We start from the raw sequence: 242500 nt of genomic DNA on the forward strand, positions 1-242500 counted from the left end.
TTAGTTTGTCAGACTGTTTACATCATGTGGATGTTGTTTAGTTTGTCAGACTGTTTACATCATGTGGATGTTGTTTAGTTTGTCAGACTGTTTACATCATGTGGATGTTGTTTAGTTTGTCAGACTGTTTACATCATGTGGATGTTGTTTAGTTTGTCAGACTGTTTGTATCATGTGGATGTTGTTTAGTTTGTCAGACTGTTTACATCATGTGGATGTTGTTTAGTTTGTCAGACTGTTTACATCACGAGGATGTTGTTTAGTTTGTCAGACTGTTTACATCATGTGGATGTTGTTTAGTTTGTCAGACTGTTTACATCATGTGGATGTTGTTTAGTTTGTCAGACTGTTTACATCATGTGGATGTTGTTTAGTTTGTCAGACTGTTTACATCATGTGGATGTTGTTTAGTTTGTCAGACTGTTTACTGGGCCATGTTTACATCATGTGGATGTTGTTTAGTTTGTCAGACTGTTTGTATCATGTGGATGTTGTTTAGTTTGTCAGACTGTTTACATCATGTGGATGTTGTTTAGTTTGTCAGACTGTTTACTGGGCCATGTTTACATCATGTGGATGTTGTTTAGTTTGTCAGACTGTTTACATCATGTGGATGTTGTTTAGTTTGTCAGACTGTTTACTGGGCCATGTTTACATCATGTGGATGTTGTTTAGTTTGTCAGACTGTTTACATCATGTGGATGTTGTTTAGTTTGTCAGACTGTTTACATCATGTGGATGTTGTTTAGTTTGTCAGACTGTTTACATCATGTGGATGTTGTTTAGTTTGTCAGACTGTTTACATCATGTGGATGTTGTTTAGTTTGTCAGACTGTTTACATCATGTGGATGTTGTTTAGTTTGTCAGACTGTTTACTGGACCATGTTTGTATCATGTGGATGTTGTTTAGTTTGTTAATGAATACACTTGAATAAAAATGCTGTACATCTTTCAGGATTTTTTATTTTTATTTAACCTTTATTTAACCTTTATTTAACCTTTATTTAACCTTTATTTAACCTTTATTTAACTAGGCAAGTTAAGAACAAATTCTTATTTTCAATGACAGCCTAGTGGGTTAACTGCCTGTTCAGGGGTAGAACGACAGATTTGTACCTTGTCAGTCCGGGGTTTGAACTTGCAACCTTCCGGTTACTAGTCCAACGCTCTAACAACTAGGCTACCCTGCCGCCCCGATAAAAAAAACTTCTGCTAAATTACTGTATTGTAAAGGGCCAATATCCCCACTAAATTACTGTGTTGTAAAGGGACAATATCACCACTAAATTACTGTGTTGTAAAGGGACAATATCAGCACTAAATGACTGTGTTGTAAAGGGACAATATCACCACTAAATTACTGTATTGTAAAGGGACAATATCAGCACTAAAATACTGTGTTGTAAAGGGACAATATCACCACTAAATTACTGTATTGTAAAGGGACAATATCAGCACTAAATTACTGTGTTGTAAAGGGACAATATCACCACTAAATTACTGTATTGTAAAGGGACAATATCACCACTAAATTACTGTGTTGTAAAGGGACAATATCACCACTAAATTACTGTATTGTAAAGGGACAATATCACCACTAAAATACTGTGTTGTAAAGGGACAGTATCACCACTAAATCCCTATAGAAGACAGTAGTCAATAATATCGCCACTAAATTACTGTGTTGTAAAGGGACAATATCAGCACTAAATTACTGTGTTGTAAAGGGACAATATCAGCACTAAATTACTGTATTGTAAAGGGAAAATATCACCACTAAATTACTGTGTTGTAAAGGGACAATATCCCCACTAAATTACTGTGTTGTAAAGGGACAATATCACCACTAAATTACTGTGTTGTAAAGGGACCAGAGCATGGTAAAGGGACCAGAGGGACCAGAGCATGGTAAAGGGGCCAGAGCATGGTAAAGGGGCCAGAGCATGGTAAAGGGACCAGAGGGACCAGAGCATGGTAAAGGGGCCAGAGGGACCAGAGCATGGTAAAGGGACCAGAGGGACCAGAGCATGGTAAAGGGACCAGAGCACGTTAAAGGGACCAGAGCATGGTAAAGGGACCAGAGGGACCAGAGGGACCAGAGCATGGTAAAGGGACCAGAGCATGGTAAAGGGACCAGAGCATGGTAAAGGGACCAGAGGGACCAGAGGGACCAGAGCATGGTAAAGGGACCAGAGCATGGTAAAGGGACCAGAGGGACCAGAGCATGGTAAAGGGGCCAGAGCATGGTAAAGGGACCAGAGCATGGTAAAGGGACCAGAGCACGTTAAAGGGACCAGAGCATGGTAAAGGGGCCAGAGGGACCAGAGCATGGTAAAGGGGCCAGAGGGACCAGAGCATGGTAAAGGGACCAGAGCATGGTAAAGGGACCAGAGCATGGTAAAGGGACCAGAGCATGGTAAAGGGACCAGAGGGACCAGAGCATGGTAAAGGGACCAGAGCATGGTAAAGGGACCAGAGCATGGTAAAGGGACCAGAGGGACCAGAGCATGGTAAAGGGACCAGAGCATGGTAAAGGGACCAGAGGGACCAGAGCATGGTAAAGGGGCCAGAGCATGGTAAAGGGGCCAGAGCATGGTAAAGGGACCAGAGCATGGTAAAGGGCCCAGAGCATGGTAAAGGGGCCAGAGCATGGTAAAGGGACCAGAGGGACCAGAGCATGGTAAAGGGGCCAGAGCATGGTAAAGGGACCAGAGCATGGTAAAGGGGCCAGAGCATGGTAAATCACCATGAGAGGCCAGAGCATGGTAAAGGGACCAGAGCATGATAAATCACCATGAGAGGCCAGAGCATGGTAAAGGGACTAGAGCATGATAAATCACCATGAGAGGCCAGAGCATGGTAAAGGGACTAGAGCATGATAAATCACCATGAGAGGCCAGAGCATGGTAAAGGGACTAGAGCATGATAAATCACCATGAGAGGCCAGAGCATGGTAAAGGGACTAGAGCATGATAAATCACCATGAGAGGCCAGAGCATGGTAAAGGGACTAGAGCATGATAAATCACCATGAGAGGCCAGAGCATGGTAAAGGGAACAGAGCATGATAAATCACCATGAGGGATGATTGTTTGATTCACCATGATTGTTATATAATAGGTGAATGGATGAGTTTACCTGTTATAGAGTGTGAATTTCTTAATAGGTGAATGGATGAGTTTACCTGTTAGAGAGATAGTCAACTTGTTAATAGATAAATGGATGAGTTTACCTGTTAGACAGAGTCAACTTGTTAATAGGTGAATGGATGAGTTTACCTGTTAGAGAGATAGTCAACTTGTTAATAGGTAAATGGATGAGTCTACCTGTTAGACAGAGTCAACTTGTTAATAGATGAATGGATGAGTTTACCTGTTATTGAGAGAGTCAACTTGTTAATAGATGAATGGATGAGTTTTACTCCTCTCCTCAATGGGTATCTGAAGGTGGATAATGTTGTGTGTGTTAACTGTAGAGGGGGTGATGTTGCTGGGTATCAGAAGGTGGATAATGTTGTGTAATTTAACTGTAGAGGGGAGTGATGTTGCTGGGTATCTGAAGGTGGATAATGTTGTGTGTGTTAACTGTAGAGGGGGTGATGTTGCTGGGTATCTGAAGGTGGATAATGTTGTGTGTGTGTAACGGATGTGAAACGGCTAGCTTAGTTAGCGTGGGCGCTAAATAGCGTTTCAATCAGTGACGTCACTTGCTCTGAGACCTTGAAGTAGTAGTTCCCCTTGCTCTGCAAGGGCCGCGGCTTTTGTGGAGCGATGGGTAACGACGCTTCGTAGGCGTCAGTTGTTGATGTGTGCAGAAGGTCCCTGGTTCGCGCCCGGGTATGGGCGAGGGGACGGTTTAAAAATTATACTGTTACATTGGTGCCGTGACCCGGATTACTGGTTGCTGCGGAAAAGGAGGAAGGTCAAAAGGGGGGTGAGTGTAACGGATGTGAAACGGCTAGCTTAGTTAGCGTGGGCGCTAAATAGCGTTTCAATCAGTGACGTCACTTGCTCTGAGACCTTGAAGTAGTAGTTCCCGCGGCTTTTGTGGAGCGATGGGTAACGACGCTTCGTAGGCGTCAGTTGTTGATGTGTGCAGAAGGTCCCTGGTTCGCGCCCGGGTATGGGCGAGGGGACGGTTTAAAAATTATACTGTTACATGTGTTAACTGTAGAGGGGGTGATGTTGCTGGGTATCTGAAGTTTGATAATGTTGTGTGTGTTAACTGTAGAGGGGGTGATGTTGCTGGGTATCAGAAGGTGGATAATGTTGTGTGTGTTAACTGTAGAGGGGGTGATGTTGCTGGGTATCTGAAGGTGGATAATGTTGTGTGTGTTAACTGTAGAGGGGAGTGATGTTGCTGGGTATCTGAAGGTGGATAATGTTGTGTGTGTTAACTGTAGAGGGGGTGATGTTGCTGGGTATCTGAAGGTGGATAATGTTGTGTGTGTTAACTGTGGAGGGGGTGATGTTGCTGGGTATCAGAAGGTGGATAATGTTGTGTGTGTTAACTGAAGAGAGGGTGATGTTGCTGGGTATCAGAAGGTGGATAATGTTGTGTGTGTTAACTGTGGAGGGGGTGATGTTGCTGGGTATCTGAAGGTGGATAATGTTGTGTAAGTTAACTGTAGAGGGGAGTGATGTTGCTGGGTATCTGAAGGTGGATAATGTTGTGTGTGTTAACTGTAGAGGGGGTGATGTTGCTGGGTATCTGAAGGTGGATAATGTTGTGTGTGTTAACTGTGGAGGGGGTGATGTTGCTGGGGATCAGAAAGTCTCCGGTGTGAGAGAGGCAGGTTAAAATGGCCAGAGTCAGAGTCAGGGTCATGCAGAAGGTGTTGTATGCTGAGGCAGTGAAGAAAGTCGAGGGGGATCCTAAGAGGATCCCTGTGAGTAGTAGAATTTGTTCCAGCGCATTAGGGATCAGCCAACGCTTGATTTATACTTCAGTAAAGGTTGGCTTCTTAGCATTCATAACAATGGATATAAAACTGTAACACATAAACTACTGCAGCATAAATACTGGAGGCTGAGACAGATCTTAGCATTCATAACAATGGTTATAACACTGTACCACATAAACTACTGCAGCATAAATACTGGAGGCTGAGACAGATCTTAGCATTCATAACAATGGTTATAACACTGTACCACATAAACTACTGCAGCATAAATACTGGAGGCTGAGACAGATCTTAGCATTCATAACAATGGTTATAACACTGTACCACATAAACGGAATGTAAAAACAACAGGAAAAAATAGATGCTGTGGTGGCAACTGCAGAGATGTATTTTGGGGTATATGAAATGTTGACTTCAGAAGAGTTAGTGTGTTGAGGGGGGGGGGGGGGGTGTCCCGTCCTATCAGACCGTTGGCATGGTGAAACGAGCAGATAGGGGTCAAAGTGTGTGGGAATGGGGTAAGTGGCTTTTTAAAGATGAGTACAGACGGTGATGTCAAGGGGCTCTATTTACTTTATTTCTTAGAGGAACAAGACTAATGAAGGGGAATTGAATGTAGATCTTTTTTGCCTTCACCTCCCTTATCTCACCTCATTGGCTCACATCGTATTTAAGACTCATGTTTCTACTGTATTATTGACTGTATGTTTTGTTTTACTCCATGTGTAACTCTGTGTTGTTGTTTTGTGTCGAACTGCTTTGCTTTATTCTTGGTCAGGGTCGCAGTTGTAAATGAGAACTTGTTCTGGTTAAATAAAGGTGAAATAAAAATAGATCAACTAAACAGACCGACCACGTCGGTGAACTGCTCTCTCACTCCAGTCCGGTAGGTGGCAGTGTATTAAAAACACACCTAACAGTTGGACGCGATCCGCCAAGAAGAAAGTCCCCGAGTCTGTAGTTGGTTCAGACCCCCGGGTCAGAGGAATGAGAAATGCGTGGTGTTCATAACTAGAGGTGTTGTTTTGTTTTTTTAACGAGTTTTACTTATATAATAACGATTTAAAAATAAAATAAAAAGCTTCCGTTAAAAATCATATGGACAAGACAACACCGTAAGAACATCATTATTTTTTTTTGTTTTTACCGATTTTGCCTCGTCACTTGAAATGCCGTTTTTGTACTTCCGACACTGTTGCTGAGCGGGTTGCTAACCAGTTAGCCATGCTAACTATCTAGCCTGTATTCACATGAAAATAGTCAAATAACAGGACAGGAATAACGCAACGACTAAACTAATAGACGCAGGTGAATTCCGTGTCATTTAACTCGTAAAAATAGTATACATTTACTACTTGAATCGTCGACTTTTGTTGGTTGGAAAACAACCCGTTTTAAGTGAGCTAAGTTGTTAGCCACATCACAACATAACTACCGTGAGGACGGTCACCGGGAGCCTCCCGGTCCCCGCGTCTACAGACGGACAATTATGGAAGTTAAATAACTATAATATAACCAACTCCTACATTTCATATTGTTCATTTATATATAAAATAAAACATGTCAGCCAGTGGTTTCTCCGACCTGCGGGAAAAGCTGAAGTCCATGACTCCTCACCGGGACAATTACAAAAACAAAGTTACCGATAAGGACGACAGCTACAAAAATAGGAAAGTTAAAGTTACCGACGGAGGTAGTAGTAACGGGAACGGCCGGAAGCGGAAGCACCGAGATTCCTCCGAGGATGAGGTCGAGCCTGTGGAGTCCCGTGAGCAGGTATGATGACCCTGGACCTGCTGTTGACACTGAACTTCTCTGAGATGAATCCAATTCAAAGTATGAATCAATATTTCTGTCTTTCCCCCCCACTTTCTTTCTCTCTCTCTCTCCCTCCATCTCTCCTTCCTTCCATCCATCTCTCTCCCTCCATCTCTCCTTCCATCTCTCTCCCTCCATCTCTCCCTCCCTCCATCTCTCCCTCCCTCCATCTCTCCCTCCCTCCATCTCTCTCCCTCCATCTCTCTCTCCATCTCTCTCTCTCTCCATCTCTCTCTCCCTCATCTCTCTCTCTCCATCTCTCTCTCCCTCATCTCTCTCCCTCCATCTCTCTCTCTCCCTCCATATCTCTCTCTCCCTCCATCTCTCTCTCTCCCTCCATCTCTCTCTCCCTCCATCTCTCTCTCTCTCCCTCCATCTCCCTCCATCTCCATCTCTCTCCCTCCATCTCTCTCCCTCCATCTCTCTCCCTCCATCTCTCTCTCTCTCCCTCCATCTCTCTCTCTCTCCCTCCATCTCTCTCGCCCTCCCTCCATCTCTCTCTCTCTCCCTCCATCTCTCCCTCCATCTCCATCTCTCTCCCTCCATCTCTCTCCCTCCATCTCTCTCTCCCTCCATCTCTCTCTCCCTCCATCTCTCTCGCCCTCCCTCCATCTCTCTCTCTCCCCATCTCTCCCTCCATCTCTCTCTCTCCCCATCTCTCTCGCCCTCCCTCCATCCACCTCTCTGTCTCTCCATCTCTCTCTCCCCCCCATCTCCCTCCAGGAGGCGAGGCGTGTCCAGAGTGGCATTGTTCAGGTAGAGGTCTTCTCTAAAGAGGACTGTGATGTCATTGAGGGCAAGATAAATGAGGTGGTTGCTAACGGAGAAGCGGGGCTTTACCGGGAACACACCGTAGATCGGGCACCGCTACGGAACAAATATTTCTTTGGAGAGGTGAGGTCACGCACCTGTTGTTCCTCTCTCGGTCTCTACCCTCCCATCTTCCTCTCTGTCTCTAACACTCCTATCTTTCTCTCCTCACCTCTCTTTTGCTCTGTCTCTAAACCCCTCTCTTCCTCTCTCTGTCTCTAAACCCCTCTCTTCCTCCCTCTCTCTGTCTCTAAACCCCTCTCTTCCTCCCTCTCTGTCTCTAAACCCCTCTCTTCCTCCTTCTCTGTCTCTAAACCCCTCTCTTCCTCTCTCTGTCTCTAAACCCCTCTCTTCCTCTCTCTGTCTAAACCCCTCTCTTTCTCCCTTTTCTGTCTCTAACTTCCTCTCTCTGTCTCTAAACCCCTCTCTTCCTCCCTCTTTCTGTCTCTAACTTCCTCTCTCTGTCTAAACCCCTCTCTTCCTCTCTCTGTCTCTAACTTCATCTCTCTGTCTAAACCCCTCTCTTCCTCCCTCTTTCTGTCTCTAACTTCCTCTCTCTGTCTAAACCCCTCTCTTCCTCCCTCTCTCTGTCTCTAAACCCCTCTCTTCCTCCCTCTCTCTGTCTCTAAACCCCTCTCTTCCTCCCTCTCTCTGTCTCTAAACCCCTCTCTTCCTCCCTCTCTCTGTCTCTAAACCCCTCTCTTCCTCCCTCTCTCTGTCTCTAAACCCCTCTCTTCCTCTCTCTCTCTGTCTCTAAACCCCTCTCTTCCTCTCTCTCTCACCTCGTCTTCCAGGGCTATACATACGGGGCCCAGCTAGAGAAGAGAGGACCTGGTCAGGAGAGATTGTACCCTAAAGGAGAGGTGGACGACATCCCGACCTGGGTTCACGACCTCGTCATCACTAAACTGGTCGCCAGCGGGGTCGTACCTGAAGGTAATAACTTTTAACCTCTAACATCCTGCTCGTTACCCCAGCCCACTTCCTGTCTCAGATTTTACCTTAACGTGCTCCAGCCCACTTCCTGTCTCCGATTTGACCTTAACGTGCTCCAGCCCACTTCCTGTCTCCGATTTGACCTTAACTGTGCTCCAGCCCACTTCCTGTCTCAGATTTTACCTTAACGTGCGCCAGCCCACTTCCTGTCTCCGATTTGACCTTAACTGTGCTCCAGCCCACTTCCTGTCTCAGATTTTACCTTAACGTGCTCCAGCCCACTTCCTGTCTCCGATTTGACCTTAACGTGCTCCAGCCCACTTCCTGTCTCAGATTTGACCTTAACGTGCTCCAGCCCACTTCCTGTCTCCGATTTGACCTTAACTGTGCCCCAGCCCACTTCCTGTCTCAGATTTTACCTTAACGTGCTCCAGCCCACTTCCTGTCTCAGATTTGACCTTAACGTGCTCCAGCCCACTTCCTGTCTCCGGGAAAAGCCTGTTGTTGATGTTGTTGTTGTTGTCCTGTAGGTTTTGTGAACTCAGCGGTGATCAACGACTACCAACCAGGCGGCTGCATCGTGTCACATGTCGACCCGCTCCACATCTTCGCCCGGCCAATCGTATCCGTGTCCTTCTTCTCAGACTCGGCCCTCTGCTTCGGCTGCCGCTTCCAGTTTAAACCAATCCGAGTGTCTGAGCCCGTCCTGGAGCTTCCTGTCAGGAGAGGAAGTGTTACTGTCCTCAGGTAGGCGAGGGAGGTGGAGAGAGAGAGAGTGTGAGAGGGAGATGTGTGATGTCATAGTGTTCTCTCTCCTCTCAGTGGCTACGCGGCTGATGACATCACCCACTGTATCCGCCCCCAGGACATCAAGGAGAGACGAGCCGTCATCATCCTCAGGAAGTATGTCTGTCACCATGACAACCAAGAGTTAGCAGGTTGACTGTGGCGTCAGGCTATTGCACTAACTCTCTCTTTCTCTCTCTGTGTGTGTGTGTGTGTGTGTGTGTGTGTGTGTGTGTGTGTGTGTGTGTGTGTGTGTGTGTGTGTGTGTGTGTGTATGGTGTGGTATGGTATGGGTGTGTGCAGGACGAGACCAGATGCTCCCCGTGTAGACCAGAGCCCCTCCCCTAACCCCTCCCCCCCTGAGAGACACGCCCCTCTGAAGGCCAAACGCTCTCACCGCAGAGCTGACCCAGACGCTGCACACAGGTACTCACACACTGGGAGACACACAGGTACTCACACACTGGGAGACATACACTCACACACAGGTACTCACACACTGGTAGACATGTACTCACACACTGGTAGACACACAGGTACTCACACACTGGGAGACATACACTCACACACAGGTACTCACACACTGGTAGACATGTACTCACACACTGGTAGACATGCACTCACACACAGGTACTCACACACTGGTAGACATGCACTCACACACAGGTACTCACACACTGGTAGACACACACTCACACACAGGTACTCACACACTGGTAGACACACAGGTAGACACACACTCACACACAGGTACTCACACACTGGGAGACATACACTCACACACAAGTACTCACACACTGGTAGACATACACTCATACACAGGTACTCACACACTGGTAGACACACTCACACACAGGTACTCACACACTGGTAGACACACAGGTAGACACACACACACACAGGTACTCACACACTGGGAGACATACACTCACACACAGGTACTCACACACTGGTAGACACACAGGTAGACACACACTCACACACAGGTACTCACACACTGGGAGACATACACTCACACACAAGTACTCACACACTGGTAGACATACACTCATACACAGGTACTCACACACTGGTAGACACACTCACACACAGGTACTCACACACTGGTAGACATACACTCACACACAGGTACTCACACACTGGTAGACACACACTCACACACAGGTACTCACACACTGGTAGACATACACTCACACACAGGACCAGAGCCCCTCACCTAACTCCTCCTACCTGAGATACAGGACTAGAGCCCTCCCCGAACTCCTCCTACCTGAGATACAGGACCAGAGCCCCTCCCCTAACTCCTCCTACCTGAGATACAGGACTAGAGCCCCTCCCCTAACTCCTCCTACCTGAGATACAGGACTAGAGCCCCTCCCCTAACTCCTCCTACCTGAGATACAGGACTAGAGCCCCTCCCCTAACTCCTCCTACCTGAGATACAGGACTAGAGCCCCTCCCCTAACTCCTCCTACCTGAGACACAGGACTAGAGCCCCTCCCCTAACTCATCCTACCTGAGATACAGGACTAGAGCCCCTCCCCTAACTCCTCCTACCTGAGATACAGGACTAGAGCCCCTCCCCCCTAACTCTTCTTCTCTCTCTGTCAGACCGAGGGTTCTGGAGATGGATAAGGAGGAGAATCGTCACTCCTCCTCTTCGTCCCGCCTTCATCGCCGTAGCAACAGCTCCGAGAACTACTGGAGGCGGAGCCAAGACGGCGACGTGTCACGCAAGGTCAAGATGCGGCGTCACTGAACACCGGACTGGATGGGCTCAGAGAGAGAGAGAGAGAGAGAGAGAGAGAGAGAGAGTGTGTGTGTGTGTGAGTGAGGGCGTTGGATCGTCAGTCTGTTAAACCCCCCCCTGCATGCTCGGATGGATGGAACACGCCACGAGGCTGTCAGCCAATCAGAGACTGGCCTGAGGACAGGGGGCGGGGTTACAGTAAGACTGTGGGAAGTTCTGTTGTTGCTACGCTGCCCCCCCCCCCCCCCCCCACCCCATGTCCTAGTAAACAGTGTTTCTGTAGGAACTAACTCCTCCGTGGTTCATTGGACAGAGACCCTATGGGGGAGATGAATGGTGTTTCTGTAGGAACTAACTCCTCCGTGGTTCATTGGACAGAGACCCTATGGGGGAGATGAATGGTGTTTCTGTAGGAACTAACTCCTCCGTGGTTCATTGGACAGAGACCCTATGGGGGAGATGAATGGTGTTTCTGTAGGAACTAACTCCTCCGTGGTTCATTGGACAGAGACCCTATGGGGGAGATGAATGGTGTTTCTGTAGGAACTAACTCCTCCGTGGTTCATTGGACAGAGACCCTATGGGGGAGATGAATGGTGTTTCTGTAGGAACTAACTCCTCCGTGGTTCATTGGACAGAGACCCTATGGGGGAGATGAATGGTGTTTCTGTAGGAACTAACTCCTCCGTGGTTCATTGGACAGAGACCCTATGGGGGAGATGAATGGTGTTTCTGTAGGAACTAACTCCTCCGTGGTTCAGTGGACAGAGACCCTATGGGGGAGATGAATGGTGTTTCTGTAGGAACTAACTCCTCCGTGGTTCAGTGGACAGAGACCCTATGGGGGAGATGAATGGTGTTTCTGTAGGAACTAACTCCTCCGTGGTTCAGTGGACAGAGACCCTATGGGGGAGATGAATGGTGTTTCTGTAGGAACTAACTCCTCCGTGGTTCATTGGACAGAGACCCTATGGGGGAGATGAATGGTGTTTCTGTAGGAACTAACTCCTCCGTGGTTCATTGGACAGAGACCCTATGGGGGAGATGAATGGTGTTTCTGTAGGAACTAACTCCTCTGTGGTTCATTGGACAGAGACCCTATGGGGGAGATGAATGGTGTTTCTGTAGGAACTAACTCCTCCGTGGTTCATTGGACAGAGACCCTATGGGGGAGATGAATGGTGTTTCTGTTGGAACTAACTCCTCCGTGGTTCATTGGACAGAGACCCTATGGGGGAGATGAATGGTGTTTCTGTAGGAACTAACTCCTCCGTGGTTCATTGGACAGAGACCCTATGGGGGAGATGAATGGTGTTTCTGTAGGAACTAACTCCTCCGTGGTTCATTGGACAGAGACCCTATGGGGGAGATGAATGGTGTTTCTGTAGGAACTAACTCCTCCGTGGTTCATTGGACAGAGACCCTATGGGGGAGATGAATGGTGTTTCTGTAGGAACTAACTCCTCCGTGGTTCATTGGACAGAGACGCTATGGGGGAGATGAATGGTGTTTCTGTAGGAACTAACTCCTCCGTGGTTCAGTGGACAGAGACCCTATGGGGGAGATGAATGGTGTTTCTGTAGGAACTAACTCCTCCGTGGTTCAGTGGACAGAGACCCTATGGGGGAGATGAATGGTGTTTCTGTAGGAACTAACTCCTCCGTGGTTCATTGGACAGAGACCCTATGGGGGAGATGAATGGTGTTTCTGTAGGAACTAACTCCTCCGTGGTTCAGTGGACAGAGACCCTATGGGGGAGATGAATGGTGTTTCTGTAGGAACTAACTCCTCCGTGGTTCAGTGGACAGAGACCCTATGGGGGAGATGAATGGTGTTTCTGTAGGAACTAACTCCTCCGTGGTTCATTGGACAGAGACCCTATGGGGGAGATGAATGGTGTTTCTGTAGGAACTAACTCCTCCGTGGTTCATTGGACAGAGACCCTATGGGGGAGATGAATGGTGTTTCTGTAGGAACTAACTCCTCCGTGGTTCATTGGACAGAGACCCTATGGGGGAGATGAATGGTGTTTCTGTAGGAACTAACTCCTCCGTGGTTCATTGGACAGAGACCCTATGGGGGAGACGAATGGTGTTTCTGTAGGAACTAACTCCTCCGTGGTTCATTGGACAGAGACCCTATGGGGGAGATGAATGGTGTTTCTGTAGGAACTAACTCCTCCGTGGTTCATTGGACAGAGACCCTATGGGCGAGATGAATGGTGTTTCTGTAGGAACTAACTCCTCCGTGGTTCAGTGGACAGAGACCCTATGGGGGAGATGAATGGTGTTTCTGTAGGAACTAACTCCTCCGTGGTTCATTGGACAGAGACCCTATGGGGGAGATGAATGGTGTTTCTGTAGGAACTAACTCCTCCGTGGTTCATTGGACAGAGACCCTATGGGGGAGATGAATGGTGTTTCTGTAGGAACTAACTCCTCCGTGGTTCATTGGACAGAGACCCTATGGGGGAGATGAATGGTGTTTCTGTAGGAACTAACTCCTCCGTGGTTCATTGGACAGAGACCCTATGGGGGAGATGAATGGTGTTTCTGTAGGAACTAACTCCTCCGTGGTTCATTGGACAGAGACCCTATGGGGGAGATGAATGGTGTTTCTGTAGGAACTAACTCCTCCGTGGTTCATTGGACAGAGACCCTATGGGGGAGATGAATGGTGTTTCTGTAGGAACTAACTCCTCCGTGGTTCATTGGACAGAGACCCTATGGGGGAGATGAATGGTGTTTCTGTAGGAACTAACTCCTCCGTGGTTCATTGGACAGAGACCCTATGGGGGAGATGAATGGTGTTTCTGTAGGAACTAACTCCTCCGTGGTTCATTGGACAGAGACCCTATGGGGGAGATGAATGGTGTTTCTGTAGGAACTAACTCCTCCGTGGTTCATTGGACAGAGACCCTATGGGGGAGATGAATGGTGTTTCTGTAGGAACTAACTCCTCCGTGGTTCATTGGACAGAGACCCTATGGGGGAGATGAATGGTGTTTCTGTAGGAACTAACTCCTCCGTGGTTCATTGGACAGAGACCCTATGGGGGAGATGAATGGTGTTTCTGTAGGAACTAACTCCTCCGTGGTTCATTGGACAGAGACCCTATGGGGGAGATGAGTGGTGTTTCTGTAGGAACTAACTCCTCCGTGGTTCAGTGGACAGAGACCCTATGGGGGAGATGAATGGTGTTTCTGTAGGAACTAACTCCTCCGTGGTTCAGTGGACAGAGACCCTATGGGGGAGATGAATGGTGTTTCTGTAGGAACTAACTCCTCCGTGGTTCAGTGGACAGAGACCCTATGGGGGAGATGAATGGTGTTTCTGTAGGAACTAACTCCTCCGTGGTTCATTGGACAGAGACCCTATGGGGGAGATGAATGGTGTTTCTGTAGGAACTAACTCCTCCGTGGTTCAGTGGACAGAGACCCTATGGGGGAGATGAATGGTGTTTCTGTAGGAACTAACTCCTCCGTGGTTCAGTGGACAGAGACCCTATGGGGGAGATGAATGGTGTTTCTGTAGGAACTAACTCCTCCGTGGTTCATTGGACAGAGACCCTATGGGGGAGATGAATGGTGTTTCTGTAGGAACTAACTCCTCCGTGGTTCATTGGACAGAGACCCTATGGGGGAGATGAATGGTGTTTCTGTAGGAACTAACTCCTCCGTGGTTCATTGGACAGAGACCCTATGGGGGAGATGAATGGTGTTTCTGTAGGAACTAACTCCTCCGTGGTTCAGTGGACAGAGACCCTATGGGGGAGATGAATGGTGTTTCTGTAGGAACTAACTCCTCCGTGGTTCATTGGACAGAGACCCTATGGGGGAGATGAATGGTGTTTCTGTAGGAACTAACTCCTCCGTGGTTCATTGGACAGAGACCCTATGGGGGAGATGAATGGTGTTTCTGTAGGAACTAACTCCTCCGTGGTTCATTGGACAGAGACCCTATGGGGGAGATGAATGGTGTTTCTGTAGGAACTAACTCCTCCGTGGTTCATTGGACAGAGACCCTATGGGGGAGATGAATGGTGTTTCTGTAGGAACTAACTCCTCCGTGGTTCAGTGGACAGAGACCCTATGATGTTAACAGACTGATATTATCAGAGAACCACAACGTGAAGACTTCATCATTAAGGTGATGTTAACTGACTGATATTATCAGAATGTCTGAACGAACCAGTAGGAATGGCTGAACGAACCAGTAGGAATGGCTGAACAAACCAGTAGGAATGGCTGAACGAACCAGTAGGAATGGCTGAACGAACCAGTAGGAATGTCTGAACGAACCAGTAGGAATGGCTGAACGAACCAGTAGGAATGTCTGAACGAACCAGTAGGAATGGCTGAACGAACCAGTAGGAATGGCTGAACGAACCAGTAGGAATGGCTGAACGAACCAGTAGGAATGGCTGAACGAACCAGTAGGAATGGCTGAACGAACCAGAGGAAAGTCAGATCTTTCCCCATAGGGTTTGTCCGTTAGTATCTGTTCCCGGATCAGTGATCTACCCTGTCACCCTGAACCATTATAGGGAGGTAGTATCTGTTCCTGGATCAGTGATCTACGCTGTCACCCTGAACCATTATAGGGAGGTAGTATCTGTTCCTGGATCAGGGTTTTCCATAGCTCTGGTCCTGGGCGTTCCTCTGCTAACCGCCTGTATCCATGTACCCTGATAATCATAGACAGAGTAGGGGGGGGGGGCCCTCCGTCTGCCTGGGGGGGGGACACCTACAGTAGTAACGCCTTGGACCAGAGCTACATCTTCCTCTAGTTTCTCTAAGCCCCTCCCCCCCCGTCCTGCATGTTACGTTGTTTACTACAGGACCTGTTGTTACAGTCACCTCTTCTACATCTTTACCTGGACTTTCCCCATTGGTTGATCGTTAGTTATTTTATTGTTAGTTTGGCTGTTGGACAGGCAAGGGTAGGGGGCGGGGGGAGAGGGTAGGGGGCGGACAGGCGAGGGTAGGGGGCGGGGGGCTCGTTCTCTTGTGGACAGATGCACCTAACATAAATGGCATAAGTAGCTGTCTGTCCACAGACTGTTGGATTCGCGAGGAGCTGTTATTTCCCCTGCGCTGATCAATTAGACAAATCACCAATTCTCAGGTGCTGATTTGGCCCGTAGACTTAATGAAACGTCAGAGGGGTGGAGAGGAGTCACGGCAGTACGTTTTTCAAACCCCCTCCTCCCTCCAGCACTTTAATTTGAGCATCTGACATCATTAAACACACAGGATTTAACTAAAGGGTGTAACCGTGGTTACAGCTAAACACCTGACCAGGGGCCACGTTCAGTCGCCGAACGTTGTGAAACGTGAGCAGCTAGAAATGTCACGGATAGAGCCGACCACGGTTCCTTATCCTACGTCTGTCAGAGAGTTCGTGTTTCTTCTACATAGCATATTTCTACCTGAACGTTTTTCCACACCTTACGTCCCGCTGTAACCGTGGTAACCGTGTCAACACCCCCTTCACCGGTCCGACCGGCCAGTCAAACGTTCTGTTGCATATTCTAGAAAACATATATCTATGCTATATCCCTTTTTATTGTTCAGCTCAAACGGCATCCTGTTCCCTAGGTAACACTACTACTGGCCAGAGGGTCAGCCACCATCCTGTTCCCTAGGTAACACTACTACTGGCCAGAGGGTCAGCCACCATCCTGTTCCCTAGGTAACACTACTACTGGCCAGAGGGTCAGCCACCATCCTGTTCCCTAGGTAACACTACTACTGGCCAGAGGGTCAGCCACCATCCTGTTCCCTAGGTAACACTACTACTGGCCAGAGGGTCAGCCACCTCATCAGAACCTAATATCTAACAAATGACACAACAAACACCTGATTAACACCTAAAACATAGTGGCTGAAGTAGTGCACTATAATAGGGAATAGGGAGCCGTTCGGGAGTGGGCTGACCTCTTAGTTTGTGTCTGTTCAGATGCCATGAGGATGATGATGATGACATGTATGTAACCATTGTTTGTAATAAGATGTACAGTTTAAAGACATTTATGAACAGAGCTGACTGACTGGCTGGTTTACTGCCTGGTACACAGAGGAACCGTGGACTGTATAACGTGTCCTATTGGTACACTGTTCCCTGTGCTGTGCTCTTTGCTAGACCAGGGGGGGGGGGGGGGGTAGCACAATGGGTCCTGGTCAAACCTAGTTCACTACAGGAAGCCATTTGGGATGCAGGTGAGTGTGGGGGGGGGGTTTGTTCAGTGAAGCCCTGTTGTAAACCTGCTGTTAGACCAGGGGGGGTTTGTTCAGGGAAGCCCTGTTGTAAACCTGCTGTTAGACCAGGGGGGGTTTGTTCAGGGAAGCCCTGTTGTAAACCTGCTGTTAGACCAGGGGGGGTTTGTTCAGGGAAGCCCTGTTGTAAACCTGCTGTTAGACCAGGGGGGGTTTGTTCAGGGAAGCCCTGTTGTAAACCTGCTGTTAGACCAGGGGGGGTTTGTTCAGGGAAGCCCTGTTGTAAACCTGCTGTTATACCAGGGGGGGTTTGTTCAGTGAAGCCCTGTTGTAAACCTGCTGTTCGACCAGGGGGGGTTTGTTCAGTGAAGCCCTGTTGTAAACCTGCTGTTAGACCAGTTGGGGTTTGTTCAGGGAAGCCCTGTTGTAAACCTGCTGTTAGACCAGGGGGGGGTTTGTTCAGGGAAGCCCTGTTGTAAACCTGCTGTTAGACCAGGGGGGGTTTGTTCAGGGAAGCCCTGTTGTAAACCTGCTGTTAGACCAGGGGGGGTTTGTTCAGGGAAGCCCTGTTGTAAACCTGCTGTTCGACTGACAGGGTTCATGTATAAAGAACTGTGGACTGATACATAATAGTAATGATCTGTTTAGGTTTTAGTTTAAACTGTAAAAAAAGAACTGTTCCACAAAAATGCTTCCGTTTTAAAATAATATCTTCCTAAACTGTTTCTCTTCTTATTGGACTGAGTGGTTGTAAAGTTCTACTCCTCCTGGGAGAGGTGGACAGGACCAGAGGGACAGGACCAGAGGGACAGGACCAGAGTAGGACAGGACCAGAGTTAGTGGTTGTAAAGTTCTACTCCTGGGAGAGTGGGACAGGACCAGAGTGGGACAGGACCAGAGGGACAGGACCAGAGTTAGTGGTTGTAAAGTTCTACTCCTCCTGGGAGAGGTGGACAGGACCAGAGGGACAGGACCAGAGTTAGTGGTTGTAAAGTTCTACTCCTGGGAGAGGTGGACAGGACCAGAGTGGGACAGGACCAGAGTTAGTGGTTGTAAAGTTCTACTCCTCCTGGGAGAGGTGGACAGGACCAGAGGGACAGGACCAGAGTTAGTGGTTGTAAAGTTCTACTCCTGGGAGAGGTGGACAGGACCAGAGGGACAGGACCAGAGTTAGTGGTTGTAAAGTTCTACTCCTGGGAGAGGTGGACAGGACCAGAGGGACAGGACCAGAGTTAGTGGTTGTAAAGTTCTACTCCTCCTGGGAGAGGTGGACAGGACCAGAGTGGGACAGGACCAGAGTTAGTGGTTGTAAAGTTCTACTCCTGGGAGAATTGGACAGGCTCAATGGGACAGGTCTAGGTCCAGAGTGACAGGCTCAACTGGACAGGTCTAGGTCCAGAGAGTGACAGGCCCCGAGAGTGACAGGTCTAGGTCCAGAGTGACAGGCTCAATGGGACAAGTCTAGGTCCAGAGAGTGACAGGCCCCGGGAGTGACAGGCCCAGAGAGTGACATGCCCAGAGTGACAGGCTCAACGGGACAGGTCTAGGTTCAGAGTGACAGGCCCAGAGAGTGACAGGCCCAGAGAGTGACAGGCCCAGAGAGTGACATGCCCAGAGTGACAGGCTCAACGGGACAGGTCTAGGTTCAGAGTGACAGGCCCAGAGAGTGACAGGCCCAGAGAGTGACAGGCCCCGAGAGTGACAGGCACAGGTGTGCAGGACAAAAAGGGTCAACTCCGCTCCATTATTCATTTGTCAGATGGCTCAGTCATCACAAAACACACTAATATTGACAATAATGATTTACTGATCTACTGTGTACTCTGGTGCCACAAAGAGGACTTGGACCCTTAAATGCACATGGAGAGCGAACATGAATGACATGCATGTCAATCTCTCCTGGCTCAAAGTAGAGTAGAGGTTGACTTCATCGCTACTTGTTTTGGTAAGAGATATGCTGACATGCTGAATGCACCGAGCTCTCTGTTTAAGACACAAGACATGCCATGCCACCAGAGGTCTGTTTTAAATTACTGGCACACAGCTCAGACACCCATACATACCCCACAAGACATGCCACCAGAGGTCTGTTTAAATTACTGGCACACAGCTCAGACACCCATACATACCCCACAAGACATGCCACCAGAGGTCTGTTTAAATTACTGGCACACAGCTCAGACACCCATACATACCCCACAAGACATGCCACCAGAGGTCTGTTTGAACTACTGGCACACAGCTCAGACACCCATACATACCCCACAAGACATGCCACCAGAGGTCTGTTTGAACTACTGGCACACAGCTCAGACACCCATACATACCCCACAAGACATGCCACCAGAGGTCTCTTCACAGTCACCAAGTCCAGAACAGACTATGGGAGGCACACAGTGCTACACAGAGCCATGACTACATGGAACTCTATTCCACAGTACTACATAGAGCCAGGACTACATGGAACTCTATTCCACAGTACTACATAGAGCCATGACTACATGGAACTCTATTCCACAGTACTACATAGAGCCAGGACTACATGGAACTCTATTCCACAGTACTACATAGAGCCATGACTACATGGAACTCTATTCCACAGTACTACATAGAGCCAGGACTACATGGAACTCTATTCCACAGTACTACATAGAGCCAGGACTACATGGAACTCTAATCCACAGTACTACATAGAGCCATGACTACATGGAACTCTATTCCACAGTACTACATAGAGCCATGACTACATGGAACTCTATTCCACAGTACTACATAGAGCCATGACTACATGGAACTCTATTCCACAGTACTGCATAGAGCCATGACTACATGGAACTCTATTCCACAGTACCACATAGAGCCATGACTACATGGAACTCTATTCCACAGTACTGCATAGAGCCATGACTACATGGAATTCTATTCCACATCAGGTAATAACAGGGACTGAAGAAAAAACAGGCAGACACATGACAACACACACGTTCACGTGGATTTTGTGTTGTAGATATGTGGTAGTAGAGTAGTGGCTTGACACTCAATGTGTTGTGAAATGTATTGGAATGGTTTACTTTTTTTATATATAACTGCCTTCACTTTACTGGACCCAGCTAGCTGGGGATCCATAATAAACCACAGGAAGAGTAGCTGCTTTGGCAGGAACTAATGGGGATCCATAATAAACCCCAGGAAGAGTAGCTGCTGCCTTGGCAGGAACTAATGGGGATCCATAATAAACCACAGGAAGAGTAGCTGCTTTGGCAGGAACTAATGGGGATCCATAATAAACCCCAGGAAGAGTAGCTGCTGCCTTGACAGGAACTAATGGGGATCCATAATAAACCCCAGGAAGAGTAGCTGCTGCCTTGGCAGGAACTAATGGGGATCCATAATAAACCCCAGGAAGAGTAGCTGCTGCAGGAACTAATGGGGATCCATAATAAACCCCAGGAAGAGTAGCTGCTGCCTTGGCAGGAACTAATGGGGATCCATAATAAACCCCAGGAAGAGTAGCTGCTGCAGGAACTAATGGGGATCCATAATAAACCCCAGGAAGAGTAGCTGCTGCCTTAACAGGAACTAATGGGGATCCATAATAAACCCCAGGAAGAGTAGCTGCTGCAGGAACTAATGGGGATCCATAATAAACCCCAGGAAGAGTAGCTGCTGCCTTAACAGGAACTAATGGGGATCCATAATAAACCCCAGGAAGAGTAGCTGCTGCAGGAACTAATGGGGATCCATAATAAACCCCAGGAGGAGTAGCTGCTGCAGGAACTAATGGGGATCCATAATAAACCCCAGGAAGAGTAGCTGCTGCCTTGACAGGAACTAATGGGGATCCATAATAAACCCCAGGAAGAGTAGCTGCTGCCTTGACAGGAACTAATGGGGATCCATAATAAACCCCAGGAAGAGTAGCTGCTGCCTTGGCAGGAACTAATGGGGATCCATAATAAACCCCAGGAAGAGTAGCTGCTGCCTTGGCAGGAACTAATGGGGATCCATAATAAACCCCAGGAAGAGTAGCTGCTGCCTTGACAGGAACTAATGGAGATCCATAATAAACACAACAACAACCAAAATAAGAGAAAAAACGCGGGATTATACGGTAATTAATGATCAAAACCAGGTCGAATTAATGTTCTCCGCAAATTGAAAAGGTAATAACTCTGAAATGTCCAACTTGCTAACTATTTGAACACAGGCAAACCAGTTAGTTAGTAGGTCGGAAATGTCCTAGTTCCGACTAAATTATGTTTTACACACAATATTTTTATGCGTGTTTTGGGGTAAAATATAAATAAATACAACTCCCACCCCTTCAGCTGCAAAGACCCCAAACGTCAACGTCAGAACATAACGTCTCCTGCCATTGGTCCGCCTGGTTGTCAATTATATGGACAATGTAATGGGCGTATTCCTCTGCACAGGCGTTTCTTCCGCTTGCCAGATTTAAAAAAAAATGTTTTATTAACAACAAATCAATACATAAAGCACATGAGGGCATACAAACAATGGACAATCGAGCTAGGGGGTACAATATCACATTTCAATTACACAAGGACCTTAAGGGACATGCATACTACACTTACAATTCTTTTTTGTCCCGCCTGCCAGATCTTACAACGCCTTGACAAGTATTTTACGTGTCATCTAAGAACATATATATATATATATATATATATATATATATATATATATATATAAAATATATACAAATTACATATATATAATGTTCTTAGATTTTAAAAAAAATATATATATATATATATTTTTGTATATATTCTAAGAACATTATATATATATTTTTTACATTTTAAATCTAAGAACATTATATATATATTTTTTTTTAAATATGTTTTAATATATTTTTAATTTTTAATCTAAGAACATTATATGCCATCCGATGACGTGAGACATGTAACGTCTGCGAGAGGGGATCCGACCCTAGGTAACCGTAACTATGTATGACGTGTGTTCTTTTCATGGTGACAGATAATCAAAAGACAAGATATGGTCGACTAGTCAGCTAAATAACGGTGCTTTTATATTTTTATTTTAACAAAATGGATTGGAGTTTGAATACAAAATAGCAGAAGTTGTAGATTGGTGAGTTGTCCCCGAACAGCTAAGCTAAATGATAACAACAGCTGTAGCTAGCTAACCTAATGTGGCTAACTTAGCTAGCTAACGTAATGTGGCTAACTTAGCTAGCTAACGTAATGTGGCTAACTTAACCTGCTAACGTAATGTGGCTAGCTTAACCTGCTAACGTAATGTGGCTAACTTAACCTGCTAACGTAATGTGGCTAACTTAACCTGCTAACGTAATGTGGCTAACTTAGCTAGCTAACGTAATGTGGCTAACTTAACCTGCTAACGTAATGTGGCTAACTTAGCTAGCTAACGTAATGTGGCTAACTTAACTAGCTACATGGCTAACTAGTTTCTCTTGTTAGGATGCAAAACAAAAGTTTTGTCCCGCCCATGTTGATGTGCGGTGAGATCCGGGCCGCTGTCTTTTCACAGTAACATTACAGCGTTTTTACGAATAGTTGATTTACTGCTAACCAGCTAACCTAGCTAGTTTCAAAACAAACGTTTAAATGTACGGCGCCCATCCCACCTAACCAGACCAGCTGCAATTAAACACTGGGCGAAGGGGAGATAAACAGAGACGGTGCACCTGTATTAGCTTTGTAACTACTATCTCAGGCTAGCTAGCTATCACACACGTCATCTTAACCTTGTCAATAGATATGACTACAGCGAGTTAGATATATCGACCCCGTTATGTTGATGTGTGTTATTGTACTAGAAAAGGGTCAACATTTGGTGAATGAATAGCTAGCTCCCTTTTCAGCTGATGCCTGGAATTTGGAATTGGACAACGTGTCTCGGGTTGCACATACTGACACAGGGAGAATAAGTCAATATGGTCCATGGCAGATACATATGTAGAGAGTTTGGACGTTGAGGTTCTGGTCCCTGGTAGTTTGTTGGTGGTTGTTATATCTGAGCAGGTCCAGGAATATGCAGTAGCTGGAATATAATGTGACCTGCACAAATGGAGCTCATCTCAGTCTTTAAATAGACTGGGTTGAATCCCAAATGACACCCATTTCCCTATATAGTGCACTACTTTTGGCCAGGGCCCATAGCACCCTTTTCCCTATATAGTGCACTACTTTTGGCCAGGGCCCTAGCACCCTTTTCCCTATATAGTGCACTACTTTTGGCCAGGGCCCATAGCACCCTTTTCCCTATATAGTGCACTACTTTTGGCCAGGGCCCATAGCACCCTTTTCCCTATATAGTGCACTACTTTTGGCCAGGGCCTATAGAGAATAGGGTGCCATTTGGGATGAAGTCTTGGGCTCCGTCTAGTGCCAGGGTAGCCAAGGGGACATCCTATGATCTGACTCTGCTTTCTGTCAGAGTGATCTGCTGAGGCTATTTCTGTCTGCCAGGTGCAGCAGGAGATAAATATGACACCAACAGAAAACGGTCACGTAGAGCTGGGAAAGGAAAGTGTGACACAGGCCTGTCAGTCAACACCAGAGATAGGACTGGTTCAGTCTCCGGGATCTAGACCTGTCACCTCCTATCTCTGGTGTTGACTGATAGGACTGGTTCAGTCTCTAGGACCTAGACCTGTCACCTCCTATCTTTGGTGTTGACTGACAGGACTGGTTCAGTCTCTAGGACCTAGACCTGTCACCTCCGGTCTCTGGTGTTGACTGACAGAACTGGTTCAGTCTCTACGACCTAGACCTGTCACATCCTATCTCTGGTGTTGACTGGTTCAGTCTCTAGGACCTAGACCTGTCAACTCCAGTCTCTGGTGTTGACTGACAGGACTGGTTCAGTCTCTACGACCTAGACCTGTCACCTATCTCTGGTGTTGACTGACAGGACTGGTTCAGTCTCTAGGACCTAGACCTTTCACCTCCTATCTCTGGTGTTGACTGATACGACTGGTTCAGTCTCTAGAACCTAGACCTGTCACCACCTGTCTCTGGTGTTGACTGACAGGACTGGTTCAGTCTCTAGAACCTAGACATGTCACCTATCTCTGGTGTTGACTGACAGGACTGGTTCAGTCTCTAGGTCCTAGACCTGTCACCACCTGTCTCTGGTGTTGACTGACAGGACTGGTTCAGTCTCTAGGACCTAGACCTGTCACCTCCTATCGCTGGTGTTGACTGATAGGGCTGGTTCAGTCTCTAGGACCTAGACCTGTCACCTCCTATCTCTGGTGTTGACTGATTAGACTAGTTCAGTCTCTAGAACCTAGACCTGTCACCTCCTATCTCTGGTGTTGACTGGTTCAGTCTCTAGGACCTAGACCTGTCACCTCCTATCTCTGGTGTTGACTGACAGGACTGGTTCAGTCTCTAGGACCTAGACCTGTCACCTCCTGTCTCTGGTGTTGACTGACAGGACTGGTTCAGTCTCTATGACCTAGACCTGTCACCTCCTATCTCTGGTGTTGACTGGTTCAGTCTCTAGGACCTAGACCTGTCACCTCCTATCTCTGGTGTTGACTGACAGGACTGGTTCAGTCTCTAGGACCTAGACCTGTCACCTCCTATCTCTGGTGTTGACTGACAGGACTGGTTCAGTCTCTAGATCCTAGACCTGTCACCTCCTATCTCTGGTGTTGACTAATAGGTCTAGGTTCTGGAGACTGAACCAGTCGTATACAGTACCAGTCAAAAGTTTGGACATTGTAGAATAATAATGAAGGCAAAAATCATGGTTTGTGCTTAGTGGGACTATAATTTGTTTTTCAACAGGACAATGACGCAACACACCTCCAGGCTGTATAAGGGCTATTTGACCAAGAAGGAGGGTGATGGAGTGCTGCATCAGATAACCTGGCCTCCACAATCACCCGACCTCAACCCAATTGAGATGGTTTGGGATGAGTTGGACCGCAGAGTGAAGGAAAAACAGCCAACAAGTGCTCAGCATATGTGGGAACTCCTTCAAGACTGTTGTAAAAGCATTCCTCATGAAGCTGGTTGAGAGAATTCCAAGAGTGTGCAAAGCTCTCATCAAGGCAAAGGGTTGCTACTTTGAAGAATCTCAAATATTAAATATATTTTGATTTGTTTAACACTTTTTTTGGTTACTACATGATTCCATATGTGTTATTTCATAGTTTTGATGTCTTCACTATTATTCTACAATGTAGAAAATAGTAAAAATAAAGAAAAACCCTTGAATGAGTAGGTGTGTCCAAACTGTTGACTGGTACTGTATATTTTTTTAAATTCCAGTCAGATAAACACTCATAAACCCGACTGAACCAGTCTGCATGGTCCTAACGCCTTGTTTTGTATCACATTCCAATGATAAAACTGGGGGGGGGGGGGGACAAAAATGCAATTTCAGAATGTGGGGTGGGGGGGGGGGGCATCTCCCCAGTGAAAGTTACGCCCCCCTGCCTATACATATATACCCCTCAACAGAAACGGAAAGTCATCTCTCTCTCTGCTTCTTGTTTCTATCAGGTGACTCTGCCGGACAGGAAGTGATGGACTTCCGGTGGGGGAGGAGCCGGGGCGAGGAGGGCATCGCCGTGGTGATAAACTTCCTGCTGGCTAATGCCCGATTGGTCCTGGGAGTGGGAGGGGCCGCGGTGCTGGGCATCGCTACGTTGGCTGTCAAGAGGGTGAGAGAGAGAGAGTGTGACTTTCATCTGACTGAAAAAATCAACTATCATCATAATTACTCATTACCGTTTTGTAGGTATTTAAGTCAGTCACAATTTACCCACAATGCATCACAGATTTTATGCGCTCAAACAGGGCCTGTGTGTGTGTGAGAGAGCGCATATGTGTGTGTCTGAACGATGGAAGTTCAGGTTTATAATATGTCTGTAGTTGATAGAATGTGCAGGTTTATAATGTGTGTGTGTGTCTGTAGTTGATACAACGTGCAGGTTTATAATGTGTGTGTGTCTGTAGTTGATAGAACGTGCGGGCCGAGCGGCGGAGGACGAGAAGGTGGAACAGAAGATGTCAGAGAGCTGGGAGGAGCTTGGCTTAGTCTCCGCCTCCCCCAAGTCCATAAGGAAGGGGCTGGAGAGTGTGGTCATGAAACATGTCGCCAAGGCAACCAAACCACAGAAAGGTACAGGACACTGATCACCACACCACTAATGATCCAGAAAGGTACAGGACACTGATTACCACACCACTAATGACCCAGAAAGGTACAGGACGCTGATCACCACACCACTAATGATCCAGAAAGGTACAGGACACTGATTACCACACCACTAATGATCCAGAAAGGGACAGGACACTGATTACCACACCACTAATGACCCAGAAAGGTACAGGACACTGATCACCACACCACTAATGACCCAGAAAGGTACAGGACACTGATCACCACACCACTAATGATCCAGAAAGGTACAGGACACTGATTACCACACCACTAATGATCCAGAAAGGGACAGGACACTGATCACCACACCACTAATGACCCAGAAAGGTACAGGACACTGATTACCACACCACTAATGATCCAGAAAGGGACAGGACACTGATTACCACACCACTAATGATCCAGAAAGGGACAGGACACTGATTACCACACCACTAATGACCCAGAAAGGGACAGGACACTGATCACCACACCACTAATGATCCAGAAAGGTACAGGACACTGATCACCACACCACTAATGACCCAGAAAGGTACAGGACACTGATTACCACACTACACCACTAATGACCCAGAAAGGTACAGAACACTGATCACCGCACCACTAATGATCCAGAAAGGGACAGGACACTGATCACCACACCACTAATGACCCAGAAAGGTACAGGACACTGATCACCACACCACTAATGACCCAGAAAGGTACAGGACACTGATCACCACACCACTAATGACCCAGAAAGGTACAGAACACTGATCACCGCACCACTAATGATCCAGAAAGGGACAGGACACTGATCACCACACCACTAATGATCCAGAAAGGGACAGGACACTGATCACCACACCACTAATGACCCAGAAAGGTACAGGACACTGATCACCACACCACTAATGATCCAGAAAGGGACAGGACACTGATTACCACACCACTAATGATCCAGAAAGGTACAGGACACTGATCACCACACCACTAATGATCCAGAAAGGTACAGGACACTGATCACCACACCACTAATGACCCAGAAAGGTACAGGACACTGATTACCACACCACACCACTAATGATCCAGAAAGGGACAGGACACTGATCACCACACCACTAATGATCCAGAAAGGGACAGGACACTGATCACCACACCACTAATGACCCAGAAAGGGACAGGACACTGATCACCACACCACTAATGACCCAGAAAGGTACAGGACACTGATCACCACACCACTAATGATCCAGAAAGGGACAGGACACTGATCACCACACCACTAATGACCCAGAAAGGGACAGGACACTGATCACCACACTACACCACTAATGATCCAGAAAGGGACAGGACACTGATCACCACACCACTAATGATCCAGAAAGGTACAGGACACTGATTACCACACTACACCACTAATGATCCAGAAAGGTACAGGACACTGATCACCACACCACTAATGATCCAGAAAGGTACAGGACACTGATCACCACACCACTAATGATCCAGAAAGGTACAGGACACTGATCACCACACCACTAATGATCCAGAAAGGTACAGGACACTGATCACCACACCACTAATGATCCAGAAAGGGACAGGACACTGATCACCACACCACTAATGACCCAGAAAGGTACAGGACACTGATCACCACACCACTAATGATCCAGAAAGGGACAGGACACTGATCACCGCACCACTAATGATCCAGAAAGGGACAGGACACTGATCACCACACCACTAATGACCCAGAAAGGGACAGGACACTGATCACCACACCACTAATGACCCAGAAAGGTACAGAACACTGATCACCGCACCACTAATGATCCAGAAAGGTACAGGACACTGATCACCACACTACTAATGATCCAGAAAGGGACAGGACACTGATCACCACACCACTAATGACCCAGAAAGGGACAGGACACTGATCACCACACCACTAATGATCCAGAAAGGGACAGGACACTGATCACCACACCACTAATGATCCAGAAAGGGACAGGACACTGATTACCACACTACTAATGATCCAGAAAGGTACAGGACACTGATCACCACACCACTAATGACCCAGAAAGGTACAGGACACTGATTACCACACCACTAATGATCCAGAAAGGGACAGGACACTGATTACCACACTACTAATGATCCAGAAAGGTACAGGACACTGATCACCACACCACTAATGACCCAGAAAGGGACAGGACACTGATCACCACACCACTAATGACCCAGAAAGGGACAGGACACTGATCACCACACCACTAATGATCCAGAAAGGGACAGGACACTGATCACCACACCACTAATGATCCAGAAAGGGACAGGACACTGATTACCACACTACTAATGATCCAGAAAGGTACAGGACACTGATCACCACACCACTAATGACCCAGAAAGGTACAGGACACTGATTACCACACCACTAATGATCCAGAAAGGGACAGGACACTGATTACCACACTACTAATGATCCAGAAAGGTACAGGACACTGATCACCACACCACTAATGACCCAGAAAGGGACAGGACACTGATCACCACACCACTAATGACCCAGAAAGGGACAGGACACTGATCACCACACCACTAATGACCCAGAAAGGTACAGGACACTGATTACCACACCACTAATGATCCAGAAAGGTACAGGACACTGATCACTACACCACTAATGATCCAGAAAGGTACAGGACACTGATCACCACACCACTAATGATCCAGAAAGGTACAGAACACTGATCACCACACCACTAATGACCCAGAAAGGGACAGGACACTGATCACCACACTACTAATGATCCAGAAAGGGACAGGACACTGATTACCACACTACTAATGATCCAGAAAGGTACAGGACACTGATCACCACACCACTAATGACCCAGAAAGGTACAGGACACTGATTACCACACCACTAATGATCCAGAAAGGGACAGGACACTGATTACCACACCACTAATGACCCAGAAAGGTACAGGACACTGATTACCACACCACTAATGATCCAGAAAGGTACAGGACACTGATCACCACACTACACCACTAATGATCCAGAAAGGGACAGGACACTGATCACCACACCACTAATGACCCAGAAAGGGACAGGACACTGATCACCACACTACACCACTAATGATCCAGAAAGGTACAGGACACTGATCACCACACCACTAATGATCCAGAAAGGTACAGGACACTGATCACCACACCACTAATGACCCAGAAAGGTACAGGACACTGATCACCACACCACTAATGATCCAGAAAGGTATAGGACACTGATCACCACACCACTAATGATCCAGAAAGGTACAGGACACTGATCACCACACCACTAATGACCCAGAAAGGTACAGGACACTGATCACCACACCACTAATGATCCAGAAAGGGACAGGACACTGATTACCACACCACTAATGACCCAGAAAGGTACAGGACACTGATCACCACACTACACCACTAATGATCCAGAAAGGGACAGGACACTGATTACCACACCACTAATGACCCAGAAAGGTACAGGACACTGATCACCACACCACTAATGATCCAGAAAGGTACAGGACACTGATCACCACACCACTAATGATCCAGAAAGGTACAGGACACTGATCACCACACCACTAATGACCCAGAAAGGTACAGGACACTGATCACCACACCACTAATGATCCAGAAAGGTACAGGACACTGATCACCACACCACTAATGATCCAGAAAGGTACAGGACACTGATTACCACACCACTAATGACCCAGAAAGGTACAGGACACTGATTACCACACCACACCACTAATGATCCAGAAAGGTACAGGACACTGATTACCACACTACACCACTAATGATCCAGAAAGGGACAGGACACTGATCACCACACCACTAATGACCCAGAAAGGTACAGGACACTGATCACCACACCACTAATGATCCAAAAAGGGACAGGACACTGATTACCACACGACTAATGATCCAGAAAGGGACAGGACACTGATTACCACACCACACCACTAATGATCCAGAAAGGTACAGGACACTGATTACCACACTACACCACTAATGATCCAGAAAGGGACAGGACACTGATTACCACACCACACCACTAATGATCCAGAAAGGTACAGGACACTGATTACCACACCACTAATGACCCAGAAAGGGACAGGACACTGATTACCACACCACACCACTAATGATCCAGGAAGGTACAGGACACTGATTACCACACCACTAATGACCCAGAAAGGGACAGGACACTGATTACCACACCACACCACTAATGATCCAGGAAGGTACAGGACACTGATTACCACACCACTAATGATCCAGAAAGGTACAGGACACTGATCACCACACCACTAATGACCCAGAAAGGTACAGGACACTGATCACCACACCACTAATGATCCAGAAAGGGACAGGACACTGATTACCACACCACTAATGACCCAGAAAGGGACAGGACACTGATCACTACACCACTAATGATCCAGAAAGGTACAGGACACTGATTACCACACCACTAATGACCCAGAAAGGGACAGGACACTGATTACCACACGACTAATGATCCAGAAAGGGACAGGACACTGATTACCACACCACACCACTAATGATCCAGAAAGGTACAGGACACTGATTACCACACCACTAATGACCCAGAAAGGTACAGGACACTGATTACCACACGACTAATGATCCAGAAAGGGACAGGACACTGATCACCACACCACTAATGATCCAGAAAGGGACAGGACACTGATTACCACACGACTAATGATCCAGAAAGGGACAGGACACTGATTACCACACCACTAATGATCCAGAAAGGGACAGGACACTGATTACCACACGACTAATGATCCAGAAAGGGACAGGACACTGATTACCACACGACTAATGATCCAGAAAGGGACAGGACACTGATTACCACACGACTAATGATCCAGAAAGGGACAGGACACTGATTACCACACGACTAATGATCCAGAAAGGGACAGGACACTGATTACCACACGACTAATGATCCAGAAAGGGACAGGACACTGATTACCACACGACTAATGATCCAGAAAGGGACAGGACACTGATTACCACACGACTAATGATCCAGAAAGGTACAGGACACTGATTACCACACCACTAATGATCCAGAAAGGGACAGGACACTGATTACCACACCACTAATGATCCAGAAAGGGACAGGACACTGATTACCACACCACTAATGACCCAGAAAGGGACAGGACACTGATCACCACACCACTAATGATCCAGAAAGGTACAGGACACTGATCACCACACCACTAATGACCCAGAAAGGTACAGGACACTGATTACCACACTACACCACTAATGACCCAGAAAGGTACAGAACACTGATCACTTCACCACTAATGATCCAGAAAGGGACAGGACACTGATCACCACACCACTAATGACCCAGAAAGGTACAGGACACTGATCACCACACCACTAATGACCCAGAAAGGTACAGGACACTGATCACCACACCACTAATGACCCAGAAAGGTACAGAACACTGATCACCGCACCACTAATGATCCAGAAAGGGACAGGACACTGATCACCACACCACTAATGATCCAGAAAGGGACAGGACACTGATCACCACACCACTAATGACCCAGAAAGGTACAGGACACTGATCACCACACCACTAATGATCCAGAAAGGGACAGGACACTGATTACCACACCACTAATGATCCAGAAAGGTACAGGACACTGATCACCACACCACTAATGATCCAGAAAGGTACAGGACACTGATCACCACACCACTAATGACCCAGAAAGGTACAGGACACTGATCACCACACCACTAATGATCCAGAAAGGTATAGGACACTGATCACCACACCACTAATGATCCAGAAAGGTACAGGACACTGATCACCACACCACTAATGACCCAGAAAGGTACAGGACACTGATCACCACACCACTAATGATCCAGAAAGGGACAGGACACTGATTACCACACCACTAATGACCCAGAAAGGTACAGGACACTGATCACCACACTACACCACTAATGATCCAGAAAGGGACAGGACACTGATTACCACACCACTAATGACCCAGAAAGGTACAGGACACTGATCACCACACCACTAATGACCCAGAAAGGTACAGGACACTGATCACCACACCACTAATGATCCAGAAAGGTACAGGACACTGATCACCACACCACTAATGACCCAGAAAGGTACAGGACACTGATCACCACACCACTAATGATCCAGAAAGGTACAGGACACTGATTACCACACTACACCACTAATGATCCAGAAAGGTACAGGAAACTGATCACCACACCACTAATGATCCTGAAAGGTACAGGACACTGATTACCACACCACTAATGACCCAGAAAGGTACAGGACACTGATTACCACACCACACCACTAATGATCCAGAAAGGTACAGGACACTGATTACCACACTACACCACTAATGATCCAGAAAGGGACAGGACACTGATCACCACACCACTAATGACCCAGAAAGGTACAGGACACTGATCACCACACCACTAATGATCCAAAAAGGGACAGGACACTGATTACCACACGACTAATGATCCAGAAAGGGACAGGACACTGATTACCACACCACACCACTAATGATCCAGAAAGGTACAGGACACTGATTACCACACTACACCACTAATGATCCAGAAAGGGACAGGACACTGATTACCACACCACACCACTAATGATCCAGAAAGGTACAGGACACTGATTACCACACCACTAATGACCCAGAAAGGGACAGGACACTGATTACCACACCACACCACTAATGATCCAGGAAGGTACAGGACACTGATTACCACACCACTAATGACCCAGAAAGGGACAGGACACTGATTACCACACCACACCACTAATGATCCAGGAAGGTACAGGACACTGATTACCACACCACTAATGATCCAGAAAGGTACAGGACACTGATCACCACACCACTAATGACCCAGAAAGGTACAGGACACTGATCACCACACCACTAATGATCCAGAAAGGGACAGGACACTGATTACCACACCACTAATGACCCAGAAAGGGACAGGACACTGATCACTACACCACTAATGATCCAGAAAGGTACAGGACACTGATTACCACACCACTAATGACCCAGAAAGGGACAGGACACTGATTACCACACGACTAATGATCCAGAAAGGGACAGGACACTGATTACCACACCACACCACTAATGATCCAGAAAGGTACAGGACACTGATTACCACACCACTAATGACCCAGAAAGGTACAGGACACTGATTACCACACGACTAATGATCCAGAAAGGGACAGGACACTGATCACCACACCACTAATGATCCAGAAAGGGACAGGACACTGATTACCACACGACTAATGATCCAGAAAGGGACAGGACACTGATTACCACACCACTAATGATCCAGAAAGGGACAGGACACTGATTACCACACGACTAATGATCCAGAAAGGGACAGGACACTGATTACCACACGACTAATGATCCAGAAAGGGACAGGACACTGATTACCACACGACTAATGATCCAGAAAGGGACAGGACACTGATTACCACACGACTAATGATCCAGAAAGGGACAGGACACTGATTACCACACGACTAATGATCCAGAAAGGGACAGGACACTGATTACCACACGACTAATGATCCAGAAAGGGACAGGACACTGATTACCACACGACTAATGATCCAGAAAGGTACAGGACACTGATTACCACACCACTAATGATCCAGAAAGGGACAGGACACTGATTACCACACCACTAATGATCCAGAAAGGGACAGGACACTGATTACCACACCACTAATGACCCAGAAAGGGACAGGACACTGATCACCACACCACTAATGATCCAGAAAGGTACAGGACACTGATCACCACACCACTAATGACCCAGAAAGGTACAGGACACTGATTACCACACTACACCACTAATGACCCAGAAAGGTACAGAACACTGATCACTTCACCACTAATGATCCAGAAAGGGACAGGACACTGATCACCACACCACTAATGACCCAGAAAGGTACAGGACACTGATCACCACACCACTAATGACCCAGAAAGGTACAGGACACTGATCACCACACCACTAATGACCCAGAAAGGTACAGAACACTGATCACCGCACCACTAATGATCCAGAAAGGGACAGGACACTGATCACCACACCACTAATGATCCAGAAAGGGACAGGACACTGATCACCACACCACTAATGACCCAGAAAGGTACAGGACACTGATCACCACACCACTAATGATCCAGAAAGGGACAGGACACTGATTACCACACCACTAATGATCCAGAAAGGTACAGGACACTGATCACCACACCACTAATGATCCAGAAAGGTACAGGACACTGATCACCACACCACTAATGACCCAGAAAGGTACAGGACACTGATTACCACACCACACCACTAATGATCCAGAAAGGGACAGGACACTGATCACCACACCACTAATGATCCAGAAAGGGACAGGACACTGATCACCACACCACTAATGACCCAGAAAGGGACAGGACACTGATCACCACACCACTAATGACCCAGAAAGGTACAGGACACTGATCACCACACCACTAATGATCCAGAAAGGGACAGGACACTGATCACCACACCACTAATGACCCAGAAAGGGACAGGACACTGATCACCACACTACACCACTAATGATCCAGAAAGGGACAGGACACTGATTACCACACTACTAATGATCCAGAAAGGTACAGGACACTGATTACCACACTACACCACTAATGATCCAGAAAGGTACAGGACACTGATCACCACACCACTAATGATCCAGAAAGGTACAGGACACTGATCACCACACCACTAATGATCCAGAAAGGTACAGGACACTGATCACCACACCACTAATGATCCAGAAAGGTACAGGACACTGATCACCACACCACTAATGATCCAGAAAGGGACAGGACACTGATCACCACACCACTAATGACCCAGAAAGGTACAGGACACTGATCACCACACCACTAATGATCCAGAAAGGGACAGGACACTGATCACCGCACCACTAATGATCCAGAAAGGGACAGGACACTGATCACCACACCACTAATGACCCAGAAAGGGACAGGACACTGATCACCACACCACTAATGACCCAGAAAGGTACAGAACACTGATCACCGCACCACTAATGATCCAGAAAGGTACAGGACACTGATCACCACACTACTAATGATCCAGAAAGGTACAGGACACTGATCACCACACCACTAATGACCCAGAAAGGGACAGGACACTGATCACCACACCACTAATGATCCAGAAAGGGACAGGACACTGATCACCACACCACTAATGATCCAGAAAGGGACAGGACACTGATTACCACACTACTAATGATCCAGAAAGGTACAGGACACTGATCACCACACCACTAATGACCCAGAAAGGTACAGGACACTGATTACCACACCACTAATGATCCAGAAAGGGACAGGACACTGATTACCACACTACTAATGATCCAGAAAGGTACAGGACACTGATCACCACACCACTAATGACCCAGAAAGGGACAGGACACTGATCACCACACCACTAATGACCCAGAAAGGGACAGGACACTGATCACCACACCACTAATGATCCAGAAAGGGACAGGACACTGATCACCACACCACTAATGATCCAGAAAGGGACAGGACACTGATTACCACACTACTAATGATCCAGAAAGGTACAGCACACTGATCACCACACCACTAATGACCCAGAAAGGTACAGGACACTGATCACCACACCACTAATGATCCAGAAAGGTACAGGACACTGATCACCACACCACTAATGACCCAGAAAGGTACAGGACACTGATTACCACACCACACCACTAATGATCCAGAAAGGGACAGGACACTGATCACCACACCACTAATGATCCAGAAAGGGACAGGACACTGATCACCACACCACTAATGACCCAGAAAGGGACAGGACACTGATCACCACACCACTAATGACCCAGAAAGGTACAGGACACTGATCACCACACCACTAATGATCCAGAAAGGGACAGGACACTGATCACCACACCACTAATGACCCAGAAAGGGACAGGACACTGATCACCACACTACACCACTAATGATCCAGAAAGGGACAGGACACTGATTACCACACTACTAATGATCCAGAAAGGTACAGGACACTGATTACCACACTACACCACTAATGACCCAGAAAGGGACAGGACACTGATCACCACACCACTAATGATCCAGAAAGGTACAGGACACTGATTACCACACTACACCACTAATGATCCAGAAAGGTACAGGACACTGATCACCACACCACTAATGATCCAGAAAGGTACAGGACACTGATCACCACACCACTAATGATCCAGAAAGGTACAGGACACTGATCACCACACCACTAATGATCCAGAAAGGTACAGGACACTGATCACCACACCACTAATGATCCAGAAAGGGACAGGACACTGATCACCACACCACTAATGACCCAGAAAGGTACAGGACACTGATCACCACACCACTAATGATCCAGAAAGGGACAGGACACTGATCACCGCACCACTAATGATCCAGAAAGGGACAGGACACTGATCACCACACCACTAATGACCCAGAAAGGGACAGGACACTGATCACCACACCACTAATGACCCAGAAAGGTACAGAACACTGATCACCGCACCACTAATGATCCAGAAAGGTACAGGACACTGATCACCACACTACTAATGATCCAGAAAGGTACAGGACACTGATCACCACACCACTAATGACCCAGAAAGGGACAGGACACTGATCACCACACCACTAATGATCCAGAAAGGGACAGGACACTGATTACCACACTACTAATGATCCAGAAAGGTACAGGACACTGATCACCACACCACTAATGACCCAGAAAGGTACAGGACACTGATTACCACACCACTAATGATCCAGAAAGGGACAGGACACTGATTACCACACTACTAATGATCCAGAAAGGTACAGGACACTGATCACCACACCACTAATGACCCAGAAAGGGACAGGACACTGATCACCACACCACTAATGACCCAGAAAGGGACAGGACACTGATCACCACACCACTAATGATCCAGAAAGGGACAGGACACTGATCACCACACCACTAATGATCCAGAAAGGGACAGGACACTGATTACCACACTACTAATGATCCAGAAAGGTACAGCACACTGATCACCACACCACTAATGACCCAGAAAGGTACAGGACACTGATTACCACACCACTAATGATCCAGAAAGGGACAGGACACTGATTACCACACTACTAATGATCCAGAAAGGTACAGGACACTGATCACCACACCACTAATGACCCAGAAAGGGACAGGACACTGATCACCACACCACTAATGACCCAGAAAGGGACAGGACACTGATCACCACACCACTAATGACCCAGAAAGGTACAGGACACTGATTACCACACCACTAATGATCCAGAAAGGTACAGGACACTGATCACTACACCACTAATGATCCAGAAAGGTACAGGACACTGATCACCACACCACTAATGATCCAGAAAGGTACAGAACACTGATCACCACACCACTAATGACCCAGAAAGGGACAGGACACTGATCACCACACTACTAATGATCCAGAAAGGGACAGGACACTGATTACCACACTACTAATGATCCAGAAAGGTACAGGACACTGATCACCACACCACTAATGACCCAGAAAGGTACAGGACACTGATTACCACACCACTAATGATCCAGAAAGGGACAGGACACTGATTACCACACCACTAATGACCCAGAAAGGTACAGGACACTGATTACCACACCACTAATGATCCAGAAAGGTACAGGACACTGATCACCACACTACACCACTAATGATCCAGAAAGGGACAGGACACTGATCACCACACCACTAATGACCCAGAAAGGGACAGGACACTGATCACCACACTACACCACTAATGATCCAGAAAGGTACAGGACACTGATCACCACACCACTAATGATCCAGAAAGGTACAGGACACTGATCACCACACCACTAATGACCCAGAAAGGTACAGGACACTGATCACCACACCACTAATGATCCAGAAAGGTACAGGACACTGATCACCACACCACTAATGATCCAGAAAGGTACAGGACACTGATCACCACACCACTAATGACCCAGAAAGGTACAGGACACTGATCACCACACCACTAATGATCCAGAAAGGGACAGGACACTGATTACCACACCACTAATGACCCAGAAAGGTACAGGACACTGATCACCACACTACACCACTAATGATCCAGAAAGGGACAGGACACTGATTACCACACCACTAATGACCCAGAAAGGTACAGGACACTGATCACCACACCACTAATGATCCAGAAAGGTACAGGACACTGATCACCACACCACTAATGATCCAGAAAGGTACAGGACACTGATCACCACACCACTAATGACCCAGAAAGGTACAGGACACTGATCACCACACCACTAATGATCCAGAAAGGTACAGGACACTGATTACCACACTACACCACTAATGATCCAGAAAGGTACAGGAAACTGATCACCACACCACTAATGATCCTGAAAGGTACAGGACACTGATTACCACACCACTAATGACCCAGAAAGGTACAGGACACTGATTACCACACCACACCACTAATGATCCAGAAAGGTACAGGACACTGATTACCACACTACACCACTAATGATCCAGAAAGGGACAGGACACTGATCACCACACCACTAATGACCCAGAAAGGTACAGGACACTGATCACCACACCACTAATGATCCAGAAAGGGACAGGACACTGATTACCACACGACTAATGATCCAGAAAGGGACAGGACACTGATTACCACACCACACCACTAATGATCCAGAAAGGTACAGGACACTGATTACCACACTACACCACTAATGATCCAGAAAGGGACAGGACACTGATTACCACACCACACCACTAATGATCCAGAAAGGTACAGGACACTGATTACCACACCACTAATGACCCAGAAAGGGACAGGACACTGATTACCACACCACACCACTAATGATCCAGGAAGGTACAGGACACTGATTACCACACCACTAATGACCCAGAAAGGGACAGGACACTGATTACCACACCACACCACTAATGATCCAGGAAGGTACAGGACACTGATTACCACACCACTAATGATCCAGAAAGGTACAGGACACTGATCACCACACCACTAATGACCCAGAAAGGTACAGGACACTGATTACCACACCACACCACTAATGATCCAGAAAGGGACAGGACACTGATTACCACACCACTAATGACCCAGAAAGGGACAGGACACTGATCACTACACCACTAATGATCCAGAAAGGTACAGGACACTGATTACCACACCACTAATGACCCAGAAAGGGACAGGACACTGATTACCACACGACTAATGATCCAGAAAGGGACAGGACACTGATTACCACACCACACCACTAATGATCCAGAAAGGTACAGGACACTGATTACCACACCACTAATGACCCAGAAAGGTACAGGACACTGATTACCACACGACTAATGATCCAGAAAGGGACAGGACACTGATCACCACACCACTAATGATCCAGAAAGGGACAGGACACTGATTACCACACGACTAATGATCCAGAAAGGGACAGGACACTGATTACCACACCACTAATGATCCAGAAAGGGACAGGACACTGATTACCACACGACTAATGATCCAGAAGGGGACAGGACACTGATTACCACACGACTAATGATCCAGAAAGGGACAGGACACTGATTACCACACGACTAATGATCCAGAAAGGGACAGGACACTGATTACCACACGACTAATGATCCAGAAAGGGACAGGACACTGATTACCACACGACTAATGATCCAGAAAGGGACAGGACACTGATTACCACACGACTAATGATCCAGAAAGGGACAGGACACTGATTACCACACGACTAATGATCCAGAAAGGGACAGGACACTGATTACCACACTACTAATGACCCAGAAAGGTACAGGACACTGATTACCACACCACTAATGACCCAGAAAGGTACAGGACACTGATTACCACACCACTAATGATCCATGACAACACTATATCTCTACTGTTAACGTTGGTGGATTGGAGACTCGTTGGGCGTTGTAGTCGTCTTCAGAGACTGACTGATCTACAAATCACCTTGCGTCATAAATACTCATTATTTGTAGATCAGTCAGTCACAATTTACCCATGATGCATCAGGGTTTTAATGCTCTCCGACACGGCCATTCTCATTCCTATCTCTTCCTCCTTTCACTCTCTTGCTCCCTCTTTCTTACCCCATCCTCTCTTTCCTCTTTCTCACCCCACCCCACCCTCTCTCTCCTCTCTTCTTTCTCACCCCACCCTCTCTCTCCTCTCTTCTTTCTCACCCCATCCTCTCTCTCCTCTCTCTTCTTTCTCACCCCATCCTCTCTCTCCTCTCTTCTTTCTCACCCCATCCTCTCTTTCCTCTTTCTCACCCCACCCCACCCTCTCTCTCCTCTCTCTTCTTTGTCACCCCACCCTCTCTCTCCTCTCTCTTCTTTCTCACCCCACCCTCTCTCTCCTCTCTCTTCTTTCTCACCCCATCCTCTCTCTCCTCTCTCTTCTTTCTCACCCCACCCTCTCTCTCCTCTCTCTTCTTTCTCACCCCATCCTCTCTCCTCTCTCTCTTTGTCACCCCACCCTCTCTCTCCTCTCTCTTCTTTCTCACCCCATCCTATCTCTCCTCTCTTTCTAGCTGACCTGTGCCAGCCCCAGCAGCAGAAGTCTAGTCTGAATGAGAAGCCTGTCAACGCAGCAGAGCCCCAGAGACCCAAGAGCCTACAGCTGTCTCTCACCCTGCAGGTATGACCCTTGACCTCTAGCCAGGAGTTTACGTTGGTGTTCCTGGCTGACTGCATTGCATCAACATGACTGTGTGCGATCTGATTGTGTGGCCCAGTTGGTAGAGCGTGGTACTTGCAACGTCAAGGATCGTGGGTTCGATTCCTGCTAGGGACAACCCTACGAAAAACCATTTTTCCACACGTTGTTACATTACAGCCTTATTCTAAAAGTTATTAAATAAATGTTTTTAAGGTATATAAGGTATTTCTGTTTTTTATTTTGAATATATTTGTCAACATTCCTTAACTGTTTGTCTTTGTCGTTATGAGGTATTGTGTGTAGATTGATGAGGGGAAACGATTGAATTCATTTTAGAGTAAGGCTGTAACGTAACAAAATGTGGAAAAAGTCAAGGGGTCTGAATTCTTTCTGAATGCCGTGCATGTTATGATGTGGTTAGCTGGTATGTTATGATGTGGTTAGCTGGTATGTTATGATGTGGTTAGCTGGTATGTTATGATGTGGTTAGCTGGTATGTTATGCTGTATGTTATGATGTGGTTAGCTGGTATGTTATGATGTGGTTAGCTGGTATGTTATGATGTGGTTAGCTGGTATGTTATGCTGTATGTTATGATGTGGTAAGCTGGTATGTTATGATGTATGTTATGATGTGGTTAGCTGGTATGTTATGATGTGGTTAGCTGGTATGTTATGATGTGGTTAGCTGGTATGTTATGCTGTATGTTATGATGTGGTTAGCTGGTATGTTATGATGTGGTTAGCTGGTATGTTATGCTGTATGTTATGATGTGGTTAGCTGGTATGTTATGATGTGGTTAGCTGGTATGTTATGATGTGGTTAGCTGGTATGTTATGATGTGGTTAGCTGGTATGTTATGATGTGGTTAGCTGGTATGTTATGATGTGGTTAGCTGGTATGTTATGCTGTATGTTATGATGTGGTTAGCTGGTATGTTATGATGTGGTTAGCTGGTATGTTATGCTGTGGTTAGTTGGTATGTTATGCTGTATGTTAAGATGTGGTTAGCTGGTATGTTATGATGTGGTTAGCTGGTATGTTATGCTGTATGTTATGATGTGGTTAGCTGGTATGTTATGATGTGGTAAGCTGGTATGTTATGATGTATGTTATGATGTGGTTAGCTGGTATGTTATGATGTGGTTAGCTGGTATGTTATGCTGTATGTTATCATGTGGTTAGCTGGTATGTTATTATGTGGTTAGCTGGTATGTTATGATGTGGTTAGCTGGTATGTTATGATGTATGTTATGATGTGGTTAGCTGGTATGTTATGATGTGGTTAGCTGGTATGTTATGTTGTATGTTATGATGTGGTTAGCTGGTATGTTATGCTGTATGTTATGATGTGGTTAGCTGGTATGTTATGCTGTATGTTATGTGGTTAGCTGGTATGTTATGATGTGGTTAGCTGGTATGTTATGCTGTATGTTATCATGTGGTTAGCTGGTATGTTATGATGTGGTTAGCTGGTATGTTAAGTATCTATCCAGACGTTGGTCTGTAGTCTGGTAGGAACATCTCTCCTGTCGGCTTTCATCCACTGGGCCATCTTCAAGACATTCCTAGTGGATCACCAACCATTTCATCCACTGGGCCATCTACAAGGCATTCCTAGTGGATCACCAACCATTTCATCCACTGGCCCATCTACAAGGCATTCCTAGTGGATCACCAACCATTTCATCCACTGGGCCATCTTCAAGGCATTCCTAGTGGATCACCAACCTGTCGGTTTTCATCCACTGGCCCATCTTCAAGGCATTCCTAGTGGATCACCAACCATTTCATCCACTGGCCCATCTTCAAGGCATTCCTAGTGGATCACCAACCATTTCATCCACTGGGCCATCTTCAAGGCATTCCTAGTGGATCACCAACCATTTCATCCACTGGGCCATCTTCAAGGCATTCCTAGTGGATCACCAACCATTTCATCCACTGGCCCATCTACAAGGCATTCCTAGTGGATCACCAACCATTTCATCCACTGGGCCATCTTCAAGGCATTCCTAGTGGATCACCAACCATTTCATCCACTGGTCCATCTACAAGGCATTCCTAGTGGATCACCAACTATTTCATCCACTGGGCCATCTTCAAGGCATTCCTAGTGGATCACCAACCATTTCATCCACTGGGCCATCTTCATGGCATTCCTATCGGATCACCAACCTGTCGGTTTTCATCCACTGGCCCATCTTCAAGGCATTCCTAGTGGATCACCAACCATTTCATCCACTGGGCCATCTTCAAGGCATTCCTAGTGGATCACCAACCATTTCATCCACTGGCCCATCTACAAGGCATTCCTAGTGGATCACCAACCATTTCATCCACTGGGCCATCTTCAAGGCATTCCTAGTGGATCACCAACCATTTCATCCACTGGTCCATCTACAAGGCATTCCTAGTGGATCACCAACTATTTCATCCACTGGGCCATCTTCAAGGCATTCCTAGTGGATCACCAACCATTTCATCCACTGGGCCATCTTCAAGGCATTCCTAGTGGATCACCAACCATTTCATCCACTGGCCCATCTACAAGGCATTCCTAGTGGATCACCAAACATTTCTGGAGAAAAGATGAGGCCCTAGGCTCCTATTATTTAATTAGTCTGTTGGCTGCAGGTGCAATTGATTCAGCTGCCCTGTTGGCTGCAGGTGCGCTTGATTCAGCTGCCCTGGTGGCTGCAGGTGCGCTTGATTCAGCTGCCCTGGTGGCTGCAGGTGCGCTTGATTCAGCTGCCCTGTTGGCTGCAGGTGCGCTTGATTCAGCTGCCCTGGTGGCTGCAGGTGCGCTTGATTCAGCTGCCCTGGTGGCTGCAGGTGCGCTTGATTCAGCTGCCCTGTTGACCAGAGGTCGTCCACAGAGCTGAGTCTAGCTCTAGATATCTGACCTCTAACCTCTCTCTCTCTCTGTAGGACCGTTTCCAGCAGTATTACTCAACCAGAGCAGCTTTAGCCCCAGAGGTCGTCCACAGAGCTGAGAGTCTCGCTCTAGATATCTGACCTCTAACCTCTCTCTCTCTCTGTAGGACCGTCTCCAGCAGTATTACTCAACCAGAGCAGCTTTAGCCCCAGAGGTCGTCCACAGAGCTGAGAGTCTCGCTCTAGATATCTGTATAGAGGTACAAGGTTTCCTGCACAGCACAAACCCTGACATGCCTCTGGGAGAGATGTCACTGGGAGGGTCCCTGCTCGACGACCTACAGGTACCAGGCACCGAATCACACGCACTGAATCACACGCACTGATTCACACGCACTGAATCACACGCACTGAGTCACACGCACCGAATCACACGCACTGAATCACACGCACTGAGTCACACGCACTGAATCACACGCACTGAATCACACACACCGAATCACACACTGAATCACACGCACTGAGTCACACGCACTGAATCACACGCACTGAGTCACACGCACTGAATCACACGCACTGAGTCACACGCACTGAGTCACACGCACTGAGTCACACGCACTGAATCACACACACTGAATCACACACACTGAGTCACACGCACTGAATCACACGCACTGAATCACACACACCGAATCACACACTGAATCACACGCACTGAGTCACACGCACTGAATCACACGCACTGAGTCACACGCACTGAATCACACGCACTGAGTCACACGCACTGAGTCACACGCACTGAGTCACACGCACTGAATCACACACACTGAATCACACACACTGAATCACACACACTGAATCACACACACTGAATCACACACACTGAATCACACGCACTGAGTCACACGCACTGAATCACACGCACTGAATCACACGCACCGAATCACACACACCGAATCACACACACCGAATCACACACACTGAGTCACACGCTCCGAATCACACGCACTGAATCACACGCTCCGAATCACACACACTGAATCACACGCTCCGAATCACACACACTGAATCACACGCACTGAATCACACACACCGAATCACACACACCGAATCACACACACCGAATCACACACACCGAATCACACACACTGAATCACACACACACAATAATTGTTCATGTTGAATGGACTAAGTAAGTCTTTCTGAATAAGAGTGTCTTTCTAAATGGCCGACATCAGGGTTGAACAATTCAGTGAATTCACAACGAAATGTGCAATATCAATATTACAGGAGATCTACAGTATCGATATTACAGGAGATCTACAGTATCGATATTACAGGAGATCTACAGTATCAATATTACAGGAGATCTACAGTATCAATATTACAGGAGATCTACAGTATATCACAGTATCAATATTACAGGAGATCTACAGTATATCACAGTATCAATATTACAGGAGATCTACAGTATCAATATTACAGGAGATCTACAGTATCAATATTACAATATTTCACAGTATCAATATTACAGGAGATCTACGGTATCAATTTTACAGGAGATCTACAGTATATCACAGTATCAATATTACAGGAGATCTTCAGTATCTTTATTACAGGATCAATTTTACAGGAGATCTACAGTATATCACAGTATCAATATTACAGGAGATCTTCAGTATCTATATTACAGGATCTACAGTATCAATATTACAGGAGATCTACAGTATATCACAGTGTCAATATTACAGGAGATCTACAGTATCAATATTACAGGAGATCAACAGTATCAATATTACAGGAGATCAAAAGTATCAATATTACAGGAGATCTACTGTATCAATATTACAGGAGATCTACTGTATCAATATTACAGGAGATCTACAGTCAATATTACAGGGGATCTACAGTATCAATATTACAGGAGATCTACAGTATCAGTATTACAGGAGATCTACAGTATCAAAATTACAGGAGATCTACAGTATATCACAGTATCAATATCACATGATATCTACAGTATCAATATTACAGGAGATCTACAGTATCAATATTACAGGAGATCTGCAGTATCAATATTACAGGAGATCTACAGTATCAATAATACAGGAGTAATGTAATATTTTGAAACGCCACTCGGCCTCTTGTTGGTGGTGATGAAGCTAGTCGTGTTGTGTCTGTCTAGGTGGTGATGAAGCTGGTCATGTTGTGTCTGTCTAGGTGGTGATGAATCTAGTTGTTCTGGTGGTGATGAAGCTGGTCATGTTGTCTGTCTAGGTGGTGATGAAGCTAGTCATGTTGTGTCTGTCATGGTGGTGATGAAGCTAGTCATGTTGTGTCTGTCTAGGTGGTGATGAAGCTAGTTGTTCTGGTGGTGATGAAGCTGGTCATGTTGTCTGTCTAGGTGGTGATGAAGCTGGTCATGTTGTCTGTCATGGTGGTGATGAAGCTAGTTGTTCTGGTGGTGATGAAGCTGGTCATGTTGTCTGTCTAGGTGGTGATGACGCTAGTCATGTTGTGTCTGTCTAGGTGGTGATGAAGCTGGTCATGTTGTCTGTCTAGGTGGTGATGACGCTAGTCATGTTGTCTGTCTAGGTGGTGATGAAGCTAGTTGTTCTGGTGGTGATGAAGCTGGTCATGTGTCTGTCATGGTGGTGATGAAGCTGGTCATGTTGTCTGTCTAGGTGGTGATGAAGCTAGTTGTTCTGGTGGTGATGAAGCTAGTCATGTTGTCTGTCTAGGTGGTGATGAAGCTAGTCATGTTGTCTGTCTAGGTGGTGATGAAGCTAGTCATGTTGTCTGTCTAGGTGGTGATGAAGCTGGTCATGTTGTGTCTGTCTAGGTGGTGATGAAGCTAGTTGTTCTGGTGGTGATGAAGCTGGTCATGTTGTCTGTCATGGTGGTGATGAAGCTGGTCATGTTGTCTGTCTAGGTGGTGATGAAGCTGGTCATGTTGTCTGTCATGGTGGTGATAAAGCTAGACATGTGTCTGTCTAGGTGGTGATGAAGCTAGTTGTTATGGTGGTGATGAAGCTGGTCATGTTTGTCTAGGTGGTGATGAAGCTAGTCATGTTGTGTCTGTCTAGGTGGTGATGAAGCTAGTTGTTCTGGTGGTGATGAAGCTGGTCATGTTGTCTGTCTAGGTGGTGATGAAGCTGGTCATGTTGTGTCTGTCTAGGTGGTGATGAAGCTGGTCATGTTGTGTCTGTCTAGGTGGTGATGAAGCTAGTCATGTTGTGTCTGTCTAGGTGGTGATGAATCTAGTTGTTATGGTGGTGATGAAGCTGGTCATGTTGTCTGTCATGGTGGTGATGAAGCTGGTCATGTTGTGTCTGTCTAGGTGGTGATAAAGCTAGTCATGTTGTGTGGTGGTGATGGTGGTGATGAATGTGGTGATGAAGCTAGTTGTTCTGGTGGTGATGAAGCTGGTCATGTGTCTGTCTAGGTGGTGAGAGCGGACCATGCGTGCCTGCTGGTTCCCCTCCAGCTAGAACCCAGTCTGTGGAGACTGATCCCTGGGGAGGAGACTCTCCTAACACACCCTTTACACTGGATGGTCCGGCGAGTCAACCTGGAGTACTTCCCTAGAGGACGCAGCTACTGGGACCGGTACACCCTTTACATACTGTCTAGGGGTATTTAAATCTGTTCTGCCTGATCATTATCCATACTGTCTAGGGGTATTTAAATCTGTTGTGCCTGATCATTATCCATACTGTCTAGACCAGGGGTATTTAAATCTGTTCTGCCTGATCATTATCCATACTGTCTAGACCAGGGGTATTTAAATCTGTTCTGCCTGATCATTATCCATACTGTCTAGACCAGGGGTATTTAAATCTGTTCTGCCTGATCATTATCCATACTGTCTAGACCAGGGGTATTTAAATCTGTTCTGCCTGATCATTATCCATACTGTCTAGGGGTATTTAAATCTGTTCTACCTGATCATTATCCATACTGTCTAGACCAGGGGTATTTAAATCTGTTCTGCCTGATCATTATCCATACTGTCTAGGGGTATTTAAATCTGTTCTGCCTGATCATTATCCATACTGTCTAGACCAGGGGTATTTAAATCTGTTCTGCCTGATCATTATCCATACTGTCTAGGGGTATTTAAATCTGTTCTACCTGATCATTATCCATACTGTCTAGACCAGGGGTATTTAAATCTGTTCTGCCTGATCATTATCCATACTGTCTAGGGGTATTTAAATCTGTTCTGCCTGATCATTATCCATACTGTCTAGACCAGGGGTATTTAAATCTGTTCTGCCTGATCATTATCCATACTGTCTAGGGGTATTTAAATCTGTTCTGCCTGATCATTATCCATACTGTCTAGACCAGGGGTATTTAAATCTGTTCTGCCTGATCATTATCCATACTGTCTAGGGGTATTTAAATCTGTTCTGCCTGATCATTATCCATACTGTCTAGGGGTATTTAAATCTGTTCTGCCTGATCATTATCCATACTGTCTAGACCAGGGGTATTTAATTTTTATTTTTTTTATTTTTTTATTTCACCTTTATTTAACCAGGTAGGCTAGTTGAGAACAAGTTCTCATTTGCAACTGCGACCTGGCCAAGATAAGGCATAGCAGTGTGAACAGACAACACAGAGTTACACATGGAGTAAACAATTAACAAGTCAATAACACAGTAGAAAAAAGGGGAGTCTATATATACATTGTGTGCAAAAGGCATGAGAAGGTAGGCAAATAATTACAATTATGCAGATTAACACTGGAGTGATAAATGATCAGATGGTTATGTACAGGTAGAGATTGGTGTGCAAAAGAGCAGAAAAATAAAAATAAATAAATAAAAACAGTATGGGGATGAGGTAGGTGAAAATGGGTGGGCTATTTACCAATAGACTATGTACAGCTGCAGCGATCGGTTAGCTGCTCGGATAGCAGATGTTTGAAGTTGGTGAGGGAGATAAAAGTCTCCAACTTCAGCGATTTTTGCAATCTGTTCTGCCTGATCATTATCCATACTGTCTAGGGGTATTTAAATCTGTTCTGCCTGATCATTATCCATACTGTCTAGGGGTATTTAAATCTGTTCTGTCTGATCATTATCCATACTGTCTAGACCAGGGGTATTTAAATCTGTTCTGCCTGATCATTATCCATACTGTCTAGGGGTATTTAAATCTGTTCTGCCTGATCGTTATCCATACTGTCTAGGGGTATTTAAATCTGTTCTGCCTGATCATTATCCATACTGTCTAGGGGTATTTAAATCTGTTCTGCCTGATCATTATCCATACTGTCTAGGGGTATTTAAATCTGTTCTGCCTGATCATTATCCATACTGTCTAGGGGTATTTAAATCTGTTCTGTTCTGCCTGATCATTATCCATACTGTCTAGACCAGGGGTATTTAAATCTGTTCTGTTCTACCTGATCATTATCCATACTGTCTAGGGGTATTTAAATCTGTTCTGCCTGATCATTATCCATACTGTCTAGGGGTGTTTAAATCTGTTCTGCCTGATCATTATCCATACTGTCTAGGGGTATTTAAATCTGTTCTGCCTGATCATTATCCATACTGTCTAGACCAGGGGTATTTAAATCTGTTCTGCCTGATCATTATCCATACTGTCTAGGGGTATTTAAATCTGTTCTGTTCTACCTGATCATTATCCATACTGTCTAGACCAGGGGTATTTAAATCTGTTCTACCTGATCATTATCCATACTGTCTAGGGGTATTTAAATCTGTTCTGCCTGATCATTATCCATACTGTCTAGACCAGGGGTATTTAAATCTGTTCTGCCTGATCATTATCCATACTGTCTAGACCAGGGGTATTTACATCTGTTCTGCCTGATCATTATTCATACTGTCTAGGGGTATTTAAATCTGTTCTGCCTGATCATTATCCATACTGTCTAGGGGTATTTAAATCTGTTCTACCTGATCATTATCCATACTGTCTAGACCAGGGGTATTTAAATCTGTTCTACCTGATCATTATCCATACTGTCTAGGGGTATTTAAATCTGTTCTGCCTGATCATTATCCATATTGTCTAGGGGTATTTAAATCTGTTATGCCTGATCATTATCCATACTGTCTAGGGGTATTTAAATCTGTTATGCCTGATCATTATCCATATTGTCTAGACCAGGGGTATTTAAATCTGTTCTGCCTGATCATTATCCATACTGTCTAGGGGTATTTAAATCTGTTATGCCTGATCATTATCCATATTGTCTAGACCAGGGGTATTTAAAGCTGTTCTGCCTGATCATTATCCATACTGTCTAGGGGTATTTAAATCTGTTATGCCTGATCATTATCCATATTGTCTAGACCAGGGGTATTTAAATCTGTTCTGCCTGATCATTATCCATACTGTATAGGGGTATTTAAATCTGTTCTACCTGATCATTATCCATACTGTCTAGACCAGGGGTATTTAAATCTGTTCTGTTCTACCTGATCATTATCCATACTGTCTAGGGGTATTTAAATCTGTTCTGCTTGATCATTATCCATACTGTCTAGGGGTATTTAAATCTGTTCTACCTGATCATTATCCATACTGTCCAGGGGTATTTAAATCTGTTCTACCTGATCATTATCCATACTGTCTAGGGGTATTTAAATCTGTTCTACCTGATCATTATCCATACTGTCTAGACCAGGGGTATTTAAATCTGTTCTGCCTGATCATTATCCATACTGTCTAGACCAGGGGTATTTAAATCTGTTCTACCTGATCATTATCCATACTGCCTAGACCAGGGGTATTTAAATCTGTTCTGCCTGATCATTATCCATACTGTCCAGGGGTATTTAAATCTGTTCTGCCTGATCATTATCCATACTGTCCAGGGGTATTTAAATCTGTTCTGCCTGATCATTATCCATACTGTCCAGGGGTATTTAAATCTGTTCTGCCTGATCATTATCCATACTGTCTAGACCAGGGGTATTTAAATCTGTTCTGCCTGATCATTATCCATACTGTCTAGGGGTATTTAAATCTGTTATGCCTGATCATTATCCATACTGTCTAGACCAGGGGTATTTAAATCTGTTCTGCCTGATCATTATCCATACTGTCTAGACCAGGGGTATTTACATCTGTTCTGCCTGATCATTATCCATACTGTCTAGACCAGGGGTATTTACATCTGTTCTGCCTGATCATTATCCATACTGTCTAGGGGTATTTAAATCTGTTCTGTTCTACCTGATCATTATCCATACTGTCTAGGGGTATTTAAATCTGTTCTGCCTGATCATTATCCATACTGTCTAGACCAGGGGTATTTAAATCTGTTCTGCCTGATCATTATCCATACTGTCTAGGGGTATTTAAATCTGTTCTGCCTGATCATTATCCATACTGTCTAGGGGTATTTAAATCTGTTCTGCCTGATCATTATCCATACTGTCTAGACCAGGGGTATTTACATCTGTTCTGCCTGATCATTATCCATACTGTCTAGACCAGGGGTATTTAAATCTGTTCTACCTGATCATTATCCATACTGTCTAGACCAGGGGTATTTAAATCTGTTCTGCCTGATCATTATCCATACTGTCTAGGGGTATTTAAATCTGTTCTGCCTGATCATTATCCATACTGTCTAGACCAGGGGTATTTAAATCTGTTCTGCCTGATCATTATCCATACTGTCTAGACCAGGGGTATTTAAATCTGTTCTGCCTGACCATTATCCATACTGTCTAGACCAGGGGTATTTAAATCTGTTCTGCCTGACCATTATCCATACTGTCTAGACCAGGGGTATTTAAATCTGTTCTGTTCTACCTGATCATTATACATACTGTCTAGGGGTATTTAAATCTGTTCTGTTCTACCTGATCATTATCCATATTGTCTAGACTCTGTCTCTCTAGACCTCGAGGTCTAAATCCCTGGGAACGATGGGGGGAAAAAAGCAGTGGAACTAGCTTGGAGGTCCAGATTTTAATTTTGAGGGATCTCTAGATTTCTGGCCCAGCTATTAATTGTCTGTGTTTGTCTGTCTCCTCTCCTCTCCTAGGTTCCTAGTTGGAGGTTATCTGTCCTGCCGGGCGCTGGTGAGCATGCTCAGTAAGGCTGTGATGGAAACCATGAACTGGCCGTCTCTGTCCTCCACTCTGGACTGTCTGGTCAGGCCTGTCCTCGGGGGAGATGAACTGAAACTAGAGATACGGTATCTCTCTCACACACACACACACACACACACACACAGATATATATTTTAGTCAGCAGACGATCTTATCCAGAGAGACTAACAGTCAGTCAGAGATATCTAGGTGGGACAGGCCACATATCTCATAGTCACATGTTTCCTCAGTAAACAAGTTATCAGCAGTCAGTAGCAGTTTTACTCTGAACACTGAGGCTGTACCCGCTTTAAGTTACAGTTTTACTGTGAACACTGAGGCTCTACCTGCTTTAAGTTACAGTTTTACTGTGAACACTGAGGCTCTACCTGCTTTAAGTTACAGTTTTACTGTGAACACTGAGGCTCTACCTGCTTTAAGTTACAGTTTTACTGTGAACACTGAGGCTGTACCCACTAAGTTACAGTTTTACTGTGAACACTGAGGCTCTACCTGCTTTAAGTTACAGTTTTACTGTGAACACTGAGGCTGTACCCACTAAGTTACAGTTTTACTGTGAACACTGAGGCTCTACCTGCTTTAAGTTACAGTTTTACTGTGAACACTGAGGCTCTACCCACTTTAAGTTACAGTTTTACTGTGAACACTGAGGCTGTACCCACTAAGTTACAGTTTTACTGTGAACACTGAGGCTCTACCTGCTTTAAGTTACAGTTTTACTGTGAACACTGAGGCTCTACCTGCTTTAAGTTACAGTTTTACTGTAAACACTGAGGCTGTACCTGCTTTAAGTTACAGTTTTACTGTGAACACTGAGGCTGTACCCACTAAGTTACAGTTTTACTGGGAACACTGAGGCTGTACCCACTAAGTTACAGTTTTACTGTGAACACTGAGGCTGTACCTGCTTTCAGTTACAGTTTTACTGTGAACACTGAGGCTGTACCCACTAAGTTACAGTTTTACTGTGAACACTGAGGCTGTACCTGCTTTAAGTTACAGTTTTAAGTGGACAAGTAGGCTACTGTGGTTATTTGATCATAATCTAGGCCTACTAGAGTAGCCTACCATCAAAAACAACATGCATCCCATAATATTTTAACACGGAAATAGCTGTTACATCATTCAGCCTACAGTAGCAGCCAATGTGCGGTGTTCAATGTAGATCTACATTCCATGAGACTTTTGAAGAAAAACATACAGGGCTTGACATGAACCTGTTAATCCACCTGTCCTTCAGACAAGGAGGGGACTGAACATGTTGTTCGATGTGAGAACCACTTTACCTGAGGGTTAAAGGTCAAGGTTAATATATAACTGATATGTCACTGTTAGTTAGGGGTAAAAGGTCAGGGTTACTATATAACTGATATTTCACTGTGTTAGTTAGTGGTTAAAGGTCAGGGTTAATATATAACTGATATGTCACTGTGTTAGTTAGGGGTTAAAGGTCAGGGTTACTATATAACTGATATTTCACTGTGTTAGTTAGGGGTTAAAGGTCAGGGTTAATACATGACTGATATGTCACTGTGTTAGTTAGGATCAGGGGTTAAAGGTCAGGGTTAATATATAACTGATATGTCACTGTGTTAGTTAGGGGTTAAAGGTCAGGGTTAATATATAACTGATATGTCACTGTGTTAGTTAGGGGTTAAAGGTCAGGGTTAATATATAACTGATATGTCACTGTGTTAGTTAGGGGTTAAAGGTCAGGGTTAATATATAACTGATATGTCACTGTGTTAGTTAGGGGTTAAAGGTCAGGGTTAATATATAACTGATATGTCACTGTGTTAGTTAGGGGTTAAAGGTCAGGGTTAATTCATGACTGATATGTCACTGTGTTAGTTAGGGGTTAAAGGTCAGGGTTAATTCATGACTGATACGTCTCTCTGTGTCTCCAGACCAGAGCGAGGTGATACTCTCTTCATCTCCATAGTGCCGGTGCTGAGGGAGGCAGACGTGGTTCTGACTGCCCAGGTAGAGTTAACCCAGCCCTGGGATAGTGCCTGGCACCTCTCCCTCTACCCCTGGGAGACCCAGCGCCTGACCCAGCTTGACTCCGCTGACCAGGGGGTCCGACGCGCCCTCCTCAAAACCCTCAAAGCCGTCTGTCGACACTGTCCCGCCCTGCGACCCCTCACCGCCGCGCCGCTGGCCAACCTCATCCTCCACCTCAGCGACAAGGACGTGGATTGGTCAGAGGGTTGTCTGAGTGGGCGGTTCCAGCAGTGTGTGTGGGAGCTGATAGGCTATCTGGAGCAGGGGGTGTTACCTAGCTACTTCAAGCCCAGTGTTAATATGTTGAACGGAGTGAGAGGTCGATGAGATGGGCTTTTTGTGTACTGCGCCGTCTCTGAACCAGACATTCTGCTGATATAGATATATATATATATATACTCTAACCTGGTGTGTATATATCAGAGAGGAAGAGGACATGAGATGGGCTTTTTGTTGTACTGCGCCGTCTCTGAACCAGACATTCTGCTGATATAGATATATATATATATATACTCTAACCTGGTGTGTATATATCAGAGAGGAAGAGGACATGTATTAGATATGAGACACCACCCTGACGTCTATAGATCAGTTGTACCATATTACCGCTCCACTGAGACGCGAACGGGAGATTGTTGTTCAGGCAGTCGTGCATCTCCTTCACATACACCTGCGGGGGCTGACTGACTAAACAGAGATGATTTATACATTGTGTATGAGCACTATGGTGTGGATGGGGGGCTCTGACTGAGCAGCACAGAGACTCTGGTGACGTGATGATGATGATGATGGACTGTGCCTTAGGGAGGAAGAAATGAAAAGGAAGACTAGGGCTGCGTTTTACACAGACACCCAATTCTGATCATTTGGGGGCAGAATCGGGTTACCTGTGTTAAACGCAGCCTCTAGTGACGGAGACTTGGCTTTCTCCTGCTGCGGACTATATATCTAGATCTAGTACATCTCTGGCCAAAAGGCTGTTTCAGAATGGCCTGTGCCATTGAGGCTACAACCCATAGGAATCCCCCACCCTAGTTGACTACTTTAAAATGGTGGAAGCCCTCAATGGACTATATATCTAGATCTAGTACATCTCTGGCCAAAAGGCTGTTTCAGAATGGCCTGCGCCATTGAGGCTACAACCCATAGGAATCCCCCACCCTGGTTGACTACTTTAAAATGGTGGAAGCCCTCAATGAGCGCTACCCATTCTAAAACTGCATTTTTTTTGGGGGGGGGGGGGGGGTCATTAAAAGGCCTGGATCATTCTCTATGGGCCGACTGGATGACAAGATAACAGAGTTAGCACCAGTTACCATAGCCACAAAGTGATAATTATGTCTAAAATCCCTGCGCCAATTTCTCTTCTTAAAGTCTGATGTTTAAACCTGTTTAATGACGTCATTATATGCACCTTCTACTGAATCAAGTGCTCTGCCTTTTCTTTTCATAATGTCGTGCGTGTTTTGCGTTTTGCTGCGGTTGTTTTTAAGTTGAAGAGTGATTTAAATAAATGTTTTCTGCTGAACTACTGATGATAATATCCTCATTATTTACATGTTTAGGTGATTATAATTCTGTCAAGTTAAATTCAACATTGTGGCCTTTTTTTTTTTTAAGAAGAACACTTTTCATGTTGCATTTTATTTCAAGTTGTAATTGTAGTCCATCGGGTCATGATTGAACTACAAATCCAAGCTTGCATCAGTAAATAGCTGCTTTTTCCACAGATCAATCCCGTTATTGTATACCTAAATGATCTGTCCCCGCTGAGGACTGAATTCCCACAACTGTACCGGACACCGGAGGCGGTGATTCAGCTCTTTCACAAGTCTCCTCGAGTTGTCTCGGGACGGATTCATCGCCCCGGTAAAGAATGAACGGCTCCTCCCCGCTCACGACCGGCAGCTGTCACATGGCTAAATATGTCTGGTGTTGGACCCGCTGTCTGAAGACGTGATACACACTTCGTTTCTCTCCACCGGAGCTGCGAGTCCCCGGTAGAGATCAGTTCATTACTCTACGGAGGCGAAAAGAGGAACCGGGCCAAAAGTTGACCATGTGACTCGGTGTTACTTCCCGCAGACGGACCTGTTTCTCCTGGTTAATTTAACTCTCCTGTCGTGGGCTGCTTTGTGTTTACGTGTTTTGTCGCTGCTTCAGGACAGCTGTTGTTGACGTTAGGCGACTACCGTTACGTCGGTAAGTTAACACCTCGCTCTGACGTTGAACTTTCCGTGTGAAATGTTTAGGATAATGTTATTTACCGACGTCCACCGATCTAAATACATGAATGAGAAGTGAAAGTTAAACATGTTTGTTTCGATTTTAAGTTGTACTTCGATTAGTTAAGTTTCAACTACACAACAGCAAGACTTTTTAATACCAGTTACCCGGTCTCCGGTGCCAAAACGGACTCCACCGGGAAAGTTAACAGGGACACGAAGAAGTGACCAACATACACACTGGCTCTCTAGGATCAACACAGAGACACCTGGGATTGATTTTTATGACATCATGATTGGATCTCCTGATGTGCTGGCCTTCACCAGTGAAGGGGATTTGGGGGGGTACCCAGATGCCCAGGTCCTGCCAGAGGAGTTCTCCCTCCCTCTCCTTCCCCTCTCTCACCCCTGGACCTCCCCTGCCCATTTCAACAGGGACTTCATACTGGTGGCTGAGTTCTCAGAACAGGTAGGACCTGGGAGGGGGTGGTGTGTGTGTGTGTTTTCAAATCATAGTTTATTTGTCACTTGCGCGGAATACAACCGGTGTAAAACCAATAGTGCAAAAAAGGTGTTGGGTGAGTAAAAGAGGGGTTGGTGGGACACAGATAGATATGATGAACAGAGAGTAGCAGCAGAGTAAAAGAGGGGTTGGTGGGACACAGATAGATATGATGAACAGAGAGTAGCAGCAGAGTAAAAGAGGGGTTGGTGGGACACAGATAGATATGATGAACAGAGAGTAGCAGCAGAGTAAAAGAGGGGTTGGTGGGTGGTGGGACACAGATAGATATGATGAACAGAGAGTAGCAGTAGTGTAAAAGAGGGGTTGGTGGGTGGTGGGACACAGATAGATATGATGAATAGAGAGCAGCAGAGTAAAAGAGGGGTTGGTGGGTGGTGGGACACAGATAGATATGATGAACAGAGAGTAGCAGCAGAGTAAAAGAGGGGTTGGTGGGTGGTGGGACACAGATAGATATGATCAACAGAGAGTAGCAGAGTAAAAGAGGGGTTGGTGGGTGGTGGGACACAATGCAGATAGCCCGGTTAGCCAATGTGCGGGAGCACTGGTTGGTCGGCCCAATTGAGGTAGTATGAACATGAATGTATAGTTAAAGTGACTATGCATATATGATAAGCAGAGAGTAGCATAGTGATGTGTGTATGTATTATACTGAGAGTGTATATATTCTGTCCTCCTGTCCAGGTGGAGGGGGTGGTGTGTTTATTACACTGAGAGTGTATATATTCTGTCCTCCTGTCCAGGTGGAGGGGGTGGTGTGTTTATTATACTGAGAGTGTATATATTCTGTCCTCCTGTCCAGGTGGAGGGGGTGGTGTGTTTATTATACGGAGAGTGTATATATTCTGTCCTCCTGTCCAGGTGGAGGGGGTGGTGTGTTTATTATACTGAGAGTGTATATATTCTGTCCTCCTGTCCAGGTGGAGGGGGTGGTGTGTTTATTATACTGAGAGTGTATATATTCTGTCCTCCTGTCCAGGTGGAGGGGGTGGTGTGTTTATTATACTGAGAGTGTATATATTCTGTCCTCCTGTCCAGGTGGAGGGGGTGGTGTGTTTATTACACTGAGAGTGTATATATTCTGTCCTCCTGTCCAGGTGGAGGGGGTGGTGTGTTTATTATACTGAGAGTGTATATATTCTGTCCTCCTGTCCAGGTGGAGGAGGTGGTGTGTTTATTATACTGAGAGTGTATATATTCTGTCCTCCTGTCCAGGTGGAGGGGGTGGTGTGTGTATTATACTGAGAGTGTATATATTCTGTCCTCCTGTCCAGGTGGAGGGGGTGGTGTGTTTATTACACTGAGAGTGTATATATTCTGGCCTCCTGTCCAGGTGGAGGGGGTGGTGTGTTTACTATACTGAGAGTGTATGTATTCTGGCCTCCTGTCCAGGTGGGTCCCCTACCGGTCCGGACCATCCCTGATGACCCCAGAGTGATCGGTTCCTTCGACCTGAACCATTTCTCTCTACGCATCATGTCTGTCGACTACCAAGCCGTAGCCCCTGGTCCTCAGCCACACCACCAGACAGCTAGTCCTTCCCTCCAGACCCTCCCCCGTCTGGCCTTCTCAGAGGTAGGTAGCCTGGTGTTTAGAGAAGGGGCCCAGCAACCAGACGGTTTGCCGGTTCGAATCCCAGCTCCGACGGGAAAAATCTGGTGTGGAGTGAGCCGGCAACCCTAGTGTTGTTGGCATCATCCTAGATGCCATCGGCTGCCGTTGTGCCCTTGAGCAAGGCACCTAACCCCCTAACAACCAGACGGTTTGCCGGTTCGAATCCCAGTCTCAGTCCTCTGCCAGTCAGTGTGTTTCAGGGGGTTGTGTTGTCAGTATAAAGACTAGTCTCAGTCCTCTGTCAGTCAGTGTGTTTCAGGGGGTTGTGTTAGACTAGTCTCAGTCCTCTGTCAGTCAGTGTGTTTCAGGGGGTTGTGTTAGACTAGTCTCAGTCCTCTGTCAGTCAGTGTGTGTCAGGGGGTTGTGTTAGACTAGTCTCAGTCCTCTGTCAGTCAGTGTGTGTCAGGGGGTTGTGTTAGACTAGTCTCAGTCCTCTGTCAGTCAGTGTGTTTCAGGGGGTTGTGTTAGACTAGTCTCAGTCCTCTGTCAGTCAGTGTGTTTCAGGGGGTTGTGTTAGACTAGTCTCAGTCCTCTGTCAGTCAGTGTGTTTCAGGGGGTTGTGTTAGACTAGTCTCAGTCCTCTGTCAGTCAGTGTGTTTCAGGGGGCTGTGTTAGACTAGTCTCAGTCCTCTGTCAGTCAGTGTGTTTCAGGGGGTTGTGTTAGACTGGTCTCTGAGGAGATGGTTGTTCTCCCTCCAGGACTCGCGGGTGGTTCTGGGTAACTCTAAGGAGGGGGTGGTTGTGTCCTTCCTCCAGGACTCCAGGGTGGTGCTGGGTGACTCTAAGGAGGGGGCGTTTGCCTACGTTCACCACCTGACGCTCTATGACCTGGAGGCCCGAGGCTTCGTCCGCCCGTTCTGCATGGCCTACGTCTCTGCCGATGAGAGGAAGATCATGCTGCAGTTCCAGGAGCTGTCGCTCCTCTTCTCCCGCGCCTCCGAGTGCCTGAAGACCGGAAACCGACGGGCCTTCGCCTGCGAGCTGCAGAGGAAGCTTCATGACCTAGAGTAAGAGGACAGAGACACACACACACATACACAACTTCAAGCACTGACACACACACACCTTCAAGCACTGACACACACACACCTTCAGGCACTGACACACACACACACACACACACACACCTTCAAGCACTGATACACACACACACCTTCAAGCACTGACACAGAGTTTGTTTGTGTGAGCGTTTTTAAATCCTCTCTGTTGACAGTGTCGTGTCTTTGGCTATGCCGGATTAAGTGATATGACATGCTATTCTATAAAATAATTTCTCTGTAATTAATATTACCTGATTGAGCTGATCATGTAAATGTAATTAACTAGAGAGTCGGGCACCACAAAATAATATTTATAGAGCTGTTATCTTCCGAATAAACTCTTAAAGACCTAGTATCATTTTACATCCATAGCAGAATATTAATCTTCACCTTAACTCATCTGAATCTTCATCTTAATTTAATTAAATTATTTTATTTTATTAATTAATAATTCAGTCTCATCTGAATTTTATCTGAAAGAACCCTGGCTAACAATTTGAATCAGCAATACAAAATAGGGTTTAATCATTTATTTACTAAATACCTAACTAATCACACATACACATAATTAAATCTTAACTTGATTACAAATTACGTCATAAAGGAAAACGGCCCCTTTGTTACACAAAGGAAAAGGGGAGGGCCACTGATTGAGCAGCCCTATCTTATGAAAACCCAAATGTCACATTTTAGAAGCTAAAATCACATTTCATCCCATCACAAATAATTTCATATTCAAACATTTAAATTGAACTACAATTCCATGTGAATCCGATAACTCTGATGTGTAGACTTTCCACTGTAGAGTCATCTTATCATTGATGAGAATGTATCAGATGACAACCGAACTGACATCATATTCATTAAGTACCACCGCATATGTTCAATTGGTCGGATTACCAGAATATAGTTCATTTCCCCCCACCTTCTGATGTTCCCAGAATCTCTATGTTAACCAAGGGGTTTTTAAATGTAACATCAGTAGGGTAGAGAGAGGAAAAATGGGGGAAGAGGTATTTATGACTATCAGAAACCTATCTCCCAGGCCAACGTCATGACAACAGGTACACACGATCCACAGAGTTTGTTTGTGTGAGCGTTTTTTAAATCCTTCTCTCTGTTGACAGGTACACACGAACCATCCTTCAAGCAACGCTTCAAAGGATATCCAATGAGAGTGCGGAGATCAGGGAGGAGGCGGAGCTGCAGAAGACGGCCAACGAGCTTGCTAGCGTGGATCGTTCCATCCTGGACCACAGATCCCTCCTCCACCAGGTCACTTCCTATCCCAACAGGAAGTTAAAAGACCCTGGCTTTCTGCCCTACGACCCCTCCCTGATCCCAGAGACCCTCTCCTTGACTCCTGATCCCCCCTCCCCCTCATACACCCCCCAGCTGGTTTCCGGGGCGTTGCTAGGGGGCGGGGGCTGGTCAGCGAGGCGGTTCGACCGCCGTCTGAAGCCGTTGGAGGAGCTGAGCGACTGCTACTTCCTGTCTCTGACGCTAGAACAGCTGGGCAATGCAGAACGCCGTCTCCGTGGAGACCAGAGTGTTCTACACAACCGTCGTATCACACACAGGCTCTCCAGGACGCTTTCACACACACAGTTCCTGTTCCAGCTCTGGGACCAGGAGGAGGAGGAGGACCTGGAGGAGGAGGGGGCGGGGCTAGAGGGAGGAAGCGGCGTGATGTCACATCCTGTGGCGGGGGCGGGACCACCGAGCCTGGAGTCGTTCTTCTCCTGCGTGGAGGAGGTGTCAATCAAACTGGAGACAGGAAGTGGAGGGGCGGAGCCGACACTTGATCCTGAGGGAGAAGGAGTAACCGTGGAGACGAGCCCAGGCAGCGTGAGCAGCGGAGACAGCATTGAGGTTCTGGGGACGGAGCGCTCGTATAGAACACAGGGACTAACCCACGTGGAACTCAGAGGTACAGTGAATTCAGAAACTTCAGACCCCTTGACTTTTAACACGTTGTGTTACAGCCTTATTCTGAAATGGGTTCAATAGTTTTTTCCCCTCAATCTACACACAATACCCCATAATGGGGTATTGCTCTGTCATTGTAGGGTATTGCTCTGTCATTGTGGGGTATTGTGATGTCATTGTGGGGTATTGTGATGTCATTGTGGGGTATTGTGATATCATTGTGGGGTATTGTGATGTCGTTATGGGGTGTTGTGATGTCGTTATGGGGTGTTGTGATCTCGTTACGGGGTGTTGCGACGTCGTTACGGGGTGTTGCGACGTCGTTACGGGGGGGTGTTGCGACGTCGTTACGGGGGGGTGTTGCGACGTCGTTACGGGGGGGGGGGGGGGGGTTGCGGCGTTGTTACGGGGGATGGTGCGACGTCGTTACGGGGGGGTGTTGCGACGTCGTTACGGGGGTGGGGGTGTTGCGACGTCGTTACGGGGTATTGTGTGTGTGTGTGGGTTGAGAAATATATTTTTTAATCCATTTTAGAATAAGGCTTTAACGTAACAAAATGTGGATTAAGTCAAGTGGTAAGATCTATTGTTATTAAACTATAGGGGTGGGTTTGTACGTGCATCAGGGTGACGGCTGTGTATTAATTAGACTCCTCTCCTCCTATAGAGTTGTCTGGTGGGTCAGGGGTCAGGGCTGTGTATTAATTAGACTCCTCTCCTCCTATAGAGTTGTCTGGTGGGTGAGGGGTCAGGGCTGTGTATTAGACTCTCTCCTCTCCTCCTATAGAGTTGTCTGGTGGGTCAGGGGTCAGGGCTGTGTATTAATTAGACTCCTCTCCTCCTATAGAGTTGTCTGGTGGGTCAGGGGTCAGGGCTGTGTATTAATTAGACTCCTCTCCTCCTATAGAGTTGTCTGGTGGGTGAGGGGTCAGGGCTGTGTATTAGACTCTCTCCTCTCCTCCTATAGAGTTGTCTGGTGGGTCAGGGGTCAGGGCTGTGTATTAATTAGACTCCTCTCCTCCTATAGAGTTGTCTGGTGGGTCAGGGGTCAGGGCTGTGTATTAGACTCTCTCCTCTCCTCCTATAGTGTTGTCTGGTGGGTCAGGGGTCAGGGCTGTCTATTAGACTCTCTCCTCTCCTCCTATAGTGTTGTCTGGTGGGTCAGGGGTCAGGGCTGTGTATTAGACTCTCTCCTCTCCTCCTATAGAGTTGTCTGGTGGGTCAGGGGTCAGGGCTGTGTATTAGACTCTCTCCTCTCCTCCTATAGAGTTGTCTGGTGGGTCAGGGGTCAGGGCTGTGTATTAATTAGACTCCTCTCCTCCTATAGAGTTGTCTGGTGGGTCAGGGGTCAGGGCTGTGTATTAGACTCTCTCCTTTCCTCCTATAGAGTTGTCTGGTGGGTCAGGGGTCAGGGCTGTGTATTAGACTCTCTCCTCTCCTCCTATAGAGTTGTCTGGTGGGTCAGGGGTCAGGGCTGTGTATTAATTAGACTCCTCTCCTCCTATAGAGTTGTCTGGTGGGTCAGGGGTCAGGGCTGTGTATTAATTAGACTCCTCTCCTCCTATAGAGTTGTCTGGTGGGTCAGGGGTCAGGGCTGTGTATTAATTAGACTCCTCTCCTCCTATAGAGTTGTCTGGTGGGTCAGGGGTCAGGGCTGTGTATTAGACTCTCTCCTCTCCTCCTATAGAGTTGTCTGGTGGGTCAGGGGTCAGGGCTGTGTATTAATTAGACTCCTCTCCTCCTATAGAGTTGTCTGGTGGGTCAGGGGTCAGGGCTGTGTATTAGACTCTCTCCTCTCCTCCTATAGTGTTGTCTGGTGGGTCAGGGGTCAGGGCTGTCTATTAGACTCTCTCCTCTCCTCCTATAGTGTTGTCTGGTGGGTCAGGGGTCAGGGCTGTGTATTAGACTCTCTCCTCTCCTCCTATAGAGTTGTCTGGTGGGTCAGGGGTCAGGGCTGTGTATTAGACTCTCTCCTCTCCTCCTATAGAGTTGTCTGGTGGGTCAGGGGTCAGGGCTGTGTATTAATTAGACTCCTCTCCTCCTATAGAGTTGTCTGGTGGGTCAGGGGTCAGGGCTGTGTATTAGACTCTCTCCTTTCCTCCTATAGAGTTGTCTGGTGGGTCAGGGGTCAGGGCTGTGTATTAGACTCTCTCCTCTCCTCCTATAGAGTTGTCTGGTGGGTCAGGGGTCAGGGCTGTGTATTAATTAGACTCCTCTCCTCCTATAGAGTTGTCTGGTGGGTCAGGGGTCAGGGCTGTGTATTAATTAGACTCCTCTCCTCCTATAGAGTTGTCTGGTGGGTCAGGGGTCAGGGCTGTGTATTAATTAGACTCCTCTCCTCCTATAGAGTTGTCTGGTGGGTCAGGGGTCAGGGCTGTGTATTAGACTCTCTCCTCTCCTCCTATAGAGTTGTCTGGTGGGTCAGGGGTCAGGGCTGTGTATTAGACTCTCTCCTTTCCTCCTATAGAGTTGTCTGGTGGGTCAGGGGTCAGGGCTGTGTATTAATTAGACTCCTCTCCTCCTATAGAGTTGTCTGGTGGGTCAGGGGTCAGGGCTGTGTATTAATTAGACTCCTCTCCTCCTATAGAGTTGTCTGGTGGGTCAGGGGTCAGGGCTGTGTATTAGACTCTCTCCTTTCCTCCTATAGAGTTGTCTGGTGGGTCAGGGGTCAGGGCTGTGTATTATACTCTCTCCTCTCCTCCTATAGAGTTGTCTGGTGGGTCAGGGGTCAGGGCTGTGTGTTAGACTCTCTCCTTTCCTCCTATAGAGTTGTCTGGTGGGTCAGGGGTCAGGGCTGTGTATTAATTAGACTCCTCTCCTCCTATAGAGTTGTCTGGTGGGTCAGGGGTCAGGGCTGTGTATTAATTAGACTCCTCTCCTCCTATAGAGTTGTCTGGTGGGTCAGGGGTCAGGGCTGTGTATTAGACTCTCTCCTCTCCTCCTATAGAGTTGTCTGGTGGGTCAGGGGTCAGGGCTGTGTATTAGACTCTCTCCTCTCCTCCTATAGAGTTGTCTGGTGGGTCAGGGGTCAGGGCTGTGTATTAATTAGACTCCTCTCCTCCTATAGAGTTGTCTGGTGGGTCAGGGGTCAGGGCTGTGTATTAGACTCTCTCCTCTCCTCCTATAGAGTTGTCTGGTGGGTCAGGGGTCAGGGCTGTGTATTAGACTCTCTCCTCTCCTCCTATAGAGTTGTCTGGTGGGTCAGGGGTGACGGCTGTGTATTAATTAGACTCCTCTCCTCCTATAGAGTTGTCTGGTGGGTCAGGGGTCAGGGCTGTGTATTAATTAGACTCCTCTCCTCCTATAGAGTTGTCTGGTGGGTCAGGGGTCAGGGCTGTGTATTAATTAGACTCCTCTCCTCCTATAGAGTTGTCTGGTGGGTCAGGGGTCAGGGCTGTGTATTAGACTCTCTCCTCTCCTCCTATAGAGTTGTCTGGTGGGTCAGGGGTCAGGGCTGTGTATTAGACTCTCTCCTCTCCTCCTATAGAGTTGTCTGGTGGGTCAGGGATCAGGGCTGTGTATTAGACTCTCTCCTTTCCTCCTATAGAGTTGTCTGGTGGGTCAGGGGTCAGGGCTGTGTATTAGACTCTCTCCTCTCCTCCTATAGAGTTGTCTGGTGGGTCAGGGGTCAGGGCTGTGTATTAATTAGACTCCTCTCCTCCTATAGAGTTGTCTGGTGGGTCAAGGGTCAGGGCTGTGTATTAGACTCTCTCCTCTCCTCCTATAGAGTTGTCTGGTGGGTCAGGGGTCAGGGCTGTGTATTAGACTCTCTCCTCTCCTCCTATAGAGTTGTCTGGTGGGTCAGGGGTCAGGGCTGTGTATTAGACTCTCTCCTCTCCTCCTATAGAGTTGTCTGGTGGGTCAGGGGTCAGGGCTGTGTATTAGACTCTCTCCTCTCCTCCTATAGAGTTGTCTGGTGGGTTGGATCAGGGTGAAGGCTGTGATGTGGTGCGGAGTTGTGCCCCTGCGGAGGTGTGGATGAGACGTGACGTGCGGTCCCTGGCACGGAGGGCGAACAGCGAGGACAGTATTGAGATCATCAGCACCTCAGACTCCATCTTCCCCGACGACCTCATCTTCAACGCCATCACAGAGGAGGAGCCTGAGGAGCATGGAATCATGGGTAGTGTAATCCAGGAAGAGGAGGAGGAGGAGGCAGCAGGTGAGGACACGCCCATTCAGCAGCACAGCACCCTGGGTATTGTAGTTCACGAGGAGGAGGAGCACACTCGGCACCAGAGAATCCTGGGTAATATAGTCCAGACGGAGGGAAAGGAGGAGCTGGAGGACACTCCCACTCGGCTGCACAGCACCCTGGGTATTGAAGTCCGGGAATTGGAGGAGGAGAAGCCAGAGAGATGGGACACTCCGGCCCCCACGTCTGAGCCCCAGAGAACTCTGGGTAAGACTGTCTGTTTGTCCTCTTCAATAATAATAATGACATATCTGTCAAGAGAATTTTCAATCCCAATGATAATAACTAACAATAAGCCTTGACCAATCCCGAGGTTTGTAAGACCCTGGGTTTAATAATAATTAGGCAAAGACTCAGTTTATGCAAAAGGTTCGTACAGTTTATTCACGAGAGCTCTCTGAAGTCCATTATACAAAGACATCCATTTTATAATGCACATACCTCCACACAAACAGTAGATATCCTACACACATACATACACACGAACAGTAGGTGAATTGTATCCTTCCCCAGAGTTCTCACCACTGTTTATCACTACCCAGCGCTGTCAGTTCCATTCCCCCGAGATTACAGGAACCTTGAGAAGGACTCCCTGTCCTATCATACGTTTCTCAAAGTTCTAGCCAGGTCGGGTCAAACACAGTTGAATTGTTCTCTGTATTTTCTTCGACACACACATTTCTCTCCCTCCCATGTCTCTACTGAACCTTATTGGACGTTTATTAATCATTAATTGTACTACATAAACCAATAATCACTAATAGTTTCAGGGTGGAATACTTTAATCATTACCTTTTAAGCATATTAATCAATATCCCAGATTATTTTTTCCCAAGGTGTCTTACAACGTATTATCTGTTTTCTCTCTTAGTAACTGATATAGTTTCTGTCTCCAGTCCACCAGGTGTCAGTAGAGGGCTCCTCCCAGCAGTACGAGGGTCACCATGCCAACGGCGAGGTCAGAGGTCAGGCTGGGCGTGACAGCAGGCGGGTGGTGGTGCCTGACCTCCAGGTGAACTTTTCTATCCCCTTGAGGTTAGATGTTAGAGGTCGGGGGTCAGGGGGGCGGCGGTTGCTAGGCGACACCGCTTACAGGCTGAGTGTAGATGAGGCATCGGACTGTATGAGCAACATCAGCACCTCTCCATCTTCCTCTCTGCCCCCCACACATCTCCATGGCAACCACAGCGCTAGTAATCCGCGACGACATCAGCGCCAGAGGAGGAAGGCGGGTCCTGGAGCCCTCAAGTTCCTGCGGCAGAATTCCTTCTCCCAGAATGCCGTGTTCTGCCTGCTAAGTGGACGGCCGCTGGTGGTGATTGGTGGAGAGGAGGGTTCCGTGAGGAGGACGGTCACTGCCCTCTCGCTCTACCTGCCTTCACCTGGTCGCTATGGAGATGCTGTGCAGCCTTACCTGGCCACGCCCCTTCAGCTGACAGACCTGCTCACCTGGAGACTCATCGGAATCCACAGGTAAAAACAGAGCATCAAAACCCTGATGTATCATGGGTAAATTGTGACTGACTGAGCTACAAAGGATATTGAGTAGTGATTTATCAGGCCTTTATAGTCCGTTGTAATGTTGACCGTCCCCATTACTCTGCCTCCTATCCAAGTTCTAGATCAGGTATTTCCAAACTGGGGTATTGTGATGTCATTGTGGGGTATTGTGATGTCATTGTGGGGTATTGTGATGTCATTGTGGGGTATTGTGATGTTATTGTGGGGTATTGCGCAATGCCGTCGGGGGTACGCCAAATTAAAATGGGATTCACATTTTTAAAAACAATCCGTTTCTATTTTCCAACGGGGCTGACTATACATTTGAGTGAGTTCTTTTTTATTTTTCTTGCCTGAGTAGCCTCGTTTCACCGGCAAAATTCAAATTAAACCATTTGGTGTTCAGTGAAATAACAACACAATGTCAAATACAGGTATCCTAGTCAAATAATGAACATCCAATCACATTAACCGTTAACTCTCTTGCGGGAATTCCACTAACGGTCTGGATGGAGCCAAACGTAGCTGCTGCTCATGTTGGTATCTGTACTGATGGTGCAAAAAGCCAGGGAGACATAGTGGAGTGGTAACGCTGGTGCTCCCGACGCCACTGCAGCATCCACCGAGAGGCTCTCGTTGCCAAGGGAATGCCTGACAGCTTGAAAGACGTTTTGGACACCTCAGTGAAAATGGCTTTGTTAACCTCTCTGGGATATATGGGACGGCCAAAAGCCAGAGAAAATGCAGAGCGTCAAATTCAACTAAATGACTTTAAAAATCAAACTTCTATGAAATCACATATGCAAGATAGCAAATTAAACTACACTTGTTGCCAATATGTCAGATTTCAAAAAGGCTTTTCGGCGAAAGCAAACGATGCTATTATCTGAGGATAACACCTCCGTAACACCAAACGCAGAAATAAAATATAAAACATGCCATACCTTTGACGAGCTTCTTCTGTTGGCACTCCAATATGTCCCATAAACATCACAAATGGTCCTTTTTGTTTGATTAATTCCGTCAATATATATCCAAAATGTCCATTTATTTGGCGCGTTTGATCCAGAAAAACACCAGTTCCAACTTGCACAACGTCACTACAAAATATCTCAAAAGTTACCTGTAAACTTTGCCTAAACATTTCAAACTACTTTTGTAATACAACTTTAGGTATTTTTTAACGTAAATAATCGATAAAATTGAAGACGGGATGATCTGTGTTCAATACGGGAGGACAACAAACTGAAGCTAGCTTTCTGGTCACACGCCTCTACCTAACAGTAAACTTGAAGTCACCCTCGTTCAAGATGGCAGTACTTCTTCATTGCACAAAGGAAAAACCTCAACCAATTTCTAAAGACTGTTGACATCCAGTGGAAGCGATAGGAACTGCAAGAAGGTCCCTTAGACATCTGGATTCCCAATGAAACACCATTGAAAAAGAGTGACCTCTCGCCTGCTAAATATGTTCTGCTTATAGTCACAGACATGATTCAAACAGTTTTAGAAACTTCAGAGTGTTTTCTATCCAAATCTACTAATAATATGCATATCTTATCATCTGGGGATGAGTAGCAGGCAGTTGAATTTGGGCATTTCATTTCATCCGGACGTGAAAATACTGCCCCCTGTCACCAAGAAGTTAAAGCAAGGCCCCTGAACTCTTGTTCTAGAACACAAGTCGAAGTTCTAGAACACCATATAAATCACTTTCTGCACTATGCAATGATATGGGCAGCGACCATGTATCGCTTTCACAACATACAGAGAAGTGCGTTGGTTATCAACCGGCAAAGTATTGACACATTTTTTTGAATTGAGAGACGAGCTTATTTTTTTATTTACTGACCATCATTTTCACTTGTCTGACCGCTTGATGATGGCGAGTTTCTCGTATAGTGTGTGTGGCAGGCTTACTATGATGGCAAATAATAACATTTGACAGTGCGCTGACCCTGGTGCTAGAGGGGGTACAGCTGGAGGTTGAATGATTTGAAGGGGTACGGGACTAGGGGGTACAGCTGGAGGTTGAATGTTTGAAGGGGTACGGGTCTAGGGGGTACAGCTGGAGGTTGAATGTTTGAAGGGGTACTGAACTAGGGGGGTACAGCTGGAGGTTAAATGTTTAGGTTGAATGTTTGAAGGGGTACTGAACTAGGGGGTACAGCTGGAGGTTGAATGTTTAGGTTGAATGTTTGAAGGGGTACTGAACTAGGGGGTACAGCTGGAGGTTGAATGTTTGAAGGGGTACTGAACTAGGGGGTACAGCTGGAGGTTGAATGTTTAGGTTGAATGTTTGAAAGGGTACTGAACTAGGGGGTACAGCTGGAGGTTGAATGTTTAGGTTGAATGTTTGAAGGGGGTACGGCACTAGGGGGTACAGCTGGAGGTTGAATGTTTGAAGGGGTACTGGACTATAAAAAGTTTGGGAACCGCTGTTCTAGAACACAAGTCGAAGTTCTAGAACACCATATAAATCACTAAATAACTTCCATCTTTCTCCCCAGGACGTCTCCTACAGCTCCCAGCATGCTTCACTCTCTGGCTCGTTACGGACGGTACCTGGCCGTGCTGGACCTGGACCAGCGTACACTGAGAAGCCCCGCCTACCACGGACACCTCATTGGCCGGCTGGCCAACCCCCACACTCTGATAGGCTAGTGAAATTCTTAGTCTTTTTTTGTTGTTGATTTGTCTTGTACATAGTTACAACAGTTCACCTCAATGGTAGCTTCTGTGACAGGAGGGGGGGGGGTAGAGACGTGGTGACGGGAGGGGGGGGGGGTAGAGACGTGGTGACGGGAGGGGGGGGGGGGTAGAGACGTGGTGACGGGAGGGGGGGGGGGTAGAGACGTGGTGACGGGAGGGGGGGGGGTAGAGACGTGGTGACGGGAGGGGGGGGTAGAGACGTGGTGACGGGAGGGGGGGGGGGGGTAGAGACGTGGTGATGGGAGGGGGGGGTAGAGACGTGGTGACGGGAGGGGGGGGGGGGGGTAGAGACGTGGTGACGGGAGGGGGGGTAGAGACGTGGTGACGGGAGGGGGGGTAGAGACGTGGTGACAAGAGGGGGGGGGGGTAGAGTCGTGGACGGGAGGGGGGGGGGGTAGAGTCGTGGTGACGGGAGGGGGGGGGGGGTAGAGACGTGGTGACGGGAGGGGGGGGGGGGGTAGAGACGTGGTGACGGGAGGGGGGGGGGGGGTAGAGTCGTGGTGACGGGAGGGGGGGGTAGAGTCGTGGTGACGGGAGGGGGGGGGGTAGAGTCGTGGTGACGGGAGGGGGGGGTAGAGACGTGGTGACGGGAGGGGGGGGTAGAGACGTGGTGACGGGAGGGGGGGGTAGAGACGTGGTGACGGGAGGGGGGGGTAGAGACGTGGTACCGGGAGGGAGGGGTAGAGACGTGGTGACGGGAGGGGGGGGGTAGAGACGTGGTGACGGGAGGGGGGGGTAGAGTCGTGGTGACGGGAGGGGGGGGTAGAGTCGTGGTGACGGGAGGGAGGGGTAGAGTCGTGGTGACGGGAGGGAGGGGTAGAGTCGTGGTGACGGGAGGGGGGGGTAGAGTCGTGGTGACGGGAGGGGGGGGTAGAGACGTGGTGACGGGAGGGGGGGGGGTAGAGTCGTGGTGACGGGAGGGAGGGGTAGAGACGTGGTGACGGGAGGGGGGGGGGGGTAGAGACGTGGTGACGGGAGGTGGGGGTAGAGTCGTGGTGACGGGAGTGAGGGGTAGAGTCGTGGTGACGGGAGGGAGGGGTAGAGTCGTGGTGACGGGAGGGGGGGGTAGAGTCGTGGTGACGGGAGGGGGGGGGTAGAGTCGTGGTGACGGGAGGGGGGGGTAGAGACGTGGTGACGGGAGGGGGGGGTAGAGACGTGGTGACGGGAGTGGGGGGGTAGAGACGTGGTGACAGGAGGGGGGGGTAGAGACGTGGTGACGGGAGGGGGGGGTATAGACGTGGTGACGGGAGGGGGGTAGAGACGGGAGGGGGGGGTAGAGACGTGGTGACAGGAGGGGGGGGGGGTAGAGACGTGGTGACGGGAGGGGGGGGGGGGTAGAGACGTGGTGACGGGAGGGGGGGGGGGGTAGAGACGTGGTGACGGGAGGGGGGGGGGTAGAGACGTGGTGACGGGAGGGGGGGGTAGAGACGTGGTGACGGGAGGGGGGGGTAGAGTCGTGGTGACGGGAGGGGGGGAAAGAGTCGTGGTGACGGGAGGGGGGGGTAGAGTCGTGGTGACGGGAGGGGGGGGTAGAGACGTGGTGACGGGAGGGGGGGGGTAGAGTCGTGGTGACGGGACAGGGGGGTGGGGGGGTCTCTATGGGTAGTTACGAGTTGTCAAGTTGTAATTCAGTTGGGTGAAATTGGCTAATGGCCAACAAGCTGTGTCAACCATAATCCAAAACAACAGCTGTCATGCTCGTAAACAGATTATAGTGTTCCAAAACATATTATAATAGATAGATTAATAAATCATGCTTTGTTGCATTTAACTGCTGAAAATGCTGTTCTGGAGGTCATTTCCTTAGTAGGTGATGTCAGAGGTCAACATGTGGGAGCTGTCTCACCCAGCGATTCCCACTACTATTGACCAGTTGGAGGGGCGTTCCAGTGGATGTTTCTCCCAGGGATCTAAAATTCCCACTACTATTGACCAGTTGGAGGGGCGTTCCTGTGGATGTCTCTCCCAGGGATCTTAAATTCCCACTACTATTGACCAGTTGGAGGGGCGTTCCTGTGGATGTCTCTCCCAGGGATCTTAAATTCCCACTACTATTGACCAGTTGGAGGGGCGTTCCTGTGGATGTCTCTCCCAGGGATCTTACATTCCCACTACTATTGACCAGTTGGAGGGGCGTTCCAGTGGACGTCTCTCCCAGGGATCTTAAATTCCCACTACTATTGACCAGTTGGAGGGGCGTTCCAGTGGATGTCTCTCCCAGTCCAATGGGATCTTAAATTCCCACTACTATTGACCAGTTGGAGGGCGTTCCAGTGGATGTCTCTCCCAGGGATCTTAAATTCCCACTACTATTGACCAGTTGGAGGGCGTTCCAGTGGATGTCTCTCCAAGGGATCTTAAATTCCCACTACTATTGGCCAGTTGGAGGGGCGTTCCAGTGGATGTCTCTCCCAGTCCAATGGGATCTTAAATTCCCACTACTATTGACCAGTTGGAGGGGCTTTCCAGTGGGTGTCTCTCCCAGGGATCTTAATTCCCACTACTATTGACCAGTTGGAGGGGCTTTCCAGTGGGTGTCTCTCCCAGGGATCTTAATTCCCACTACTATTGACCAGTTGGAGGGGCTTTCCAGTGGATGTCTCTCCCAGGGATCTTAATTCCCACTACTATTGACCAGTTGGAGGGGCGTTCCAGTGGATGTCTCTCCCAGTCCAATGGGATCTTAAATTCCCACTACTATTGACCAGTTGGAGGGGCGTTCCTGTGGATGTCTCTCCCAGGGATCTTGCATTCCCACTACTATTGACCAGTTGGAGGGGCGTTCCAGTGGATGTCTCTCCCAGGGATCTTGCATTCCCACTACTATTGACCAGTTGGAGGGGCGTTCCTGTGGACGTCCAATGGGGTCTTAAATTCCTACTTCCACTTGGTTATGAACACAGCATTCTTGTCTTATGTCTTGACCTGCATCTTCCACTAAACTATTTGAATGTGTATCACAGTGTAAAATGTGTTGACTGTTTGTTTGTGTTTCTATGTCCAGGTCGTGGCAGCACCTACCTTCTCCACGTGGAGAGCTGCCTCGCTGAGCTGACCGCTAAGGCCTTCCTGTTCTCCTGTTCTCCTGACCTTTCAACTCTAACATCGGGTAGAGCTCAGAGTTCACCTGGGGGTCAGGCACCACCCATCTGCCACAGCCACTCGGACCTCCAGCTTCCCAGCCTCCCCGGGGAGGACGATGACTTCACGCTGACTCAGCGTCGCAGGGACTTCCTGTGTGGGCGGGGTTTCAGCGGGGAGGATGACCTCCGGGTGATGCACTTCCTGTCTGACCTCATCAAACAGCACCACGCAGGAAGTGGTCCTCCGGCCCTCCGCTTCTCCTACAGTGCCGTCCCTTTACATAGAAACACCACAACATAGATATACAGCCCTGTCCCTTTACATAGAAACACCACAACATAGATATACAGCCCTGTCCCTTTACATAGAAACACCACAACATAGATATACAGCCCTGTCCCTTTACATAGAAACACCACAACATAGATATACAGCCCTGTCCCTTTACATAGAAACACGACAACATAGATATACAGCCCTGTCCCTTTACATAGAAACACGACAACATAGATATACAGCCCTGTCCCTTTACATAGAAACACCACAACATAGATATACAGCCCTGTCCCTTTACATAGAAACACCACAACATAGATATACAGCCCTGTCCCTTTACATAGAAACACGACAACATAGATATACAGCCCTGTCCCTTTACATAGAAACACGACAACATAGATATACAGCCCTGTCCCTTTACATAGAAACACCACAACATAGATATACAGCCCTGTCCCTTTACATAGAAACACCACAACATAGATATAAAGCCCTGTCCCTTTACATAGAAACACCACAACATAGATATACAGCCCTGTTCCTTTACATAGAAACACCACAACATAGATATAAAGCCCTGTCCCTTTACATAGAAACACCACAACATAGATATACAGCCCTGTCCCTTTACATAGAAACACCACAACATAGATATACAGCCCTGTCCCTTTACATAGAAACACCACAACATAGATATACAGCCCTGTCCCTTTACATAGAAACACCACAACATAGATATACAGCCCTGTCCCTTTACATAGAAACACCACAACATAGATATAAAGCCCTGTCCCTTTACATAAACACCACAACATAGATATACAGCCCTGTCCCTTTACATAGAAACACCACAACATAGATATACAGCCCTGTCCCTTTACATAGAAACACCACAACATAGATATACAGCCCTGTCCCTTTACATAGAAACACCACAACATAGATATACAGCCCTGTCCCTTTACATAGAAACACCACAACATAGATACACAGCCCTGTCCCTTTACATAGAAACACCACAACATAGATATACAGCCCTGTCCCTTTACATAGAAACACCACAACATAGATATACAGCCCTGTCCCTTTACATAGAAACACCACAACATAGATATACAGCCCTGTCCCTTTACATACAAAACACCACAACATAGATATACAGCCCTGTCCCTTTGCATAACTAAAGCATTTCTTCCATACTGTATCCTGTCTATACTGTGAAAGGAGAGAGCCAGAGCCTGTTCCCTATATAGTGCACTACATACTAGTAGTGTACTATGTAGGGAATAGTGAGCTGTTTGGGAAGGACCCCTGTGTATGTGAATGGTTCTGTTGCTGAATGTAATCAATGTAAACATAACGTGACACAGCTCTACCTCCAACACTACCTAACCCCCCCCCCCCAACACCACCTAAAAACCCCCCTCCAACACCACCTAAACCCCCCCCCCAACACCACCTAAAAACCCCCCTCCAACACCACCTAACCCCCCTCCAACACCACCTAAACACCCCCCCCCCCCAACCCCACCTAAACACCCCCCCCCCCCCCTCCAACACCACCTAACCCCCCCCCTCCAACACCACCTAAACCCCCCCCCAACACCACCACCTAAACCCCCCCCAACACCACCTAAACAACCCCCCCTTCCAACACCACCTAAACCCCCCCCTCCAACACCACCTAAACCCCCCCCTCCAACACCACCTAAACACCCCCCCCTCCAACACCACCTAAACACCCCCCTCCAACACCACCTAAACACCCCCCTCCAACACCACCTAAACACCCCCCCCTCCAACACCACCTAAACACCCCCCCCTCCAACACCACCTAAACACCCCCCTCCAACACCACCTAAACACCCCCCTCCAACACCACCTAAACACCCCCCTCCAACACCACCTAAACACCCCCCCCTCCAACACCACCTAAACACCCCCCTCCAACACCACCTAAACACCCCCCTCCAACACCACCTAAACACCCCCCCCTCCAACACCACCTAAACACCCCCCCCTCCAACACCACCTAAACACCCCCCTCCAACACCACCTAAACACCCCCCTCCAACACCACCTAAACCCACTCCTCCAACACCACCTAAACCCCCCCCTCCAACACCACCTAAACACCCCCCCCTCCAACACCACCTAAACACCCCCCCCCCCCCCCCCGGTCCCCTGTTATGTTGGTGTCGTCTAGCAGATCTGATAGAATCTAGTCCTTCATTTACCCCCCCCCCCCCAACACCACCTAAAAACCCCCCTCCAACACCACCTAAACCCCCCCCCCAACACCACCTAAAAACCCCCCTCCAACACCACCTAACCCCCCTCCAACACCACCTAAACACCCCCCCCCCCCCCCCCAACACCACCTAAACACCCCCCCCCTCCAACACCACCTAACCCCCCCCTCCAACACCACCTAAACCCCCCCCAACACCACCACCTAAACCCCCCCCAACACCACCTAAACAACCCCCCCTTCCAACACCACCTAAACCCCCCCTCCAACACCACCTAAACCCCCCCTCCAACACCACCTAAACACCCCCCTCCAACACCACCTAAACACCCCCCTCCAACACCACCTAAACACCCCCCTCCAACACCACCTAAACACCCCCCCCTCCAACACCACCTAAACACCCCCCCCTCCAACACCACCTAAACACCCCCCCTCCAACACCACCTAAACACCCCCCTCCAACACCACCTAAACCCCCCCCTCCAACACCACCTAAACACCCCCCCCTCCAACACCACCTAAACACCCCCCCCCCCCCCCCCCCCCCCCTGTTATGTTGGTGTCGTCTAGCAGATCTGATAGAATCTAGTCCTTCATTTACCCCCCCCCCCATCACCTTCACAAACTGTCATGTAATGGTCATTGGTGTGTTAATGCAGTGTACTTTTGTGTGCCATGGAAAAATAATTTATTAAAGATTGACATTAGACATGTTTCAACTTGGTGCTAACATGTGTCCTGCCCTTGGTTTGAAAGGCCATGTTTCATGAATGAATTCTCTGTCGTTTTCGACTTTCACACAATACATACTTTTGTCAAGGTGGATACCACATCTTAAGGTCCATATCGATATGTATTACTTTAGAATTAAATCAATCTTTTTGTCTCAGGGGTTGTAGAATTTCAGACCATACATATATTTTGGAACGGTGGTTCCAACATCAGTGTCAAAATTTGATGTTCGGTATCAATATTTTTTTTCTTCTTTTTGGACATTTTTACAAGAAGGGCCTCGTTAGCGCAGTAGGTAGCGCGTCAGTCTCATAATCTGAAGGTCGTGAGTTCGATCCTCACACGGGGCAGCAAAGCTTTTAAAAAGAGTGTTGGCTGAAGATGAAGTGAAAATTAATTCACTGTCTTTCTGGACTTTCACACAATACATACTTTTGTCAAGGTGGATACCTCATCTTAAGGTCCATATCGATATGTATTACTTTAGAATGAAATCAATCTTTTTGTCTCAGGGGTTGTAGAATTTCAGACCATACATATATTTTGGAACGGTGGTTCCAACATCAGTGTCAAAATTTGATGTTCGGTATCAATATTTTTTTTTGTTCTTCTTGGACATTTTTACATGAAGGGCATCGTTAGCGCAGTAGGTAGCGCGTCAGTCTCATAATCTGAAGGTCGTGAGTTCGATCCTCACACGGGGCAGCAAAGCTTTTAAAAAGACAGTGTTGGATGAAGTGAAAATTAATTCTCTGTCGTTCTGGACTTTCACACAATACATACTTTTGTCAAGGTGGATACCACATCTTAAGGTCCATATCGATATGTATTACTTTAGAATGAAATCAATCTTTTTGTCTCAGGGGTTGTAGAATTTCAGACCATACATATATTTTGGCACGGTGGTTTCAAAAATTTGATGTTCGGTATCAATATTTTTTTTTCTTCTTTTTGGACATTTTTGCAAGAAGGGCCTCGTTAGCGCAGTAGGTAGCGCGTCAGTCTCATAATCTGAAGGTCGTGAGTTCGATCCTCACACGGGGCAGCAAAGCTTTTAAAAAGAGTGTTGGCTGAAGATGAAGTGAAAATTAATTCACTGTCTTTCTGGACTTTCACACAATACATACTTTTGTCAAGGTGGATACCTCATCTTAAGGTCCATATCGATATGTATTACTTTAGAATGAAATCAATCTTTTTGTCTCAGGGGTTGTAGAATTTCAGACCATACATATATTTTGGAACGGTGGTTCCAACATCAGTGTCAAAATTTGATGTTCGGTATCAATATTTTTTTTTGTTCTTCTTGGACATTTTTACATGAAGGGCCTCGTTAGCGCAGTAGGTAGCGCGTTAGTCTCATAATCTGAAGGTCGTGAGTTCGATCCTCACACGGGGCAGCAAAGCTTTTAAAAAGACAGTGTTGGATGAAGTGAAAATTAATTCTCTGTCGTTCTGGACTTTCACACAATACATACTTTTGTCAAGGTGGATACCACATCTTAAGGTCCATATCGATATGTATTACTTTAGAATGAAATCAATCTTTTTGTCTCAGGGGTTGTAGAATTTCAGACCATACATATATTTTGGAAAGGTGGTTTCAACATCAGTGTCAAAATTTGATGTTCGGTATCAATATTTTTTTTTCTTCTTTTTGGACATTTTTGCAAGAAGGGCCTCGTTAGCGCAGTAGGTAGCGTGTCAGTCTCATAATCTGAAGGTCGTGAGTTCGATCCTCACACGGGGCAGCAAAGCTTTTAAAAAGAGTGTTGGCTGAAGATGAAGTGAAAATTAATTCACTGTCGTTCTGGACTTTCACACAATACATACTTTTGTCAAGGTGGATACCACATCTTAAGGTCCATATCGATATGTATTACTTTAGAATGAAATCTATCTTTTTGTCTCAGGGGTTGTAGAATTTCAGACCATACATATATTTTGGCACGGTGGTTTCAAAAATTTGATGTTCGGTATCAATATTTTTTTTTCTTCTTTTTGGACATTTTTACAAGAAGGGCCTCGTTAGCGCAGTAGGTAGCGCGTCAGTCTCATAATCTGAAGGTCGTGAGTTCGATCCTCACACGGGGCAGCAAAGCTTTTAAAAAGACAGTGTTGGATGAAGTGAAAATTAATTCTCTGTCGTTCTGGACTTTCACACAATACATACTTTTGTCAAGGTGGATACCACATCTTAAGGTCCATATCGATATGTATTACTTTAGAATGAAATCAATCTTTTTGTCTCAGGGGTTGTAGAATTTCAGACCATACATATATTTTGGAACGGTGGTTTCAACATCAGTGTCAAAATTTGATGTTCGGTATCAATATTTTTTTTTCTTCTTTTTGGACATTTTTGCAAGAAGGGCCTCGTTAGCGCAGTAGGTAGCGCGTCAGTCTCATAATCTGAAGGTCGTGAGTTCGATCCTCACACGGGGCAGCAAAGCTTTTAAAAAGAGTGTTGGCTGAAGATGAAGTGAAAATTAATTCACATTTTTGCAAGAAGGGCCTCGTTAGCGCAGTAGGTAGCGCGTCAGTCTCATAATCTGAAGGTCGTCAAAATTTGTCACACGGGGCAGCAAAGCTTTTAAAAAGAGTGTTGGCTGAAGATGAAGTGAAAATTAATTCACTTTCTGGACTTTCACACAATACATACTTTTGTCAAGGTGGATACCTCATCTTAAGGTCCATATCGATATGTATTACTTTAGAATGAAATCAATCTTTTTGTCTCAGGGGTTGTAGAATTTCAGACCATACATATATTTTGGAACGGTGGTTCCAACATCAGTGTCAAAATTTGATGTTCGGTATCAATATTTTTTTTTGTTCTTCTTGGACATTTTTACGTGAAGGGCCTCGTTAGCGCAGTAGGTAGCGTGTCAGTCTCATAATCTGAAGGTCGTGAGTTCGATCCTCACACGGGGCAGCAAAGCTTTTAAAAAAAACGTGTTGGCTGAAGTGAAAATTAATTTTCTGTCGTTCTGGACTTTCACACAATACATACTTTTGTCAAGGTGGATACCACATCTTAAGGTCCATATCGATATGTATTACTTTACAATGAAATCAATCTTTTTGTCTCAGGGGTTGTAGAATTTCAGACCATACATATATTTTGGCACGGTGGTTTCAACATCAGTGTCAAAATTTGATGTTCGGAATCAATAATTTTTTTTCTTCTTTTTGGACATTTTTGCAAGAAGGTCCTCGTTAGCGCAGTAGGTAGCGCGTCAGTCTCATAATCTGAAGGTCGTGAGTTCGATCCTCACACGGGGCAGCAAACGTTTTTAAAGGAGTGTTGGCTGAAGATGAAGTGAAAATTAATTCACTGTCGTTCTGGACTTTCACACAATACATACTTTTGTCAAGGTGGATACCACATCTTAAGGTCCATATCGATATGTATTACTTTAGAATGAAATCTATCTTTTTGTCTCAGGGGTTGTAGAATTTCAGACCATACCTATATTTTGGCACGGTGGTTTCAACATCAGTGTCAAAATTTGATGAAGTGAAAATTAATTGTATCAATACATACTTTTGTCAAGGTGGATACCACATCTTAAGGTCCATATCGATATGTATTTTTGGAAATCATCTTTTTGTCTCAGGGGTTGTAGAAAGACCATACCTATATTTTGGCACGGTGGTTTCAACATCAGTGTCAAAATTTGATGTTCGGTATCAATATTTTTTTTTCTTATTTTTGGACATTTTTTAAAGAAGGGCCTCGTTAGCCCAGTAGGTAGCGCGTCAGTCTCATAATCTGAAGGTCGTGAGTTCGATCCTCACACGGGGCAGCAAAGCTTTTAAAAAAACGTGTTGGCTGAAGTGAAAATTAATTTTCTGTCGTTCTGGACTTTCACACAATACGTACTTTTGTCAAGGTGGATGCCACATCTTAAGGTCCATATCGATATGTATTACTTTAGAATGAAATCTATCTTTTTGTCTCAGGGGTTGTAGAATTTCAGACCATACATATATTTTGGAACGGTGGTTTCAACATCAGTGTCAAAATTTGATGTTCGGTATCAATATTTTTTTTTCTTCTTTTTGGACATTTTTACATGAAGGGCCTCGTTAGTAGGTAGCGCATCAGTCTCATAATCTGAAGGTCGTGAGTTCGATCCTCACACGGGGCATTAAAGCATTTAAAAAGAGTGTTGGCTGAAGATGAAGTGAAAATTAGTTCACTGTCGTTTTGGACTTTCACACAATACATACTTTTGTCAAGGTGGATACCACATCTTAAGGTCCATATCGATATGTATTACTTTAGAATGAAATCTATCTTTTGTCTCAGGGGTTGTAGAATTTCAGACCATACATATAATTTGGAACGGTGGTTTCAACATCAGTGTCAAAATTTGATGTTCGGTATCAATATTTTTTTTAGTTTTTTTTGGACATTTTTACATGAAGGGCCTCGTTAGCGCAGTAGGTAGCGTGTCAGTCTCATAATCTGAAGGTCGTGAGTTCGATCCTCACACGGGGCAGCAAAGCTTTTAAAAAGACAGTGTTGGCTGAAGTGAAAATTAATTCGCTGTCGTTTTGGACTTTCACACAATACATACTTTTGTCAAGGTGGATACCACATCTTAAGGTCCATATCGATATGTATTACTTTAGAATGAAATCAATCTTTTTGTCTCAGGGGTTGTAGAATTTCAGACCATACATATATTTTGGAACGGTGGTTCCAACATCAGTGTCAAAATTTGATGTTCGGTATCAATATTTTTTTTTCTTCTTTTTGGATATTTTTGCAAGAAGGGCCTCGTTAGCGCAGTAGGTAGCGCGTCAGTCTCATAACCTGAAGGTCGTTAGTTCGATCCTCACACGGGGCAGCAAAGCTTTTAAAAAAAACGTGTTGGCTGAAGTGAAAATTAATTTTCTGTCGTTCTGGACTTTCACACAATACTTTTGTCAAGGTGGATACCACATCTTAAGGTCCATATCGATATGTATTACTTTACAATGAAATCAATCTTTTTGTCTCAGGGGTTGTAGAATTTCAGACCATACATATATTTTGGCACGGTGGTTTCAACATCAGTGTCAAAATTTGATGTTCGGTATCAATATTTTTTTTTCTTCTTTTTGGACATTTATGCAAGAAGGGCCTCGTTAGCGCAGTAGGTAGCGCGTTAGTCTCATAATCTGAAGGTCGTGAGTTCGATCCTCACACGTGGCAGCAAAAGCATTTAAAAAGACAGTGTTGGCTGAAGATGAAGTGAAAATTCATTCACTGTCGTTCTGGACTTTCACACAATACATACTTTTGTCAAGGTGGATACCACATCTTAAGGTCCATATCGATATGTATTACTTTAGAATGAAATCAATCTTTTTGTCTCAGGGGTTGTAGAATTTCAGACCATACATATATTTTGGCACGGTGGTTTCAACATCAGTGTCAAAATTTGATGTTCGGAATCAATCATTTTTTTTCTTCTTTTTGGACATTTTTGCAAGAAGGTCCTCGTTAGCGCAGTAGGTAGCGCGTCAGTCTCATAATCTGAAGGTCGTGAGTTTGATCCTCACACGGGGCAGCAAACGTTTTTAAAGGAGTGTTGGCTGAAGATGAAGTGAAAATTAATTCACTGTCGTTCTGGACTTTCACACAATACATACTTTTGTCAAGGTGGATACCACATCTTAAGGTCCATATCGATATGTATTACTTTAGAATGAAATCAATCTTTTTGTCTCAGGGGTTGTAGAATTTCAGACCATACCTATATTTTGGCACGGTGGTTTCAACATCAGTGTCAAAATTTGATGTTCGGTATCAATATTTTTTTTTCTTATTTTTTGACTTTTTTGAAAGAAGGGCCTCGTTAGCGCAGTAGGTAGCGCGTCAGTCTCATAATCTGAAGGTCGTGAGTTCGATCCTCACACGGGGCAGCAAAGCTTTTAAAAAAACGTGTTGGCTGAAGTGAAAATTAATTTTCTGTCGTTCTGGACTTTCACACAATACGTACTTTTGTCAAGGTGGATGCCACATCTTAAGGTCCATATCGATATGTATTACTTTAGAATGAAATCTATCTTTTTGTCTCAGGGGTTGTAGAATTTCAGACCATACATATATTTTGGAACGGTGGTTTCAACATCAGTGTCAAAATTTGATGTTCGGTATCAATATTTTTTTTTCTTCTTTTTGGACATTTTTACATGAAGGGCCTCGTTAGTAGGTAGCGCATCAGTCTCATAATCTGAAGGTCGTGAGTTCGATCCTCACACGGGGCATTAAAGCATTTAAAAAGAGTGTTGGCTGAAGATGAAGTGAAAATTAGTTCACTGTCGTTTTGGACTTTCACACAATACATACTTTTGTCAAGGTGGATACCACATCTTAAGGTCCATATCGATATGTATTACTTTAGAATGAAATCTATCTTTTGTCTCAGGGGTTGTAGAATTTCAGACCATACATATATTTTGGCACGGTGGTTTCAACATCAGTGTCAAAATTTGATGTTCGGTATCAATATTTTTTTTTCTTATTTTTGGACACTTTTGAAAGAAGGGCCTCGTTAGCGCAGTAGGTAGCGCATCAGTCTCATAATCTGAAGGTTGTGAGTTCGATCCTCACACGGGGCAGCAAAGCTTTTAAAAAAACAGTGTTGGCTGAAGTGAAAATTAATTTTCTGTCGTTCTGGACTTTCACACAATACGTACTTTTGTCAAGGTGGATGCCACATCTTAAGGTCCATATCGATATGTATTACTTTAGAATGAAATCAATCTTTTTGTCTCAGGGGTTGTAGAATTTCAGACCATACATATATTTTGGAACGGTGGTTTCAACATCAGTGTCAAAATTTGATGTTCGGTATCAATATTTTTTTTTCTTCTTTTTCGACAGTTTTACATGAAGGGCCTCGTTAGTAGGTAGCGCATCAGTCTCATAATCTGAAGGTCGTGAGTTCGATCCTCACACGGGGCAGCAAAGCTTTTAAAAAGAGTGTTGGCTGAAGGTGAAAATGAATTCACTGTCGTTCTGGACTTTCACACAATACATACTTTTGTCAAGGTGGATACCACATCTTAAGGTCCATATCGATATGTATTACTTTAGAATGAAATCAATCTTTTTGTCTCAGGGGTTGTAGAATTTCAGACCATACATATATTTTGGCAAGGTGGTTTCAAAAATTTGATGTTCGGTATCAATATTTTTTTTTCTTCTTTTTGGACATTTTTACAAGAAGTGCCTCGTTAGCCCAGTAGGTAGCGCGTCAGGCTCATAATCTGAAGGTCGTGAGTTCGATCCTCACACGGGGCAGCAAAGCTTTTAAAAAGAGTGTTGGCTGAAGATGAAGTGAAAATTAGTTCACTGTCGTTTTGGACTTTCACACAATACATACTTTTGTCAAAGTGGATACCACATCTTAAGATCCATATCGATATGTATTACTTTAGAATGAAATCAATCTTTTTGTCTCAGGGGTTGTAGAATTTCAGACCATACATATATTTTGGCACGGTGGTTTCAACATCAGTGTCAAAATTTGATGTTCGGTATCAATATTTTTTTTTCTTATTTTTGGACACTTTTGGAAGAAGGGCCTCGTTAGCACAGTAGGTAGCGCGTCAGTCTCATAATCTGAAGGTCGTGAGTTCGATCCTCACACGGGGCAGCAAAGCTTTTAAAAAGAGTGTTGGCTGAAGGTGAAAATGAATTCACTGTCGTTCTGGATTTTCACACAATACATACTTTTGTCAAGGTGGATACCACATCTTAAGGTCCATATCGATATGTATTACTTTAGAATGAAATCAATCTTTTTGTCTCAGGGGTTGTAGAATTTCAGACCATACATATATTTTGGCAAGGTGGTTTCAAAAATTTGATGTTCGGTATCAATATTTTTTTTTCTTCTTTTTGGAGATTTTTGCATGAAGGTCCTCGTTAGCGCAGTAGGTAGCGCGTCGGTCTCATTATCTGAAGGTCGTGAGTTCGATCCTCAAACGGGGCAGCAAAGCTTTTAAAAAAACAGTGTTGGCTGAAGTGAAAATTAATTTTCTGTCGTTCTGGACTTTCACACAATACGTACTTTTGTTAAGGTGGATGCCACATCTTAAGGTCCATATCGATATGTATTACTTTAGAATGAAATCTATCTTTTTGTCTCAGGGGTTGTAGAATTTCAGACCATACATATATTTTGGAACGGTGGTTTCAACATCAGTGTCAAAATTTGATGTTCGGTATCAATATTTTTTTTCTTCTTTTTGGACATTTTTACATGAAGGGCCTCGTTAGTAGGTAGCGCATCAGTCTCATAATCTGAAGGTCGTGAGTTCGATCCTCACACGGGGCATTAAAGCATTTAAAAAGAGTGTTGGCTGAAGATGAAGTGAAAATTAGTTCACTGTCGTTTTGGACTTTCACACAATACATACTTTTGTCAAGGTGGATACCACATCTTAAGGTCCATATCGATATGTATTACTTTAGAATGAAATCTATCTTTTGTCTCAGGGGTTGTAGAATTTCAGACCATACATATATTTTGGCACGGTGGTTTCAACATCAGTGTCAAAATTTGATGTTCGGTATCAATATTTTTTTTTCTTATTTTTGGACACTTTTGAAAGAAGGGCCTCGTTAGCGCAGTAGGTAGCGCATCAGTCTCATAATCTGAAGGTTGTGAGTTCGATCCTCACACGGGGCAGCAAAGCTTTTAAAAAAACAGTGTTGGCTGAAGTGAAAATTAATTTTCTGTCGTTCTGGACTTTCACACAATACGTACTTTTGTCAAGGTGGATGCCACATCTTAAGGTCCATATCGATATGTATTACTTTAGAATGAAATCAATCTTTTTGTCTCAGGGGTTGTAGAATTTCAGACCATACATATATTTTGGAACGGTGGTTTCAACATCAGTGTCAAAATTTGATGTTCGGTATCAATATTTTTTTTTCTTCTTTTTCGACAGTTTTACATGAAGGGCCTCGTTAGTAGGTAGCGCATCAGTCTCATAATCTGAAGGTCGTGAGTTCGATCCTCACACGGGGCAGCAAAGCTTTTAAAAAGAGTGTTGGCTGAAGGTGAAAATGAATTCACTGTCGTTCTGGACTTTCACACAATACATACTTTTGTCAAGGTGGATACCACATCTTAAGGTCCATATCGATATGTATTACTTTAGAATGAAATCAATCTTTTTGTCTCAGGGGTTGTAGAATTTCAGACCATACATATATTTTGGCAAGGTGGTTTCAAAAATTTGATGTTCGGTATCAATATTTTTTTTTCTTCTTTTTGGACATTTTTACAAGAAGGGCCTCGTTAGCCCAGTAGGTAGCGCGTCAGGCTCATAATCTGAAGGTCGTGAGTTCGATCCTCACACGGGGCAGCAAAGCTTTTAAAAAGAGTGTTGGCTGAAGATGAAGTGAAAATTAGTTCACTGTCGTTTTGGACTTTCACACAATACATACTTTTGTCAAAGTGGATACCACATCTTAAGATCCATATCGATATGTATTACTTTAGAATGAAATCAATCTTTTTGTCTCAGGGGTTGTAGAATTTCAGACCATACATATATTTTGGCACGGTGGTTTCAACATCAGTGTCAAAATTTGATGTTCGGTATCAATATTTTTTTTTCTTATTTTTGGACACTTTTGAAAGAAGGGCCTCGTTAGCGCAGTAGGTAGCGCGTCAGTCTCATAATCTGAAGGTCGTGAGTTCGATCCTCACACGGGGCAGCAAAGCTTTTAAAAAGAGTGTTGGCTGAAGGTGAAAATGAATTCACTGTCGTTCTGGACTTTCACACAATACATACTTTTGTCAAGGTGGATACCACATCTTAAGGTCCATATCGATATGTATTACTTTAGAATGAAATCAATCTTTTTGTCTCAGGGGTTGTAGAATTTCAGACCATACATATATTTTGGAACGGTGGTTTCAACATCAGTGTCAAAATTTGATGTTCGGTATCAATATTTTTTTTTCTTCTTTTTGGACATTTTTACATGAAGGGCCTCGTTAGTAGGTAGCGCATCAGTCTCATAATCTGAAGGTCGTGAGTTCGATCCTCACACGGGGCAGCAAAGCTTTTAAAAAGAGTGTTGGCTGAAGGTGAAAATGAATTCACTGTCGTTCTGGACTTTCACACAATACATACTTTTGTCAAGGTGGATACCACATCTTAAGGTCCATATCGATATGTATTACTTTAGAATGAAATCAATCTTTTTGTCTCAGGGGTTGTAGAATTTCAGACCATACATATATTTTGGCAAGGTGGTTTCAAAAATTTGATGTTCGGTATCAATATTTTTTTTTCTTCTTTTTGGACATTTTTACAAGAAGGGCCTCGTTAGCCCAGTAGGTAGCGCGTCAGGCTCATAATCTGAAGGTCGTGAGTTCGATCCTCACACGGGGAAGCAAAGCTTTTAAAAAGAGTGTTGGCTGAAGATGAAGTGAAAATTAGTTCACTGTCGTTTTGGACTTTCACACAATACATACTTTTGTCAAAGTGGATACCACATCTTAAGATCCATATCGATATGTATTACTTTAGAATGAAATCAATCTTTTTGTCTCAGGGGTTGTAGAATTTCAGACCATACATATATTTTGGCACGGTGGTTTCAACATCAGTGTCAAAATTTGATGTTCGGTATCAATATTTTTTTTTCTTATTTTTGGACACTTTTGAAAGAAGGGCCTCGTTAGCGCAGTAGGTAGCGCGTCAGTCTCATAATCTGAAGGTCGTGAGTTCGATCCTCACACGGGGCAGCAAAGCTTTTAAAAAGAGTGTTGGCTGAAGGTGAAAATGAATTCACTGTCGTTCTGGACTTTCACACAATACATACTTTTGTCAAGGTGGATACCACATCTTAAGGTCCATATCGATATGTATTACTTTAGAATGAAATCAATATTTTTGTCTCAGGGGTTGTAGAATTTCAGACCATACATATATTTTGGAACGGTGGTTTCAACATCAGTGTCAAAATTTGATGTTCGGTATCAATATTTTTTTTTCTTCTTTTTGGACATTTTTACATGAAGGGCCTCGTTAGTAGGTAGCGCATCAGTCTCATAATCTGAAGGTCGTGAGTTCGATCCTCACACGGGGCAGCAAACCTTTTAAAAAGAGTGTTGGCTGAAGATGAAGTGAAAATGAATTCTCTGTCGTTCTGGACTTTCACACAATACATACTTTTGTCAAGGTGGATATCTTAAGGTCCAGGGCCTCGTTAGCGCAGTAGGTAGCGTGTCAGTCTCATAATCTGAAGGTCGTGAGTTCGATCCTCACACGGGGCATTAAAGCTTTTAAAAAGAGTGTTGGCTGAAGATGATGTGAAAATTAATTTTCTGTCGTTCTGGACTTTCACACAATACGTACTTTTGTCAAGGTGGATGCCACATCTTAAGGTCCATATCGATATGTATTACTTTAGAATGAAATCTATCTTTTTGTCTCAGGGGTTGTAGAATTTCAGACCATACATATATTTTGGAACGGTGGTTTCAACATCAGTGTCAAAATTTGATGTTCGGTATCAATATTTTTTTTTCTTCTTTTTGGACATTTTTACATGAAGGGCCTCGTTAGTAGGTAGCGCATCAGTCTCATAATCTGAAGGTCGTGAGTTCGATCCTCACACGGGGCATTAAAGCATTTAAAAAGAGTGTTGGCTGAAGATGAAGTGAAAATTAGTTCACTGTCGTTTTGGACTTTCACACAATACATACTTTTGTCAAGGTGGATACCACATCTTAAGGTCCATATCGATATGTATTACTTTAGAATGAAATCTATCTTTTGTCTCAGGGGTTGTAGAATTTCAGACCATACATATATTTTGGCACGGTGGTTTCAACATCAGTGTCAAAATTTGATGTTCGGTATCAATATTTTTTTTTCTTATTTTTGGACACTTTTGAAAGAAGGGCCTCGTTAGCGCAGTAGGTAGCGCATCAGTCTCATAATCTGAAGGTTGTGAGTTCGATCCTCACACGGGGCAGCAAAGCTTTTAAAAAAACAGTGTTGGCTGAAGTGAAAATTAATTTTCTGTCGTTCTGGACTTTCACACAATACGTACTTTTGTCAAGGTGGATGCCACATCTTAAGGTCCATATCGATATGTATTACTTTAGAATGAAATCAATCTTTTTGTCTCAGGGGTTGTAGAATTTCAGACCATACATATATTTTGGAACGGTGGTTTCAACATCAGTGTCAAAATTTGATGTTCGGTATCAATATTTTTTTTTCTTCTTTTTCGACAGTTTTACATGAAGGGCCTCGTTAGTAGGTAGCGCATCAGTCTCATAATCTGAAGGTCGTGAGTTCGATCCTCACACGGGGCAGCAAAGCTTTTAAAAAGAGTGTTGGCTGAAGGTGAAAATGAATTCACTGTCGTTCTGGACTTTCACACAATACATACTTTTGTCAAGGTGGATACCACATCTTAAGGTCCATATCGATATGTATTACTTTAGAATGAAATCAATCTTTTTGTCTCAGGGGTTGTAGAATTTCAGACCATACATATATTTTGGCAAGGTGGTTTCAAAAATTTGATGTTCGGTATCAATATTTTTTTTTCTTCTTTTTGGACATTTTTACAAGAAGTGCCTCGTTAGCCCAGTAGGTAGCGCGTCAGGCTCATAATCTGAAGGTTGTGAGTTCGATCCTCACACGGGGCAGCAAAGCTTTTAAAAAGAGTGTTGGCTGAAGATGAAGTGAAAATTAGTTCACTGTCGTTTTGGACTTTCACACAATACATACTTTTGTCAAAGTGGATACCACATCTTAAGATCCATATCGATATGTATTACTTTAGAATGAAATCAATCTTTTTGTCTCAGGGGTTGTAGAATTTCAGACCATACATATATTTTGGCACGGTGGTTTCAACATCAGTGTCAAAATTTGATGTTCGGTATCAATATTTTTTTTTCTTATTTTTGGACACTTTTGGAAGAAGGGCCTCGTTAGCACAGTAGGTAGCGCGTCAGTCTCATAATCTGAAGGTCGTGAGTTCGATCCTCACACGGGGCAGCAAAGCTTTTAAAAAGAGTGTTGGCTGAAGGTGAAAATGAATTCACTGTCGTTCTGGATTTTCACACAATACATACTTTTGTCAAGGTGGATACCACATCTTAAGGTCCATATCGATATGTATTACTTTAGAATGAAATCAATCTTTTTGTCTCAGGGGTTGTAGAATTTCAGACCATACATATATTTTGGCAAGGTGGTTTCAAAAATTTGATGTTCGGTATCAATATTTTTTTTTCTTCTTTTTGGAGATTTTTGCATGAAGGTCCTCGTTAGCGCAGTAGGTAGCGCGTCGGTCTCATTATCTGAAGGTCGTGAGTTCGATCCTCAAACGGGGCAGCAAAGCTTTTAAAAAAACAGTGTTGGCTGAAGTGAAAATTAATTTTCTGTCGTTCTGGACTTTCACACAATACGTACTTTTGTTAAGGTGGATGCCACATCTTAAGGTCCATATCGATATGTATTACTTTAGAATGAAATCTATCTTTTTGTCTCAGGGGTTGTAGAATTTCAGACCATACATATATTTTGGAACGGTGGTTTCAACATCAGTGTCAAAATTTGATGTTCGGTATCAATATTTTTTTTCTTCTTTTTGGACATTTTTACATGAAGGGCCTCGTTAGTAGGTAGCGCATCAGTCTCATAATCTGAAGGTCGTGAGTTCGATCCTCACACGGGGCATTAAAGCATTTAAAAAGAGTGTTGGCTGAAGATGAAGTGAAAATTAGTTCACTGTCGTTTTGGACTTTCACACAATACATACTTTTGTCAAGGTGGATACCACATCTTAAGGTCCATATCGATATGTATTACTTTAGAATGAAATCTATCTTTTGTCTCAGGGGTTGTAGAATTTCAGACCATACATATATTTTGGCACGGTGGTTTCAACATCAGTGTCAAAATTTGATGTTCGGTATCAATATTTTTTTTTCTTATTTTTGGACACTTTTGAAAGAAGGGCCTCGTTAGCGCAGTAGGTAGCGCATCAGTCTCATAATCTGAAGGTTGTGAGTTCGATCCTCACACGGGGCAGCAAAGCTTTTAAAAAAACAGTGTTGGCTGAAGTGAAAATTAATTTTCTGTCGTTCTGGACTTTCACACAATACGTACTTTTGTCAAGGTGGATGCCACATCTTAAGGTCCATATCGATATGTATTACTTTAGAATGAAATCAATCTTTTTGTCTCAGGGGTTGTAGAATTTCAGACCATACATATATTTTGGAACGGTGGTTTCAACATCAGTGTCAAAATTTGATGTTCGGTATCAATATTTTTTTTTCTTCTTTTTCGACAGTTTTACATGAAGGGCCTCGTTAGTAGGTAGCGCATCAGTCTCATAATCTGAAGGTCGTGAGTTCGATCCTCACACGGGGCAGCAAAGCTTTTAAAAAGAGTGTTGGCTGAAGGTGAAAATGAATTCACTGTCGTTCTGGACTTTCACACAATACATACTTTTGTCAAGGTGGATACCACATCTTAAGGTCCATATCGATATGTATTACTTTAGAATGAAATCAATCTTTTTGTCTCAGGGGTTGTAGAATTTCAGACCATACATATATTTTGGCAAGGTGGTTTCAAAAATTTGATGTTCGGTATCAATATTTTTTTTTCTTCTTTTTGGACATTTTTACAAGAAGGGCCTCGTTAGCCCAGTAGGTAGCGCGTCAGGCTCATAATCTGAAGGTCGTGAGTTCGATCCTCACACGGGGCAGCAAAGCTTTTAAAAAGAGTGTTGGCTGAAGATGAAGTGAAAATTAGTTCACTGTCGTTTTGGACTTTCACACAATACATACTTTTGTCAAAGTGGATACCACATCTTAAGATCCATATCGATATGTATTACTTTAGAATGAAATCAATCTTTTTGTCTCAGGGGTTGTAGAATTTCAGACCATACATATATTTTGGCACGGTGGTTTCAACATCAGTGTCAAAATTTGATGTTCGGTATCAATATTTTTTTTTCTTATTTTTGGACACTTTTGAAAGAAGGGCCTCGTTAGCGCAGTAGGTAGCGCGTCAGTCTCATAATCTGAAGGTCGTGAGTTCGATCCTCACACGGGGCAGCAAAGCTTTTAAAAAGAGTGTTGGCTGAAGGTGAAAATGAATTCACTGTCGTTCTGGACTTTCACACAATACATACTTTTGTCAAGGTGGATACCACATCTTAAGGTCCATATCGATATGTATTACTTTAGAATGAAATCAATCTTTTTGTCTCAGGGGTTGTAGAATTTCAGACCATACATATATTTTGGCACGGTGGTTTCAAAAATTTGATGTTCGGTATCAATATTTTTTTTTCTTCTTTTTGGAGATTTTTGCATGAAGGTCCTCGTTAGCGCAGTAGGTAGCGCGTCGGTCTCATTATCTGAAGGTCGTGAGTTCGATCCTCAAACGGGGCAGCAAAGCTTTTAAAAAAACAGTGTTGGCTGAAGTGAAAATTAATTTTCTGTCGTTCTGGACTTTCACACAATACGTACTTTTGTCAAGGTGGATGCCACATCTTAAGGTCCATATCGATATGTATTACTTTAGAATGAAATCAATCTTTTTGTCTCAGGGGTTGTAGAATTTCAGACCATACATATATTTTGGCACGGTGGTTTCAACATCAGTGTCAAAATTTGATGTTCGGTATCAATATTTTTTTTTCTTATTTTTGGACACTTTTGAAAGAAGGGCCTCGTTAGCGCAGTAGGTAGCGCGTCAGTCTCATAATCTGAAGGTCGTGAGTTCGATCCTCACACGGGGCAGCAAAGCTTTTAAAAAGACAGTGTTGGATGAAGTGAAAATTAATTCTCTGTCGTTCTGGACTTTCACACAATACATACTTTTGTCAAGGTGGATACCACATCTTAAGGTCCATATCGATATGTATTACTTTAGAATGAAATCAATCTTTTTGTCTCAGGGGTTGTAGAATTTCAGACCATACATATATTTTGGCACGGTGGTTTCAAAAATTTGATGTTCGGTATCAATATTTTTTTTTCTTCTTTTTGGACATTTTTACAAGAAGGGCCTCGTTAGCGCAGTAGGTAGCGCGTCAGTCTCATAATCTGAAGGTCGTGAGTTCGATCCTCACACGGGGCAGCAAAGCTTTTAAAAAGAGTGTTGGCTGAAGATGAAGTGAAAATTAATTCACTGTCTTTCTGGACTTTCACACAATACATACTTTTGTCAAGGTGGATACCTCATCTTAAGGTCCATATCGATATGTATTACTTTAGAATGAAATCAATCTTTTTGTCTCAGGGGTTGTAGAATTTCAGACCATACATATATTTTGGCACGGTGGTTTCAACATCAGTGTCAAAATTTGATGTTCGGTATCAATATTTTTTTTTCTTATTTTTGGACACTTTTGAAAGAAGGGCCTCGTTAGCGCAGTAGGTAGCGCGTCAGTCTCATAATCTGAAGGTCGTGAGTTCGATCCTCACACGGGGCAGCAAAGCTTTTAAAAAAACGTGTTGGCTGAAGTGAAAATTAATTTTCTGTCGTTCTGGACTTTCACACAATACGTACTTTTGTCAAGGTGGATGCCACATCTTAAGGTCCATATCGATATGTATTACTTTAGAATGAAATCTATCTTTTTGTCTCAGGGGTTGTAGAATTTCAGACCATACATATATTTTGGAACGGTGGTTTCAACATCAGTGTCAAAATTTGATGTTCGGTATCAATATTTTTTTTTCTTCTTTTTGGACATTTTTACATGAAGGGCCTCGTTAGTAGGTAGCGCATCAGTCTCATAATCTGAAGGTCGTGAGTTCGATCCTCACACGGGGCATTAAAGCATTTAAAAAGAGTGTTGGCTGAAGATGAAGTGAAAATTAGTTCACTGTCGTTTTGGACTTTCACACAATACATACTTTTGTCAAGGTGGATACCACATCTTAAGGTCCATATCGATATGTATTACTTTAGAATGAAATCTATCTTTTGTCTTAGGGGTTGTAGAATTTCAGACCATACATATATTTTGGCACGGTGGTTTCAACATCAGTGTCAAAATTTGATGTTCGGTATCAATATTTTTTTTTCTTATTTTTGGACACTTTTGAAAGAAGGGCCTCGTTAGCGCAGTAGGTAGCGCATCAATCTCATAATCTGAAGTTTGTGAGTTTGATCCTCACACGGGGCAGCAAAGCTTTTAAAAAAACAGTGTTGGCTGAAGTGAAAATTAATTTTCTGTCGTTCTGGACTTTCACACAATACGTACTTTTGTCAAGGTGGATGCCACATCTTAAGGTCCATATCGATATGTATTACTTTAGAATGAAATCAATCTTTTTGTCTCAGGGGTTGTAGAATTTCAGACCATACATATATTTTGGAACGGTGGTTTCAACATCAGTGTCAAAATTTGATGTTCGGTATCAATATTTTTTTTTCTTCTTTTTCGACAGTTTTACATGAAGGGCCTCGTTAGTAGGTAGCGCATCAGTCTCATAATCTGAAGGTCGTGAGTTCGATCCTCACACGGGGCAGCAAAGCTTTTAAAAAGAGTGTTGGCTGAAGGTGAAAATGAATTCACTGTCGTTCTGGACTTTCACACAATACATACTTTTGTCAAGGTGGATACCACATCTTAAGGTCCATATCGATATGTATTACTTTAGAATGAAATCAATCTTTTTGTCTCAGGGGTTGTAGAATTTCAGACCATACATATATTTTGGCACGGTGGTTTCAAAAATTTGATGTTCGGTATCAATATTTTTTTTTCTTCTTTTTGGACATTTTTACAAGAAGGGCCTCGTTAGCCCAGTAGGTAGCGCGTCAGGCTCATAATCTGAAGGTCGTGAGTTCGATCCTCACACGGGGCAGCAAAGCTTTTAAAAAGAGTGTTGGCTGAAGATGAAGTGAAAATTAGTTCACTGTCGTTTTGGACTTTCACACAATACATACTTTTGTCAAAGTGGATACCACATCTTAAGATCCATATCGATATGTATTACTTTAGAATGAAATCAATCTTTTTGTCTCAGGGGTTGTAGAATTTCAGACCATACATATATTTTGGCACGGTGGTTTCAACATCAGTGTCAAAATTTGATGTTCGGTATCAATATTTTTTTTTCTTATTTTTGGACACTTTTGAAAGAAGGGCCTCGTTAGCGCAGTAGGTAGCGCGTCAGTCTCATAATCTGAAGGTTGTGAGTTCGATCCTCACACGGGGCAGCAAAGCTTTTAAAAAGAGTGTTGGCTGAAGGTGAAAATGAATTCACTGTCGTTCTGGACTTTCACACAATACATACTTTTGTCAAGGTGGATACCACATCTTAAGGTCCATATCGATATGTATTACTTTACAATGAAATCAATCTTTTTGTCTCAGGGGTTGTAGAATTTCAGACCATACATATATTTTGGCACGGTGGTTTCAACATCAGTGTCAAAATTTGATGTTCGGTATCAATATTTTTTTTTCTTCTTTTTGGACATTTATGCAAGAAGGGCCTCGTTAGCGCAGTAGGTAGCGCGTCAGTCTCATAATCTGAAGGTCGTGAGTTCGATCCTCACACGGGGCAGCAAAAGCATTTAAAAAGACAGTGTTGGCTGAAGATGAAGTGAAAATTCATTCACTGTCGTTCTGGACTTTCACACAATACATACTTTTGTCAAGGTGGATACCACATCTTAAGGTCCATATCGATATGTATTACTTTAGAATGAAATCAATCTTTTTGTCTCAGGGGTTGTAGAATTTCAGACCATACATATATTTTGGCACGGTGGTTTCAACATCAGTGTCAAAATTTGATGTTCGGAATCAATAATTTTTTTTCTTCTTTTTGGACATTTTTGCAAGAAGGTCCTCGTTAGCGCAGTAGGTAGCGCGTCAGTCTCATAATCTGAAGGTCGTGAGTTCGATCCTCACACGGGGCAGCAAACGTTTTTAAAGGAGTGTTGGCTGAACATGAAGTGAAAATTAATTCACTGTCGTTCTGGACTTTCACACAATACATACTTTTGTCAAGGTGGATACCACATCTTAAGGTCCATATCGATATGTATTACTTTAGAATGAAATCTATCTTTTTGTCTCAGGGGTTGTAGAATTTCAGACCATACCTATATTTTGGCACGGTGGTTTCAACATCAGTGTCAAAATTTGATGTTCGGTATCAATATTTTTTTTTCTTATTTTTGGACATTTTTGAAAGAAGGGCCTCGTTAGCGCAGTAGGTAGCGCGTCAGTCTCATAATCTGAAGGTCGTGAGTTCGATCCTCACACGGGGCAGCAAAGCTTTTAAAAAAACGTGTTGGCTGAAGTGAAAATTAATTTTCTGTCGTTCTGGACTTTCACACAATACGTACTTTTGTCAAGGTGGATGCCACATCTTAAGGTCCATATCGATATGTATTACTTTAGAATGAAATCTATCTTTTTGTCTCAGGGGTTGTAGAATTTCAGACCATACATATATTTTGGAACGGTGGTTTCAACATCAGTGTCAAAATTTGATGTTCGGTATCAATATTTTTTTTTCTTCTTTTTGGACATTTTTACATGAAGGGCCTCGTTAGTAGGTAGCGCATCAGTCTCATAATCTGAAGGTCGTGAGTTCGATCCTCACACGGGGCATTAAAGCATTTAAAAAGAGTGTTGGCTGAAGATGAAGTGAAAATTAGTTCACTGTCGTTTTGGACTTTCACACAATACATACTTTTGTCAAGGTGGATACCACATCTTAAGGTCCATATCGATATGTATTACTTTAGAATGAAATCTATCTTTTGTCTCAGGGGTTGTAGAATTTCAGACCATACATATATTTTGGCACGGTGGTTTCAACATCAGTGTCAAAATTTGATGTTCGGTATCAATATTTTTTTTTCTTATTTTTGGACACTTTTGAAAGAAGGGCCTCGTTAGCGCAGTAGGTAGCGCATCAGTCTCATAATCTGAAGGTTGTGAGTTTGATCCTCACACGGGGCAGCAAAGCTTTTAAAAAAACAGTGTTGGCTGAAGTGAAAATTAATTTTCTGTCGTTCTGGACTTTCACACAATACGTACTTTTGTCAAGGTGGATGCCACATCTTAAGGTCCATATCGATATGTATTACTTTAGAATGAAATCAATCTTTTTGTCTCAGGGGTTGTAGAATTTCAGACCATACATATATTTTGGAACGGTGGTTTCAACATCAGTGTCAAAATTTGATGTTCGGTATCAATATTTTTTTTTCTTCTTTTTCGACAGTTTTACATGAAGGGCCTCGTTAGTAGGTAGCGCATCAGTCTCATAATCTGAAGGTCGTGAGTTCGATCCTCACACGGGGCAGCAAAGCTTTTAAAAAGAGTGTTGGCTGAAGGTGAAAATGAATTCACTGTCGTTCTGGACTTTCACACAATACATACTTTTGTCAAGGTGGATACCACATCTTAAGGTCCATATCGATATGTATTACTTTAGAATGAAATCAATCTTTTTGTCTCAGGGGTTGTAGAATTTCAGACCATACATATATTTTGGCACGGTGGTTTCAAAAATTTGATGTTCGGTATCAATATTTTTTTTTCTTCTTTTTGGACATTTTTACAAGAAGGGCCTCGTTAGCCCAGTAGGTAGCGCGTCAGGCTCATAATCTGAAGGTCGTGAGTTCGATCCTCACACGGGGCAGCAAAGCTTTTAAAAAGAGTGTTGGCTGAAGATGAAGTGAAAATTAGTTCACTGTCGTTTTGGACTTTCACACAATACATACTTTTGTCAAAGTGGATACCACATCTTAAGATCCATATCGATATGTATTACTTTAGAATGAAATCAATCTTTTTGTCTCAGGGGTTGTAGAATTTCAGACCATACATATATTTTGGCACGGTGGTTTCAACATCAGTGTCAAAATTTGATGTTCGGTATCAATATTTTTTTTTCTTATTTTTGGACACTTTTGAAAGAAGGGCCTCGTTAGCGCAGTAGGTAGCGCGTCAGTCTCATAATCTGAAGGTCGTGAGTTCGATCCTCAAACGGGGCAGCAAAGCTTTTAAAAAAACAGTGTTGGCTGAAGTGAAAATTAATTTTCTGTCGTTCTGGACTTTCACACAATACGTACTTTTGTCAAGGTGGATGCCACATCTTAAGGTCCATATCGATATGTATTACTTTAGAATGAAATCAATCTTTTTGTCTCAGGGGTTGTAGAATTTCAGACCATACATATATTTTGGCACGGTGGTTTCAAAAATTTGATGTTCGGTATCAATATTTTTTTTTCTTCTTTTTGGAGATTTTTGCATGAAGGTCCTCGTTAGCGCAGTAGGTAGCGCGTCGGTCTCATTATCTGAAGGTCGTGAGTTCGATCCTCAAACGGGGCAGCAAAGCTTTTAAAAAAACAGTGTTGGCTGAAGTGAAAATTAATTTTCTGTCGTTCTGGACTTTCACACAATACGTACTTTTGTCAAGGTGGATGCCACATCTTAAGGTCCATATCGATATGTATTACTTTAGAATGAAATCAATCTTTTTGTCTCAGGGGTTGTAGAATTTCAGACCATACATATATTTTGGAACGGTGGTTTCAACATCAGTGTCAAAATTTGATGTTCGGTATCAATATTTTTTTTTCTTCTTTTTGGACATTTTTACATGAAGGGCCTCGTTAGTAGGTAGCGCATCAGTCTCATAATCTGAAGGTCGTGAGTTCGATCCTCACACGGGGCAGCAAACCTTTTAAAAAGAGTGTTGGCTGAAGATGAAGTGAAAATGAATTCTCTGTCGTTCTGGACTTTCACACAATACATACTTTTGTCAAGGTGGATACCACATCTTAAGGTCCATATCGATATGTATTACTTTAGAATGAAATCTATCTTTTTGTCTCAGGGGTTGTAGAATTTCAGACCATACCTATATTTTGGCACGGTGGTTTCAACATCAGTGTCAAAATTTGATGTTCGGTATCAATATTTTTTTTTCTTATTTTTGGACACTTTTGAAAGAAGGGCCTCGTTAGCGCAGTAGGTAGCGCGTCAGTCTCATAATCCGAAGGTCGTGAGTTCGATCCTCACACGGGGCAGCAAAGCTTTTAAAAAAACAGTGTTGGCTGAAGTGAAAATTAATTTTCTGTCGTTCTGGACTTTCACACAATACGTACTTTTGTCAAGGTGGATGCCACATCTTAAGGTCCATATCGATATGTATTACTTTAGAATGAAATCAATCTTTTTGTCTCAGGGGTTGTAGAATTTCAGACCATACATATATTTTGGAACGGTGGTTTCAACATCAGTGTCAAAATTTGATGTTCGGTATCAATATTTTTTTTTCTTCTTTTTGGACATTTTTACATGAAGGGCCTCGTTAGTAGGTAGCGCATCAGTCTCATAATCTGAAGGTCGTGAGTTCGATCCTCACACGGGGCAGCAAAGCTTTTAAAAAGAGTGTTGGCTGAAGGTGAAAATGAATTCACTGTCGTTCTGGACTTTCACACAATACATACTTTTGTCAAGGTGGATACCACATCTTAAGGTCCATATCGATATGTATTACTTTAGAATGAAATCAATCTTTTTGTCTCAGGGGTTGTAGAATTTCAGACCATACATATATTTTGGCAAGGTGGTTTCAAAAATTTGATGTTCGGTATCAATATTTTTTTTTCTTCTTTTTGGACATTTTTACAAGAAGGGCCTCGTTAGCGCAGTAGGTAGCGCGTCAGGCTCATAATCTGAAGGTCGTGAGTTCGATCCTCACACGGGGCAGCAAAACTTTTAAAAAGAGTGTTGGCTGAAGATGAAGTGAAAATTAGTTCACTGTCGTTTTGGACTTTCACACAATACATACTTTTGTCAAGGTGGATACCACATCTTAAGATCCATATCGATATGTATTACTTTAGAATGAAATCTATCTTTTTGTCTCAGGGGTTGTAGAATTTCAGACCATACATATATTTTGGCACGGTGGTTTCAACATCAGTGTCAAAATTTGATGTTCGGTATCAATATTTTTTTTTCTTTTTTTTGGACACTTTTGAAAGAAGGGCCTCGTTAGCGCAGTAGGTAGCGCGTCAGTCTCATAATCTGAAGGTCGTGAGTTCGATCCTCACACGGGGCAGCAAAGCTTTTAAAAAGACAGTGTTGGCTGAAGGTGAAAATGAATTCACTGTCGTTCTGGACTTTCACACAATACATACTTTTGTCAAGGTGGATACCACATCTTAAGGTCCATATCGATATGTATTACTTTAGAATGAAATCAATCTTTTTGTCTCAGGGGTTGTAGAATTTCAGACCATACATATATTTTGGCACGGTGGTTTCAAAAATTTGATGTTCGGTATCAATATTTTTTTTTCTTCTTTTTGGAGATTTTTGCATGAAGGTCCTCGTTAGCGCAGTAGGTAGCGCGTCAGTCTCATTATCTGAAGGTCGTGAGTTCGATCCTCACACGGGGCAGCAAAGCTTTTAAAAAGACAGTGTTGGCTGAAGGTGAAAATGAATTCACTGTCGTTCTGGACTTTCACACAATACATACTTTTGTCAAGGTGGATACCACATCTTAAGGTCCATATCGATATGTATTACTTTAGAATGAAATCAATCTTTTTGTCTCAGGGGTTGTAGAATTTCAGACCATACATATATTTTGGCACGGTGGTTTCAAAAATTTGATGTTCGGTATCAATATTTTTTTTTCTTCTTTTTGGAGATTTTTGCATGAAGGTCCTCGTTAGCGCAGTAGGTAGCGCGTCAGTCTCATTATCTGAAGGTCGTGAGTTCGATCCTCACACGGGGCAGCAAAGCTTTTAAAAAAACAGTGTTGGCTGAAGTGAAAATTAATTTTCTGTCGTTCTGGACTTTCACACAATACGTACTTTTGTCAAGGTGGATGCCACATCTTAAGGTCCATATCGATATGTATTACTTTAGAATGAAATCAATCTTTTTGTCTCAGGGGTTGTAGAATTTCAGACCATACATATATTTTGGAACGGTGGTTTCAACATCAGTGTCAAAATTTGATGTTCGGTATCAATATTTTTTTTTCTTCTTTTTGGACATTTTTACATGAAGGGCCTCGTTAGTAGGTAGCGCATCAGTCTCATAATCTGAAGGTCTTGAGTTCGATCCTCACACGGGGCAGCAAACCTTTTAAAAAGAGTGTTGGCTGAAGATGAAGTGAAAATGAATTCTCTGTCGTTCTGGACTTTCACACAATACATACTTTTGTCAAGGTGGATATCTTAAGGTCCAGGGCCTCGTTAGCGCAGTAGGTAGCGTGTCAGTCTCATAATCTGAAGGTCGTGAGTTCGATCCTCACACGGGGCATTAAAGCTTTTAAAAAGAGTGTTGGCTGAAGATGATGTGAAAATTAATTCTCTGTCGTTCTGGACTTTCACACAATACATACTTTTGTCAAGGTGGATACCACATCTTAAGGTCCATATCGATATGTATTACGTTAGAATGAAATCAATCTTTTTGTCTCAGGGGTTGTAGAATTTCAGACCATACATATATTTTGGCACGGTGGTTTCAACATCAGTGTCAAAATTTGATGTTCGGTATCAATATTTTTTTTTCTTCTTTTTGGACATTTATGCAAGAAGGTCCTCATTAGCGCAGTAGGTAGCGCGTCAGTCTCATAATCTGAAGGTCGTGAGTTTGATCCTCACACGGGGCAGCAAAAGTTTTTAAAAGAGTGTTGGCTGAAGATGAAGTGAAAATTAATTCACTGTCGTTCTGGACTTTCACACAATACATACTTTTGTCAAGGTGGATACCACATCTTAAGGTCCATATCGATATGTATTACGTTAGAATGAAATCAATCTTTTTGTCTCAGGGGTTGTAGAATTTCAGACCATACATATATTTTGGAACGGTGGTTCCAACATCAGTGTCAAAATTTGATGTTCGGCATCAATATTTTTTTTTCTTCTTTTTGGATATTTTTGCAAGAAGGGCCTCGTTAGCGCAGTAGGTAGCGTTTCAGTCTCATAATCTGAAGGTCGTGAGTTTGATCCTCACACGGGGCAGCAAAGCTTTTAAAAAAACAGTGTTGGCTGAAGTGAAAATTAATTTTCTGTCGTTCTGGACTTTCACACAATACGTACTTTTGTCAAGGTGGATGCCACATCTTAAGGTCCATATCGATATGTATTACTTTAGAATGAAATCAATCTTTTTGTCTCAGGGGTTGTAGAATTTCAGACCATACATATATTTTGGAACGGTGGTTCCAACATCAGTGTCAAGGTCGTTATCAATATTTTTGAAAAAGCTACGTGTAAAACAGATCTTTCCCTCCGGGTTGTGTGCTCGTCAGAACAACAACCCATTGTGACAGAACAACGGAACGCGATTGTGACGTCATCGTGTAAAAACAGCAACCAGAAGTGTTTATTATTAATAATGTGTTCAGTAAATAATGAAGAGCTTTTTTTTTTGACAACAGCCAAAACACACTATTTACTCTCACACGTTTTACACCGCAGTCATACTCCGGTGATACGGATAAATAAAATAATCTGTTTATTTGTAGAAAGAAAAAGGCACAAAAGGTCTTATTAACAGTCAGATAAACACATTATTATACTATCATTGTCCTCTTCTTCGTTGCTTCCACGTGTTCAGAGACGTTCTCACGCGCCCACACACACATACGCACACACACACACACGCACACACACTCCAGTCTGAGTCACACTCCAGTCTGATCCAGGTCCAGTCTGCTGCAGTCCGGGATTACAGATAGAGTCCTGGAGACAGACACACAGTCAGTAACACAACAGACACACAGTCAGTAACACAACAGACACTCCTCTGTTTTCTACTCTCACAGATAGTCCTGGAGACAGACACACAGTCAGTAACACAGACACTCCTCTGTTTTCTACTCTCAAAGATAGAGTCCTGGAGACAGACACACACTCCATCAGTAACACAACAGACACTCCTCTGTTTTCTACTCTTGTAGAGAAGGGGGGGACGGGGACTCTTGTAGAGAAGGGGGGGACGGGGACTCTTGTAGAGAAGGGGGGGATGGGGACTCTTGTAGAGAAGGGGGGACGGGGACTCTTGTAGAGAAGGGGGGACGGGGACTCTTGTAGAGAAGGGGGGGACGGGGACTCTTGTAGAGAAGGGGGGATGGGGACTCTTGTAGAGAAGGGGGGGACGGGGACTCTTGTAGAGAAGAGGGGGACGGGGACTCTTGTAGAGAAGGGGGGGACGGGGACTCTTGTAGAGAAGGGGGGGACGGGGACTCTTGTAGAGAAGGGGGGGACGGGGACTCTTGTAGAGAAGGGGGGGACGGGGACTCTTGTAGAGAAGAGGGGGACGGGGACTCTTGTAGAGAAGGGGGGGACGGGGACTCTTGTAGAGAAGGGGGGGATGGGACTCTTGTAGAGAAGGGGGGAACGGGGACTCTTGTAGAGAAGGGGGGGACGGGGACTCTTGTAGAGAAGGGGGGGACGGGGACTCTTGTAGAGAAGGGGGGGACGGGGACTCTTGTAGAGAAGAGGGGGACGGGGACTCTTGTAGAGAAGGGGGGGACGGGGACTCTTGTAGAGAAGGGGGGGATGGGACTCTTGTAGAGAAGGGGGGGACGGGGACTCTTGTAGAGAAGGGGGGGGATGGGGACTCTTGTAGAGAAGGGGGGGATGGGGACTCTTGTAGAGAAGGGGGGGACGGGGACTCTTGTAGAGAAGGGGGGACGGGGACTCTTGTAGAGAAGGGGGGGACGGGGACTCTTGTAGAGAAGGGGCAGAGTGTGTTATGAGACTTACTCTCTGATAAAGTCTGTGAGGTAGTAGTGCCAGAAGGGGTCAGGCCTGGAGACAGAACAATACAGACATGTTACCCCCTGATATGTTACATACTGATATGTTACCCGCTGATATGTTACATACTGATATGTTACCCGCTGATATGTCACCCGCTGATATGTCACCTTCACATTAGGGTTCCATCACGACTTGCAGACTTGTTTTTGAGTTGCTGTGCGTTTTGTTGCCAACCTGTTTTGCTACCTGACAAATTTACGGTTTTTACTTTTTAATTACCGTTCATATTTTTGTTTTTTCCTCCTCAACTTTTTCACTCCGGACGCTTTATCTGGACACGATTCGTCAGGACCTCCAACAGCCGAAGCTAAGTAGTAACATTAACATGATGCCTTCTAATTGTAGTCGCTGTACTCGCCTTACGGCGAGGATAGCTGTGCTACAAGCCCAGCTTCAGACGCAATCGCTAGGCAAGGGTAATTTCAGTGTAGGAAAGGATGAGACCGCGTCTGTGCCACCAGTAAGTACAGATAGTAGTATAAATCCCCTGGCACAGTCCCCGCAGCCGGACAACTTTCTCACGGTTTCTGGAAGGAAATGCTGTAGGAACGCTCAACCGGTGTCGCTCATTCAGCCGACAGAAACTTTCAACCGGTTTTCCCCATTAAGCAGCGGGTCGGAGTCAGAGGCCGAGTCTTCTCTGGTCTCTACTCCTCCCGTTACGGGGTCTGAGACGCCGAAGCTTCCCACCATTAGCTCTGACAAATTGAAAACTCTAGTCATTGGCGACTCCATTACCCGCAGTATTAGACTTGAGAATCATCCAGCGATCATACACTGTTTACCGGGGGGCAGGGCTACCGACGTTAAGGCTAATCTGAAGATGGTGCTGGCTAAAGCTAAAACTGGCGAGTGTAGAGAGTATAGAGATATTGTTATCCACGTCGGCACCAACGATGTTAGGATGAAACAGTCAGAGATCACCAAGCGCAACATAGCTTCTGCGTGTAAATCAGCTAGAAAGATGTGTCGGCATCGAGTAATTGTCTCTGGCCCCCTCCCAGTTAGGGGGAGTGATGAGCTCTACAGCAGAGTCTCACAACTCAATCGCTGGTTGAAAACTGTTTTCTGCCCCTCCCAAAAGATAGAATTTGTAGATAATTGGCCCTCTTTCTGGGACTCACCCACAAACAGGACCAAGCCTGACCTGCTGAGGAGTGACGGACTCCATCCTAGCTGGAGGGGTGCTCTCATTTTATCTACCAACATAGACAGGGCTCTAACTCCTCTAGCTCCACAATGAAATAGGGTGCAGGCCAGGCAGCAGGCTGTTAGCCAGCCTGCCAGCATAGTGGAGTCTGCCACTAGCACAGTCAGTGTAGTCAGCTCAGCTATCACCATTGAGACCGTGTCTGTGCCTCGACCTGGGTTGGGCAAAACTAAACATGGCGGTGTTCGCCTTAGCAATCTCACTAGGATAAAGACCACCTCCATTCCTGTCATTATTGAAAGAGATCATGATACCTCACATCTCAAAATAGGGCTACTTAATGTTAGATCCCTTACTTCAAAGGCAATTATAGTCAATGAACTAATCACTGATCATAATCTTGATGTGATTGGCCTGACTGAAACATGGCTTAAGCCTGATGAATTTACTGTGTTAAATGAGGCCTCACCTCCTGGCTACACTAGTGACCATATCCCCCGTGCATCCCGCAAAGGCGGAGGTGTTGCTAACATTTACGATAGCAAATTTCAATTTACAAAAAAAAAAATGACGTTTTCGTCTTTTGAGCTTCTAGTCATGAAATCTATGCAGCCTACTCAATCACTTTTTATAGCTACTGTTTACAGGCCTCCTGGGCCATATACAGCGTTCCTCACTGAGTTCCCTGAATTCCTATCGGACCTTGTAGTCATAGCGGATAATATTCTAATCTTTGGTGATTTTAATATTCACATGGAAAAGTCCACAGACCCACTCCAAAAGGCTTTCGGAGCCATCATCGACTCAGTGGGTTTTGTCCAACATGTCTCTGGACCCACTCACTGTCACAGTCATACGCTGGACCTAGTTTTGTCCCATGGAATAAATGTTGTGGATCTTAATGTTTTTCCTCATAATCCTGGACTATCGGACCACCATTTTATTACGTTTGCAATTGCAACAAATAATCTGCTCAGACCCCAACCAAGGATCATCAAAAGTCGTGCTATAAATTCCCAGACAACACAAAGATTCCTTGATGTCCTTCCAGATTCCCTCTGTCTACCCAAGGACGCCAGAGGACAAAAATCAGTTAACCACCTAACTGAGGAACTCAACTTAACCTTGCGCAATACCCTAGATGCAGTTGCACCCCTAAAAACTAAAAACATTTCTCATAAGAAACTAGCTCCCTGGTACACAGAAAATACCCGAGCTCTGAAGCAAGCTTCCAGAAAATTGGAACGGAAATGGCGCCACACCAAACTGGAAGTCTTCCGACTAGCTTGGAAAGACAGTACTGTGCAGTACCGAAGAGCCCTTACTGCTGCTCGATCATCCTATTTTTCTAACTTAATTGAGGAAAATAAGAACAATCCGAAATTCCTTTTTGATACTGTCGCAAAGCTAACTAAAAAGCAGCATTCCCCAAGAGAGGATGACTTTCACTTTAGCAGTGATAAATTCATGAACTTCTTTGAGGAAAAGATTATGATTATTAGAAAGCAAATTACGGACTCTTCCTTAAATCTGCGTATTCCTTCAAAGCTCAGTTGTCCTGAGTCTGCACAACTCTGCCAGGACCTAGGATCAAGAGAGACACTCAAGTGTTTTAGTACTATATCTCTTGACACAATGATGAAAATAATCATGGCCTCTAAACCTTCAAGCTGCATACTGGACCCTATTCCAACTAAACTAGTGAAAGAGCTGCTTCCTGTGCTTGGCCCTCCTATGTTGAACATAATAAACGGCTCTCTATCCACCGGATGTGTACCAAACTCACTAAAAGTGGCAGTAATAAAGCCTCTCTTGAAAAAGCCAAACCTTGACCCAGAAAATATAAAAAACTATCGGCCTATATCGAATCTTCCATTCCTCTCAAAAATTTTAGAAAAGGCTGTTGCGCAACAACTCACTGCCTTCCTGAAGACAAACAATGTATACGAAATGCTTCAGTCTGGTTTTAGACCCCATCATAGCACTGAGACGGCACTTGTGAAGGTGGTAAATGACATTTTAATGGCATCGGACCGAGGCTCTGCATCTGTCCTCGTGCTCCTAGACCTTAGTGCTGCTTTTGATACCATCGATCACCACATTCTTTTGGAGAGATTGGAAACCCAAATTGGTCCACACGGACAAGTTCTGGCCTGGTTTAGATCTTATCTGTCGGAAAGATATCAGTTTGTCTCTGTGAATGGTCTGTCCTCTGACAAATCAACTGTAAATTTCGGTGTTCCTCAAGGTTCCGTTTTAGGACCACTATTGTTTTCACTATATATTTTACCTCTTGGGGATGTTATTCGAAAACATAATGTTAACTTTCACTGCTATGCGGATGACACACAGCTGTACATTTCAATTAAACATGGTGAAGCCCCAAAATTGCCCTTGCTAGAAGAATGTGTTTCAGACATAAGGAAGTGGATGGCTGCAAACTTTCTACTTTTAAACTCGGACAAAACAGAGATGCTTGTTCTAGGTCCCAAGAAACAAAGAGATCTTCTGTTGAATCTGACAATTAATCTTAATGGTTGTACAGTCGTCTCAAATAAAACTGTGAAGGACCTCGGCGTTACTCTGGACCCTGATCTCTCTTTTGAAGAACATATCAAGACCATTTCAAGGACAGCTTTTTTCCATCTACGTAACATTGCAAAAATCAGGAACTTTCTGTCCAAAAATGATGCAGAAAAATTAATCCATGCTTTTGTCACTTCCAGGTTAGACTACTGCAATGCTCTACTTTCCGGCTACCCGGATAAAGCACTAAATAAACTTCAGTTAGTGCTAAATACGGCTGCTAGAATCCTGACTAGAACCAAAAAATTTGATCATATTACTCCAGTGCTAGCCTCTCTACACTGGCTTCCTGAAAGCAAGGGCTGATTTCAAGGTTTTACTGCTAACCTACAAAGCATTACATGGGCTTGCTCCTATCTATCTCTCTGATTTGGTCCTGCCGTACATACCTACACGTACGCTACGGTCACAAGACGCAGGCCTCCTAATTGTCCCTAGAATTTTTAAGCAAACAGCTGGAGGCAGGGCTTTCTCCTATAGAGCTCCATTTTTATGGAACGGTCTGCCTACCCATGTCAGAGACGCAAACTCGGTCTCAACCTTTAAGTCTCTACTGAAGACTCATCTCTTCAGTGGGTCATATGATTGAGTGTAGTCTGGCCCAGGGAGGGTGAACGGAAAGGCTCTGGAGCAACGAACCACCCTTGCTGTCTCTGCCTGGCCGGTTCCCCTCTTTCCACTGGGATTCTCTGCCTCTAACCCTATTACAGGGGCTGAGTCACTGGCTTTACTGGGGCTCTCTCATGCCGTCCCTGGAGGGGGTGCGTCACCTGAGTGGGTTGAGTCACTGATGTGGTCATCCTGTCTGGGTTGGCGCCCCCCCCCCCCCCCTTAAGTTGTGCCGTGGCGGAGGTCTTTGTGGGCTATACTCAGCCTTGTCTCAGGATGGTAAGTTGGTGGTTGAAGATATCCCTCTAGTGGTGTGGGGGCTGTGCTTTGGCAAAGTGGGTGGGGTTATATCCTTCCTGTTTGGCCCTGTCCGGGGGTGTCCTCGGAGTGGGCCACAGTGTCTCCTGACCCCTCCTGTCTCAGCCTCCAGTATTTATGCTGCAGTAGTTTATGTGTCGGGGGGCTAGGGTCAGTTTGTTATATCTGGAGTACTTCTCCTGTCCTATTCGGTGTCCTGTGTGAATCTAAGTGTGCGTTCTCTAATTCTCTCCTCTCTTTCTCTCTCTCGGAGGACCTGAGCCCTAGGACCATGCCCCAGGACTACCTGACATGATGACTCCTTGCTGTCCCCAGTCCACCTGGCTGTGCTGCTGCTCCAGTTTCAACTGACCTGAGCCCTAGGACCATGCCCCAGGAATACCTGACATGATGACTCCTTGCTGTCCCCAGTCCACCTGACTGTGCTGCTGCTCCAGTTTCAACTATTCTGCCTTATTATTATTCGACCATGCTGGTCATTTATGAACATTTGAACATCTTGACCATGTTTTGTTATAATCTCCACCCGGCACAGCCAGAAGAGGACTGGCCACCCCACATAGCCTGGTTCCTCTCTAGGTTTCTTCCTAGGTTTTGGCCTTTCTAGGGAGTTTTTCCTAGCCACCGTGCTTCTTCACCTGCATTGCTTGCTGTTTGGGGTTTTAGGCTGGGTTTCTGTACAGCACTTTGAGATATCAGCTGATGTACGAAGGGCTATATAAAATAAATTTGATTGATTGATTGATGTTACATACTGATATGTTACATACTGATATATTACCCGCTGAAATGTTACCCACTGATATGTTACTGATATGTTACCCGCTGATATGTTACATACTGATATGTTACATACTGATATGTTACCAGCTGATATGTTACATACTGATATGTTACCAGCTGATATGTTACATACTGATATGTTACCCGCTGATATGTTACCCGCTGAAATGTTACCCACTGATATGTTACCCACTGATATGTTACATACTGATATGTTACATACTGATATGTTACATACTGATATGTTACCCGCTGATATGTTACCCGCTGATATGTTACATACTGATATGTTACTGATATGTTACCCGCTGATATGTTACCCGCTGATATGTTACATACTGATATGTTACTGATATGTTACCCACTGATATGTTACATACTGATATATTACCCGCTGATATGTTACCCGCTGATATGTTACATACTGATATATTACATACTGATATGTTACATACTGATATATTACATACTGATATGTTACATACTGATATGTTACATACTGATATATTACCCGCTGAAATGTTACCCACTGATATGTTACCCACTGATATGTTACCCACTGATATGTTACCCACTGATATGTTACCCACTGATATGTTACCCACTGATATGTTACCCACTGATATGTTACATACCGATATGTTACATACCGATATGTTACATACTGATATGTTACCCGCTGATATGTTACATACTGATATGTTACTGATATGTTACCTACTGATATATTACCCCCTGATATGTTACATACTGATATTTACATACTGATATGTTACATACTGATATGTTACATACTGATATATTACCCACTGATATGTTACATACTGATATATTACCCACTGATATGTTACATACTGATATATTACCCGCTGATATGTTACCCGCTGATATGTTACATACTGATATATTACATACTGATATGTTACATACTGATATATTACCCCCTGATATGTTACATACTGATTGATATATTACATACTGATATGTTACATACTGATATATTACCCGATGATATGTTACAAACTGATATGTTACATACTGATATATTACATACTGATATGTTACATACTGATATATTACATACTGATATGTTACATACTGATATATTACCCCCTGATATGTTACATACTGATTGATATATTACATACTGATATGTTACATACTGACATATTACCCGATGATATGTTACAAACTGATATGTTACATACTGATATATTACCCCCTGATATGTTACATACTGATATGTTACATACTGACATATTACCCCCTGATATGTTACATACTGATATGTTACATACTGATATATTACCCGCTGATATGTTACATACTGATATATTACCCGCTGATATGTTACATACTGATATATTACCCGATGATATGTTACATACTGATATATTACATACTGCTATGTTACATACTGATATATTACCCCCTGATATGTTACATACTGATATGTTACATACTGATATATTACCCGCTGATATGTTACATACTGATATATTACCCGATGATATGTTACATACTGATATATTACCCGCTGATATATTACATACTGATATGTTACTGATATGTTACCCACTTATATGTTACATACTGATATGTTACATACTGATATATTACCCGCTGATATATTACATACTGATATATTACATACTGATATGTTACATACTGATATATTACATACTGATATGTTACATACTGATATATTACCCCCTGATATGTTACATACTGATATGTTACATACTGATATATTACCCGCTGATATGTTACATACTGCTATGTTACATACTGATATGTTACATACTGATATGTTACATACTGATATGTTACCCGCTGATATGTTACATACTGATATGTTACATACTGATTGATATATTACATACTGATATGTTACATACTGATATATTACCCGCTGATATGTTACATACTGCTATGTTACATACTGATATGTTACATACTGATATGTTACATACTGATATATTACCCGCTGATATGTTACATACTGCTATGTTACATACTGATATGTTACATACTGATATGTTACATACTGATATGTTACCCGCTGATATGTTACATACTGATATGTTACATACTGATATATTACCCGCTGATATGTTACATACTGATATATTACATACTGATATGTTACATACTGATATGTTACATACTGATATGTTACATACTGATATGTTACATACTGATATGTTACATACTGATATATTACATACTGATATGTTACATACTGATTGATATGTTACATACTGATATGTTACAAACTGATATGTTACATACTGATATATTACATACTGATATGTTACATACTGATATGTTACCCGCTGATATGTTACATACTGATATGTTACATACTGATATATTACCCGCTGATATGTTACATACTGATATATTACATACTGATATGTTACATACTGATATGTTACCCCCTGATATGTTACATACTGATTGATATATTACATACTGATATGTTACATACTGATATATTACATACTGATATGTTACATACTGATATATTACATACTGATATGTTACATACTGATATATTACATACTGATATGTTACATACTGATATATTACATACTGATATGTTACATACTGATTGATATGTTACATACTGATATGTTACATACTGATATATTACCCCCTGATATGTTACATACTGATTGATATATTACATACTGATATGTTACATACTGATATGTTACATACTGATATGTTACATACTGATATATTACATACTGATATGTTACATACTGATATATTACATACTGATATGTTACATACTGATATATTACATACTGATATATTACATACTGATATGTTACATACTGATATATTACATACTGATATGTTACATACTGATATATTACATACTGATATGTTACATACTGATATATTACATACTGATATATTACATACTGATATATTACATACTGATATGTTACATACTGATATGTTACATACTGATATATTACATACTGATATATTACATACTGATATATTACATACTGATTGATATGTTACATACTGATATGTTACATACTGATATATTACCCCCTGATATGTTACATACTGATTGATATATTACATACTGATATGTTACATACTGATATGTTACATACTGATATGTTACATACTGATATATTACATACTGATATGTTACATACTGATATATTACATACTGATATATTACATACTGATATGTTACATACTGATATGTTACATACTGATATGTTACATACTGATATATTACATACTGATATATTACATACTGATATATTACATACTGATTGATATATTACATACTGATATATTACATACTGATATATTACATACTGATATGTTACATACTGATATGTTACATACTGATATATTACATACTGATTGATATATTACATACTGATATATTACATACTGATATATTACATACTGATATGTTACATACTGATATATTACATACTGATATATTACATACTGATTGATATATTACATACTGATATGTTACATGATATGTTACATACTGATATATTACATACTGATATATTACATACTGATATATTACATACTGATATGTTACATACTGATATATTACATACTGATATATTACATACTGATATATTACATACTGATATGTTACATACTGATATATTACATACTGATATATTACATACTGATATATTACATACTGATATGTTACATACTGATATGTTACATACTGATATGTTACATACTGATATATTACATACTGATTGATATATTACATACTGATATGTTACATACTGATATATTACATACTGATATATTACATACTGATATGTTACATACTGATATATTACATACTGATTGATATATTACATACTGATATGTTACATACTGATATATTACATACTGATATATTACATACTGATATGTTACATACTGATATGTTACATACTGATATATTACATACTGATTGATATATTACATACTGATATATTACATACTGATATATTACATACTGATATGTTACATACTGATATATTACATACTGATATATTACATACTGATTGATATATTACATACTGATATGTTACATACTGATATATTACATACTGATATATTACATACTGATATATTACATACTGATTGATATATTACATACTGATTGATATATTACATACTGATATATTACATACTGATATGTTACATACTGATATGTTACATACTGATATGTTACATACTGATATATTACATACTGATATGTTACATACTGATATGTTACATACTGATATGTTACATACTGATATGTTACATACTGATATGTTACATACTGATATGTTACATACTGATATATTACATACTGATATATTACATACTGATATGTTACATACTGATATGTTACATACTGATATGTTACATACTGATATGTTACATACTGATATGTTACATACTGATATATTACATACTGATATATTACATACTGATATGTTACATACTGATATGTTACATACTGATATGTTACATACTGATATGTTACATACTGATATATTACATACTGATTGATATATTACATACTGATATGTTACATACTGATATATTACATACTGATATATTACATACTGATATGTTACATACTGATATATTACATACTGATTGATATATTACATACTGATATATTACATACTGATATATTACATACTGATATATTACATACTGATATATTACATACTGATATGTTACATACTGATATATTACATACTGATATATTACATACTGATATATTACATACTGATATATTACATACTGATATATTACATACTGATATATTACATACTGATATATTACATACTGATATATTACATACTGATTGATATATTACATACTGATATGTTACATACTGATATATTACATACTGATATATTACATACTGATATGTTACATACTGATATGTTACATACTGATATGTTACATACTGATATATTACATACTGATATATTACATACTGATATATTACATACTGATATATTACATACTGATATATTACATACTGATATATTACATACTGATATATTACATACTGATATATTACATACTGATATATTACATACTGATATATTACATACTGATATATTACATACTGATATATTACATACTGATATATTACATACTGATATGTTACATACTGATATATTACATACTGATATATTACATACTGATATGTTACATACTGATATATTACATACTGATATATTACATACTGATTGATATATTACATACTGATATATTACATACTGATATATTACATACTGATATATTACATACTGATATATTACATACTGATATATTACATACTGATATATTACATACTGATATATTACATACTGATATATTACATACTGATATATTACATACTGATATATTACATACTGATATATTACATACTGATATATTACATACTGGTATATTACATACTGATATATTACATACTGATTGATATATTACATACTGATATGTTACATACTGATATATTACATACTGATATATTACATACTGATATATTACATACTGATATATTACATACTGATATATTACATACTGATATGTTACATACTGATATATTACATACTGATATATTACATACTGATTGATATATTACATACTGATATGTTACATACTGATTGATATATTACATACTGATATGTTACATACTGATATATTACATACTGATATATTACATACTGATATATTACATACTGATATGTTACATACTGATTGATATATTACATACTGATATGTTACATACTGATATATTACATACTGATATGTTACATACTGAAATGTTTAGAGTCAGTTCAGAATGACAGAACTCACTGGTCTTTGAGGGAAGAAGAAGGGAAGGAGGAGGACGACAGCTGGGATCCATCTGCAGAGAAACAAAACATTCAGCGAGAGACAGACAAAACATGTTCATTCAGTGTGTGTGTCTACATGGGTGTGTGAGTGTGTGTGTGTGAGTGTGTGTGTACATGGGTGTGTGTGTACATGTGTGTGTGTGTACATGTGTGTGTGTGTGTGTGTGTGTGTGAGTACATGGGTGTGTGTGTGTGAGTGTGTGTGTACATGTGTGTGTGTGTACATGTGTGTGTGTGTGTGTGTGTGTGTGTGTGTGTGAGTACATGGGTGTGTGTGTGTGAGTGTGTGTGTACATGTGTGTGTGTGTGTGTGTGTGTACATGTGTGTGTGTGTGTGTGTGTGTGTGTGTGTGTGAGTACATGGGTGTGTGTGTGTGTGTGTGTGTGAGTGTGTGTGTGTACCAGTGTTGTGCAGCTCCACTGCTACCCCTCTGAGGAAGGACTCCAGTCTTCCAGGAGACGAAGACAGGAACCCAACAAGCCACCTCAAGGCCCACACATGACCCTGCACACACAGAGACACACACGTTGGTCTTACTATTCTTGTGGGGACCAAACAAATTGATTCCCATTCAAAATCCTATTCTTCCTAACCCTTTCCCCTTCCTAACCTTTTCCCTGTGGGGGGGACAGACTAATTGTCCCCACTTGTCCAAATGGTCCTTGTTTTACTATCCTTGTGAGGACTTCTGGTCCCTACAACAACAGTAAAGCCCAACACACACAACACAAATGAATAAACTAGTTAATCTAGTATTACTGGAACTACACACAAATAAATAAACTAGTTAATCTAGTATCTAGTATTACTGGAACTACACACAAATAAATAAACTAGTTAATCTAGTATCTAGTATTACTGGAACTACACACAAATAAATAAACTAGTCAGTTAATCTAGTATTACTGGAACTACACACAAATAAATAAACTAGTTAATCTAGTATCTAGTATTACTGGAACTACACACAAATAAATAAACTAGTTAATCTAATATTACTGGAACTACACACAAATAAATAAACTAGTCAGTTAATCTAGTATCTAGTATTACTGGAACTACACACAAATAAATAAACTAGTTAATCTAATATTACTGGAACTACACACAAATAAATAAACTAGTCAGTTAATCTAGTATCTAGTATTACTGGAACTACACACAAATAAATAAACTAGTTAATCTAGTATCTAGTATTACTGGAACTACACACAAATAAATAAACTAGTCAGTTAATCTAGTATCTAGTATTACTGGAACTACACACAAATAAATAAACTAGTCAGTTAATCTAGTATCTAGTATTACTGGAACTACACACAAATAAATAAACTAGTCAGTTAATCTAGTATCTAGTATTACTGGAACTACACACAAATAAATAAACTAGTCAGTTAATCTAGTATCTAGTATTACTGGAACTACACACAAATAAATAAACTAGTTAATCTAATATTACTGGAACTACACACAAATAAATAAACTAGTCAGTTAATCTAGTATCTAGTATTACTGGAACTACACACAAATAAATAAACTAGTTAATCTAGTATCTAGTATTACTGGAACTACACACAAATAAATAAACTAGTCAGTTAATCTAGTATCTAGTATTACTGGAACTACACACAAATAAATAAACTAGTCAGTTAATCTAGTATCTAGTATTACTGGAACTACACACAAATAAATAAACTAGTCAGTTAATCTAGTATCTAGTATTACTGGAACTACACACAAATAAATAAACTAGTCAGTTAATCTAGTATCTAGTATTACTGGAACTACACACAAATAAATAAACTAGTTAATCTAATATTACTGGAACTACACACAAATAAATAAACTAGTCAGTTAATCTAGTATCTAGTATTACTGGAACTACACACAAATAAATAAACTAGTCAGTTAATCTAGTATATAGTATTACTGGAACTACACACAAATAAATAAACTAGTTAATCTAGTATATAGTATTACTGGAACTACACACAAATAAATAAACTAGTCAGTTAATCTAGTATATAGTATTACTGGAACTACACACAAATAAATAAACTAGTCAGTTAATCTAGTATATAGTATTACTGGAACTACACACAAATAAATAAACTAGTCAGTTAATCTAGTATATAGTATTACTGGAACTACACACAAATAAATAAACTAGTTAATCTAATATTACTGGAACTACACACAAAAACCCTATAGTTTTTGTTGTAGTTGAATTTTTTTGACTCCCCGATTTTGATCTTGTCTCATCGCTGCAACTCCCCAACAGGCTCGGGAGGCGAAAGTCGAGTCATGTGTCCTCTGAAACCTGACCCTCTTCAAACCACACTTCTTAACACCCACCAACTTAACCCGGTAAACACCTGACGACCGGGGTCAGCCTGCAGGCGCCAGGCCCGCCACAAGGAGTCGCTAGAACGCAATGAGCCGAGTAAACCCTATAGGACTCCCAATCACGGCCGGTTGTAATCAAACCCGGGTCTGTAGTGACGCCTCTAGCACTGCGAGGACCCAAGGAGAGCTATTTAATAAAAAAAAAAAAAACTTTTTCAGATGAGATTGAGATGCAGAAAACAATTTCAGAACAGGGGCGGCAGGATAGCCTAGTGGTTATAGTGTTGGACTAGTAGCTGAAAGGTTGCAAGTTCAAGTTCAAACCCCCGAGCTGACAAGGTACAAATCTGTCCATCTGCCCCTGAACAGGCAGTTAACCCACTGTTCCTAGACCAGTTAACCCACTGTTCCTAGACCAGTTAACCCACTGTTCCTAGACCAGTTAACCCACTGTTCCTAGACCAGTTAACCCACTGTTCCTAGACCAGTTAACCCACTGTTCCTAGACCAGTTAACCCACTGTTCCTAGACCAGTTAACCCACTGTTCCCAGGCCGTCATAGAAAATAAGAATTATAAAGGTAAAATAAATGCTGGAGGTGTTGTCACTAGTCTAGGTAGCAGGCCTTTTATACCCCTCCAACCATCCTACCCCTCCATGTCAGTTCTCATCCTACCATCCTACCGCTCCATGTCATTTCTCATCCTTCCACTCCATGTCAGTTACCATCCTACAATCCTACCGCTCCATGTCATTTCTCATCCTACCACTCCATGTCATTTCTCATCCTACCATCCTACCGCTCCATGTAATTTCTCATCCTTCCACTCCATGTCATTTCTCATCCTACCATCCTACCACTCCATGTCATTTCTCATCCTTCCACTCCATGTCATTTCTCATCCTACCATCCTACCGCTCCATGTCATTTCTCATCCTACCATCCTACCACTCCATGTAATTTTTCATCCTACCATCCTACCACTCCATGTCATTTCTCATCCTACCCCTCCATGTCATTTCTCATCCTACCATCCTACCACTCCATGTCATTTCTCATCCTACCGCTCCATGTCATTTCTCATCCTACCGCTCCATGTCATTTCTCATCCTACCATCCTACCACTCCATGTCATTTCTCATCCTACCGCTCCATGTCATTTCTCATCCTACCACTCCATGTCATTTCTCATCCTACCACTCCATGTCATTTCTCATCCTACCGCTCCATGTCATTTCTCATCCTACCATCCTACCCCTCCATGTCATTTCTCATCCTACCATCCTACCACTCCATGTCATTTCTCATCCTACCGCTCCATGTCATTTCTCATCCTACCATCCTACCCCTCCATGTAATTTCTCATCCTACCCCTCCATGTAATTTCTCATCCTACCCCTCCATGTCATTTCTCATCCTACCATCCTACCACTCCATGTCATTTCTCATCCTACCATCCTACCACTCCATGTCATTTCTCATCCTACCCCTCCATGTCATTTCTCATCCTACCCCTCCATGTCATTTCTCATCCTACCACTCCATGTAATTTCTCATCCTACCATCCTACCACTCCATGTCATTTCTCATCCTACCCCTCCATGTAATTTCTCATCCTTCCACTCCATGTCATTTCTCATCCTACCATCCTACCACTCCATGTCATTTCTCATCCTACCATCCTACCACTCCATGTCATTTCTCATCCTACCCCTCCATGGCATTTCTCATCCTACACCTCCATGTCATTTATCATCCTACCCCTCCATGTCATTTCTCATCCTACCATCCTACCACTCCATGTCATTTCTCATCCTACCCCTCCATGGCATTTCTCATCCTACCCCTCCATGTCATTTCTCATCCTACCCCTCCATGGCATTTCTCATCCTACCCCTCCATGTCATTTATCATCCTACCACTTCATGTCATTTCTCATCCTACCATCCTACCGCTCCATGTCATTTCTCATCCTACCCCTCCATGTCATTTCTCATCCTACACCTCCATGTCATTTCTCATCCTACCACTCCATGTCATTTCTCATCCTACCATCCTACACCTCCATGTCATTTCTCATCCTACCATTCTACCCCTCCATGTCATTTCTCATCCTACCACTCCATGTCATTTCTCATCCTACCATCCTACCATCCATGTAATTTCTCATCCTACCCCTCCATGTCATTTCTGATCCTACCCCTCCATGTCATTTCTCATCCTACCAATCCATGTCATTTCTCATTCTACCACTCCATGTCATTTCTCATCCTACCACTCCATGTAATTTCTCATCCTACCACTCCATGTCATTTCTCATCCTACCATCCTACCCCTCCATGTCATTTCTCATCCTACCATCCTACCACTCCATGTAATTTCTCATCCTACCCCTCCATGTCATTTCTCAACCTACCATCCTACACCTCCATGTCATTTCTCATCCTACCCCTCCATGTCATTTCTCATCCTACCACTACATGTCATTTCTCATCCTACCACTCCATGTAATTTCTCATCCTACCACTCCATGTCATTTCTCATCCTACCACTACATGTCATTTCTCATCCTACCCCTCCATGTCATTTCTCATCCTACCACTCCATGTCATTTCTCATCCTACCACTCCATGTCATTTCTCATCCTACCCCTCCATGTCATTTCTCATTCTACCATCCTACCACTCCATGTAATTTCTCATCCTACCATCCTACCACTCCATGTAATTTCTCATCCTACCATCCTACCACTACATGTCATTTCTCATCCTACCCCTCCATGTCATTTCTCATCCTACCCCTCCATGTCATTTCTCATCCTACCACTACATGTCATTTCTCATCCTACCACTCCATGTCATTTCTCATCCTACCACTCCATGTCATTTCTCATCCTACCCCTCCATGTCATTTCTCATCCTATACCACTCCATGTAATTTCTCATCCTACCCCTCCATGTCATTTCTCATCCTACCACTCCATGTAATTTCTCATCCTACCCCTCCATGTCATTTCTCATCCTACCATTACATGTCATTTCTCATCCTACCACTCCATGTAATTTCTCATCCTAACGCTCCATGTCATTTCTCATCCTACCACTCCATGTAATTTCTCATCCTACCACTCCATGTCATTTCTCATCCTACCATCCTACCGCTCCATGTCATTTCTCATCCTACCACTCCATGTAATTTCTCATCCTACCACTACATGTCATTTCTCATCCTACCACTCCATGTCATTTCTCATCCTACCATCCTACCACTACATGTAATTTCTCATCCTACCACTCCATGTCATTTCTCATCCTACCATCCTACCACTTCATGTAATTTCTCATCCTACCATCCTACCACTCTATGTAATTTCTCATCCTACCACTCCATGTCATTTCTCATCCTACCACTACATGTCATTTCTCATCCTACCACTCCATGTCATTTCTCATCCTACCACTCCATGTCATTTCTCATCCTACCATCCTACCACTCCATGTAATTTCTCATCCTACCCCTTCATGTAATTTCTCATCCTACCACTACATGTCATTTCTCATCCTACCACTCCATGTCATTTCTCATCCTACCATCCTACCACTCCATGTCATTTCTCATCCTACCACTACATGTCATTTCTCATCCTACCACTACATGTCATTTCTCATCCTACCACTACATGTCATTGCCAAACAGAGTCATTGACAACAACCAAAACTAAACAGGTGGGTTTTTATGAGGGGTTCTGAAAGACACTATGGGGTTGTCCACTGAAAGTTGACTAGCAACAACAACTGGGACCTAAAAGACACCCAACATGAGCGCCCAGAAGGTGTACCTGGGAATAGTTGAGGACGGGTAGAGAGGAGGTCAGAGGAGAGAGGAGGTCAGAGGAGAGAGCGGGGGTCAGAGGAGAGAGCGGGGGTCAGAGGAGAGAGCGGGGGTCAGAGGAGAGAGAGGAGGACAGAGCGGGGGTCAGAGGAGAGAGAGGGGGTCAGAGGAGAGAGCGGGGGTCAGAGGAGAGAGCGGGGGTCAGAGGAGAGAGCGGGGGTCAGAGGACAGAGCGGGGGTCAGAGGAGAGAGAGGAGGACAGAGGAGAGAGCGGGGGTCAGAGGAGAGAGCGGGGGTCAGAGGAGAGAGCGGGGGTCAGAGGAGAGGTATACCTTGTAATAGTTGAGGACAGGTAGAGCGGGGGTCAGAGGAGAGAGTGGGGGTCAGAGGAGAGAGAGGGGGTCAGAGGAGAGAGCGGGGGTCAGAGGAGAGGTATACCTTGTAATAGTTGAGGACGGGTAGAGAGGAGGTCAGAGGAGAGAGCGGGGGTCAGAGGAGAGAGAGGGGGTCAGAGGAGAGGTATACCTTGTAATAGTTGAGGACGGGTAGAGAGGAGGTCAGAGGAGAGAGCGGGGGTCAGAGGAGAGAGCGGGGGTCAGAGGAGAGAGCGGGGGTCAGAGGAGAGGTATACCTTGTAATAGTTGAGGACGGGTAGAGAGGAGGTCAGAGGAGAGAGCGGGGGTCAGAGGAGAGAGAGGGGGTCAGAGGAGAGAGCGGGGGTCAGAGGAGAGGTATACCTTGTAATAGTTGAGGACGGGTAGAGAGGAGGTCAGAGGAGAGAGCGGGGGTCAGAGGAGAGAGAGGGGGTCAGAGGAGAGGTATACCTTGTAATAGTTGAGGACGGGTAGAGAGGAGGTCAGAGGAGAGAGCGGGGGTCAGAGGAGAGAGCGGGGGTCAGAGGAGAGGTATACCTTGTAATAGTTGAGGACAGGTAGAGCTGGGGTCAGAGGTTCGTGGAGGATCCGTAGCGCCAGAGCCTGAGTTACCAACAGCAACAGGGCCTGGTCTGGATACACCTAGATAAACACACACAAGTTACCAACAGCAATCAATTAAAGAAATACACATGAATTATACTCAGGGATGGAAACTGGTGAGGCCCCCGAAAGGTGACACCCCTACAGGGGAAAATGCATGTTTTAACTAATTAAGAAACAGAATATGACCTACATGTTCAGTCTCTGTGTGTTAAATAAAAAGTGGATTATGTGAAACTAACTCACAGCTACATTTTTTTACAGAAAGCATTCTAATATCTAGACTTTACTTCAAATGGGAGCGCTTGTTACCACGACAGCCTTTATAATAGAAAGCTTGTTACCATGACAGCCTTTATAATAGAACGCTTGTTACCATGACAGCCTTTATAATAGAGCGCTTGTTACCATGACAGCCTTTATAATAGAGCGCTTGTTACCACGACAGCCTTTATAATAGAAAGCTTGTTACCATGACAGCCTTTATAATAGAGCGCTTGTTACCATGACAGCCTTTATAATAGAAAGCTTGTTACCACGACAGCCTTTATAATAGAAAGCTTGTTACCATGACAGCCTTTATAATAGAGCGCTTGTTACCATGACAGCCTTTATAATAGAAAGCTTGTTACCACGACAGCCTTTATAATAGAACGCTTGTTACCATGACAGCCTTTATAATAGAAAGCTTGTTACCATGACAGCCTTTATAATAGAACGCTTGTTACCATGACAGCCTTTATAATAGAACGCTTGTTATCATGACAACATTTATAATAGAATGGTTGTTACCACAACAGCCTTTACAATAGAAAGCTTTTTACCATGACAACCCCCCCCCCCCATCTAAACATCTAAATCCACAGTCTCCCTCCATCTAAACATCTAAATCCACAGTCTCCCCCCCATCTAAACATCTAAATCCACAGTCTCCCCCCCCCATCTAAACATCTAAATCCACAGTCCCCCCCCCCTATCTAAACATCTAAATCCACAGTCTCCCCCCCTATCTAAACATCTAAATCCACAGCGTCTCTCCCCCCCATCTAAACATCTAAATCCACAGTGTCTCTCCCCCCCATCTAAACATCTAAATCCACAGTGTCTCTCCCCCCCATCTAAATCCAGTGTCTCCCCCCCTATCTAAATCCAGTGTCTCCCCCCCCCCCATCTAAGCATCTAAATCCACAGTGTCTCCCTCCCCCCATCTAAACATCTAAATCCAGTGTCTCCCCCCCATCTAAACATCCAAATCCACAGCCCCCCCCCCATCTAAACATCTAAATCCACAGTCTCCCCCTATCTAAATCCAGTGTCTCCCCCCCCCCCATCTAAACATCTAAATCCACAGTGTCTCCCCCCCCATCTAAACATCTAAATCCACAGTGTCTCCCCCCCATCTAAACATCTAAATCCACAGTGTCTCCCCCCCATCTAAACATCTAAATCCACAGTGTCTCCCCCCCATCTAAACATCTAAATACACAGTCTCCCCCCCATCTAAATCCACAGTGTCTCCCCCCCCCATCTAAACATCTAAATCCACAGTTCCCCCCCCCATCTAAACATCTAAATCCACAGTCCCCCCCCCCCATCTAAACATCTAAATCCAGTGTCTCCCCCCATCTAAACATCTAAATCCACAGTCCCCCCCCCATCTAAACATCTAAATCCACAGTGTCTCCCCCCCATCTAAACATCTAAATCCACAGTGTCTCCCCCCCATCTAAAATATCTAAATCCAGTCTCCCCCCCATCTAAACATCTAAATCCACAGTCTCCCCCCATCTAAACATCTAAATCCACAGTCTCCCCCCCATCTAAACATCTAAATCCACAGTCTCCCCCCATCTAAACATCTAAATCCACAGTCCCCCCCCCATCTAAACATCTAAATCCACAGTCCCCCCCCCCATCTAAACATCTAAATCCACAGTGTCTCCCCCCCATCTAAACATCTAAATCCACAGTGTCTCCCCCCCATCTAAACATCTAAATCCACAGTCCCCCCCCCCATCTAAACATGTAAATCCAGTGTCTCCCCCCATCTAAACATCTAAATCCACAGTCTCCCCTCCCATCTAAACATCTAAATCCACAGTCCCCCCCCCCATCTAAACATCTAAATCCACAGTCCCCCCCCCATCTAAACATCTAAATCCACAGTCCCCCCCCCCCCCCCATCTAAACATCTAAATCCACAGTGTCTCCCCCCCCCATCTTTATAATAGAAAGCTTGTTACCATGACAGCCTTTATAATAGAACGCTTGTTATCATGACAACATTTATAATAGAATGGTTGTTACCACAACAGCCTTTACAATAGAAAGCTTTTTACCATGACAACCCCCCCCCCCATCTAAACATCTAAATCCACAGTCTCCCTCCATCTAAACATCTAAATCCACAGTCTCCCCCCCATCTAAACATCTAAATCCACAGTCTCCCCCCTATCTAAACATCTAAATCCACAGTCTCCCCCCCATCTAAACATCTAAATCCAAAGTCTCCCCCCCCTATCTAAACATCTAAATCCACAGTGTCTCTCCCCCCCATCTAAACATCTAAATCCACAGTGTCTCTCCCCCCATCTAAACATCTAAATCCACAGTGTCTCTCCCCCCCCATCTAAATCCAGTGTCTCCCCCCCTATCTAAATCCAGTGTCTCCCCCCCCCCCATCTAAGCATCTAAATCCACAGTGTCTCCCTCCCCCCATCTAAACATCTAAATCCACAGTCCCCCCCCATCTAAACATCTAAATCCACAGTCTCCCCCCCATCTAAACATCTAAATCCACAGTCCCCCCCCCCATCTAAACATCTAAATCCACAGTGTCTCCCCCCCATCTAAACATCTAAATCCACAGTCCCCCCCCCCCATCTAAACATCTAAATCCACAGTGCCCCCCCATCTAAACATCTAAATCCACAGTGTCTCCCCCCATCTAAACATCTAAATCCACAGCCCCCCCCCATCTAAACATCTAAATCCACAGTCCCCCCCCCCCCATCTAAACATCTAAATCCACAGTGTCTCCCCATCTAAACATCTAAATCCACAGTCCCCCCCCCATCTAAATCCACAGTCCCCCCCCATCTAAATCCACAGTGTCTCCCCCCATCTAAACATCTAAATCCACAGTCCCCCCCCCCATCTAAATCCACAGTGTCTCACCATCTAAACATCTAAATCCACAGTCCCCCCCCATCTAAACATCTAAATCCACAGTCCCCCCCCCCATCTAAATCCACAGTGTCTCCCCCCCATCTAAACATCTAAATCCACAGTCCCCCCCATCTAAACATCTAAATCCACAGTGTCTCCCCCCCGCATCTAAACATCTAAATCCACAGTGTCTCCCCATCTAAACATCTAAATCCACAGTCTCCCCCCATCTAAACATCTAAATCCACAGCCCCCCCCCCCCATCTAAACATCTAAATCCACAGTGTCTCCCCCCCCCATCTAAACATCTAAATCCACAGTGTCTCTCCCCCCCATCTAAACATCTAAATCCAGTGTCTCCCCCCCCCATCTAAACATCTAAATCCACAGTGTCTCCCCCCCCCCATCTAAACATGTAAATCCACAGTCTCCCCCCCCATCTAAAGATCTAAATCCACAGCCCCCCCCCATCTAAACATCTAAATCCAGTGTCTCCCCCCCATCTAAACATCTAAATCCACAGTGTCTCCCCATCTAAACATCTAAATCCACAGCCCCCCCCCATCTAAACATCTAAATCCACAGTCCCCCCCCCCATCTAAACATCTAAATCCACAGCCCCCACCCCATCTAAACATCTAAATCCACAGTCCCCCCCCCCCCATCTAAACATCTAAATCCACAGTCCCCCCCCCCATCTAAACATCTAAATCCACAGCCCCCCCCATCTAAACATCTAAATCCACAGTCCCCCCCCCATCTAAACATCTAAATCCACAGCCCCCCCCCATCTAAACATCTAAATCCACAGTATCTCCCCCCCATCTAAACATCTAAATCCAGTCTCCCCCCATCTAAACATCTAAATCCACAGCCCCCCCCCCCATCTAAACATCTAAATCCAGTCTCCCCCCATCTAAACATCTAAATCCACAGCCCCCCCCCCATCTAAACATCTAAATCCACAGTCCCCCCCCCCCATCTAAACATCTAAATCCACAGTGTCCCCCCCCATCTAAACATCTAAATCCACAGTGTCCCCCCCCCATCTAAACATCTAAATCCACAGTCTCCCCCATCTAAACATCTAAATCCACAGTCCCCCCCCATCTAAATCCAGTGTCCCCCCCCGATCTAAAAATCTAAATCCACAGTCTCCCCCCCATCTAAACATCTAAATCCACAGTGTCTCCCCCCCATCTAAATCCACAGTGTCCCCCCCCCCATCTAAATCCACAGTGTCTCCCCCCCCCCCATCTAAATCCACAGTGTCTCCCCCCCCATCTAAATCCACAGTGTCTCCCCCCCCCATCTAAATCCACAGTGTCTCCCCCCCCCATCTAAATCCACAGTGTCTCCCCCCCCATCTAAATCCAAAGTGTCTCCCCCCCCCATCTAAATCCAGTGCCCCCCCCGATCTAAACATCTAAATCCACAGTGTCTCCCCCCCCCATCTAAATCCACAGTGTCTCCCCCCCCCATCTAAATCCAGTGCCCCCCCCCGATCTAAACATCTAAATCCACAGTGTCTCCCCCCCCCCATCTAAACATCTAAAACCACAGTGTGTGTATAATGTGAGTGTGTGTCTGGTGTGAGTGTGTGTGTGTGTGCAATGTGAGTGTGTGTGTGTGGTGTGTGTGAGTGTGTGTGTGCAATGTGAGTGTGTGTGTGGTGTGTGTGAGTGTGTGTGTGTATAATGTGAGTGTGTGTCTGGTGTGAGTATGTGTGTGTACAATGTGAGTGTGTGTGAGTATAATGTGAGTGTGTGTGTGTGTGGTGTGTGTGAGTGTGTGTGTATAATGTGAGTGTGTGTGTGTGTGGTGTGTGTGAGTGTGTGTGTATAATGTGAGTGTGTGTGTGTGGTGTGTGTGAGTGTGTGTGTGTATAATGTGAGTGTGTGTGTGTGGTGTGTGTGAGTGTGTGTGTATAATGTGAGTGTGTGAGTGGTGTGTGTGAGTGTGTGTGTATAATGTGAGTGTGTGAGTGGTGTGTGTGAGTGTGTGTGTATAATGTGAGTGTGTGAGTGTGTGTGTGTGAGTGTGTGTGTATAATGTGAGTGTGTGTGTGTGGTGTGTGTGAGTGTATAATGTGAGTGTGTGTGTGTGGTGTGTGTGAGTGTGTGTGTGTGGTGTGTGTGAGTGTGTGTGTATAATGTGAGTGTGTGTGTGTGGTGTGTGTGTATAATGTGAGTGTGTGTGTGTGGTGTGTGTGTGTATAATGTGAGTGTGTGTCTGGTGTGAGTGTGTGTGTGTGTGCAATGTGAGTGTGTGTGTGGTGTGTGTGTGTATAATGTGAGTGTGTGTGTGTGGTGTGTGTGAGTGTGTGTATAATGTGAGTGTGTGTGGTGTGTGTGTGTATAATGTGAGTGTGTGTGTGGTGTGTGTGTGTGGTGTGTGTGAGTGTGTGTGTATAATGTGAGTGTGTGTGTGGTGTGTGTGAGTGTGTGTGTATAATGTGAGTGTGTGTGTGTGGTGTGTGTGAGTGTGTGTGTATAATGTGAGTGTGTGTGTGGTGTGTGTGAGTGTGTGTGTATAATGTGAGTGTGTGTGTGGTGTGTGTGAGTGTGTGTGTGTATAATGTGAGTGTGTGTGTGTGGTGTGTGTGAGTGTGTGTGTGGTGTGAGTGTGTGTGTGTGGTGTGTGTGTGTATATAATGTGAGTGTGTGTCTGGTGTGAGTGTGTGTGTGTGTGTGTGTGTGTGTACAATGTGAGTGTGTGTGTGGTGTGTGTGAGTGTGTGGTGTGTGTATATAATGTGAGTGTGTGTGTGTGGTGTGTGTGAGTGTGTGTGTATAATGTGAGTGTGTGTGTGTGGTGTGTGTGTGTATAATGTGAGTGTGTGTGTGTGGTGTGTGTGTGAGTGTGTGTATAATGTGAGTGTGTGTCTGGTGTGAGTGTGTGTGTGTGTGCAATGTGAGTGTGTGTGTGTGGTGTGTGTGTGTATAATGTGAGTGTGTGTGTGGTGTGTGTGTGAGTGTGTGTATAATGTGAGTGTGTGTCTGGTGTGAGTGTGTGTGTGTGTGCAATGTGAGTGTGTGTGTGGTGTGTGTGTGTATAATGTGAGTGTGTGTGTGGTGTGTGTGTGAGTGTGTGTATAATGTGAGTGTGTGTCTGGTGTGAGTGTGTGTGTGTGTGCAATGTGAGTGTGTGTGTGGTGTGTGTGTGTATAATGTGAGTGTGTGTCTGGTGTGAGTGTGTGTGTGTGTGCAATGTGAGTGTGTGTGTGGTGTGTGTGTGTCTGGTGTGAGTGTGTGTGTGTGTGCAATGTGAGTGTGTGTGTGTGGTGTGTGTGTGTGTGTGTACAATGTGAGTGTGTGTGTGTGTGTGTGTGTGTGTGTGTGTGGTGTGTGTGCAATGTGAGTGTGTGTGTGGTGTGTGTGAGTGTTTGTGTATAATGTGAGTGTGTGTGTGGTGTGTGTGTGTGTGTACAATGTGAGTGTGTGTGGTGTGTGTGTGTGAGTGTGTGTGTGTGTGGTGTGTGTGTATAATGTGAGTGTGTGTGAGTGTGTGTGTGTGTGGTGTGTGTGTATAATGTGAGTGTGTGTGTGTGGTGTGTGTGAGTATAATGTGTGTGGTGTGTGTGAGTGTGTGTGTATAATGTGAGTGTGTGTGTGTGGTGTGTGTGAGTGTATAATGTGAGTGTGTGTGTGTGGTGTGTGTGAGTGTGTGTGTATAATGTGAGTGTGTGTGTGGTGTGTGTGAGTGTGTGTGTATAATGTGAGTGTGTGTGTGGTGTGTGTGAGTGTGTGTGTATAATGTGAGTGTGTGTGTGTGGTGTGTGTGTATAATGTGAGTGTGTGTGTGGTGTAAGTGAGTGTGTGTGTATAATGTGAGTGTGTGAGTGTGTGTGGTGTGTGTGAGTGTGTGTGTGTGTGGTGTGTGTGTGTGTGTGTATATAATGTGAGTGTGTGTCTGGTGTGAGTGTGTGTGTGTGTGTGTGTACAATGTGAGTGTGTGTGTGGTGTGTGTGTGTGGTGTGTGTGAGTGTGTGTGTATAATGTGAGTGTGTGTGTGTGGTGTGTGTGTGTGGTGTGTGTGAGTGTGTGTGTACAATGTGAGTGTGTGTGTGTGGTGTGCACACCATCAGGAAGGTCCGTGGGATCTGGATGAGGTGTCCCAGAGATCCCTGGTTCAGCAGGATCTCCATGGTAACGTTTCTCGCCTCCTACAAAACACACAATGCTGAAACAACAACAACAACAACAGCCCAGAGAAAGACAAGCGCGTGTGTGTGTGTGTGTGTGTGTGTGTGTGTGTGTGTGTGTGTGTGTGTGTGTGTGTGTGTGTGTGTGTGTGTGTGTGTGTGTGTGTGTACCGTCAGAAAGGCAGTGTCAGGAGGACCAGCAGGAGAATTGAGCACGTGGAGAAAGTATGCCCAACTCTGAGACTGAAACACAGATACACACATTATGTCCACACAGGTTGAATGACTGCCCATTTCTGAGTTTCAGCGCTTTGAGTGTCAGCGCTCTGAGTGTCAGCGCTCTGAGTGTCAGCGCTCTGAGTGTCAGCGCTCTGAGTGTCAGCTCTCTGAGTGTCAGCTCTCTGAGTGTCAGCTCTCTGAGTGTCAGCTCTCTGAGTGTCAGAGGTCTGAGTGTCAGCGCTCTGAGTGTCAGCGCTCTGAGTGTCAGCGCTCTGAGTGTCAGCGCTCTGAGTGTCAGAGGTCTGAGTGTCAGAGGTCTGAGTGTCAGAGGTCTGAGTTTCAGCGCTCTGAGTGTCAGCGCTCTGAGTGTCAGAGGTCTGAGTGTCAGCGGTCTGAGTGTCAGAGGTCTGAGTGTCAGAGGTCTGAGTGTCAGCGCTCTGAGTGTCAGCGCTCTGAGTGTCAGCGCTCTGAGTGTCAGAGGTCTGAGTGTCAGAGGTCTGAGTGTCAGCGCTCTGAGTGTCAGCGCTCTGAGTGTCAGCGCTCTGAGTGTCAGCGCTCTGAGTGTCAGCGCTCTGAGTGTCAGAGGTCTGAGTGTCAGCGCTCTGAGTGTCAGCGCTCTGAGTGTCAGCGCTCTGAGTGTCAGAGGTCTGAGTTTCAGCGCTCTGAGTTTCAGCGCTCTGAGTTTCAGCGCTCTGAGTGTCAGCGGTCTGAGTGTCAGCGGTCTGAGTGTCAGCGGTCTGAGTGCCAGCGGTCTGAGTGTCAGTGGTCTGAGTGTCAGCGCTCTGATTTACAGAGGTCTGAGTTTCAGCGCTCTGAGTTTCAGCGCTCTGAGTTTCAGAGGTCTGAGTTACAGAGGTCTGAGTTTCAGCGCTCTGAGTGTCAGCGCTCTGAGTGTCAGCGCTCTGAGTGTCAGCGCTCTGAGTGTCAGAGGTCTGAGTTTCAGCGCTCTGAGTTTCAGCGCTCTGAGTTTCAGCGCTCTGAGTGTCAGCGGTCTGAGTGTCAGCGGTCTGAGTGTCAGCGGTCTGATTTACAGAGGTCTGAGTTTCAGCGCTCTGAGTTTCAGCGCTCTGAGTTTCAGAGGTCTGAGTTACAGAGGTCTGAGTTTCAGCGCTCTGAGTTTCAGCGCTCTGAGTTTCAGCGCTCTGAGTTTCAGCGCTCTGAGTTTCAGCGCTCTGAGTGTCAGAGGTCTGAGTGTCAGCGCTCTGAGTGTCAGCGCTCTGAGTGTCAGCGCTCTGATTTACAGAGGTCTGAGTTTCAGCGCTCTGAGTTTCAGCGCTCTGAGTTACAGAGGTCTGAGTTTCAGAGGTCTGAAGTTCTAGACTCAAGGTTGTGAGACTCACGTCCTTGTAGACAGCCATGTTGCTCTTCAGAACCCTCAGGCCAAACTTTACCACCTCGACCTGCCTGGGAACCACAGCACCTAGAAGAAGAAGAGAGAGAGGAGGAGAGAGGGAGGAGGACAGGAAAAGAGAGGGGATAGGAGGGAGGATGACAGGACCAGAGAGGGGAGGAGAGATGGAGGAGGACAGGAACAGAGAGAAGAGGGAGGGAGGAGGACAAGACAAGAGAGGAGAAGGAGGGAGGAGGACAGGAACAGAGAGGGGAGGAGAGGGAGGAGGACAGGACAAGAGAGAGGAGAGATGGAGGAGGACAAGAGAGAGGGGAGAGGGAGGAGGACAGGAACAGAGAGATGAGAGATGGAGGAGGACAGGACAAGACAGAGGAGAGAGGGAGGAGGACAGGAACAGAGAGGGGAGGAGAGGAGAGAGGGAGGAGGACAAGAGAGAGGAGAGAGGGAGGAGGACAGGACAAGACAGAGGAGAGAGGGAGGAGGACAGGAACAGAGAGAGGAGAGATGGAGGAGGACAGGAACAGAGAGAGGAGAGATGGAGGAGGACAAGACAAGAGAGGGGAGGAGAGAGGGGGGAGGACAGGACAAGACAGAGGAGAGATAGAGGAGGACAGGACAAGACAGAGGAGAGATGGAGGAGGACAAGACAAGACAGAGGAGAGAGGGAGGAGGACAGGAACAGAGAGAGGAGAGAGGGAGGAGGACAGGACAAGAGAGGGGAGAGAGGGAGGAGGACAGGAACAGAGAGAGGAGAGATGGAGGAGGACAGGAAAAGAGAGGGGAAGAGAGGGAGGAGGACAGGAACAGAGAGAGGAGAGATGGAGGAGGACAGGAAAAGAGAGGGGAAGAGAGGGAGGAGCACAGGAAAAGAGAGGGGAAGAGAGGGAGGAGGACAGGAAAAGAGAGGGGAAGAGAGGGAGGAGGACAGGAACAGAGAGAAGAGATGAAGGAGGACAAGACAGAGGAGAGAGGGAGGAGGACAGGACAAGACAGAGGAGAGAGGGAGGAGGACAGGACAAGACAGAGGAGAGAGGGAGGAGGACAGGACAAGTGTGTGTATATCAGACAGGAGAGAGCTAGATGTGTGTGTATCAGACAGGAGATAGCTAGATGTGTGTGTATATCAGACAGGATATAGCTAGATGTGTGTGTATATCAGACGGGAGATAGCTAGATGTGTGTGTATATCAGACAGGAGATAGCTAGATGTGTGTGTATATCAGACAGGAGATAGCTAGATGTGTGTGTATATCAGACAGGAGATAGCTAGATGTGTGTGTATATATCTAACCTTTGACCTCCTCCCAGGGAGTGTCGGGGGAGAGGGGCTGCGTTGCAATGGCAGCGGTGACGCTGGGCGCGGTTGCCGTGGTGATGATGCGTAGGTAGAAGGTGAAGAGGCGTGGCGTTAGGCGGCACACGGGGCAGCAGACCCCAGGGGGCGGATAGAAGAAGGAGGAGAGGGCGGAGCTAAAGTCCCCGGCCTTCATCAGGAAGAGAGGGATCAGATCCCGCACCGCCTGGACACTAGAGTAGACACACACACACACGTTAGGCACATAGACAAGCATTAAACACACACACACATTAGGCACACGGACAAACTTTAAACACACACACACACGTAGATACAGAGTAACAGGTAGATACAGAGTAACAGAGTAACAGGTAGATACAGAGTAACAGGTAGATACAGTAACAGAGTTACAGGTAGATACAGAGTAACAGAGTAACAGGTAGATACAGAGTAACAGGTAGATACAGAGTAACAGGTAGATACAGAGTAACAGGTAGATACAGTAACAGAGTTACAGGTAGATACAGAGTAACAGAGTAACAGGTAGATACAGAGTAACAGGTAGATACAGAGTAACAGGTAGATACAGTAACAGAGTTACAGGTAGATACAGAGTAACAGAGTAACAGGTAGATACAGAGTAACAGGTAGATACAGAGTAACAGAGTAACAGGTAGATACAGAGTAACAGGTAGATACAGAGTAACAGGTAGATACAGTAACAGAGTTACAGGTAGATACAGAGTAACAGGTAGATACAGAGTAACAGGTAGATACAGTAACAGAGTTACAGGTAGATACAGAGTAACAGAGTAACAGGTAGATACAGGGTAACAGGTAGATACAGTAACAGAGTTACAGGTAGATACAGAGTAACAGAGTAACAGGTAGATACAGAGTAAAAGGTAGATACAGAGTAACAGGTAGATACAGAGTAACAGGTAGATACAGTAACAGAGTTACAGGTAGATACAGAGTAACAGGTAGATACAGAGTAACAGGTAGATACAGTAACAGAGTTACAGGTAGATACAGAGTAACAGAGTAACAGGTAGATACAGGGTAACAGGTAGATACAGTAACAGAGTTACAGTTAGATACAGAGTAACAGAGTAACAGGTAGATACAGAGTAACAGGTAGATACAGAGTAACAGGTAGATACAGAGTAACAGGTAGATACAGTAACAGAGTTACAGGTAGATACAGAGTAACAGGTAGATACAGGGTAACAGGTAGATACAGTAACAGAGTTACAGGTAGATACAGAGTAACAGAGTAACAGGTAGATACAGAGTAACAGGTAGATACAGAGTAACATGTAGATACAGAGTAACAGGTAGATACAGTAACAGAGTTACAGGTAGATACAGAGTAACAGAGTAACAGGTAGATACAGAGTAAAAGGTAGATACAGAGTAACAGAGTAACAGGTAGATACAGAGTAACAGGTAGATACAGAGTAACATGTAGATATAGAGTAACAGAGTAACAGGTAGATACAGAGTAACAGATAGATACAGAGTAACAGGTAGATACAGAGTAACATGTAGATATAGAGTAACAGAGTAACAGGTAGATACAGAGTAACAGATAGATACAGAGTAACAGGTAGATACAGAGTAACAGAGTAACAGGTAGATACAGAGTAAAAGGTAGATATAGAGTAACAGAGTAACAGGTAGAGCAGTGACTCACCGTTCAGTGTTCCCACTATGAACCACCTTCAGGTAACGGGTCAACTCCCTGTACCTACAGACAAACAGAAATAAACGAAATAAGGAAATATCATGTACAGTGTGTGTGATGGTGTGTGTGTGTGTGATGGTGTGTGTGTGTGTGATGGTGTGTGTGTGTGTGATGGTGTGTGATGGTGTGTGTGTGTGTGTGTGTGATGGTGTGTGTGTGTGTGTGTGATTGTGTGTGATGGTGTGTGTGTGTGATGGTGTGTGATGGTGTGTGTGTGTGTGTGATGGTGTGTGATGGTGTGTGTGTGTGTGTGTGATGGTGTGTGATGGTGTGTGTGTGTGTGTGTGAGATGGTGTGTGTGTGTGTGTGTGATGGTGTGTGTGTGTGTGTGTGATGGTGTGTGTGTGTGTGTGATGGTGTGTGTGTGTGTGTGTGTGATGGTGTGTGTGTGTGTGTGTGATGGTGTGTGTGTGTGTATGTGTGTGTGTGTGTGTGTGTGATGGTGTGTGTGTGTGTGTGTGTGTGATGGTGTTTGTGTGTGTGTGATGGTGTGTGTGTGTGTGTGATGGTGTGTGTGTGTGTGATGGTGTGTTGGTGTGTGTGTGTGTGTGTGTGTGTGTGTGTGTGTGTGTGTGTGTGTTGGTGTGTGTGTTGGTGTGTGTGATGGTGTGTGATGGTGTGTGATGGTGTGTGTGTGTGTGTGTGTGTGACGGAGTCAGTACTAAGGAATCCCCCTTAGCGGATATTAAACACAAACGAGAGCAAACAACTAACAGACATAAAGTTACGCAGAATATCAAACAACAGTTTGCAGCACATATCATATACTGTATTACAGAGCGGACCAGCTGACTGATGAACGTGACCATATACTGTATTACAGAGCGGACCAGCTGACTGATGAACGTGACCATATACTGTATTACAGAGCGGACCAGCTGACTGATGAACGTGACCATATACTGTATTACAGAGCGGACCAGCTGACTGATGAACGTGACCATATACTGTATTACAGAGCGGACCAGCTGACTGATGAACGTGACCATATACTGTATTACAGAGCGGACCAGCTGACTGATGAACGTGACCATATACTGTATTACAGAGCGGACCAGCTGACTGATGAACGTGACCATATACTGTATTACAGAGCGGACCAGCTGACTGATGAACGTGACCATATACTGTATTACAGAGCGGACCAGCTGACTGATGAACGTGACCATATACTGTATTACAGAGCGGACCAGCTGACTGATGAACGTGACCATATACTGTATTACAGAGCGGACCAGCTGACTGATGAACGTGACCATATACTGTATTACAGAGCGGACCAGCTGACTGATGAACGTGACCATATACTGTATTACAGAGCGGACCAGCTGACTGATGAACGTGACCATATACTGTATTACAGAGCGGACCAGCTGACTGATGAACGTGACCATATACTGTATTACAGAGCGGACCAGCTGACTGATGAACGTGACCATATACTGTATTACAGAGCGGACCAGCTGACTGATGAACGTGACCATATACTGTATTACAGAGCGGACCAGCTGACTGATGAACGTGACCATATACTGTATTACAGAGCGGACCAGCTGACTGATGAACGTGACCATATACTGTATTACAGAGCGGACCAGCTGACTGATGAACGTGACCATATACTGTATTACAGAGCGGACCAGCTGACTGATGAACGTGACCATATACTGTATTACAGAGCGGACCAGCTGACTGATGAACGTGACCATATACTGTATTACAGAGCGGACCAGCTGACTGATGAACGTGACCATATACTGTATTACAGAGCGGACCAGCTGACTGATGAACGTGACCATATACTGTATTACAGAGCGGACCAGCTGACTGATGAACGTGACCATATACTGTATTACAGAGCGGACCAGCTGACTGATGAACGTGACCATATACTGTATTACAGAGCGGACCAGCTGACTGATGAACGTGACCATATACTGTATTACAGAGCGGACCAGCTGACTGATGAACGTGACCATATACTGTATTACAGAGCGGACCAGCTGACTGATGAACGTGACCATATACTGTATTACAGAGCGGACCAGCTGACTGATGAACGTGACCATATACTGTATTACAGAGCGGACCAGCTGACTGATGAACGTGACCATATACTGTATTACAGAGCGGACCAGCTGACTGATGAACGTGACCATATACTGTATTACAGAGCGGACCAGCTGACTGATGAACGTGACCATATACTGTATTACAGAGCGGACCAGCTGACTGATGAACGTGACCATATACTGTATTACAGAGCGGACCAGCTGACTGATGAACGTGACCATATACTGTATTACAGAGCGGACCAGCTGACTGATGAACGTGACCATATACTGTATTACAGAGCGGACCAGCTGACTGATGAACGTGACCATATACTGTATTACAGAGCGGACCAGCTGACTGATGAACGTGACCATATACTGTATTACAGAGCGGACCAGCTGACTGATGAACGTGACCATATACTGTATTACAGAGCGGACCAGCTGACTGATGAACGTGACCATATACTGTATTACAGAGCGGACCAGCTGACTGATGAACGTGACCATATACTGTATTACAGAGTGGACCAGCTGACTGATGAACGTGACCATATACTGTATTACAGAGCGGACCAGCTGACTGATGAACGTGACCATATACTGTATTACAGAGTGGACCAGCTGACTGATGAACGTGACCATATACTGTATTACAGAGCGGACCAGCTGACTGATGAACGTGACCATATACTGTATTACAGAGCGGACCAGCTGACTGATGAACGTGACCATATACTGTATTACAGAGCGGACCAGCTGACTGATGAACGTGACCATATACTGTATTACAGAGCGGACCAGCTGACTGATGAACGTGACCATATACTGTATTACAGAGCGGACCAGCTGACTGATGAACGTGACCATATACTGTATTACAGAGCGGACCAGCTGACTGATGAACGTGACCATATACTGTATTACAGAGTGGACCAGCTGACTGATGAACGTGACCTGCAAATTAATTACTTACAAATCATACAATGTGATTTTCTGGATTTTTGTTTTAGATTCCGTCTCTCACAGTTGAAGTGTACCTACGATAAAAAATTACAGACCTCTACATGCTTTGTAAGTAGGAAAACCTACAAATGACCTCGTGGACCAGTTGACTGCAGATATTGATTGTGATGGTAAATACCTGTTGAGTCTCTGTAATGTTTCAGTTCTCAGCAGGACAACAGCGGCAGATTCAGTCAGCGGCTCCTTCTTCCCTTTTCCCGGGCGGATCCCCGTCACGTTCTGTCCCTTTAACACTGAGACCAGCAGGACATCTGACCAGGGGAGAACACACAGCCTGGAACAAACACACACATTAACGGTCTGTCCCTTTAACACTGAGACCAGCAGGACATCTGACCAGGGGAGAACACACAGCCTGGAACACACACACACACACATTAACAGTCTGTCCCTTTAAGACTGAGACCAGCATGACATCTGACCAGGGGAGAACACACAGCCTGGAACACACACATTAACGGTCTGTCCCTTTAACACTGAAAGGGGGAGGGGGAGGATCTGTACCTGTTTCTCAGAGCGATACAGCTGGGAGGTAGGGGGGAGGGTCTATACCTGTTTCTCAGAGCGATGCAGCTGGGAGGTAGGGGGGAGGGTCTATACCTGTTTCTCAGAGCGATGCAGCTGGGAGGAAGGGGGAGGGTCTATACCTGTTTCTCAGAGCGATGCAGCTGGGAGGAAGGGGGGGAGGGTCTATACCTGTTTCTCAGAGCGATGCAGCTGGGAGGAAGGGGGGGAGGGTCTATACCTGTTTCTCAGAGCGATGCAGCTGGGAGGTAGGGGGGGAGGGTCTATACCTGTTTCTCAGAGCGATGCAGCTGGGAGGAAGGGAGAGGGTCTATACCTGTTTCTCAGAGCGATGCAGCTGGGAGGAAGGGGGAGGGTCTGTACCTGTTTCTCAGAGCGATGCAGCTGGGAGGTAGGGGGAGGGTCTATACCTGTTTCTCAGAGCGATGCAGCTGGGAGGTAGGGGTGGTCTGTACCTGTTTCTCAGAGCGATGCAGCTGGGAGGTAGGGGGGAGGGTCTATACCTGTTTCTCAGAGCGATGCAGCTGGGAGGAAGGGGGGAGGGTCTATACCTGTTTCTCAGAGCGATGCAGCTGGGAGGTAGGGGGAGGGTCTGGTAGAAACCTTGAAGTATCTGGAGAAACTCTGGACTGAAGTCACACTCCACCATCTGTCTTCGCACCGCCTCCATTACCCTGAACACACACACACACACACACACACACACACGTTACCCAGTCCTAAATGGACCTCTAGACCCTATGGTGTTACCCAGTCCTAAATGGACCTCTAGACCCTATGGTGTTACCCAGTCCTAAATGGACCCCTATGGTGTTACCCAGTCCTAAATGGACCTCTAGACCCTATGGTGTTACCCAGTCCTAAATGGACCTATATGGTGTTACCCAGTTCTAAATGGACCCCTATGGTGTTACCCAGTCCTAAATGGACCTCTATGGTGTTACCCAGTCCTAAATGGACCTCTATGGTGTTACCCAGTCCTAAATGGACCCCTATGGTGTTACCCAGTCCTAAATGGACCCCTATGGTGTTACCCAGTCCTAAATGGACCTATATGGTGTTACCCAGTCCTAAATGGACTCCTAGACCCTATGGTGTTACCCAGTCCTAAATGGACCTCTATGTTGTTACCCAGTCCTAAATGGACTCCTAGACCCTATGGTGTTACCCAGTCCTAAATGGACTCCTAGACCCTATGGAGTTACCCAGTCCTAAATGGACCCCTATGGTGTTACCCAGTCCTAAATGAACCTCTAGACCCTATGGTGTTACCCAGTCCTAAATGGACCTCTATGGTGTTACCCAGTCCTAAATGAACCTCTAGACCCTATGGTGTTACCCAGTCCTAAATGGTCCCCTAGACCCTATGGTGTTACCCAGTCCTAAATGGACCCCTATGGTGTTACCCAGTCCTAAATGGATCTCTAGACCCTATGGTGTTACCCAGTCCTAAATGGACCTCTGTGGTGTTACCCAGTCCTAAATGGACCTCTAGACCCTATGGTGTTACCCCGTCCTAAATGGACCCCTATGGTGTTACCCAGTCCTAAATTGACCTCTATGGTGTTACCCAGTCCTAAATGGACCCCTATGGTGTTACCCAGTCCTAAATGGACCTCTATGGTGTTACCCAGTCCTAAATGGACCTATATGGTGTTACCCAGTCCTAAATGGACCTCTAGACCCTATGGTGTTACCCAGTCCTAAATGGACCTATATGGTGTTACCCAGTCCTAAATGGACCTCTATGTTGTTACCCAGTCCTAAATGGACTCCTAGACCCTATGGTGTTACCCAGTCCTAAATGGACCCCTATGGTGTTACCCAGTCCTAAATGGACCTCTAGACCCTATGGTGTTACCCAGTCCTAAATGGACCTCTAGACCCTATGGTGTTACCCAGTCCTAAATGGTCCCCTAGACCCTATGGTGTTACCCAGTCCTAAATGGACCTCTAGACCCTATGGTGTTACCCAGTCCTAAATGGACCTATATGGTGTTACCCAGTCCTAAATGGACCCCTATGGTGTTACCCAGTCCTAAATGGACCTCTAGACCCTATGGTGTTACCCCGTCCTAAATGGACCCCTATGGTGTTACCCAGTCCTAAATGGACCTCTATGGTGTTACCCAGTCCTAAATGGACCCCTATGGTGTTACCCAGTCCTAAATGGACCTCTATGGTGTTACCCAGTCCTAAATGGACCCCTATGGTGTTACCCAGTCCTAAATGGACCTCTATGGTGTTACCCAGTCCTAAATGGACCTATATGGTGTTACCCAGTCCTAAATGGACCTCTAGACCCTATGGTGTTACCCAGTCCTAAATGGACCTATATGGTGTTACCCAGTCCTAAATGGACCTCTATGTTGTTACCCAGTCCTAAATGGACTCCTAGACCCTATGGTGTTACCCAGTCCTAAATGGACTCCTAGACCCTATGGTGTTACCCAGTCCTAAATGGACCCCTATGGTGTTACCCAGTCCTAAATGGACCTCTAGACCCTATGGTGTTACCCAGTCCTAAATGGACCTCTAGACCCTATGGTGTTACCCAGTCCTAAATGGTCCCCTAGACCCTATGGTGTTACCCAGTCCTAAATGGACCTCTAGACCCTATGGTGTTACCCAGTCCTAAATGGACCTATATGGTGTTACCCAGTCCTAAATGGACCCCTATGGTGTTACCCAGTCCTAAATGGACCTCTAGACCCTATGGTGTTACCCCGTCCTAAATGGACCCCTATGGTGTTACCCAGTCCTAAATGGACCTCTATGGTGTTACCCAGTCCTAAATGGACCCCTATGGTGTTACCCAGTCCTAAATGGACCTCTATGGTGTTACCCAGTCCTAAATGGACCTCTATGGTGCTACCCAGTCCTAAATGGACCCCTATGGTGTTACCCAGTCCTAAATGGACCCCTATGGTGTTACCCAGTCCTAAATGGACCTCTATGGTGTTACCCAGTCCTAAATGGACCCCTATGGTGTTACCCAGTCCTAAATGGACCTATATGGTGTTACCCAGTCCTAAATGGACCTCTAGACCCTATGGTGTTACCCAGTCCTAAATGGACCCCTATGGTGTTACCCAGTCCTAAATGGACCTCTATGGTGTTACCCAGTCCTAAATGGACCTCTATGGTGTTACCCAGTCCTAAATGGACCCCTATGGTGTTACCCAGTCCTAAATGGACCCCTATGGTGTTACCAGTCCTAAATGGACCCCTATGGTGTTACCCAGTCCTAAATGGACCTCTAGACCCTATGGTGTTACCCAGTCCTAAATGGACCCCTATGGTGTTACCCAGTCCTAAATGGACCCCTATGGTGTTACCCAGTCCTAAATGGACCCCTATGGTGTATGGCCTATGGCGTACCTGGTTAGCAGCAAGGGCAGGGCCTCCGCTATCCTGGCCTCAAGATGATGGGAAATCACTGGTCTGTTAGGGGTTAGAGGTCACAGAAGTCAGGGGTTAGACGTCGAGGCAGATTTAGTCATATTAGAAGTGTGAAGCCTCCCGAATGGTGCCGTGGTCTAAGGCACTGCATCGCAGCTGTGCCACTAGAGATTCAGGGTTCGAGTCCAGGCTCTGTCGCAGCCAGCCGCGACCGGGAGACTCATGGGGCGGCGCACAATTGGCCCAGTGTCGCCGGGTTAGGGGAGGGTTTGGACGGCAGGGATGTCCTCGTCCCATCTCGCACTGGCGACTCCTGTGGCGGGCCGGGCACAGGGCACAGGGCACGCTGACTTGGTTGCCAGGTGTGCATTGTTTGTTGGTCCCGGCTGGCTTCCGGGTTAAGTGGGCATTGTGTCAAGAAGCAGTATGATTTGGTTGGGTTGTGTTTCGTGGGGACGCACGGCTCTCGACCTTCGCCTCTCCCGAGTCCGTACGGGAGTTGCAGCGATGAGACAAGAATAACTACCAATTGCATACCACGAAATTGGGGAGAAAAAGGGGGTATAGTATCTGGAAGGTACAGTATCTGGAAGGTACAGAATCTGGATGGTACAGGATCTGGATGGTACAGGATCTGGATGGTACAGGATCTGGATGGTACAGGATCTGGATGGTACAGGATCTGGATGGTACAGGATCTGGAAGGTACAGGATCTTGAAGGTACAGGATCTCGAAGGTACAGGATCTGGAAAGTACAATATCTGGATGGTACAGTATCTGGAAGGTACAGTATCTGGATGGTACAGTATCTGGAAGGTACAGTATCTGGATGGTACAGTATCTGGAAGGTACCATATCTGGAAGGTACAATATCTGGAAGGTACAGGACCTGGAAGGTACAATATCTGGATGGTACAGGATCTGGAAGGTACAATATCTGGAAGGTACATGATCTGGAAGGTACATGATCTGGAAGGTACATGATCTGGAAGGTACATGATCTGGAAGGTATTGCCACCAACGTTTCTTTATATCTGGAAGGTACAGTATCTTGTACTTCCGGCGCCGACAGAGATGGCCGCCTCGCTTCGCGTTCCTAGGAAACTATGCAGTTTTTTGTTTTTTTACGTGTTATTTCTTACATTAGTACCCCAGGTCATCTTAGGTTTCATTACATACAGTCGAGAAGAACTACTGAATATAAGATCAGCGTCAACTCACCATCAGTACGACCAAGAATATGTTTTTCGCGACGCGGATCCTGTGTTCTGCCTTACAAACAGGACAACGGAGCGGATCCCATGCAGCGACCCAAAAAAACGACTCCGAAAAAGAGGGAAACGACTCCGGTCAGACTCCGGAGACGGGCACACCGTGCACCACTCCCTAGCATTCTTCTTGCCAATGTCCAGTCTCTTGACAACAAGGTTGATGAAATCCGAGCAAGGGTAGCATTCCAGAGGGACATCAGAGACTGTAACGTTCTTTGCTTCACGGAAACGTGGCTCACTGGAGAGACGCTATCTGAGGCGGTGCAGCCAACGGGTTTCTCCACGCATCGCGCAGACAGAAACAAACATCTTTCTGGTAAGAAGAGGGGCGGGGGCGTATGCCTTATGGCTAACGTGACATGGTGTGATGAAAGAAACATACAGGAACTCAAATCCTTCTGTTCACCTGATTTAGAATTCCTCACAATCAAATGTAGACCGCATTATCTACCAAGAGAATTCTCTTCGATTATAATCACAGCCGTATATATCCCCCCCCAAGCAGACACATCGATGGCTCTGAATGAAATTTATTTGACTCTTTGCAAACTGGAAACCATTTATCCGGAGGCTGCATTCATTGTAGCTGGGGATTTTAACAAGGCTAATCTGAAAACAAGACTCCCTAAATTTTATCAGCATATCGATTGCGCAACCAGGGGTGGAAAGACCTTGGATCATTGTTACTCTAACTTCCGCAATGCATATAAGGCCCTGCCCCGCCCCCCTTTCGGAAAAGCTGACCATGACTCCATTTTGTTGAGCCCTGCCTACAGACAGAAACTAAAACAAGAGGCTCCCACGCTGAGGTCTGTCCAACGCTGGTCCGACCAAGCTGACTCCACACTCCAAGACTGCTTCCATCACGTGGACTGGGACATGTTTCGTATTGCGTCAGACAACAACATTGACGAATACGCTGATTCGGTGTGCGAGTTCATTAGAACGTGCGTTGAAGATGTCGTTCCCATAGCAACGATTAAAACATTCCCTAACCAGAAACCGTGGATTGATGGCAGCATTCGCGTGAAACTGAAAGCGCGAACCACTGCTTTTAATCAGGGCAAGGTGTCTGGTAACATGACCGAATACAAACAGTGCAGCTATTCCCTCCGCAAGGCTATCAAACAAGCTAAGCGTCAGTACAGAGACAAAGTAGAATCTCAATTCAACGGCTCAGACACAAGAGGCATGTGGCAGGGTCTACAGTCAATCACGGACTACAGGAAGAAATCAGCCCATTCACGGACCAGGATGTCCTGCTCCCAGGCAGACTAAATAACTTTTTTGCCCGCTTTGAGGACAATACAGTGCCACTGACACGGCCTGCAACGAAAACATGCGGTCTCTCCTTCACTGCAGCCGAGGTGAGTAAGACATTTAAACGTGTTAACCCTCGCAAGGCTGCAGGCCCAGACGGCATCCCAGCCGCGCCCTCAGAGCATGCGCAGACCAGCTGGCCGGTGTGTTTACGGACATATTCAATCAATCCCTATACCAGTCTGCTGTTCCCACATGCTTCAAGAGGGCCACCATTGTTCCTGTTCCCAAGAAAGCTAAGGTAACTGAGCTAAACGACTTCATTGACTACAGCTCGGCATTCAACACCATAGTACCCTCCAAGCTCGTCATCAAGCTCGAGACCCTGGGTCTCGACCCCGCCCTGTGCAACTAGGTACTGGACTTCCTGACGGGCCGCCCCCAGGTGGTGAGGGTAGGCAACAACATCTCCTCCCCGCTGATCCTCAACACTGGGGCCCCACAAGGGTGCGTTCTGAGCCCTCTCCTGTACTCCCTGTTCACCCACGACTGCGTGGCCACGCACGCCTCCAACTCAATCATCAAGTTTGCGGACGACACAACAGTGGTAGGCTTGATTACCAACAACGACGAGACGGCCTACAGGGAGGAGGTGAGGGCCCTCGGAGTGTGGTGTCAGGAAAATAACCTCACACTCAACGTCAACAAAACTAAGGAGATGATTGTGGACTTCAGGAAACAGCAGAGGGAACACCCCCCTATCCACATTGATGGAACAGTAGTGGAGAGGGTAGCAAGTTTTAAGTTCCTCGGCATACACATCACAGACAAACTGAATTGGTCCACTCACACAGACAGCATTGTGAAGAAGGCGCAGCAGCGCCTCTTCAACCTCAGGAGGCTGAAGAAATTTGGCTTGTCACCAAAAGCACTCACAAACTTCTACAGATGCACAATCGAGAGCATCCTGGCGGGCTGTATCACCGCCTGGTACGGCAACTGCTCCGCACCTCAACCGTAAGGCTCTCCAGAGGGTAGTGAGGTCTGCACAACGCATCACCGGGGGCAAACTACCTGCCCTCCAGGACACCTACACCACCCGATGTCACAGGAAGGCCATAAAGATCATCAAGGACATCAACCACCCGAGCCACTGCCTGTTCACCCCGCTATCATCCAGAAGGCGAGGTCAGTACAGGTGCATCAAAGCTGGGACCGAGAGACTGAAAAACAGCTTCTATCTCAAGGCCATCAGACTGTTAAACAGCCACCACTAACATTGAGCGGCTGCTGCCAACACACTGACACTGACTCAACTCCAGCCACTTTAATAATGGGAATTGATGGGAAATGATGTAAATATATCACTAGCCACTTTAAACAATGCTACCTTATATAAATGTTACTTACCCTACATTATTCATCTCATATGCATACGTATATACTGTACTCTATATCATCGACTGTATCCTTATGTAATACATGTATCACTAGCCACTTTAACTATGCCACTTTGTTTACATACTCATCTCATATGTATATACTGTACTCGATACCATCTACTGTATCTTGCCTATGCTGCTCTGCACCATCACTCATTCATATATCCTTATGTACATATTCTTTATCCCCTCACACTGTGTACAAGACAGTAGTTTTGGAATTGTTAGTTAGATTACTTGTTGGTTATTACTGCATTGTCGGAACTTGAAGCACAAGCATTTCGCTACACTCGCATTAACATCTGCTAACCATGTGTATGTGACAAATAAAATTTGATTTGATATCTGGAAGGTACAGGATCTGGAAGGTACAATATCTGGAAGGTACATGATCTGGAAGGTACATGATCTGGAAGGTATTGCCACCAACGTTTCTTTATATCTGGAAGGTATTGCCACCAACTCTTCATTGGTGGCCTATGTTGGATCTCTAGGGGGTAATGAGGTCCTATGTCCTATTGAATGTGGTGGTCCTATGTTGGATCTCTAGGGGGTAATGAGGTCCTATGTCCTATTGAATGTGGTGGTCCTATGTTGGATCTCTAGGGGGTAATGAAGTCCTATGTCCTATTGAATGTGATGGTCCTATGTTGGATCTCTAGGGGGTAATGAGGTCCTATGTCCTATTGAATGTGGTGGCCCTATGTTGGATCTCTAGGGGGTAAAGAAGTCCTATGTCCTATTGAATGTGGTGGTCCTATGTTGGATCTCTAGGGGGTAATGAAGTCCTATGTCCTATTGAATGTGGTGGTCCTATGTTGGATCTCTAGGGGGTAATGAAGTCCTATGTCCTATTGAATGTGGTGGTCCTATGTTGGATCTCTAGGGGGTAATGAAGTCCTATGTCCTATTGAATGTGGTGGTCCTATGTTGGATCTCTAGGGGGTAATGAATTCCTATGTCCTATTGAATGTGGTGGTCCTATGTCGGATCGCTAGGGGGTAATGAAGTCCTATGTTGAATCGCTAGGGGGTAATGAAGTCCTATGTTGGATCACTAGGGGGTAATGACGTCCTATGTTGGATTGCTAGGGGGTAATGAAGTCCTATGTTGAATCGCTAGGGGGTAATGAAGTCCTATGTTGGATCGCTAGGGAGTAATGAAGTCCTATGTGGTGGCCCTATGTTGGATCGCTAGGGGGTAATGACGTCCTATGTTAGATCGCTAGGGGGTAATGAAGTCCTATGTTGGATCGCTAGGGGGTAATGAAGTCTTATGTTGGATCGCTAGGGGGTAATGAAGTCCTATGTTGGATCGCTAGGGGGTAATGAAGTCTTATGTTGGATCGCTAGGGGGTAATGAAGTCCTATGTTGGATCGCTAGGGGGTAATGACGTCCTATGTTGGATCGCTAGGGGTTAATGAAGTGTTTTGGCCAAAATGATCATCAGCACTCCGCATCCAAACTGACACTTCAATATTCTGAAACCATTAGCATCTTCTGAAACCATTAGCATCTTCTGAAACCATCAGCATCTTCTGAAACCATCAGCATCTTCTGAAACCATTAACATCTTCTGAAACCATTAGCATCTTCTGAAACCATTAACATTTTCTGAAACCATTAGCATCTTCTGAAACCATTAGCATCTTCTGAAACCATTAGCATCATCTCCAGAGACCTGTAGCATGACTCACTATGAAGCACGGGCCTCTGGGGCAGACACAGACCCCTACTCTGATAGACAGTGACATGTCCAAGTACATCCTTCTCCAGGGACTTGTATTGTAACATGAATTCTTCAGAACAGCCTGAATTCTTCGGGGGGAATGGACATGTTGATCAATTGGGGAACAAGGGACCTAAACGTGTGACAGTAAAAAACACTCCCCACACCATTACACCTCTGCCACCAGCCTGTACCGTTGACACCAGGCAGGATGGGTCCATGGACCAAATCCTGACTCTTCCACCAGCCTGTACCGTTGACACCAGGCAGGATGAGTCCATAGATCAAATCCTGACTCTTCCATCAGCCTGTACCGTTGATACCAGGCAGGACGGGTCCATGGATCAAACCCTGACTCGTCCATCAGCCTGTACCGTTGACACCAGGCAGGATGGGTCCATGGATCAAACCCTGACTCTTCCATCAGCCTGTACCGTTGACACCAGGCAGGACGGGTCCATGGATCAAACCCTGACTCTTCCATCAGCCTGTACCGTTGACACCAGGCAGGATGGGTCCATGGATCAAACCCTGACTCTTCCATCAGCCTGTACCGTTGACACCAGGCAGGACGGGTCCATGGATCAAACCCTGACTCTTCCATCAGCCTGTACCGTTGACACCAGGCAGGATGGGTCCATGGATCAAACCCTGACTCTTCCATCAGCGTGGCGGAACAGATTCGTCGGACCAGGCAGTGTTTTTCCACTCCTCAATTGTCCAGTGTTGGTGATGGCGTGCACACTGGAGCTGCTTCTTCTTGTTTTTAATCTGATAGTCTGCTGAAATAGCCAATCTGTGATAAGGACCGACTGAGTTTCTGATATGCCGTTCTGCGCCGTTATTTGTCTGTTTGTGGCCCGCCTGTTAGCTTGCACCATTCTTGCCCTTCTCCTTTGACCCCTCTCTTCAACGAGCTGTTTTCACCCTGCCGCTGACTGGATGCGTTTTGTTTGTCGCACAGTTCTCGGTAAACCCTAGACACTGTAATGCGTGAAAAGCCCAGGACGGCGGACATTTCTGAGATACTGGAACTGGCACCGATCATCAAAACATGGCTCAAAGTTACTTAGGTCACTAGTTTTGCCCATTCTAAAGTTAAATGGAACAGTCACTGAATGCCTTGCTGCCTGCTTCATATAGCATGACAAGGACATGTGACTCACTGTCTGTAGGAGCGTACCATTTGGGTGAACGGTGGGGGTATAATCCATTAGTCTTGGTAACTGTACAGGTGATTTTAACTTTGTGTGGGGTGGAATGTTTTAGTCAGGGATTTGGATTAAAATGGCCACAGGACTGTTTGAAAAAGGAATCATATACAAAATGAGCCAATTGTGAAATCAGTGTGTGTGTGTTGTGTTGTGTTGTGTTGTGTTGTGGCGTGGCGTGGTGTGGTGTGTACCCAGGAGGTTGACAGTGTGTAATGAAGAGTTGAGCTGCTCCAAGTCTCATAACAGCTGCTGCTCTCGGTCTCTCTCTCTCCGCACGTCCAAGGAAGCGGCACACACACTCAAACACCTGCGAATAACTGCAACACACACACACACCACAAAAATTAACACAAACAACAGAAAACAGTAAATAAGGATAATACTCCCCAGTCCCCAGTCCAACATGGTAATACTCCCCAGTCCAACATGGTAATACTCCCCAGTCCCCAGTCCAACATGGTAATACTCCCCAGTCCAACATGGTAATACTCCCCAGTCCAACATGGTAATACTCCCCAGTCCAACATGGTAATACTCCCCAGTTCCCGTCCAACATGGTAATACTCCCCAGTCCAACATGTTAATACTCCCCAGTCCCCAGTCCAACATGGTAATACTCCCCAGTCCAACATGGTAATACTCCCCAGTCCAACATGGTAATACTCCCCAGTCCAACATGGTAATACTCCCCAGTCCAACATGGTAATACTCCCCAGTTCCCGTCCAACATGGTAATACTCCCCAGTCCAACATGTTAATACTCCCCAGTCCCCAGTCCAACATGGTAATACTCCCCAGTCCCCAGTCCAACATGGTAATACTCCCCAGTCCAACATGATAATACTCCCCAGTCCAACATGGTAATACTCCCCAGTCCAACATGGTAATACTCCCCAGTCCAACATGGTAATACTCCCCAGTCCAACATGGTAATACTCCCCAGTCCAACATTGTAATACTCCCCAGTCCAACATGGTAATACTCCCCAGTCCCCAGTCCAACATGGTAATACTCCCCAGTCCCCAGTCCAACATGGTAATACTCCCCAGTCCAACATGGTAATACTCCCCAGTCCAACATGGTAATACTCCCCAGTCCAACATGGTAATACTCCCCAGTCCAACATGGTAATACTCCCCAGTCCAACATGGTAATACTCCCCAGTCCAACATGGTAATACTCCCCCCCAGTCCCCAGTCCAACATGGTAATACAGTCCCCAGTCCAACATGGTAATACTCCCCAGTCCAACATGGTAATACTCCCCAGTCCAACATGGTAATACTCCCCAGTCCAACATGGTAATACTCCCCAGTCCAACATGGTAATACTCCCCAGTCCAACATGGTAATACTCCCCAGTCCAACATGGTAATACTCCCCAGTCCAACATGGTAATACTCCCCAGTCCAACATGGTAATACTCCCCAGTCCCCAGTCCAACATGGTAATACTCCCCAGTCCCCAGTCCAACATGGTAATACTCCCCAGTCCAACATGGTAATACTCCCCAGTCCAACATGGTAATACTCCCCAGTCCCCAGTCCAACATGGTAATACTCCCCAGTCCAACATGGTAATACTCCCCAGTCCAACATGGTAATACTCCCCAGTCCAACATGGTAATACTCCCCAGTCCAACATGGTAATACTCCCCAGTCCAACATGGTAATACTCCCCAGTCCAACATGGTAATACTCCCCAGTCCCATGGTTCCCCAGTCCAACATGGTAATACTCCCCAGTCCAACATGTTAATACTCCCCAGTCCCCAGTCCAACATGGGTCCAACATGGTAATACTCCCCAGTCCCCAGTCCAACATGGTAATACTCCCCAGTCCAACATGGTAATACTCCCCAGTCCAACATGGTAATACTCCCCAGTCCAACATGGTAATACTCCCCAGTTCCCGTCCAACATGGTAATACTCCCCAGTCCAACATGTTAATACTCCCCAGTCCCCAGTCCAACATGGTAATACTCCCCAGTCCCCAGTCCAACATGGTAATACTCCCCAGTCCAACATGGATAATACTCCCCAGTCCAACATGGTAATACTCCCCAGTCCAACATGGTAATACTCCCCAGTCCAACATGGTAATACTCCCCAGTCCAACATGGTAATACTCCCCAGTCCAACATGGTAATACTCCCCAGTCCCCAGTCCAACATGGTAATACTCCCCAGTCCAACTCCCCAGTCCAACATGGTAATACTCCCCAGTCCCCAGTCCAACATGGTAATACTCCCCAGTCCAACATGGTAATACTCCCCAGTCCAACATGGTAATACTCCCCAGTCCAACATGGTAATACTCCCCAGTCCAACATGGTAATACTCCCCAGTCCAACATGGTAATACTCCCCAGTCCAACATGGTAATACTCCCCAGTCCCCAGTCCAACATGGTAATACAGTCCCCAGTCCCCAGTCCAACATGGTAATACTCCCCAGTCCAACATGGTAATACTCCCCAGTCCAACATGGTAATACTCCCCAGTCCAACATGGTAATACTCCCCAGTCCAACATGGTAATACTCCCCAGTCCAACATGGTCCCCAGTCCAACATGGTAATACTCCCCAGTCCAACATGGTAATACTCCCCAGTCCAACATGGTAATACTCCCCAGTCCCCAGTCCAACATGGTAATACTCCCCCCCAGTCCCCAGTCCAACATGGTAATACTCCCCAGTCCAACATGGTACTCCCCAGTCCAACATGGTAATCCCCAGTCCCCAGTCCAACATGGTAATACTCCCCAGTCCCCAGTCCAACATGGTAATACTCCCCAGTCCAACATGGTAATACTCCCCAGTCCAACATGGTAATACTCCCCAGTCCAACATGGTAATACTCCCCAGTCCAACATGGTAATACTCCCCAGTCCAACATGGTAATACTCCCCAGTCCAACATGGTAATACTCCCCAGTCCCCAGTCCAACATGGTAATACTCCCCAGTCCAACATGGTAATACTCCCCAGTCCCCAGTCCAACATGGTAATACTCCCCAGTCCAACATGGTAATACTCCCCAGTCCCCAGTCCAACATGGTAATACTCCCCAGTCCCCAGTCCAACATGGTAATACTCCCCAGTCCAACATGGTAATACTCCCCAGTCCCCAGTCCAACATGGTAATACTCCCCAGTCCCCAGTCCAACATGGTAATACTCCCCAGTCCAACATGGTAATACTCCCCAGTCCAACATGGTAATACTCCCCAGTCCCCAGTCCAACATGGTAATACTCCCCAGTCCCCAGTCCAACATGGTAATACTCCCCAGTCCCCAGTCCAACATGGTAATACTCCCCAGTCCCCAGTCCAACATGGTAATACTCCCCAGTCCAACATGGTAATACTCCCCAGTCCCCAGTCCAACATGGTAATACTCCCCAGTCCCCAGTCCAACATGGTAATACTCCCCAGTCCCCAGTCCAAAATGGTAATACTCCCCAGTCCCCAGTCCAACATGGTAATACTCCCCAGTCCAACATGGTAATACTCCCCAGTCCAACATGGTAACACTCCCCAGTCCAACATGGCAATACTCCCCAGTCCCCAGTCCAACATGGTAATACTCCCCAGTCCCCAGTCCAACATGGTAATACTCCCCAGTCCAACATGGTAATACTCCCCAGTCCCCAGTCCAACATGGTAATACTCCCCAGTCCCCAGTCCAACATGGTAATACTCCCCAGTCCCCAGTCCAACATGGTAACACTCCCCAGTCCAACATGGTAATACTCCCCAGTCCAACATGGTAATACTCCCCAGTCCAACATGGTAATACTCCCCAGTCCAACATGGTAATACTCCCCAGTCCAACATGGTAATACTCCCCAGTCCAACATGGTAACACTCCCCAGTCCAACATGGTTATACTCTCCAGTCCCCAGTCCAACATGGTAATACTCCCCAGTCCAACATGGTAATACTCCCCAGTCCCCAGTCCAACATGGTAATACTCCCCAGTCCCCAGTCCAACATGGTAATACTCCCCAGTCCAACATGGTAATACTCCCCAGTCCCCAGTCCAACATGGTAATACTCCCCAGTCCCCAGTCCAACATGGTAATACACCCCAGTCCCCAGTCCAACATGGTAATACTCCCCAGTCCCCAGTCCAACATGGTAACACTCCCCAGTCCCCAGTCCAACATGGTAACACTCCCCAGTCCAACATGGTAATACTCCCCAGTCCAACATGGTAATACTCCCCAGTCCAACATGGTAATACTCCCCAGTCCAACTACTCCCCAGTCCAACATGGTAACACTCCCCAGTCCAACATGGTTATACTCCCCAGTCCCCAGTCCAACATGGTAATACTCCCCAGTCCCCAGTCCAACATGGTAATACTCCCCAGTCCCCAGTCCAACATGGTAATACTCCCCAGTCCCCAGTCCAACATGGTAATACTCCCCAGTCCCCAGTCCAACATGGTAATACTCCCCAGTCCAACATGGTAATACTCCCCAGTCCCCAGTCCAACATGGTAATACTCCCCAGTCCCCAGTCCAACATGGTAATACTCCCCAGTCCCCAGTCCAACATGGTAATACTCCCCAGTCCCCAGTCCAACATGGTAATACTCCCCAGTCCCCAGTCCAACATGGTAATACTCCCCAGTCCCCAGTCCAACATGGTAATACTCCCCAGTCCCCAGTCCAACATGGTAACACTCCCCAGTCCAACATGGTAATACTCCCCAGTCCAACATGGTAATACTCCCCAGTCCAACATGGTAATACTCCCCAGTCCAACATGGTAATACTCCCCAGTCCAACATGGTAATACTCCCCAGTCCAACATGGTAACACTCCCCAGTCCAACATGGTTATACTCCCTAGTCCCCAGTCCAACATGGTAATACTCCCCAGTCCCCAGTCCAACATGGTAATACTCCCCAGTCCCCAGTCCAACATGGTAATACTCCCCAGTCCCCAGTCCAACATGGTAATACTCCCCAGTCCCACATGGTAATACTCCCCAGTCCAACATGGTAATACTCCCCAGTCCAACATGGTAATACTCCCCAGTCCCCAGTCCAACATGGTAATACTCCCCAGTCCAACATGGTAATACTCCCCAGTCCAACATGGTAATACTCCCCAGTCCCCAGTCCAACATGGTAATACTCCCCAGTCCCCAGTCCAACATGGTAATACTAGTCCCCAGTCCAACTCCAACCCCAGTCCCCAGTCCAACATGGTAATACTCCCCAGTCCAACATGGTAATACTCCCCAGTCCAACATGGTAATACTCCCCAGTCCAACATGGTAATACTCCCCAGTCCCCAGTCCAACATGGTAATACTCCCCAGTCCCCAGTCCAACATGGTAATACTCCCCAGTCCCCAGTCCAACATGGTAATACTCCCCAGTCCAACATGGTAATACTCCCCAGTCCAACATGGTAATACTCCCCAGTCCAACATGGTAATACTCCCCAGTCCAACATGGTAATACTCCCCAGTCCAACATGGTAATACTCCCCAGTCCAACATGGTAATACTCCCCAGTCCAACATGGTAATACTCCCCAGTCCAACATGGTAATACTCCCCAGTCCAACATGGTAACACTCCCCAGTCCAACATGGTTATACTCCCCAGTCCCCAGTCCAACATGGTAACACTCCCCAGTCCAACATGGTAACAGTCCCCAGTCCAACATGGTAATACTCCCCAGTCCAACATAGTCCCCCTTATTACTCCCCATGGTAATAATCCCCATAGTAACAGTCCCCATAGTAACAAGATATTAACGATGGAACACGAGTCGATGGAACACGAGTCTTACTCGTAGACCAGTAGCAGCAGGTGATTTGATTGGCAGTTCCCGCATTCCAAACGATTGGCTGTGTGGCAGTGACAGGCACATTGGACAGCCAATCCCCTCACAGCCACGCCCCTCTGGAAGGAGGCGTACTCCTTGGACAACTCCTCCTCCAACTGCAGCAGTAAGGACTCTACACACACAGAACACAGACGTGTGTGTGTGTGTGTGTGTGTGTAGTAATGGATGGACATTGTGTGTGTGTGTGTGTGTGGGGCTCGTAGTAATGGATGGACATTGTGTGTGTGTGTGTGTGTGTGTGTGTGTGTTTCTTGGTGTACCTGCCAGTCGGAGGTCGCTGTCGATCTCCAGCAGGTTGAAGTTAAACATCTGCAGAAAGTTAAATGAGAATTTAGGCAGACAGACAGACAGACAGACAGGCAGACAGACAGACAGGAGGGTAAACTAACCTGAAGGTTAAAGGTTAAACTAACCTGAAGGTTAAAGGTTAAACTAACCTGAAGGTTAAACTGACCTGAAGGTTAAAGGTTAAACTGACCTGAAGGTTAAAGGTTAAACTGACCTGAAGGTTAAACTGACCTGAAGGTTAAAGGTTAAACTGACCTGAAGGTTAAAGGTTAAACTGACCTGAAGGTTAAAGGTTAAAATGACCTGAAGGTTAAACTGATCTGAAGGTTAAAGGTTAAACTGACCTGAAGGTTAAAGGTTAAACTGACCTGAAGGTTAAAGGTTAAACTGACCTGAAGGTTTAAGGTTAAACTGACATGAAGGTTAAAGGTTAAACTGACATGAAGGTTAAAGGTTAAACTGACCTGAAGGTTAAAGGTTAAACTCCCCTGAAGGTTAAACTGACCTGAAGGTTAAAGGTTAAACTGACCTGAAGGTTAAAGGTTAAACTGACCTGAAGGTTAAACAGACCTGAAGGTTAAACGTTAAACTGACCTGAAGGTTAAACTGACCTGAAGGTTAAAGGTTAAACTGACCTGAAGGTTAATGGTTAAACTGACCTGAAGGTTAAAGGTTAAACTGACCTGAAGGTTAAAGGTTAAACTGACCTGAAGGTTAAAGGTTAAACTGACCTGAAGATTAAAGGTTAAACTGACCTGAAGGTTAAACTGACCTGAAGGTTAAAGGTTAAACTGACCTGAAGATTAAACTGACCTGAAGGTTAAAGGTTAAACTGACCTGAAGGTATCCCAGAACCACCTTGTCTCTCTTGTTGCTCCAGAACACACTCCTCTTATGGGCGTTGCAGTGGCACACGCCTGGCACAGTCCACACAGAACACTGCAGCGCGCGCGCGCGCACACACACACACACACACACACACAGACACACACAGAGAAAAGAAAAGCTCTCGGTAATCAACACCACATCTCTGACAGCTCTACAGAGTTAACCTTCACATCTCTCTGACAGCTCTACAGAGTTTACCTTCACATCTCTCTGACAGCTCTACAAAGTTTACCTTCACATCTCTCTGACAGCTCTACAGAGTTCACCTTCACATCTCTCTGACAGCTCTACAAAGTTTACCTTCACATCTCTCTGACAGCTCTACAGAGTTTACCTTCACATCTCTCTGAGACAGCTCCACAGAGTTAACCTTCACGTCTCCCTCACACAGCTCACCTCCGAGGCAACCTTGTCACAGACGTAACAGAAGCACTGGTGACAGAAGAGCTGGTTGGATTCTATTGGTCCTCCTACATCACTGTCTGTTGGTCTGGAGGAGAGGAGACAGACTGATGTTAGAAAGCAGAGAAGTGTGGAGGTGTGTCTCACGTGAAGGTGTGTGTGTGTGTGTGTGTCTTCCACATGAAGGTGTGTCTCTCACGTGAAGGTGTGTGTCTCTCACGTGAAGGTGTGTGTCTCTCACGTGAAGGTGTGTGTGTGACTCACGTGAAGGTGTGTCTCACGTGAAAGTGTGTGTCTCTCACGTGAAGGTGTGTGTCTCTCACGTGAAGGTGTGTGTCTCTCACGTGAAGGTGTGTGTGTGACTCACGTGAAGGTGTGTCTCACGTGAAAGTGTGTGTGTGTGTCTCTCACATGAAGGTGTGTGTCTCTCACGTGAAGGTGTGTGTGTGACTCAAGTGAAGGTGTGTGTGTCTCTCACGTGAAGGTGTGTGTGTGTGTCTTCCATATGAAGGTGTGTGTCTCTCACGTGAAGGTGTGTGTCTCTCAAGTGAAGGTGTGTGTCTCTCACGTGAAGGTGTGTGTGTGACTCAAGTGAAGGTGTGTGTGTCTCTCACGTGAAGGTGTGTGTGTGTGTCTTCCATATGAAGGTGTGTGTCTCTCACGTGAAGGTGTGTGTGTGTCTCTCACGTGAAGGTGTGTGTCTCTCACGTGAAGGTGTGTGTGTCTCTCACGTGAAGGTGTGTGTCTCTCACGTGAAGGTGTGTGTGTGTCTCTCACGTGAAGGTGTATGTCTCTCACGTGAAGGTGTGTGTGTGTGTGTCTCCCACGTGAAGGTGTGTGCGTGACTCACGTGAAGGTGTGTGTGTGTGTCTCTCACGTGAAGGTGTGCGTCTCCCACGTGAAGGTGTGTGTGTGTCTCCCACGTGAAGGTGTGCGCGTGACTCACGTGAAGGTGTGTGCGGTACAATCATAGCGTGCGTGAGGCAGCACCTCTCCTCTCTGACAGAAGGTAACGACCAGGTCCTCTTCTCCTTCAGGATCATGTGACCTGCTGCAGTTAGACGGATCTACTGGGTATACTATATACACAGGGGATACAGAGACCACAGGGGTTTAGACTGATCTACTGGGTATACTATATACACAGGGGATACAGAGACCACAGGGGTTTAGACTGATCTACTGGGTATACTATATACACAGGGGATACAGAGACCACAGGGGTTTAGACTGATCTACTGGGTATACTATATACACAGGGGATACAGAGACCACAGGGGTTTAGACTGATCTACTGGGTATACTATATACACAGGGGATACAGAGACCACAGGGGTTTAGACTGATCTACTGGGTATACTATATACACAGGGGATACAGAGACCACAGGGGTTTAGACTGATCTACTGGGTATACTATATACACAGGGGATACTGAGCCACAGGGGTTTAGACTCATCTACTGGGTATACTATATACACAGGGGATACAGAGACCACAGGGGTTTAGACTGATCTACTGGGTATACTATATACACAGGGGATACAGAGGCCACATGGGTTTAGACTGATCTACTGGGTATACTATATACACAGGGGATACAGACACCACAGGGGATACAGAGACCACAGGGGTTTAGACTGATCTACTGGGTATACTATATACACAGGGGATTCAGAGACCACAGGGGTTTAGACTGATCTACTGGGTATACTATATACACAGGGGATACAGAGACCACAGGGGATACAGAGACCACAGGGGTTTAGACTGATCTACTGGGTATACTATATACACAGGGGATACAGAGACCACAGGGGTTTAGACTGATCTACTGGGTATACTATATACACAGGGGATACAGAGACAACAGGGGTTTAGACTGATCTACTGGGTATACTATATACACAGGGGATACAGAGGCCACAGGGGTTTAGACTGATCTACTGGGTATACTATATACACAGGGGATACAGAGACCACAGGGGTTTAGACTGATCTACTGGGTATACTATATACACAGGGGATACAGAGACCACAGGGGTTTAGACTGATCTACTGGGTATACTATATACACAGGGGATACAGAGGCCACAGGGGTTTAGACTCATCTACTGGGTATACTATATACACAGGGGATACAGAGACCACAGGGGTTTAGACTGATCTACTGGGTATACTATATACACAGGGGATACAGAGGCCACAGGGGTTTAGACTGATCTACTGGGTATACTATATACACAGGGGATACAGAGACCACAGGGGTTTAGACTCATCTACTGGGTATACTATATACACAGGGGATACAGAGACCACAGGGGTTTAGACTGATCTACTGGGTATACTATATACACAGGGGATACAGAGACCACAGGGGTTTAGACTGATCTACTGGGTATACTATATACACAGGGGATACAGAGGCCACAGGGGATACAGAGACCACAGGGGATACAGAGACCACAGGGGATACAGAGACCACAGGGGATACAGAGACCACAGGGGTTTAGACTCATCTACTGGGTATACTATATACACAGGGGATACAGACACCACAGGGGTTTAGACTGATCTACTGGGTATACTATATACACAGGGGATACAGAGACAACAGGGGTTTAGACTGATCTACTGGGTATACTATATACACAGGGGATACAGAGACCACAGGGGTTTAGACTGATCTACTGGGTATACTATATACACAGGGGATACAGAGACCACAGGGGTTTAGACTCATCTACTGGGTATACTATATACACAGGGGATACAGAGACCACAGGGGATACAGAGACCACAGGGGATACAGAGACCACAGGGGATACAGAGACCACAGGGGATACAGAGACCACAGGGGTTTAGACTCATCTACTGGGTATACTATATACACAGGGGATACAGAGACCACAGGGGATACAGAGACCACAGGGGTTTAGACTGATCTACTGGGTATACTATATACACAGGGGATACAGAGACCACAGGGGTTTAGACTGATCTACTGGGTATACTATATACACAGGGGATACAGAGACCACAGGGGTTTAGACTGATCTACTGGGTATACTATATACACAGGGGATACAGAGACCACCGGGGGTTTAGACTGATCTACTGGGTATACTATATACACAGGGGATACAGAGACCACAGGGGATACAGAGACCACAGGGGTTTAGACTGATCTACTGGGTATACTATATACACAGGGGATACAGAGACCACAGGGGTTTAGACTGATCTACTGGGTATACTATATACACAGGGGATACAGAGACCACAGGGGTTTAGACTGATCTACTGGGTATACTATATACACAGGGGATACAGAGACCACAGGGGTTTAGACTCATCTACTGGGTATACTATATACACAGGGGATACAGAGACCACAGGGGTTTAGACTCATCTACTGGGTATACTATATACACAGGGGATACAGAGACCACAGGGGATACAGAGACCACTGGGGATACAGAGACCACAGGGGATACAGAGACCACGGGGGATACAGAGACCACAGGGGATACAGAGACCACAGGGGATACAGAGACCACAGGGGTTTAGACTGATCTACTGGGTATACTATATACACAGGGGATACAGAGACCACAGGGGATACAGAGACCACAGGGGTTTAGACTGATCTACTGGGTATACTATATACACAGGGGATACAGAGACCACGGGGGTTTAGACTGATCTACTGGGTATACTATATACACAGGGGATACAGAGACCACGGGGGATACAGAGACCACAGGGGTTTAGACTGATCTACTGGGTATACTATATACACAGGGGATACAGAGACCACAGGGGATACAGAGACCACGGGGGTTTAGACTGATCTACTGGGTATACTATATACACAGGGGATACAGAGACCACAGGGGATACAGAGACCACAGGGGTTTAGACTGATCTACTGGGTATACTATATACACAGGGGATACAGAGACCACAGGGGTTTAGACTGATCTACTGGGTATACTATATACACAGGGGATACAGAGACCACAGGGGTTTAGACTGATCTACTGGGTATACTATATACACAGGGGATACAGAGACCACAGGGGATACAGAGACCACAGGGGTTTAGACTGATCTACTGGGTATACTATATACACAGGGGATACAGAGACCACAGGGGTTTAGACTGATCTACTGGGTATACTATATACACAGGGGATACAGAGACCACAGGGGTTTAGACTGATCTACTGGGTATACTATATACACAGGGGATACAGAGACCACAGGGGTTTAGACTCATCTACTGGGTATACTATATACACAGGGGATACAGAGACCACAGGGGTTTAGACTCATCTACTGGGTATACTATATACACAGGGGATACAGAGACCACAGGGGATACAGAGACCACAGGGGATACAGAGACCACAGGGGATACAGAGACCACGGGGGATACAGAGACCACAGGGGATACAGAGACCACAGGGGATACAGAGACCACAGGGGTTTAGACTGATCTACTGGGTATACTATATACACAGGGGATACAGAGACCACAGGGGATACAGAGACCACAGGGGTTTAGACTGATCTACTGGGTATACTATATACACAGGGGATACAGAGACCACGGGGGTTTAGACTGATCTACTGGGTATACTATATACACAGGGGATACAGAGACCACAGGGGATACAGAGACCACAGGGGTTTAGACTGATCTACTGGGTATACTATATACACAGGGGATACAGAGACCACAGGGGATACAGAGACCACAGGGGTTTAGACTGATCTACTGGGTATACTATATACACAGGGGATACAGAGACCACGGGGGATACAGAGACCACGGGGGATACATAGACCACAGGGGTTTAGACTGATCTACTGGGTATACTATATACACAGGGGATACAGAGACCACGGGGGATACAGAGACCACAGGGGATACAGAGACCACAGGGGTTTAGACTGATCTACTGGGTATACTATATACACAGGGGATACAGAGACCACAGGGGATACAGAGACCACAGGGGTTTAGACTGATCTACTGGGTATACTATATACACAGGGGATACAGAGACCACAGGGGATACAGAGACCACAGGGGTTTAGACTGATCTACTGGGTATACTATATACACAGGGGATACAGAGACCACGGGGGATACAGAGACCACAGGGGATACAGAGACCACAGGGGTTTAGACTGATCTACTGGGTATACTATATACACAGGGGATACAGAGACCACAGGGGATACAGAGAACCACAGGGGATACAGAGACCACAGGGGTTTAGACTGATCTACTGGGTATACTATATACACAGGGGATACAGAGACCACAGGGGATACAGAGACCACAGGGGATACAGAGACCACAGGGGATACAGAGACCACAGGGGATACAGAGACCACGGGGGATACAGAGACCACAGGGGATACAGAGACCACAGGGGTTTAGACTGATCTACTGGGTATACTATATACACAGGGGATACAGAGACCACAGGGGTTTAGACTGATCTACTGGGTATACTATATACACAGGGGATACAGAGGCCACAGGGGATACAGAGACCACAGGGGATACAGAGACCACAGGGGATACAGAGACCACAGGGGATACAGAGACCACAGGGGTTTAGACTCATCTACTGGGCATACTATATACACAGGGGATACAGAGACCACAGGGGTTTAGACTGATCTACTGGGTATACTATATACACAGGGGATACAGAGACAACAGGGGTTTAGACTGATCTACTGGGTATACTATATACACAGGGGATACAGAGACCACAGGGGTTTAGACTGATCTACTGGGTATACTATATACACAGGGGATACAGAGACCACAGGGGTTTAGACTCATCTACTGGGTATACTATATACACAGGGGATACAGAGACCACAGGGGATACAGAGACCACAGGGGATACAGAGACCACAGGGGATACAGAGACCACAGGGGATACAGAGACCACAGGGGTTTAGACTCATCTACTGGGTATACTATATACACAGGGGATACAGAGACCACAGGGGATACAGAGACCACAGGGGTTTAGACTGATCTACTGGGTATACTATATACACAGGGGATACAGAGACCACAGGGGTTTAGACTGATCTACTGGGTATACTATATACACAGGGGATACAGAGACCACAGGGGTTTAGACTGATCTACTGGGTATACTATATACACAGGGGATACAGAGACCACCGGGGGTTTAGACTGATCTACTGGGTATACTATATACACAGGGGATACAGAGACCACAGGGGATACAGAGACCACAGGGGTTTAGACTGATCTACTGGGTATACTATATACACAGGGGATACAGAGACCACAGGGGTTTAGACTGATCGACTGGGTATACTATATACACAGGGGATACAGAGACCACAGGGGTTTAGACTGATCTACTGGGTATACTATATACACAGGGGATACAGAGACCACAGGGGTTTAGACTCATCTACTGGGTATACTATATACACAGGGGATACAGAGACCACAGGGGTTTAGACTCATCTACTGGGTATACTATATACACAGGGGATACAGAGACCACAGGGGATACAGAGACCACAGGGGATACAGAGACCACAGGGGATACAGAGACCACGGGGGATACAGAGACCACAGGGGATACAGAGACCACAGGGGATACAGAGACCACAGGGGTTTAGACTGATCTACTGGGTATACTATATACACAGGGGATACAGAGACCACAGGGGATACAGAGACCACAGGGGTTTAGACTGATCTACTGGGTATACTATATACACAGGGGATACAGAGACCACAGGGGTTTAGACTGATCTACTGGGTATACTATATACACAGGGGATACAGAGACCACGGGGGATACAGAGACCACAGGGGTTTAGACTGATCTACTGGGTATACTATATACACAGGGGATACAGAGACCACAGGGGATACAGAGACCACGGGGGTTTAGACTGATCTACTGGGTATACTATATACACAGGGGATACAGAGACCACAGGGGATACAGAGACCACAGGGGTTTAGACTGATCTACTGGGTATACTATATACACAGGGGATACAGAGACCACAGGGGTTTAGACTGATCTACTGGGTATACTATATACACAGGGGATACAGAGACCACAGGGGTTTAGACTGATCTACTGGGTATACTATATACACAGGGGATACAGAGACCACAGGGGATACAGAGACCACAGGGGTTTAGACTGATCTACTGGGTATACTATATACACAGGGGATACAGAGACCACAGGGGTTTAGACTGATCTACTGGGTATACTATATACACAGGGGATACAGAGACCACAGGGGTTTAGACTGATCTACTGGGTATACTATATACACAGGGGATACAGAGACCACAGGGGTTTAGACTCATCTACTGGGTATACTATATACACAGGGGATACAGAGACCACAGGGGTTTAGACTCATCTACTGGGTATACTATATACACAGGGGATACAGAGACCACAGGGGATACAGAGACCACAGGAGATACAGAGACCACAGGGGATACAGAGACCACAGGGGATACAGAGACCACAGGGGATACAGAGACCACAGGGGATACAGAGACCACAGGGGTTTAGACTGATCTACTGGGTATACTATATACACAGGGAATACAGAGACCACAGGGGATACAGAGACCACAGGGGTTTAGACTGATCTACTGGGTATACTATATACACAGGGGATACAGAGACCACGGGGGTTTAGACTGATCTACTGGGTATACTATATACACAGGGGATACAGAGCCCACAGGGGATACAGAGACCACAGGGGTTTAGACTGATCTACTGGGTATACTATATACACAGGGGATACAGAGACCACAGGGGATACAGAGACCACAGGGGTTTAGACTGATCTACTGGGTATACTATATACACAGGGGATACAGAGACCACGGGGGATACAGAGACCACGGGGGATACATAGACCACAGGGGTTTAGACTGATCTACTGGGTATACTATATACACAGGGGATACAGAGACCACAGGGGATACAGAGACCACAGGGGTTTAGACTGATCTACTGGGTATACTATATACACAGGGGATACAGAGACCACAGGGGATACAGAGACCACAGGGGTTTAGACTGATCTACTGGGTATACTATATACACAGGGGATACAGAGACCACAGGGGATACAGAGACCACAGGGGTTTAGACTGATCTACTGGGTATACTATATACACAGGGGATACAGAGACCACGGGGGATACAGAGACCACAGGGGATACAGAGACCACAGGGGTTTAGACTGATCTACTGGGTATACTATATACACAGGGGATACAGAGACCACAGGGGATACAGAGACCACAGGGGATACAGAGACCACAGGGGTTTAGACTGATCTACTGGGTATACTATATACACAGGGGATACAGAGACCACAGGGGATACAGAGACCACAGGGGATACAGAGACCACAGGGGATACAGAGACCACAGGGGATACAGAGACCACGGGGGATACAGAGACCACAGGGGATACAGAGACCACAGGGGTTTAGACTGATCTACTGGGTATACTATATACACAGGGGATACAGAGACCACAGGGGTTTAGACTGATCTACTGGGTATACTATATACACAGGGGATACAGAGACCACAGGGGTTTAGACTGATCTACTGGGTATACTATATACACAGGGGATACAGAGACCACAGGGGTTTAGACTGATCTACTGGGTATACTATATACACAGGGGATACAGAGGCCACAGGGGTTTAGACTGATCTACTGGGTATACTATATACACAGGGGATACAGAGACCACAGGGGTTTAGACTGATCTACTGGGTATACTATATACACAGGGGATACAGAGACCACAGGGGTTTAGACTGATCTACTGGGTATACTATATCCACAGGGGATACAGAGACCACAGGGGTTTAGACTGATCTACTGGGTATACTATATACACAGGGGATACAGAGACAACAGGGGTTTAGACTCATCTACTGGGTATACTATATACACAGGGGATACAGAGACCACAGGGGATACAGAGACCACAGGGGTTTAGACTGATCTACTGGGTATACTATATACACAGGGGATACAGAGACCACGGGGGTTTAGACTCATCTACTGGGTATACTATATACACAGGGGATACAGAGACCACAGGGGATACAGAGACCACAGGGGTTTAGACTGATCTACTGGGTATACTATATACACAGGGGATACAGAGACCACAGGGGATACATAGACCACGGGGGATACAGAGACCACGGGGGATACAGAGACCACGGGGGATACAGAGACCACAGGGGATACAGAGACCACGGGGGATACATAGACCACGGGGGATACATAGACCACAGGGGATACATAGACCACGGGGGATACATAGACCACGGGGGATACATAGACCACAGGGGATACAGAGACCACAGGGGATACATAGACCACAGGGGATACAGAGACCACGGGGGATACATAGACCACGGGGGATACATAGACCACAGGGGATACATAGACCACGGGGGATACATAGACCACGGGGGATACATAGACCACGGGGGATACATAGACCACGGGGGATACATAGACCACGGGGGATACATAGACCACGGGGGATACATAGACCACGGGGGATACAGAGACCACGGGGGATACATAGACCACGGGGGATACATAGACCACAGGGGATACATAGACCACGGGGGATACAGAGACCACGGGGGATACAGAGACCACGGGGGATACAGAGACCACAGGGGATACAGAGACCACGGGGGATACAGAGACCACGGGGGATACATAGACCACAGGGGATACATAGACCACGGGGGATACATAGACCACGGGGGATACATAGACCACAGGGGATACATAGACCACAGGGGTTTAGACTGATCTACTGGGTATACTATATACACAGGGGATACAGAGACAACAGGGGTTTAGACTCATCTACTGGGTATACTATATACACAGGGGATACAGAGACCACAGGGGATACAGAGACCACAGGGGATACAGAGACCACATGGGATACATAGACCACAGGGGTTTAGACTGATCTACTGGGTATACTATATACACAGGGGATACAGAGACCACAGGGGATACAGAGACCACAGGGGATACAGAGACCACAGGGGATACAGAGACCACAGGGGATACAGAGACCACAGGGGATACAGAGACCACAGGGGATACATAGACCACAGGGGATACAGAGACCACAGGGGATACAGAGACCACAGGGGATACAGAGACCACAGGGGATACATAGACCACGGGGGATACATAGACCACGGGGGATACAGAGACCACAGGGGATACATAGACCACGGGGGTTTAGACTGATCTACTGGGTATACTATATACACAGGGGATACAGAGACCACAGGGGATACAGAGACCACAGGGGATACAGAGACCACAGGGGATACATAGACCACGGGGGTTTAGACTGATCTACTGGGTATACTATATACACAGGGGATACAGAGACCACAGGGGATACATAGACCACAGGGGTTTAGACTGATCTACTGGGTATACTATATACACGGGGGATACAGAGACCACAGGGGTTTAGACTGATCTACTGGGTATACTATATACACAGGGGATACAGAGGCCACAGGGGATACAGAGACCACAGGGGATACAGAGACCACAGGGGATACAGAGACCACAGGGGATACATAGACCACAGGGGTTTAGACTGATCTACTGGGTATACTATATACACAGGGTATACAGAGACCACAGGGGATACAGAGACCACAGGGGATACAGAGACCACAGGGGATACAGAGACCACAGGGGATACATAGACCACAGGGGATACAGAGACCACAGGGGATACAGAGACCACAGGGGATACAGAGACCACAGGGGATACATAGACCACGGGGGATACATAGACCACGGGGGATACAGAGACCACAGGGGATACATAGACCACGGGGGTTTAGACTGATCTACTGGGTATACTATATACACAGGGGATACAGAGACCACAGGGGATACAGAGACCACAGGGGATACAGAGACCACAGGGGATACAGAGACCACAGGGGTTTAGACTGATCTACTGGGTATACTATATACACAGGGGATACAGAGACCACAGGGGATACATAGACCACAGGGGTTTAGACTGATCTACTGGGTATACTATATACACAGGGGATACAGAGACCACAGGGGTTTAGACTGATCTACTGGGTATACTATATACACAGGGGATACAGAGGCCACAGGGGTTTAGACTGATCTACTGGGTATACTATAAACACAGGGGATACAGAGACCACAGGGGATACATAGACCACAGGGGTTTAGACTGATCTACTGGGTATACTATATACACAGGGGATACAGAGACCACAGGGGATACAGAGACCACAGGGGTTTAGACTGATCTACTGGGTATACTATATACACAGGGGATACAGAGACCACAGGGGGTTTAGACTGATCTACTGGGTATACTATATACACAGGGGATACAGAGACCACAGGGGTTTAGACTGATCTACTGGGTATACTATATACACAGGGGATACAGAGGCCACATGGGTTTAGACTGATCTACTGGGTATACTATATACACAGGGGATACAGAGACCACAGGGGTTTAGACTGATCTACTGGGTATACTATATACACAGGGGATACAGAGACCACAGGGGTTTAGACTCATCTACTGGGTATACTATATACACAGGGGATACAGAGACCACAGGGGTTTAGACTGATCTACTGGGTATACTATATACACAGGGGATACAGAGACCACAGGGGATACAGAGACCACAGGGGATACAGAGACCACAGGGGATACAGAGACCACGGGGGATACAGAGACCACGGGGGATACAGAGACCACAGGGGATACAGAGACCACGGGGGATACAGAGACCACGGGGGATACAGAGACCACGGGGGATACAGAGACCACGGGGGATACAGAGACCACAGGGGATACAGAGACCACGGGGGATACAGAGACCACGGGGGATACAGAGACCACAGGGGATACAGAGACCACAGGGGATACAGAGACCACAGGGGATACAGAGACCACAGGGGATACAGAGACCACAGGGGTTTAGACTCATCTACTGGGTATACTATATACACAGGGGATACAGAGACCACAGGGGATACAGAGACCACAGGGGATACAGAGACCACGGGGGATACAGAGACCACAGGGGGATACAGAGACCACAGGGGATACAGAGACCACAGGGGATACAGAGACCACAGGGGATACAGAGACCATGGGGGATACAGAAACCACGGGGGATACAGAGACCACAGGGGATACAGAGACCACAGGGGATACAGAGACCACGGGGGATACAGAGACCACAGGGGTTTAGACTGATCTACTGGGTATACTATATACACAGGGGATACAGAGACCACAGGGGATACAGAGACCACAGGGGATACAGAGACCACGGGGGTTTAGACTGATCTACTGGGTATACTATATACACAGGGGATACAGAGACCACAGGGGATACAGAGACCACAGGGGATACAGAGACCACGGGGGTTTAGACTGATCTACTGGGTATGCTATATACACAGGGGATACAGAGACCACGGGGGATACAGAGACCACAGGGGATACAGAGACCACAGGGGTTTAGACTGATCTACTGGGTATACTATATACACAGGGGATACAGAGACCACGGGGGATACAGAGACCACGGGGGTTTAGACTGATCTACTGGGTATACTATATACACAGGGGATACAGAGACCACAGGGGTTTAGACTGATCTACTGGGTATACTATATACACAGGGGATACAGAGACCACAGGGGTTTAGACTGATCCACTGGGTATACTATATACACAGGGGATACAGAGACCACAGGGGATACAGAGACCACAGGGGATACAGAGACCACAGGGGATACAGAGACCACAGGGGATACAGAGACCACAGGGGTTTAGACTGATCTACTGGGTATACTATATACACAGGGGATACAGAGACCACAGGGGTTTAGACTGATCTACTGGGTATACTATATACACAGGGGATACAGAGACCACAGGGGATACAGAGACCACAGGGGATACAGAGACCACAGGGGATACAGAGACCACAGGGGATACAGAGACCACAGGGGATACAGAGACCACAGGGGATACAGAGACCACGGGGGATACAGAGACCACGGGGGATACAGAGACCACAGGGGATACAGAGACCACAGGGGATACAGAGACCACAGGGGATACAGAGACCACGGGGGATACAGAGACCACAGGGGATACAGAGACCACAGGGGATACAGAGACCACAGGGGATACAGAGACCACAGGGGATACAGAGACCACGGGGGATACAGAGACCACAGGGGATACAGAGACCACAGGGGATACAGAGACCACAGGGGATACAGAGACCACAGGGGATACAGAGACCACAGGGGATACATAGACCACAGGGGATACAGAGACCACGGGGGATACAGAGACCACAGGGGATACAGAGACCACAGGGGGTTTAGACTGATCTACTGGGTATACTATATACACAGGGGATACAGAGACCACAGGGGTTTAGACTGATCTACTGGGTATACTATATACACAGGGGATACTGAGCCACAGGGGTTTAGACTGATCTACTGGGTATACTATATACACAGGGGATACAGAGACCACAGGGGTTTAGACTGATCTACTGGGTATACTATATACACAGGGGATACAGAGACCACAGGGGTTTAGACTGATCTACTGGGTATACTATATACACAGGGGATACAGAGACCACGGGGGTTTAGACTGATCTACTGGGTATACTATATACACAGGGGATACAGAGACCACAGGGGTTTAGACTGATCTACTGGGTATACTATATACACAGGGGATACAGAGACCACAGGGGATACAGAGACCACAGGGGTTTAGACTGATCTACTGGGTATACTATATACACAGGGGATACAGAGACCACAGGGGTTTAGACTGATCTACTGGGTATACTATATACACAGGGGATACAGAGACCACAGGGGTTTAGACTGATCTACTGGGTATACTATATACACAGGGGATACAGAGACCACGGGGGATACAGAGACCACAGGGGATACAGAGACCACAGGGGATACAGAGACCACAGGGGTTTAGACTGATCTACTGGGTATACTATATACACAGGGGATACAGAGACCACAGGGGTTTAGACTGATCTACTGGGTATACTATATACACAGGGGATACAGAGACCACGGGGGTTTAGACTGATCTACTGGGTATACTATATACACAGGGGATACAGAGACCACAGGGGTTTAGACTGATCTACTGGGTATACTATATACACAGGGGATACAGAGACCACAGGGGTTTAGACTGATCTACTGGGTATACTATATACACAGGGGATACAGAGACCACGGGGGTTTAGACTGATCTACTGGGTATACTATATACACAGGGGATACAGAGACCACAGGGGTTTAGACTGATCTACTGGGTATACTATATACACAGGGGATACAGAGACCACGGGGGTTTAGACTCATCTACTGGGTATACTATATACACAGGGGATACAGAGACCACAGGGGATACAGAGACCACAGGGGTTTAGACTGATCTACTGGGTATACTATATACACAGGGGATACAGAGACCACAGGGGTTTAGACTGATCTACTGGGTATACTATATACACAGGGGATACAGAGACCACAGGGGTTTAGACTGATCTACTGGGTATACTATATACACAGGGGATACAGAGACCACGGGGGATACAGAGACCACAGGGGATACAGAGACCACAGGGGATACAGAGACCACAGGGGTTTAGACTGATCTACTGGGTATACTATATACACAGGGGATACAGAGACCACAGGGGTTTAGACTGATCTACTGGGTATACTATATACACAGGGGATACAGAGACCACGGGGGTTTAGACTGATCTACTGGGTATACTATATACACAGGGGATACAGAGACCACAGGGGTTTAGACTGATCTACTGGGTATACTATATACACAGGGGATACAGAGACCACAGGGGTTTAGACTGATCTACTGGGTATACTATATACACAGGGGATACAGAGACCACGGGGGTTTAGACTGATCTACTGGGTATACTATATACACAGGGGATACAGAGACCACAGGGGTTTAGACTGATCTACTGGGTATACTATATACACAGGGATACAGAGACCACGGGGGTTTAGACTCATCTACTGGGTATACTATATACACAGGGGATACAGAGACCACAGGGGTTTAGACTGATCTACTGGGTATACTATATACACAGGGGATACAGAGACCACAGGGGATACAGAGACCACAGGGGATACAGAGACCACAGGGGTTTAGACTGATCTACTGGGTATACTATATACACAGGGGATACAGAGACCACGGGGGTTTAGACTCATCTACTGGGTATACTATATACACAGGGGATACAGAGACCACAGGGGTTTAGACTGATCTACTGGGTATACTATATACACAGGGGATACAGAGACCACAGGGGATACAGAGACCACAGGGGATACAGAGACCACAGGGGATACAGAGACCACAGGGGATACAGAGACCACGGGGGATACAGAGACCACAGGGGTTTAGACTGATGACTGACTGACTAATGATGAAGACTATGGGGGATTGGAAATGATGAAGACTATGGGGGATTGGAAATGATGAAGACAATTACATTGATGGAAGCTTCAGTCTGCAATATTAAATCTGATCTACCTCCATAAAAAGAGCAGGTGTTCCTAATGTTTTGTACACTGTGTATACACACACACACACACACACACATTAAGCAGACCTACCCACAGTTGTTCTCCTACTGCCTTCATAAATACAACAGTCAGCTTCCAGACTGGTTCAGAGTTCAGAGTTCAGAGTTCAGACAGTCTGCGGTTGATTATTCAAAGTGCAACACAGACTTCAGCTCAAATCATTCAAATTATTTAGTTGTATTGTTATATTAGATAGGCACTCGGGAGTTGAAAGAGACTCAAGTCAATCGGCCTGTTAGTGATTTTCTTAAGAAATGAAGGGAGAATGTATTTTCTACGAATTGGGAATGAAGCCCGTCATCCCTGCTGTGGCTGCATTGAACAGACCATATAGATATATATGATATAGATGATATAGATATATATGGTACAGATTATATAGATGATATAGATATATATGGTATAGATGGTATAGATATATATGGCATCGATTATATAGATGTAGATGATATAGATATATATGGCATCGATTATATAGATATAGATGATATAGATATATATGGCATCGATTATATAGATGTAGATGATACAGATATAGATGATATAGATATATATGGCATCGATTATATAGATATAGATGATATAGATATGTTATCGATGATATAGATGTAGATGATACAGATATAGATGATATAGATATAGATGGTATCGATGATATAGATATATATGGTATCGATGATATAGATATAGATGATATAGATATGTTATCGATGATATAGATGTAGATGATACAGATATAGATGATATAGATATATATGGCATCGATTATATAGATATAGATGATATATGGTATCGATGATATAGATATAGATTATATAGATATAGATGATATAGATATGGTATCGATGATATAGATGATATAGATATAGTTGATATAGATATAGATGGTATCGATGATATAGATATATATGGTATCGATGATATAGATATAGATGATATAGATATGTTATCGATGATATAGATGATATAGATATAGTCAATATAGATATAGATGGTATCGATGATATAGTTGATATAGATATAGATGATATAGATGATATAGATATAGAAAGCACTGGACTAAAGTTCACAGAGGTCGACTCTGGAAGTGCTGGCGTGGTTTTCTTGAGTTCTCTCCTTTCACTTCCCTGTTCTTTCCCCTTTTATCTTCCTACAAACTGTTTTTGCTGACGTCTTACCGTGGTTCTGGATGTCTTCGACGATGTAGACCGAGTCGTTGATGGACACATCATCATCATCATCATCACTGAGAATGATAACCACGTCTTCTGGATTCATGTCTCCAAACAACCTGCAAAATATATTTATATAAACCACACACTGCAGTATATATCCTTCACTATAAACCCCACACTGCAGTGTATATCCTTCACTATAAACCACACGCTGCAGTGTATATCCTTCACTATAAACCCCACACTGCATTATATATCCTTCACTATAAACCCCACACTGCAGTGTATATCCTTCACTATAAACCCCACACTGCATTATATATCCTTCACTATAAACCCCACACTGCATTATATATCCTTCACTATAAACCCCACACTGCAGTGTATATCCTTCACTATAAACCACACTGCATTATATATCCTTCACTATAAACCCCACACTGCAGTGTATATCCTTCACTATAAACCACACACTGCATTGTATATCCTTCACTATAAACCACACACTGCATTGTATATCCTTCACTATAAACCCCACACTGCAGTGTATATCCTTCACTATAAACCCCACACTGCAGTATATATCCTTCACTATAAACCCCACACTGCAGTGTATATCCTTCACTATAAACCCCACACTGCAGTGTATATCCTTCACTATAAACCACACACTGCAGTGTATATCCTTCACTATAAACCACACACTGCATTATATATCCTTCACTATAAACCCCACACTGCATTGTATATCCTTCACTATAAACCCCACACTGCATTGTATATCCTTCACTATAAACCCCACACTGCATTATATATCCTTCACTATAAACCCCACACTGCATTGTATATCCTTCACTATAAACCCCACACTGCAGTGTATATCCTTCACTATAAACCCCACACTGCATTATATATCCTTCACTATAAACCCCACACTGCATTGTATATCCTTCACTATAAACCCCACACTGCATTGTATATCCTTCACTATAAACCCCACACTGCAGTGTATATCCTTCACTATAAACCCCACACTGCATTGTATATCCTTCACTATAAACCCCACACTGCAGTGTATATCCTTCACTATAAACCCCACACTGCATTGTATATCCTTCACTATAAAACCCACACTGCAGTATATATCCTTCACTATAAACCCCACACTGCAGTATATATCCTTCACTATAAACCCCACACTGCTTCAACTTCAATGATCTGTAGACAACTAGTTTAATGTCACTAGTTAGGGGGGGAAACAAACTATTACTTTCAATTCTGAATGGTGGAGATAAATAGATAATTACTGAAGGTGCACAGAGGCTAAATAATTCTATTCAATATCTAACCAACTAACTCTGCCTCGACACAACCCAAAACACACAACTTTGACCAGAGAAAGCACATGTATATTTTCATACGGTCTCTGACTGTAGTTAAAGGAGTATCAAAAGCGGATGTGACTAGTTAGTTAAAGTTACCTTTGCTTGAAAAATGGATCACTTCTTAGTTGACAATACGGGTTATAAAGAGTGAGAAACCGACACCGTTAGATGTAATATATATAAGGAGTAAATTAATTAAAAGTAGTTTATCCGAAAAAAAAAGGGGGGGACGGCTCCTTCTCACGACTTCTGTTTTCCTGTTGAATTTATTTTTTCGCGCCGGGTTCCGGAAACCTCAGACCGGACGTGACGGATACAGCGTCACCTTGGCGACCGGCCTAGAAGCGTTCCCTAGTTACCACGGCAACAACGTTACAAATTTGGATTTTCGTCGTAAAACAAATGTACTCAACTTTTTTGGTCTTCATTTAAAGTTCGGTTTTAGCACTTTGATTAAGGTTTAAGGTTTAAGCGGGGTTATGACTTTGTGGCAGTAGTAAAGAGTGACGACCCAGCCGACAAGGGTATAATCATAGAAATATAATATAATGAATAGAACGGCGATCCCCAACGATGGCATAATGGTTGGACTGGCAGACATTGCGAGCACATAGGGGCAAAGCAGGAAGTGTACCCATCAATATGTGCTGGGATTTGTTGATTTGGCTGGCACTTAAATGTACACAGAGAGCTAACATTAATAATATGCATGTTAATTTCTCCTGGTTCAAAGTGGAGGAGAGATTGACTTCATCACTACTTGTATTTGTGAGCAGTATTGACATGTTGAATCCACCGAGGTGTCTGTTTAAACGACTAGCCCACAGCTCACAAGACATGCCACCGGAGGTTTGTCCAGAACAGACTATGGGAGGTGCACAGTACTTCATAGAGCCATGACTACATGGAACTCTATTCCACATCAGGTGACTGATACCAGCAGTAGAATCAGATTTAAAAAACACCTTATGGAACAGCGGGGACTGTGAAGATACACACACAGACATGATAAGACACACACACACACACATACACATGATAAGACACACACACACACAGACATGATAAGACACACACACATACACATGGGGGGAATGTTGTATTGTAGATACGTAGAGTAGTAGAATAGTGGCCTGGGGTAACACATTTAATGTGTTATCAAATGTACTGTAATATTTTAAATGGTATATAACTGCCTTAATGTTGCTGGACCCCCAGGAAGAGGGGATCCATGGGGATCCTTAATAAATACAAATCATCCCAGAAAAATCCAATACGAACTAAACAGACATTACAGAACCATACCTTCCATTGCATGAAGCACATCAGTTAAACATCAATAGAATGAACATTCTACATTACCACGGAAACGATCGCGTCACAATACCAGGCAGCCATTGTGTGTGTCCACCAATGAGTTCACCGGTCAGATTGCCAGGGGTTAGAGGGTCCAAGACCGTTCTATTCATTATATTTCTCCGGGTGTAATTGCCATAGAGATGAATAGAGGGCTCATCGTTGTATCCGTGCCATTGTTGAGCCTCAACAGTGGAAATGTCATACTACCCATAAAACCTAGTGGGTAAAACATGGAAATGGTTCCGATTGTTTCTCCGCCAGTCATTTCATCCATTGTGGTTGTCGTTATGAAAAAGTATAAACACGAAAATGACAGGCTGCCTGACATTACTACGTTGTTTTCGCTGATGAGTCATTACACACAAGTACCAGTACTGTGTGATGTCATTACACTGCCAGGCCTCCTGCCTATTCTCCTCCTGCATCACCTCCTCCTGCCTATTCTCCTCCCTTTCATCCTCCTGCCTCTACTCCTTGTGCCCAGCCTCCTGCCTCTCTTCCTCCTCCCTCATCCTCCTGTCCAACCTCCTGCCCTGCCTCCTGCCTCTCTTCCTCCTCCCTCATCCTCATCTCCTCCTGTCCAACCTTCTGCACAGCCTCCTGCCTCTCTTCCTCCTCCCTCATCCTCCTCTCCTCCTGTCCAACCTTCTCCCCAGCCTCCTGCCTCTTTTCCACCTCCCTCATTCTCCTCTCCTCCTGTCCAACCTCCTGCCCAGCCTCCTGCCTCTCTTCCTCCTCCCTCATCCTCCTCTCCTCCTGCCCAGCCTCCTGCCTCTCTTCCCGGTACAGCATCTCCTGCAGCACTGAGGTGGTCTTCTGCAAGGACCAGCGGACCTGAAGTCCTCCCAGCCCGGCCAGTGTGGAGAGGGAGAGGCTAGACCTGAAGTCCTCCCAGCCCGGCCAGTGTGGAAGGGAGAGGCCAGACCTGAAGTCCTCCCAGCCAGGGTCTCTCCCAGCCCGGCCAGTGTGGAAGGGAGAGGCCAGACCTGAAGTCCTCCCAGCCAGGGTCTCTCCCAGCCCGGCCAGTGTGGAGAGGGGGAGGCCAGACCTGAAGTCCTCCCAGCCCAGGTCGCAAGATTGACCCCAGGAGGTCAGAGTTCTTTTAGTGAACCTTTATTTAGATAGGGAGTCAATGCTGAGACCAAGGTGTCTTTATTTAGACAGGGAGTCAATACTGAGACCAAGGTGTCTTTATTTAGACAGGGAGTCAATACTGAGACCAAGGTGTCTTAATTTAGACAGAGTCAATACTGAGACCAAGGTGTCTTAATTTAGACAGGGAGTCAATACTGAGACCACGGTGTCTTAATTTAGACAGGGAGTCAATACTGAGACCAAGGTGTCTTTATTTAGACAGGGAGTCAATACTGAGACCACGGTGTCTTTATTTAGACAGGGAGTCAATACTGAGACCAAGGTGTCTGTTCAAGATGAGCCCTGTACAGCACCACCATAAACACAAACTACCGATTCATGAACACAATAAAATCCCCTTTATTATACACATCAATACATGAAAACATTTGTTGTTGCACCATGAAATATATTGGACAGTCGTCCAACAATTAGCTAACTGAATTTATTGAATGTTTACATGTACTTCGACGTGATGTAATTATACAGGCCGATGCTGTACTGCAGGGATGTAATGAGGTCATTTGAAGCATCGTTTCTTCCATCGCGTGTTTGGAACAATGACAAAGACATCGGCAACTTTGTATTCTGTCGTCAACTCCGTTCTGAAGTGACCTGGCGGGCACCGTCAGGCAGTGTAACCATCAGCCAAACAGTCTGGCGACTAAAACAGGTGATCGGCACCTCTCTCCCCCTCCCTGCTAGAGGCACCTCTCTCTCCCTCCCTGCTAGAGGCACCTCTCTCTCCCTCCCTGCTAGAGGCACGTCTCTCTCCCTCCCTGCTAGAGGCACGTCTCTCTCCCTCCCTGCTAGAGGCACGTCTCTCTCCCTCCCTGCTAGAGGCACGTCTCTCTCCCTCCCTGCTAGAGGCACCTCTCTCTCCCTCCCTGCTAGAGGCACGTCTCTCTCCCTCCCTGCTAGAGGCACGTCTCTCTCTCTCCCTCCCTGCTAGAGGCACGTCTCTCTCCCTCCCTGCTAGAGGCACCTCTCTCTCTCTCCCTCCCTGCTAGAGGCACCTCTCTTTCTCTCCCTCCCTACTAGAGGCACCTCTCTCTCTCTCTCCCTCCCTGCTAGAGGCACGTCTCTCTCTCTCTCCCTCCCTGCTAGAGGCACGTCTCTCTCCCTCCCTGCTAGAGGCACCTCTCTCTCTCCCTCCCTGCTAGAGGCACGTCTCTCTCTCTCTCCCTCCCTGCTAGAGGCACGTCTCTCTCCCTCCCTGCTAGAGGCACGTCTCTCTCTCTCCCTCCCTGCTAGAGGCACGTCTCTCTCCCTCCCTGCTAGAGGCACCTCTCTCTCTCTCCCTCCCTGCTAGAGGCACGTCTCTCTCCCTCCCTGCTAGAGGCACCTCTCTCTCTCCCTCCCTGCTAGAGGCACGTCTCTCTCCCTCCCTGCTAGAGGCACGTCTCTCTCCCTCCCTGCTAGAGGCACCTCTCTCTCTCTCCCTCCCTGCTAGAGGCACCTCTCTTTCTCTCCCTCCCTGCTAGAGGCACCTCTCTCTCTCTCTCCCTCCCTGCTAGAGGCACATCTCTCTCTCTCCCTCCCTGCTAGAGGCACGTCTCTCTCTCTCTCCCTCCCTGCTAGAGGCACCTCTCTCTCTCCCTCCCTGCTAGAGGCACGTCTCTCTCCCTCCCTGCTAGAGGCACGTCTCTCTCTCTCCCTCCCTGCTAGAGGCACGTCTCTCTCCCTCCCTGCTAGAGGCACCTCTCTCTCTCTCTCCCTCCCTGCTAGAGGCACCTCTCTCTCTCTCCCTCCCTGCTAGAGGCACCTCTCTCTCTCTCCCTGCTAGAGGCACCTCTCTCTCTCTCCCTGCTAGAGGCACCTCTCTCTCCCTCCCTGCTAGAGGCACCTCTCTCTCCCTCCCTGCTAGAGGCACGTCTCTCTCCCTCCCTGCTAGAGGCACGTCTCTCTCCCTCCCTGCTAGAGGCACGTCTCTCTCCCTCCCTGCTAGAGGCACGTCTCTCTCCCTCCCTGCTAGAGGCACGTCTCTCTCCCTCCCTGCTAGAGGCACGTCTCTCTCCGTCCCTGCTAGAGGCACGTCTCTCTCCCTCCCTGCTAGAGGCACGTCTCTCTCCCTCCCTCCCTCCCTGCTAGAGGCACCTCTCTCTCCCTCCCTGCTAGAGGCACCTCTCTCTCCCTCCCTGCTAGAGGAACCTCTCTCTCCCTCCCTGCTAGAGGCACGTCTCTCTCCCTCCCTGCTAGAGGCACGTCTCTCTCCCTCCCTGCTAGAGGCACGTCTCTCTCCCTCCCTGCCAGAGGCACGTCTCTCTCCCTCCCTGCTAGAGGCACGTCTCTCTCCCTCCCTGCTAGAGGCACGTCTCTCTCCCTCCCTGCTAGAGGCACGTCTCTCTCCCTCCCTGCTAGAGGCACGTCTCTCTCCCTCCCTGCTAGAGGCACTTCTCTCTCCCTCCCTGCTAGAGGCACTTCTCTCTCCCTCCCTGCTAGAGGCACCTCTCTCTCTCTCCCTCCCTGCTAGAGGCACCTCTCTCTCTCTCCATCCCTGCTAGAGGCACGTCTCTCTCTCTCCCTCCCTGCTAGAGGCACGTCTCGCTCTCTCCCTCCCTGCTAGAGGCACGTCTCTCTCCCTCCCTCCCTGCTAGAGGCACGTCTCTCTCCCTCCCTCCCTGCCAGAGGCACGTCTCTCTCCCTCCCTCCCTCCCTGCTAGAGGCACCTCTCTCTCCCTCCCTGCTAGAGGCACCTCTCTCTCCCTCCCTGCTAGAGGCACCTCTCTCTCCCTCCCTGCTAGAGGCACCTCTCTCTCTCTCTCCCTGCTAGAGGCACCTCTCTCCTTCCCTCCCTGCTAGAGGCACCTCTCTCTCCCTCCCTGCTAGAGGCACCTCTCTCTCTCTCCCTCCCTGCTAGAGGCACCTCTCTCTCTCTCCCTCCCTGCTAGAGGCACCTCTCTCTCGCTCCCTCCCTGCTAGAGGCACCTCTCTCTCGCTCCCTCCCTGCTAGAGGCACCTCTCTCTCTCTCCCTCCCTGCTAGAGGCACCTCTCTCTCTCTCCCTCCCTGCTAGAGGCACCTCTCTCTCCCTCCCTGCTAGAGGCACGTCTCTCTCCCTCCCTGCTAGAGGCACGTCTCTCTCCCTCCCTGCTAGAGGCACGTCTCTCTTCCTCCCTGCTAGAGGCACCTCTCTCTCTCTCCCTCCCTGCTAGAGGCACCTCTCTCTCTCTCCCTCCCTGCTAGAGGCACGTCTCTCTCTCTCCCTCCCTGCTAGAGGCACGTCTCTCTCTCTCCCTCCCTGCTAGAGGCACGTCTCTCTCCCTCCCTGCTAGAGGCACCTCTCTCTCTCCCCCTCCCTGCTAGAGGCACCTCTCTCTCTCTCCCTCCCTGCTAGAGGCACCTCTCTCTCCCTCCCTGCTAGAGGCACCTCTCTCTCCCTCCCTGCTAGAGGCACCTCTCTCTCCCTCCCTGCTAGAGGCACCTCTCTCTCCCTCCCTGCTAGAGGAACCACTCTCTCCCTCCCTGCTAGAGGCACCTCTCTCTCCCTCCCTGCTAGAGGCACCTCTCTCTCCCTCCCTGCTAGAGGCACGTCTCTCTTCCTCCCTGCTAGAGGCACCTCTCTCTCCCTCCCTGCTAGAGGCACCTCTCTCTCCCTCCCTGCTAGAGGCACCTCTCTCTCTCTCCCTCCCTGCTAGAGGCACCTCTCTCTCTCTCCCTCCCTGCTAGAGGCACCTCTCTCTCTCTCCCTCCCTGCTAGAGGCACGTCTCTCTCTCTCCCTCCCTGCTAGAGGCACGTCTCTCTCCCTCCCTCCCTGCTAGAGGCACGTCTCTCTCCCTCCCTCCCTGCTAGAGGCACGTCTCTCTCCCTCCCTCCCTCCCTGCTAGAGGCACCTCCTCCCTGCTAGAGGCACCTCTCTCTCCCTCCCTGCTAGAGGCACTTCTCTCTCCCTCCCTGCTAGAGGCACCTCTCTCTCCCTCCCTGCTAGAGGCACCTCTCTCTCCCTCCCTGCTAGAGGCACCTCTCTCTCCCTCCCTGCTAGAGGCACCTCTCTCTCCCTCCCTGCTAGAGGCACCTCTCTCTCCCTCCCTGCTAGAGGCACGTCTCTCTCTCCCTCCCTGCTAGAGGCACGTCTCTCTCTCCCTCCCTGCTAGAGGCACGTCTCTCTCTCCCTCCCTGCTAGAGGCACGTCTCTCTCTCCCTCCCTGCTAGAGGCACGTCTCTCTCTCCCTCCCTGCTAGAGGCACGTCTCTCTCCCTCCCTGCTAGAGGCACGTCTCTCTCCCTCCCTGCTAGAGGCACGTCTCTCTCCCTCCCTGCTAGAGGCACGTCTCTCTCCCTCCCAGCTAGCGGCACGTCTCTCTCCCTCCCTGCTAGAGGCACGTCTCTCTCCCTCCCTGCTAGAGGCACGTCTCTCTCCCTCCCTGCTAGAGGCACGTCTCTCTCCCTCCCTGCTAGAGGCACGTCTCTCTCCCTCCCTGCTAGAGGCACCTCTCTCTCTCTCCCTGCTAGAGGCACCTCTCTCTCTCTCCCTCCCTGCTAGAGGCACGTCTCTCTCCCTCCCTGCTAGAGGCACGTCTCTCTCCCTCCCTGCTAGAGGCATCTCTCTCTCCCTCCCTGCTAGAGGCACCTCTCTCTCTCTCCCTCCCTGCTAGAGGCACCTCTCTCTCTCTCCCTCCCTGCTAGAGGCACCTCTCTCTCCCTCCCTGCTAGAGGCACGTCTCTCTCCCTCCCTGCTAGAGGCACCTCTCTCTCCCTCCCTGCTAGAGGCACGTCTCTCTCTCTCCCTCCCTGCTAGAGGCACGTCTCTCTCCCTCCCTGCTAGAGGCACCTCTCTCTCCCTCCCTGCTAGAGGCACGTCTCTCTCTCTCCCTCCCTGCTAGAGGCACGTCTCTCTCCCTCCCTCCCTGCTAGAGGCACGTCTCTCTCCCTCCCTGCTAGAGGCACGTCTCTCTCCCTCCCTGCTAGAGGCACGTCTCTCTCTCTCCCTCCCTGCTAGAGGCACGTCTCTCTCCCTCCCTGCTAGAGGCACGTCTCTCTCTCTCCCTCCCTGCTAGAGGCACGTCTCTCTCCCTCCCTGCTAGAGGCACGTCTCTCTCCCTCCCTGCTAGAGGCACGTCTCGCTCCCTCCCTGCTAGAGGCACGTCTCTCTTCCTCCCTGCTAGAGGCATCTCTCTCTCCCTCCCTGCTAGAGGCACCTCTCTCTCTCTCCCTCCCTGCTAGAGGCACCTCTCTCTCTCTCCCTCCCTGCTAGAGGCACGTCTCTCTCCCTCCCTGCTAGAGGCACGTCTCTCTCCCTCCCTGCTAGAGGCACGTCTCTCTCTCTCCCTCCCTGCTAGAGGCACGTCTCTCTCTCTCCCTCCCTGCTAGAGGCACGTCTCTCTCCCTCCCTGCTAGAGGCACGTCTCTCTCTCTCCCTCCCTGCTAGAGGCACGTCTCTCTCCCTCCCTGCTAGAGGCACGTCTCTCTCCCTCCCTGCTAGAGGCACGTCTCTCTCCCTCCCTGCTAGAGGCACGTCTCTCTCCCTCCCTGCTAGAGGCACGTCTCTCTCCCTCCCTGCTAGAGGCACGTCTCTCTCCCTCCCTGCTAGAGGCACCTCTCTCTCCCTCCCTGCTAGAGGCACCTCTCTCTCTCTCCCTGCTAGAGGCACCTCTCTCTCTCTCCCTCCCTGCTAGAGGCACGTCTCTCTCCCTCCCTGCTAGAGGCACGTCTCTCTCCCTCCCTGCTAGAGGCATCTCTCTCTCCCTCCCTGCTAGAGGCACCTCTCTCTCTCTCCCTCCCTGCTAGAGGCACCTCTCTCTCTCTCCCTCCCTGCTAGAGGCACCTCTCTCTCCCTCCCTGCTAGAGGCACGTCTCTCTCCCTCCCTGCTAGAGGCACCTCTCTCTCCCTCCCTGCTAGAGGCACGTCTCTCTCTCTCCCTCCCTGCTAGAGGCACGTCTCTCTCCCTCCCTGCTAGAGGCACCTCTCTCTCCCTCCCTGCTAGAGGCACGTCTCTCTCTCTCCCTCCCTGCTAGAGGCACGTCTCTCTCCCTCCCTGCTAGAGGCACGTCTCTCTCCCTCCCTGCTAGAGGCACGTCTCTCTCTCTCCCTCCCTGCTAGAGGCACGTCTCTCTCTCTCCCTCCCTGCTAGAGGCACGTCTCTCTCCCTCCCTGCTAGAGGCACGTCTCTCTCTCTCCCTCCCTGCTAGAGGCACGTCTCTCTCCCTCCCTGCTAGAGGCACGTCTCTCTCCCTCCCTGCTAGAGGCACGTCTCTCTCCCTCCCTGCTAGAGGCACGTCTCTCTCCCTCCCTGCTAGAGGCACGTCTCTCTCCCTCCCTGCTAGAGGCACCTCTCTCTCCCTCCCTGCTAGAGGCACCTCTCTCTCTCTCCCTGCTAGAGGCACCTCTCTCTCTCTCCCTCCCTGCTAGAGGCACGTCTCTCTCCCTCCCTGCTAGAGGCACGTCTCTCTCCCTCCCTGCTAGAGGCATCTCTCTCTCCCTCCCTGCTAGAGGCACCTCTCTCTCTCTCCCTCCCTGCTAGAGGCACCTCTCTCTCTCTCCCTCCCTGCTAGAGGCACCTCTCTCTCCCTCCCTGCTAGAGGCACGTCTCTCTCTCTCCCTCCCTGCTAGAGGCACCTCTCTCTCCCTCCCTGCTAGAGGCACGTCTCTCTCTCTCCCTCCCTGCTAGAGGCACGTCTCTCTCCCTCCCTGCTAGAGGCACCTCTCTCTCCCTCCCTGCTAGAGGCACGTCTCTCTCTCTCCCTCCCTGCTAGAGGCACGTCTCTCTCCCTCCCTGCTAGAGGCACGTCTCTCTCCCTCCCTGCTAGAGGCACGTCTCTCTCCCTCCCTGCTAGAGGCACGTCTCTCTCCCTCCCTGCTAGAGGCACGTCTCTCTCCCTCCCTGCTAGAGGCACGTCTCTCTCCCTCCCTGCTAGAGGCACGTCTCTCTCCCTCCTCTCACACTTCATCGGCTTCGATTAATAAAGTAGTTTAAAAAATATGACTTTTCTTTTTTCCTGACTCAGATCGGGTCTGGATCCAACCATGTCCATATGAAAAGGGTCTAGTTGTCCTCAGTCTCTATATTAAATAGAATAATTGATGCACTTCGGGTTCGGGTGGGACAGTCCCAGGTCCTGTTCGGGACAGGTCCAACCTTTTGAACTCGTGAAGACCTCTAGTCTGAGGGGCTGTGATTGGCTAGATGCTTCTTCACTCTCTGGCATCACCACGGTGATGAGGTCTGAGGTGCTCTGATTGGCTAGATGCTTCTTCACTTTCTGGCATCACCATGGTGATGAGGGGCTCTGATTGGCTAGTTGCCTCTTTGCTCTCTGGTGTCACAATTGTAACGAGGGCGGGGCCTGGGCAACGCGGCTTTGGAAGAGGGTCAGTTGATCGAGCAGTGGGAGGGGCATGTCTCTGATGACCAATGGAAGGTCTTCATGGAGCAGAGGGTAGATGACTACACTGAGGGCCGGACGCTCCACAGAGAACCTAGAGGAAGGAGAAGACTTCATTATATAACTACCCTCATATAGAACTATCCTCATATAGAACTACCCTCATATAGAACTACCCTCATATAGAACTACTCTCATATAGAACTACCCTCATATAGAACTACCCTCATATAGAACTACCCTCATATAGAACTATAATTATATAGAACTATAATTATATAGAACTATCCTCATATATAACTATCCTCATATATAACTATCCTCATATAGAGCTATCCTCATATATAACTATCCTCATATAGAGCTATCCTCATATAGAACTATCCTCATATAGAGCTATCCTCATATAGAACTATCCTCATATAGAGCTATCCTCATATAGAACTATCCTCATATAGAACTATCCTCATATAGAACTATAATTATATAGAACTATCCTCATATAGAACTATCATTAAAAAGAACTATAATTATATATAACTATCATTATATTATCATTATATATAACTATCATTATATAGAACTATCCTCATATAGAACTATCCTCATATAGAACTATCCTCATATAGAACTATCATTAAAAATAACTATAATTATATAGAGCTATCATTATATTATCATTATATAGAACTATCATTATATAGAATTATCCTCATATAGAACTCTCATTATATAGAACTATCCTCATATAGAACTATCCTTATATACAACTATCCTTATATAGAACTATCCTAATAGAGAACTATCCTCATAGAGAACTATCCTCATAGAGAACTATCCTCATATAGAACTATCATTAAAAAGAACTATAATTATATAGAACTATCATTATGTTATCATTATATAGAACTATCATCATATAGAACTATCCTCATATAGAACTATCCTCATATAGAACTATCATTAAATTATCATTATATACAACTATCCTCATATAGAACTATCCTCAAATAGAACTATCCTCAAATAGAACTATCCTCAAATAGAACTATCCTCAAATAGAACTATCCTTATATAGAACTATCATTATATAATCATTATATAGAACTATCCTCATATAGAACTATCATTATATAAAACTATCATTAAAAAGAACTATCCTCATATGATGAACTATCATTATATAGAGCTATCCTCATATAGAACTATCCTCATATAGAACTATCCTCATATGATGAACTATCATTATATAGAGCTATCCTCATATAGAACTATCATTATATTATCATTATATAGAACTATCCTCAAATAGAACTATCCTCAAATAGAACTATCCTCAAATAGAACTATCCTCATATAGAACTATCCTCATATAGAACTATCCTTATATAGAACTATCCTCATATAGAACTATAATTATATAGAACTATCCTCATATAGAACTATCCTTATATAATCATTATATAGAACTATCCTCATATAGAACGATCATTATATAATCATTACATAGAACTATCCTCATATAGAACTATCATTATATTATCATTATATAGAACTATCCTCATATAGAACTATCCTCATATAGAACTATCCTCATATAGAACTATCCTCATATAGAACTATCCTCATATAGAATTATCCTCATATAGAACTATCATTATATAATCCTTATATAGAACTATCGGTATATAGAACTATCCTCATATAGAACTATCCTCATATAGAACTATCCTCATATAGAACTATCGGTATATAATCCTTATGTATAACTACCCTCATATAGAACTACCCTCATATAGAACTACCCTCATATAGAACTACCCTCATATAGAACTACCCTCATATAGAACTACCCTCATATAGAACTACCCTCATATAGAACTACCCTCATATAGAACTATCATTATATAATCCTTATATAGAACTATCGGTATATAGAACTATCCTCACATTGAACTATCCTCATAGAGAACTATCCTCATATAGAACTATCCTCATATAGAACTATCGGTATATAATCCTCATATAGAACTACCCGTATATAATCCTCATATAGAACTACCCTCATATAGAACTACCCTCATATAGAACTACCCTCATATAGAACTACCCCCATATAAAACTACCCCCATATAAAACTACCCTCATATAAAACTACCCTCATATAAAACTACCCTCATATAAAACTACCCTCATATAAAACGACCCTCATATAAAACGACCCTCATATAAAACGACCCTCATATAAAACGACCCTCATATAAAACGACCCTCATATAAAACTACCCTCATATAGAACTACCCTCATATAGAACTATCCTCATAGAGAACTATCCTCATATAGAACTATCCTCATATAATCATAATATAGAACTATTATTATATAGAAGTATCCTCATATAGAACTAATATTATATAATCATTATATAGAACTATCCTCATATAGAACTATCATTATATAGAACTATCCTCATATAGAACTATCATTATATAGAACTATCAGTATATAGAACTATCATTATATAGAACTATCAGTATATAGAACTATCCTACCATTGATGTCATCCTTTTCTGTTGAGAGAATTTGACTGACAGACTCACCGAACAGACCGAGAGACTTACAGACTTCCCACCGGCCAGACAGAGAGACAGACTCACCGATCAGACAGACAGACAGACTCCCCACCGGCCAGACAGAGAGACAGACTCCGCACCGAACAGACAGAGAGACAGACTCCCCACCGGCCAGACAGAGAGACAGACTCCCCACCGGCCAGACAGAGAGACCTACTCCCCACCGGTCAGACAGAGAGCCAGACTCCCCACCGGCCAGACAGAGAGCCAGACTCCCCACCGGCCAGACAGAGAGCCAGACTCCCCACCGGCCAGACAGAGAGCCAGACTCCCCACCGGCCAGACAGAGAGCCAGACTCCCCACCGGCCAGACAGAGAGCCAGACTCCCCACCGGCCAGACAGAGAGCCAGACTCCCCACCGGCCAGACAGAGAGCCAGACTCCCCACCGGCCAGACAGAGAGCCAGACTCCCCACCGGCCAGACAGAGACAGACTCCCCACCGGCCAGACAGAGAGACAGACTCCCCACCGGCCAGACAGAGAGACAGACTCCCCACCAGCCAGACAGAGAGACAGACTCCCCACCAGCCAGACAGAGAGACAGACTCACCACCAGTCAGACAGAGAGACAGACTCACCACCAGTCAGACAGACAGACTCACCACCAGTCAGACAGAGAGACAGACTCCCCAGACAGAGAGACAGACTCCCCACCAGACAGAAAGAGAGCCAGACTCCCCACCGGCCAGACAGAGAGACAGACTCACCGATCAGACAGACAGACTCCCCACCGGCCAGACAGAGAGACAGACTCCCCACCGGCCAGACAGAGAGACAGACTCACCACCAGTCAGACAGAAAGACAGACTCCCCAGTCAGACAGACAGACTCACCACCAGTCAGACAGAGAGACAGACTCTCCAGACAGAGAGACAGACTCCCCACCAGACAGTCAGACAGACAGAGACCGACTCACCGGTCAAACACACAGACAGACAGAGAGACTCCCCACCAGACAGAGAGACAGACAGACTCCCCACCAGACAGAGAGACAGACTCACCAGACAGAGAGACAGACAGACAGACTCACCAGACAGACAGACAGACTCACCAGTCAGAGAGACAGACTCACCAGACAGAGAGACAGACTCACCACCAGACAGAGAGACAGACAGACTCCCCACCAGACAGAGAGACAGACCCACCAGACAGAGAGACAGACTCACCACCAGTCAGACAGACAGAGACAGAGAGACAGACTCACCACCAGACAGACAGACTCACCGGTCTAGCAGTGTTTTCTGTAGCGTCCGACACGCCACCAGAGTTCCGCCCAAGAACATGTGACACACCATGACGTCACGGCAACACTCCATGAAGGTAACCACGGCAGCGGGGTGGAAGGTTCCGTTCCGCGAGATGAGACAGAGGCGGCGGAGACGAGAACAACATGACAACGCCTCCCAGAATGCACCGTTACACACTAGGTAGGGCTGCTCCAACCTACCCACAAACACACATTATATACAGTACCAGTCAACAGTTTGGACACACCTCCTCATTCCAGGGTTCTAGAACGCCTACTCATTCCAGGGTTCTAGAACGCCTACTCATTCCAGGGTTTTAGAACACCTACTCATTCCAGGGTTCTAGAACACCTACTCATTCCAGGGTTCTAGAACACCTACTCATTCCAGGGTTCTAGAACACCTACTCATTCCAGGGTTCTAGAACACCTACTCATTCCAGGGTTCTAGAACACCTACTCATTCCAGGGTTCTAGAACACCTACTCATTCCAGGGTTCTAGAACACCTACTCATTCCAGGGTTCTAGAACACCTACTCATTCCAGGGTTTTTCTTTATTTTTACTATTTACTACATCTGTAGAATAATAGTGAAGACATCAGAACTATGAAATAACACATATGGAATCATGTAGTAACCAAAAAAGTGTAAAACAAATCAAAAATATATTTTATATTTGAGATTCTTCAAAGTAGCCACCCTTTGTCTTGATAACTTTGCCTTGATGACAGCTTTGCACACTCTTGGCACTCTCTCAACCAGCTTCGTGAGGTAGTCACCTGGAATGCATTTCAGTTAACAGGTGTGCCTTATTAAAAGTTCATGTGGAATTTCTTTCCTTCTTAATGCGTTTGAGCCAATCAGTTGTGTTGTGACAAGGTAGGGGTGGTATACAGAAGAAGTCCATATTAATGGCAAGAACAGCTCAAATAAGCAAATAAGCAAAGAGAAACGACAGTCCATCATTACTTTAAGACATGAAGGTCAGTCCATCCGGAAAATTTCAAGAACTTTAAAAGTTTCTTTAAGTGCAGTTGTTAAAACCTGGCAGCTACATTAAATAGTACTCGCAAAACACCAGTCTCAACGTCAACAGTGAAGAGGCGACTCCGGGATGCTGGCCTTCTAGACAGAGTTCCTCTGTCCAGTCTCAACGTCAACAGTGAAGAGGCGACTCCGGGATGCTGGCCTTCTAGGCAGAGTTGCAAAGACAAAGCCTTATCTCAGACTGGCCAATAAAAAGAAAAGATTAAGATGGGCTAGAAGGCCAGCATCCCGGAGTCGCCTCTTCACTGTTGACGTTGAGACTGGACAGAGGAACTCTGCCTAGAAGGCCAGCATCCCGGAGTCGCCTCTTCACTGTTGACGTTGAGACTGGACAGAGGAACTCTGTCAAGAAGGCCAGCATCCCGGAGTCGCCTCTTCACTGTTGACGTTGAGACTGGTGTTTTGCGAGTACTATTTAATGTAGCTGCCAGTTGAGGACGTTTCTCAAACGAGACACTCTAATGTACTTGTCCTCTTGCTCAGTTGTGCACCGGGGCCTCCCACTCCTCTTTAATGTGTATAATGTGTATAGCAATTTGTGGCTAATTAAGAACAGAAAGGCCTGTTGATATATAATGTATAATAGTATATATAATGTACATAATAGTATATATAATGTATATAATGTATAATGTAAATGTAATGTAAATATATAATGTATATATATAATGTGTATAATGTATATAATGTGCATAATGAGTGTATAATAGTATATATAATGTGTATTATGTATATAATGTATAATGTAAATGTAAGGTAAATATATAATGTGTATAATGTATATAATGTGTATAATGCATGTATAATAGTATATATAATGTACATAATAGTATATATAATGTATGTAAATATAATGTATAATATATATAATGTATTAGTATATAATGCAAATATAATGTATAATATATATAATGTAAATATATATAATAGTATATATAATGTGTATAATGTGTATATAATGTATATAATGTCTATGTATATATAAAGTGTATAATGTATTTAATGTGTATAATGTATATAATAGTATATATAATGAATATAGTGTGTATATAATAGTATATATAATGTATATAATGTGTATATAATAGTATATATAATGTATATAATGTGTATATGTAATGTATATATTGTGTATATAATATATAGAACAGTTTGTAGCTAGTAAAGATCAGAAAGGCCTGTTGATGTGTATATATATATATATATATATATATATATAAAAATAATGAAAATTATAATATTGTAGTAATATAATATTATAATATAGTAATACTTGTGTGCAGTTCCTCAGTGTGTATGTAGTCTCACCGTAGCTGTGTGAGCTGGGTGCAGTTCCTCAGTGTGTATGTAGTCTCACCGTAGCTGTGTGAGCTGGGTGCAGTTCCTCAGTGTGTCCAGCAGGGAGGCGCTGTAGTTCCAGGTCTTTAAAGACCCCAGGTTGGCCAGAGATAATGCCTGTAGGTCCCGGCAGTGCTCAGCCACCTGTACCAGCCCAGTCCCCTTCAGGACCCCCGGCAGCCCCGCCAGCGTCAGCCTCCGCAGCCCCCGGAACCCCCGGAGAGCCGCAACGTGCGTGTCCCCCACCCCGCGAGCGTTCACACACGTCCTCTGATCCACACACACCCTGGCACAGGGCTCAAGACGCGGCAGTGCGGAGATGAAGCCCGGTCCTGTTATCTCCAGAACCTCCAGACAGGGGCAGCCGGCAAGCAGGGTACCCAGCCCAGAGGTGCCCTCCCTGGGGAGAGAGTCCCCGGAGCCTGGCCTGTAGGTCTGGAGCCCCACGCGGGACGGCTTCCTCAGTCCCAGCAGCAGAGAGGAGGGGGAGGGGGAAGGGGACGGTGTGTGTGACCCGTCCGACAGGGCGCACGCGGGCAGCGCCAGAGAACGGAGGTGTGTGAGTTTGGACAGGCTGGTACACAGGTGTGTGTTGGCCTCCAGCCCAGGTGTGTGTGCGTTGTCATGGTGATAGTGTGTGTGTAACAGGTTGAGGTGTGACAGATTGGGACAGCAAATAACCAGCCGGCTCATCGCCTCGGCAACAAGCTCCTCCTCTCCCCGCGCTCTACTGCACTCTGGATAATTGGAGGTGTGGCCTATACCACTAAGATTCAGGCTGACCAATCGCGTCGAGTCTCTCACTCCAGTGCCAGTCAGCGATTGGATGACAGTTTGTCGTAACGTGGGGCAACGGGAGAAGTTCAGGTGCTTGGGAGCGTTGCTAAGAAGGACCCGTCCTAGCGACGTGGCGTCCAACCAGGAGCGAGGCAACTGCAGGGCTTCCAGGTCGCCATGCTGAACGAGGCTATGGGCCAATGAGGACGCAGCAGGCCAGTGGGCGGGGTTCGGACCAGGAACTGAAACCAGGAAGGAGCGGAGACGCTCCGGAACACGAACACTGAACACAGCGAGGTAGAGGAGGAGGAGAGTCTGGTTCACCTACACACACACACACACACACACACACATTATAAACACACACACATTATAAACACACACACATTATAAACACCCTGACCTTACCTCTCCAGGTGCCAGACAGGCAGTAAACTCCTCCAGCTGTTGGTAGTGAGGAACACTGCTCTGACCCATCATCAATTGGCAACACATACTGGTACCCTCCCTAAACACACACACACACACATACACACACACATTATAAACACACACACATTATAAACACACACATTATAAACACACACACATTATAAAACACACACATTATAAACACACACACATTATAAACACACACATTATAAACACACACACTATAAACACACACACATTATAAACACACACATTATAAACACACACATTATAAACACACACACTATAAACACACACATTATAAACACACAGTCAAACCAGAGAGGTTTCAGTTGAAAGGTGCCACCTGGTGACGTCAGGTATGTCCAGCTGCAGCTGCAGACTGAAGAGGCTGGAGCAGCAGGGAACGACCCCGTAACTGGGCGTCAGGACCGTCTGTCTCAGCGCCGAAAGCCGAGACAGCGAATCACGGGCCTCCCCACTCAGCTGGGCGGAATCGAAGCCAGGCGATACGTCAAAAGCGAGAGATCGGAGGATGGGGAGGGATGAGAGGAGGCGGGACAGACGCAGGGAGGTGACGCGACAACCTGATAGGTCCAGACGCAACAGGGAGCGACAGCGAATCAGGCGGTCGATGGTAGAACCCGACAGCCAATAACAGCCGCTAAGGCTGAGGGACTGCACGTGATTGGATAGATGCTTCAGCACCTGGCGAATAGCTCCGTCATCTGCCTGAAGAGGGAAGTCAGAGAATTAAGATAAAATTATTTGTTGCAGTGTGTGTGTGTGTGTGTGTATGAGCGTGTGTGTGTGTGTGTGTGTTTGTGTTACCGTGTATTCTTCAGACAGTGTGACCGTGGTCAGCAGTGTCTTGTCATAGCAGAGCGTGTGTGTGTGTGTGTGTGTGTGTGTGTGTGTGTGTTACCGTGTATTCTTCAGACAGTGTGACCGTGGTCAGCAGTGTCTTGTCATAGCAGAGAGTGTGTAGCTTGCGGCAGGTCCGGGAAACGTTATTCACGAGGTCAGAGGTCGAGACATAGCGCAGGATACTTAACAAGATCTCATCGGAGAAGTCTGACATCCCGATCGACCCCGACACCACCCCTATCCCATCCTCTACACACACAGCCTGGGGAAGAAAAAAAAAAGAAAGAGAGAGACAGAGAGAGAGGGAGAGAGACAGAGAGAGAGGGAGAGAGACAGAGAGGGAGAGAGACAGAATGAGAGACAGAATTACAGTTCTACCTAGTATTCACTGACAGACTTGATGAGCTGTTTTGACTGGTTCCCTCTATCCTCTGAGGATATGTAGAATTTAAAAATCGCTGATACGAGTTCCCTCTACCCTCTGAGGATATGTAGAACTGAAATCACTGAATCAGGGCTCCCGAGTGGCGCAGCGGTCGAAGGCACTGCATCTGTCGTCCCCGGTTCGAATCCAGGCTGCATCACATCCGGCCGTGATTGGGAGTCCCATAGGGCGGCGACACAGCGTCTTCCGGGTTCGGCCGGTGTAGGCCGTCATTGGGAGTCCCATAGGGCAGCGACACAACGTCTTCCGGGTTTGGCCGGTGTAGGCCGTGATTGGGAGTCCCACAGAGCGGCGACACAACGTCTTCCGGGTTTGGCCGGTGTAGGCCGTGATTGGGAGTCCCACAGGGCGGCGACACAACGTCTTCCGGGTTTGGCCGGTGTAGGCCGTGATTGGGAGTCCCACAGGGCGGCGACACAACGTCTTCCGGGTTTGGCCGGTGTAGGCCGTGATTGGGAGTCCCACAGGGCGGCGACACAACGTCTTCCGGGTTCGGCCGGTGTAGGCCGTCATTGTCAATAATCATTTGTTCTTAACTGTCTTGCCTAGTTAAATAAAGGTTAAATAGGATAGGATAGGATCTTATGTTATATTCAGAGGTAGACTGGCTCTGGCAGTCAAGTACTCAATCTAAACGTCATGTTTTTATTTATTATTTTACCTTTATTTAACTAGGCAAGTCAGTTAAAGAACAAATTCTTATTTACAATGACAGCCTAGGAACAGTGGGTTAACTGCCTTGTTCAGGGGCAGAACAACAGATTTCTACCTTGTCAGCTCGGGGATTCGATCTAGCAACCTTTCGGTTACTGGCCAAACGCTCTAACCACTAGACTACCTACCTCCTCTACACTCTAACCACTAGGCTACCTGCCTCCTCTACACTCTAACCACTAGACTTCCTACCTCCTCTACACTCTAACCACTAGACTACCTACCTCCTCTACACTCTAACCACTAGGCTACCTGCCTCCTCTACACTCTAACCACTAGGCTACCTGCCTCCTCTACACTCTAACCACTAGGCTACCTGCCTCCTCTACACTCTAACCACTAGGCTACCTACCTCCTCTACACTCTAACCACTAGACTACCTACCTCCTCTACACTCTAACCACTAGACTACCTACTTCCTCTACACTCTAACCACTAGGCTACCTGCCTCCTCTACACTCTAACCACTAGACTACCTACCTCCTCTACACTCTAACCACTAGACTACCTACCTCCTCTACACTCTAACCACTAGACTACCTACCTCCTCTACACTCTAACCACTAGGCTACCTGCCTCCTCTACACTCTAACCACTAGACTACCTACCTCCTCTACACTCTAACCACTAGACTACCTACCTCCTCTACACTCTAACCACTAGACTACCTACCTCCTCTACACTCTAACCACTAGACTACCTACCTCCTCTACACTCTAACCACTAGACTACCTACCTCCTCTACACTCTAACCACTAGGCACCTGTCGCCCCAAAATCATGGGGGCTGAATACTTTCCAAAGGCACTTTATATTTCTTTAACAGTCCATTCTTGGGCTAATATTGGGCCACCTTCACAAGTCTAGCAAGCCCGCGGTGTGACAGTTGGCTAGCTACTAGTCTTGATTAAATCAGGCTGTAATACACAAGTCTAGCTAGCCCGTGGTGTGACAGTTGGCTAGCTACTAGTCTTGATTAAATCAGGCTGTAATACACAAGTCTAGCTAGCCCGTGGTGTGACAGTTGGCTAGCTGCTAGTCTTGATTAAATCAGGCTGTAATACACAAGTCTAGCTAGCCCGTGGTGTGACAGTTGGCTAGCTACTAGTCTTGATTAAATCAGGCTGTAATACACAAGTCTAGCTAGCCCGTGGTGTGACAGTTGGCTAGCTGCTAGTCTTGATTAAATCAGGCTGTAATACACAAGTCATTGGTACATACAGCCTGACACTAATGCAATGTCATGTAAATGTTCCTTTCAAGCGAAGAGAATGATGAATAAAAATGCATGTACAACTCTACAGGTTGTCTTTGTGGTTGTCCTTCAGCGGCTCGAAAGTTTTCACAAAACATCCACAGGAAAGTTTTGTTCACCCAACTTTTAGTTATTGTTATTATCGTTTACTTTTTTAGAGCCAAAAGGTACAGCGTCTATAGAAAGTCCACACTTAAATATAAAAATGGTGGCGGCAGCATCATGTTATGGGTATGCTTGTCACCTGGGAAGTTTGTCAGGAACAAAAGAAATGAACAAAGCGCAGGTAAAAAAGTTAGAGCAAAACCCACTTCAGTCTTCTGAAAATCGAACCAATGTTTTTTTTTTTTATTCTGCAAGAACGGCTTTCCAAAACATGTTGAGTGTTCCTGAGTAGTCTCAGTCCTGACAAATTTGCTCAATTATTATTATTTTTTTTTTTTTTACACCTGAGACAAGGTTTGAATTTCGCTGTCCATCGATGATCCCCAACCAGATTTACTGACTATGGATGTGGTGCCCTAAGAGTTTGAAGAAAGTAAAAATGATTCACAGCTGTAAAAGCTGACAAAGGTGCTATAGATCTTAAATTTGGATAATGTTCCATTTCTTTCATTTTGAAAAGATGGTTGTAAAAGTCTAATTTAATCCCTTTTTAAATGTCAAGGCATTTACACAGCATACTATGACATTCTAGACGATTCTGTGCATCCAACTTTGTGGCAACAGTTTGGGGAAGGTCCTCTCCTGTTTCAACATGACAATGTTCCTCCGTGAACAAAGCGAGGTCCAAACAGAAACGGTTTGTCGATATCGCTGTAGAAGAACTTAGAAAAGCCCTGACCTCAACCCCAACGCACCTTTGGAATTGGAACGCCGACTGAGGGCAAGGCCTTAATAGCCCAACATCATTGCCCGACCTGAATGGAAGAAAGTCCCAGCAGCTATGTCCCAACATCTAGCGGAAAGCCTTCCCAGAAGAGTGGAGGCTGTTATAGCAGCAATGTTCCTACATCTAGTGGAAAGCCTTCCCAGAAGAGTGGAGGCTGTTATAGCAGCAATGTTCCTACATCTAGTGGAAAGCCTTCCCAGAAGAGTGGAGGCTGTTATAGCAAAGGGGGACCAACTCCATAATAATGCCCATCGACGAGCAGGTATCCACATACTTTTAGTCATGTAATATACCTACCAGATCAGATCTCTATTAAGGAACATTTTCACGTGTCGTTTCAGACTGTAACTAACTTATACATTGAACATGAATTGCGTATTACCAGCCTGATTAAGCCGAATAGCTAGTTACCGGCTATCAAAAGCACACTTTCACCCAAATATCATACTCACGCAATGCCTTTATTTCCATTTGACAACCGATAAAAATGAAATAAAATCAGACATTGAGTTCGCTGACAAGACAGCGCCAGAGTAGATAGCTAACAAGCTAACACCGGTAGACAGCTAACAGTAAACCAGCTAGTTTTACTAACGTTACACTGGTTATTCTAACCAACCTGTACAATTTGATTGTCCATATCTTCATCCAATACTCTTCCGTTAACAGACGAAGTCATAGTTTTTTTGTGTGTGTTTTTAATCAGTGCATGTCTACCAGCAGAGAACTAGCTTCATGTGACAGGAACGACCGGAAGTAAAACGCTGCGTTTCACCGGAACATTGAGAACGGAACATTTTCCGGAAGTCGCACCTACAAAGTCTTCCCCAGAGAGGGTTGTCTTCCCTATAAAAAAAAACGAATGTAATTTCACTCCAAAATGGTTCATACTAGCTAATAAAATAAACAAATGACTTCAATTCTCCTTTAGGGCCTCAATTGGCAATTATTGTTAATGTTTTCATTATGGGAAACAAGTTCCTATTTAAGAGGAAAGATCATATCTTGTCTGTCTTGCTCATTAGAGATGGAAAGGTGTGACATCTGTGTATCTATTATGTAGCCATTATGGGGTCTGTGACAGAATGGGGATCGCCAGTGACGCCCCATCATTCAGGGCAGGTCCCTGTTTTGAGCCCCACATGTGGGTTTTTTTTTGGGGGGGGGGGGGGCCTTGCCTGTTTGTTATGTTATTTTGTCATTAATACGTGTCACATATCAGTTTGCAAACAATGTAAAATATATATAATTGAGTTAATAAAGCCGCATACAAACATGGTCTCTGTTTTCTAGAGTAAGGCAGCTCCAACATGCAGGTGTTTCAGACTAGCTCAGTGCTTCCTGTGGTGGTGGGGAGAGCCAGCAAAAGACATAGGAGCATTGCGCTGTAATTGGCTCAGTGTTCTGTCACTCATAGGGACACAACGTCACCGCCAAGTCCAAGGGTAGAGCTCGAAAATTCAAGCCCCTTGGGTGCTGCCATAGAGTTACATTAGAAGTGCCCATCCAAGAAGGCTCCGGGTCATTGGCCACAGATGACAAATCATGTTATATCTACAGTAGCTTTGATTGGACTGATGTCATACTTTCACAATCTTAGCTAGCAGTTATGAAGTCGACAATCTACTGGCAAATCCTTGTCATGAGATAAATGAGAACATAGATAAAATGTATCGGTGCTCATCGACCATTAACATCACACAAGCTGGAAATCGCAAAAATCCCCTTGGAAGGAATCAGTAGCTAACTGCAAGCATTAGCCTGCTATTCATTTCTAAGAATAAGGGTCTCTTTTCCTATTATAAAATTAAACATTCAACATTGGCCATGCTGTCAATGAATTTAATTTAACTAGGCAAGTCAGTTAAGAACAACTTCGTATTTACAATGACGGCCTACCCCGGCCAACGCTGGGCCAATAATTTGCCACCCTATGCGACTCCCAATCACAGCCGGATGTGATGCAGTCGGGATGATTTGTGCCACGTTCAAAACTGTTAACTTCAAAATCTGACTTTAGTGAGTTCAAGACAACTGGGGAAAACAAGCTACGACTGGGGAAACACTCTGAAATTTCATCCGAAAAGGTCTCGTCTGCTGCAGAAATGTAATATGCAGGGAGATCTGTATACTGTAGCTAAGTAATACTAAGTGTGTTGTGTAGGAAGCGGTTAGTAGCCCATGTGCCTCACCCTAATAATTTGGCCTACTGTTCTGACTTGGTTCTTTACTTGACTATAACCTGTTTGTGAGAAGTGTAATATTGTAAGAGCCTTCATTTCTCCTACGGTTCTGACTTGGTGTACAGGGAGAACACTAATAACAGACCATGTTGTGAATTCTGTCGCTGTACTTCACAGGGCAGGAAGGCAGAAGGAGCGGGATGTTACCAAAACAGACGGTACCCAGTACAACCGGATCAACACCATGGAGGAAGGCAGAAGAACACCCATTTCAATAGACGTGGAGGAAGGCAGAAGAACAACCATTTCAATAGACATGGAGGAAGGCAGAAGAGAGAACAACCATTTCAATAGACATGTGCACTTTATTAGTTGTGTTGGTCCACAACAGGAGCCCCCTGCCCCACCCTACACCCCCCCAGAGAGAGGAACACCTCTCAGAATGGTCAAACCTCTTCTTGCATAACAACAAACTGGACCATGTATCGATAAGACAGAAAATACAAAAACAATATTGTTTTTATATCAATTAAATCATTTACATTAAGCTTTCCCCCCTCCACACAAAGCCCCAAATACAGCCCTATCCCCTAGGTAATGCACTAGATCCCTATGGGCCCTGGTCACTAGCGCACTAGGTAGGGGATAGGGGTGGACAGCAACACCTCCATAGAGGTCAATAAGGTGGTGGAACATAAACATTAGACTGTAACTAACAGGACATGTGGAGAGTCATGACCGTCAGACAACGACGACATCACATCCTGTCCATCCAGCCAAACAGGGAGGCTCTCAGACAGACCGACAGCAGGAGAAGACACGCCAGTGGAGGGGGAGATCTGACAGGCAACACCGACTCAGAGTCTTCATTGGAATGGGAAGGAGGAGAGAGTCTGTACGGGTCGGGTTGTTTAGAAGCATTTACGGTGGACGATGGAGGGACCAGACTCGTCGTACTCCTGCTTGCTGATCCACATCTGCTGGAAGGTGGAGAGAGAAGCCAAGATGGAGCCTCCGATCCAGACAGAGTATTTACGCTCTGGAGGGGCGATGATCTGGAGGAGAGACGGGGGAGGGGGAACACATTAACATGAGTACAGACCTTCACACTGTAGTTGTAGCATCAGGTAATGCTGCTAACTACAGGAGGAAGCAGACCAATGGTTCAGAGACGTGGACTTGGTTTATTTAGTCACCTTGATCTTCATGGTGGAGGGGGCCAGAGAGGTGATCTCCTTCTGCATCCGGTCAGCGATGCCGGGGTACATGGTGGTTCCTCCGGACAGCACCGTGTTGGCGTACAGGTCCTTACGGATGTCCACGTCACACTTCATGATGGAGTTGAAGGTGGTCTCGTGGATACCGCAAGACTCCATACCTGGAGAGAGAGAGGAGACAAAATGGCCGTCACTACGGGGCAACCGCAACACAAGATGGCTGCCAGATGGACACGGATCAGCTGATCCAGAGAGGTTAGTTAAGAGACTCACCGAGGAAGGAGGGCTGGAAGAGGGCCTCTGGGCAGCGGAACCTCTCGTTGCCGATGGTGATGACCTGTCCGTCAGGCAGCTCGTAGCTCTTCTCCAGAGAGGAAGAGGAGGCAGCGGTGCCCATCTCCTGCTCAAAGTCCAGCGCCACGTAGCACAGCTTCTCCTTGATGTCTCGTACGATTTCCCTCTCGGCCGTGGTGGTGAAGCTGTAGCCGCGCTCCGTCAGGATCTTCATCAGGTAGTCTGTGAGGTCGCGGCCGGCCAGATCCAGACGCAGGATGGCGTGGGGCAGAGCGTAGCCCTCGTAGATGGGTACTGTGTGGGTCACGCCGTCACCGGAGTCCATGACGATACCGGTGGTACGGCCAGAGGCGTACAGGGACAACACGGCCTGGATGGCCACGTACATGGCAGGGGTGTTGAAGGTCTCAAACATGATCTGGAGACGAGAGAGGAGAAGGGGGACGTGAGTCACAGTGCTGGAGGACTACAGTAGAGACAGGAGTCACAGCACCCAGTAGAACATGCTGACCAGTGAGTCACAGTGCTGGAGGACTACAGTAGAGACAGGAGTCACAGCACCCAGTAGAACATGCTGACCAGTGAGTTAGAGGGAAACGGTCATTAGTGAAGAAACACAGCAGCCATTCCTACATTATGTAACGTCAATATAAACCACTAGAGTAGCGCATTCACAGCACGGCCCTACAGGTTAATCTAGGCGGCCCTACAGGTTAATCTAGGCGGCCCTACAGGTTAATCTAGTCAGTCCAGCAGTCAGCAGGGTGCAGAGAGGCAGAAGAGACCTGGAGCTTCCAGAGGGGTGACAGATCAGCTGTAAGGACAGAGGGCCTGGAGGAGAGGAAAGGAAGGGGAGAGGGCAGAACTGAACAGTGGAGGAGATGGGGCAGAACTGAACAGTAAAGGAAGAAGAGAGGGCAGAACTAACCAGTAAAGGTGGAGGAGAGGGACATTACCTGAGTCATCTTCTCCCTGTTGGCTTTGGGGTTGAGGGGGGCCTCGGTGAGCAGGACGGGGTGCTCCTCTGGAGCCACCCTCAGCTCGTTGTAGAAGGTGTGATGCCAGATCTTCTCCATGTCGTCCCAGTTGGTGACGATGCCGTGCTCGATGGGGTACTTCAGAGTCAGGATGCCCCTCTTGCTCTGAGCCTCGTCTCCCACATAGCTGTCCTTCTGGCCCATCCCAACCATCACTCCCTGGAGACACACTCAGGTCAGTGACAACGTACTCCACGGAATGTTAAGGCTGATCTACAGTATTAATGATGTTGATTGGAACGGACCTTAACGTTAATGTTGCATAGCAACAGAACATTAAATTACATGTTATAATATTCTACAGGGAACCATACTAGTGTACTACTACACAATGCAGTCAGTGTAATGTTGACTAGAGACATAGTCAAATGGTGACAAACATTAGTTCCAATAGCAATGTAACAGTTTTCACATTCAGTATAGCAGATAAAGTTGGTATATTTCAGTTAAATAGCCGAGTTAAATATTACCTGATGTCTGGGGCGACCCACGATGGAGGGGAACACAGCCCGAGGAGCATCATCTCCTGCGAAACCGGCCTTGCACATACCGGAGCCGTTATCAACGACCAGGGCGGCGATTTCATCTTCCATTTCTGCACCGGGAAGAAAAAGACAGAAATGAGACTGACGTCTTTACCGGGGTGCGCCGCCTGCCTGTCACTATTGAGTTGAGCTAGTGTACTATCGGTGAATGACCGCTAGGTGGCGCTGAACAGCAACAGTCCAGACCATTCACCCACAGCGTTTACACAACCAGTCAATTTGCTTTATCGTAAAAATGCATGAACTAAAGTGGCTTTTGAGGCTTAATTTAAGGTTCAGCATAAAGGTTAGTCGTGTAGTTAAGTTGTAAAACTAGAGAGAGTAGAAATAAACGGAGTTGATGACTCGCACCCAGACAGCGCCTCTAGACAAAAGGCTGTGTGTTTTCGGCCGAGGCGTCGCCATATAAGGCAATAGATGGAGCGTCCCCTGACATGTGTTGGTCTGACAGAGGCCACTCCCTGGTCCGGGATAAACAGCCAGACAATAACCCAGGCTAGGTCACAGCTATCCTGAATAAGGTTACACAAGGAGAGGCCACTCCCTGGTCCGGGATAAACAGCCAGACAATAACCCAGGCTAGGTCACAGCTATCCTGAATATGGTTACACAGGGAGAGGTTTCCGTGCTTTCAGATCACACTAAATGCCCATATGTTTTAGGCTTGTAACGTGTGAAATGTTTCCTATTAAAAAAAAGACACATTGACCTCCAAAAAGCACTGACTAATCTGAGCCAAATAGTCATAAAAATACTCAACAAGTTACTCAACATAATCATTGACACATAGGAAGTCAATTACCTCACTTTTAAAAACGAGTCAACAGCCTGACTAATGCATGTGAACTTTAACAGATATCCTTAACCTCTCAACAGGGCGAGTTTTAAACAAGTCAATCTCCATTATTGGGGAAACGGTCAAAATGTTTTGTACAACCGGTAGCAGGTCATTTCAACAGTGGGGGAGACCTACCATTAAACTACTTTAAATTTACACTAAATGCCAACGATACGACAGACCCCGGTTAACACACCCACTCAGATGTTGAGCTAGATAAATCAAATATATATAAATTACATTTTAAAACATTCAGAAAAAAAATATTTAAAACCCTGTGTAAACTGACCGACGACAGCTAGATAGGAGCATTCACTGAAAACGATACAAGTTAACCAGATAACTTACTTAACTAGTTGTCTACGTTGAAATTTAACAATTAAACATGAATAACATTTTAAAAACACAGTATTACAGCTCTTACCTGTGTTTTGGTGGGGAAAAGTTACCGGTGTTAATCAGATAAACTGTCTCTATTCTCCCTTCTTCCTGCGCAGTGAGAAGCGTAATGAGGAAGTGTTGCCAAGGCTCCGGGTTTTATATCCGTATACGTCGCAACCCCCCTCTATCCATATAAGGCAAACTTTCTGCAGGGCTGCTCCTGATTGGTCGAGGGCGCATCCACTCGGATTGAACGCATTGTGCCACACTGGGCCTCTGCATTGACAGCACTTGTTTCAAAAGGAGGCAAAATAAAGTGTAGGCCCTTTAATTAATATAACGTTATTAACTACTATACACAATATAACGTCCTAGCTAACATTACAAGGTCATTGATTAGGATAGGTGTCATCGTATTCAACGATTGGCATAATTTATGTATTATCAATAGTTTCTGTCATGGCCACCGTGATTATGGTTAAACTAAGGCGATAGTTAAAGTTAGATATCTGACGTAGAGTGGGTTCTTCCTTTGAAATGGAAGTAGGTTTTGTATTGGTAACCTACTTAAAGATTCAATGTTACAGCTACAAGGTAACTGTAGTCAGGTCGTGATGCGGGGACAATGCAAGGTCCAGCTAACATGTGAGGAATGGTGTTGGTGTAATTTGAGTCAGTGTAAATCTTTGTGGTGTATATACTGACATTCCAGAGGCCCAGGGTCGTTAGGCCCGCTGCCCGCTAGCCTGATAATTAGCTTAACCGGTGTTAAAAACAGAGCCCACATCCCCTACTAGCATGAGACAACACACATCCCTCACTAGACTGAGACCACTCACAACCCCCATTAGACTGAGACCACTCACAACCCCTACTAGACTGAGACAACACACAACCCCTACTAGACTGAGACAACACACATCCCCTACTAGACTGAGACAACACACATCCCCATTAGACTGAGACAACACACAACCCCTACTAGACTGAGACAACACACAACCCCTACTAGACTGAGACAACACGCATCCCCTAATAGACTGAGACAACACACAACCCCTACTAGACTGAGACAACACACAACCCCCACTAGACTGAGATAACACACATCCCCTACTAGACTGAGACCACTCACAACCCCTACTAGACTGAGACAACACACAACCCCCACTAGACTGAGACAACACACAACCCCTACTAGACTGAGACAACACACAACCCCCATTAGACTGAGACAACACACAACCCCCACTAGACTGAGACAACACACAACCCCTACTAGACTGAGACCACTCACAACCCCTACTAGACTGAGACAACACACAACCCCCACTAGACTGAGACAACTCACAACCCCTACTAGACTGAGACAACACACAACCCCCATTAGACTGAGACAACACACAACCCCCACTGGACTGAGACAACACACAACCCCTACTAGACTGAGACCACTCACAACCCCTACTAGACTGAGACCACTCACAACCCCTACTAGACTGAGACAACACACAACCCCTACTAGACTGAGACAACACACAACCCCCACTAGACTGAGACAACACACAACCCCTACTAGACTGAGACCACTCACAACCCCTACTAGACTGAGACAACACACAACACCCACTAGACTGAGACAACACACAACACACAACCCCTACTAGACTGAGACAACACACAACCCCCACTAGACTGAGACAACACACAACCCCTACTAGACTGAGACAACACACAACCCCCACTAGACTGAGACAACACACAACCCCTACTAGACTGAGACAACACACAACCCCCACTAGACTGAGACAACACACAACCCCTACTAGACTGAGACCACTCACAACCCCTACTAGACTGAGACAACACACAACACCCACTAGACTGAGACAACACACAACACACAACCCCTACTAGACTGAGACAACACACAACCCCTACTAGACTGAGACAACACACAACCCCCACTAGACTGAGACAACACACAACCCCCACTAGACTGAGACAACACACAACCCCCACTAGACTGAGACAACACACAACCCCTACTAGACTGAGACAACACACAACCCCCACTAGACTGAGACAACACACAACCCCTACTAGACTGAGACAACACACAACCCCTACTAGACTGAGACAACACACAACCCCCACTAGACTGAGACAACACACAACCCCCACTAGACTGAGACAACACACAACCCATACTATAGACCCACGAAGGGAGCTGCACTGTCGTTGTTCACTAAAATCATTACAGTACTGGCCCCACCATTAGTAGAGGGCTTATGGTAGGATGGGGTCAGGGGTCAGGGGTGAATAAATCATTACAGGAATAGTCCCACCTTGAGTACAGAGGGCTTGTTGTGCAGTAGGATGAGGTCAGAGGTAATTAGAGCAACAGAGTAACAAAATGAACATGAGGCTCACACATCCACACCATCCTGTCTGACACATCCACACCATCCTGTCTAACACATCCACACATCCACACCATCCTGTCTGACACATCCACACCATCCTGTCTGACACATCCACAACATCCTGTCTGACTCATCCACACCATCCTGTCTGACACATCCACACCATCCTGTCTGACACATCCACACCATCCTGTCTGACTCACATCCACACCATCCTGTCTGACTCATCCATACCATCCTGTCTGACACATCCACACCATCCTGTCTGACACATCAACACCACACACCATCCTGTCTGACACATCCACACCATCCTGTCTGACACATCCACACCATCCTGTCTGACTCACATCCACACCATCCTGTCTGACTCATCCACACCATCCTGTCTGACACATCCACACCATCCTGTCTGACACATCCACACCATCCTGTCTGACACATCCACACCATCCTGTATGACACATCCACACCACACACCATCCTGTCTGACTCATCCACACCATCCTGTCTGACTCATCCACACCATCATGTCTGACACATCCACACCATCCTGTCTGACACATCCACACCATCCTGTCTGACTCATCCACACCATCCTGTCTGACACATCCACACCATCCTGTCTGACACATCCACACCATCCTGTCTGACACATCCACACCATCCTGTCTGACACATCCACACCATCCTGTCTGACACATCCACACCATCCTGTCTGACTCACATCCACACCATCCTGTCTGACACATCCACACCATCCTGTCTGACACACATCCACACCATCCTGTCTGACTCACATCCACACCATCCTGTCTGACACATCCCCACCATCCTGTCTGACACATCCACACCATCCTGTCTGACACATCCACACCACACACCATCCTGTCTGACTCATCCACACCCTTCTGTCTGACAAATCCACACCACACACCATCCTGTCTGACACACATCCACACCATCCTGTCTAACACATCCACACCATCCTGTCTGACTCATCCACACCATCCTGTCTGACACATCCACACCATCCTGTCTGACACATCCACACCATCCTGTCTGACACACATCCACACCATCCTATCTGACTCATCCACACCATCCTGTCTGACACATCCACACCATCCTGTCTGACACATCCACACCATCCTGTCTGACTCATCCACACCATTCTGTCTGATTCATCCACACCACCCTGTCTGACACATCCACACCATCCTGTCTGACACATCCACATCATCCTGTCTGACACACTTCCACACCATCCTGTCTGACTCATCCACACCATCCTGTCTGACTCATCCACACCATCCTGTCTGATTCATCCACACCACCCTGTCTGACACATCCACACCATCCTGTTGATTCATACACACCACCCTGTCTGACTCATCCACACCATCCTGTCTGATTCATCCACACCATCCTGTCTGATTCATCCACACCATCCTGTCTGACTCATCCACACCATCCTGTCTGACTCATCCACACGATCCTGTCTGACACTCATCCACACCATCCTGTCTGATTCATCCACTTACCATCCTGTCTGATTCATCCACACCATCCTGTCTGACTCATCCACACCATCCTGTCTGACTCATCCACACCATCCTGTCTGACTCATCCACACCATCCTGTCTGACACTCATCCACACCATCCTGTCTGACTCATCCACACCATCCTGTCTGACACATCCACCTACCATCCTGTTTCACCCACACACAGAGCTGCTGATAGCTGGTATAGTTGTACAGGCAGCTGAGAGTCACTTATCACCACCCTGCTAGGGATATCATTGTGGTGTGTGTTGTCACCCCCCTGCTAGGGATATCACTGTGGTGTGTGTTGTCACCCCCCCCCCCCTGCTAGGGATATCACTGTGGTGTGTGTTGTCACCCCCCTGCTAGGGATATCACTGTGGTGTGTGTGTGCTTGCTCTCTGGGCTATGCCTCTCATCCACAGCCCTGGTTATCGTGGTGATGTAGAGAGGTGTGGGCTGTACCTGTGGATCCTGTCTGTGTGACTCACCTGGGGTACAGGTACAGTCAGCATGGATCCATCTGGTCATACAGGTATGAATGAGTCACAACATCCTGGCCTTAGTTACGGTGATGTCACTGATACCAAACTGATGCCGTGCAGCGTCCTCAAACGCGTGAGGTTTTCAAACTGTTCCATATTGTTTTAATTTTGTGATCAGTGGTTTATTCAATCGTTTGTGTATCTTCTTGTGGCCGTTACCAAGGCTACGAATGTCCCACGAACATCTGTCTCTTTTTAAACGGTTCTTTCGTCTTCTTCATGGTGTTGAAGTGTTACCTCATTTTTAACACCCTAGTGAAACAGGAAGTGATGTAAATGGCTCAATATAGTTCCTTAGATGAACTTAAATAAGTGGAATTTAATTTCCTAGGTTTAATTTTGGTAGATGTTATTTACAATCGTCTTTAAAGGGTGCCATTAATTGTGAAACCTTGATTTTGGAGGACATTGTAACTTCACCATGCTCCAAGGGATATTACATTTCTATTTTGTATTTTTATTAGGGATCCCCATTATTTCCTGCCAAGGCAGCAGCTACTCTTCCTGGGGTTTATTATGGATCCCAATTAGTTCCTGCCAAGGCAGCAGCTACTCTTCCTGGGGTTTATTATGGATCCCCATTAGTTCCTGCCAAGGCAGCAGCTACTCTTCCTGGATTTTATTATGGATCCCCATTAGTTCCTGCCAAGGCAGCAGCTACTCTTCCTGGGGTTTATTATGGATCCCCACGAGTTCCTGTCAAGGCAGCAGCTACTCTTCCTGGAGTTTATTATGGATCCCCATTAGTTCCTGTCAAGGCAGCAGCTACTCTTCCTGGGGTTTATTATGGATCCCCATTAGTTCCTGCCAAGGCCACAGCTACTCTTCCTGGGGTTTATTATGGATCCCCATTAGTTCCTGCCAAGACAGCAGCTACTCTTCCTGGGGTTTATTATGGATCCCCATTAGTTCCTGCCAAGGCAGCAGCTACTCTTCCTGGGGTTTATTATGGATCCCCATTAGTTCCTGCCAAGGCAGCAGCTACTCTTCCTGGGGTTTATTATGGATCCCCATTAGTTCCTGCCAAGGCAGCAGCTACTCTTCCTGGGGTTTATTATGGATCCCCATTAGTTCCTGCCAATGCAGCAGCTACTCTTCCTGGGGTTTATTATGGATCCCCATTAGTTCCTGCCAAGGCAGCAGCTACTCTTCCTGGGGTTTATTATGGATCCCCATTAGTTCCTGCCAAGGCAGCAGCTCCTCTTCCTGGGGTTTATTATGGATCCCCATTAGTTCCTGCCAAGGCAGCAGCTACTCTTCCTGGGGTTTATTATGGATCCCCATTAGTTCCTGCCAAGGCAGCAGCTCCTCTTCCTGGGGTTTATTATGGATCCCCATTAGTTCCTGTCAAGGCAGCAGCTACTCTTCCTGGGGTTTATTATGGATCCCCATGAGTTCCTGTCAAGGCAGCAGCTACTCTTCCTGGAGTTTATTATGGATCCCCATTAGTTCCTGTCAAGCAGCAGCTACTCTTCCTGGGGTTTATTATGGATCCCCATTAGTTCCTGTCAAGGCAGCAGCTACTCTTCCTGGAGTTTATTATGGATCCCCATTAGTTCCTGCCAAGGCAGCAGCTCCTCTTCCTGGGGTTTATTATGGATCCCCATTAGTTCCTGCCAAGGCAACAGCTACTCTTCCTGGTGTTTATTATGGATCCCCATTAGTTCCTGCCAAGGCAGCAGCTCCTCTTCCTGGGGTTTATTATGGATCCCCATTAGTTCCCGTCAAGGCAGCAGCTACTCTTCCTGGGGTTTATTATGGATCCCCATGAGTTCCTGTCAAGGCAGCAGCTACTCTTCCTGGAGTTTATTATGGATCCCCATTAGTTCCTGCCAAGGCAGCAGCTACTCTTCCTGGGGTTTATTATGGATCCCCATTAGTTCCTGCCAAGGCAGCAGCTACTCTTCCTGGGGTTTATTATGGATCCCCATTAGTTCCTGCCAATGCAGCAGCTACTCTTCCTGGGGTTTATTATGGATCCCCATTAGTTCCTGCCAAGGCAGCAGCTACTCTTCCTGGGGTTTATTATGGATCCCCATTAGTTCCTGCCAAGGCAGCAGCTCCTCTTCCTGGGGTTTATTATGGATCCCCATTAGTTCCTGCCAAGGCAGCAGCTACTCTTCCTGGGGTTTATTATGGATCCCCATTAGTTCCTGCCAAGGCAGCAGCTCCTCTTCCTGGGGTTTATTATGGATCCCCATTAGTTCCTGTCAAGGCAGCAGCTACTCTTCCTGGGGTTTATTATGGATCCCCATGAGTTCCTGTCAAGGCAGCAGCTACTCTTCCTGGAGTTTATTATGGATCCCCATTAGTTCCTGTCAAGGCAGCAGCTACTCTTCCTGGGGTTTATTATGGATCCCCATTAGTTCCTGTCAAGGCAGCAGCTACTCTTCCTGGAGTTTATTATGGATCCCCATTAGTTCCTGCCAAGGCAGCAGCTCCTCTTCCTGGGGTTTATTATGGATCCCCATTAGTTCCTGCCAAGGCAACAGCTACTCTTCCTGGGGTTTATTATGGATCCCCATTAGTTCCTGCCAAGGCAGCAGCTCCTCTTCCTGGGGTTTATTATGGATCCCCATTAGTTCCCGTCAAGGCAGCAGCTACTCTTCCTGGGGTTTATTATGGATCCCCATGAGTTCCTGTCAAGGCAGCAGCTACTCTTCCTGGAGTTTATTATGGATCCCCATTAGTTCCTGTCAAGGCAGCAGCTACTCTTCCTGGGGTTTATTATGGATTCCCATTAGTTCCTGCCAAGGCAGCAGCTACTCTTCCTGGGGTTTATTATGGATCCCCATTAGTTCCTGCCAAGGCAGCAGCTCCTCTTCCTGGGGTTTATTATGGATCCCCATTAGTTAAACACCTGCGTCCCTGTTCTCTAGTTAAACACCTGACTCCCTGTTCTCTAGTTAAACACCTGCCTCCCTGTTCTCTAGTTAAACACCTGACTCCCTGTTCTCTAGTTAAACACCTGCCTCCCTGATCCTTACCTGTGACTGCCCACTGCAGTCGGCCTATGTATGGAGTTTACAACATTCATCAGTCAACGTATCAAAGCGAAGTCCTGAAGTCCGAAGTCCGAAGCCCCTACTCTAGTAAAACATACGTCACAGCTCTGATCGCTGTCAGAGAGCTTCTAGTCATGCTGATTAGATTAGATTAGCTACCAGATCGAGATAGAGAGGGAGAGAAAGAGAGAGAGAGACAAGAGACGGAGAGAGAGAGAGAGAGAGAGAGAGAGAGAGAGAGAGAGAGAGAGAGAGAGAGACAGAGAGAGGATATAGAGAGGAGAGAGAGACAGAGACAGAGACAGAGAGAGAGACATAGACAGAGAGAGAGACAGAGAGAGACAGAGAGAGAGAGGAGAGAGACAGAGTGAGAGAGAGAGAGACAGAGAGAGAAGAGAGAGAGCTTTGTGGCCAGAATCAAAGCCATGCTGTTGTGCTCCAGAGGCTACATCAGTCTGCTACTATGAAGTTAACTTTAATAATTGTACACGTTCTCCAGTGTGAGAAGGGACTACTACACGATGGTGGGGGGGGGGGGGGGTTACAACGTTGGAGTGTTCTGTTACCAAGGTTACCAGGTTACCACGGGGCCTTACCAAGGCACTGACAAATACCCAAGGCTGATCACTTTGAGGAATGTACTGCGAATCCCGTATCTGTTTCTGACACACCCACCCACACACACACACACACACACAGCTGGCCTAATAAGGACATCTGAGGAGACGAGAGACAGGAAGTTGGGTTCCTCAGGGCCTCACACCTGATACACTTCAGGAAGTGTGTTTCCATCCCTTAAAGGCATTCAAACGGCTAACAACATGGAAAGACTGGTTGAATGTTTACTAAACGTCTTATTTATATAGTCACACCATAAAGACTGGTTGAATGTTTACTAAACATCTTGTTTATATAGTCACGTTATACCATAAAGACTGGTTGAATGTTTAGACATCTTGTGAATATAGTAACGTTATATCACAAAGACTGGTTGAATGTTTAGACATCTTGTGAATATAGTAACGTTATATCACAAAGACTGGTTGAATGTTTACTAAACATCTTATTTACTAAACATTTTATTTACTAAACATCTTGTTTATATAGTCACGTTATACCATAAAGACTGGTTGAATGTTTACTAAACATCTTGTTTATATAGTCACGTTATACCATAAAGACTGGTTGAATGTTTAGACATCTTGTTTATATAGTCACGTTATACCATAAAGACTGGTTTAATGTTTACTAAACATCTTGTTTATATAGTCACGTTATACCATAAAGACTGGTTGAATGTTTACTAAACATCTTGTTTATATAGTCACGTTATACCATAAAGACTGGTTGAATGTTTACTAAACATCTTGTTTATATAGTCACGTTATACCATAAAGATTGGTTGAATGTTTACTCATTTATTTGTACCTTTATTTAACTAGGCAAGTCAGTTAAGAACAAATTCTTATTTTCAATGACGGCCTAGGAACAGTAGGTTACCTGCTAACCCCCACTCCAGCCTTAACACAACCCTGACCCTACAGGGGGACCCCTCCAACCCCCACTCCAGCCTTAACACAACCCTGACCCAACAGGAGGACCCCTCCAACCCCCACTCCAGCCTTAACACAACCCTGACCCTACAGGGTAATATTGTAGTAATAGAGAGAGAGACACCCTAGGCAGACCTAGCAGGGTAATATTGTAGTAATAGAGAGAGAGAGAGACACCCTAGGCAGACCTAGCAGGGTAATATTGTAGTAATAGAGAGAGAGAGACACCCTAGGCAGACCTAGCAGGGTAATATTGTAGTAATAGAGAGAGAGAGAGACACCCTAGGCAGACCTAGCAGGGTAATATTGTAGTAATAGAGAGAGACACCCTAGGCAGACCTAGCAAGGTAATATTGTAGTAATAGAGAGAGAGAGACACCCTAGGCAGACCTAGCAGGGTAATATTGTAGTAATAGAGAGAGAGACACCCTAGGCAGACCTAGCAGGGTAATATTGTAGTAATAGAGAGAGAGACACCCTAGGCAGACCTAGCAGGGTAATATTGTAGTAATAGAGAGAGAGACACCCTAGGCAGACCTAGCAGGGTAATATTGTAGTAATAGAGAGAGAGACACCCTAGGCAGACCTAGCAGGGTAATATTGTAGTAATAGAGAGAGAGACACCCTAGGCAGACGTAGCAGGGTAATATTGTAGTAATAGAGAGAGAGACACCCTAGGCAGACCTAGCAGGGTAATATTGTAGTAATAGAGAGAGAGACACCCTAGGCAGACCTAGCAGGGTAATATTGTAGTAATAGAGAGAGAGACACCCTAGGCAGACCTAGCAGGGTAATATTGTAGTAATAGAGAGAGAGACACCCTAGGCAGACCTAGCAGGGTAATATTGTAGTAATAGAGAGAGAGAGAGAGACACCCTAGGCAGACCTAGCAGGGTAATATTGTAGTAATAGAGAGAGAGACACCCTAGGCAGACCTAGCAGGGTAATATTGTAGTAATTGCGTAACCGTCCCTTTAAGGCTCCCCCGCCCGAGGCCCTTATAAGGAGATGTTGGGTCGAGTCACATGGAGGAAGAATGTTCAGCCTGGTCATGTGACCAGGGAGAGGAAGCCAGACTCAATGAATGAGGATCTCCCCGAGAGAGAGTCAGCGTGTGTGTGTGTGTGTGTGTGTGTGTGTGTGTGTGTGTGTGTGTGTGTGTGTGTGTGTGTGTGTGTGTGTGTGTGTGTGTGTGTGTGTGTGTGTGTGTGGATACAGTATGTTCAATGGTATGGCTGCAGTCTGATCATACAGGGAGAGAGAGGGAGGGGGAGGGAGAGTGATGACAGACTGAGATTAGTTGAGCTACCCTCTTTACCACTGCAGTCAACACCCCCGACTCAACACACACACACACACACACACACACACACACACACACACACACACACACACACACAGACTGAGATTAGTTGAGCTACCCACTTTACCACTGCAGTCAACACCCCCTGACTCAACACACACACACACACACACACACACACACACACACACACACACACACACACACACACACACACACACACACACACACACACACACACACACACACACACACACACACACACACACACAGACTGAGATTAGTTAAGCTACCCACTTTACCACTGCAGTCAACACCCCCTGACTCAACACACACACACACACACACACACACACACACACACACACACACACACACACACACACACACACACACACACACACACACACACACACACACACACACACACACACACAGACTGAGATTAGTTGAGCTACCCACTTTACCACTGCAGTCAACACCCCCGACTCAACACACACACACACACACAAATATTATACATTTTGATCAAGACAAAGGAGCTGATCTACAGGAAAAGGAGGACCATTCACATCGACGGGGCTGTAATGGAGCGGGTCTTGAGTTTCTTGGTGTGCACCAACAAACTATCATGGTCCAAACACACCAAGACAGTCGTGAAGAGGGCACGACATGACCTATTCCCCCTCAGGAGACTGAAAAGATTTGACATGAGTCCCCAGATCCTCAAAAAGTTATACAGCTGCACCATCGAGAGCATCCTCCTGACTGGTTGCATCACCGCCTGGTACGACAACTACTCAGCATCCGACCGTAAGGCGCTACAGAGGGTAGTGTGTACGGCCCAGTACATCACTGGGGCCAAGACTCCAGACACCCAAGTCATAGACTGTTCTCTCTACTATCGCACGGCAAGCAGTACCAGAGCGCCAAGTCTAGGTCCAGAAGTCTCCTTAAACCTCTTACTTCTACCCCCTCCTTTTTTGAAAATTCTGTTAAAAATCGCGCAACTTTTCAGCGTCCTGCTACTCATGCCAGGAATATAGTATATGCATATGATTAGTATGTGTGGATAGAAAACACTCTGAAGTTTATAAAACTGGTTAAATCACGGCTGTGACTATAACAGATCGTGTGTTTCATTGAAAAACGCAAGAAAAACTGCTCTCTGAAAGCAAAAAATAATTTCCATAAGTCACTTCCACCAGTTGTTAAAAGAGAACAGAATTTAATGGGAATCTGCCTGCAATTCATACAAATTCCGCACGATGGCGCCATTGTCCTAATTTTCAATTGAATTAATTGTTGGAAAATCCTTCTGTCTGACCTCCATTTTCCCAGTCTTCACCCGGATGCAGTTGAGGGAGAGATCAGACGGCATTGTTTTTGAAGTGAAGACCTATTGAAGAGACATCGCCCTGTAATCATTTTGATAGATTATAAACGTTTACTAATACCTAAAGTTGGATTACAAAAGGATTTCGAAGTGTTTTGTGAAAGTTTATCGTCGACTTTTTTAATTTTAAAAAATTACGCAGCGTTTAAAAACGATGATTTTTTCTGAATGACACAACTTCCATACAAAGCTATTTTGGGTATATATGGACCGATTTAAACGAAAAAAAGACCCAATAGTGATGTTTATGGGGCATATAGGAGTGCCAAGAAAGAAGCTCGTCTAAGGTAATGAATGTTTTATATTTTATTTCTGCGTTTTGGGTAGCGCCGGCTATCGCAAAATCTGTTGTTTACGTGTCGAGCTGGCATTTTGGGGGGTGCATGCTATCAGATAATAGCTTCTGATGCTTTCGCCGAAAAGCATTTTAAAAATCTGACTTGCTGGCTAGGTTCACAACGAGTGTAGCTTTAATTCAATACCCTGCTTGTGAATTTTGATAAAAGATTGAGTTGTAACGAGTACATTTAGCATTTAGCGTAGCGCATTTGCATTTCCAGGGGCATACTTGGGACGTCTGCGTGTCAAGTATTCTCAAGAAGTTAACAGCTTTTACCCCCATAAGACTGGTGAACAATTAATCAAATGGCCACCCGGACAATGTACATTGACCCTGCTGCTACTCGCTGTTTATTATATACGCATAGTCACCTCCCCCCTACCTACATGTACAAATTACCTCAACTAACCTGTACTCCTGCACACTGACTCTGTACCGGTATCCCCTGTATATAGCCTCCACATTGACTCTGTACCGTAATACCCTGTATATAGCCTCCACATTGACTCTGTACCGGTACCCCCTGTATATAGCCTCCACATTGACTCTGTACCTTAACACCCTGTATATAGCCTCCACATTGACTCTGTACCGGTACCCCCTGTATATAGCCTCCACATTGACTCTGTACCGTAACACCCTGTATATAGCCTCCACATTGACTCTGTACCTTAATACCCTGTATATAGGCTCCACATTGACTCTGTACCTTAATACCCTGTATATAGCCTCCACATTGACTCTGTACCTATACCCCCTGTATATAGCCTCCACATTGACTCTGTACCGTAACACCCTGTATATAGCCTCCACATTGACTCTGTACCGTAATACCCTGTATATAGCCTCCACATTGACTCTCTACTGGTACACCCTGTATATAGCCTCCACATTGACTCTGTACTGGTACCCCCTGTATATAGCCTCCACATTGACTCTGTACTGGTACACCCTGTATATAGCCTCCACATTGACTCTGTACCTTAATACCCTGTATATAGCCTCCACATTGACTCTGTACCGGTACCCCCTGTATATAGCCTCCACATTGACTCTGTACTGGTACCCCCTGTATATAGCCTCCACATTGACTCTGTACTGGTACACCCTGTATATAGCCTCCACATTGACTCTGTACCTTAATACCCTGTATATAGCCTCCACATTGACTCTGTACCTTAATACCCTGTCTATAGCCTCCACATTGACTCTGTACCTTAATACCCTGTATATAACCTCCACATTGACTCTGTACCGTAACACCCTGTATGTAGCCTCCACATTGACTCTGTACCGTAACACCCTGTATATAGCCTCCACATTGACTCTGTACCGTAACACCCTGTATATAGCTTCCACATTGACTCTGTACCGTAACACCCTGTATATAGCCTCCACATTGACTCTGTACCGTAATACCCTGTATATAGCCTCCACATTGACTCTGTACCGTAACACCCTGTATATAGCCTCCACATTGACTCTGTACCGTAATACCCTGTATATAGACTCCACATTGACTCTGTACCGTAATACCCTGTATATAGCCTCCACATTGACTCTGTACCGTAACACCCTGTATATAGCCACCACATTGACTCTGTACCGTAATACCCTGTATATAGCCTCCACATTGACTCTGTACCGTAACACCCTGTATATAAACTCCACATTGACTCTGTACCGTAATACCCTGTATATAGCCTCCACATTGACTCTGTACCGTAACACCCTGTATATAGCCTCCACATTGACTCTGTACCGTAATACCCTGTATATAGACTCCACATTGACTCTGTACCGTAATACCCTGTATATAGCCTCCACATTGACTCTGTATCGTAACACCCTGTATATAGCCTCCACATTGACTCTGTACCGTAATACCCTGTATATAGACTCCACATTGACTCTGTACCGTAATACCCTGTATATAGTCTCCTATAATTATTGTTATTTTATTGTGTTACTTTTGATTATATGTTTTACTTTAGTTTATTTATTATCTCTATTTCTTGAACTGCACTGTTGGTTAAGGGCTCGTAAGAAAGAAAGCATTTCACTGTAAGGTCTGTTGTATTCAGCATTTCACTGTGAGGTCTACTACACCTGTTGTATTCAGCATTTCACTGTAAGGTCTACTACACCTGTTGTATTCAGCATTTCACTGTGAGGTCTACTACACCTGTTCTATTCAGCATTTCACTGTAAGGTCTACCACACCTGTTGTATTCATCATTTCACTGTGAGGTCTACTACACCTGTTGTATTCAGCATTTCACTGTGAGGTCTACTACACCTGTTCTATTCAGCATTTCACTGTAAGGTCTACCACACCTGTTGTATTCATCATTTCACTGTGAGGTCTACTACACCTGTTGTATTCAGCATTTCACTGTGAGGTCTACTACACCTGTTGTATTCAGCATTTCACTGTGAGGTCTACTACACCTGTTGTATTCAGCATTTCACTGTGAGGTCTACTACACCTGTTGTATTCAGCATTTCACTGTGAGGTCTACTACACCTGTTGTATTCAGCATTTCACTGTGAGGTCTACTACACCTGTTGTATTCAGCATTTCACTGTGAGGTCTACTACACCTGTTGTATTCAGCATTTCACTGTAAGGTCTACTACACCTGTTGTATTCAGCATTTCACTGTGAGGTCTACTACACCTGTTGTATTCAGCATTTCACTGTAAGGTCTACTACACCTGTTGTATTCAGCATTTCACTGTGAGGTCTACTACACCTGTTGTATTCATCATTTCACTGTGAGGTCTACTACACCTGTTGTATTCAGCATTTCACTGTGAGGTCTACTACACCTGTTGTATTCAGCATTTCACTGTGAGGTCTACTACACCTGTTGTATTCAGCATTTCACTGTAAGGTCTACTACACCTGTTGTATTCAGCATTTCACTGTGAGGTCTACTACACCTCTTGTATTCAGCATTTCACTGTAAGGTCTACGACACCTGTTGTATTCAGCATTTCACTGTCAGGTCTACTACACCTGTTGTATTCAGCATTTCACTGTGAGGTCTACTACACCTGTTGTATTCAGCATTTCACTGTGAGGTCTACTACACCTGTTGTATTCAGCATTTCACTGTGAGGTCTACTACGCCTGTTGTATTCAGCATTTCACTGTGAGGTCTACTACACCTGTTGTATTCAGCATTTCACTGTGAGGTCTACTACACCTGTTGTATTCATAATTTCACTGTAAGGTCTACTACACCTGTTGTATTCAGCATTCCACTGTAAGGTCTACTACACCTGTTGTATTCATCATTTCATTGTGAGGTCTACTACACCTGTTGTATTCAGCATTTCACTGTAAGGTCTACTACACCTGTTGTATTCAGCATTTCACTGTGAGGTGTACTACACCCGTTGTATTCAGCATTTCACTGTAAGTTCTACTACACCTGTTGTATTCAGCATTTCACTGTGAGGTCTACTACACCTGTTGTATTCATCATTTCACTGTGAGGTCTACTACACCTGTTGTATTCAGCATTTCACTGTGAGGTCTACTACACCTGTTGTATTCAGCATTTCACTGTGAGGTCTACTACACCTGTTGTATTCAGCATTTCACTGTGAGGTCTACTACACCTGTTGTATTCAGCATTTCACTGTCAGGTCTACTACACTTGTTGTATTCAGCATTTCACTGTGAGGTCTACTACACCTGTTGTATTCAGCATTTCACTGTGAGGTCTACTACACCTGTTGTATTCATCATTTCACTGTGAGGTCTACTACACCTGTTGTATTCAGCATTTCACTGTAAGGTCTACTACACCTGTTGTATTCAGCATTTCACTGTGAGGTCTACTACACCTGTTGTATTCATCATTTCACTGTGAGGTCTACTACACCTGTTGTATTCATCATTTCACTGTGAGGTCTACTACACCTGTTGTATTCAGCATTTCACTGTGAGGTCTACTACACCTGTTGTACTCGGCTCATGTGACAAATAACATTTGATTTAATTTCATTCGATTTTATTGACACGTCAAGCCTTATGTTAACATGGTTGAAGCAAAGAGAAATAGATAGTAAACAAAAAGTGAAATAAACATTAAGAGAAAAATAAACAGTACATTAATAACATAACATTAAACTCACAGAAGTTCCAAAAGGAAAAGACACATTTCAAGAATGTCATATTAAGGTTCTGTAAAAAGGGGGGGGGGGGATAAAACCTCTCTCTCTTTCTCTCTCCTCGCTGCATTGCTCACACAGTTAGTCAGTTAGAACCTATGAGGTCTGTTCTCTTCTCAGCCGAAGACTCCTTATATGGAAGAAGATGCAGTACTTTCAGAATGGATTCACTCCCCTTCCTCTGTTTCCACATCTTGTTGTTGTTACAGCCTGAATTTAAAATAGATTCAAATTGAGATGTTGTGCCACTGGTCTACACACAACATCCCATAATCTGCTACTGGTCTACACACAACATCCCATAATGTGCTACTGGTCTACACACAACATCCCATAATGTGCTACTGGTCTACACACAACATCCCATAATGTGCTACTGGTCTACACACAACATCCCATAATGTGCTACTGGTCTACACACAACATCCCATAATGTGCTACTGGTCTACACACAACATCCCATAATGTGCCACTGGTCTACACACAACATCCCATAATGTGCTACTGGTCTACACACAACATCCCATAATGTGCCACTGGTCTACACACAACATCCCATAATGTGCTACTGGTCTACACACAACATCCCATAATGTGCTACTAGTCTACACACAACATCCCATAATGTGCTACTGGTCTACACACAACATCCCATAATGTGCTACTAGTCTACACACAACATCCCATAATGTGCTACTGGTCTACACACAACATCCCATAATGTGCTACTAGTCTACACACAACATCCCATAATGTGCCACTGGTCTACACACAACATCCCATAATGTGCTACTGGTCTACACACAACATCCCATAATGTGCTACTGGTCTACACACAACATCCCATAATGTGCTACTGGTCTACACACAACATCCCATAATGTGCTACTGGTCTACACACAACATCCCATAATGTGCTACTAGTCTACACACAACATCCCATAATGTCAAAGTGGAACGATGGTTTGTAGGATATTTTACAAATGAATAAATAATGAAAAAAGCCGAACTGTCTTTCTGAGTTTTCTATCAATCTCTCCATTCAAACACTCAATCATGGACAGTTTCCTATCAATCTCTCCATTCAAACACTCAATCATGGACAGTTTTCTATCAATCTCTCCATTCAAACACTCAATCATGGACAGTTTAATATCAATCTCTCCATTCAAACACTCAATCATGGACAGTTTTCTATCAATCTCTCCATTCAAACACTCAATCATGGACAGTTTTCTATCAATCTCTCCATTCAAACACTCAATCATGGACAGTTTTATATCAATCTCTCCATTCAAACACTCCATCATGGACAGTTTTCTATCAATCTCTCCATTCAAACATTCGATCATGGACAGTTTTCTATCAATCTCTCCATTCAAACACTCAATCATGGACAGTTTTCTATCAATCTCTCCATTCAAACACTCCATCATGGACAGTTTTCTATCAATCTCTCCATTCAAACACTCAATCATGGACAGTTTTCTATCAATCTCTCCATTCAAACACTCAATCATGGACAGTTTTCTATCAATCTCTCCATTCAAACACTCAATCATGGACAGTTTAATATCAATCTCTCCTTTCAAACACTCAATCATGGACAGTTTTCTATCAATCTCTCCATTCAAACACTCCATCATGGACAGTTTTCTATCAATCTCTCCATTCAAACACTCCATCATGGACAGTTTTCTATCAATCTCTCCATTCAAACACTCAATCATGGACAGTTTTCTATCAATCTCTCCATTCAAACACTCAATCATGGACAGTTTTCTATCAATCTCTCCATTCAAACACTCCATCATGGACAGTTAATTATGACTGACAGTTGACAGGCTGCTTCGCGTGATGTAATATTGTCGCTACCTTCTTGCCCTTTGTGCTGTTGTCTGTACCCAATATTGTTTATACCATGTTGTGTTGCTACCATGTTGTTGTCATGTTGTGTTGCTACCATGTTGTTGTCATGTTGTGTTGCTACCATGTTGCTGCCATGTTGTGTTGCTGCCATGTTGTTGTCATGTTGTGTTGCTACCATGTTGTTGTCATGTTGTGTTGCTACCATGTTGTTGTCATGTTGTGTTGCTACCATGTTGTTGTCATGTTGTGTTGCTACCATGTTATTGTCATGTTGTGTTGCTACCATGTTGTTGTCATGTTGTGTTGCTACCATGTTATTGTCATGTTGTGGTGCTGCCATGTTGTTGTCATGTTGTGTTGCTACCATGTTATTGTCATGTTGTGGTGCTGCCATGTTGTTGTCATGTTGTGTTGCTACCATGTTGTTGTCATGTTGTGTTGCTACCATGTTATTGTCATGTTGTGGTGCTGCCATGTTGTTGTCATGTTGTGTTGCTACCATGTTGTTGTCATGTTGTGTTGCTACCATGTTATTGTCATGTTGTGGTGCTGCCATGTTGTTGTCATGTTGTGTTGCTACCATGCTATTGTCATGTTGTGGTGCTGCCATGTTGTTGTCATGTTGTGTTGCTACCATGTTGTTGTCATGTTGTGTTGCTACCATGTTGTTGTCATGTTGTGGTGCTGCCATGTTGTTGTCATGTTGTGTTGCTGCCATGTTGTTGTCATGTTGTGTTGCTACCATGTTGTGTTGCTACCATGTTGTTGTCATGTTGTGTTGCTACCATGTTGTTGTCATGTTGTGTTGCTACCATGTTGTGTTGCTACCATGTTGTTGTCATGTTGTGTTGCTACCATGTTGTTGTCATGTTGTGTTGCTACCATGTTGTTGTCATGTTGTGTTGCTACCATGTTGTTGTCATGTTGTGTTGCTACCATTTTATTGTCATGTTGTGTTGCTACCATGTTGTTGTCATGTTGTGGTGCTGCCATGTTGTTGTCATGTTGTGTTGCTGCCATGTTGTTGTCATGTTGTGTTGCTACCATGTTGTTGTCATGTTGTGTTGCTACCATGTTGTGTTGCTACCATGTTGTTGTCATGTTGTGTTGCTACCATGTTGTGTTGCTACCATGTTGTTGTCATGTTGTGTTGCTGCCATGTTGTTGTCATGTTGTGTTGCTACCATGTTGTGTTGCTACCATGTTGTTGTCATGTTGTGTTGCTGCCATGTTGTTGTCATGTTGTGTTGCTGCCATGTTGTTGTCATGTTGTGTTGCTGCCATGTTGTTGTCATGTTGTGTTGCTACCATGTTGTTGTCATGTTGTGGTGCTGCCATGTTGTTGTCATGTTGTGTTGCTACCATGTTGTTGTCATGTTGAGCTGCTACCATGTTGTTGTCATGTTGTGTTGCTACCATGTTGTTGTCATGTTGTGTTGCTACCATGTTGTTGTCATGTTGTGTTGCTACCATGTTGTTGTCATGTTGTGGTGCTGCCATGTTGTTGTCATGTTGTGTTGCTACCATGTTGTTGTCATGTTGTGTTGCTGCCATGTTGTTGTCATGTTGTGTTGCTGCCATGTTGTTGTCATGTTGTGTTGCTGCCATGTTGTTGTCATGTTGTGTTGCTACCATGTTGTTGTCATGTTGTGTTGCTGCCATGTTGTTGTCATGTTGTGTTGCTACCATGTTGTTGTCATGTTGTGTTGCTGCCATGTTGTTGTCATGTTGTGTTGCTGCCATGTTGTTGTCATGTTGTGTTGCTACCATGTTGTTGTCATGTTGTGTTGCTGCCATGTTGTTGTCATGTTGTGTTGCTGCCATGTTGTTGTCATGTTGTGTTGCTGCCATGTTGTTGTCATGTTGTGTTGCTGCCATGTTGTTGTCATGTTGTGTTGCTACCATGTTGTTGTCATGTTGTGTTGCTACCATGTTGTTGTCATGTTGTGTTGCTGCCATGTTGTTGTCATGTTGTGTTGCTGCCATGTTGTTGTCATGTTGTGTTGCTGCCATGTTGTTGTCATGTTGTGTTGCTGCCATGTTGTTGTCATGTTGTGTTGCTGCCATGTTGTTGTCATGTTGTGTTGCTGCCATGTTGTTGTCATGTTGTGTTGCAACCATGTTGTTCTCATGTTGAGCTGCTACCATGTTGTTGTCATGTTGTGGTGCTGCCATGTTGTTGTCATGTTGTGTTGCTACCATGTTGTTGTCATGTTGTGTTGCTGCCATGTTGTTGTCATGTTGTGTTGCTACCATGTTGTTGTCATGTTGTGTTGCTACCATGTTGTTGTCATGTTGTGTTGCTGCCATGTTGTTGTCATGTTGTGTTGCTGCCATGTTGTTGTCATGTTGTGTTGCTACCATGTTGTTGTCATGTTGTGTTGCTACCATGTTGTTGTCATGTTGTGGTGCTGCCATGTTGTTGTCATGTTGTGTTGCTACCATGTTGTTGTCATGTTGTGTTGCTACCATGTTGTTGTCATGTTGAGCTGCTACCATGTTGTTGTCATGTTGTGTTGCTACCATGTTGTTGTCATGTTGTGTTGCTACCATGTTGTTGTCATGTTGTGGTGCTGCCATGTTGTTGTCATGTTGTGTTGCTACCATGTTGTTGTCATGTTGTGTTGCTACCATGTTGTTGTCATGTTGTGGTGCTACCATGTTGTTGTCATGTTGTGTTGCTACCATGTTGTTGTCATGTTGTGGTGCTGCCATGTTGTTGTCATGTTGTGTTGCTACCATGTTGTTGTCATGTTGTGTTGCTACCATGTTGTTGTCATGTTGTGGTGCTGCCATGTTGTTGTCATGTTGTGGTGCTACCATGTTGTTGTCATGTTGTGTTGTTGTCATGTTGTGTTGTTGTTTTACGTCTCTCTTGTTGTGATGTGGGTTTTGTCCTATATTTTTATTTTAAATCTCTCTCTCTCTCTCTCTTTCTCTCTCTCTCTCTCTCTGTCTCTCTCTGTCTCTCTCTCTCTCTCTCTCTCTCTCTCTCTCTCTGTCCCTCTGTCTCTCTGTCTCTCTCTGTCTCTCTCTATCCCTTTCTGCTCTCTCTCTCTCCCTTTCTAAATAAAGATTGATTTGATTTCCATAAAGACAGATTTAATCTCTCTCTTTCTCCTCTCTTCACACGGATGTGACTCTGCATTTTTAAAACAGCGTCAATGTTCCCTTTAATAAACTGCGCGTATCCGCGCGGCGTGCATCTCCCCTTCGGACTGAGCATGCGCAGAGAAGCACGATAATGAAGTAGAGTTTTACCCCTCTTTAGTTAATAACTATCAACGTGTTTGCTCTACTGTAGAGAATTTCGATCGAATTTAACACAATATTAGACACTTTCAATGTAACATATCGAAAGAAATACGAACTATGCGAGACTTTAGTATGTAAAACTAACTTTTGTAAGAAGAAACGTTATTGTCGGCAGAGCGAATTGGGGCTGGATTCCATTGACGTGCAAAGGCCGGTATTCTACACAGACCGGTGCGCCAGAACCAATCAGAGCTGCAGTAGGGCCTGTGTTTACAGCGGTCGGGAAGTAAACTTGTTTTCAGATCAAACCACATGTAGCCACATGGGAACATTTCTTCATATTCTTCGCTAGTCAATGAGTTATTAGCCCAGTTATAGCTCATTTCTAGTCATCAATGAGGGACGGACTGGTTACTTCCTACAAAACGTGTACATTTCTAGCCATATTTAAAAAAACAGTCAGGCAAAGAGCTTTTTATATCTTAAAGGGGCGGTGTTGTACACTTATATCTGTCTATACAGCGGTATGTGGACACGCCTTCAAATTAGTGGATTCGGCTATTTCAGCCACACACGTTACTGACAGGTGTAACAAATTAAGCACACAGCCGTGCTCTCCAATCTTTCACCGTGGGCACCGTCATAATGTAGGATGGGGGTTTATTATGGATCCCCATTAGTTCCTGCCAAGGCAGCAGCTACTCTTCCTGGGGTTTATTATGGATCCCCGTTAGTTCCTGCCAAGGCAGCAGCTACTCTTCCTGGGGTTTATTATGGATCCCCGTTAGTTCCTGCCTAGTTGAATAAATGTTAAACAAATTAAAGAAATGGGAGATGAGAAAGTCCTCACCCCAAGAATCCAGAATATTGCAGTACCCGTTCTTACCAGCAGGAGGATACAGAGAGCTACCTAATCCATCCACACTGCAGTACCCTGTTCTTACCAGCAGGAGGAGACAGAGAGCTACCTAATCCATCCACACTGCAGTACAGTGTTCTCACCAGCCGGTGGAGACAGAGAGCTATCTAAGAGTCAACTCAACCCTTCTTCGAGAGTGAGGGCCACAGTGTGGAAGGATATTGATCCGGTCCAGCTGGAATGGATCAATCAATCAATCAATCAATCAAATGTATTTATATAGCCCTTCTTACATCAGCTGATGTCTTAAAGTGCTGTACAGAAACCCAGCCTAAAACCCTAAACAGCAAGCAATGCAGATGTAGAAGCACGGTGGCTAGGAAAAACTCCCAGAGAAAAGGCAGGTACCTAGGAAGAGACCTACAGAGGAACCAGGTTCTGAGGGGGTGTCCAGTCCTCTTCTGGCTGTGCCGGGTAGAGAGGAACCAGGCTCTGAGGAGGTGGCCAGTCCTCTTCTGGCTGTACTGGGTAGAGAGGAACCAGGCTCCGAGGAGGTGGCCAGTCCTCTTCTGGCTGTGCCGGGTAGAGAGGAACCAGGCTCTGAGGAGGTGTCCAGTCCTCTTCTGGCTGTGCCGGGTAGAGAGGAACCAGGCTCTGAGGAGGTGGCCAGTCCTCTTCTGGCTGTACTGGGTAGAGAGGAACCAGGCTCTGAGGAGGTGGCCAGTCCTCTTCTGGCTGTGCCGGGTAGAGAGGAACCAGGTTCTGAGGGGGTGTCCAGTCCTCTTCTGGCTGTACTGGGTAGAGAGGAACCAGGCTCTGAGGAGGTGGCCAGTCCTCTTCTGGCTGTACTGGGTAGAGAGGAACCAGGCTCTGAGGAGGTGTCCAGTCCTCTTCTGGCTGTACTGGGTAGAGAGGAACCAGGCTCTGAGGAGGTGGCCAGTCCTCTTCTGGCTGTACTGGGTAGAGAGGAACCAGGCTCTGAGGAGGTGGCCAGTCCTCTTCTGGCTGTGCCGGGTAGAGAGGAACCAGACTCTGAGGAGGTGGCCAGTCCTCTTCTGGCTGTGCCAGGTGGGTATTATAAGAGCACATGGCCATTAATGCCAGATTGTTCGTCGTAGATGAGCAGAGCCGGAGAGTAGAACATTGTAGTCGAGAAGTGATCAAAACATGGATGAGCTTTTCTGCATCGTTTTGAGGGAAAAAAAGACTCCCTTGAAATATTCGTATGTATACAGTGCCTTGCGAAAGTATTCGGCCCCCTTGAACTTTGCGACCTTTTGCCACATTTCAGGCTTCAAACATAAAGATATAAAACTGTATTTTTTTGTGAAGAATCAACAACAAGTGGGACACAATCATGAAGTGGAATGACATTTATTGGATATTTCAAACTTTTTTAACAAATCAAAAACTGAAAAATTGGGTGTGCAAAATTATTCAGCCCCTTTACTTTCAGTGCAGCAAACTCTCTCCAGAAGTTCAGTGAGGATCTCTGAATGATCCAATGTTGACCTAAATGACTAATGATGATACAGTTTTATATCTTTATGTTTGAAGCCTGAAATGTGGCAAAAGGTCGCAAAGTTCAAGGGGGCCGAATACTTTCGCAAGGCACTGTATGTTCATCAAAGGAGAGATCAGGGTCCAGAGTAACACCGAGGTCCTTCACAGTTTTAGTTGAGACGACTGTAAAACCATCAAGATGAATTGTCAGATTCAACAGAAGATCTCTTTGTTTCCTGGGACCTAGAACTAGCATCTCTGTTTCCTGGGACCTAGAACTAGCATCTCTGTTTCCTGGGACCTAGAACTAGCATCTCTTTCCTGGGACCTAGAACTAGCATCTCTGTTTCCTGGGACCTAGAACTAGCACCTCTGTTTCCTGGGAGCTAGAACTAGCATCTCTGTTTCCTGGGACCTAGAACTAGCATCTCTGTTTCCTGGGACCTAGAATTAGCATCTCTGTTTCCTGGGACATAGAACTAGCATCTCTGTTTCCTGGGACCTAGAACTAGCATCTCTGTTTCCTGGGACCTAGACCTAGCATCTCTGTTTCCTGGGACCTAGAACTAGCATCTCTGTTTTGTCTACATTAAAAAAAAAAAACATTTGCCATCATCCAAATCTTTATGTCTGAAACACAGGCTTCCAGGGAGGGCAATTTTAGGTCTTCACTATGTTTTAGATAAAAAATTATCCTAATACAACAAGAAACATACTGTTGCATATCTATATTTTGTAGCTCTATGTGACGTTGCATATCTATCTGTTGTAGCTCTATGTGCTGTTGCATAACTATCTGCTGTAGGTCTATGTACTGTTGCATATCTATCTGTTGTAGCTCTATGTGCGGTTGCATATCTATCTGTTGGAGCTCTATGTGCGGTTGCATATCTATCTGTTGGAGCTCTATGTGCGGTTGCATATCTATCTGTTGTAACTCTATGTGCCACACTAACTGGTTGAATTTCAACTGAAAATGTTGAATGTTTCCTCAATGAGGAAAATTTATTGGATTTGCATCTGGTCACGGCAGTGAGGAGTTAAACAGAAACACTGTTACCAGGATGTAGACCCTGTCGGTCCTTCCCCCAAACAAACAGAGGTGAAACACTGTTACCAGGATGTAGACCCTGTCGGTCCTTCCCCCAAACAAACATTTCCATATAGCACATATCAGAGATATTCAGTATTTTCTGCAGCTCAATGAACTTCAATGTGCTTCTCTTCACGTAGCTAATGAAGTGACCGACCTTACCTTACGGTCCAGACTAACACACCTGTTGAGCGCGTGTGTGTTGTTTCTGTTGATTTGGATATTACCGTGGCAACAGGAGGCTTTCAAACCCCCCCCCCCCCTTTAACCAAAGATGAACTCACACACACACACGCACAAAAGCTGAACACATCATATGGTAAACAACGGACAGTAGTTGTCAACAATCAGAAAGTAGTCGTCCCCTATCCAGGGGATCCATTCAGGAGACAGACGCTCCTATCCAGGGGATCCATTCAGGAGACAAACGCTCCTATCCAGGGGATCCATTCAGGAGACAGACGCTCCTATCCAGGGGATCCATTCAGGAGACAGACGCTCCTATCCAGGGGATCCATTCAGGAGACAGACGCTCCTATCCAGGGGATCCATTCAGAAGACAGATGCTCCTATCCAGGGGATCCACTCAGGAGACAGACGCTCCTATCCAGGGGATCCATTCAGGATCCATTCAGGAGACAGACGCTCCTATCCAGGGGATCTGTTCAGGAGACAGACGCTCCTATACAGGGGATCCATTCAGGAGACAGACGCTCCTATCTAGTGGATCCATTCAGGAGACAGACGCTCCTATCCAGGGGATCCATTCAGGATCCATTCAGGACACAGACGCTCCTATCCAGGGTATCCATTCAGGAGACATACGCTCCTATCCAGGGGATCCATTCAGGAGACAGACGCTCCTATCCAGGGGATCCATTCAGGATCCATTCAGGAGACAGACGCTCCTATCCAGGGATCCATTCAGGAGACAGACGCTCCTATCCAGGGGATCTGTTCAGGAGACAGACGTTCCTATCCAGGGGATCCATTCAGGAGACAGACGCTCCTATACAAGGGATCCGTTCAGGAGACAGACGCTCCTATCCAGGGGATCCATTCAGGAGACAGACGCTCCTATCCAGGGGATCCATTCAGGAGACAGACGCTCCTATCCAGGGGATCTGTTCAGGATCCATTCAGGAGACAGACGCTCCTATCTAGGGGATCTGTTCAGGAGACAGACGCTCCTATCCAGGGGATCCATTCAGGAGACAGACGCTCCTATCCAGGGGATCCATTCAGGAGACAGATGCTCCTCTAGAAGGAATCCATTCAGGAGACAGACGCTCCTATAGAGGGGATCCATTCAGGAGACAGACACTCCTATCCAGGGAATCCATTCAGGAGACAGACACTCCTATCCAGGGGATCCATTCAGGATCCATTCAGGAGACATACGCTCCTATCCAGGGGATCTGTTCAGGAGACAGACGCTCCTATCTAGTGGATCCATTCAGGAGACAGACGCTCCTATTCAGGGGATCCATTCAGGATCCATTCAGGAGACATACGCTCCTATCCAGGGAATCCATTCAGGAGACAGACACTACTATCCAGGGGATCCATTCAGGATCCATTCAGGAGACATACGCTCCTATCCAGGGGATCTGTTCAGGAGACAGACGCTCCTATCTAGTGGATCCATTCAGGAGACAGACGCTCCTATCCAGGGGATCCATTCAGGAGACAGACGTTTCTATCTCACCTTTCATCAGCACTAATTGTGTTTGTTGACTAGAAGCTTCACACATGGCCTGGTTCACTATATGGGGCCCTGGTCAACAGTAGTTCACTCTATAGGGCCCTAGTCAATAGTAGTTCACTCTATAGGGCCCTGGTCAACAGTAGTTCACTATATAGGGCCCTGGTCAACAGTTGTTCACTATATAGGGCCCTGGTCAACAGTAGTTCACTATATAGGGCCCTGGTTAACAGTAGTTCACTCTATAGGAACCTTGTCAACAGTAGTTCACTATATAGGGCCCTGGTCAACAGTAGTGAATAGGTTATTATTAGATTATAGATTCATCTAGCTGATTTTTCTACAGTATCAGGACCAGACAGGATATAGTTGATTATTCTACAGGACCAGACAGGATCTAGCTGATTATTCTACAGTATCAGGACCAGACAGGATCTAGCTGATTATTCTGCAGTATCAAGACCAGACAGGATCTAGTTGATTATTCTACAGTATCGGGACCAGACAGGATCTAGCTGATTATTCTACAGTATGAGGACCAGACAGGATCTAGCTGATTATTCTACAGTATCAGGACCAGACAGGATCTAGTTGATTATTCTACAGTATCAGGACCAGACAGGATCTAGTTGATTATTCTACAGTACCAGGACCAGACAGGATCTAGCTGATTATTCTGCAGTATCAGGACCAGACAGGATCTAGCTGATTATTCTACAGTATCAGGACCAGACAGGATCTAGCTGATTATTCTACAGTATCAGGACCAGACAGGATCTAGCTGATTATTCTACAGTATCAGGACCATCAGGACCATTCAGACAGGATCTAGCTGATTATTCTACAGTATCAGGACCAGACAGTATCTAGCTGATTATTCTACAGTATCAGGACCAGACAGGATTGCTGATTTATCTAGTTGATTATTCTACAGTATCAGGACCAGACAGGATCTAGCTGATTATTCTACAGTATCAGGACCAGACAGGATCTAGCTGATTATTCTACAGTATCGGGACCAGACAGGATCTAGCTGATTATTCTACAGTACCAGGACCAGACAGGATCTAGCTGATTATTCTACAGTATCAGGACCAGACAGGATTGCTGATTTATCTAGTTGATTATTCTACAGTATCAGGACCAGACAGGATCTAGCTGATTATTCTACAGCATCAGGACCAGACAGGATCTAGTTGATTATTCTACAGTATCAGGACCAGACAGGATCTAGCTGATTATTCTACAGTATCAGGACCAGACAGGATCTAGCTGATTATTCTACAGTATCAGGACCAGACAGGATCTAGTTGATTATTCTACAGTACCAGGACCAGACAGGATCTAGCTGATTATTCTACAGTATCAGGACCAGACAGGATCTAGCTGATTATTCTACAGTATCAGGACCATCAGGACCATTCAGACAGGATCTAGCTGATTATTCTACAGTATCAGGACCAGACAGTATCTAGCTGATTATTCTACAGTACCAGGACCAGACAGTATCTAGCTGATTATTCTACAGTATCAGGACCAGACAGGATCTAGTTGATTATTCTACAGTATCGGGACCAGACAGGATCTAGCTGATTATTCTACAGTATCAGGACCAGGCAGGATCTAGCTGATTATTCTACAGTATCAGGACCAGACAGGATCTAGCTGATTATTCTACAGTATCGAGACCAGACAGGATCTAGCTGATTATCCTGCAGTATCAGGACCAGACAGTATCTAGCTGATTATTCTACAGTATCAAGACCAGACAGGATCTAGCTGATTATTCTACAGTATCAAGACCAGACAGGATCTAGTTGATTATTCTACAGTATCAGGACCAGACAGGATCTAGCTGATTATTCTACAGTATCAGGACCAGACAGGATCTAGCTGATTATTCTACAGTATCAGGACCAGACAGGATCTAGTTGATTATTCTACAGTATCAGGACCAGGCAGGATCTAGCTGATTATTCTACAGTATCAGGACCAGACAGGATCTAGCTGATTATTCTACAGTATCAGGACCAGACAGGATCTAGCTGATTATTCTACAGTATCAGGACCAGACATGATCTAGTTGATTATTCTACAGTATCAGGACCAGACAGGATCTAGTTGATTATTCTACAGTATCAGGACCAGACAGGATCTAGCTGATTATTCTACAGTATCAGGACCAGACAGGATCTAGCTGATTATTCTACAGTACCAGGACCAGACAGGATCTAGTTGATTATTCTACAGTACCAGGACCAGACAGAAGGACAGACAGCACACTGACTGAAGGTTTTATAGACACACACACACGCGGCCCCGAGAGGGTACTCGTCCTGGTAACCGCCCATCTGCTGTGGGGTGAAAGGTCAGGGTTCTGCCCGACTGTGAAACCGCTTGCCGTCGTCAGCCAACATACACAGAGACGGAGTGTGTGTGTGTGTGTGTGTGCGTGTGTGTGTCTGTGGGTACAGGGGTCCCAGAGGGGGGTTGTGCTGTGCTGTGATGAAATCCCTGGAACATTCCTGGTTAGATAGTCAATGTAGTAAGTACTAAGCTACAGGCTTCAGACTGGGTTAGAGCCAGATAGAGCTACAGGCTTCAGACTGGGTTAGAGACAGATAGAGATATAGGTTTCAGACTGGGTTAGAGCCAGATAGAGGCTTCAGACTGGGTTAGAGCCAGATAGAGCTATAGGTTTCAGACTGGGTTAGAGCCAGATAGAGCTACAGGCTTCAGACTGGGTTAGAGCCAGATAGAGGCTTCAGACTGGGTTAGAGCCAGATAGAACTACAGGTTTCAGACTGGGTTAGAGCCAGATAGAGCTACAGGGTTAGGGAGAAGCTCTAGAACAGGGGTGTCAAAGTCAAATGGACGGAGGGCCAAATAAAAAAATCAGCTACAAGACGAGGGCCGGACTGTTCGAATGTTCATTGAAAATTTTTTAAATGACGCATATAGTCTAGTGAACCTAATTGAACCTACTGAAAACCTAACAAATATATTACAATATGATCAGATAAATAAAGCAATATTTTCTTATGGCTCTGTCAGTAATCTTTAATTTTCAACAGACACAAAAGACAAATTTCCTTTATATAAATATCCCCATAACATGAACATTAAATGAAAGAAACCGGTATTCAAGGCACCATCAGTAGACTATATTTTCTATTTTAGCAAAAGTGGGCTAAATTTACTTCAAAGAAAAAACAATAATAGCAATTTTCTATCATCCACTCAACTGAAATATTTTTAAAATATAATTGGATTGAAATACAAAAAAATAAAGTGCAAAAATCTATTAATCAAAAACAACACTTTGTTTAAGGAGAAGTAACATGCAGTGAAAACAAATATTAAATTTTAACTTTTAAACTTGAACTGAGTAAAAACTCTAAATATGTGATTGCACAGTAATGTTCACTTGTTTGAGGTTGAGGGTGATACTTGGTGGTGTCCCATCTTTTCCACAAGTTCATCAATGTTCGGGGTAAGGCTCTGAGCTGAAGAAATCCTCAGAATTGAGTGGAGGTGTTCAGCAGTAAGTCGACTTCTGTGTGATGTTTTGTTCAGGTTCATCAAAGAAAACAGTTGTTCACACAGGTATGTGCTGCCAAACATAGACAACGTTTGAGCAGCCTGGATGCGCAGCTGGGGCATTGTGCCGGGGAGGAAACGGGCGAACTCCGCAGCACCCACTGCCGCATATTTTGCCCTCAGTGCATCATTGCATTGGAGGTCAATCAACTCCATTTGGAGGTTTGGTGGTGAGCTTTCCACGTCAACAGCAAATGGGTTACCGAGCAGTTCCAACCTGCTTTTTTGTGCTTCAAAGTCAGCAAATCGGCGTCGAAAGTCAGCGGCAAGCATACCTATTTTATCAGCCAACTGTGTGCTCGGGAACGCACTGGTAGAGAGCTTCTCTTTCATGGTCTGGCAGCTGGGAAAGTGGCTCAAATTTTCTTTCCGCATCTGCGTCTCCCACAGAGTCAGTTTGGTTTTAAATGCCTTCAATGTACTGTACATATCAGAGATGACACGATCCCGACCCTGCAGCTGCAAGTTTATTGCATTCAGATGACTCGTAATGTCACACAGAAAAGCCATTTCACACAGAAACATTTCGTCTCGGAGTTGTGTTGTGTCTTTCCCTTTGCTGTCCAAGAACAGACAAATCTCCTCACGAAGCTCGAAACATCTTTGAAGCACCTTTCCCTGGCTTAGCCATCGCACCTCTGTGTGATAAGGCAAATCACCATGCTCCGTTTCTAACTCCGTCAGAAATGCCTTGAACTGGCGGTGATTCAAACCTTTGGCTCTGATAAAGTTAACTGTGCGCGTGATGATGCTCATTACATGCTCCATTTTCAAGGCTTTACCGCACAACGCTTCCTGGTGTATGATACAATGATAAGCTGTCAGCTCACCTGTCGCGTTTTCCTCTTGCATCTTTTCCCGTATCTTCGCCACCAGTCCGCTCCTGTGTCCACACATCGCAGGTGCTCCGTCGGTTGTCAAACCCACGAGTTTTTCCCAAGGCAGCTCCATCTCATTTACACATCTTGACACCTCTTCATACAAATCATGCCCCGTAGTTGTGCCATGCATAGGACGTAAAGCCAAAAACTCCTCTGTCACGCTTAGGTTGGAGTCCACTCCGCGGATGAAAATTGACAACTGGGCAATGTCAGAAATGTCGGTGCTCTCATCCACAGCCAAGGAATATGCAATAAAATCTTTTCCCTTTTTCACAAGCTGCTCTTTTAGATTGATGGACAACTGGTCTACTCTCTCGGCAATGGTGTTTCTGCTCAGACTCACATTTAAAAAGAGTTGCCTTTTTTCTGGGCAAACTTCGTCACAAACTTTAATCATGCAGTTTTTGATGAAATCCCCCTCCGTAAATGGCCGGGCTGATTTAGCGATCTCTTCTGCCAAAATAAAACTGGCCTTGACAGCAGCCTGGCCTTGTGATTTGGCTTTTTTGAACAGAGCCTGTCGAGATTTGAGGCCTCGTTTTAATTCCTCTGCCTTTTGTAGCCTTTGTTCCATGTCCATATTCTTGTTTTTGTCCGCGTGTTTCGTTTCATAATGTCGTCTCAGATTATACTCTTTCAGTACCGCCACACTTTCTCCACACAGAAGACACACAGGTTTTCCAGCTACCTTCGTGAACATATACTCCGACTCCCACCTTGTTTGAAACCCCCGGTTCTCAGTATCCACCTTCCGTTTTGCCATTTTTGATGGGTATCTGAAAGTTAATTTTACTGTGATGCTGACGACTGCTGTGCCAATAAATATTGAAATGAAGCAGCCTACTGCTCGGTGCGTCACCTTTGCATTGTGGGAAATGTAGTATTGGTGCGTGTAAAAGATCTGCGGGCTGCCGGCTTGCTGCGGGCCGGTTCTAATAATAAATCAAGATCATCCCAGGGGCCGTAAAAAACCTTCTTGCGGGCCGGATGTGGCCCGCGGGCCTTGACTCTGACATATGTGCTCTAGAAGGTTCTGTTAGGATTAGAGTGAGGGGTGGCACAACAGGGTCACAGGAGAGAGGGTTAGGGAGGAGCTCTAGAAGGTTCTGTTAGGATTAGAGTGAGGGGTGGCACAACAGGGTCACAGGAGAGAGGGTTAGGGAGGAGCTCTAGAAGGTTATGTTAGGATTAGAGTGAGGGGTGGCACAACAGGGTCACATGAGAGAGGGTTAGGGAGGAGCTCTAGAAGGTTCTGTTAGGATTAGAGTGAGGGGTGGCACAACAGGGTCACAGGAGAGGGGGTTAGGGAGGAGCTCTAGAAGGTTCTGTTAGGATTAGAGTGAGGGGTGGCACAACAGGGTCACAGGAGAGAGGGTTAGGGAGGAGCTCTAGAAGGTTCGGTTAGGATTAGAGTGAGGGGTGGCACAACAGGGTCACATGAGAGAGGGTTAGGGAGAAGATGAAGGTTATGGGCAGCAGGTTAGGGTTATGGACCAGGAGGAGGAAGAGGATGGGTGGGACAGGATGCTGTGTGAGGTCTAGAGGAAGAACAGCATTATGGGTAATGAAGAGAGACACACATCACTTCCTGTTAGAGAGAGAGAGAGAGAGAGACTAGATTGTTCTGTACTGTAAATAGTTCAGCAGTAGACATGAGTTCTGTCTCCATAGCAACATACACTCTGCTGTCACGTGTCACCATCTAACAAACCCTAAACGCTTTCCCATTGGTCAGTTCTCAACCCTCGATCCCTCTTCTGCTGTTTCCCCCCCCCCTCCCTCCCTCCCTCTACCCATCTCTCTCTCTGTGGGGACAAACAGTCGTCTGTCAGGCTGAATAGATCAACCCATGTGGACTAGAAGATGACCACAACTCAATTAGGAAACACACACACACACACACACACACACACACACACACACACACACACACACACACACACACACACACACACACACACACACACACACACACACACACACACACACACACACACACACACACACACACACGCACACACACACACACACACACACACACAAACACATCCTTAACAAGTAGGCCAGCAGGTAGCCTAGCGTTGGGCCTGTCTGAAACCTGTAGTTCTATCTGGCTCTAACCCAGTCTGAAGCCTCTATCTGGCTCTAACCCAGTCTGAAACCTGTAGTTCTATCTGGCTCTAACCCAGTCTGAAGCCTCTATCTGGCTCTAACCCAGTTTGAAACCTGTAGCTCTATCTGGCTCTAACCCAGTCTGAAGCCTCTATCTGGCTCTAACCCAGTCTGAAACCTGTAGCTCTATCTGGCTCTAACCCAGTCTGAAGCCTGTAGTTCTATCTGGGTCTAAACCAGTCTGAAACATGTAGCTCTATCTGGCTCTGACCCAGTCTGAAGCCCATAGCTGTATCTGGCTCTAACCCAGTTTGAAACCTGTAGCTCTATCTGGCTCTAACCCAGTCTGAAACCTGTAGTTCTATCTGGCTCTAACCCAGTCTGAAACCTGTAGTTCTATCTGGCTCTAACCCAGTCTGAAGCCTGTAGCTCTATCTGGGTCTAACCCAGTCTGAAACCTGTAGCTCTATCTGGCTCTAACCCAGTCTGAAGCCTCTATCTGGCTCTAACCTAGTCTGAAGCCTCTATCTGGCTCTACCCCAGTCTGAAGCCTGTAGTTCTATGTGGCTCTAACCTAGTCTGAAACCTGTAGTTCTATCTGGCTCTAACCCAGTCTGAAACCTATAGCTCTATCTGGCTCTAACCCAATCTGAAACCTGTAGCTCTATCTGGCTCTAACCCAGTCTGAAGCCTGTAGTTCTATCTGGCTCTAACCCAGTCTGAAGCCTCTATCTGGCTCTAACCCAGTCTGAAACCTATAGTTCTATCTGGCTCTAACCCAGTCTGAAGCCTATATTTCTATCTGGCTCTAACCCAGTCTGAAGCCTATAGTTCTATCTGGCTCTAACCCAGTCTGAAACCTATAGCTCTATCTGTCTCTAACCCAGTCTGAAGCCTGTAGCTCTATCTGGCTCTAGCCCAGTCTGAAACCTATGGCTCTATCTGGCTCTAACCCAGTCTGAAACCTATAGCTCTATCTGGCTAACCCAGTCTGAAACCTGTAGCTCTATCTGGCTCTAACCCAGTCTGGAACCTGTAGCTCTATCTGGGTCTAACCCAGTCTGAAACCTGTAGCTCTATCTGGCTCTAACCCAGTTTGAAACCTGTAGCTCTATCTGGCTCTAACCCAGTCTGAAACCTGTAGTTCTATCTGGCTCTAACCCAGTCTGAAGCCTCTATCTGGCTCTAACCCAGTCTGAAACCTGTAGCTCTATCTGGCTCTAACCCAGTCTGAAGCCTGTAGTTCTATCTGGGTCTAAACCAGTCTGAAACATGTAGCTCTATCTGGCTCTAACCCAGTCTGAAGCCTATAGCTGTATCTGGCTCTAACCCAGTTTGAAACCTGTAGCTCTATCTGGCTCTAACCCAGTCTGAAACCTGTAGTTCTATCTTGCTCTAACCCAGTCTGAAACCTGTAGTTCTATCTGGCTCTATCCCAGTCTGAAGCCTGTAGCTCTATCTGGGTCTAACCCAGTCTGAAACCTGTAGCTCTATCTGGCTCTAACCCAGTCTGAAGCCTCTATCTGGCTCTAACCTAGTCTGAAGCCTCTATCTGGCTCTACCCCAGTCTGAAGCCTGTAGTTCTATGTGGCTCTAACCTAGTCTGAAACCTGTAGTTCTATCTGGCTCTAACCCAGTCTGAAACCTATAGCTCTATCTGGCTCTAACCCAATCTGAAACCTGTAGCTCTATCTGGCTCTAACCCAGTCTGAAGCCTGTAGTTCTATCTGGCTCTAACCCAGTCTGAAGCCTCTATCTGGCTCTAACCCAGTCTGAAACCTATAGTTCTATCTGGCTCTAACACAGTCTGAAGCCTATAGTTCTATCTGGCTCTAACCCAGTCTGAAGCCTATAGTTCTATCTGGCTCTAACCCAGTCTGAAACCTATGGCTCTATCTGGCTCTAACCCAGTCTGAAACCTATAGCTCTATCTGGCTAACCCAGTCTGAAACCTGTAGCTCTATCTGGCTCTAACCCAGTCTGAAACCTGTAGTTCTATCTGGCTCTAACCCAGTCTGAAGCCTCTATCTGGCTCTAACCCAGTCTGAAACCTGTAGCTCTATCTGGCTCTAACCCAGTCTGAAGCCTGTAGTTCTATCTGGGTCTAAACCAGTCTGAAACATGTAGCTCTATCTGGCTCTAACCCAGTCTGAAGCCTATAGCTGTATCTGGCTCTAACCCAGTTTGAAACCTGTAGCTCTATCTGGCTCTAACCCAGTCTGAAACCTGTAGTTCTATCTTGCTCTAACCCAGTCTGAAACCTGTAGTTCTATCTGGCTCTAACCCAGTCTGAAGCCTGTAGCTCTATCTGGGTCTAACCCAGTCTGAAACCTGTAGCTCTATCTGGCAGTCTAACCCAGTCTGAAGCCTCTATCTGGCTCTAACCTAGTCTGAAGCTCTATCTGGCTCTAACCCAATCTGAAACCTGGCTCTACCCCAGTCTGAAGCCTGTAGTTCTATCTGGCTCTAACCCAGTCTGAAGTGGCTGAAACCTAATCTGGCTCTAACCCAGTCTGAAACCTAAACCAGTCTGAAACATGTAGCTCTATCTGGCTCTAACCCAGTCTAACCCAGTAACCCTGAAACCTATAACCCAGAAACCTCTATCTTGCTCTAACCCAGTCTCTAACCCAATCTGAAACCTGTAGCTGAAACCTATATCTGGCTCTAACCCAGTCTAACCCAGTCTGAAGCCTGGCTCTAGTCTGAAGCCTGTATCTGGCTCTAAACCCAGTCTGCTCTAACCCAGTCTGAAACCCTCTATCTGGCTCTAACCCAATCTGAAACCTGTAGCTCTATCTGGCTCTAACCCAGTCTGAAGCCTGTAGTTCTATCTGGCTCTAACCCAGTCTGAAGCCTCTATCTGGAAGCCTATAGTTCTATCTGGCTCTAACCCAGTCTGAAGCCTATAGTTCTATCTGGCTCTAACCCAGTCTGTAGCTCTATCTGGCTCTAACCCAGTCTGAAAAATCTGGCTCTAACCCAGTCTGAAGCTCTATCTGGCTCTAACCCAGTCTGAAACCTATAGCTCTATCTGGTTCTATCTTGCTCTAACCCAGTCTGAAACCTGCTCTAGCTAGCTCTATCTGGGTCTAACCCAGTCTATGAAGCCTCTATCTGGCTCTAACCCAGTCTGGAACCTGTAGCTCTATCTGGGTCTAACCCAGTCTGAAACCTGTAGCTCTATCTGGCTCTAACCCAGTCTGAAACCTGTAGTTCTATCTGGCTCTAACCCAGTCTGGAACCTGTAGCTCTAACCCAGTCTGGCTCTAACCCAGTCTGAAACCTGTAGCTCTATCTGGCTCTAACCCAGCCTGAAACCTCTATCTGGCTCTAACCCAGTCTGAAGCCTGCTCTAACCCAGTCTAGCTCTATCTTGCTCTAACCCAGTCTGAAGCCTCTATCTGGCTCTAACCCTCTAACCCAGCTCTATCTGGCTCTAACCCAGTCTGAAACCTGTAGTCTGGAACCTGTAGCTCTGGAACCTGTATCTGGCTCTAACCCAGTCTGGAACCTGTAGCTCTATCTGGCTCTAACCCAGTCTGAAACCTGTAGCTCTATCTGGCTCTAACCCAGTCTGAAGCCTGTAGCTCTATCTGGGTCTAACCCAGTCTGAAACCTGTAGCTCTATCTGGCTCTAACCCAGCCTGAAACCTCTATCTGGCTCTAACCCAGTCTGAAGCCTGTAGCTCTATCTTGCTCTAACCCAGTCTGAAGCCTCTATCTGGCTCTAAGCCAGTCTGAAACCTGTAGTTCTATCTGGGTCTAACCCAGTCTGAAACCTGTAGCTCTATCTGGCTCTAACCCAGTCTGAAGCCTATAGCTCTATCTGGCTCTAACCCAGTCTGAAACCTGTAGCTCTATCTGGGTCTAACCCAGTCTGAAGCCTGTAGCTCTATCTGGCTCTAACTCAAAGGTAGCTGGTCCGAATCCCCTGGGCTGACAAGGTGAAAAATATTGAGCAAGACTCCCACTCTCTGAGGGTGTACCAGGGGGAGTTGGGATAAGGACTGACCCTGCCGTGACCCCACTCTCTGAGGGTGTACCAGCGGGAGTTGGGATAAGGACTGACCCTTCCGTGACCCCACTCTCTGAGGGTGTACCAGCAGGAGTTGGGATAATGACTGACCCTGCCGTGACCCCACTCTCTGAAGGTGTACCAGGGGGAGTTGGGATAATGATTGACCCTGCCGTGAACCCACTCTCTGAGGGCGTACCAGGGGGAGTTGGGATAATGACTGACCCTGCCGTGACCCCACTCTCTGAGGGTGTACCAGGGGGAGTTGGGATAATGACTGACACTGCCGTCACCCCACTCTCTGAGGGTGTACCAGAGGGAGTTGGGATAATGACTGACCCTGCCGTCACCCCTGGCTCTAACAGTAACCCCCAGCTCTAACCCCCAGCTCTAACATTAACCCCCAGATCTAACAGTAACCCCCAGATGTAACAGTAACCCCCAGCTCTAACCCACAGCTCAAACAGTAACCCCCAGCTCTAACAGTAACCCCCAGCTCTAACAGTAACCCCCAACTCTAACCCCCAGCTCTAACAGTAACCCCCAGCTCTAACAGTAACCCCCAGCTCTAACAGTAACCTCCAGCTCTAACAGTAACCCCCAGCTCTAACAGTAACCCCCAGCTCTAACCCCCAGCTCTAACAGTAACCCCCAGCTCTAACCCCCAGCTCTAACAGTAACCCCCAGCTCTAACAGTAACCCCCAGCTCTAACAGTAACCCCCAGCTCTAACCCCCAGCTCTAACAGTAACCCCCAGCTCTAACAGTAACCCCCAGCTCTAACAGTAACCCCCAGCCATAACCCAGAGCTCTAACAGTAACCCCCAGCTCTAACAGTAACCCCCAGCTCTAACAGTAACCCCCAGCTCTTACAGTAACCCCCAGCTCTAATAGTAACCCCCAGCTCTAACCCCCAGCTCTAACAGTAACCCCCAGCTTTAACAGTAACCCCCAGCTCTAACAGTAACCCCCAGCTCTAACCCCCAGCTCTAACAGTAACCCCCAGCTCTAACAGTAACCCCCAGCTCCAACCCCCAGCTCTAACAGTAACCCCCAGCTCTAACCCCAGCTCTAACCTCCAGCTCTAACCCCCAGCTCTAACAGTAACCCCCAGCTCTAATAGTAATCCCCAGCTCTAACAGTAACCCCCAGCTCTAACAGTAACCCCCAGCTCTAACCCCCAGCTCTAACAGTAACCCCCAGCTCTAACAGTAACCCCCAGCTCTAACAGTAACCCCCGGCTCTAACCCCAGCTCTAACAGTAACCCCCAGCTCTAACAGTAACCCCCAGCTCTAACAGTAACCCCCAGCTCCAACCCCCAGCTCTAACAGTAACCCCCAGCTCTAACAGTAACCCCCAGCTCTAACAGTAACCCCCAGCTCTAACCCCCAGCTCTAACAGTAACCCCCAGCTCTAACAGTAACCCCCAGCTCTAACAGTAACCCCCAGCTCTAACCCCAGCTCTAACAGTAACCCCCAGCTCTAACAGTAACCCCCAGCTCTAACCCCCAGCTCTAACAGTAACCCCCAGCTCTAACAGTAACCCCCAGCTCTAACAGTAACCCCCAGCTCTAACAGTAACCCCCAGCTCTAATAGTAACCCCCAGCTCTAACAGTAACCCCCAGCTCTAACCCCCAGCTCTAACAGTAACCCCCAGCTCTAACAGTAACCCCCAGCTCTAACAGTAACCCCCAGTTCTAACAGTAACCCCCAGCTCTAACAGTAACCCCCAGCTCTAACCCAGTGCTCTAACAGTAACCCCCAGCTCTAACCCCCAGCTCTAACAGTAACCCCCAGCTCTAACAGTAACCCCCAGTTCTAACAGTAACCCCCAGTTCTAACAGTAACCCCCAGCTCTAACAGTAACCATCAGCTCTAACAGTAACCCCCAGCTCCCTTTCTATCTCTTTATCTACACTATCTATCTCTATATCTACACTCTCTCTATATCTACACAGTCTATCTCTATATCTGTCTGTCTGTCTGCCTACCTTTCTCTCTATATACACTTTCTATATCTCTCTATCTACACTATCTATCTCTATATATACACTATCTATCTCTATATCTACACTCTCTCTATATCTACACAGTCTATCTCTATATCTGTCTGTCTGTCTGCCTACCTTTCTCTCTATATACACTTTCTATATCTCTCTATCTACACTATCTATCTCTATATATACACTATCTATCTCTATTTCTACACTACCTATCTCTATATATCTGGCTGTCTGGCTGCTTCCCTTTCTCTATCTACACTAGCTATCTCTATATATACACTATCTATCTCAATATATACACTATCTATCTCTATATATACACTATATATCTCAATATATACACTATCTATCTCTATATATACACTATCTCTCTCTCTATCTACACTATCTCTATATATACACTATCTATATCTCTATCTACACTATCTCTATATATACACTATATATCTCAATATATACACTATCTATCTCTATATATACACTATCTATCTCTATATATACACTCTAAATCTTTATAAACACTATCTATATCTCTATCTACACTATCTATATCTATATATACACTATCTATATCTATATATACACTATCTATATCTCTATATATACAATATCTTTATCTCTATCTACACTATCTCTATATATACACTATCTATATATATACACTATCTATAATCTCTATCTAAACTATCTATATCTCTATATATACACTATCTATCTCTCTGTCTACACTATCTATATATCTATCTATATCTATATATACACTATCTATATCTCTATATATATACACTATCTATATCTCTATATATCTACACTATCTATATCTCTATCTACACTATCTTTATATATACACTATCTATCTCTATATCTACACTATCTATATATCTATCTGTCTATCTACACTATCTCTATATCTACACAATCTATCTCTCCATATCTACACTATCTATCTCTCTCTATATACACTATCTATATCTCTATCTACACTATCTTTATATATACACTATCTATCTCTATATCTACACTATCTATCTCTCTATATGTCTATCTACACTATCTCTATATCTACACAATCTATCTCTCCATATCTACACTATCTATCTCTCTCTATATACACTATCTATATCCCTATCTACACTATCTCTATATATACATATATATATATATATACTATCTATCTACACAATCTATCTCTCTATATCTATACTATCTATCTCTCTAAAAATACACTATCTATCTCTCTATCTACACTATCTCTATATATACCCTATCTATATATCTATCTACACTATCTTTATATATACACTATCTATCTCTATATCTACACAATCTATCTCTCCATATCTACACTATCTATCTCTCTCTCTATCTACACTATCTTTATATATACACTATCTATCTATCTATCTACACTATCTTTATATATACACTATCTATCTCTATATCTACACTATCTATCTCTCAAAAAAATACACTATCTATATCCCTATCTACACTATCTCTACATATACACTATCTATATCTCTTTCTACACTATCTACACTGTCTATATCTCTATCTACAATATCTATCTCTATATCTAGACTATCTATGTCTCTATATGTACACATCTCTCCATTTACACCATCTCTATATATACACTATCTATATATCTATCTACACTACCTATCTATCTATCTACACTATCTCTATATATACACTATTTATCTCTATATCTACACTATCTATCTCTATATCTACACTTTCTATCTCTATATCTACACTAT

The 242500-nt window shown here is 45.5% G+C and overlaps 6 protein-coding genes and 49 non-coding genes across 58 annotated transcripts; 52 read left to right on the top strand and 3 right to left on the bottom strand.

The window, feature by feature from the left end:
- The first annotated feature begins 5866 nt into the window (after nt 1–5866).
- LOC139370004 (RNA demethylase ALKBH5-like) lies at nt 5867–11289 on the top strand. Its single transcript, XM_071109283.1, has 7 exons — nt 5867–6679; nt 7445–7615; nt 8326–8467; nt 8998–9214; nt 9290–9370; nt 9557–9679; nt 10865–11289. Exons 1-7 carry the CDS (start codon nt 6464–6466, stop codon nt 11010–11012), a joined length of 1098 nt encoding a protein of 365 aa, XP_070965384.1. The 5' UTR covers nt 5867–6463; the 3' UTR covers nt 11013–11289.
- Nucleotides 11290–22136: 10847 nt separating this feature from the next.
- LOC139370006 (mitochondrial dynamics protein MIEF1-like) lies at nt 22137–55937 on the top strand. Of its 3 annotated transcripts, XM_071109286.1 has the most exons (9): nt 22210–22332; nt 25023–25295; nt 25743–25903; nt 26199–26364; nt 41293–41399; nt 44465–44641; nt 47743–47906; nt 52339–52491; nt 54313–55937. In XM_071109286.1, the coding sequence occupies exons 2-9, from the start codon at nt 25241–25243 to the stop codon at nt 54734–54736; spliced, it is 1407 nt and encodes a 468-aa protein (XP_070965387.1). In that variant the 5' UTR covers nt 22210–22332; nt 25023–25240; the 3' UTR covers nt 54737–55937. The 3 variants fall into 3 exon arrangements, with proteins under 3 accessions (XP_070965388.1, XP_070965389.1, XP_070965387.1); XM_071109287.1 differs by lacking the exon at nt 25023–25295 and having other exon boundaries at nt 22137–22332; XM_071109288.1 differs by lacking the exons at nt 22210–22332; nt 25023–25295 and adding an exon at nt 22157–22174.
- Nucleotides 55938–56812: 875 nt separating this feature from the next.
- LOC139370005 (guanine nucleotide exchange protein smcr8a-like) lies at nt 56813–73610 on the top strand. Of its 2 annotated transcripts, none has more exons than XM_071109284.1 (8): nt 56813–57103; nt 58553–58735; nt 59531–59781; nt 60942–61744; nt 65651–66145; nt 66835–67411; nt 69949–70097; nt 73155–73610. In XM_071109284.1, exons 1-8 carry the CDS (start codon nt 56927–56929, stop codon nt 73532–73534), a joined length of 3015 nt encoding a protein of 1004 aa, XP_070965385.1. In that variant the 5' UTR covers nt 56813–56926; the 3' UTR covers nt 73535–73610. The 2 variants fall into 2 exon arrangements, with proteins under 2 accessions (XP_070965385.1, XP_070965386.1); XM_071109285.1 differs by having other exon boundaries at nt 69949–70101; nt 73155–73319.
- A 3166-nt stretch (nt 73611–76776) lies between these two features.
- On the top strand, nt 76777–76849 carry trnam-cau (transfer RNA methionine (anticodon CAU)). The gene has a single exon. It is a non-coding gene; the product is annotated as a tRNA-Met (tRNA).
- Nucleotides 76850–77131: 282 nt separating this feature from the next.
- On the top strand, nt 77132–77204 carry trnam-cau (transfer RNA methionine (anticodon CAU)). The gene has a single exon. It is a non-coding gene; the product is annotated as a tRNA-Met (tRNA).
- A 267-nt stretch (nt 77205–77471) lies between these two features.
- On the top strand, nt 77472–77544 carry trnam-cau (transfer RNA methionine (anticodon CAU)). The gene has a single exon. It is a non-coding gene; the product is annotated as a tRNA-Met (tRNA).
- A 282-nt stretch (nt 77545–77826) lies between these two features.
- trnam-cau (transfer RNA methionine (anticodon CAU)) lies at nt 77827–77899 on the top strand. The gene has a single exon. It is a non-coding gene; the product is annotated as a tRNA-Met (tRNA).
- A 278-nt stretch (nt 77900–78177) lies between these two features.
- trnam-cau (transfer RNA methionine (anticodon CAU)) lies at nt 78178–78250 on the top strand. The gene has a single exon. It is a non-coding gene; the product is annotated as a tRNA-Met (tRNA).
- Nucleotides 78251–78521: 271 nt separating this feature from the next.
- Nucleotides 78522–78594, top strand: trnam-cau (transfer RNA methionine (anticodon CAU)). Its single transcript has one exon. It is a non-coding gene; the product is annotated as a tRNA-Met (tRNA).
- Nucleotides 78595–78872: 278 nt separating this feature from the next.
- Nucleotides 78873–78945, top strand: trnam-cau (transfer RNA methionine (anticodon CAU)). The gene has a single exon. It is a non-coding gene; the product is annotated as a tRNA-Met (tRNA).
- Nucleotides 78946–79361: 416 nt separating this feature from the next.
- Nucleotides 79362–79434, top strand: trnam-cau (transfer RNA methionine (anticodon CAU)). Its single transcript has one exon. It is a non-coding gene; the product is annotated as a tRNA-Met (tRNA).
- Nucleotides 79435–79712: 278 nt separating this feature from the next.
- trnam-cau (transfer RNA methionine (anticodon CAU)) lies at nt 79713–79785 on the top strand. The gene has a single exon. It is a non-coding gene; the product is annotated as a tRNA-Met (tRNA).
- A 450-nt stretch (nt 79786–80235) lies between these two features.
- On the top strand, nt 80236–80308 carry trnam-cau (transfer RNA methionine (anticodon CAU)). Its single transcript has one exon. It is a non-coding gene; the product is annotated as a tRNA-Met (tRNA).
- A 626-nt stretch (nt 80309–80934) lies between these two features.
- trnam-cau (transfer RNA methionine (anticodon CAU)) lies at nt 80935–81007 on the top strand. The gene has a single exon. It is a non-coding gene; the product is annotated as a tRNA-Met (tRNA).
- A 278-nt stretch (nt 81008–81285) lies between these two features.
- On the top strand, nt 81286–81358 carry trnam-cau (transfer RNA methionine (anticodon CAU)). Its single transcript has one exon. It is a non-coding gene; the product is annotated as a tRNA-Met (tRNA).
- A 274-nt stretch (nt 81359–81632) lies between these two features.
- trnam-cau (transfer RNA methionine (anticodon CAU)) lies at nt 81633–81705 on the top strand. The gene has a single exon. It is a non-coding gene; the product is annotated as a tRNA-Met (tRNA).
- A 285-nt stretch (nt 81706–81990) lies between these two features.
- trnam-cau (transfer RNA methionine (anticodon CAU)) lies at nt 81991–82063 on the top strand. Its single transcript has one exon. It is a non-coding gene; the product is annotated as a tRNA-Met (tRNA).
- Nucleotides 82064–82345: 282 nt separating this feature from the next.
- trnam-cau (transfer RNA methionine (anticodon CAU)) lies at nt 82346–82418 on the top strand. Its single transcript has one exon. It is a non-coding gene; the product is annotated as a tRNA-Met (tRNA).
- Nucleotides 82419–83044: 626 nt separating this feature from the next.
- trnam-cau (transfer RNA methionine (anticodon CAU)) lies at nt 83045–83117 on the top strand. Its single transcript has one exon. It is a non-coding gene; the product is annotated as a tRNA-Met (tRNA).
- A 612-nt stretch (nt 83118–83729) lies between these two features.
- Nucleotides 83730–83802, top strand: trnam-cau (transfer RNA methionine (anticodon CAU)). The gene has a single exon. It is a non-coding gene; the product is annotated as a tRNA-Met (tRNA).
- Nucleotides 83803–84084: 282 nt separating this feature from the next.
- trnam-cau (transfer RNA methionine (anticodon CAU)) lies at nt 84085–84157 on the top strand. Its single transcript has one exon. It is a non-coding gene; the product is annotated as a tRNA-Met (tRNA).
- Nucleotides 84158–85122: 965 nt separating this feature from the next.
- trnam-cau (transfer RNA methionine (anticodon CAU)) lies at nt 85123–85195 on the top strand. The gene has a single exon. It is a non-coding gene; the product is annotated as a tRNA-Met (tRNA).
- Nucleotides 85196–85807: 612 nt separating this feature from the next.
- Nucleotides 85808–85880, top strand: trnam-cau (transfer RNA methionine (anticodon CAU)). The gene has a single exon. It is a non-coding gene; the product is annotated as a tRNA-Met (tRNA).
- Nucleotides 85881–86162: 282 nt separating this feature from the next.
- Nucleotides 86163–86235, top strand: trnam-cau (transfer RNA methionine (anticodon CAU)). The gene has a single exon. It is a non-coding gene; the product is annotated as a tRNA-Met (tRNA).
- A 611-nt stretch (nt 86236–86846) lies between these two features.
- trnam-cau (transfer RNA methionine (anticodon CAU)) lies at nt 86847–86922 on the top strand. Its single transcript has one exon. It is a non-coding gene; the product is annotated as a tRNA-Met (tRNA).
- Nucleotides 86923–87201: 279 nt separating this feature from the next.
- On the top strand, nt 87202–87274 carry trnam-cau (transfer RNA methionine (anticodon CAU)). The gene has a single exon. It is a non-coding gene; the product is annotated as a tRNA-Met (tRNA).
- A 458-nt stretch (nt 87275–87732) lies between these two features.
- On the top strand, nt 87733–87805 carry trnam-cau (transfer RNA methionine (anticodon CAU)). The gene has a single exon. It is a non-coding gene; the product is annotated as a tRNA-Met (tRNA).
- A 631-nt stretch (nt 87806–88436) lies between these two features.
- On the top strand, nt 88437–88509 carry trnam-cau (transfer RNA methionine (anticodon CAU)). Its single transcript has one exon. It is a non-coding gene; the product is annotated as a tRNA-Met (tRNA).
- A 612-nt stretch (nt 88510–89121) lies between these two features.
- trnam-cau (transfer RNA methionine (anticodon CAU)) lies at nt 89122–89194 on the top strand. The gene has a single exon. It is a non-coding gene; the product is annotated as a tRNA-Met (tRNA).
- Nucleotides 89195–89476: 282 nt separating this feature from the next.
- On the top strand, nt 89477–89549 carry trnam-cau (transfer RNA methionine (anticodon CAU)). The gene has a single exon. It is a non-coding gene; the product is annotated as a tRNA-Met (tRNA).
- A 965-nt stretch (nt 89550–90514) lies between these two features.
- trnam-cau (transfer RNA methionine (anticodon CAU)) lies at nt 90515–90587 on the top strand. Its single transcript has one exon. It is a non-coding gene; the product is annotated as a tRNA-Met (tRNA).
- Nucleotides 90588–91199: 612 nt separating this feature from the next.
- On the top strand, nt 91200–91272 carry trnam-cau (transfer RNA methionine (anticodon CAU)). Its single transcript has one exon. It is a non-coding gene; the product is annotated as a tRNA-Met (tRNA).
- Nucleotides 91273–91554: 282 nt separating this feature from the next.
- On the top strand, nt 91555–91627 carry trnam-cau (transfer RNA methionine (anticodon CAU)). Its single transcript has one exon. It is a non-coding gene; the product is annotated as a tRNA-Met (tRNA).
- Nucleotides 91628–92244: 617 nt separating this feature from the next.
- On the top strand, nt 92245–92317 carry trnam-cau (transfer RNA methionine (anticodon CAU)). Its single transcript has one exon. It is a non-coding gene; the product is annotated as a tRNA-Met (tRNA).
- Nucleotides 92318–92584: 267 nt separating this feature from the next.
- On the top strand, nt 92585–92657 carry trnam-cau (transfer RNA methionine (anticodon CAU)). Its single transcript has one exon. It is a non-coding gene; the product is annotated as a tRNA-Met (tRNA).
- A 282-nt stretch (nt 92658–92939) lies between these two features.
- Nucleotides 92940–93012, top strand: trnam-cau (transfer RNA methionine (anticodon CAU)). Its single transcript has one exon. It is a non-coding gene; the product is annotated as a tRNA-Met (tRNA).
- A 626-nt stretch (nt 93013–93638) lies between these two features.
- On the top strand, nt 93639–93711 carry trnam-cau (transfer RNA methionine (anticodon CAU)). The gene has a single exon. It is a non-coding gene; the product is annotated as a tRNA-Met (tRNA).
- Nucleotides 93712–94323: 612 nt separating this feature from the next.
- Nucleotides 94324–94396, top strand: trnam-cau (transfer RNA methionine (anticodon CAU)). The gene has a single exon. It is a non-coding gene; the product is annotated as a tRNA-Met (tRNA).
- Nucleotides 94397–94678: 282 nt separating this feature from the next.
- Nucleotides 94679–94751, top strand: trnam-cau (transfer RNA methionine (anticodon CAU)). The gene has a single exon. It is a non-coding gene; the product is annotated as a tRNA-Met (tRNA).
- Nucleotides 94752–95028: 277 nt separating this feature from the next.
- Nucleotides 95029–95101, top strand: trnam-cau (transfer RNA methionine (anticodon CAU)). The gene has a single exon. It is a non-coding gene; the product is annotated as a tRNA-Met (tRNA).
- A 285-nt stretch (nt 95102–95386) lies between these two features.
- On the top strand, nt 95387–95459 carry trnam-cau (transfer RNA methionine (anticodon CAU)). The gene has a single exon. It is a non-coding gene; the product is annotated as a tRNA-Met (tRNA).
- A 282-nt stretch (nt 95460–95741) lies between these two features.
- On the top strand, nt 95742–95814 carry trnam-cau (transfer RNA methionine (anticodon CAU)). Its single transcript has one exon. It is a non-coding gene; the product is annotated as a tRNA-Met (tRNA).
- A 626-nt stretch (nt 95815–96440) lies between these two features.
- trnam-cau (transfer RNA methionine (anticodon CAU)) lies at nt 96441–96513 on the top strand. The gene has a single exon. It is a non-coding gene; the product is annotated as a tRNA-Met (tRNA).
- Nucleotides 96514–97125: 612 nt separating this feature from the next.
- Nucleotides 97126–97198, top strand: trnam-cau (transfer RNA methionine (anticodon CAU)). Its single transcript has one exon. It is a non-coding gene; the product is annotated as a tRNA-Met (tRNA).
- Nucleotides 97199–97480: 282 nt separating this feature from the next.
- On the top strand, nt 97481–97553 carry trnam-cau (transfer RNA methionine (anticodon CAU)). Its single transcript has one exon. It is a non-coding gene; the product is annotated as a tRNA-Met (tRNA).
- Nucleotides 97554–98521: 968 nt separating this feature from the next.
- On the top strand, nt 98522–98594 carry trnam-cau (transfer RNA methionine (anticodon CAU)). Its single transcript has one exon. It is a non-coding gene; the product is annotated as a tRNA-Met (tRNA).
- A 612-nt stretch (nt 98595–99206) lies between these two features.
- trnam-cau (transfer RNA methionine (anticodon CAU)) lies at nt 99207–99279 on the top strand. The gene has a single exon. It is a non-coding gene; the product is annotated as a tRNA-Met (tRNA).
- Nucleotides 99280–99561: 282 nt separating this feature from the next.
- trnam-cau (transfer RNA methionine (anticodon CAU)) lies at nt 99562–99634 on the top strand. Its single transcript has one exon. It is a non-coding gene; the product is annotated as a tRNA-Met (tRNA).
- Nucleotides 99635–99902: 268 nt separating this feature from the next.
- trnam-cau (transfer RNA methionine (anticodon CAU)) lies at nt 99903–99975 on the top strand. The gene has a single exon. It is a non-coding gene; the product is annotated as a tRNA-Met (tRNA).
- A 268-nt stretch (nt 99976–100243) lies between these two features.
- On the top strand, nt 100244–100316 carry trnam-cau (transfer RNA methionine (anticodon CAU)). Its single transcript has one exon. It is a non-coding gene; the product is annotated as a tRNA-Met (tRNA).
- A 459-nt stretch (nt 100317–100775) lies between these two features.
- trnam-cau (transfer RNA methionine (anticodon CAU)) lies at nt 100776–100848 on the top strand. Its single transcript has one exon. It is a non-coding gene; the product is annotated as a tRNA-Met (tRNA).
- A 637-nt stretch (nt 100849–101485) lies between these two features.
- trnam-cau (transfer RNA methionine (anticodon CAU)) lies at nt 101486–101558 on the top strand. The gene has a single exon. It is a non-coding gene; the product is annotated as a tRNA-Met (tRNA).
- Nucleotides 101559–132039: 30481 nt separating this feature from the next.
- On the bottom strand, nt 132040–173720 carry LOC139369970 (uncharacterized). The gene is made up of 13 exons (XM_071109253.1): nt 173679–173720; nt 172201–172313; nt 156107–156239; nt 155155–155248; nt 154708–154809; nt 153843–153891; nt 153526–153694; nt 147913–148038; nt 140784–140846; nt 137954–138076; nt 136996–137151; nt 133747–133800; nt 132040–132280 (listed from the first exon to the last, which is right to left on the bottom strand). The coding sequence occupies exons 2-13, from the start codon at nt 172298–172300 to the stop codon at nt 132040–132042; spliced, it is 1410 nt and encodes a 469-aa protein (XP_070965354.1). The 5' UTR covers nt 172301–172313; nt 173679–173720.
- A 9233-nt stretch (nt 173721–182953) lies between these two features.
- On the bottom strand, nt 182954–195965 carry LOC139370022 (F-box/LRR-repeat protein 18-like). The gene is made up of 7 exons (XM_071109315.1): nt 195666–195965; nt 191800–192003; nt 191221–191606; nt 190851–190950; nt 189685–190766; nt 187257–187475; nt 182954–183491 (listed from the first exon to the last, which is right to left on the bottom strand). Exons 1-7 carry the CDS (start codon nt 195723–195725, stop codon nt 183335–183337), a joined length of 2208 nt encoding a protein of 735 aa, XP_070965416.1. The 5' UTR covers nt 195726–195965; the 3' UTR covers nt 182954–183334.
- Nucleotides 195966–197574: 1609 nt separating this feature from the next.
- On the bottom strand, nt 197575–201691 carry LOC139370025 (actin, cytoplasmic 1-like). Its single transcript, XM_071109318.1, has 6 exons — nt 201585–201691; nt 200248–200372; nt 199697–199936; nt 198720–199158; nt 198426–198607; nt 197575–198284 (listed from the first exon to the last, which is right to left on the bottom strand). The coding sequence occupies exons 2-6, from the start codon at nt 200368–200370 to the stop codon at nt 198141–198143; spliced, it is 1128 nt and encodes a 375-aa protein (XP_070965419.1). The 5' UTR covers nt 200371–200372; nt 201585–201691; the 3' UTR covers nt 197575–198140.
- Between the last annotated feature and the right edge of the window lie 40809 nt (nt 201692–242500).

Source organism: Oncorhynchus clarkii, chromosome 17 (genome assembly GCF_045791955.1).
Source record: "Oncorhynchus clarkii lewisi isolate Uvic-CL-2024 chromosome 17, UVic_Ocla_1.0, whole genome shotgun sequence".
NCBI lineage: Eukaryota > Metazoa > Chordata > Actinopteri > Salmoniformes > Salmonidae > Oncorhynchus > Oncorhynchus clarkii.

Excerpts from the sequence above, each read along its gene's own strand:
- LOC139370005 (XM_071109284.1), top strand. The coding sequence starts at position 56,927 with ATGATTGGATCTCCTGATGTGCTGGCCTTCACCAGTGAAGGGGATTTG. Across the intron at positions 59,782-60,941 it reads AGGAAGCTTCATGACCTAGA|GTACACACGAACCATCCTTC; the intron begins GTAAGAGGACAG and ends CTCTGTTGACAG. Across the intron at positions 61,745-65,650 it reads AACCCACGTGGAACTCAGAG|AGTTGTCTGGTGGGTTGGAT; the intron begins GTACAGTGAATT and ends CTCCTCCTATAG.
- LOC139370004 (XM_071109283.1), top strand. The coding sequence starts at position 6,464 with ATGTCAGCCAGTGGTTTCTCCGACCTGCGGGAAAAGCTGAAGTCCATG. Across the intron at positions 7,616-8,325 it reads ACAAATATTTCTTTGGAGAG|GGCTATACATACGGGGCCCA; the intron begins GTGAGGTCACGC and ends CTCGTCTTCCAG. Across the intron at positions 9,215-9,289 it reads GGAAGTGTTACTGTCCTCAG|TGGCTACGCGGCTGATGACA; the intron begins GTAGGCGAGGGA and ends CTCTCCTCTCAG.
- LOC139370006 (XM_071109286.1), top strand. The coding sequence starts at position 25,241 with ATGAAGCTGGTTGAGAGAATTCCAAGAGTGTGCAAAGCTCTCATCAAG. Across the intron at positions 41,400-44,464 it reads AGCTGTCTCTCACCCTGCAG|GACCGTCTCCAGCAGTATTA; the intron begins GTATGACCCTTG and ends CTCTCTCTGTAG. Across the intron at positions 44,642-47,742 it reads CCCTGCTCGACGACCTACAG|GTGGTGAGAGCGGACCATGC; the intron begins GTACCAGGCACC and ends GTGTCTGTCTAG.
- LOC139369970 (XM_071109253.1), bottom strand. The coding sequence starts at position 172,300 with ATGAATCCAGAAGACGTGGTTATCATTCTCAGTGATGATGATGATGAT. Across the intron at positions 155,249-156,106 it reads TGTACCGCACACACCTTCAC|ACCAACAGACAGTGATGTAG; the intron begins GTGAGTCACGCG and ends CCTCTCCTCCAG. Across the intron at positions 153,695-153,842 it reads CAGCGACCTCCGACTGGCAG|AGTCCTTACTGCTGCAGTTG; the intron begins GTACACCAAGAA and ends CTGTGTGTGTAG.
- LOC139370025 (XM_071109318.1), bottom strand. The coding sequence starts at position 200,370 with ATGGAAGATGAAATCGCCGCCCTGGTCGTTGATAACGGCTCCGGTATG. Across the intron at positions 199,937-200,247 it reads TGGGTCGCCCCAGACATCAG|GGAGTGATGGTTGGGATGGG; the intron begins GTAATATTTAAC and ends GTGTGTCTCCAG. Across the intron at positions 199,159-199,696 it reads ACAGGGAGAAGATGACTCAG|ATCATGTTTGAGACCTTCAA; the intron begins GTAATGTCCCTC and ends TCTCGTCTCCAG.
- LOC139370022 (XM_071109315.1), bottom strand. The coding sequence starts at position 195,725 with ATGACTTCGTCTGTTAACGGAAGAGTATTGGATGAAGATATGGACAAT. Across the intron at positions 191,607-191,799 it reads CACTGTCTGAAGAATACACG|GCAGATGACGGAGCTATTCG; the intron begins GTAACACACACA and ends TTCCCTCTTCAG. Across the intron at positions 183,492-187,256 it reads CAGAAAACACTGCTAGACCG|GTTCTCTGTGGAGCGTCCGG; the intron begins GTGAGTCTGTCT and ends TCCTTCCTCTAG.